Raw genomic sequence first — 220,481 nt, forward strand, 5'->3', positions numbered from 1 at the left:
GTGTGTGTGTGTGTGTGTGTGTGTGTGTGTTCTTGTGTGTGGATGTGTGTGCGGGTGTGTGTGTGTGTGTGTGTCTGTGTGTGTGTGCGGTGTGTCCTGTGTGTGTGCTGGTGTCTGTGTGTCCTGTGTGTGTGTGTGTGGTGTGTCGTGTGTGTGTGTGTGTGGGGGGGTGTCTGTGTGTGTTTTGTGTGGGTGTGTGTGATATGTGTGGGTGTGTGTGTGTGTGTGCGTGCGGGTGTGTGTGTGGGTGGTTCTGTGTGTGTCGGTGTCTGGGTGTGTGGTCTGTGTGTCTGTGTGGTGTGGGTGTGTGTGTGTGTGTGTGTCTGTGTGTGGTGTGTGTCTGTGTGTCTGTGTGTCTGTGTTTGTCTGTGTGGGTGTCTGTGTGTCTGTGTGTGTGTGTCTGTGTGTGTGTGTGCTCGTGTAGTGTGTGTCTGTGTGTGTGTGCGTGTGTGGGTGTGTGGGTGTGTGTGTGTGTGCTTGCGTGTGTGGGTGTGTCGGTGTGTGTGCGTTGTGCGGGTGTGTGTGTGTGTGCGTGTGTGTGGGGTGCGTGTGGTTGTGTGCGTGTGGTGTGTGGTGTGTCTGTGTGGGTGCGTGTGTGTGTGCGGTGTGGTGTCCGGGTGTGCGTGGTGTGTGCGTGTGTGTGGGTGTGCGTGTGTGTGTCTGTGGGTGTGCGCGTGGGTGTGTCCTGTGTCTGTGTGTGGGTGCGTGTAGTGGCGTGTGTGGGTAGTGTTGTGCCGTTTGTGTGGGTGTGGCGTGTGTGCGTGGTGTGCAGGTGTGCGTGTGTGCATGTGTGTGGCGTGCGTGTGGTGGGTGCATGTGTGTGTGGTGCGTGTGTGTGCGTGTGTGTGTGGGGGGGGGTGGTGCCACCGTTTGTGTGGGGTGGGCGGGTGTGTGTGTGTGTCTGTGTGCGTGCGTGTGTGTCTGTAGGTGTGTGTGTGTGTGTGTGTGTGCGTCTGTGTGTGTGCGTGTGTGTGTGTGTGCGTGCGTGTGTGCGTGTGTGTGCGTGTGTGTGTGCGTGCGTGTGTGCGTGCGTGTGTGTCTGTAGGTGTGTGTGTGTGTGTGTGTGTCTGTGTGTGTCTGTAGGTGTGTGTGTGTGTGTGTGTGTGTGTCTGTGTGTGTCTGTAGGTGTGTGTGTGTGTGTGTGTGTGTGTGTGTGTCTGTAGGTGTGTGTGTGTGTGTGTGTGTGTGTGTGTGTGTGTCTGTAGGTGCGTGCGTGCGTGTGTGTGTGTGTGTGTGTGTGTGTGTGTGTGTGTGTGTGTGACCTGCAGTTTTTTCAGCTTGAGCTGGATGTGAGCTGGTGTCCTGTTGCCCTTGGTGTCCACTGCAGGCAGGGCGGAGTTCACCTGCAAAGGTAAACCCAGGTCACTGTGACTCACCGGTTTATAGTTTTGTTTTTATTGTGAAGGACAATAAAACCAGTTTTTATTGGCACATCATCCTGGGGAGGTGTAGGTGTTTTAGCATCCCCGAGTTTTTCCTTTTTTCTTTAGAGTCTTTAATTCTTCATCGTTCTGGTCGTCCTTGTTCAGACTTGTTATCAGAGTCTAAACATCTTGTTATCTCTTCATAGTCATTCATATTTAATTCCTGCCTCCTGTGACTCGTTGTTAAGTCTCTGTGGTTGATGTTCTTGTGTTTTGGTTGTCAGTAGGACCTTTATCTTGTACTGTGTTTAGTTTTACTTCCCGCTCGTCTCGTTGTCTTGATTGTGTCCAGCTGTGTTTCCCTGGTTACCTCACGCGTGTTGAACCCCTCGGCCTGTGTCTGTTGCTGTGTCCTGTGTTACTGGACTTTTGTCTGCTTCTGTTCAGAGATGTCTTCTATCATTTCTATGATCTAACACATTAGCGTTAACTTTTGTCAGAAGCCTCTGCATCATCTCTCAGATTGAAGCTCTGTAAAATAAAAGCTGTGGCCTGTGGCCCCACCTCCTCCACCCAAGCTTCTGATTAAAGTGCCATCTACATTTTAGCTGTTTTTGGTTGAAAATGTGAAGGTCAGTTGATACGAGCTGATATTATGATAGGAACATGTGCAGACATTTAATGTCAATTAGAAAAATTGAACCAATCAATTTTCACTTTGCACCAAAACCAACTCCGTTAACGAGCGAGCATTTGGCTGGAGTGTGGGGCCTCCCTGCTGCTGCGAGTCGGGGCGGCCTGCCTCTCCCCCCCGCAGGGAAAAGGGTAACACCACCTGGGTCTGGGTGCAGTTCCTCCTCCAGGGGCAAGGGTACCTAGACCCGGTTCTTAGAGTACGCTTGTGTGTACAGTGTCTCTCTATGTCTGTCTCCACGTTGGTTGAGTGTGGAGTAAGTGCATATGAGAGCATGAGGGTGGGAATGGATGTTTGTATATGTGTGTGCCTGTATGTCTGTGTCTATATGTCAGGTTGGGTATCAGACGCCACCTCTCTGGGGACATCTCAGGCCCTCCAAGGTTTGGAGGCCTATCTCCACCCACCACCACTCCCCCTGCCAGTGGCGGACTCCCTCAGACATCGGTGCGTTGGTGGTTCTTTGTGTCCGGGGATGGGCGTCCGGGTACACACCGGCTCACTCCTTGGCGGCCGCTTATCGGGGCCTGGAGCCTGGGGCTCGCTCGGGCCACTTCGGGGGTGGGGTGCCCCCGGCCTCTCGGCCTGGGGCTCGGTCACTCAGGCACAGCTGGCTGCCGGCGGAGCTCACGGGCGCGTCACTGCAACTCCCCCTGGCGTCTGCTCCGCGGCTGCTGAGTGAGCCCTCATCTGGGACTCTCCTCAGCTCTTTCTGGGACAGTGGCGCGGCTGCCCCTCTGTTGGTCTTCCTTGGTCTCTTGTGTTCTGGGGGCCTCTGGATGTCTGGAGTCTTGATCTCCTCCATACCTGCTTCATGCCCTGGAGGACGGGGCTGTGGCCCCCCCACACCCTCTAGCAGATCATTACATGAAGGAACCTTTTAAAAACAAGCGCGTCCATGCTCACAGGTGTACACACGGGTGATCACACCCACAAACTACACCCTTTTTGGCTCCTACCTCAAAGCACACTGTGTTCTGTTGATCTTATGTGCTGCACAATAATGTTTAATATTTAGTATTTACCGTTATAGATCATCGTGATGTTGTTTATTGTATTGCTCTCGTTTTCTTCTGCTTGTTTTCTTTTCTCTTTCTCAACAGGTGATCCAGGTGATTGATAGATGGATTTTTTTTGTCTGCTTATTTAGTTGGTTTTTGTTTTTTGCCCTTTATCCCCGTCCCTCTTCCCCGCTGTTTTCCCCCCTCTTCCTTTCTCCCTTTTCTTTTCCTCATTCAAGTCTGTCCCGTATCCAGCAAGTGACAATAAAAAATAAAATAAAATAAACAATAAAAGGTGAATCAAATGGACCATTACGGCAAGGCTGGGATGGTCCATTTGGTAAAGTAAATCCGTCGGGCATCTTTCTTCACCTTTAGACAACAATTCTGATGCAAAAGAACCAAACGGGACAGGCAAAAATGTCAAAGCTGCAGTTCTTCTAATGTCCAGCAGGGGCTCCACACTGAGTCAGTCCCCATAGACTTTCATGTTGAAACTTTACAGCAGGAATAACCGTGTTTATATCCTGATACCGAGCCCTAGTTTGGCCTCTAATCTAAACCAGTTTCCACCCGTCCTTCATTATCACCTCCATCTGTAGCTCCTTCAGTCCCACCTCACCTGAATCCAGCTCTGATGGAAAACCAGCACAGGGCCCTGTGTGTACCAGTGGCACCTTCCACCGTTCATCCTCCACCCTTCAGCCTCACCACCGTTCGTCCTCCACCCTTACCTTCCTGCGGTGGTTTTCGTAGTTTATCTGGTCCCATCGCTGCTGCAGGTAACGGTTGGTGACGGGTTTCAGAGGCTGGTATGACTTGTGCATGTTTCTCAACTGGTGATAACCTGCAGCTCTATCTCATCCATCCACCTCAGCAGGAGGTGTGTGTGTGTGTGTGTGTGTGTGTGTGTGTGTTTGCAGGCCTTGCAGGTTGTCACCATGGAGATGTACCCCTTTGTGCCATTGCAGCCAGGTAAGTTTCCTATTAATTATTACTGAGCTTATCCTCGAAACTATGCTGAGCACACACACACACCTGGGATGAGCATGCTTACTTACACCAGCTGAGTTGTCTTTTAACTTTGTGTCTGTTGCACATCGTGCACATGTGTCTGAACACACGTCACGCTTTTGCATTTTGTTTATGCTTCATTTTGTGATTTCTGCTCACTCAGCTCTGGTCCTGACTTTGTCTGGTTTCCTTCCTTTTTTCACCAATTCTCCAAGTGGTTGCAGTAAGTTTGTTAATGGGGTATCACAAGAAAATGAGCCTATCATAAATAAGAACCAAACAAAGTCAGTCATGGACTACCTTAAAATTCATTGAGTTTTTAATGCAGACAGAGCTTCATGTGCAGAGGAAGGAGAAAGGAGGATGAAGATGGGGCTGCCAGGCAAGAGGAAAAGAAGAAGATCTCAAGGAGGTTTGTAGATGTAGTGAAGGAGGACTGGCAGCAGGTTGGCTGCTGGGATAGGAGGAGATGGAGGCAGATGATCTCCTGTAGCGACCTCTAAAGAGAGCAGCTGGGAGAAGAAGTGGCTCAAACCACTGTGAGGCATCTTACAGGGGAGTCGGCTTCAATGGCTAAACATGGATTGTTGTTCATGTTCATCTAAAATCTGCACAAAAGGTTAGAGCAGGGGTCGGCAACCTGCGGCTCTTTAGTCCTTTTAGTGGTTTAGGAAAATAAATTATTTTTTTAAGTATTTAGCTGAAGTGTATTTTATGCATGTTAGTTCTTTTTTAACTTGTAGTTCTAAATTGGAAGATTATTGTGATATTGACATATAAAAATAAAATTATATATTTTATTATTTTTTCATCGCTCAAAATAAGCGTCACACGCGTGGAAGCCGGTGTAGCCGCCGAAACGCCTGCATTTATCGAGACTTTCGACCCCAGGTAGGCCAATTATGGATCTTCGGATCCACATTATGTCAGCAGCTCCACCGTGAACTATGTTACAAACAAACACGCTCACGCCTCACAGACGACAGCTTACAGTCCTGTAGAGATGAAAGTGACTTCGTACAGCCCCGACCTGCAGACGCTGTGCGCAGAGGTTCAGGAGCAGAAGTCCCGTTGTAAACACATCACGGCAGACCCCACGATGTTTGCATGAACACGCTTTTCACACACAGTTGCTGACGCACACAGCCGGTGTTAAAGCTCACAGCCGACACACACCAACACAACAGCATAGATCGCACAGACGTTAAGGCGGCGAGGCGTGATTGCGGGTAGTGATGCGCGAATCATGAACGAATCGTTCAATACTCGAGAATCACTTTACTGACTCATGAATCATGATTCACAAACCCAACTGACTCACTGACTCATCCCTGTTGCTGTTAGCAGCAATGTATCTAGCTTATAATTAAAATTGTGGAGAAAAACACAACATCCAGTATCTTAACAAAAAGGTTTCTGCTCTGAACTGGAAGAAAAAACCCTGAGTAGAAGCTCACATCAAGACAATAGCTCCTCGGTTCACAGTAGCATCGCTCTGCTAACATGCTAACAGCTCATTTGAGCTACTCACCCCCTCCCTCCTGGCTCACAGCTTCTTCTTCTTCTTGGTTGGCAGCCAATGTTAAGGCGCATTACCGCCCCCTGGCTCACAGCTCAGTGGACATTTAGATGAGAAAATATATAACACAAATAACACAAATACTAATAAAATAAAAATAAAGAATATAAATGTTTATTAAGCAATTTTTGATAGGAAATTGCTTAATTTTAGAAATGTTTTTGCTCTTTTTTGCTCTATAAAATAGTTGTTTTCTTTTAGAATCACTCATCTTAGCAGTGGGATTTACATGAGAAGAGAAACAAATTAAGTTTGAGTGAAAATGTACATTTTTTGCACTCTCTGGTCGACTGACTCAGTGAATCAAATGACTCAAAAAATCAGATTCACTTTGGTGAGTGACTCATTAAAACTCGATTCAGTAAAAAGAATCAAATTTACCATCACTAGTTGCGGGTGCCGCTCAGGTGCGTCCGCCTCCCCTGCAGCAGCGCTGCAGACCACGCCCCGCCACACACATTAACCAGGTAAAATACATATTTAGGCAGAATTTTGCAAATATCTATTTTTCATTTTCAGCACATAGTGCTTTTTTCCAATTATTTTTTTTTTATAAGTCAGGTCAAGGCTCCAAAAGCCCAAAGGCGATATAACAGTTTTTGTTTGCTGGATCATTTGGTCAGCTTTGCTTTTGTTATATTTCTTAAAGAGTTCAAAATGTGTTAATTACATAAATAAAATGTAATTTTCTCTGTAGCACTTCATGGATTTCATAAGCAGCACACCTTAGTTGTTCACACAAAGCATAAAGGTAAAAAAAACAATATATACAGTGTTATCTTCATTTTAGGTGTAAAAAAGTATTTGCGGCTCCCAGTGTTTTCTTTTGCGTGGAAATCGCGTCCAAATGGCTCTTTGGGTGTTAAAGGTTTCTGACCCCTGGGTTAGAGCATATGGAACTACATCATGTAACATCCGTCCATTTTAAGTCACTGATCTGGGTCGTGTGGGCAGCAGATGCGCTGAGATACATAACCTCTCCATCATGTCCTGAAACCACCCTGGAGTCTCGTCGGGGTAGGACATGCCCAGAGCCCCTCACCTAGCAGGCATCCTGGTCAGCTGACTCCAATCAGTAACAAAGCAGCTGTGCTCTGAATGACTGAGGTCCTCGCTGACTCCACGACTGCTGAATCTCTGGAAGAAACCCGTCTATGCTGCTTCCATCCTCCAGACTCACATCGATGCCTCTGTCAAGCTCCTGCTCGTCTCTCCCCTCAGTCATGAATAGGATGTGAGATACTTAAACTCCAGGCATCCGCTCATCCCCAACACGAGCTGTCCATCCTTCTCTCTGAGAACCAAGCATGACCTCAGAAATGGTGGTTACCGTCCTCACCCCTGCACACACGTCTTCAACCCACCCAAGCTTGCGGTCATCACTTGATGAAGCCAGAAAGACCAGATCATCTGTAAAAAGCAGACCCTGAGATCACCAAGCCCGACACCTTTCACCCTGCACCGAGAAATTCTGTCCTCAGAAATTAGGACATGATAACGAACAGCAGCCCTGAATAGCAGCGCCTTTGGCTCCCACGCAGACTCAAGTCTCTCTGATACTGAGCTGGTCCAGTGACCACAGCTCTGACAGTCTGGCTGACCTGGCTGACCTGGCTGAGTGGTGTTCTTCTTCTTAAAGAGGGGAACCACCACCCTCGTTAGATAATCCAGCGGCACTGTTCCCGACGTTTAGAGCTGTAAAGAACATCCAGGCCAGGGGCTCAGTCACAGGTAGTTCTGCATCTTTGATGATGCAAACACAGAGGACTGGAGGTCCTTTTGGCTGCTTTACAACAGGAAGCGTGCAATTGTGGCTTCACTGGATCCAGACTTCCTGGGACTCTCCACAGTGCACGGTTTGGTTCACCTTTAACTTCTGCAGCCCATCCGAGTGTTTGGAGCGACCCCTGCTGGTCAGAGAAATGCCTCCTGGCCTCTTAGCTCCGGGCTTTAATAAGTTTCCCTTCCATTCACCTGTTTCTCTCAGCGGTCAGCTTTAGAAACCTGCTGCACAGCCGCGAGCAGATCGGGATGTAAAGCATGAGCAGAGCTGGAGTTTAAACTCTGAGGAGATAATGTGGATCCCTCCGCGGACTGCAGCCCAGAGACAGCACGGAAATAATGACGGCAGACAAACAGCTCTCTCCTTTTATTGAGCCGTCAGCTCCAGTTAAGCTGAAGGGGGGAAGTGTGCATCGGCCAGCGCTCTGCCTCTGAAGAGGATTGTGTTTCTTGGCTGGTGCGGCTGCTATGAAACCAGAACCTCAGTCATCTATTTCACAGCCGCCGTAGCTGATGCTCTTCTCAAATCTGTGAGAACATAACGGTGCAGTTAGCTCTGCTGCAGCGTCACTTGTGTAGGAAGAGGCCTTTTTAAGGAGCTGAAGCTTTGTAAGGAGGAGCAGCAGGTTTATTATCAACAAGTCTGACAAGAAAATCGACCGACTTTATGAAAGTGCCTCTTACAGTGGGGCTTACGGCCACCTGTTTTCACTCAGCCTTCACGATGGATGGATTTGGTTTGGAGTTTCCCTCACGAAGCCCCCGCAGAGCTCCGTATCAGCTCCAGGGGCTTTATCTGTTCACTCTACTTCTAATTCGCCACGCTGGCAGACTGTCACTCCGAATCACCACGCAAACATACTCCTGATTGATTCACAGTCTAATTTCAGGTGGCACGTGATTAACTCATCAATCATGTCTTCCCACACGCTCCAAACACCCCGCAGAGGGGCAGAAGGATGCGGAAGCAGTTTTTCTCTCGCCCTTTATTTAGTCTGATGCTTGCCAGGTGAGGTGAATCTGTGGACTCAAACATGAACAATTTGCCGCAGTTATCAACGACAAAACTGCAAACGAATAATCAAAACAACTAAATAATTGATGCTAAATAACTGTTGAGCGCCAAGTAAGTTTACCTTGTGGCTCAGGAGCAACTGAAGTATTTGTGTTTTTCCAGTTTTCCTTTTTTTTTCCTTGTTATGGCCACTTCCAGGTCTGCCAGGTTTCTCCTAAAAGGTGTCCACTGTCATTTCAAACATGTCTGTAGTTGTTTGAACCATCAACCAGCACAGATCAACAGGGAGCTTCTGGAAGTATGAAACAAAGAATGTGCAGCTGAACCGAAGAATCCACCTAAGCAGCCGCTTTACTGTTGATCTGGTGAATAGCAGTGTTCATAACTGCACATCTGCAGAGGAATGGCTTATTTGAAGAGTTTCAGTCAGGTTTCAGAGCTCAGCACAGCACAGAAACAGCTTTAGTGAAGGTTACAAATGATCTTCTTATGGCCTCTGACAGTGGACTCATCTCTGTGCTTGTCCTGCTAGACCTCAGTGCAGCGTTCGATACTGTCGACCATAATATCCTATTAGAGCGATTAGAACATGCTGTAGGTATTACAGGTACTGTGCTGCAGTGGTTTGTATCATATCTATCTAATAGACTCCAGTTTGTGCATGTAAATGGAGAGTCCTCTTCACACACTGAGGTTAATTATGGAGTTCCACAGGGTTCAGTGCTAGGACCAATTCTGTTTACATTATACATGCTTCCCTTAGGCAGCATCATTAGAAGACATAGCATACATTTTCACTGCTATGCAGATGACACCCAGCTCTATCTGTCCATGAAGCCAGATAACACACACCAATGAGTTAAACTGCAGGAATGTCTTAAAGACATAAAGACCTGGATGGCCGCTAACTTTCTGCTTCTTCATTCAGATCAAACTGAGGTTATTGTACTCGGCGCTGAAAAGCCTAGAAATATGGTATCTAAGCAGATTCTTACTCTGGATGGCATTACCTTGGCCTCCAGTAACGCTGTGAGGAACCTTGGAGTCATTTTTGACCAGGACATGTCCTTCAATGCACATATTAAACAAATATGTAAGACTGCGTTCTTCCATTTGAGCAACATCTCTAAAATTAGAAATATCCTGTCTCAGAGTGATGCTGAAAAACTAGTTCATGCATTTATTACTTCCAGGCTGGACGACTGTAATTCATTATTATCAGGATGTCCTAAAAACTCCCTGAAAAGCCTTCAGCTAATCCAAAATGCTGCAGCAAGAGTCCTGACAGGGACTAGAAAGAGAGAGCAGATTTCTCCTGTTTTGGCTTCCTGTTAAATCCAGAATTCAAAATCCTGCTCCTCACATACAAGGTCTTAAATAATCAGGCCCCATCTTATCTTAATGACCTTGTAGTACCATATCACCCTATTAGAGCACTTCGCTCTCGCTCTGCAGGCCTACTTGTTGTTCCTAGAGTATTTAAAAGTAGAATGGGAGGCAGAGCCTTCAGTTTTCAGGCCCCTCTTCTGTGGAACCAGCTTCCAGTTTGGATTCAGGAGACAGACACTATCTCTACTTTCAAGATTAGGCTTCAAACTTTCCTTTTTGCTAAAGCATATAGTTAGGGCTGGACCAGGTGACCCTGAATCCTCCCTTAGTTATGCTGCAATAGACGTAGGCTGCCGGAGGATTCCCATGATGCACTGAGTTTTTCCTTTCCAGTCACCTTTCTCACTCACTATGTATTAATAGACCTCTCTGCATTGAATCATATCTGTTATTAATCTCTGTCTCTCTTCCACAGCATGTCTTTATCCTGTCTTCCTTCTCTCACCCCAACCAATCACAGCAGATGGCCCCGCCCCTCCCTCAGCCTGGTTCTGCTGGAGGTTTCTTCCTGTTAAAAGGGAGTTTTTCCTTCCCACTGTCGCCAAAGTGCTTGCTCATAGGGGGTCATATGATTGTTGGGTTTTCTCTGAATCTATTGTTGTACGATCTACTGTACAATATAAAGCACCTTGAGGCGACTGCTGTTGTGATTTGGCGCTGTATAAATAAAATTGAATTGAATTGAATAACTAAAACCTTTAATATGCTCTGTAAAGAATTCAACTCAAGAAGGTTGGAAGTCGTTCACTGTGGATACTGGGATTTGTGATGCATCATGGGATGAGAAGGTCCTTCGGTGTTTAAAGTCTTGAATCATTCTTCATTTCCTTTTATTTTGTAGGAAAATGAGAAATGGGTGGAGTGGTTTAATGACACCTGTGCAAACATGAAACTGCAATATCTTTGTACAATTCTAACAAGCTTAAAAGTCAATATTTGGCATGAACACCTTTTCTGTGAGGATCTTCAGGAACAGTTCTCCAGGCTTCTTCAAGGACATTCAAAGTTCTTCTTTGGATGCTTCTGCCTTGTGTTCTGTTCTCTGTCAGGATGATCCCACACTGCTTCAGTGATGCTGAGGTCTGGGCTCTCATGGTGTTCCACTGGGTATTTATCTATCTAAGTATGCTTTCACTGCACGGGCAGTGTGTTTGGGATCACTGTCATACTGAAAATGAAGCTGCTGCACATCAGATGTTTCCAGATGTTACTGCAGGGTGGATTAGCACTCTAGCACCCACAGTTAGAGGTCATTTTTAAGTTTTGTGTGATGGTAGATGCCCCACGTCATCACAATAACACCATAACGTTTTTCAGAATCACACACTGCATGAATAAATCTTGAACTCAGATTTTTACCAAAGATTTCAGCCAATTCCCTTCAATCATGTAGGTAAAGATAATAAAACACACTACACCGTTTTATTATGTCATGGTCATGGTCATAGGTCAAAGGTCAGGTTCACAAGAATTGGGAAAAAACTTTTGTTTCCACTGGATCAACTCCAAACACAAAATAACTTTCTTTGTTTTAATGCTTTACAACATTATTATTTCAAAACATTATGTGGCTTCACAATAACACAAACATTCATATACTACACCAGATTTACATATTACCGGTGTTGACATCAGCACAAATAACCAATGAAAACATGCAGAATTCCACAAAGCAGGCTGATGGCAGCGTGTTAAGAACATCATAAAACACGTTTCATGAAGTTTCATGAAGTTTCAGTGTAGCCCCTGCCCTTCAGGGGGAGTTGCTCTCTGAGCTAGTGTAGGTGTGTTTTAATTATAAACAGATACTTAACCCAGATTCAGAAAATGACTGTGTGATTATATATTAATAATAGTATTATTAATGTGTAAGAAGTAAAATATGGCTTACTGTAAACCTGAGGTGTAAGAATGAAAGCTTAAAACGGCTGTTGTGTGCGCATGCGCCGACTCCAGGTCCAGATCCAGCTGTCCGGGCTTTGGCTGCATTGTACTCAACAGCCATTTAGCCCCGCGGTGCTGTTTGTCTGTCTGCCGCTGTCTGTGCTTCTGTTAGTGGGAATATCGCCGACGTGGGAACTCTGGGAATATCACAGTGCTTCACGGAATGCCTGGAACTAGCTGCCCCCCCGGCCAGCGCGGAGAAGCGCCCGTTAAACGTCGCCGTTCGCAGCCGCTCTCCGCTTTTCTCCGGGATGTGACCGTGTGATGGCTGCGGTCCAGTGAGCTGGGAGCACGTTGACTGGTCCGCCTGTTTGCCCAGCAGCTTTCGGAGCTTGTCCTCATCGTTTCACCGGGATTTATCGCAACCTATGGAGTGTACATGAATATTGGTCGGACAGGGATTCCAATCGGGGTAAGTGGGGGCCTCGGAGGGGCACCCTGTCTGGGTTTTGGATCCACTTCTTTAAAACGCGGGATAGCCTGCTAGCTATCCTGGGGGTTAGCTCAGGAGGCTAACTGCCGTCTTTGTCTGGAGAGACCGGGAAGCATGCGTCCATCATCGGACACGTCCTCGCCTGACCCTCGCCTTTACCCAGCAGCAAAAATGATAACCTCCGTATTAAGCCAGACATATTTGCGGATATATTTAACGGTTTGCGTCGCGGTCACGGGGTAAACTGTTCGCAGTGAGCTGCCTGTGATGCACAGAGCTTTTGAAGCATCGCTGTGATGTTTTTGAGCTTCTGCAGTATTTCATTATCTCCTGATGAGTGATTTGATCAGAGCTCTGGTGTCCTGTCAGACACTGTAGCCTGCTGCTTAATAAAAGCTGCCCCGTCAATGAGAAAACACCACCCGCCGAGAGGTGGTGTTCAACGGTTGTCCGATAATGGATCACGGGGAGGCTGAAAGCGCCGCATCGGTAATTGTGTCCACCGGGCGACCAATAGGACGTCAGGTTACCCGTTACACGCACTGAGTGTGTCCTGCGTGCTGTCGGTGTGGCTGGGTCCAGCTTCAGTGGCTGCTGTGAGGGCTGCGGACCGTCATGATTGTTTTAAAGTTCAGCAGAGAAGGCTAAATTCTACCTGGCTGGGCTGAAAGTAGCCTGCGTCCGATAATGGATCTCGCTAGCATTGCAGCGGGCCACGGTGGGCCTCGGATTAGCTAGTTAAGCTGTGCTCGGTACCTGCGTGTTAATCGGTGCTGGAGGTGAAGCCCTGATGCCCCAGAGTGTGGCTGGTGACAGTTTCAGGGCTTTAAAGCCGCTGTGGGGCGGTGTTAGCGTGTTAGCTTTGTGCTAGCATGCAGCGAACTGAGCTCCCGATAAACCCAGCTAACATGAGCTAGCACCAGTTAGCTCAGGTGGCTCCGGGTTTAGTTCTAGCACGCATATCCTTCCTTTACCCAGCTTCACACACCCAGAACCGTACGACTTGCTGCCCCAAAGACACACACATGCAAATGTGCAGGAGGTGCTAGCGAAGGCGATGTTTGAAAGCTAGCCACATGATGTAAATACCCCCCTCAGATGGATTTCCTGGATCTGCTTTGTTTGTCACTGTGATGCACAGTTCCTAGAAAAGTGGTAGTTGGCATGAGTGAATTAAACCTCCAGCAGCAGCACGATAAATGTCACATTATTGTGGCTGTGTAACATTAGAAGGTGACTGCAGGCCTATAAATGTACAGTATGTGGGCTAACCTGCTGGACTGAACTCACTGTAGTGCTCTAATCTCGATCTGAAGCAACACCTGCATGTGTGGAGACACACAAAAGGGCACAGCAGGCATTGCATCGTTATCTTTGTAGTAAGTACACTGACACTAATGGGAGGTGTGTTAATCTGATGGGGAAATCAATAGATTAGGAGGTCGTGGCTTCTAATCTATTGATGTGTGTTCACGGGCGTGAATTCACCACCTTTGTTTTTGTCCTTAACACGAGTTTAACATGTTCTGATTCCTGTCCGTGTCCATGAAAGGAGCAACTTCCAAAAGTGTGAATCTGGAATTTATTCAACTCGTGATGATTGTCAGTGACTTTGGTTTAAAATTTAAAACACAGTCCGTACTGAGAAATTGTTCTCTGGGATTTCTGAAGGTCTTGCAAAGTTCTTCTTTGGACATTAGCTGCTTTTTCACTTCACTCATTTTAAATCCAGTCCTTGTACCTGACCATTTTCAGAGTCATGCTTTTTTGTTGTTATTGTGTTATTGTTTTGTTTTTTTGAGCGTTTCTACTCTGAATCATTCAAGCATAAAAGGGCTGGAAGGGTGAACCAGTGTTGTGTCTGTGTGTGTGTACATAAGACGCCTGAGCAAAGATAACTCAGATGTTTTAAGTTACAAATTAAAGCTCTTTGTTATGACAAAGATACCAGTTTGACATATAATAGCGTTTATGAAAACTTTGCACATCTCAGCGTGGTGTGCGGTGTTTCCTTAGGAATCGTAAATGGACTGATTCTTGTAGAGCACTTTTCTACTCTCCCGGAGTACTCAAAGCGCTCGATACAACATGTCACATTTTCCCAGTAACACCCATTCTCACAAGAACTTTCTCTATACTTAGTGTTGTCTAACTACACACACACACACACACACATTCATATGCCGATGGATGCATCAGACACAACTTGGGGTCAGTATCTTGCCCAAGGATACTTGACATGCAGACTGGAGGAGCCGAGGATTGAACCACCAACCTTCCGATCAGTAGGTGATCAGAAGGTTGAGCTACAGCCACCCCCGTGAATGAATGTGAGAAAACTGGATAAGTGGAAGCAAAAAACCGTTTTTTTAAAATCTCTTGTTCTTAAGAAAGAGGGACAGAACCAGCAAAGACCTGATGCAGGCCCTGAGAGATGCATCTGGACCTTCAGCTGATCATCTACTGCTCACTGAAGCTTCATCAGAAATGGTCTCAGTGGCAGGACGGCTCTCAGGAAGCCATTCTTAAAGAAGTAAAGCAGGAGGCAAGGCTGAGGTACGAAAGTTACACAAGAACTGGACTGAAAATGGGTCTGATGGAGCGAAAGATACAAGTCATGGTCCGTATGTACGGAGGTGGTCAGGAGAGAGGTCCGACAGTGAGCCTGCAGCCGTGTGTGAAACACGGTGGAGGCTCTGTCGTGGTTCAGCCTGCTGTTCAGCCGGTGCTGTTTGTGACCGTAGAAAAGTACCGTCAGAGTTTGATCCACCCTGCAGTAACATCTGGGAACATCTGATCAGCAGCTGCTTCATTTTCAGCACGATAATGATCCCAGACACACTGCCAGTGCAGCGAAAGCACACCTGGACAAAACACACACAGTGGAAGTCCATGGTGGTTAGGTGGTTAGGCAGGCGTCTTCCATTACTAGGTTTACCCTGGGGCTTCCTCATGCCCAGCTGGAACACCTTACCCCGGAGTTGAGAGCCTCGACTGGCTCCCATCGATGTGGAGGAGTAGCAGCTGCTTGAGAATAACCAAACTCCTCACCCTATGCTAACACGTTGGAGGAAGCTTATTTCCACTGCTTGCATCCGAGGTCTCGTTTTGTTTTTTGAAATGACTAGCATGGCCAGTGCTGACTAGTGATAATAGTGACAACTAGCAAACTAGTCCCACACATCCCTGCTACATAATCTGCTTTTCTTGATATGTTCAAAACCAAACCAACTTTTTCTCGATGCAAAGTCTAAAACAGACGGCCGGGCAGTTGCGATGCTGCGTCTGTGACACTGGAACAACCGTAATTTTGGAACTAGATGGTTTTAGGTTGGAAACTAGGGGTGCGTTTTGATAATCGATTTATCGATTAAAATCGATTCTAGCTTGGATAACGTGATATCGATTCATTAAAATCCTGAATCGATTTTTTTAATATTAATTTATTTTGCCCGAAACGCCAGAATCTCAGGTTAAACCTCACAACATTTCAACAACCACCAAACAGCTAAAACAGTGAATGAGAGCAGGAACACGATTCTGCTCAAAGACGTAAACGCACAGCTCGACCCGCGGATCAGGATCAGTGAGCTGTGACTGTCTCACCCGACGGCACGGACACGCTCGGGGCTGAAAGCCGACAGCTCGCTGATCCTGATGTTTCGGCGGTCCGCGCTTTGTGTTCACGCCGTTTTTGCATCGATTCTAAAGCTGCAGGTTTGATGTCTCTCCAAACAATATTGACCGAACCAGCAGCCAAAGAAGATCCAAACTACGCTTCACGTAAACATCGTCATGAACTCACTCTGACTTTTACTGTTTCACTTCCACCAGGATAAAATCTCACTTCATGCACAGCTCTCTCTCCCCTCTCTCCCCCCCTCTCTCTCTCTCCCTCTCGCTCCCCCTCTCTCCCCCTCCCTCTCTCTCCCACCCTCTCGCCTCTCCTCTCTCGCTCTCCCACACCTCGCCCTCTCTCTCTCGCCCCCTCTCTCCTCCTCTCCCTCTCTCTCTCTCTCTCTCTCTCTCTCTCCCCCTCTCTCTCTCTCTCTCTCTCCCCCCCTCTCTCTCCCCTCTCGCTCTCTGTACTTCAACAACAGTTTCTCATCTAAAACCTCTTTTCTTCATTATTCGCTTGCTTGTTACGCACAAGTCTACTGTTGTTTACAGGCTGTCGGCCGCTGGTTTTTTTTTTTCTCCTTTTACTTAATTCCGAAGAGAAAACCTAATTTCTGCTGTTCAACAGGCTTCTGAACAAATGTAAACTTTTTAAAATTATGCAAAACGCTCAGCTGTGTCTGTAATAAAACCGCTGTAACGTCAGAGGTGATGTTCATATGCTGGTTAATGGTTTTCTTTAGTTTTTGATGTACTGCAGAATATTTTTATAAAATCCAGGCCAGGAAAACCTCCTTCATGTGTTTCTGTGTTTTATCTTCAGCTACTTTGACACAAAGGCCTCTGCTGTGACGCTCACACCTTTGATAAAGTCTGGAAAGTGTCAGCTTCCTTTTTATAGATACAAAAATATGTAAATGTGCTGATCTGAATTATAATATTTCTGACTGTCTGAGGCAAAATTTCCCAGATTTAAATCGAATCGATTTGAATCAAATCGTGGATCGAATCGATTCTAGAAATGAGTGACGATACCCAGCCCTAGCACCCTATGCATATAAATTCACCATATATATCCTGCAAAAATGTCTATGCCTATGCCCTATTGGAAACCCCCATAGAATTGATTGTCGAGGCAAATTAAATAATATCTTATTTAAAGCATTAAAGTGTATATATGTACTACATATATATGTATGGTAAAAGGTTGTAGTTTTTCCTGGTTAAAAGTGAGATTTCAGTGTACGATGATGCACAGCCGGCCCACAGCGAGTGGCTTTTCCCACTGTGTTTGTTCACAGCCAAAGTCCTGATTTATACAAAATCACCGTTGACGTAAGTCAAAGCCGTCAGGTAGAAATTTGTAAGCCGTGTGTGGCTAAAGTTATCGAGGGGAAAAAACCCTTAGACCACAGCATGAAAGTGGGAGTTTTATTGTTTTTTCAGTGTGTATTTAACATGCAGACCTATTCTAGTAACCCCTGTCCTCATTGGTTATCTTGAGCAGGGCAGTTACTGCTCTGTTGCTACTCTCAGACCTGATAAGCTGAGGCTTCACAGTAAACAAGGACCCAAAACATGCTGAGAAAGCAACTAAAGAGCAGCCCAAGAGAAAGAAGGGCAGTAGTGTTAAATGTCTGAGTCGATCAGCGGACTTCAGGCCGGCTCGGCACCCAAACAGAAGACGCCACCGTGGACAGAAAGACCCAGAAACGGGCAGCAGCTGAGGCGCCTGCAGTAAAGGTCTGTCTCTCAGGGAGGAAGCATGTCGAGTATGAAGTGCATTTTCTGACTGAAGCCACTTTTCGCTGTAATGTTTGAACACGTTAACGGTTAAACAGGATGCGGGTGTTTCCACTTCTGGCTCTGACAGTTGCATGACAGAGCTCTGCAGGTGAACCGTTCTGTGTTTAGTTTGTTTTCTGGCGGTTGTCGCGTCGGGCCCAGGAGGCGCTGCTGCTCACTTCACCCTCATCACCTGAACTGTGACTAAACCGATGAAGGTTTGCACGTGCGGTTCAGAGATGTTTGATTCTTCAAAGTAAGTAAGGAGGAGTCACAAACCCGTCCTGAGTCTAATCTTAGAGACAGTTTGGGTGCATGAAACGTGGTCGTCCATGTGCAGCATGACAACAAACAGCCAAACAGTCAGCCTTCCAAACTGTCCACAGAAAACAAAACAGACGCTGAGTAAATAACTGGAAAGCAGGTGGAAAATTGTTGGAAACTACAAGGAAAATTATGAAAGGAACAATAATCAATGACTAATCTAAAAGGACTGGAAACTGTTCAAAATGAGAGGAAATTATGAGAGAAACACAGCAAATGACTCATTAACATCAGAAAGGAAAATGTGAAAAATGATTAATGGACAGGGTTGGAACAAACTGCTGTAAAGCATGGAAACGACGACACGTGAAATTATTAGAAAGAACAAGAAAAATGTAAAAACAGCAGGAGCTGCTGCAGCTCGCCACGGCGCCGCTGTGTTAGGACCCATAATGTCAATCGGTAGAAATCAGGCGTGGACAGCAACAGGGCTGGAACCGCGTGGGCTGACCTCTGACCTGTACCGGTGCGCTCACCCTCACGGTCTCGTGTTGTGTTGGGGATGTTTTGTTTAGCTTGAGGTTGAACCTTTGGCCTCGAGGTGTTTTTAACCACATGGTGTCGTCACGCTGCTCAAAGATGTTTAAGAGCTTCTGTTCCTCAGTTTGAATTTCAGGATTTTGAATGAACCCTGTCTGTGGCTTCATCTGTCAGTATAAGTTGGATTGTTTTTGCCAGCTGTGCCTCACAGGAGCACTTTGTGTTATCGTCATCATCAGTGTCCTCAGCACTGTGTGTCTGCTGTAAGCACCTCAGTGTCTGACCTGTTTTCACTGGCTGTAAATCCCTTTGCTCCACTGCAGCCACGGTTGGGTGTTTGCACCGTGTCTTCACATGAACCGGCTGTTAGCTGCATGGGAGTTTTTCTTCAGTTTATAGCGTCTTCAGACTGCCAGACATTTTTGTTTCTTAAATGCAGAGGAGAGGATAATAAACAGCTGAAGCACTTGTAGATAAATGACGCCTGAATCCTGCTTTCATGGCCGTGTAATCATTAATAATTGTGCGAGGAGGATTCTATAAGAACATTTAAGCTCGTAAAGTGGAAAACATCTGGACTAAACTGAGTATCGGGATTAATGTTGAATATGTCGTGACCGATGTCCTCGTGGGTGCTGATATCAGTATCGATCAGAGTTGGCTTGTCTTTGTTTTTGGGGTCAAAACGTGCATTTATTTTATTTTTATAAGCCAAATGTAACTTGGCTTGAATAAATGAAACCTTAATTAAAAAATGTTTTACGTCAGTGACAGATTTTGTCGTTTTCTCTTACTGGACGGTCAAACTTGGTGCTGTGTGGTGCAGCATTGATGCGACAGCATGTGAATGCAGAGCCAGCGTTACTGATACCAGTAACTATCTTATAAAGGCAGCTGTTGGCAGAGCACCGGGTCATGATTTATGAGCTGAATCCCCGTCAGTCTGAACACATGAATGATCACTAAGTCAGTTTTACTTTGCACAATAATGAGTTCACACAATAAAGCACACTGTTCAGCTTTTCGTGTGTTTGTGAAAGTGTCTTGTTAGGACACTTGGATAGGAATGGGTATCGTTTAGGTTTTATCCAATACCGGTGCCAAACCGGTACTTTTGAAACGGTGCCGGTGCTTAAACGGTGCTCGAACCGGTGCTTAAACAATGGAGAACACAAACTTTGTCCTAAAACCTCTCATGTGTAGCTGTTTGTTTTTTTTTTTTTTTTGTTAAAAGATAACCAGGTTAGCCTTTTCTGCAGCTATGGGGCATATATGGCATCACTCTATCAAACAAGAAGACAGCTGCATGTAACTACGGCGGTGTTTGCTAGTTCACCTTACATGCATTAATGTAATAACGTGGTTAGCCTACTCAACGTAAATTATACACAACCAACATTAAGCTGCTCACGCAGAGAAGAACGGCTGCTGCTGCATCATCATCCTCATCATTTCTGCTACACTGGCAGGGCTAGGGGCCAGGACTCTCCTCTTCGGGTTTTTGGGTGATGTTGCTAACTCCGGGTCCGATAACAGGCCCCGCACCCGCAGTAGATGTGCTCGGTGTGAGGTCTCGCAGCAAGCTGTCAAATACGGTGCATTTCTCAGCCTTTGCACAGTATCAGCTTAAAGCACTTGTTGCTGCTGAGTTTGCATCTTTTGCTGTGAAGTACAGCCAGACTTTGACTGCTTCGCCTTGGGCATTTTTAATCTGTAGCTCTGCTCTAAAAGAACGTACGTACCTGGACCCGCCTACTATCCTTGGAAAGGTTAAATGATTGGCTAGAATCCAAAGTGTGTGACATCTCAGGGGGGAAAAGCACCAAAATGTGCGCTGCTTTTCGGTCTGGTTATTTTATGTCAGAACCTACCCATCCCTACACCTGGAGTGTGAATGTCCATGCTCACCTCCGTTCAGTATGTCTTCAGTGGAGACTAGAGCAGGGCGATATGGCCAAAAATATTTGTCACGATATATATTTGAACATTTTTGATAACAATATGACTGACGATATAATTGATGCGAGACAGTATACAACTCCACAACTTCACTAGCACAAAAGAAAAAACCCATCCATTTATTTTCACTTGAACAAGCAGCTGTTTTTTATGTGCATTAAAGCTATATAAACATTTAACAGTGCAAATGCAAATTCCTTGATGAAAGTTTAACCAAAAGGCATTCCAGTAGAAATGTGCTGACATATCCTGAGCATAACCATGTATAATATCCACTGAAGTTAAAAAGAGGTGCTTTGCAACATTAAACTGCAGTGTGCCAAATAAAAAAGTCAAATACGTATTTCTTGGACCATAAGGTGCACATAAGACACATTAAGCGAAACAAAGCAGTCAGCTACATCTGCTGTTTAGTTTTCTGTCTTCATTTATGTTGGAAGTGATAGCAGAGCTGTACGTTTGAATGTTTTCAGAAATCTCTCAGTCAGAACATGCTATATCATGCTTAGGTAACTAGCAAAACTAGCGAGCTAACTTCTAACTCTGTTAAATGTAATAAATTCTGTTTTCATGGATGCCTGGATGTTAAACTTAATTGTTACACCTGGTAAAGCAGCAACGCTGATCGTTTTATTACAGATGAAAGAATTTAGACAGTTTTTAACTCTCAGTGATGTTCGTTTGACTTCGGGACCTAAAAGGACGGAGTTTAGGACCCAGATTACTCCCAGATTTACGAGCACCTTAGTCCGACAGATACGGCAATAACGACGGCCGCTTGCATGTTCTACAAAAAAAAATGTGCTTTGTCGTGTATCTGACGGACAAACACCAAACCAGTTCCACATCACTGAAGTGGCAGCATTTTTACAAACCAATTCTGGTTCATCCGCTTCACTCAAAGATCTGCCATGCTTTTTCAGCCACGTGAGTATGAAAACAAAGGCACTGCGCATGCGCGTTTTACCCATACTCAATTGCAATATTTCATTTTCTTATCGTTGCCTAACATTGTACCGGTATTACCGTGAACAGTATGATATGGCCCAGACCTAGTGGAGACCGAAACTTGTTTAAATGCAGGAAAGTCTCTGTTTTACCTAGGGGTGGGTGATATAAACCATATACGATAGAAACTATATAAATTTGGCCCACGATAGAGATTTTGACTATATCGCAATAGCGCATGTTGATGATGTCATCAAGCTGCGCCTGTTTTGGTCGAAAGCATCGCAGCGGCTACAACCATTATCATCTGCAAATTATGCCGACAGTCACAGCAAAGAGATGAAGCACTGTTGAAATATGGGGAAAGCAAAAACTGCGCTTCCTCCACTTCCGTAACATTGATTCATTAATGCTGAATTCTCTCGCAGCTGTTCTGTTCCCATGTTGTTGCAGTATATTAATAACTAACCTCGTATTGTGGATGAATGATCTGTTGTTCTCCTGACTGAAGTTTGGCCCGTGTACAGCATCCTACTGTGCGACTGCATTTGTCTCTAACCACCAGAATCCCTCACATTAACTTTTATCGAGTGGAAAAAAGTTAGCGTTCATCCTCCAGCTTCACTGTGCTAATGTTATGCTAACATAGCTGTGTCGCTAGCGATCACGTAGCACAACATTATATACCAGGTAGTCCAACTTCAGTAACCCTGCAAACGTCACTGCTGTTTAGTTTCTGTCTTCATTTATGTTGGAAGTGGTAGCAGAGCTGTACGTTTGAATTAGTTTCAAAAATCTCAGTCAGAACATGGTATGAAATGTTTAGGTGGAAACTAGCGAGCTAACTTCCTGTTAACTTCTAACTCTGTTAAATTTAATAAATTCTGTTTTCATGGATGCCTGGATGTTAAACTTAATTGTTACACCCGATAAAGCAGCAACGCTGATCATTTTATTAAAGATGAAAGAATTTAGACCATTTTTAACTCTCAGTTAGAGCTGGGCGATATAAGATGTTTTCATATCACGATGTTTTTTTCATTTCAGGCGATAACGATATCTATCACGATATAAGCCAAATAACTATATTTGTAAGATTTAAATGTGCCGTTGCTCACAAGTAAAATGTGAAATAATCAGCAGCTTGTTTTGATTTAAATATTTATTTCCCATAATAAGTTCAACAGGGTAGATGTACTTAAGGAACATGAGACTTTTTCAGATAAAGGCAAATATTGCAAACTACACAAAAGGCAGCCGCTAAAGCGTTTAAGTTTCAAAATAGAACAAACGAAACAGACTAAACTGTCAGTTCCACTTAGAAACAAAATATTAATTCTAAAAATAAATCTTAGTTTGTTTTACAGAAGAACAGACAAAACTGACTAACTTTTGTCAATATCAAATAAACTGAGAACTAAAAGGAAATTCTCAATCTGTCCTTGTTGTATAGCTGAGCTTTTCAAACAGTTTTAACAGTTACTTTAGTCTGACAAAAGCCGAATGACGAATCAGCGCTTCCAGTCAGAGACTGAGGCTACGTCCACACGTACACGGTTATTTTTGAAAACAGAGATTTTCCGTTTTCGTTTTAAAAAATAATCCCGTCCACACATAAAGGGAGAAATGAAGGAAAACGCTGCTATGAACATGCCAAAGCAGCAGGTGGCGCTAGATTCCTAACCGTGCAGAAATGTTGGCCAATCAGAAGTCTAGAAGCCTCGGTGGGGAAAAGTAAACAAAGCTGGGGCATAGAAGCAGAACCGAGTCGTATGTGTGGACGGACAGTAACTGTGTGTATATGTAAGCATTTAAACACTGCAGAGGGTAGAATTAACAGTATTGTAGAAATTCATTTCACCGAAACAATAACGTGGCGCACAGTGTGACGTCAAAAAATGCGCACACCTTTGACGCTGCGTTTTCTCCGTTTTTCTAGTCCACACGTAAAAGCAAAAACGGAGTTTTCAAAAATCTCCGTTTTCAGTGACCAAAAACGCCGTTTACGTGTGGACGAAAGGTGCAAACGCATAGAAAAATCTGCGTTTTCAAAAATACCTGGGTACGTGTGGACGTAGCGCATGCACCAGTTTATTGTATTTCCAGACTTGCTTTCGGCACAATTTACAGTGAGCGCTACTCTGTTTTTTGTCAGACTTGAAATAGCCGAAATACCTTCACACTACGGAGCTTCTATGGCTCTTCCGTTCGACAATCTCTCCGGCGTTGGAACCATCATCTGTTTTCTCTTCGGTAACCTTCGGTCACGCTGGGTTGATTTTTCTAGTTGGCACACTCATTTCCTCCGTTACCCGGGCGGTACGGTGGCTGGCTGCTTCCCAAACAAATACACATGTGCAGCTTGGCACTTGTGCTGTACGTAACAAGTCACGTGACGCTGCGGCTGTGATTGGTTCGGCTCTGCGCTACTTAATTTGGATTGGCTGTTCTTTTTTTTCTTTTTCTTTCTTTTTTTTTTTTAAGAGGACAAGAGCGGCGAGGTCTATCGTGATAGTTTAATTTTTCTATCAAGAAAAAGTTATATCGCGATACATATCGTTATCGTTCTAACGCCCAGCTCTACTCTCAGTGTTCGTTTGACTTTGAGACCTGAAGCGGACGGAGTTTTGGACCCAGATTACTCCGCGAAGCTCCTCACTGCAGCAGCCGTAATGCTCTGACAATCCATCAAGCAGTGGGGCTTACCAAAGCTGTACTAAAACATTTTAACAGATTTCTGCAGCCAAAATCTGTTCGAGGTCGGTAAGCACAACCAGAATTCATACATAAGGCACACTGTCGATTTTTGAGACAATTAAAGGATTTTAAGCCTTATAGTGTGGAAAATACGTTATACAGAAGAAAATAATATATCGTGATATATATCGTTACCGCACATGCTTCAAATTATATCGCGATATGGATTTTAGGCCATATCGCCCAGCCCTAGTTTTACCTTTAAATCACAGATAGATGCAAAGTATGCCGGCCGATGTGGGGGCAACGCTAGCTTTCCCAGCCTCGTCTTCCTCCTCCTGCAGTGCTTCACAGAGGATGCCCGGCAGCCTGTTAATCACCGCGGCGTGGTGGGATGTGTAGCGTAGAGAGCAACGCCCGGGCCAAGTTTCCGTCAGAACGGCGGGTTTGATTCTGTCCTGCTGCTGGGGAAAAGCCCGGCTGGCGGAGCTCTGTGCCGGAGCCAGAGCTTCTCAGGGTGGATTTTCACAGAAACAGGCTCCTCTTTCTCTCTCCAGCCGCTGGAGGTCTCGCCACCTCGCCGCCTTTAATTAAGTGTGGCATTAGAGGCAGTTGAGCAGAAAGTCTGATCTGAGAGGAGCCCGGCGGTATGAATGCCAGCAGCTAATCCACTCAGTCATTTTTGCACAGGCAGATTAGGAGTCTGTGCGAAAAATGGTGTTTGCTGCCTTTGGAGGTGCAGCGTGGGTAACGTCACAGCTTTTTAATGTGTAGTTTGATTGTTTTTACTGATGAAAACAAAAAAAACAATCAGCCGTAGCAGGAGAACAGATGGCTTAGCCTTTTCAGGGTCTCTGTAGATCTGACAGGAACCTTTCTGTCTCCAGAAACGTCTTTCAGTTACTCCTGGGTGATTCCTCGCCATTCCCAGGCCTCCAGAGAGCCCCACGCCCAGCCAGGACCCCCGATAGGCCTCCATAGCAGGGCTTTCCTAGCTTTATTAATCAGTTTTTCACTCAAACAAATGAGAGAACACGTCAGAAATGAGAGGTTAATTAAGTAACAATGAGCTGAGAATGACAGCCCAGTGAGCATCAAGGACAAACCTCAGAGGTCAGATATTTATTTATCCACAGGTCATCACATGTAAAATATATTTCATTATATTCTGCTTTTGAGCCATGCTTCTGTTTGCTGCAGTGTGTTTTCATTTGCTCTCCTTACACAAACTCGCTGAACCACTTGTCGAGGTGGGAGTCATCCCACATCCCCACGATGTTATCGCGGTACTTCAGTCACGATGTGACGTTGTTAACATAATGTAAAATGTTAGAATGGCGAATGCTGCATTAACATATCTTGAGATTTATCACTTTTTTCCAACAGCAAGTTACGTCCTCAAAGCTAAACATGGTTAGCATCTGTTTTATTCCATAACATAAGTTTATCTCAGTGGTTTTGGTTTTTTGTCGTCAGTCAGCGATTGGAAGAGGCCACGTTTGTGATACTACAGCAGTTAACTGCTGAATCAGTGAACATCACATGTCTCTTGTTGTCTACATGCACAGGAAGTCACATTTAACTCTTCCTGTTCTCCAGGAATACAACCGGGATACAACCAGCTGCCGAGCCGAGTCGCCTTGAGTTGTGCTCGGTGACAGAGCCTCATGTCCGCACGCTGACCGTCTGTCTGCAGATGGTTCCCGTCTATCAGGCGACCTGTGCAATCCAAGTGAGTGTGACTGCAACGATTCATCGAGTAATTCCAATTATTTGATTATAAAAAATTCTCTTTGCGTTTAAGCCGTTTTATTAAAACGAGCGCTTCTCCCACATCTGCTAAAAGCAGACCTGCAGTAGAAACGTTTTTATGAAACACTGAGAGCACAACAGCAGCAGGGACGATGGCGCTGGCACAGTTTAACGTGGGGGCGGAGACTGTTTACACACCGCGTACTGTCACGCTGCGTTGAGGCTGAGTGAAAGAAAACAGCAGCGCTGTTGCTGTGATCACCATTAAAACCTTTGCTGTGGAAACGTGAAAGCTTGTAAGTTTAAGCTTGATGAAGGCTGACGGCAGGCTGCTATTTTACAGAGAGGCAAACAGGGGTGAGTCTAAAGGGGGGCGTGGGGTGCCCGGCTGCTGTAACAGCAGCATGAAAACTTCGCTAACGTCAGAAAGCCTGCCAAGAAGACGGTACAGGTCAGTTTTTATGCCGTAGTTTTGACTGCATATTTGTTTTATTTTATTTGACCTTTGACTCTACTTGACATTATTTATATATTTTTGCATTTGAGAAAATGTTTTTAATATGGTGCATAAATACATCCAAGGGTTTAGTAGTTGTTTTGACAGATAAAACATGGTTTTGGGTGTTTATTATTGTTTATTAATAAGACAAAAGCATTTCTCTTCCAGTTAAGTGACGGGGTAATCGATGGCTGAATGTTTGTCCAACTGACACTGTTTCTGTTTTATAGTATTATATGACATTTGCAAAATAGTCACTTGGTAAAGGTTTGACCTGAGTCATGGATGGAGGAGCGTCTGATGGCTCAGCTTTTGGAGTTTGGCACCGGCCTCGGTCGTGGTGTGTTCGGCTCGGTGTTGCTGGTGTGTTTTATGTCCACAGCTCCTGTCTGTCCATCTGCCTCCTCGTCTCCTCGGTTAGTGTGCTTCGTAGCACTGCTGCCAGACGGGTTAAAGGTTAACCAGTGTGTAGAGTCACAGAAGTATGAATCCCAGGAGTTTCTCTAAATGCTGCGGTTAGATTTTGAACTAAACGTGAGCTCTGTTCTGTACGGCCGTACACACAAACCTCAGACACATCCATCACTCTGGTTTTTGTTGGGTTCTTATCCTCGTGGACGATTTTTGAATCAGATCTTTGTGAACTTGTGGAAATCCCAGTCAGGCCTTAATCTGGATGAATTTCACAACGACATGTTTGTTTTGGTGTTTGGTGGGTGGAAACGCTGCTTTGAAGGGTGGATGTTTCTCTGTTGTGCACTTGCAGGTGGGGGCAGGTGTGGCGATAATAAGACGAGAGTTGTATTTCCTGAATGCAGGTAGCAGTCACTGTGCCTGCAAAAGGAAGGTTTTATCACAGTGTTTATCAGGAGATACTGTGATGTTCATAGTATGTGGTGGTATTATTATTATTATTATATTATTATTATTATTATTATTATTATTATTAGAATAAATAACATTTTAATGCCTTCATGGAAAATGTAATCATAAACACCCACAGAACCAAAACAAAACTAATCTACTGTTGGGCCTTTGTACAAATAATTATTAAGAATAATGAAACGCGCGTCACAGAGTCAGGACTGAATCTCATGCAGCTCTGAAACAAACTGCATTTGGACAATTTAGTGTGCAGGTAAAAACACCTGTGAGCAACAGGTGAGACATGCAGTTAAACTCAGAGCATCCTCAGGTGAAGCTCACCTGAGAGAAGCAAGGTGGAGCTCGTCTCGTTCCTCTTCATGATGCTGCACGATTTAAGCAGAAGCTGCTTAAACACTCTGGAGTTCACCTCTTTGCGTCTGTGTGGAGGCTGGTGGTGAGGAGGGGCTTTAATAATTGGACGCTTCATCTCAAGAATCATCGGCACGTTTTGAATGTTCAAATGTGGTTTTCTTTAAATTATTAATTTAAATTATCTGTAGGTTTGGAACACACTGATTTAAAAAAGTTTCCATTAACAGTTTTTTGCCTGCAGTTGTGCAGCTGTTAATTTTTACTCAATAACTGTATAATAAGATTAACCTTTGTAAAGACTGCTCGCCCTGCAGCATCCTGTAGGATCACTGCAGAATCTGTTTAACGGTCTTCAACCTTTAGAGGCTGCACGCAGGGCGACGGTGCGCACGCTGCGGTGCAAAAACAAGGCGGAGCAGACCCACAGCTGTGAAGCTGTTTGTACAGTTTGTTTCTTGAACAATGGTGTAATTGGACAGGATGAGTATTAATCAACAGGCTTCAGGAGTACCAGGGAAACGGTCCGCTCTGCTGGACTTATTTTCCTGGGTCGTCTGCAGTGTGCCGCCCTCCTTCCTCCTGCGGGAACGACTTCCTGTTTTCATAAACGGTGCTGGGACTTGAATAAATCAGCTGCGGCAGCGGTAGAGTATCGTGGGCGTTCACGTCACAGACATTTCAGTGAGCGCTTCAGCCCGCCTCCTCTCCACATATGGACTGATCAGACATAAGCCTTAATTAGCCTCAGGGTGGAGTTGGTGGGGCTTTAGGATGTTAACATTGCACCGCCTCCTCCCCACATCTGCTCCCGCTGCTTTGCATTGTCAGAAGGTCAGGGGTCAACGAGCTCCTGTCCTGTGATCAGTGGCCTGAAGGAGGCTTTAGAGCAGGAGGTGTGCATGTTCTCCCTCAGCGCGCCGTTATCCTGACGAGTAGTCGTCTTCGTGAAGTAACAGAACTGACAGCAAACAGGAAGTCGCAGCCTGCAGTGGTGCTGAGATGCTCTGTGGATCAAAGATGAACCTGAGACTCCGATCCTGAATAAAACATTTAGTTTTAGTTCATGTTTTCAGCTACATCTCTTCTATGGATATTCTGAAAGTGATCAAACCATTAAGCTTAATTCTTGCACCTTTTTTCCCTCGTTGTGAATCGGGTGCACCTCCTTATTGTGTGATCTTGCTAAGCCGGGGCGTTGTCCTCGCTGTCACTCAGGGCCTTTGTTTCGCAACCTCGTGATTCCCACCAACCAGCGAGCGTGCAGACGGGTTCAGGCTTTTTGTGCTGGTGTAAATCGCTGTGAAACCGCAGACACCCGCGTTGGAGGCTGAAAAAATCCAGACTTGACATCTGACGGTTTGGTTTACGACTAAATTTCTTCCTAACATGTGCCTTTGTTCCCCGGCCTGAGCAGTAAAACTGGGATGAGCAACTGAAAATGTAAAGTTGTTCTCTTCCTGGCCTTCGATCATAGTGTTGTCATCAAGTTAGAAATAACTTCTGAACTCTGTCTCAGGAGGTGGGGCTAAGCTAATCTAACCTTTTCTGGTTTGTCTCACCTGTCCTTCCTGCAGGAGGCGATGCGGGGAGCCGGGTGGAGGCGTGGGGTCCGGCCCTGAGGAGGCGTCCTGCGGCTGGGAGGAGCGCGGCCCTCCTGCAGCCCTCCTGTGGCGCTCCGGGACGCTCCTACTAAGATGTCCCTCAGCAGCGGCCCTGCAGGCGGGAAAGGTGTGGACTCCAACGCGGTGGAAACGTACGACAGCGGTGATGAGTGGGATATCGGTGTTGGCAATCTGATCATTGACCTGGACGCCGACTTAGAGAAGGACAAGCTAGAGATGTCGAGCAGCAAGGAGGGAGGGGGCATGGCGGCCCCTCCCAGCGCCGTGGCAGCTTTACCTGACAATATAAAGTTTGTTAGCCCTGCGTCCGCCACGGCGGGCAAAGAGAGCAAATCCAAATCCAAGCGCAGTAAAAACTCTAAGGAGAGCGTGAAGACGCCGCACTCAGACGGAGCTAAAAAAGAGGTTCAGGGCCGGGTCCCCGGGGACCTGCCGCCCCAGAACGCCAACTCTGCCCCGAGCAAGGGGACGGACAAGTCAAGTAAGCCCTCCCGCATCCTCCCCGTGGTGAAAAAGGACAAGGACGGGGTGTCTGGGAAAAGCAAGAAGGAGAAAATGGAGGCGGGAGCGGCGAACGCTGAGAAAGAGTCCTCGGTGCTGCCGTTAGGAGCGCCTCGAGGCGGACCCTTTGAGGGCCAACAGGCCCCCGAGCTCGCTACGGCCGAGCAGCTCGGGAACACGCCGCTGGACTCAGCCGGGATAGGCCAGGCCGTGACGACGGAGCAGGAAGAGGTGGATGGGGGCGACTGCCGAAATCTGAAGAAAGCGATGGGTGGGGAAAAGGTGAGAGGAATAAAGCTGATGCCTGAACAAATGAAAATAATCGTGTCTCCTTGTTGTTGATGGAGCCCGCATGCTGCACACTGAACATGATGTATGTGAGCGGCGTGTTCGGCGTGCTCCTCGTGGTCAAAGGATCTAAATGTGCTCGCTTTTAGCTCTGAACAAAGAACCAAAGCAAACCAAGCGCTCGTCACTGCCGACCCGGTCGGCCGTGGACAAGCTAAAAATGGCTCCGTGTGAACCTGAGCTAAGTTAAACTTGGTCTAATCTAACCCAGTTTCTGTTTTTAGATAATCCCACTGTTTAAGCTTCTGCACTAAGACCCGTGTCGTCATTAACAAAGGAGTCTTTGGACCTCTCTGTTCTACCGCTGATCATTTCACTGCACTGGCAGGTGTGTTTTTCAGGGCTGATTTCAGGTAAACACGCTTCTCCTTCACAGCTAACTGGACTGTTCGTCAGAGGTTAAACAGACTCTTTTAAGAATAACTTCAGAAAGCTTCAGCTTTGGGGTTTGTGTGGTTCCTTAAAAAGCCTTAAATTCATCCATTTATTGGAGTTAGTGTGGGGAGTAAACTGAGCCTGCTAATTCAAGATTAAACTGTGATTAAAGATTAAAGTTGCAGTGGATTGAAGTCCTGAGTGAGCTGTTAATTCAAGATTAGATTGATCGTGTCGGTCAGGGCAGCGTTTAAAAGATGGCGAGAGAAATTCGATGTTTGTATTTTTGTTGTGTGGATGCTGGATTCAGTGTAAAAAGCACTGGCACCAATTTCCCCTGAGAGATGCTGTGGGGGCCTCACAGACACGATGCTTAGAGCAGCGCGATATGGCCAAAAATATTTATCACGATATACATTTGAAAATTTGCGATAACGATATAACTGACACGAGACAAAATACTTTACAACTCCACAACTTTATTAGTGCAAAAAAACACAAACATCCATCCATCTTCTTCCACTTTATCCGGGCCGGGTCGCGGGGGCAGCAGCCTAAGCAGAGAAGCCCACACCTCCCTCTCCCCAGCCTCCTCCTCCAGCTTATCTGCAGGAACACCAAGGCGAGATATACAGGGAGTGCAGAATTATTAGGCAAGTTGTATTTTTGAGGAATAATTTTATTATTGAACAACAACCATGTTCTCAATGAACCCAAAAAACTCATTAATATCAAAGCTGAATGTTTGTGGAAGTAGTTTTTAGTTTGTTTTTAGTTTTAGCTATTTTAGGGGGATATCTGTGTGTGCAGGTGACTATTACTGTGCATAATTATTAGGCAACTTAACAAAAAACAAATATATACCCATTTCAATTATTTATTTTTACCAGTGAAACCAATATAACATCTCCACATTCACAAATATACATTTCTGACAGCGACCAATATAGCCACCTTTCTTTGCAAGGACACTCAAAAGCCTGCCATCCATGGATTCTGTCAGTGTTTTGATCTGTTCACCATCAACATTGCGTGCAGCAGCAACCACAGCCTCCCAGACACTGTTCAGAGAGGTGTACTGTTTTCCCTCCTTGTAAATCTCACATTTGATGATGGACCACAGGTTCTCAATGGGGTTCAGATCAGGTGAACAAGGAGGCCATGTCATTAGTTTTTCTTCTTTTATACCCTTTCTTGCCAGCCACGCTGTGGAGTACTTGGACGCGTGTGATGGAGCATTGTCCTGCATGAAAATCATGTTTTTCTTGAAGGATGCAGACTTCTTCCTGTACCACTGCTTGAAGAAGGTGTCTTCCAGAAACTGGCAGTAGGACTGGGAGTTGAGCTTGACTCCATCCTCAACCCGAAAAGGCCCCACAAGCTCATCTTTGATGATACCAGCCCAAACCAGTACTCCACCTCCACCTTGCTGGCGTCTGAGTGGGACTGGAGCTCTCTGCCCTTTACCAATCCAGCCACGGGCCCATCCATCTGGCCCATCAAGACTCACTCTCATTTCATCAGTCCATAAAACCTTAGAAAAATCAGTCTTGAGATATTTCTTGGCCCAGTCTTGACGTTTCAGCTTGTGTGTCTTGTTCAGTGGTGGTCGTCTTTCAGCCTTTCTTACCTTGGCCATGTCTCTGAGTATTGCACACCTTGTGCTTTTGGGCACTCCAGTGATGTTGCAGCTCTGAAATATGGCCAAACTGGTGGCAAGTGGCATCTTGGCAGCTGCACGCTTGACTTTTCTCAGTTCATGGGCAGTTATTTTGCGCCTTGGTTTTTCCACACGCTTCTTGCGACCCTGTTGACTATTTTGAATGAAACGCTTGATTGTTCGATGATCACGCTTCAGAAGCTTTGCAATTTTGAGACTGCTGCATCCCTCTGCAAGATATCTCACTATTTTTGACTTTTCTGAGCCTGTCAAGTCCTTCTTTTGACCCATTTTGCCAAAGGAAAGGAAGTTGCCTAATAATTATGCACACCTGATATAGGGTGTTGATGTCATTAGACCACACCCCTTCTTATTACAGAGATGCACATCACCTAATATGCTTAATTGGTAGTAGGCTTTCGAGCCTATACAGCTTGGAGTAAGACAACATGCATGAAGAGGATGATGTGGACAAAATACTCATTTGCCTAATAATTCTGCACTCCCTGTAATCTCTCCAGCTTTCGGTCACTACCCACAGCTCGTGGCCATAGGTGAGGGTAGGGACGCAGATCGACCGATAAACTGAGAGCTTGGCTTTTACTCTCAGCTCCCTCTTCACCACGACGGACCGGTGCAGCGTCCGCATCACTGCGGCCGCAGCCCCAATCCATCTGTCAACCTCCGGCTCCCTTCTCCCAAAAAAAACTCCATCAATGTATTTTCACTTAAACAGCTGTTTTTTATGTGCATTAAAATTATAAAAAAATGTAACAGTGCAAATGCAAATCCTTGCTGACAGTTTAACCAAAAGGCATTTCCAGTGGACACTGGCTGACATATCCTCAGCACAACCATGTAGAATGAATAACGACGGCCCGCTAGCATGCGCTACCAAAACTAGTGCTTTGTATATCAGACGGACGAAAGCTGAACCAGTTCCACTGAAGCTGCAGCATTTTTACAAACCAGTTCTGGTTCATCTGTTTCACTCAACGATCCGCTTTCGCCCTTCTCATTCTGCGTCGCCACCGTGCTTTTTCCGCCATGTGCGTATGAAAACAAAGGCACTGCGCATGCACGTTTTACCCATATTCTATCGCCATGTTTCATTTTCTTATCGTTGCCCAACGGTATACCGGTGTTACCGTGAGCGGTATGATATGGCGCAGCACTAGTCCAGACCCTAAAGCCTGATTCCTGTTAAACTCAGTTTTATTTGTATGGCTCCAAATCACAACAGCAGACGTCTCAAGGCGGTTTATGCTGTCAGGTGACAATAAAACAGAGAAACCTTTGAGCAAACGCTCCTAGTCTTCACTCCTCAGGCTAGCGCTTTGTCAACCCACCGGCCAGCGGAGTGACCCGAGGTTCTGTCGGGTCCCTCGTCAGCCCTCTGCCTCCGTCTGAGATCCAGAGAGAGGCCGATCTGCCTGTGGCCTTGAAAGGAATGTGGCTTGTAATAAATACTGCTCCGGCTGAATGAGGAGGAGCAAGGATGGTCTGTGGCCAATAGTGGAGGTGTAACCCCGCCCCCTGTCATTCTGTCTTTGAGAGCTAGTCTGAGGTTTTCCTGCTCCTCAGGGGTTTTCCCTGCATCCAGGCAGCAGCTCTCATTCTTAAAGAAGAGGACGGTGTGGACCGCCCTCATCGTCGGCTCTCAGCACTGTCAAATTTACCTGAAAACCAACATGTATGTTCCAGGTGGGTCAAGGTGGGACTTTAAAACCATAATTAAAAACTGCTTCCTCTCAGTTGGGGATGGCTCTGTGTTTTGGCAGTAGGCCACACCCCTAAGCAGAGAGACAAAGTAAGGCGTGAAGTTTAAATAGACATTTAACCTGCTGTCAGACAGGAAGTGGAGATGTTCTGCACCAGACTTCATTCACAGAAGCTGCAGTTTTACCTCAGAGAGAGACGGTAGATGTTTGAGTGCTGCCTTGATGGGCAGCCAAGGATTGAAGAAGGTCAAAGGTGCTGTTCCCATCACGGGGAATAAATGATCTTTATTTCTTTAACGTGATAAGTGGTTCTCTTTGTTTTGGCACCAACTAAACATTAGGTTGGATTTCCTTCCAGCTCTCCTGTGTTTGCACTCAAGTGTTTGATTTCTCTCTCGTCTTCTCTGTCCTCCGTCCAGATGGAGTCTCCAGTCTCCACCCCAGCTCCTCCCCCTCTCCACCTCCTCGGCTCCGTCCCCAGCAGCGGCGACATCTCGTCTCCCTGCGAGCAGATCATGGTCCGCACGCGCTCGATCGCCGTGAACACCGTCGACGCGGCGCTGGCGACCGAGCCGGAGTGCCTGGGACCTTGTGAGCCGGGAACCAGCGTGAACCTGGAGGGCATCGTGTGGCAGGAGACGGAGGACGGTGAGAAAAGCGTTATCACAGTAGATGGCTGCGTAGTTTTATTTTACGTGTGTTTATTTGAAGAACAAAATGAGCGCTCATCAGAGGCTCATCGCAGGCCCGAGATCGTCTCAGTAATCCGTCTGAGGGCTTCAGTTCAGTCAGACACATCAGAGGCACTCGCACTACCCCGGCCTGAACATCGTTTCCCATTCTGCTGAAGAAGAGCCGTGCACACGCGACTGGCAGGAACTTCCCACAACATCAAGCCTTCGGTTGGGACAATGAACCAAACAAGGAGCGAGAGACTCTCGGTTTCTGCAGCAAACCTTTACGAGCTGCGACGGCGAGCGGACACGTCTTCCTGTCAATCCAAATTATTCCAAAAAGAAAGCTTTTCTGCACCTTCACGCCACAAAACTCCCGTTAGAGAGTTAAGGTGCTTCATTAATGCTCTGATGTTCCACTGACCTCACTGCTGCTGAGCCTCGTGCAGCTGCAGTGGTACCAATAACTCAGCCACCAAAATGAAATGATTGGTCCGTCAGTACTGTTTCTTTGCCTTTGGCTGTTGCAGAGAAAAAACCCACCTTCTGATATACTTTAACACACACATGCATCAATTTTATCAGCTTGGGTTGAACGTTCATGACTCCACCCCTCTGAGCAGGTGTGATGTGCGTGCAGAGCTGCTGATGCTGAGCCAGTGTGGAGCTCTGTGAAAAGATCAGGTCCAGTTTATTGTCTGGATTACGGCCCTGCTGAACAGTCGTGCATCTCAGTTTTTATTCAGTGACGTCCTGTGAGCGCGTCTGCACGTCCTGCGGACGCCGAATGCAGGGTGGCGTGTAGCTGGAGGAAAACCTGTGTGGAGGTGATAGACTCTGGCAGGAAGCTGTTCATCAGCAGCGCTCGTAGATGCGCTTCTGTTAGTGGAAAGTTCTGCTGAAGTACTCGATCTCACTCTTTAATTAGCTCCACTGTCAGCCAATCACTGATGCGGTTCGACCTCAGAAACCCGCCGAGCGTGACGCTGGTATGAAAGCGTTCGACATCTGCGTCCCAGCCAGGGAGGAAAGTCACATCTACACGTCTGCTTCCTGCTGCACTCGCAGCTTCCGTGCTTTGATACAGTCACGTCAGCACATCGAAGAAAGGAGCTGTAAGTGTGGGGAGTTACTCTGAGGACTCATTCGTTAAAGTGGAGACCCCAGAGGGGGAGGAGCTTAACTCCTATCCCTTCATCCTAATTGTGGGGTCAGAAAACCTTTGGCTTTTTAAAACCAACATAAAATGATGTTTGTACTTCAATGTGAAGTCTTTTGTTTTGTTTTTTTGTTTGTTTGTTTTTTTAATAACTGCACTAGAGATGGACCGATATTACGTATCGGTATCGGTCCGATACTGACCTAAATTACTGGATCGGATATCGGAGAGAAATAAAAAATGTAATCAGATCCATTAAATATCAAAAAAGAACCTCACAAAACTTGCGACACGGCGTAACTCGGCTCATAACCGTAGCACGTCGCGGCTGTGTGTGTTTGTAGCCTCAAACCAGCATTTCATCTCCGAGGAAGTAAAGCAAGTGTGTAAGTTCATCTCTGAGTGTTTGTAAAGCATTCCAGCTTTAAGCTTAACAACCGATATATGGAGCGACTGCCTCTCTCTCTCTCTCTCTCCTGCTGCTACTTCAATCATGAAACTGATCAATGATCAGCTGATCGTCTCTCTTGTTTGTTTTTGGCCCCCTTTGCACCAGAAAGAGGAAACCAGCGGCTGAACAACAGCAGCACGTTTAAGCTTGATAAGCTGTTGTTAGAACTTATTTAATATTACTTTCTACTCGAGGATCTTTTTCTACAGCTGACGGCTGGTAACTGTGCAGGGGCGGATCTAGCAAAGTTTAGCCAGGGGGGCCGATAGGGCATTAACAGGGAAAAGGGGGCACAAAGACATACTTTTCTTTCTTATTCTCATTTAAAATGTCGAGCTTTTAATAAATAATTATCTGACACCCAAAGTTTTAATCTGATGTAAAATGTATAGAAGTCCATTACTGTATATAGTAACTGTTAACTCTAATATACCCTAGTAAGCTATAGTACTTTTTCCATCTGTGCAGTTCTGTTGAAGGAAGATGTTGAATCTATTTAATTATTCTTGAAAAATAATTTATTTCTGTGCATTTTTTTCACGCTGCATCAAATTAAAGTTGATTACGTCGATTAAGCATCATGAGGTGGAGGGTGGGGGGTGGTTCCCTATTTTCTTTTGCTGGGAGTTTGCAACCCTGTTAGTTAGGTTGCTTAATATTTCTGCTAAGTGCTCTTTAAAATACCAGAATAGGGAGGATGGAGCAGGTTTAAGTTTATTAGATTGATCAGTTTTGCTGAACTATGAAATATTTTGTTGTATTTTTTACATGCAGTATAACAGAATAGCTTTAGTGTTTTGTTTATTTAAACTTGAGTATGAACTTATACAAAAAGCAGCAAGATATTAAAAAAACAGTTTTATTGATTAAAGAACACTGTATCGGATTCATATCGGTATCGGCCGATATCCAAATTTATATCGGACATAAAGTGGTATCGTGCCATCTCTAAACTGCGCGTCGGCCTGCAGTTCTGAGTACGGACTCGATGGCTCTGAGCGAGAGCGAGGAGGACGCCAGTCATGGCCAAATGTGGGTTTCACATCATTTCACTGATTCCTGCAGATTTGCCTCATTTAAGTCCCAACATGTTTGTGGCAGGTTAATAACATTCAGCCCAACAGTGCACAAGTGTCACACCTGGCCAACGTCTGGAACATCTGCAGACGGGCCAGGTGCTAGCTAAAAACGTAATCTGCATCAGCTGACGAGGACCTGGCTCGTAAAAGCACCTGAGGGTGTTACACATCACCAGCATTCATCCGCAGAGAGGCCTCCAGAGTAAGTCCGCAGCCCCAGCTTCTAATGAGCAAATCAGCTGCTTGGATGGTAAAACAGAAAGTCCAGAGCAGCCGAGAGAAGACAGCGACAGGCGCTGAGTGAAAAAGTGAAAGCAATGTGCAGGAATCCCCCTGTAAGCTTGAAGAGGGAATTCCCACCAACTGAAAGCTGAATTTCAGTGCCAGCGGTGCAGCTTTTCTTCTTGGTAGTAGCATAGCATCTTTATTTATAACCTACTTTACATCCAACAATGTTGGCCAAATATAAAACAAAGAGAAAACAGTTTAAATTGCATATAGAATATCTTAAAAGTAAAAATAATGTAATTAATAAGAAACATATTAAGAGACATCAACAAGTCCTGCTGTGCTGAAAGCCAAGGTAAATAAATATGTTTTAAGACATGATTTAAAAACAGATAAGGAAGGTCCTGTCTAACATGTAAAGGCAACTCATTCCACAGTTTTGGTGCTGCCACAGCAAACGCCCGATCCCCTCTGAGCTCACGATTAGTCCTGGGCACGCTCAGGAGGAGCTGGTCTGCCCACCTGAGGGGCCGGGAGGGTATGTGTGGATGAAGAAGCTCAGAGAGGTACAGAGGGGCAGCATTGGACAGACATTTAAAAACAAATAAAAGCAGCTTAAAATGATCCTAAAATGCACGGGCAGCCAATGAAGTGAATATAAAACTGGGTGATGTGCTCGCATCTACGAGTGCCAGTCAAAAGGCGTGCAGCAGCATTCTGAGCTAGCTGCAGTCGAAGAACAGGAGATCGACTCACCCCATAATGAAGAGAATCACAGTAACCCAGCCGAGCGGTTGCAAAGGCACGGATTACTGTTTCAAAGTGCCAGCTGCCTCAGATGAGAGAAACTAGACCTTACAACCGACCCGATCTGGCTTTCAAGCTTAAGTTCAGGATTTCGGGGTTTGCAAAGCAACACACGGAACAGCAGCGGAGGCAGGTCTGAACGCCATTACTTCAGTGTTAGAATCACTAAAACAAAGAAAGTTTAGCACCAACCACGACTTGACGTCCTCCAGACATGTTCGTAAGCGATTTACAGACGACCCATCTTTCTTTTTAAGAGGAACATAAATCTGGCAGTCATCTGCAGAACAGTGAAGAGAGAGTCCGTGTCTCCTAAAAATTGAGCCCAAGGGAAGTAAATAAAGCGAAAGCAGGATAGGGCCCAGAATGGAACCCTGTGGTACTCCATGAGACAGCGGAGCACAGGAGGACTCAGTTTGTTAAGTAAGACCTGAACCATTTCAGAACCTGTTACACCGACACACTGCTCCAAACACGAGATTGAAATTTCATGGTCTACAGTGTCAAATGCAGCAGTTAAATCGAGTAAGATAAGAAGGACACTTTCACCAGAATCACATGATAAAATATATCATTAAAAATTCTTAAAAGTGCTGATTCACTGCTATGCATTGCTTTAAAACCGGACTGGAAAATCATCTGAACATTTTGTGCATTCAAAAACGGGATCAATTGGTTACATGCTACTTTTTCCAAGACTTTAGATAAAAAGGGCAGCTTAGATATTGGTCTAAAGTTCTCAACAGCGTTTGTATCTAGCCCAGGTTTCTTAAGAAGTGGTTGCACAATTGCATCTTTGAAATTCTTTGGAACCACGCCTGAAGTAAGGCTGCTATTTAAAATGGTTAAAATGGTTGAACCTGTGGTAGAAAAAACTTCTTTCAGAAAACGGGGAGGGATGGCATCGAGGGCGAGCCTAAAGGCTTTAGATGATCCACCACCTGCTGTAGCTGAGCAAGAGTAACCGACTCAAACTGTTGAAAGACAGCCGAGCAAACTGGAGGATCAGAGGCGTCAGATGTGGGCAAAATAATCCGCGCCCTAGCCGAGGCTACCTTCTTTATAAAGAAGTGCAGAAACTTTTCACACATTTCATGTGACGGCTCAAAACTGAGAGCAGAAAGAGGGCTTAAACAATATATGTGGTTTCTGATAATTCACCATAATGTTTGCAAAGTGTTTCCGCTTTGCTTCTTTTACTGTAAGCTGATATAAGGCCCAGTGCTCTCTTTAATTTTGTAAAGCTGTAAGAAATTCAAAACTCAAGTTGAGTTTAACTGAGCCGAAACACAGTGCTGAAAGAACCGAGTAGCTCAAAAATGTCTCGTGTTCATGGTTTGCCTGTGTGTTTTTCTGCAGGTATGCTGGTTGTGAACGTCACCTGGAGGAACAAGACGTACGTTGGAACCCTGCTGGACTGCACGCGGCACGACTGGGCGCCGCCGAGGTACGGAAACAACTCAGGCTCACGCCGTTCGGCCGAGATCTCGAGTATAAAACAAGCTCGTTCTTGCTACACTCAGTCACCACCATGTAAACACGTAGACACGTGTCAGGGACAAACATACAGATGAACCTGTAGTGAGACACGTGGTCGATACCTGCAGACGTAAACACAGGGAAAGGCTGTAGGTTTCATGCAGGTAAACAAAAACAACTTACACGGAGACCTTCCTTTATTATTGCTTATTAATAAGACAAACGTAAGTCTCATCCAGTTACTCGATGGAGTAATCAATACTCGATTACTGATAATGGACAGCTGCGGCTCTGTGTGCTGTACGATGGTTTGTTTGAGTCAGCTGCGTGACACCTTTGGTTACCTTTGGTGCAGGTGAGGTCAGGTGTGTCTTTCGGCTCGCTGATGTCCACCTCTGTGTTTTTAGGTTCTGCGAGTCTCCCACCAGTGACGTGGAGATGCGGAGCGGCCGCGGTCGAGGTAAGAGGATGCGTCCCAGCAGCAACACGCCGTTGAACGACAACAGCAACTCGTCGGACAATAAAGGCAGCGGCAGCAGTAAGACACGCGGCGCAGCGGCCAACAGCAAAGGGCGGCGTGGGAGTCAGACGGCTGGCTGCGGCGAAGACGCCAAAGCCAGCCCGTCCTCCGCTAAGAGGAAGACAAAGCCCGCCTCAGATATGGACCCCACCTCCAGCTCAGAGGACACCAAAGCGTCAAAGCGCATGAGAACGAACTCGACCGGCGCCGGGACGCCTCTGCCTGGAAGCAAAGCCGATTCCCTGCCGCCGCCACAGCTGGACCGGACCTGCCCCTCCCCCGTCCTCATCGACTGCCCCCACCCCAACTGCAACAAGAAGTACAAGCATATCAACGGACTGAAGTACCACCAGGCCCGCGCCCACAACGACCAGGACGTCCGACTGGACCAGGACGGCGACAGCGAGTACGGGGACGACCCCGCCCTCCATCCCGAACCCGCCTCCTGCAACGGAGCCGCCATCTCGCCTGCTCGCTCCACTACACCGAAGGGTCGGGGCTTCGATGCCCCCTCGCCCTCACCAGGCAAGCTGACATCAAAGGTTAAAAAGAAGACGAGCGAGGCTGAGCCTGAGGTGACGGACGGCGGCGAGGAGGGGGTGTGTTTGACTGACGAGGCCAGTAATGACGGCATGGACGACAGGAAGGTCAAGAAAATGATGGCCGGGGGGAAAGCTGAGAAACTGGGACAGAAAGGCTTGAAGCTGACTCGCCCCGCCGGCGCGCCCGGAGTTCCCTCGCCATACTCCCTCCAAGCATCCTCCCCCACTCTGGGCTCAGTGGTACAGTCCATACCCAAAAGCCCCCAGCTGAAAAACGTCCAGCCTAAACCCACGCCCCTCACTGACCCCGCCTCCAGCCCCGCCCATTCCAAGGACAAGAAGAAGAAAGACAAAAAGAAGAGGGACGGCGGAAAGGAAGAGGACAGCCCGAAGGCGATGGGTAAGGCGGGGAGGCCAGAGGAGGGCAAGAGCCCGTACTCTGAGGCGTCAGACGCTTTGCTCAACGGCTCCTCGGAAGCTCAGCAGAGCCGGCTCGCCAGCATCAAAGCCGAAGCCGACAAGGTGTACAGTTTCTCCGACAACGCACCCAGCCCGTCCATCGGCGTGGCCAGCAGGATGGAGGCCGGCCTGGCGCCCACGCTTCACATGACCCAGAACGGAGCCGACAACACGTCGGTCAAGACCGGTAGCCCCGCCTACTCTGACATCTCTGATGCTGGGGAGGACGGCGAGGGTAAGGCAGAGGGGGTAAAGGTCAAGCCAGAGCCTGACCAGGGACCTCGTGAGGGTGCCAAGAAGGCGCTGTTTCCCCCTCAGGCGTCCAATAAAGATTCGCCGTACTACCCCAGCTACGACGCCTACTACTCCCCCACCTATGCCAACCCCAGCCCGGGACCAGCGCCTGCAGCACCACCTCATGGTGAGATAGCACAAGTGAAAGTGAAGAAAGAGGAGGAGCTGGAGGTGGGAGAGGAGGGAAAACTGAAGGAGGAGCCTCAGGAGGAGAGAAAGGTGGAGCCAGGGCCTCCGCAGCCATCAGTCATCCAGCAGCGCTCCAACATGTACACCCAGCCGCTCTATTACAACCAGTACTACGTCCCTCCCTACTCCTACTCCCACGAGCAGGCCTACCACGCCCACCTCTTGGCCTCTAACCCTACCTACCGTCAACACTTCGAGGAGCAGCGACAGCGCCACGCTGACAAGAAGGCGGAGAGCAAAGAGCGCGAGGCTTCCGTGAAAGAAGAGTGGAAGCAGAAGGCATCGGTACCGCCCACTCTGTCAAGGGCGCCCAGCCTCACGGATCTGGGCGCCAGGGGAGGCGTGAACCCAGCGAAGCCCAAAGAGCCCGCCACGGCTTCGGAACAGGCCAAGTCGGTCATCATGGCGAAGGGAGAGGACTCCAAGGCGCCCGCCGCCCAGCCCGAGGGTTTGAAGATCAAGCTGAGTGAAGGAGGGCATCACGGGAAAGAAGAGCCAAAGTCAGGGGCGGAGTCGGGCCGAGCAGCGAGCGTCGAAGCTGCCATGTGGTACAGACAGGTACAGGTGTCCTCCCTCTGTCACGGCACGTTCCACCTCGCTTGTGTTTTAAGATTGATTGAGGTTAGTTTGATGCTGATGAAGGTTTCTCCCTCTCTGCAGGAGCCCGACTCACGTCTGTGGTCCTACGTCTATCCCAGCAAATACTCGGAGGCTCCCAAACTTCAGGAGGACGACAGGTGGAAGGAGGAGCGGGACAGGAAGGTGAAGGAAGAGAGGCCGCGGCCCAAGGAGAGCCTCCAGAAAGACGAGGCGGCGAAGGAGGCGGCGGAGGGCAGGACTCAGCTGCCCCCCGAGGAGCTCCGCGGGGGCGGGAAGGAGGCGCGCCCGCCTCACATGCAATTCCCCTCGCCGCTGGCCCAGCATCAGGGCTACGTGCCCTACATGCACGGACCGTACGCCTACAGCCAGGGCTACGAGCCGAGCCACCCCGGGTACAGAGGCATGCCCTCGGTCATGATGCAGAATTACCCAGGTGAGAAAGTCAAACACGACATAAAGCAGGCGCAGCACAAAGAGAGCGCGAGGGCGGCGAGGGCTGGAGAGTGAAAACCAGCGAGGAGCGCGAGCGCTTTGGTTTGACCGAAAATTAAAAGCCACGTTTCTTTGTGGTTTCCGAGGGACGAGCGAGTGCCAGCTGTTGGTTTTGGTTTCTGTTTAGGCTCGCCCGTAAACCTGCCGACTGTTCACGGTGATAAGGCTTCAGGGAGCTGAACATGCAACTTCCTCTAAAATCCACCAATTTTCACTTTTTTCCACATTTCTGTGTAAACAAATGAGATCAGGCTGTTTTAGATCAGCTGACGCTTCTGTTCATTTTCATTCACGTTATTAATATAAAATTAGACGAATGCGACGCACGGCCCCGGATGATCAGACTTTCACTGGCCCCCGAAAGAAAGCGCTGTAGAGGAGTCGATGCTGAGAGCTCGACCGAACTCTGACAGGTTTAAAGATCTTTAAGCTGTCTCGCCACTGCACGTGTAATCCTGGCTACGGTGGCCACTGTGGGACAAACATGCTGCTCAACAAAGACGCATCAAAGTCACTGTTACTGTTGTTTACCTCACACTGTAAGTGGCCTTGTGGAAAAGGTTGTGGCGCTTTGGACTGAGGTGAGAAGGAATAGGATGACATTTTGTTAAGGTGGCGTTGTCTCGTTCCTTCCTGTTGTCACGTGTTTGGTGAAGGATAAAACACTCGTGTTTCATATCTGCAGTCTGAAGATGCAGGCATGGATTTAAACGCCTGCGATTTCTCTTCTCCTCTGCCTTTGGCGTCATGCATTTGTGGGCGGTCTCTAGCCACATACAGTACATAAAATGTGATGTTTGGATCCATCTCAGCCATTGTGTTCAAAGCTGGTGGGGGTAACACGGAGCTGCTTTGTATTTTTAGTGGATTCATCCTGAGTTTGTTGGAGAACACAGTTACACACTAATCACCATTGAAAAATGGCGTACTGACCTTTAGAGCTGCTGCCGCCACGTCATCATGTCGAACCTATGTTTGAACCTTTATGTTCAAACATGGACATCATGTTGTTTGTTTATGTTTGTCCTTCCAGGCTCGTACCTGCCAGCCAGTTACTACGCCGCCTCATACGGCGGGAAGGTGGGGGCGGGCGAGGACGGCGAGAAGCCCTCCAGGTCAAGTCCGTCTGTGAAGCCGTCCAGCGAGGCCAAAGCTCTGGACCTGCTGCAGCTGCACGCCAGCCAGTACAAAAGCAAGTCGCCGTCCATCCAGGACAGCAAGACGCCACATGACCGAGAGCGGGAGAGAGAAAGGGAGGGCGACCGGCCACGCTCCTCGCCCTCGCAGCGCATCATGCAGTCCCATCACCACCTGGGATACCCTCTGTACGACCTGTCTTACCCCTCAGGTGAGCCTCGCCTGCTGCTTTTAGATCCTCTTTAGCTCAGGTGTTCTCGGACTGGAGGACAACCTGCTCAGTTTAGTGACCAGCCACACAGCCATGGTGAAGCTGACCTCCCATGATTCATAGCTGGAAAGGGATCCTCTGAGCCCGCCCACCTCCTCACCCCTCTGAGCCTGCAGCTGCTTTTAATGAGAGGCGTGTGCGAGTCTGTTTCAGTTCTGACATCCTGTCTTTGTTTCAGGCCTCTCGTCCTCCGCCATCGTCACCAGTCAGCAAGCATCCGCCCAGTCCATGTACCCGCCCGCACGGAGGTGAGAACGGTAAGACACACACACACACACACACACACACACACACACACACACACACACACACACACACACACACACACACGCACACAGCAGTTATGTGTGAGTGCTGCGCAGCTGCTCATCACATCCATGAACATGCTTGGACTTCTGTGCCGCTCCTCTCCACCTGTACTGAAATTCAGCTGCCCTGCTTCAGGTGTCTCAGTGCAGCAGCTCCACCTACTGGTCAGATCAGTGAATCTCAGTGTAAAAAACCAGAGTTACTGAACAGGACATCAGCCTCCTCATCATCACCTTCTTCTTCTTTGTTTTAATTTCAAACCATTCCCTGGTAAAATCGACTGACCCGTGATCTCCTCTCACTTTCTACAGGCACACCTGATTGGCCAGCCTCTACGCCTCTCCGAGTCATGTGACTGGATCACGTGAAGAAGCGTTTCTGTTTCCGTGACATCAGTTCAGTGGTGTTCTGTGTGTGTTTGATATCTCTGCCTGGACGTCCAGCCAACTGCTCCGACCCTCGCCGGACCGGATCCTGGTCCCTTTGGGTTCTGCTGGTTCTGGGCGGTCCCGTTGGCCAGCAGGTGCTGCTGGGATGCAGAGCTCACAGTGACGTACCTGCAGGGACGACTGGGTGACCTCTGACCTCTTTCAGAAGGACGGGCTCAGCTCCGGATGACATCACACCGTTACCTGGATGCGTCTCAGCTTCACGTGAAATAAAGAGAACACTGGATGAAGGAGGGCCGGCCAATCAGAGGGCAGTATTCAGACTGCTTCCTTGTACTGACTGAGTGACAGGCTCCTCCTCCTCAGTGTGTAGCTGTAAACATGCTCTGTGTGTGTGTGTGTGTGCGTGCGTGCGTGTGTGTAAATACTGTACAGAGGAATTATTTTAAAGAGCTGTTGGATGATGTTGGATTTCCTACTCTTCTTTTTGTCTGGTAGTCTCTGCCTCTGTTTTTCTACTGTTGTTGATCTGATATTAAACCTGTAGCTGGTGGAGCAGCGCTCGAGCTCAGTGTCCTCATTTATTCCCTGAAAACACCACAGAGAAGCTGATGTTGTGAAACGTCTTCAGGTCCTGGGATGATGGGAGGCAGGAGGGGTTCGCTCAGATCAAAGGGTTCTTCTTTCAAAACAAAAAGCTTGCAGACTCTGGTTTCATTGTGTAGAATAAAATATTTCCTGGTTTAAAACGTAAAATTATTATATCATGACCCCACAGACCCCCTCTCAGTTTGTCTCTGCTCATGCTCACGTCATCGTCAATGCCTCGTGCGTGCGCCCTGTAGATGTTTTTGGTCTCATCATTGAGACTCAGCCCTTCAGTCGGTTTCAGCACCGTTCTCTGAAGGTCCCACCAGCTTCTCCGTCAGGCTGAGGTCTGGACTGGCTGGAGCATTGCACCACTTTGATTCTTTTTCTTTTGGAGGTTTGGCACTCTTCTTGGTATCATCGTCCTGTGGCTGATGGCCTCACATCTGACTCTAGAATACATTTGTATACAGAGGAGTTCATGGTTTACTGAGTCACTGCACGGAGCCCAGATCATCATCCCTCCAGCACAGTGCTGACAGCTGGTCTGACGTGTTTCCTTTTGTCCAAACGTGCTGTGGTGCTTGATGGACAAACATTCACTTCAATGCAAAAGTTATTTGTACATTTAAACACAACAGATGACACGAACGCGACGCCCGTCACGCTCGTGAAGAGAAAAGCAGCACTAATGTTATTGTGACACGAGGCCGATTCTACCTGAGGCACAACACGCTGTCAGAGGACGCCCATCGCCATCACAGTCAAGGTAGGGATTTTTAATGTGTCTGCTCCAATAAGTCCAGTAGGTGGAGCTATAGCACAGGTGAATGGTTGCAGACTGAAGCCAAGATCCTTTTCAAAGTCTGTTTTTGCTACAGCTCCAAATGTTTCAAAGCTTAAGTTACATATATAGGGAAGTGTTTTTATGCAAGATGGTGAATAGTTTTACATTTGTACTTTCAATAGTTTCTTGCATCACCTCTGAATGAAAATGTCAGCTGACAGCTGGTGTCATGACCTTTGCCCTCTGAGGAGAGACCTCTCAAACATGTTACCGTCTGAGTGTGTCACCGCAGCCCCACAGAGCCTGCATGCTGCAACATGCAAACCTATTTCAGGGGTTTCAGTTTTATTCCTGCAGCACTTTATAGAAGCACATTTATAGCCAAGGCTTTGCTGTGCTCGCTCTCAGATGGGTCTTTGAACTACTGTAAAACTGCACTCGCACATGAAGGATGCAAAGCTCAGACCTCAACCTAGAGAGGATACGATGCAAGGCACGAACTAAGTTAAAAGGAGGAACATGAAGCAATAAGCAGCAGGTAATACACAACTACTGCCCTGATCCCGATTTTAAAACAGTGTTTTGAGTTTCTTCCTGTTGAAAAGGGAGTTTTTCCTTCCCACTGTCACCAAAGTGCTGCTCATCTGATTGTTGGGCTTTTCTATGTATGGTTGTAGGGTCTTACTGTGTCACACACCTTGAGGCAGCTGTTGTGACTTGGTGCTGTATGAATGAAACTGAATTGAAATGTCTGCTGCAACATTGAGATGATCGGGTCAGAATTTGGTGTAAACAGTCAGCAGAGCACCTGGGATGTGGTGGAACTGGAGTTTCACATCGTGGATGTGTCTGCAGCATCCGTGTGACGCTGTCGTGTCAATATGGACCAAAACATGTGGAAGATGTTTCTGACACCTCGTTGACTCTGTGTCTCGAAGAAGTGAAGCAGCTCTGAAGGCAACAGGAGATCCAACCTAGCAAAGTGTAACTGATGAAGCACATTTTGAAAAGACTCCACTTTAACAGACAGGAGAGGGTGACAATGAGTCGAGGCTTTCATCTTTTTAATGATCCTTGAGTTCAGGTGGGGTGGGCTGCTTTTTGCACCCTTGTGTATAAGATCAAATAAATATATTGGTATCCCTCAGACGGTGGAGTCGAATGTAGTTGTTTGGCTGCTCTGCTTCAGGCTCTGAGGTATCCTGGGAATAAAGCGCGGACACAGCAGATGTGGGGCAACACGTTCTCCCTCCCTAAGCGTAATATTTTACGCTAGGTGACAAATCGTTTTAGGCCAGAGAGCTGTTAGCATCTCTCCTTCTCTCACATGTGTGCAAACAGAATGCTCGCCACGATAACTCCCACCGAGGGTGACGCTGGCTCCGGGGGAGACGGAGATTACCATGGCAACAAATGTCTTCAGCTGGCTGGACAGGTACGTTTCTGCGCACCTGTCATCCTTGAGGTTTTAATGCACTGCCTTTACTTTATGTAATCCATCATTCAGTTGTGTTTTGAGCCAGAGTTCACTTCAGACTTTAAAGGCACCACATTGGACTGTAAAACAGCCCGTTTCAGTTTAAGAGTTGCTCAAAACAATGTTCTGTCTCACTCCCATTTCTTCCTGTTGCATGTTGAAGCTCCACTTGGAACGCTGTTAAGATCCAACCATGAAAAATAGGATTTTTGGGCCTTTTTCAGGTGGTCTTAAACTTTTGATCGGGACTCTGTCTACCTTCCTTCTGTCTCTCTAACAGTCACAGTCCCTGCATTTAAAGTCCCGACTCTCACCTGCACGCTCGCTGCCTTCCAACGCACCATCCCCTTTCTCCTTCTGCCAGCAGCAGCACAGTTTCACCCTGTTAGCTAGCAGCACCGGAGCGGTTCATTGATGACCCCGACCCATCCGGTGTGCACATCTCATCCTGTATTTTGCTCATGCTGACGTGGCCTTGCTGCATTGCTGACACGGTCTAATGTTTCACTGCTGTTTCCCAGCAAGGCTTCAGTTTGTCTTCTGTTGGATTATTTTACCTGTATGATGATGTTGATACAGTTTCACCTGAGAGTTGCAGCTGTAATCTCAGCTGATGAAATCTCTTCTCTCTGCTGTTAGCGTGTTTTTGTTTTCTCCATGATGCTAACCACTCTTGTAAGAAAAGGGGAGGGGCTTGGAGAATTTCAGACACATCTCTTCTTTACTCAGAACTTTCTGCCAAACTAACTTCATTTAACAACTTGTAAAAATCATTTTGCAGTATAAGTGTTGTGGTGTCTCTGGTCTCCAGAGCCGTCCTCACAGCAGACACCGTGAGGTCACTAATGGTTGTGACGGTGCCGGAGACTTCAGGTGTCTGTAAACTGCAGAATGAGAGCCAACAAAGTCCAAATGTACCAACAGGAAAACACAAAACTAGATGTGACAGCTGTGCATATCATAACCAACAAGATTCCAACATTATTAATGCTAAGAACAAGCCTGCGGTTAGCATGACAGGAAGTCGAGATGATGAAGATAGTCCAGCCTTCAAACTAAGACGCGTGATGTATAAAAGTCTTTCTACAGAGTAAAGGACGGTTTGAGGTTCCTGCTGGCACCATGCGCTGTCTGCACAAGCTTCTTCTTTGTCTTCCACCACGTCTGCGAGACATCAGTGAGACATCAAATATACCTGATTTATCTTAATGCTGTAAACACCACACTGACTTTAACTTCTTCTTTTATCAGAGTTTGCAACAGGAATTTTTCATGGAGAACAAGCTGCGCAGAACTCGATGGCGTACATGGTGTCAGTGCAGGATAACGAGGGTCGACATGTCTGTGGAGGTTTTCTCATCACTGAAGACTTTGTGCTCACTAGTGCACGCTGTGGCAACTCGTGAGTTTGATTTCCTGTTCATCGAGTTTATACAAAAACATTTTCAAACTTAGAGTGGTCTGATGAATAAATACAGGTTATTGATGAGGCAGGTGTTATTTTAAAGGATAATAAAAGATGATTAACTTTAACATCATCAAATATTAATGACCTTTGGAATATGTAACAACAAACCTCTGACAGCCGTTAGTTACAGCACTGCTGACCAGAGATGGGCAGTAACGCGTTACTGTAATCTGATTACTTTTTTCAAGTAACGAGTAAAGTAAGGGATTACTATTGCAAAAACGGTAATTAGATTACCGTTACTTTCCCGTAGGAACGCTGCGTTACTGCGTTACTAAAACTGTCTCATGACAGTGACGTAAGCGAGTGCGACGTTAGTGACAACAGCTGTGTGCAGATCAACAATGGATCATATATCGAGTGCAGAGAGAGTATGAGCGTGCAGCGTTTAAAGCGTGGAAGTACTGACCTTACTTTGAGTTTGATTCCATAAAAAGTGACAAAAACATTAGTGTCCGCTGTGCGTGGGAAGAAAACTTCTTTTTACAGCGAAAAAAACCCCTAAACTTCCAACAAGCACCGAGTAGCTACGACGTAATGGGAAACTCACAGAGAAACTCGCGGATTCTTCCACTGACCGCGGCACACCTGCACCAGGGTAACCCTCCGCCTGCCCCACTCCTGCTTTACAGGTGAAAATAGAGCAACAGGACCGCTGAGTCTTTGACTTTATTTATTTTCTGCTGTGTTTTACTTGCATCTATTTGAAAGACTGAGTGTAAACACAAAAAATATTTTATTTTATGTGCTGGAATGTGCAGAAAATAGGTTTAAATGTTAAACTAATTTCTTCCAGTCAGAGAATGTTGCATATAATTAAATTTTTGCTTGATGCATAAAGTTAAAAGATTAAAACTAATAAAACAAGTTTTAAAAAGAGACTTTTCCATTTGATTACATTTTGTATGATGGATTATGCAGAAAAAGTAGAATTGGGCTGAAAGATCTATCGCTTTATCACCTGTTCAGGTTGTAAATCGTGTTTTTAAAAAGTAACTAAGTAATTAATTACTTTTGAAAATAAGTAATCAGTAAAGTAACGGGATTACTTTTTTGGGGAAGTAATCAGTAATTAGTTACTGATTACTTTTTCAAGTAACTTGACCAGCACTGCTGCTGACATTAGCCTGCATGTAACGACTGCTTGCTGAGAAATCAAGAGATCAGGTTTAAAATAGTTTACATTTTAAATTCCCTCTCACTGATTACTCCCTCAGAGGCCCCACTCACACGTCGTTCTCGGCAACCACAATCTGAAGAACTGTAAAGTCATCAGAAAGTAAAAATTGAAAACAAAATCATCCATGAAAATTACCAACACGTTGGTAATGACATCATGTTACTCAAGGTAAGACAACAGTTTCATTTGACGTGTTTGTGGTATAATTATATTTTTAATAAACGCTTCTATGTGAAAAAACATGTTTCTATTTTTACTCCATGCTGTGTCTCCAGCTGTCTGAGAAAATTCGATTAGACCACAGAGTACAAACAATTCAGCTTCCTGCGGAAATACACCTACAAGAAAATCACGTTGTCATGTGGCTGGATGGGGAGAAACTGAAACTGATGGTGAGCCTGTTGATGAGTGAGGGTGGTGGACGTGTCATTGATAGACACGTCTGTGAGGAACAGTGGCCTGGTCTTCCTGCCAATGTTACCTGTGCAGGTGGATATAAGACAGCCAAAGGATTCTGTCAGGTATGTTTTCTGTGCTTTCAGAGGAAACTTGTTCTGTTAACAAAAGAATAAAAACATAATCTGACAAATTAAAATCCTCACAGGGTGATTGTGGTGGTCCTCTGGTGTGCGACGGTTTGGCTGTTGGTCTCGTTTCCTTCAACTATTACCGTAACGATAACTACCCCGATATACCCAACGTCTATACGGACATTTCAAAGTACCGTAGATGGATCGACGAGGTTCTGCGCCAGAACCCTAACCCAGAACTTCTGGCAGGTCAAGTGGCACAATCTTTCACGTTTTGTTGCAGGAAACTTTCCACCTTTCCATGAACGGATGTAAGTTTTTATAAATGTCTTATAAAGAATTTTAGTTTCACTTATTTACTCGGGTCATTTTGCTTCCACGTTGGTTATTTTATTTTGTTTTTCTCTTTGTTTGATTCTTTTTTTCTCGTGACTCTCAGATCCTGTTCATCAGCTATGGAGGGTTTTTGGGTCGCCCACTTAAGGACACACAGAGATATCCACTGAACGGATTTCCACATCTGTTCATGTTTCCTCATCATCACAAATGCCTCTGAAGATAACTGAAAAGCTTCTGCTTGATTGTATATGAAGAAATAAAAGCCAATATTAAAGAGAGTTTTGTTTAATGCTAAAAAATCTGGTGGTTTGGAAGTTTGTTTGATTTCTGATGCAGTGCACTCGCTTGGCCACACGGCGGCGCTGTTGAGTTGTCAAATAGCTCAACAGAAACATTTCAATGATGCGGAGTTAGTTTCTCGTTCGTGCCGTTTACAGATGTCCACTGAACGCATCACGTGCAGGCTGGGATGATGGTGGTTTCTAAGGAAACCATCCCTGACTGTGTTTCAGGGAAAAATAAACAAACATCCACTTTAAACACCTGACGGAGGGTTCAGGTTAACATGAGGTGTCTGACTCACCTGTGACAGGTAAACCTGAGTGTAAGAGACCCACAGGTGCATTAAGTCTTCAGGAGGTTGAACAACAAGAATTTAGTCTTCATGAATTCACAGGCCTCCTTTAAGTCATGACACCAAAGCACAGCTTTAACTTCTGTGCAATGAAACACACCTGTGTCCTGGAAGTGATGTCACAGTGGCTGTTTCTTCGCTTCCTGTTTCAGGTGAAGGCACCTTGACGACTTGTTAGGCTCATGAAGATTTGACCTGTCAGCCTAAAAGCTGGTGTCCCAGCTTTTAGGAGGAGGTCCTGAGGGTCATCATGTGGGTCGAGGTGTGATGGTTGGGATGGACTCACCTGGGATTGGGTCTCCTCCTTTACTCAGATTCCTTCTGCTGAAGGAATCAGCCGTGACCTGCGGAGCTGAGAACCTGCTGGTAGTTTGAATTCACTTTAAAGCTTTAAAACTTTTTTCATCATTTTAAAAAAGTGCCGGTATGTTAAAGCTGCGCTCAGGGAAGGAAATGTGACTGTGGTTGTTTAATCCAATCACATCAGTCGGGGTTGGCTCGTCATACATCAGGAGGAGATGCCGCCCCACTCCCCGCACCTTTTCTAAACACACCTGGGCATCAGCCCCTCCAACACACAGAAATGATTTTCAACCAAAAATGTGATGATGATGTCATCAGGTGTGTTTCAGAGACAGTGGATCTGATGAACGGTGATCCAGACAGGTGAGACGCAGACAGGTAGCAGGTGATGATGACGCAGCAGAAACATCAGGAACATCTGTGTGGGGTTGGATTAGAAACCGACAGAGAAACGTTTTTAAATGTGCCTCACGAGTGAAACCCGTTTAAACACTCAACTTTCATTCATTCTTTACTTTGAAAGGCACTTCCGCTCACTTCCTGCACACGCTGGGTCGAATGCTGCCAGCGTGACTGCGCAGCTCGTGCACAGAGAGAGGGGAGCGCCCTGTGTCGGTGCTGAAGGACGGACTCAGGGACCGACACCGGACCGACACCGGACCGACCGGGACTCCGGCGGACGTGATTGAAGACTGCATAAGCCTCGCAGGTAAAGGTGAGTCTGCGCTAGGAGTCACGCGCTCGTGCTGCGGGGATTTGGTTTCTATTGTTGAGTCTACTGAGATCTTATTTTAATATTTTCCTTCATCAGTAATAAACCGCTTTATATGCAGCAGCTTTGTTTTCATAGGTGCGCGTTAATAGCACGTGCACACGTTAGTAATCACATTACTGCTGTAACAAACCGTCTTTTATGGACACAGACTGAATGTAAGCTTTAAGTGATGTTAGATATCAATGAGACATCTGATTGAACTTTATTAATGTGGGTTTGATGCACGTGAGCGCGTCAGGCTGAGGTAACTCTCCACCCTCCTCCACCTAAAATCTATTTAAATAAATAACTCACCAAACACCAGCAGCTATGTTACAGACACCACCTTATATAAAGGATGGATGTGGCCACAGACTGTATATAAAAGATGGAAGCATCAACAGACTGTATAAAAAAGTAGAAGTAACCACATGACATCACCCGTCTGTGAAGCCTCCGTTTAAGCACTTTGACCTGACTTTTGTTTCCACATGTGATCGTTCACGCCTCAACACAAAAATCCACCAAACTAAGCCAACAAACCCGGGCCGTTTCACAGAGGAACTATTTTTTCTTTATGTCTACATCCGCCAACCAAAGAAGCGAGCTAACGGGTGCTCTCGGGCTCGTCCTAAAGGGCGCTGAAAGAAATGTGTGAATTTCATTTTTATCTGGAAAATAAGGATACATTTAAAGAGTTGATTTCTACACAGAGACAAAGCTGCTGGGATGTTAAAGACATGAAGGAAAGAGGGAATGAAAAAAGTCAGGAAGGATGGAAGACAGGGGAGGGAGGAAAGAAGGAAAAGGAAGCTGGAGGGAGGACGTGATGATGTAGGAATGATCTTCAGAGTAAAAGTTTAAAGTGATAAAGTTGCAGATTTTCAGGGAAAAACTGATTTTGAGCTCATTCGAGAAGCTCCCATCTTCAGCCTGATCAGCTGTGCTGGGTTTGCAGAAGATGAAGTAATCAGGTTACACTTCATTATCAGATTATCAGTAATATGATTGGATCCCGGGGTTATTCCACAACTTTGAGGTTTTACGGTCAGAGTTGTTCCCGCGCTGCAAAGAAAACCGTCGGCCTCTGAGGTGTCGTGTTTTACATTTTAAATAAAGACTCAGTGAGAAATACAGATAACAACAAGTGTAATTTCCACTTTCATGAAAAGCTTTGCACAGAAGCTCAGGAGGGTCTGAAAGAAAGAGTGATGAGGATTTTATTAACATGACTAACAGTAGAAACGAGGAGCTCCTTTTGTTGCTGTGAGGCTGTGGGGTTGTTGTGTGAGTCGGCCTCGCTCTGCAGCTCCTCACTCAAAGAGGTGTTTTGTTTGTGGTGCTGGACACACACACAGACACACACACTGAGGCCTGCAGGGGAGGTGCTGCATGTTAATGACAGCGAGGCACAAAGTTAATGCAGCTGCAGAGACAGAAGCTCACTGTCAGTGTTGGTCTGCAGGACGAAATCAGGCCCAGAGCTGTTTAAATGTCTCAACCTGCAGTTTGTTCTTAATGACCAGCAGGGGGCGACTCTGATGGCAACTGCAAAATTGCATTTGACCCGTCTTCCTGGTCGCGGCAGATGGCCCCGCCCCTCCCTGAGCCTGGTTCTGCCGAAGGTTTCTTCCTGTTAAAAGGGAGTTTTTCCTTCCCACTGTCACCAAAGTGCTGCTCATAGGGGGTCATATGATTGTTGGGTTTTTCTCTGCAGTAGGGCTGGGCGATATACCGAGTTTTTAAATATATCGATATATTTTTATACGAGATATAAGATGTGACAATATCCTTTACATCGATATAGTCTATGTTACGTTATAATTATAGTTGTGGAGCCACAAGTTTGCCTCTCTTTCGTCCACTTTTGTCCCAACGCAACGTTACTCGGCCTCGCCTCTCCTGCACTGAACACAACTCCCCCTCCTCCCCCATCGCTTCACCTGCAGGCAGCGACAAGATGGACACGGCAAATCTCCGTTAACGAGTTACTGCGCATCGCCCCGTGCGTGGGACTGGACGGCGTCAACGTGTTAACGAGCTAACCACGCTAATGCCACACTAACGCCCAGAGGTGCTGCACGGCCTAAAATCCTTTCATTTTCTCCAAAGTTGACAGCGCGCCTTATGTATGAGTTCTGGTTGTGCTCACTGACCAGGCTGTCGGTCACGCAGTAGAAGTTAAGAACAGAGCAGCTGCTTGTTATTCTGCTCAGCGTCTGTTAGTTCACATTTTGACTGCACAGTTGTGAGCTCTTTGTTATGCACAAAACAACATTGTTTTCTTTTATTTATGGAGCATTATTATTTAATAAATGCTGATAATTTATTTCTGAGTAATTTTTTCTTGTACATCTGCGCTGTAGGTTAATAAAAGTGCCTGTGTGACATCTGGGACACAGCTGTGACTAAGAACTCTCTGTTTGTTCTTACTTTATGGCTTAAAAATAAATATCGAGATATATATCGTATATCGCCATCCAGCTAAAGAATATCGAGATATGAATTTTGGGTCATATCGCCCAGCCCTACTCTGTATGTATTATTGTAGGGTCTACCTTACAATATAGAGCGCCTTGTGGCGACTGTTGTTGTGATTTGGCGCTGTATAAATAAAGTTTGAATTAGCGTGTGACTCGAGTGGCCAGCAGAAAAACTGCTTCTGGATTAGCTTCATGTCTCAGCTGCATTTTTGTTGAGAAATGAGAATAAAACCTCTTTTGTGCCACTGCTGTGTTCCACATAAAATCGGTTTGGTAATAACAACAGCCCGCTAGCATGCGCTACCAAAAATAGTGCTTTGTTGTATCAGACGGACGAAAGCTAAACCAGTTCCACTGAAGCTGCAGCATTTTTACAAACCAGTCTGGTTCATCTGTTTCATTCAACGATCCGCTTTCGCCGCCGTGCTTTTTCTGCCATGTGCGTATGAAAACAAAGGCACTGCGCATGCACGTTTTACCCATATTCTATCGCCATGTTTCATTTTCTTATCGTTGCCCAACGTTATACCGGTGTTACCGTGAACGGTATGATATGGCGCAGCCCTAATCAAGAGACTATTTTATTAAAGTAAAACATGTTTGGGATTCTAATAAAAGTAGAAGTTGTGCATTAAAGTCTTGCTGGGCAAGTAGAATTACATCGAGCACATGTTTGTTAGAGCGTGTTGGAAAGAGCCCCGACTCACAGCCAGCTCCACACACCCCCACCCGCATGGGTCAACATGCGTTCGTCGTGGTGTGCTCGTTCTCACCCAGACTGTTTCACTTTGGTCTCGTCTGACTGAATAAACAGCTGTTTGTATTCCCTTCAGGTTTCGTCTTTCAGGCGTGTACCTTTTTGTACCTCGAGCTTTGCTGTATGCAAAGTCTTGCACGCTATCGGAAACACCACTTTCCATAGATAATCCGGAAGCTCGGTCGGTAACACTTAACTGTCCTCTCATCAGCGTGAGGTTTCGGAGTCATCATTCGATGACACGGCTCTTCCTGTTCCTCCTAACCACCACCGCTGCATGAAACCGCCCGATTACCAATCTTTGTTTTTAGAAAGACAAGCTGTTGTTCACATGGGTGCAGGGTTTAGAGCTTCACACAGAACCTGCGAACTGTTGACAAAATGCAAATTAGGGTTCAAATGTTTAGATAAAACAGCGGCTTAAAGGAACAAGCCAAACCACATCCAACAAATTAAAAAGCGTCCTTTTCAGGAGCGTAAAAACCCTTCACCCTCAGAGCGTGAAGCTGCAGGGCTGCTGAAGGTCTGAGGCCGAAGCACGATGTGCTCGCTTAAAGAGGAAGAGTGTCTGCCTCGAGTGAAGCAGTTTAAGTATCTCAGTTTTATGTTTGCAAACTGCATCGATCGATCTTTCGCCACCTGGGCCGCGACTGAAAGAATAAGTGGCAGAAATGAGATTCCTCTAAGGGTCTCTGCGCTCTGCGTATACATAATGTCACCATAACCAAGAAAACTTTAAAAGGTTTCCTGTGTAAGTTTTTCTCAACTGATGAGTCAAAACAAGCCATGTTTAATCAATCAAAGCTTCAGCTTTTTCATTGAGTACCAGAAGAAATCTGAGCATCCAACCGAAGACCTACATGTTCTTAGAACGACACTCTATAAATAAAATCTCCTCCGAGGGTGTGAATACCAACATTATCTATGAGTGATTCCTGGAAAACAACCTGAATTTGGTTTTGTTAGCATTAAGAGCCAACTTCAGACGGCACAGTAATGCCTGCAGCTGCTGAAAGGAAGCCCCTCGACAACCTGATGCAGAGGTGAGCCAGCCGAGTAAAGTATGCTGTCTGCATAAAGGAGCTTTCTAGCTGTAGCCATATTCTTTCTTATATTATTCATAAAAAAGGAAAATAAAACAGGGTCTACAGCGGAGCCCTGGGGGACTCCTTCATCTTCAGGAATCTTTACTACATCTGAGTTTTATCTCCTAACAGCAGCTCAACAAACACAGCAGTGTCCTTGCCGTCCACTGTCCTTTGTTACCATCAGAGATACTGATGACCCAAGCTCTTCATCGATCCTGATACTTAAGGTCCACACACAAAGTTTGGATTCAGACGGCAGTTGTTCAAATCTGAGAGGTCAGAGGCTGCTTTCCAGATTTTAGGGATGATATTATCCTGGATACTCAGATTAAAAATATGAACAATAGGCTCAGAAGTAAAGTCAGCTGACTCAGACTGTCAGATGGCTTTTTTGGAGATTTCAAAGCTTTATGGATCGCAATAATAGAAATATGTCTAAAGACAAACGGGTCCCTCCGCCTTCAGTGATCTGCAGGATACGGCGTCCTGATGCTCGGAGAGGCAGGTGGTGAAGTTTGAATGTGGCTTTCGAGGAGTTTTATTTTCTTATCGTTTGCATAGATGCAATTCATCAGGAACCACGATGAGGAAAACACAGAAAGAGCTGCTCTGTGTGCAGGTTGGCAGTTTGAAGGCTTCGGGTCGGCGGTCGGCATTCAGACTGTTTCCTTTGATCGAGCTCTTCATGCTCCGAGGAACTGACACAGGTGATGATGATGACGATCATTATTCTTACACTCTGCTGGAGCGGCTTTGCATGAGTCACAGTTCAGAATAATCCTTCTTTATCTCATACTGCCCCCCCTTCAAAGACAACTTTTTTCTGATTGGCTGGTCCGTGTAAACAGCAGGTTTGAATCTCAGATGGGTGGAGCCTCTCTGTATGACATCACACAGATGCAAGAGTAGAAAAAACTGTGATAAACATGTTCAGGCCTGCAGGAGCTCGTCAGGAGTCATGTGACAGGAAATGAGGAGAAAGAGGAGAGTAGCACTTTTCCGGTTGTTGCACCAGCTGAGGTGTCTGACTCCATCATCCCGGGGAGGGGAGGGTTCAGCACCAGCTGTCAGCCGAAGCAGGTGAAAGAGTGTAAGCATCACGCCTGTTACCAAGGCAACTGTAGTGCGTTCCCACCTCCTTCGGTGTCACGGGCATGTTTGCACGGGTCGAATCAGCTGCATGATGGCTTCTCTGAGCTTTTATCTTCATTTTCTCTGAATATATCCTTCGTTTCGGCGGCCGTGGTGGTACAGCTGGGCTGTGGAAACCTTCACTCGCATGTGTGCGTGTGTCATATCTGAGAACTGTTTCAAAAGCTTTTCTCCCCACAGTGTTAAACCCCCATCTTTGTGTTGCAAAGATTTCATCCATCACATGAACTGGCCCACAGTGCTGCAGCTCCTGACAGGGCTCTCCTCCTGTCCCAGCATCCTCCTCTGTCACACCAGTAAACATAAAAACCTGTTTTTGGACGTTTTCTGAAAACGAGGAAGTGATTGTGCTGATGTGATGCTGAGAGGAAGTGCGTTTAATGTGAAATCCGCTGATAACTCGAGCAGCGCGTCGTGTACAGATCCACTGTCTGATTGACGCGGTCCTCCCATCACCCACCTCTCTCTGCCTCTGAGAGAAAATAAACTCTGAACATTAGAAACATTAGAAACATTAGAAACTGCTCGTGTTTGTTTGTTTGAAAGATAAAAGTGAACCCATATGATTTCATTCTGCATCAAGCTGCAGTGAGCCCGCAGACGCCATGACGAACGCGCTGAAGGAGGCGCACGGCAACAGAAAGGATGCCAGGGCAGAGGGGCACTCTGGGAAATGAAGTCACTGCAGTTCTTTTCATCACAATCTGATTTTTGCACGTCGACGATGTCGGTGTGAGGCTGCGACCTCGCTGACTGTGTTTCCACACACACACACACACTGCACGTGAGAAGCCATCTTCCTCCCCCATCGTGCTGTTGCCATGGCAGCACAGGCGTAACGTGTGGTCCTTCAGATCGAAGGTTTCCTCTGCAGCTCAGCTGACCAATCAAAGCGCACCCTCATGTACATATATACACACAGTCCTGGATGATGTATCATCTGTGATCTGCCTCACAGGTGCTAACATGATAGGAAAAGTGCGTTTTTCCTATCATAAAAAATGAGATCCTCTCACCTTTCACAATAAAAGCCCTTCACATATACACTGTCAGAGGGAACTAATGAAGCCACTTGCTAAAGTAATTTCTGCTCTCTGATTACTTGTCATGAAATAAAAGCCTCTAATAAATAAAGAGGTTTTGTTGTTTTGGTAAAGACTATCAACAAAATAAATGTAATAAAAATTGTTTGTTTTCTTTTAAAAACTAAAATAAGACTAAATAAGACATGATGCACAGGTCCGTTTGATGATTAAAACTCTTGATGCTGTTTTTCCTCCTGACTTTCCAGGTGGTGATGATGATGTCAGAGCAGCTGGAGCTCAGTGATGATGTAGGTGTCCTGCCCCCCCATGAGGTGGAGCCCCCCAGGGAGGAGGATGGACCCTGCCCCCTACCCTTCAGGTGAGAAGCTGCAGCTTGTTCCTGAGCCAGTGTGACAGCTGGTGGAGGCTGAGGACAGGAGGACGGCCGGACGCTCACTTACACTCAAAGTGTGAGCAAAACAGAAGGAGGAGCCTCATTAGTCCTGACAGAGTGTGTGTGTGTGTGTGTGTGTGTGTGTGTGTGTGTGTGTGTGTGTGTGTGTGTGTGTGTGTGTGTGTGTGTGTGTTTGGCAGCAGATTAAAGCTGAGGAGACGTGCAGGAGAGACAGTCGGCAGTGAGAGGAAGCCTCAGTGTCTCTCGCTGCGCTCTTATTCCCGTCACGTATGAAGCAAGCTGCAGTCACAGTGTGTGTGTGTGTGTGTGTGTGTGTGCGTGTGTGTGTGTGTGCGCGTGTGTGTGTGTGTGTGCGTGTTTGCACCACGTGCAATCAGCTCATGTTTCCTGGCAGCAGAGAAAGCCTGAGAGGCCAAACGGGAGGAAAACCCCAGAAACACTCAAAGGCTGCGTTCACTCTGCAGGTCTTGATGCTCAATTCCGATTTTTTTTGTCTGCTTGTTCACACTACAAATAAAATGCGACAGCAAACGCGCTCTAGTGTGAACGCTCAAAGCCCGCATGCGCAAAAGAAGACGTCACACACAACGCGCTCTGTTTAGACCCAGAGCAACAGTATGTGTGACTGATGGCCTTAATATAAGGACTTGTTTTGGACTTTTATTTATTTATTTTGCTTTAAGTAATTTTGTTACGTACATTTGGCCTAATAATGATCCTTATTGCTGTTTTAGAGGAGCGCTGCTTCAAAGGATAGCTGCAGATTTCTGTCAGAATCTGCAGATTATACGGAACAAATAAAATGTTCACGTTTCTCCAACGTTGTCTTCCCAACAGTTTCACCGGATGGCCAGGAAGTGTTCACGATGTCTTCTCCGGCACTGATAATTGGCGTCTGTCTTGTGTCAGTGACGTAAAAGATGGATTTAATGCGACGTGACCATCAAACAGCAGTCGCTTTCTAAAACATCGGATATGTCTCGGATTCAGCACCACATACGAAAGTGACCCAGATCGGATTTGTGCCGTTCACACTGTCACACCATGATCGGATATGAGTCGCAGAGGGTCAAAGAAGTCGGATTTGATGCGCTTTCACCTGCAGCTTCAGTGAACTAAGATTCACTGAAGCTTTCAGACTAACGATCGTCCCTGATATAGATATAAATATGAAGATGATTGTATCTCCGGCCCTGAGGTGGCTCTTCATGTTAAACATGACCAGAGTTCGTACCGATGAGCCTGCAGTTTGTGCAGTAATCCTGCAGGCCGCTTGAACACTCAGTTTGTCAGTTTTTTCTGCGCTACAATCTCTGTGATGTCAGAGAGGGTGTGGGTGTTACCGGAACCACCAGTAAACAGAAACAGCTGGAGGAACAGTTTGCAGCTCCGTCACATGATCAGGTATAAAAAAAAACATCTTAGAGAGGGAGAGTTTCACCAATATGCCAAAAACTGGGATGACCAGAAGTCGTCGTGGCGTCCACACCTGCAGGTTAAAGCTCCATCACGCAGAGAAGAGGCCAGATGTGACGACGGAGGCGAAACAGCGCCGTCTCGGGGGACGACCATGGCTCAGGGGATTGGGAAGGTCATCTGTAACAGGAAGGTTGTCAGTTCGATCCCCCTGCTCTCTTTCCTGGTCGTTGTGTCCTTGGGCAAGACACTTTACCCTACCGCCTACTAGAGATGGACCAATCTGATATTACGTATCGGTATCGGTCCGATACTGACGTAAATTCCTGGATCGGATATCGGAGAGAAATAAAAAATGTAATCCGATCCATTAAATATCAAAAAAGAACCTCACAAAACTTGCAACACGGCGTAACTCGGCTCATAACCGTAGCACGTCGCAGCAGTGTGGTCACGTGATAGAGCGGCTGTGTGTGTTTGTAGCCTCAAACCAGCATTTCATCTCCGAGGAAGTGATCCCAGAGAGAAGTAAAGCAAGTGTGTAAGTTCATCTCTGAGTGTTTGTAAAGCTTAACAACCGATATATGGAGCGACTGCCTCTCTCTCTCTCTCTCTCATGCTGCTACTTCAATCATGAAACTGATCAATGATCAGCTGATCGTCTCTCTTCTTTGTTTTTGGCCCACTTTGCACCAGAAAGAGGAAACCAGCGGCTGAACAACAGCAGCACGTTTAAGCTTGATAAGCTGTTGTTAGAATTTATTTAATATTACTTTCTACTCGAGGATCTTTTTCTACAGCTGACGGCTGGTAACTGTGCAGGGGCGGATCTAGCAAAGTTTAGCCAGGGGGGCCGATAGGGCATGAACAGGGAAAAGGGGGCACAAAGACATACTTTTCTTTCTTATTCTCATTTAAAATGTCGAGCTTTTAATAAATAATTATCTGACACCCAAAGTTTTAATCTGATGTAAAATGTATAGAAGTCAATTACTGTATATAGTAACTGTTAACTCTAATATACCCTAGTAAGCTATAGTACTTTTTCCATCTGTGCAGTTCTGTTGAAGGAAGATGTTGAATCTATTTAATTATTCTTGAAACATAATTTATTTCTGTGCATTTTTTTCACGCTGCATCAAATTAAAGTTGATTATGTCGATTAAGCATCATGAGGTGGGGGCTGGTTCGTTTTTGAGGGAATCTAAAAGTGTGTCGACTAAACCCGGCTTGGCACCTGAACAACAATTTTCTAATCTGTTGTGCGTCGTGAACACGTCCTCCTTTCTCTGCCCCACTTTCCCTGCACGCTCCAACAGTTTGCACAGTTACTTCTTTTATGGTGTTTTCAGTGGGAGAGGGAAGCGTGCCAGTCGGCCTCGGAGCTGCAGTGGCGATGGGAGTCGTTAATAACGCTCATCAGCATCGCTCGCGGTCAGACCTCCTCCTCAGCTCCTCATTTGTTTTCCTCTTTGCATAAACCTCACATGGATTCACCCCTTCCTGCCCACAGTGCATTTACATGAGCAGGAAACCTGACACGAGGTGTGTGATCAAACTGCAGAGCCTGAGCTGTGTGTCAGAAGGTGGATTAACACCTCGGCTCAGCTCTCCACGCTGATGTTTCCTCACTCTTCATGTTTTTCACGTGACCGGTCAGACGTTTCTTTCCTCACGCCGCCGTCAGCAGCCGAGCAGGAGTTTATGAAAACATGGGAGACGACAGACGCGACAGGTAGAGACAGACGCTCAGCTCTGGGTCGGAGAAAAACTTCCTCCCATCAATTTGAATCAGAAATTTTTAAACTATGTGAATTTTCGTAGTTTTCCCAGAAGTCAGTCGTTGGTGTGGTGACGATGATTTTTAATGATTTGTCTGTGATTTATCTCTGAAATCAGCCGCAGACCTCGTGTTTGTTCAGTTAGTTTGGGATCGAGGATGAAAATCAGCTGACAGTGAAACTCTCCTGTTTGCATAAAATGACTGAAGAGGATCATTAATGACGTTAGAGCGTCTGCAGACGTCTGTCAGACACGAGGGACGCGGTGGGTTTGAAACGGTGAGGTGACCTGAGGGTCAGCTGTGTCGCTTCCATCATCTTCTGCTGCTTCTGATCAGCCGAACATCTGTGACCTCCAGAGTGTTTGCAGGTGCTCGGGTCAGTCCTCGCCGTTTGACACACCGGCCGTCACTCGGCCCGCGGCTCATTTTCACCCAGCACAGTGTGTTTTATCTGTGGTCACATTTACTTACTGCTCCACTTTGCACTTTGCATGATTCACAGTTCAAAATAATCCTTCTTTAACTCAGAAACAAGCTGTTTTAGCTCCTCCCCCTTTAAGTCAAGTTTGCTCTGATTGGCTGCCCCTCACAGATAGCGTTAAAGGCCTTGTTTCTGACAGAGGAGCTGGAGCTGCACAGAACGTGGCGATGGCTCCTCACGAGCCTCAGCCGGGCTCGCATGAGTAAAAGCTGCACTGCTGCAGCTCAAGGAAACATGCAAATGAGCAAAACGTGACCAGCGTCACCATCCAGCCCTTCGAGGCCTCGGAGGGTCGCACGGGGCCGGTCAGGTGTCAGCTGTGAGTGGCTCACTGTGGAGATAATTATTCTGCTGCTGGACACCAATTAGAGTCCTTTGTTCTCTCTGTACAAATAACTCTGTGTGTGTGTGTGTGTGTGTGTGTGTGTGTGTGTGTGTGTGTGTGTGTGTGTGTGTGTGTGTGTGTGTGTGTGTGTGTGGCACCGTCGTGCAGTTAGAACAGGAGGCTGCAGGAGGGAAACCTCACCACTGTACTCTGTGCATAAATCAGCTTCTAGACCAGGGGTCCCCAATCCCAGTCCACGAGGGCCGGTGTCCTGCAGGTTTTAGATCTCACCCTGGGTCAACACACCTGAATCACATGATTAGTTCGTTACCAGGCCTCTGGAGAACTTCAAGACATGTTGAGAAGGTAATTTATCCATTTAAATCAGCTGTGGTGGATCAAGGACACATCTAAAACCTGCAGGGACACTGGCCCTCGTGGACTGGGATTGGGGACCCCTGGTCTAGACTGTGAGCAGTTCTTGAGCCGGAGCGCTGACGCGCTCTTTGGCCGGGAGGTTAAACCTCCGTGTGTGTTGCACCGTGATGACACGTCGTGCTGTGATGTGTCATGAGAGCTTTGAATTTACTGTCCATTCATGTGTGTTTGGATGAGAGACGCCTCTCCCTGAAGATGCTCACAGACAGGCAGTACAGTAGTTTTCCAGGATTCCTGGTTTCTGCACAGAGATTATCCCAGATAGCACAAAATCACTACGTGGAAACTTAGTTAATGCACTCGATTAACTGATCATCAGCAGGTGAGAGCACCTCAGTGGAAGCAGAAGCTTTGGAGGTTTGCAGGAACGACGTCAGCGGTGATCTTAAGGAAGCAGCTGTTTCTCCTCGTCAAGAGTAACGAGCTCGTTTCCAAACCCTCTGAACGGGCCTCCTTCACTAATATTTGCATGGAAATGATCTGACTCTGTGTATCGTTCGTAACCATCAGTCCTGAGAAATATTATCTCCATAATGCTCCGCCCCCATTTCTCTGTGTAAGGAAACAGGTGAAGCAGAAAAACTGGTGATGATAAGCTGAGAGAGAAGCAGCTTTGCAAAGTGTTTCTACGGGAGTGACGACCGTTTAACAAATAAAGGAATAAATGAATATGGTTTCCCCAGAGACACGGTGGCTCAGATAATTGATCCTGTAAGGCAGGGGAACTCCAGGCCTCAGGGGCCGGCTCCTGCAGGTTTTAGTTTAGATTAGTTCATTGCCAGGCGTCTGGAGAACTTCATGTGATTTAAATCAGCGTCTAAAATCTGCAGTCCCCCCCCCCCTCCTCTGTAAGTGATGAATCCAGCAATGGTAGGAGTCATTTTCAATGAAAGATAAGAACATTTAAGACATGATAAGGTAAGGGTTAATGGAATATGTTTAATCTGACTGGGGCCACGGTGCGAACCCTGAACACCGTCGTGGTGAAGCGAGAGCTGAGCCTGTTCAGTGTTCACTGAAGGAGGCGGTTGGGGGCGGTGGTGGAGGGAGGAGGAGCCGAGTGAACCATGAATACCAAAGAGCTGCTGCAGAGCTCAGAGAGCTGTGCATGAATAAATGCTGCAAACATCGATGAAGTGAAACAGCCTGTGGAGAAGAGTGGACCAGAACTCGTCCACAGCGATGAGACAGAGTGATGAAGTCACACAGGAGCGATTGTAGTTGTTGCATTTCCTTCTAATCCAGTGTGTTTGTCCTCTCTGGGACTAAAAGGAGAACTTCTGGTATCACTGAGCCGCTCCCAGTACAGAAACTGCAGTTTGTGTTTGAGTCTAACCGAAGGTGCTGCTGTGTCCCGCAGGCTGCAGCTGATCGACGACTTGTCCTACGAAGACGTGAAGAAGTGTTACAGAGGATCGGTAAGTAAAACCTGCCCTCGCACAGAGCAGCAGGAGGTTCAGAGGTCCAGAGATGACAGCAGGGCAGCAGGAGTCTCCATGGGGACAGGGGTGTGTTTGTGTGGGTGTTTTGTGGGCAGGATCCACGTGAGTGGACAGAAAAGCTCAGGCGACCATCAGGAAGCAGCAGCAGCTCTAATCCCAAACATTTCTTTGGGTTTATCCGTTAGTTTAATGTTTTAGGACCAACGAGGCAGGATCAGAGAAGACGATGGAGACCTGGATGTCGAGCTGCTGCTGACTGTTGTTTCAGTCTTTGTTGTCTCAGACAGGAAGAGGAAGGCAGGAAGTCTCGCAGAATAAAGCCGTACAGGTGTACGGGGGCAGGGCGGTGTGTACATGATGTAACGTCTGACCTACATGCGAGGAACCCAAACAATGCTCCAGAAACACGCCGCTCGGTTTGTAGTCAGCTGAGCTGGAGGAAGCACTCAGATCTTTTGTTTCAGGTGATACAAACTCAAAGCTGTTTCCCGATCACGCCTCAGGAATCAGCGCCAGCCTGTTGAAAGTAAAACACGCACCAGAAACGGGATGGGGTTGAGCTTCTGGGATTATCCCGGTTTTCCATAAATAATACACCATGAAATAAAACAACTTTCTGGGTTTTTCCCACTAAAATTATACAGTGAAATAACTTCCTGTTAAAAAATGTCCTTTTATTTCAGTGCACGGCTTATTAATAACAGGAAGTGACAGGAACGTCTCGGTTTTCACTATAAAACGAACATAAATGTACCATTAAACAAATAACATGAACCTATTTTTATTACAGATAAACTCTCCAACAACAAATATACTGTCAATAACAGACAGTATGATGTTTGTTTGAATATAAAGAACATTTATTCATAAATATTCACTCTAATAAAAATAAACCTTTATTAAACAGGCTGCTGGTTATAAACCACTAATCTCACAGAGACAAATGAAATCACATTTTCTGTTTGTTTTCATATGTAAATAATAGGTGCCATTATATAACCATAAAGATTTTCCTGTTTTATTAAATGACACTATAAATATGAATCTGTAGCTGATTTGTTTTTTCACTATAAAGAAAATGTTTCAGAAATGTTTCCAACTATAAAATAAGTGAACTATAAAAGCACCGTGTTAATGTGTTTTTATCGTTAGAGATATTGGACATTTCTGCCGTTAACTAGAAAAACACAAACTCTGCGTCTCCTCCGCTGTAGACAAACAGGAAATGAGCTGCACGTCCTTCAGCCGTGATGGGAAACCTTTTGAACCTGGTGTTGTAAACGCTCTCCATGCAAACGTGTAATCGTGTGTTTTTGTGCGTCCACAGACTGTCAGCAAATACAACTCTCAGTACCACAAGCTGTTCCAGGCGGTTCCTAAAGAAGAAGTCCTGATGAAAGGTACCGAGTGCAGCACTCACCGCCTGCTTTAGCTCACATGTGAAACCGTCAGCACGACACTTTGAAATCATTATTCGGTTCCTGTCAACGGCACCGCTCGTAAATCTCTCAGGGCGCTGCTATCCAATCCAAGTCTGTGACCGTGTCGATGGCATGTGTCTAAAACAAATGGCAACAAATTCACCCAAAAACGCCTGAAACAGAAGAAATGAAAGTGACCTCCACCCAGCGAGCTAGACAGAAATCCCTCAGTAAAGAATGCCGTGAGGACAGTTTCTGCTTCCCAACCGATGTCTGATCTAAACTGTGTCCTGACATCTGCTCATGTGTCTGTCGAACGACCTCAGTCGGTTTACGCTAACACGATCCGCTCTCGCTGCAGCGTATTCCTGCGCTCTGCTCAGAGACATCCTGCTGCAGGGGCGACTCTACATCTCCAGGAACTGGCTGTGTTTCTACGCCAACCTGTTCGGCAAAGACATCAAGGTGAGCAATGACATCACCTGTCACATGGCCACTTTGAATCAATTCAGTGAATTAATTTAAAGAAATCCCGTTCGGGGTTTCTGTCATGGAGCAGGTGGATCCGGTGCCCAGGGTTGGACGTCTGACCTTCTCAGGTTCAGCTTCAGGCGCCTCTCACCTGAGAAGCTCTGACTTTGTGCGTTTGTGTTTCCCGAGGCAGGTGTGCATCCCGGTGGTGTCGGTCCGGCTGGTGAAGAAGCACAAGACTGCGGGTCTGGTGCCGAACGGCCTCGCCATCACCATGGATACAGGACAGAAGGTATCCCCGCTGACCTGTCCGAGCATCATGTGATTAATGAGCTTTCTCTTTGCCAGCACCAGATGCAGAGTGATGACATCATCCGCTCTGCGCAGTCAGTCAGAATTATTCAGGCATTTCTGATCTGGCTCCGAGATTCGTTGAAGCGCCTGTAGAGCGCGCTCTCCTCTGCCACCGCTCGCACGCCGAGCAGGCGTTTGTTGGAGGGTCCGCGCTCACTGTTGATGGACGGGAATGTGTCGCTGTCTCGCCTCACAGGAGTATGAATTATTTAAAGGCTTTTGACCTCTTAAGCCCCGAGCCTACCTGATCTCCTGCCTTTTGCCGCCGTATCGGGGGGCGTTGGGGCTTAAGAGGTTAAGAGTTCGCCTGTTTCTGTGAGATTTAAACTTTAAACATGATCGTGTTGTTCCGATCAGTTATGTTGAAGATGGAGCTGAAAATGAAAAACCGTTACCTAAATATGGGATCGCAGATACAAGAGGAGGAGGAGGAGGAGGGCTTCTCTGATCAGAAGAGGATGGACGGATGAATGATGGGTGGATGATTCGATTGGTGGATGATAGAGGGATGGGTGGATGCTTTAAATCTGTGAGTGGCTCCTGCTGCTGGAGTCGGTTTAAATGGAGGATTCAGAGGGCGGCGCCGAAGCTACGGTCCTGTCTGGACCTCGCTGCGATTGGGCGAACTCACTCTGACCGCCTTTTGTCTTTGTCTCCGTCCTCAGTACGTGTTTGTGTCCCTGCTGTCCCGAGACAGCGTCTACGACGTCCTCAGGAGGATCTGCACCCACCTGCAGGTCGGTCCACATTCAGCTTCCTGGTAACGAATGTTTGATTCTGGCTCACCTGGCGTCCTCTGTCTGTGCTCAGGTGAACGGGAAGAGTCTGAGTCTGAAGCAGTACCTGGAGGAGCCCAGCTCGCTGTCCATGGTAACAGCCTCATCGGCAGCTTCTCTGCTTTTTACAAAGGTGTGTCTCTGAACCTGCGTCTCTCTGTCAGGACGAGTTTCCAGAGGTGCTGAAATGGAGACGGAAACCGTCGCTTCCCGCCGTCTCCTCCTCTCTCCCCGATTTGCTGGGAAACTCCACCCCCAGCCTCGCCACCACCACCACCTTCAGTGCTCACACGCTCACAGGTAGCCCCGTGCATCCGCCCGCCCACATTCAAAGGTAATGATGCGTTTACCCGTGTTCTCTGTCTCGTGCGTGTAGACTGCAGCCTGGAGACGGAGAAGATCCTGCTGTCAGAGCCGGTACCTGAACTGGGCCACGCAGAGTACCAGCTGCTCAGACTCTTCATCCTGCTGTGAGTCAGATCCAAAACCAGCATACACAGCCGGTTCTTTTGTCTGCCGATTGGATGCAGAGCGAGGAGGAACCTCTGGCTTTACTGCGCTTCTTCACAGGTGTGTCAGGTGTTTTTTACCTGTCTGTCTCTCTCAGAGTCTTCCTGCTGGTCCTGTCGTCCTGCTATCTGGCCTTCAGGGTTTGTCGTCTGGAGCAGCAGCTCAGCTTCCTGAGCAGCCAGCCGACGCTGAGAGAGAGGTACGCACCTGTGCAGGTGTATTCTCAGAAACTTTTCCCCTCACAGAGCCAAGACTTCAGGTTTTTAAATGATCCTTTTAAATCAGATAAAATCAACACAGCTTGATGCTCTGTGGTTGCATCGTGGAGCACATCCATCACGTATTCACAGAAATTTGCATGCGGCTTTTCCAGGTGTGGAGAAGTGCCCTGCTGGCTGGCCAATCAGAAGACAGGAACCTGATCCTGCAGACTGTCAGCGTGTGAGGAGAAAGGCTGCTTTTTATAGCGTTAGCTGTTGGTGGTGAAGAAGAAGGCTCTCAGGAGGAGGAAGGAGCTTCAGCGGCTAACATCTGACCCCTGCCAGCACCCGGTTAACATAGAGATGTTACAGTAGTCAACACACGCAGCAGACTAACCTTTGACCTCTGGGACAGAAATGTCGGCGTGTGCATTGCTGGGTCAGTCAAAGGTCCCGAGAACTGAAAATGTGTTGTAGGATACCGCACAGAAGTGTTCGACTGTTTTCCATCACGTCACCATCAAGGAGGCGTCTGACTGGCCCACACATCCAGCCTCGCCTCACCGTCAGCTGCTAGAAGCTGGAGAAAAGCCCAGATCCAAGCATCACGATCGAGCTCAGACCCTCATCACAGGACTCAGCCATAAACTGTATATAAAAGACGGACACAGTTACTGTAACGTTTCCCGCCTCCATGTTGGAGTTTTTAAAGCAGAGATGCGCCCCCCTGAATCCCTCCCCCCTCCCCGTGCCCCCTGACTCTGAACGTTGTGTTAAATTAAACCTGAAATCAGTGACTGATGTTTGCGTTTCCTGAAGCCGACTGCCCCCTGCTGGTCATTAGAAAGAATGCAGGTGTGAGGGACCGCGTTGACGTCACAGGATCTGCTGTCTTTTATGTACAGTCTGTTGGCTCGTCACATAGCTCATGTGACCTGGGAAGACGTCGGGATCCCGAGCTGAAGAAGGAGAACTCAGGGGTGGACGAACAGCTTACAGAGGCGCGCAAACACCTGAGTCGACCCGTCAGGTGACACCAGATGAGTAGTTACACATGTTAGGAAGGTTTCCTGCCATTAATCATCTCCTCAGTGTTACTCAGCATAGAAGCTCAGGATTAATAAACTCTCACATCACTGCAGCATTAATGACAAAAGGTGTTCCTCATTATTTTCTAATATGCACACAAACAGTATCTGACGGCTGGAGAACCTCGCTGCTCACCTTTGCATTCAGAACTGCAGCGACTGATTTCTCCTTTGAGACACGGCGACTGCACCATGATGACATCACCATGATGACATCACGCTGGATTGCTGTGTTACATTAGAGCTGTAGCATCAAGATTTGAATGTTTTTCTTATCATGCAGAGAACCCGAATCCATCGTTGTTTAATAATATTCGATCAGGCTGATTTGTTGTATGATGTATGATGAATGTGCACAAAGAACAGCCGCCAGAGGTGGACGTCTTTTTAATAAATCATGTAAACAAGCTGAATTTACTATTAAAGCTGATATTTTCAAATGTGCTGTGCATTATTTCATGACATTATTATCATTGCTCGTGCAGCTCGTTCTGTTGCTGCTCATTTTCAATAATTCCAGGAAATTGGTAAGAAACGGTTTAGTTCATGGCATATTCTATAATTCCATTTTATTATTTGGTTGTAAACAAATCATAATTTGTGAGGTGAACATTTTTGAAAAGGCTGATTATTGACCTCTGTGATGTATGGGAGGTGTAATGGCCTCAGTTTTGTAAATATAGTTTGGCCAACCTATAATTTCAGATTCAAAAATAATTTTAAAAAAGGTGTTTTTTCTGTTAAAAAACAACCCATCAAAAAATATGGTTTGTCTCTTTTTGTGAGATATTTTAGTAGCTATGTTCTGCTGGTTGGTGCAAACCTGCTACAACTACTGCAGGAGTTTAAAAAATACTTTTAATAAATGAAAAACTCATGCTGAATACTCATCCAGTTTCAGGTAAAACTGAACTTATATAAACTAGAGCAACTCCCTCCATTCTTTTCACATTAAAATTCAATTAGTTACTAAAGCAATAGATTGAAACCTTGTAAGTTCAGTAAACATTTATTGTTATTAGAAATCATTTGGTAACAGGGTGGTCTGCCTGATATCCTAATTATATTTGATTTCTTATTTACTTTGTATTTTTTATTGAATATTTCTTTGATTTTTTTTTTACCATATTTATCGAATTGTATTTGTGATCTAATATTAAATATTTGTTAATATTCATATTTACGTTTTTTTTAATATTGACACTAATGTCCTTCCATACTTGGCCTTCTGTTTTGTGGGCGGAATTCGGGGAGATTCGGCGGAGCTCGACATACTTCGGGCTAAGGTTGTGGCGGGAATCTAGCGGATTCAGCAAGCTAGCAGACTATTTTCATTCAGGTTTGTTTTTATCTAAATAAAGGAGAATTAAAACTAGAACTGCTTATACGATTTAGTTCAAATTGAGCCTTGTCCGCTAGTTCGCTTGAAACTAAACAGGTGTTATTAGCAACATTTTTTAATTCTTTAATACCTTATTAAAAAGCTAATTTTATTATTTAAGCTAACATTAGCACTGGGTGGTTTGCCAGCTTTCTTTTTCGTTGTGTAACATTTGGCAGCAGTAAAAGCTAGGAGGATGGCAGCAGCCAGGAAACAGATGAAAAAGAAACTCCTGGAGGAGAGAGCAGATAAAAAGGCTTTTGATTTTACTCCTGAGGCGGAGAAGAAGGAGCTGAGTGGCTCTGAGGATGAAGCCAGAGAAGGTGAGCTGGGTCACCCAGATAGCTATAGGAGCTGATTTTAAGGTGTTCAAAGTAAAATATAACCACTTTCTCATGATTTAAGATGAAACTCCAATAGTGGACAAGCTGGTAAAGAAGAGACCGGCTGACTTTGAGGAGGAGGCGGTTCCCTGTGCTATGGGGTATTTATTATTTCTTAATTAATAGTTTTGTCTTTTAAAATAGCTCCTATAGTTTCCCCATATAACAAGATCATGTTTTAAATGTCATGTTTGATGAGCCTAACAGTCCAAAACCTTAAGATATGAAGCTTATTGTTATACTATTAAGATGAAAATGTTCAAATTTGATAAAGTTGATAATGAAACCTTCATTTCATTGAATTTAATGTGTGTTTAACGCCATCAATCTTGGCATGTTTCCTCGTTTTATGTCCAGAAATGAGGTGCAGTCCATGTTGGAGAAGTTTGGAGGTAAGAAGCGGTTTGTATTTAATTTGTTATTGGAAAAATCATTAGGCGTAATGTCATCTTCGGTCCATATCTGTTTGTCCTCCCAGCTGACATCAGCAAGGTGATGCAGGCCAAGAAGAAACGTCTGGAGTGTCTGACAAAGAACTACATGAAGGGAAGCCAACACAAGCTGGAGCAGCTGTGGAACAACTACCATAGCCAGAGGTTATTCCTGCTCCCTCCACTTCAAACACTCAGAGAAATGGTTGAAATTCAGTCTTAGAACAGTCACCACATCCTTTAAAACGAGCTCCAGAATCACGTCACGACTTCCTGTGAATCACTCAGCGCTTTAAAGTGAAAGACAGGGAAATTAAATCTCTTTAAATATCCTTCAAATCTGAGTTTTGTCATTTAGTGTCACCAAAAGATGCATAACTGAGCATGTAGGGAGACATTTACCTAAAAAATAGTCATTTCTGGATTCTCAGCGACTTCACGGCAGCATTGACGCGACCAGGGTGAAAAGAAAATTAGGATTTTAAAATGTCTTTAATTTCCTTATGTTTTGTGAAGACTGTGAGAGCCAGAAATAATATTTAAACCTGTTCCATTTTAAAACACTGTAAAAGACTGAAAACAAGAAATAAGTGAAGGTGACACAGGGTTTTTTTCAAACAGTTAAGTTTGAAAAAGAAAACGAATAATTAAAAAACATGTTAAATTGTAACAGTTATGCAGTTAATTAATGAATAGATCAATTAAAAGACTTGACTTCTCCAGTTTATGGCTGACAGTGAGCTCACAGCATTATACAGGCTTCAAATAAGCACCTGTACAGGGAAAGGTTGGCTGGTCAGCCTTTTAATATCAGCAGATGCAGGAGCTGGTTTTTGTTCCGGGACATCGCTTCGCTCTCTGTGCATAACTTTCTGTTTAACTTTTTTGTTTCTCAGAGAACGTTTGTGTTATGAAAGCGAGGCGGCGCGCTCGTCCCGTGAAGAAGTGCCGTCTACAGAGCATAAACAAGAACGCTTTAGCCTCACTTTCTCTGTGGGTGGTCGTTTCACTTTTAAATAAAGGCGCCTGTTGGCAGCTCTGTAAAGGCAGCGGGCGGGTGTGACCTGTCACAGACGGTTTCCTGCAGAGCGTTCTGGCCTCGGCCAGGATAAACATCAGCTCAGTCAGAACACTGCAGCTCAGCTGCTGATCCCGAGCCTGTGTAAACACAGCACTGTTTGAAAATTTCATCAATTCGTCTTCAAACTGATGTCACAAAGGTCAGTTATTCGATAACTACATGATTGGAAATCATTTCTGCTGTGTTTGCAGGCAGAAGATGACGCAGCAGTATTCCCAGCAGGTGTCGTCAGCGCTGCAGCAGTGGGAGACCGAAGCCCAGCGAGCCGAGGAGCAGGAGGAGAAGCTCAACGTCAGTCCCCTCCGTTCACTTTAACTGCTTTAGCCTCACATACTGCACACCGACGGCTTCAGGTGCTTCACCTGTGATGGTGATGAAGAGCCATCGCCGACGTAGACTCTTCCTTTCTGTCTGCAGAATCTGTTCCGGCAGCAGCAGAAGATCCTGCAGCAGGCCAGAGTCGTGCAGAACCAGAAGCTGAAGACCGTCAGAGAGCTGTACGAGCAGTTTGTCAAGGTGAAGCATGTCAGAAGCAGCTCAATGCAGCTCTGTCCCGGCCTGCACACCAACTCTGTGTTTTTACTCAGAGGTCTCGGGAATACCCACACCTGTTTCTCTCTGAAGTGCAATATGTCAAAAACAAGTCCACACTGCACAGCTACAGGGGCCACGATAAGCAGGATTTAAAGCGTGACACCTGCAGACGTCACTGATCACCTGAGGATGTGTTTCAGTTTGTATTAAAGCTGTGGTTGTGGAAATCTGCCTGAACTGCTTTTCTGTTTTTCGTTTGTTCTGTAGAACATGGAGGACATGGAGAAGAGCCACGAGTCTTTCCTGCAGGGGGCGCAACAAGAGCTGAAAAAGGAGATGGCCTCCCTGCAGAAGAAGATCCTCATGGACACGGTGCGTTCAGCCAGCAGCAAAACATCACATAAGAACAGGAAAGGGAAGTTTATTCATTAGTAGTTTTTTTCTAAATAAAAGCTCGCAGTATGAATCTGTGAGTGAGGAAGAAGAAGAGTGAGGTCACACAGGTTTCTGCCGACTGTCTGAATGTTCAGGACAGAAACGGGAGACGTTCAAAGGGCCAGTTTGATATGAACCCAGACTTTGATCTGATGGGCGATGGAGTTTCTATCATTGCTGTCATTTATTTATGTTTCATTTCTCACAGACTCTCCTCACATGAAGTGATGAGCTCGTCACGTTTGTCTGTAAAGAGAGCAGCAGAGAGACTTTTAGCTCCTGTCTTTGCTGTTCCCTGAAAACGTTAAAAACACTGATAAACACAGGTGCTGACTCTGTGATGTCGGTGTGTTTCCACAGCAACAGCAGGAGATGGCCACGGTCCGCAAGTCCCTGCAGTCGATGCTTTTCTAGGCCGCCGCCCTCCGGAGGCTTCAGTTCTGCTCGTTCCTTGCGGTTCTCACAGGTTTCATTAAAACATGAACTGTTCTCGCCCGAGTTCTGATTTCACTGCTGGGTTTGTGGACGAGCGGCTCCAGGCTGAGCTCTGTGATGACGCTGCAGTTTCCATTCATCCTTTTATTCTTTGCTCCTGAAGTTATAAAAATAAAGAACGTGTTGGTGATACAGCAACAGCTTTGATTAGTCTGCTTTTTATTCTCCTCATTACTCGTTTGTTGTGTTAAAAAGCCTTTCGGCAGCGTCCTGAAGCTGAATGTGAAGAACTTGGTGTTGACTGTGAGGCGAAACGAAGGAAAGCTGGAGCTCATCACTGCCCAGGAGGAGAGTGCAAAACAGCACTCAGCTTTTTAAAATATTTTAATTTGTTCATTGTTTCCTTTTATTTATTTTTTATTTGAATTTTTTGTTCAATATTTGTTCATTTTTACCTTTCAAATGGTTTAATTTCTAAATGTTTTTGTCATTTTGCCTCAGCAACTCACAAGTTTGGGTTTTCTTTCATATATTAAACTCTGGCTTTTTAACCACATAGAGAGGAGAGAGTTTTAAATGGTTTTTGAACATGTCACATGGGGTGGGGAGGTTCAACACGCGCTTTTACCTCCGCTCGCCGGCCTCATCATCTGCTGACCAGGAGAGAAGACCCCTGTGAAATTCACACCAGCCGACCCTAAAGGAAATCCAGGTGTATTGTACGAGACCACACCCACCCCAACATCACCTGTTCGTCTCCCCCTGCCCTTGGGAAGAGAGTGCTCAGTCAAGTTCAGATCACAGCTTCACTGATTCTCACAGATCAGCAAGAATAAAAACAGAGTTTGTGGTAAACATTAAGCTTTTAATGACGAGCTTCTGTACGTGGGAGTCAGTGGAGTCAAGTAACAAAGACCAAGATATCACTGACTGACTGCTTCTCCTTATTTCCTGTTTCTGTATGTGCAGCTAATCCCCGAGACTCCAGCCAAAGCAGCATTTCTCAAATCTGAATCATGCAAAGCTGCTTTATTAAAGTTTTTATGTAGCTCAAAATATTTTCCTCTCCACAGCTTTGATTTATTAACAAAAATACTTTAATGTTACCCAAAGGTTTGAACTTTTTTTTTTTAAATTTATCTAAAACTGAAAGTCGTCCGGGCCGCTGGGGGGACTCTTGGGTACTTTTCCCGGTGACACCGGAAGTTCTCGCTCTTATTGTGAAGAGAACTTCCTGTTTTGGTCCAAGCGGTGGAGTACCGTTAACGACACGAGAAAAAGGCGAAAGTTTGATTCTTTGGTTTTTGGCTGCGTGAGTTTCGGTTCTCCGGGTTCGTGCTTGTTCCGGACGGCGGTGAGTTGTTTGCTCGCGCCTCTCGGAGCTAACTCTCCGATCTGCGCACCGTGTTCGCTAAACGCGCCTCCCTGTGCTTTGTTCCCACTCAGCGGCCTGTCATGAGTCAGAGTCTCAGGTGATTCGAGTACCAGGTCTTTGCTGGGGGAAGAAGAGGAGAGCATGGAGGGCAAGTTAGCGGACAGCCCGTGTTCATCGGAGCCGGACAGCCCGGGGGTGCTGAACCGAGGCTGCCTGCTCGACTCGGACGATGTCCCGTACCCCGAGCTGCCCGTCATCGTCCCGGAAACCCCCAGGTAGCCTGCACCCGTGGCACGTTAGCACACATACAGGAAATTACACGTACATGTAGTCCGAGTTCCTGGAAGCTGCAGTAACAGCTGCTCTGCTGAGAGTCTGGGGCTTCCCTGTATTTGTGACCTTTACTCTGGAGAGTACACACACTTCCTGTCTGTGGTGCACCCTTAAATGTATGGACTCCGTGAGGAAGCTTCGGCCTCTGCTCACACGGTGAGCCGGCCTCTGTGACCCGCTCTCGAGTGTTTATTGGTCCCTCGCATGTGATCGCTTTCAGGCCAATAGCACCACCAGGACTTTCCTCGTAAACGGCAACAACAAACTGCAGCGATGACAGACAGCAGAGGAGACCGAGCAGGTCCAAACAGTCCTCTGCTGCAGGGACACATTCACACCTGCCCCGCAGCAGCTGCTCCTCTCTCTCCACACCAGAGTCCGGGCAGGCTGAAATCTGCTGCTGTGTTTGGAACCCAGTAATAAAGCAGCACAGCCCAGCTGGACGCTGATCCCATCGCTCTCAGTTAGAAACCAAAACACTGCACGTGTGCTGACTGCTCAGCAGCTGTGGGAGTCAGAGACACCGTATTTAACTCCTGTGCTGACAGGTCAGCTGCTGTTTACAAGCCTCCCAGTGGAACAAACCCTGTTCGTGTAACGCTGGACTTCAGTCTGTTTCACTTTCAAACAGAAAGTGGACTGTTTGCAGTTACGGGGGTTTTCCAGTAGGAATGAAAATCTATTCTTGGAAACACTTTCTGTTTCCTCAAACTATCAACAGTTGGTAGAGGTTTTCTCATTAAAGACGACGTGACTAACATAAGGAGAGGGCGACTCCCCTCGCTTCATGTGGCGGTGGTGGTGGGGGGGAGGGCAGGCTTTAACTGGCCAATTGTGACCCGAGCCCGAAATGGGCCGATGATGAAACTGAGCGAGGGCACGACTATCGGGACGGGCAGCGATGTGTCACACACTTTGACTCATAGATTATAGTTTCGCCCAGTGTCCACAGGCTCTCCTTAAGTTATCACTGATGATGACCTCACAGTGGTCATGTGACCCTCGAGACGTTCCAGCCCAGAGGTGACCGTAGTTTTTCCTTCTTCACACGTTCGCACATCGTGACGACATCATTAAGGCTGTACTTTATAGTTCCTGTGACTGACCATGTGACTGTAGAAATGAGGTCAGAGGTCGGGGGTTTCCTTCGGCGTGGGGATTTTAGATAAGAGTGCAGCTGGGTGGATGAGGGTTGCAGTAAAAAGTTCTCAGATCAAAGATGTCTGAAAACGTTTTGTTCCTGCAAACAGGAACACACAGATATTTACCGCCAGGGTTTCGGTATTTATTTACTTTGTGTGATGGGCGTGTTATTTTGGTGCTGAGGTGAAATCTGTCTCTTTGCTCCAGCCCGCAGCTCGCCAAGCGGCGGAGGCGTCGGCACATCGTAGAAGAGCGTTTCAGCCCGGTGAGTCGCTGCACCGCTGCCTGACTGAATCCCTTTGTAACCAACTCTTCATCGCAGACTCACAGAGTCATTTTATTCCCCTCAGGTGCCGGTGGACAGCTCTCCAGATCCAGATTGTCTCACCCCCAGCAAGCGAGCTTTTTCACATAGTTCTAAACGCCGGCGGCTGGCCAAACAGAGCGCCGGCTTCGTTCCTGCGTCCTCTCTCAGGACGTTTGCTTTGGGCAGCTGGCTGGAAGCCCCGCGGTCCACTGCATCCTCATCGTCCTCTTCGTCTTCTTCCTTTTCGTCCTCTTCCTACCTCACTCCGGTATCAGTCCTTCAGCCGAGACCAAATGAGACGAATACCTTGGCGTCACCGTCACCACCTCCAGCAGCGGCGTCGAGCTCCAACTCGCTGTCCTTCCTCACCGAAGAGGAGAGGAGGTGGCTGAACGGTGATGAAGGCGGCACCTCTGCAGGTACGAGCGTTCGGCGGTCACGCTTCCTGCCTGAATCTGAGCTTTACAGAAACGTCTCTGAAGTGATGGCGTTACTCTCCACCAGACTCCATTAAAAAAAAACAGAATTTAGCCTCATAGAAGACGGCAGCTGTTCTCCTGCTGCTGCTCAGCTGACTTTGTCTTATTGTGCAACTTCACATTCACAGTTTAACATCCAGACGTCACAGGACGCGAACAGAAAGTTAACGTTTTGAGGTAAAAATCGACGTTTTTTCACTGGAGTCTGGTGGAAGTTGGCGGGTGTTTCTGGGAACAGATGAAGAAACCTGTTTATGAGGAAACTCATCAGCTCGAGTCTGAGTCGTCAGACAAACTCTCAGTGATGTTTCTGTCGTTTCTCCTGCAGCTGCAGTGGAGCAGATCATCATCAGCGACGATGAGGAAGCCACCGTGCGTTCGCTACAGATGGAGGAAGACGAGGCGCTGGCCCGCAGCCTGCAGGTAGAAGCTGACCCGGACAAAAACGCCTCACCTGAGGCAGAGCGGACAGGTGTTCACGTTTCCTTTTCGTCCTTCAGGCTCAGTTTGACCGAGAGGAGTCGGATCTTCATGGCAGGCACCAGCATCATCACCACCATCACCTTCATCAAGAGAGCCACCACAGGGTGAGACGCTCAGAGTGAAGGAAGTGTGCAGGTACAGGGTTTGGTTTGTGGACTCAGGTGTGACCTTCTCTCTGCAGTTTTATCCCTGCGTGGAGCCTCGCTGGATGTCTCAGGTGCTCGCGGCCGTCTCTCCTCTTGTGGGGCTGGAAGAAGGTAAGACATCGGTGATGATGTCACTGGCGTTTAGAGCAGCGATTAATCGAGCGTTCGCAGGTAAACAAGAGCCTGCTCACACCTGATTGGTCAGTAGGAGGGAGACTGAACATGTGATCTGTGACCTCCTGATTCTCCAGCTGTGTTTAGAGTTTCAATCAGTTTGCAGTCATTTTGCTTCTTCTGATGCAGCTGATGTGTTTCCGCAGACCTGATTGGTCAGCGTAGAAGACGTGGGCAGGGCAGGAGGAGGAACGGCATACCCGACTTTTCAGACGACCTTCAGGGAAACGACTACGAGGTGAGGAGGCTCGGAGGACTGATGGAGGAGGGAGGCCTCACATTTGTTTGAACTGAAGTGTGCTGCGACCTAATCTAGGTCAGCTCCACCCACCGGTTACCTGGAAGTCCGGGACAGCAGAAACAAATCAATCATGTTGGTGTTAGAGGTGTGGCGATCATAACCACCGCTGAGCATCGGCAGCAGCACCTGGGAGCGGTTTAGCAAGAACACATGGGACACGGAGTCCTGAAAGGCGATTGGTCGACCAGAGTCAGCTGAACTTGGCGCCTTGTTTGTGGCTCAGCTGCAGAAAGCTTTGATGATCCAGTCAAAGAGATTTAGTTCCCGTTCCAGAAAAACACTGTTCCTGTCACATCAGTGTTGCAGTATCGCTCCGGCACGGCGTCTTTGCAGGGGGAGGACACGTAAGCCTAAATTTCTGGCTTTAACTCGAACCCGCTTTACTTCAGTTTTATTTACACAGCACGCCGTCACCACAACAGTCACCTCAGGGTGCTCCCAACAATCATGTGACCCCCTATGAACAAGCGCTTGGTCACAGTGGGAAGGAAAAAGAACCAGGCTCAGGGAGGCTGTCTGAGCGGGGGAGGAAGTCGGGAGGAAGACGCGCCGTGGAGGCCGATTTTCTTCTCATACTCTCAGTCCTGAATCGCGCGTTCCGCGTCTTCCGGAGCCGATGATCGCGATATTCAAACGGACGTTAAATTATTACAAACGTTTTTCCTGTCATAAATCTGTGTGAACATACGAGTCACCGTCAGAGAAGCGTGACCCCGTGACCCCTCTGCTCGTCTTTCAGGCTCTGCTGGAGTTCGAGGAGCGTCAGGGCGCTGTGGTATCCAGGAAGCTGAGTCGGCGGGAAATCCAAAGGTTTCCCACCAAGGTGTTTCAGGGATCCAGCAGTGGCGGCGGGAACACGCAGTGAGTCTCTGAGCTCGCCGTTTGTAACGCTGAAAACAAACGAACCCCGAACCTGCACGCTAACACGTCTCTGTGCTGATTGGCCGGCAGGTGTCAGATCTGTTTCTGCGACTACAGCGACGGTGAGAAGCTGAGGATTCTGCCCTGTTTCCATGACTACCACGTCCAGTGTATCGACCGATGGCTGAAGGTACTCCGGGGGATGCGCCGTTCGCGCTCCACTGTTTTTAGAGCCCCTCCTTAAACGCCGTCTCCTCACCTGTGTCTCCCCTCCTCCTCAGGATAACACCACCTGTCCTATCTGCAGAGCCAACCTGGCTGACGGAAACGCCGTCGCCCCCCCGACCTCTGACCTCTGACCTTGTTTCTACAGTTTTCTATCGGAGCAGACGGGTTCGTGTCTCCCGAAGGACGACTCAGACTTCTGTTTTTTAGGTTTTTTTATTTTTATTTAAAGGTTTGTCGGTGCTCATGTGACCACAGGAATAAAACAATAAAACCTCGCAGCGAGTCGCATTTTCATTTATTTAGTGACGAGCAACCAGTGCATTTCTTAATATTTCATCTTCTTATGTCTTAATTGTGTTTGTTTTATTTTTTAAGCCTTAGATAGTTTGTTTGACATAATTTTGACTTTTTGTAAAATGTTAATATTTTCTGTAAAATCATTTTTAATTTCTCCTCTGAACAAAAATCAGAAAAGCTGCGACATGTTGCAGCAACAGCATCAAACCATTTTATTTAGTCTGCTTTGTGTTGATGTGTCCGTTCCTCTAAATGTTCAAAATAATACGAACTGTGTTATTTAGATCATATATTTAATTCAGTTCTATTTTATTTACATAGCACCAAATCATGACCACAGTGCCTCATGGTGCTTTATGTTTTATGGTAAAGACCCTAAAATAATACACCCCAACAATCAGATGACCCCCTGTGACCACTTTGGTGACCGTGGGAACGAAAAACTCCTTTTTAACAGGAAGAATCAGGAGGCTCAAAGTTGTGAATCGTGAAGCCTTTACTCTCCACCAGACCAAAAACATGAATTTTGACCTCACAGGAAACGAGCCGCTGTCTCCTTTTCTGCTGTGGATTTGTGTTTTTCTGTGACTTTGGCTTCTCGGTGGGTTAGTGTGGATCAGTGTGGAGCTGATAATAAAAAATCCACGTGAAACTTTATTATCCAACTATTACGGTTACAGTAGACACAACAAATCCAGCCTCGGCCATTCTCGACCTCAAACACAGATACATAGTGTATCCTTTAACTTCTGTCAGTTCCCACAGTCTCATCAGGTGAGTGGACATCAGTGATGGTGAGTTCAGGTGAAGTCGTGGGTGTGAAGCAGAAATATGAACGAGTTTTAATTGTGTTGGTGAAATGAACTCTATTCTCTCATTAAACGTCAGAGCCGCTCAGATCTAATTAAAGAGTGGGCGGGGCTTGTCACACGTCACGTATATGTATAGAGTTGGAGAGCTTCCCTTCCACCCAGCGTGTGCCTCTAGTATCAAATGCAGACCTCCAGTCAAGGTAGGTGCTCTGTGCTCTCCTCTGTTGTTCGTATTATGGTTATTATAGTAACTATAGTTTAAACTAGCAGCTTTCATTCTCATGATTTCACCGCTGCGTCATGAATCAGCTTAAATCACAAACTTTTACTTTCACTTCCTCGGCCGTGACAGCCGGATCATCCGGATCCTTTCCCCCTTCAGCTTTTTATGAAAGCGCTAGAAATCAGAAATCAGGGAGGAAAGTGTCGCTGGCTGAGAAAGGATTCGGACCCACAGAGTCAGACTTTACAGGAAACTCCCCCAAACCACCCGGAAATATCCCCTCTGACACTTAGGCACAGTGTTTCCTCCTGATCTGAGCTTCATCCTGCAGTTACACGTCTCTGAGACACGCTCGGTTTGGGGCAGATGTGCCGATAGACACACCCCTGCGCCACCGGAACATCCAAACACCCTCAGTCCAGGGGCGTGTCCGGGGACAGGAGTGCATGGGGTGGCACCCTCCGTGATCACCAACCACCAGGAACATTTACTCGAGTTCTTCACTGAAGGCAGATGTTACGTTTCCGACACTTTATTTTCAATTTTCTTATTGATTCGCTGATTAACTGCATTATTGTAGTTGTAACTGGGTCATAAATTACATAGTGTTATAATTCCTGTAGGAGCTGGAGCGAGCAAGTTAATGACTTGGAGGTCTTTGTTTCTTTTACCTTTTAATGTCAGACACAACGCAGGAACACACCGGTGACAGTAGCTCGAGCCCCATGGCAATATACAAGCAATTAGCTGCTGCAACATCAGTAATCAGTCATTATAATCCAATAATATCCATAGTGCTTAATAAATGATTGAAAAACCTCCTGTAAAACAAGGAAACACAAATATTTTAGAAATCTGACAAAACTGTTTAAAAATAAACCATTATATGTTCATTTACCACCAGACTGTTCAGTAAATTATTATTAAATAATATTTTTTCATATTTTTATGTAAAACTGTAAATGTTACAACAGAATAGCCATTTATTGTTAATGTACATTTATAAATAAAATATATATAATAGAAAGCAGGACTAATGAGCAACCAGGAAAGCTGCTCACCTGCACAGAGAGCTGCAGGTGAGCAGCTTTCCAGGTGAGGGAGAATCTGCTGTTTTTATCACTGGGCTCTTTGCACAGATCCATGGTGTTAAAAACCTGCATTTGTAATCAGTGACGGTTTTCTGATGAGTCGTTTCTCCTGCAGCTGTACTGGAGCAGTTAATCATCATCATCAGTGACGATGAGGAGGTCACAGCAGGTGGAGGAAGACGAGGCGCTGGCCCGACGCCTGCAGCTAGAAGCCGACTCAGAATTTGGTAAATGTCATGGCCAGTGTTGGTCAAGTTACTTGAAAAAAGTAATCAGTAACTAATTACTTATTACGTCCTGAAAAAAGTAATCCTGTTACTTTACTGATTACTTATTTTCTAAAGTAATTAGTTGCTTAGTTACTTTTTAAAAACACGATTTACAACCTGAAGAGGTGATAAAGCGATAGATCTTTCAACCCAATTCTACTTTTTCTGCATAATCCATCATACAAAATGTAATCAGATGGAAAAGTCTCTTTTTAAAACTTGTTTTATTAGTTTTAATCTTTTAACTTTATGCATCAAGCAAAAATTTAATTATCTGCAACATTCTCTGACTGGAAGAAATTAGTTTAACATTTAAACCTATTTTCTGCACATTCCAGCACATAAAATAAAATAGTTTTTGTGTTTACACTCAGTCTTTCAAATAGATGCAAGTAAAACACAGCAGAAAATAAATAAAGTCAAAGACTCAGCGGTCCTGTTGCTCTATTTTCACCTGTAAAGCAGGAGTGGGGTAGGCGGAGGGTTACCCTGGTGCAGGTGTGCCGCGGTCAGTGGAAGAATCCGCGAGTTTCTCTGTGAGTTTCCCATTACGTCGTAGCTACTCGGTGCTTGTTGGAAGTTTAGGGGTTTTTCGCTGTAAAAAGAAGTTTTCTTCCCACGCACAGCGGACACTAATGTTTTTGTCACTTTTTATGGAATCAAACTCAAAGTAAGGTCAGTACTTCCACGCTTTAAACGCTGCACGCTCATACTCTCTCTGCACTCGATATGTGATCCACTGTTGATCTGCACACAGCTGTTGTCACGAACGTCGCACTCGCTTACGTCACTGTCATGAGACATTCTCGCAAAAAAATCACGGTTTTAGTAACGCAGTAACGCAGCGTTCCTACGGGAAAGTAAAGGTAATCTAATTACCGATTTTGCAATAGTAATCCCTTACTTTACTCGTTACTTGAAAAAAGTAATGGGATTACAGTAACACATTTCTTGTAACGCGTTACTGCCCATCTCTGGTCATGGGGGTGGTGACTTTATGTAATTCTATAGAATTTGCCAGCTTAGACGGGCATGACGCGGGTATGAGGAGATCATTCAGTCCCATCGAGTTACCCTTTGAATATTTCACGGTTTTAAACTCTGACTCAATAACTGATGAACTCTTAAATCTTTCAATCTCTTGTCCTGCAGCTGGGGTGGAGCAGATCTCCATCACTGAGGAGCAGCAGGCTGCGGTTCGTTTACAGCAGATGGAGGAAGATAAGCTGCTGGCCCGCCGGCTGCAGGCAGAGGACGACTCGGACATCGGTATGTGTCGGTCTTATCGGGGGGGGGCAGACCTGCTGTCGGTCTGCTGCTTTTGTAAGCGAACCAAAGAAAATGCTAATGCTAAATAACTCCTGTAACTGCTATGAACGTCATGTGACTGTGATGCTCAGCGTGAGCAGTTATACTTATATATTACAACTTCCTGCCACACGTGTCAAATGAAACACCGAACTAAGACTTTTCACACCTTTGTTCATTTTTTGTATTTGGCGACGTGTCCCTGATGAGACAAGCGCTCCGGCTAAAACAGATGGAGGACGACCATGACCAACTAGGCTCCACCCCTAAACTGGTCCTGATAATCTAGACTAGGAACAAAACAAAAAACAGGACCGCCGGTACCTCCCAATTCAGCCTGTACTTAAAAAAACAAACAACTGACGGAGGTGACGGGCGACCATGCTCCGTCTTCTCTGAAGGCTCGCCTTCAGGAACCAATCAGCAGTAAGAATAAATCAGAGAAGCTCACACAGGGGCGCTGCTTGTCTGCCTTTTGCAGTGGGGAGACTGCAGCCCCCTCAGCCCCCCTCCTTCACACGGCCCTGTCCATGCTGTCCTGTAGGGAATGACTGTGATTGGCTGTGGTCACGAGTCGATTTGCATTTTATTAAAGATAATTTTTAATTGGTTCTTTATTTTTAGTTTTTTGCATTTTAAATATCACTCGATGGTGCACGCGTCTCTGGGTCTAGCTTCTTTGGCCTGGATGGGTTCTGTGACGAGTGGTTTCTCCTGCAGCTGTGGTGGAGCAGATCTCCATCAGCGAGGAGGAGGAGGCTGCAGCTCGTTCGCAGCAGCTGAGGGAAGACGAGGCGCTGGCCCGACGGCTGCAGGTGGAGGACGACTCGGACATTGGTACGTGTCGGCGTTACACACACACACACATATGAATATTGGAACCCTTCTTTCACTGCTGCTTTAGTTTCAGCGTCTCTGACGGTTGTTGGCGACACAAACAAGCTGAACCGGTCCTGGAGTTACTCTTCTCTCAGCATCAGGAACGTTAAAGTTCCCGATGCTTCCTAAGCTCCACTTTTATCTTTCAGCTTCTCCAAAATTTCCAAATCAGCCAAGTGTGTTAGACAGGTGGAGGAGTGAGGTGAGGGGGTGTGGTCTCCTCCTGCAAACTGAAAAACTGTTTGTGCATTTTCCCTGTTAATTTTAATGGCAGTGAATCCCAAAAATGACACCCACAGTGTAGTTTTCACAGTACAGTTTGAGCTTCATGAAGGCTTTGAGTTTTTCTTTCCTGGGATTTTATTCTGTCCTCTTTCATCCTGAGTTTTTGTCTTCGTCACAGGATTCGTGGTTCTCTCATAATGCCCTGTCCCAACAGAACGCCTGTAAAACCTCTGGGCTGTTTCTGTTTCATTTGAAGCAGGAAGTCAGAAATTCCAATTTCCAAGCAGGATTTTCACATTGGAAAGGTGGAGCATTCCCACCAACCTGGATCTCTGACCTCCATAAATCAGTTTTAAGCTCTGATGGGTCGTCATACATGTTGCTGATGACTCAAACGGCTGCAGGAACACGCCCACCCTCCACATTAGTTATTATTGGAACAGTTAACATGCATGTCACTCCTGCTGTCACACTTTGTCAGCGTGGTGTCTTTGAACGCAGCACGGAGGCTGTTGCCTCAGCAGCTGCACCCTCAGTGGACGCTTGTCTGATCCTTCATTTCTTCTGCAGCTGCGGTGGAGCAGCTCGCCATCAGCGAGGAGGACGCCATTTGTTTCCAGCGGGCGGAGGATGACGAGGAGCTGCAGGTGGAGGCCGGCTCAGACATCGGTACGTCAGCGTTGCGTTAGGCTGTGGTGAGTCGGTGAGTGAAACGGGCGCTGCTCTCAGGCGCTGCTCGGTAATCGCTGTTCGCCGTTCACTCGCAGCTGCTCGATGAGCAAACGTCACTGTCCCCACTTCCACGCTTTGCATACAGGGCGGGATTCCCACTGTGGAAGAATGGAGCGCTTGATTTGATTTTTTCTGATTTAGTTTTATTTTGTATTTATTTTTTTAAATGTTTTGCCTTTTTAAATATATATCCTTCATTCATCATCATCTTCATCACTACTGTGATGTTGTGGCACGGTGGTGTGGTGGTCAGCGGGGTGTGCTCACAGTGAGAAGGTTCTGTTCTCCGGTTCTCCCACAGTCCAAACTATTATTATTACTATATGATGATGGAGTCTGTGACGAGTGGTTTCTCCTGCAGCTGTGGAGGAGCAGATCTCCAGCAGCGAGGGGGAGGAGGAAGAGGAAGAGGATGCGGTTCCTTCACAGCAGGTGGAGGAAGACGAGGCTCTGGCCCGAAGGCTGCAGGCGGAGGACGACTCGGTGCTCGGTACGTGTCAGTGTTGGGGGGCGGACCTTGAGAACGATGGGGAACGTCGGTATTGAAACATGATTGGCTGGTGGTGGTTCCAGCCTCCTGCTGAACCTTCAGCGTTCTTCTGATGCTTTGTTCTGCAGCCGCGGTGGTGGAGCAGCTCGCCGTCAGCGACGAAGAGGAGGGGGCCACTGGTTTACAGCAGGTGGAGGATCACGAGGCGCTGCACCAACACCTGCAGGTGGAGGCAGACTTGCACCAAACGCCTCACCTGAGGCAGAGCGGACAGGTGTTCACGTTTCTGTTTGTTCCTCCAGGCTCGGCTGGACCGAGTGGAGCACAACAGACACCGTCACCACCTCCATTATCACCACCTCCACCAGCGTCCTCTTCATCGCCTCCACAGGGTGAGGCAGCCAATCACAGTCTGATTGTGGTTTTCATATTATCAAAAGTGGTGCTGCGTTCAGGAAGCGTGTGACGTTTTGCTTTGATTCGCTGACCGAGCCGTGACCTTCTCTCTGCAGGGTCGTCCCACAGAGCGCCGCTGGATGATTCAGGTGGCTCCCGGAGAAGGTAAGCACCAGAAACCAAGTACTACAGAGATGTGGTATAAATACATGCAGTACTTCAGTCCAATCAGGTCTTTGGAGTATTTGTAGTTTTTCTACTCGCTCCTGTTAAAGTTAGGATTTTTTTTCTCTCTCTATAAAAACTGAACAAACACAAGCTGCTCAAACCTGACTGACCAATCAAACGACAGCGTAGAAACCCGACCAATCAAATGACAGCATGACACTGTTGTAGAGCTTTAATCGGTCTGCTTCTGCTGATCGTTCCACAGTTGTGATTGGTCACGGCGGGAGTAGGGACGCCACATCTGATGACGCTGAAGGAAACGACTACGAGGTGAGGAGTCTGGAGGAGGGGGAGGAGTCTGGAGGAGGGGGAGGGGAGGGGTCTCGATCATTCTGCAGACTTTGTTCACTCAGGGACAAAAATCCCGTCAGAATTTGTCTTTGGAGCTTTTTTTCCAAAAAGTTGTTTTGAATTTGAATCTTCTTTCTTCTTCGTGTCAGCTTCTTCTTCTTTAATGTTTCATCTCAGACTTGGTTTGTGATCTCTTCTTTACGTTCCTCCTTCGTGTTACAGTTAAGCTCTTACAGTTAGATGCTGCAGGTATTCAACGTGGACCAATCAGGGCCCAGATGTCAGAGTGTTGACGCCTTTGCTCGTCTTTCAGTCTCTGCTGGAGCTCGAGGAGCGTCAGGGCGCCGTGAGGACCAATCAGCTGAGCGCGACGGACATCCAGAGGTTTCCCACCAAGGTGTTCCAGGGATGCGGCGGCAGCGGCGGGAACACGCAGTGAGTCTCCGAGCTCGCCATTTGTAACGCTGAAAACAAACAAACCCCAAACCTGCACGCTAACACGTCTCTGTGCTGATTGGCCGGCAGGTGTCAGATCTGTGTCTGCGACTACAGCGACGGCGAGAAGCTGAGGATTCTGCCGTGTTTCCATGACTACCACGTTCACTGTATCGACCAGTGGCTGAAGGTAACGCCGTGCTTGGTTATATGGAGATGACATAAACTCGGAACGCCACCTGACTCTGTCTCCTCCCCCCCAGGATAACCCCACCTGTCCCATCTGCAGAGTCAACCTGGCCGACACAGACGCCATCGCCCCCCCGACCTCTGACCTCTGACCTTGCTTCTACTGTTTCCTATGGGAACAGACAGGAAGGAAGGAAGGAGGACTCACGCTTGTTTTTGTTTTGAATACTTTAATTTAAAGGTTTCACTCGGTGGTCATGTGACCTCAGGATTGGAACCGTAAACCTCAGAGCTGTTCATGTCATCACCGTTCGGTCGCCGTTTAGTCCTCGTAGTAGTGCTTCTTCATCGCTCTGTACTTCCTCAGGTAGTAAAGCGCCTCCAGCTCCCGGGCCACGTACTCGCCACGAGCAATCAGGGCCTTTATTTGCTCGGGGTCCTCCACTGCCTTGTTCCTGGCAAACGCCGCTCTCAGACGGTCCCGGAAGTAGTCACCACCTTTGGGGTACTCCCGGCCGAGGTAGAGGAGCTGCAAGGAGGAAGAGGATGTGTTAGCAAAAATATGTCTTTATTTTTACTAAAGGGCAAAAAGGCGGCCGATCTATGACGGCACATGATGATCACATGATCTCAAAATCAGCACAGGTCTTAAAATCACTCTGGACGATGATCTTAGACTGACACACCTCCAGAGGCCAATGTGTTTTATCAGGACGAGCAGCGGGAACGCTCCGAGGATCCACGAGCGCTTTTAGTGATTCACTTTACAAAAGGTGAATCTGAAATCTTGTCACATAGTCTTGCTTTGTAATTCCTTCAGTGGCGCTCCCTGCAGAGACCTTATCTTAGTCTAAAGCTGATAACAGAAAGTGTTTTCCTAAAGAGAGTCAAAGGTTTATCTGCAGATAGCTCTGCGGTCATAAAGGCGCCGCTGATTTCCATCCTACACGCTTCCTCATGCATAAAAACTTTAAAAACACTGATTGTTACAGTGTCTCACCTTACTTTCTAATTCACTCAGGAGGGCGGCGCTCCTGCGTGAGGTGGACACAGGAAGTCTTTAAACCTTCACCATGAGGGATCACGAGTGCTGGCATCTTAGTTTTTGCATTTATGAAATAAGAAAGCGCCGCCTGCTGCCTGTTTGTCTAAACTCACTGAGATAGTTTCACCAAAGAAAAATGTGGTGACCATCTCAGGCCACAGCACATCTTATGTCACGTGTGCAGCTGGTTTCACTCAGAACCCGTTAAAGGGGCGGGGCTACAGAGGGAGGCGTGTTAGATTTCTGTGTTTTGGGCTTTAATGTTATTAAAATATTGTGATGGTGGGCTGCGAGTTTGATTGTTTGTTGGTTTTCTCTGCTGATGTTGTTCGCGGCGTAACGACGGCTCTGCCACTGAAACGTCCACTTTTTCACCTTTTAATAAACATGATGAAGTGTCAGAGTGTTTCTGAGCAGATAATCTCAGCCCGATCCGATAAATAAGCTTTAAATATATCAGAACACCATTTCAGTGTCATTCTGACAGATGAATAAAGACCTCAGTGCTTTGGTGCAGACACTACAGGTGGTGCACGCAGTGTTGCATTCTTTTAATGCCCAGCAGGGGGCGACACTTGCTGCAGCGCCCTCTGTAAACACTGCTGACATCTTCACAGATAAACATGAAGCTTGAACATTTTGGTGGGGCTCAGCACCGCTTTGCATGATGGGAGATTTGAGAGGCAGCTTTGTGCCTTCAGATCTGTTTGAGGTCATCTCATCATTACGCACCTCCAACGGGTCACAGTGGCACCGACGGATCATCTTAAAAGTAAATTAACTGTCAATAAATGTTAACAACATCATCATGGAGTTTTTGCTGTCGCCGCCTGAAGTCTCATCATCCAAACTCCCGATTCTGACGTTTACAGCTGTGAAAACAGAAAATCTAGAATCGCTGGAGGGACAACGTGTCACCGACAATGCTCCCTCTAAGCTGCGCGCGTGCGCAATTGTGCACTGCTGGCACAGAGAATCTGCGATGCGCACAAAAAAAATCTGACCTGCACTGAAATTAAAATTAAACTTTAACAATTCTGTTCTGCAGTGTTAGTCAGTGACTGGCTGCTCCCGTATGGGATCAGAACGATGCCGCCTTATCCCATAGTCACATTCGTATATACGCAGCCAATCAACACCGCTGACAGGCTCTGACGCGTCCTTATGTGCCGACACCGGTGTTTTAGCAAAGCGGCTGATGTGGAGTGAAGCCACGTTAATGACAACGTGTACAACCATTGGAGATGTGAGCAGGACAGACGGAACAACTGACGGGAAAAGTGTGGACTTTATACCAGTTTTTAAATTGTGTTGATCGGCCACGTAAAACCAGAGTTATGATAAAATATCTGCAATGTTTGGTTTTCTTCCTGAATACTGTCGTTGTTTATATTTACTGCAGGAAGAAACGGTGAAAACGGCGTTTTATAAGGAAAACGCTCGAAAGCCTGTGAGCAAAAACAACATCAAAAAAACCCACCACTATTGGTCGAAAAATATACCACCTCCACCAATCAAAGAATGATATGGCAACAGTTGTTTAGGGAGGGGGAAGTTTTAGGAGTGACGGCGTGTTTGAGATGTGAGAGATTTGCAACGTTTAGCACAAATCTTAGTGTGTAGTTAGTGTGTAGTTAGTGTGTAGTGAGTGTGTAGTTAGTGTGTAGTGAGTGTGTAGTTAGTGTGTAGTGAGTGTGTAGTGTAGTCAGTAGTTTTGTTGTGTGTGTCAGAACAATGAGGCTGCTGAGTGTTACAGGTGTTACAGCAGTGACACATCTGCTGCTGTCAGGCCTGCAGGTATCAGGCTGTTGTTCTCCTTCATCTCATAGTGGACAGAAATTATTTTTTGGAGCGGCACAAATAATTTGTGTGGCATCAGATTTGATGCAGAACAGCTGATTGTTCTGTAAATAGTTTGAAATGTTTGTTTAAAAAACGCTTTGGCTGCATTTTTAGGTAAACAGCTGCAAAACACTTTGTTTCCATAACTCAGTTACTTTTTTGAAGAAGTAACTAAATAATTAATTACCCAACATTGGTCATTATTTACTGTATTTGCAGACAGAGTTACAGGACTCTCTCCCAGACCACAGACTCAGAATACAGTCAGAGCTTTATTGGAGTTCAAGTTATTTTTGCTTCCAATAGTGTTAACATGCTACAGGACATGAACAAGATTGTTTTAAGTTTTCATTGTAAGTGGGCTAACGCAGTTAATTAAAAGAAGTCTAACATAAATGCTGTAATTTGATTACTTTAATAAACCATGTAAGTTGGATGCTGGCGTGACCACAGTGCACACGCCTGCTGTCGCTCACAGTGGTCCACGGGAGGCTCAGGGAGTTTGTGTGTTCGCTCAGACACGTGAAACATTAGAGGGAACTTTGGTCATCGAGTTCTTTAAAAATGAATTTTCCCAACACTCACGTTCTTGTACAGTCGAAACACTTCAGACCTGAGTGGGTTGGCCATCGTCCTGGAGGACAGTCCGAGCTGAGAAAGGCAGAATAAAAGCAAACTTCAGATTAATGAGGTTTAACCTGCTGCTCACGCTCAGTAACTGCTGAGGATTCAATTCCATGTGCAACACAAAGAAAACTGCAGCTCTGCTGACGAATCAACAAAAGAACCATCGAACCAGATCAGTCGCTTCACAGGAATCACAAACAGCGTTAAGGCTGAATGACGCAGTCAGATCTGAACCCATCGGCTCCGGATCGGATGGCCGACTGTCATTTATCTGTGACAGCCGAAGCACTACAGGCGCCAGTGTAACAGTAAAACTTTAAAAATAAACAACAATAAAGCTGTTTAATAATTAAATGTTAATAATAACAATAAAGTACATCTTGAAGGTACCTGCTAACCTATTGTTCCCATGACGTTTGGGACTAGATGATGACGTTTATGGCTTTTGGGAGGCCAACAAAGAAACCGATCTTACACCAGAGTCCACTGACAAAAACGCGGATTTTCACCTGACAGAAAAAAGAAGTTTCTATTCAACTTTGCGTGACTTTACTGTTTCAGTGTTTTCTTGTGATCCGAACTAACTCACTAAAACATCAGAGTCGCTCCTTAACACAAACTAACGGACCAGTCGAGGCCGTTGCAGACGCAAAGCTCCGCCCTTCTGTGACGTAAAAATCCAGCTTTTGTGAATGGAGTCTGGTGGAGAGCGACCCGGTTCACTTCGCGGTTAGCACATAACCCACAGCGGCTCATCCAGGTGTGCAAAAATTGGCACACCAGCACGTGATCTGTAGTGGGCGTGGCCGCCGGCACCTGCTGCAGGTAACACTGACTGTGGGTTTCCGCGTGTCTCTGCCTGCAGGTCTATAACGTTAGAAAGTACACGCAGTATCGCAGTACATGTAACGCACACCTGTCTGAAAACACGTTTAACGCTCAGCTTGTGACGTCATAAATACTATAAACACTTACAGGAACATTTGAGGCTCGTTGGTCTCAGTTTTGCTGCAGGGTTTGAATTCCTGCGTGAAGTGGATCAAATGAAACGTCACCTTCAGGTGATTCACGTCAGGTAAGGAGCGCTAGCAGGAAGCCAACTTTGCTCTGAGCGGCTGAAAGAGAAAAACCCGACAATAAACTAACCGAGCCTGAGCGGGTCAAAGGTCACCTGCTAGCCTCGCGCAGGGTTAAAGTTCCCGCGGTGAATCTGTCCGTTTCCCCCGCTGCTGTTGGTCTAAAACAACCCGCTGAGCTCCGGGTTCATCGCCGCGGAGCACGAAAACCTAAAAGGCTGTGAACTTAGTGAGCGTGCTGCGCGCTCACAGGCTAGCAGGTAAACAACCAAAGAGTGTGAGCGCGCAGAGAGAGTAACCCCACCCCGACACGCTCAAACCGCCGGCCCGCGAAAAGCCAAAGAACAAACACACATGTCACTACAAACTACGACCGCATATCACCGTAAATACTGCATAATACCGTAAATACTGCATAATACCGTAAATACTACCTCACACCGTGTTACTTACTGATCATTAAAACTGTGATAAACACACCAAAGGTTTTAGAAAGATTCGGGTTGATTTCCGTGTACATGAAAACACACACGTAAATTTTTATTGGCTGTAAACTTTTTCTTTTTATTCTTCTTCAGACAAGTTTCTTACTAAAACATGATGCAGGCACATGTGAACCGACCGCCTTTCAAACTCTTCCAGGCTTTGACATCAAAATTCATTAAATTACAACAAAACAGGGTACATAAGTGTTCACACACACACACACACACACACACACTCATGTTGGACCATCTGACTTCAGGATGGGAGGAGGCAGCCAGAACGAGGCTCCAGATGGTCAGTAGTTGGCCCTGAGCCGGCGGTTCTCCTCCCTCAGCCTCTCGATCTCCTCCACCAGAGACTCGTTGACGGAGTATTTCTCTATCAGACTGTGGATCTCAGTCTGAAACACAAACACAGAATCATAAAAAACCAGAAAGTCACATCTGACCATCAGAGGAAAGCTCGGACGAATCTGTCGTACCAACTGGATGTAAAACTGTCGGATCATCTCCACCTGGAGGTTGATGATGTCTTTGTGACAGGCGTTCCTGAGGAGGAGAAGCTTGTTCATGTCCCGCTGCCATAAAAACTCAAAAACACCAAACCAATCCGCCTCTGAAAATAGTCCCCACAAAAAGGCTAGCTGATTTTTCTCTGAAGAGAGGTCAGAGGTCAGACTGACCTGAACTCCTCCAGAGTTTCGTGGATCATGTTCTGGATGAAGTGGATCTGCAGGGAGGTGAGGGGAGCAGCTCCGGCCTGTCCAACCACGTCGGCGATGTTCTGAGAGAGAGACGAGGAAACGGCAGCCGACAGAGCCGGACCTGAAGGCAGAGGAAACATCGGAATCTCCCACACAAGCAGCTGACCCTGAACTCAGCGTCCAATTCACAAGCCTATTCCTACAGAGTCCCACAAACAGTGAACTAACCACGGTGATATCGGACCTTAGTGGGAATTGAACCCTCAGAACTGCTGCTGCCCGACTCTACCTGCTGCTGCAGAGGTGGTGGGTGGAGCTCCGTGGACAGGTGAGTCGTAGCTCAGGTGAGCCTGAATGCCATTGGCTCTCCGGAGGCTGGGCTCTGGCGTGAAGAAGGGCGGGGCCAGCTGACTGTGATTGGCTGACTGTGACATAGGGGGCGTGGACTGACTCTGTGTCTCCAGACTGGAACAGCTGACTTTGTCAGACTGAGACAGATCAAAGTTCAGTTAGGTGGACCTGCGTTGTCACAGGTGTAGAGGTTAAAGGTTAAAGGTCATCACCTTTCTGGCGTCACACAGTTCTCCAGCTACAGCGGTGTTTGGCTCCTCCTCTTTGATAGCCGGAGGGGTCTGGAAGACGGACAGCGGGCTGTAGCACCTCCCCGCCGAGGCTGCGAGCGGCGTTCCCAGTGGCGTCTTCCTGTGAGAGCTGGGACCTGCGTGAGAGTCTGAAGCACAGTGCAGACATTCTTTAACCTCCAGGTGACCTCACCTGGACCTTTAGGCATTTTAAATGGGCGTTGAACTTGAACTCTGACCTTCTCTGACTGGAGAGAAGATGTCCAGGCTGGCCCGGCCTGTTAGCTGCTGACCCTCCCCATCTCTAGACATCACCTCCAAAGTGGTAACTAAGGAAAAAGAAACACAGCGTCAGGATTGGTCCGACGGCAGCGTCGCTTCAAATGCATCTGGTGACCTCCTCTCGTACCCTGTCCTCGTCCAAATGGGGTGTTCGCAGTGGTCCCGTGGGTGAGCGGGTCTGGAAGAAGAAGGAGAGTCACGACTGAAATGGATTCAGTTAGAGGTGATAACAGAGAACGGCTGTGAAGGTTCTCAGTCATCCAGGTCATCGCAGTCAAAGGAGCTTGCAAAGAAAAGCGTCTGGACTTCTTTAAGCTGCTTGAAGACGTTTCTCAGATGAGAGCTGAAACGTCTTCAAGCAGCTTAAAGATGCTTTTCTTTGCAAGCTCCTTTGATAACAGAGAACGCTGCGATTTACAAAAACAAGGCAACGTTAGTGAATGCAGCATCGGATTTCAGCCAATCACAGGCTGCCTCTGACCTTCGCGAGCGGGAGAGAAGATGTCCAGACTGTTTCGTCCCACGCTACTGAACTGCTCCGCCCCCTGCTGGCCTTCAGCTTCCCGACACATCCCGTCCACAGCAGCGCCTCCTGCTGAACACGTGCTGTAATTACGGCTTTATCATCATCAGACAGGACAACCATGATTGGCCACACTGCCACAGGAGCTTCAAGCTCACAGTTGTCTTATTTATCTGTGTGGGAAAAACAAAACGCGCACACACGCGTCCACAGTGACCTACGGCGTGAAACCCACCTGTGTTTGTCACCTGTCTGTTGGGGGCAGGGCCTGTGCTGGCGGTGGGATCTGGTTGGCTGCTGGGGAGCTTGGTGGAGGATCTCTTAGAGCTGGAAGTTTTTGAGGAGCCAATTTTACTGGACTGAGACAAGAAAGAGAGAAAATAACCCTGCAGGTTTAGACACACTGAAGGAAAAATTGATATTATTCCCATCTTCCGTCTGAGAGTCCCGAGGATAGTACCTTCTGTTTGCTGGCGTTGCTCTGGAAGCGCAGGCAGGTCACTGAGGTTTTATGGGCCACTGTGATCCTGGTGGGGGAACTGGAGTTTCTCAGGTCGTACTGGTAGATCTTCCCGTGAGTGGACCCGACCACCAGCCCAGTACCGTCCAGAGTGAAGTCCACAGCTGTCAGAGGACTGTCCACGCGGATGGACCTCAGGACGCTGGAGATGCAGACGAACACGCCGTTAAACACAAAGTGGAACAGATTTTATCCACAGACAAAGAGTGGGCTTCAGCTCATGCTGCCTTCTTATTGATGCTTTGCTTTGGTTCTGGACTGCTGGACAGAAAGTTTTATATTAACATAGGATAAAACACGATGAGACTCATTTTAAAGTCTAGAAGTCTTCTGCAGTCTCCTGAAAGACTACACCTCCTCAGAGCCCGGCTCATTCTCAATGAGCTCGAGAGCGCCCTCTATGGAACAGGAGCTCCACAGAGGGCGTGACAGCCTTGTGACCGAGCAGGGACGTGCAGAACAGAGCGATCGGACTCACATCTTGCTGGCGGTGTCGTAGCAGACGATCTTCTTGTCCAGGCCGACGCTGACGACCAGCAGGTCGCTGGTGGGCGAGAAGGCCAGGCCAGAGCCTGGGGCCTTGTGGGCGCCGTCGAACACGTGCAGTTCCTTCTGGGTGTTGGAGTCCCACAGCACCACCGTTCCGCTGTCAGACACGCTGCCCAGCAGGGAGCGCTTCACCGTGGACAACCTCAGGTCGTGGATGGGCTGGAGATCAACAGATTATCAAGCAGTAATACCAAACATTCCTCTGCTGTCTTTTAGTTACAGTCTTTACATACACAGACTCTTACTTTGCTTCTGGACAGAGTGAAGCATAAAAACTGAGCCCCTCCTCCACTCTCCGGTTAACTCTGAGGCTGCAGAGTTCTTCTTGTATTAAAGACTTTATTTACCTCACGTGATGAGGTGAGGTAAATAAACTGAAAGCACACCTCCACCTTTTGGCTGCTCCCTCACTACAGTCATATCACCAACTCACAGCTCACCTGAGCGGCTGCACATGAACAGCTTCAAAGAAAATCTTTAAAAGAAAAACGATATGAAAGTGGAGGTCTGACCTGGTTGCTGCCGTGGCCGAACGGCCTGCTGGACAGGTTGGTGGTCAAACTATGGAGGACTAGGTCGCCGCTGGTGGAGCCGGAGGCGACGTAGCTGTCGTTGGCATTAAAGGACACGCAAGTCACCTCCTCCTTATGGTCCTGAGAGAAAAGGGGGCCATGTTTATCCCGCTCAGAGGTAAAGGAACCCGGAGGTGGCGTGAGGTCCTACCTTGAGGGAGCGGTGCAGTCTCTTGGTCTTCAGGTCCCAGATGTGCACGCAGTGATCGAGACCTCCGCTGACCAGAAACTGAGACGAGGAGCTCAGACACACCCGGGTCTGCTTTTTCTGAACACGGGTACAAACCAGCACCGTTACACTTCACAGAGGCCGAAGAGCTCTCAGTGAGATGCTTACCAGACTGACTCGGCTTTCTAAAACTACACAGCGTAACTAAAATCTTTAGTTTCCCTCTTTTCCCTGAAACCTAAACTTCACTAAAACACCTGGGAGAACAGCTGGTATCATATTTCTAAAGCTCAGCGTTTTGGGAACTGAAGGAGAATTTGGACCCAGAGACAAACAATAACGTCTCAGGCTTTATTTTACCCCTCTGCAGTCTTTAAAGAGCTGAGACTCACCCCGTCGGCCAGCTCCACCACCGGCACAGGAGTCGACTTGAGGCTGGAAACGACCAGCTTGTCCCCACTGCTGCTGGCGCTGACCAGGTACTGGTCTGAGAGAACTGGTCAAGGCTGATTCACAGATCTAAAGGTGATTTATGCTGCTCACTCTGACAGGGCAGCTCTGCATGATTCATAGTTTAAAAGAAGCTTTCTTTGTCTCATATTGTTCATGACCTGTCTGAAAGAAGCTGCTTTAGCTCCTCCCCCTTTAAGACATTTTTATTGTGATTGGCTGCCCCTTGAAATTAAACCGCCAACTGAGATCATAAACTCATCAGGAAGTGCTTACTGAGCTCAGGGTGACCAAAGATGTGTATACAATCAGACAGAGGAGTCGCCCCCTGCTGGACATGACAAAGACAGCAGATTTCCATCTTTCATATCCAGGCTGTGGTGACTTAGTGACAGCAGGATACTGTTGGAGCTCCAGCAGGCCTGAGCGACAGGGTGGCTTGTGCTGTGTGGGTTAAACTGCTCCACTGGCGCCATGGAAACCGCATCCCAGATCTTCACGCAGTCTCCGGTCGACACCAGCCGTGTCACCTCCTCCATGGTAACAGCTGGAGAAAATAAACACATGCACAGAGAGTTGTATCCTCGCAGGCCGTCACTGTTCGTTTTACAGCTCATCAATGCTTTTGTCAAACTTGTACAAACAACATAATTGTAAAGTTTTCCATTAAAATATGTTCAGAACTACATGACTATAGAAGGGAAAGATAAAACCTGCGATATAAACACAGGAAGATGGATCGGATTTACATTTGACTTTTTGGCTTTTAGAAACCGACAAAGCCAAAAATGTGCATGTCTACTTTTCCCACTGAGTTCAAAACTAGATTCTATTTAATTTATTTTCGATTGTGTTTATTTCCTTTACTGTTCAGCGCTCTGAAACCTGGTTTTAAAAAGTCTTATAGGAATGTGTTGAAAAGCTGGTGCAGTAACTCCAAGTATCAGGCAGTAAAAGTACACAGTGCTGAAGTATTTCTGTGGAACCTTCTATCGGATGTTCGTAGTTTTTTGGTCTCTGTTGTAGTTTTTCTACACAGTTAACTGCAGGCAGACGGACACGTAAAGCTGAGTCTGACGCCTGTGAGGACTTTTAACGGCTCGCAGGCTGTTTTTGGTCCATCAAACAGAAATTTTATCGACTTTGTTCCGTTAACTCGAACCTGCAGCTACAGGTAGCTCATGCTAACCGACTAACAGCTTGACGGCTTTAAAGTTAACAAATAGTCGCGAGGCGAGCGGAAACTGCCGGGAATGTTTTCGCCTGACCCTCAGAGTCTGTAAGATTAACTATACTTACCCAGAAAGAGTTTTTAATCACCGAAAACTCGAAACTGAGTTTGTTTTGGAGGCGCCCGCAGCCAATGAACCGCCACTACGGAACACCAGGAGGGACAAACGGTGGAAACGGGCTCGTACTTCCTGTGTTTGTGTTAAAGTCTAATCGAAATGTACTAAATATACAGTATCAAGGCAACAATTAAAGAAAAACACAGAATAAAATATTTAATTTTTGTTATATTTTATATGAAGAAAATAGGAATATAAAAGCGTGGCTTTATGAAGAAAAATAAAACAAAAACAAGTTTAGTAAATATTAGTGATGGGATTTCCGGCTCTTTTTAGAGAACCGACTCTTCCGGCTCGACTCACTAAAAAGAACCGACTCTTTCGGCTCCCAACCGGATCTTCAGGTTGTTTTGTTGCTTTAATTAATTTATTATTAACAACAATATGAAATTATGCACAAAAGGAATTACTAATGTAAAAAAAATGTTGTTTTATTTATATATGTTTATATATAAATATATATAAACGTAAAAACTCCAAAACACGTAAAAACTCCATAGCACATACAAACCCCGAAGCACATACAAACCCGGAAGCATGTACAAACTCCAAAAGCACGTACAAAACACAACACAAGTGCTCCAGGATGCTAGTGGCAGTGTTGAGCTTTTGTTACTTAGTGGCTACACAAGCCAGCAAGTACCAACGACCTGATTTGGTGTGTGGTAGTAACAGATAAATGTACTTTTTTTTTTTTTTTAATTTATTTGAATATATATGAGTGCTTGTGTATAAATACACAAACAATACACACATGCTTTCAATTGAGTAATTTAAGTGATCTAGGTAGCTCTGTTTTGGAAGTTCAGTTAACGCTAGAAATGTGTTTTGGAGTTTGTACGTGTTTTGTCTGTAGGGGCCACTGTAAATATACTTCTATTTATTCACTCCACATAAAATGTGATAAATAAATCATATGATACAAAAACCAACTATTTACATTTTAAACTTTTAACTATTTAAATTTTCAGCTTTTTCCTTTTAAACAAATTTAAAGTGAAACAACACAAAACACTGCAAACCACAACACAATTAAATATAAATTAAAATATGAAAACAAAAAGAAGATGCACATTCTCTGTCATATGGACCTGCATGAATAAACTTTCTGAATCCTTTATCATCCGCAACTGAAAATAGTTGTGGATGATTACTATACCTTTCTAATGTGACGTTGTTGTCCCTGACTCTCTTTCTCTCTCTCTCCCTCCCGCTCTGTTCCTGTGCTACTGCGAGTGTAACTACCGCCCCTCCCCTCAGCGCAAGCACAAGGCTCGCGTGCGGAGTGAAGCGGGAAAAAGTGTGAGAGAGAGGGTGAGATAATGAAAAAAAAAAACACGGCTCACGTCGTTCACTTCAAAGACCCGGCTCTAAGAGCCGTTGCGTTCGCGAACGACACATCACTAGTAAATATAAGTTTCTACCGCATAATTATACTATTATTATGAAATTCTTAAAGTGTTTTGGAATTATCTTAATTACTGATACCCTTATAGTTTATTGTATTTTTATTGTATATATTGTATAATTTATTGTTTTAAAAAGGCCAATAAAAAAAATCGCTCAAATAAAATTCAATATGATCAAACCATAGAAAATGTAAAAAAAAAAATACACAAAAAGGAGCTTGACTTTTTTTTTTTTTAAAGATATATAGAAATTTTAAATTGAATTTTTAAAAAAGCAGAAAAAACAGAAAAATTTGAATGGAATACAGTAAAAATGAAGATAAAATATTAGTAAAAAATTATATACTAAAATAAATTATTCAAGTAAAACAAACGACAAATGTAATTTGATAAACTGGCTTCATATAATAAAAAAAACAATAGTATTTTCAAGACGTTTCAGCAGTATTATACCCCATAATTGTATTACTATCATGAAATCTTTAACGTATTTCATTGTAATTTATTTACTAAAATCATTATAATTTATTGTGTAAACACAACCTATAAAAAAACATTCATTTATATAAAAAATACAATATGACCAAAAAACAAAACAACTAATTGAAGTGAAAAATAAATAAATACAGCAGAACAAAAACTAAACATACTATAGTGTATTTCAGAAATTTCGACAGTATTTTTTATTGCAGTATTTACTACTCGTCTTAACAATGTTCATGTCGAAGTTTCCGCCACTAAAAAAAAATTGCCATTCATAAAATTTCAGGTTCGAGAAATCTCAGTTTTCACTTCATTCAAAATGTCAAGTTGTTAACGCTAGTTCCTCAGAAGTTTGAGTTAGTAAGGTGCAATTTGAAGATACATAATTTGAAGTTTTGTGATAATAGCCTGATAACTCAAACTTCTGATTACCAAGAAAATGTTCTGTTTCGTTATTTTTCTGCCAGTGGCTTAAACAATCATCCATACAGTGGAAGAATAAAATGGTGGGAGCTGCAGTTACACACATTCACCTATGAGGGGCAAACTTGTGTTCCAGCTATTCGTGGAGTCTACCACTATAGAAGCAAGAGAAGAAGAAGTCTCCCGCCCCATCCGCCTGTTGGTTTTAAACCGAGGCGGGACGGTGCTCGGTTCACTGCGGTCCGCGGATTTCAGGTAGGAGTGTCGGCTTACTGTAAAACCCGCTGCCAACATGGTGAGGACAAAAGCCGATAGTGTGCCCGGATCATACAGAAAAGGTACGGCAACAAGTTAAAGGCATTCAATCAGAATTTAGGTCTTTAAAGCTTGTTTGTACAAGAACACGTCTGTTTTGTAAGGTAGTCTGGCTGGCAGGCGGCGCTGAGCCAAAGCTGGTAAAATCATACAAATGTAGTCTCGAAGAAGAGTAGTTAACGTATTATATTTATTTTTTACACTAAAATAATTGAAAGAAGACTGTCAGATGAAGTTTGTGTGTAAATCCACCGCACGGCTTCCTAAAATCAGCCTCCCGCCAACACGGAGGCTGGTCTGCTGCCCTCTCGGGTTCTCCGGGAGAGGCGAAGATATTTAAATTAAAACATTTAATTGTCGTTTTATCATCTGAGTCAAAGGTTCTAGCTTAATGTTCTCATTCATCTCACGAGGTGTCATCTTTAATGACCCTTTCCCAAAGTTTGTACGACGTTTACTGCAAACTGGCGCCAGTTTTGAGCGCCGCGGTGCGTCTTTGTGCGCACGCCTCACAAAAGTCCATTCGCATATTAAATAATTAAGGCGTCTCTCTTTACCATAGATGCCACGCGTGTTACCGTCCATAATGCATGCATGTTTATTAAGTTCTGGGACCTTCTGGTGAATTTGGCTTACATTTCTTCCAACACCCAACGGATAAGAATTAAAATTTAGACCTGCTCTGCTTCCTTAAAGACCCAGTTTAAATAGCAGTGAACTGCTCTCATTCACTCTGCAGGTTTTTAACAATCTTTCTTTGAACTTTGATTTAACATTCTGCAAATGAGACTTTACTCTCTTTACGTTCATTTGGCTCAGCTTTGGTCCTCGGTGAACTTCTACTGGTTTCTTACTGGATCCTTCATAATCAGCTGGTTTCATGTATTTCATTTGCAGCTGTTGCAGCTTCTGCCCCCCGGAAGTCTCTGGGTGCCAGTTCATCCAACGCTGCCTCCAGCAGCCAGTCCCCCACACCTGGTCAGTCCTAGTTTCACCACACACACACACACACACACACACACACACACACACACACACACACACACACACACACTTCACGTACTGAGGCTGCTGTGATTGTTGTAACTTGCAGCAAAGAACAAATACACTGGTGGGAACCCCGTGTGTCCTCGTCCCACCCCGACCTGGCAGAAGGGCATCGGGGACTTTTTTGGCGGTCCCCCCAGGAAGATGGAGAAGGAGAACAGGCGGCCCCAGGAGGTGGAGGATGATGAAGAGGCTGGAGGCAGCGGGATGTCAAAGGCCAGCAGGAAGTATGTGTTGTGCTTTATTTGAAACCTCTTCAGGGAACTTGTGTCCCAAACTCCTTTTTAAAACACACACAAAATGAAAGATGAAGCTCAGCCGAGGTTTGCTGCTGTGTGATGAGCCGTTAGTTTCACCTCAGATTATTTCAGTGTGGAGCTGTACCTGCTGCTGTGATACGTGGCCCAGGCTAGTTTGATCCACTAAAACACCAGCTGCGTGCTGCGTGAGATGCAACATTTGAATGAATGCTGTATGAAACTGAGGCCGGTGTCAACGGGAGCTGATGCTTTCCCGTACCCAAAGAGCGTGATCCAGAGTTTGGATCAGCATGAAGCTTTATATGGTCACTTATGGATCAGGAACCTCTCTGTTCAGTCACCCATCAGAGGCCGGTTTCTGAGGGTTCACCGGAAACCTTCAGCAGAGTCTGCAGCTATCAAATGTAAAAACGCAGAGATGGAGTGCTTTTATTTTGGAAAAATGAAAGCATTTTAACTCTGCGGGTTTGTTTTAAAAATTATATTCCCTCATGGTCATTGAATTAAAGCAAACTGCATCAAGTGGTACCAGGAAACTCAATGTCCAGTTTATTAGGAACACTGTAGCCATGCTTCTCAGCTGATTTTTGTCCCAAAAACGCCTCAAATACAGCAGCTGACGATAATCGGATTATTTCTTTTCCTCAAATCGTTGCTTTTATAGCTTCAGACTCACCTGTCTGGACTGATCTGCAGCTCCTTGTAGGTCTTGAAAGTCATTAAAAGTTAAACTGATATTAAATAGTTTTAAATCGATCAAAAGTGAGACAGCTGTTTGGTTCAAACATGGGTGAGTAACTGATTGCTGCATGGATGATGCTAAAATCTGAGGAGAGGCCTCAAACTCGCCGCTGACGCCGCTCGACTGAATGACAGATTTTACTTATTCAGGACGTTGCGTTTGTGTTCCAGCGCCCTGTGGGAAGTTTGACGCTGATGTTGATCAGTTTGGTTTTTGTCCGCAGAGCCCGGCCGCTGCCCGCTGAGGATGAGGACGACGACTGAAGCCTGGATCAGTCCGACTGCTGATGTACATCTGTATATAAATTCTGCTCAATTCACGTTGTATAGTTCAATGTTTTTTACCTACAGAATGTCTGTTTGAGATCATCTGGATTTTGTCTTTTTTACTAATAAAACTTGACTGAAAACAAACTGAAGAACAAACATGGCCGTCTTTGGATGAGGACACTGACTCAAACAGTCCAAAACTGAGCTTTTATTTATTCTGCCGAAATACAGATCAATGCTCCTGATTAATCAGTTTGATTAATAAAATCAGATTCCTACAAAACCAGAACAAACTTTGAACACAGCTCTTCTTTGTCTCCTCTTCATCACTGTTCGTGATTGAAGCCGAGGAACGATGAGCGTTCTCAGGTTAACGGCGCAAGGACTGCGAGTCCGTCCATGTCCAGCTCCACAGAGTGGACGCTGAAGTCTCCCAGACCCTGAAACACACCAGAAACCATCAACACAGGACAGATGGTCAGGAATTACTCTGCTCCGCCAGAGCAGCTTAGCATGATCCACAGTTCGGAATAATCCCCCTGTATCACACGCCAGCCCCGTAGAAAACAAGACAATTTAGCTCCTCCCACCTTAGGCTTTTTTTTTTTTTTTTTTTTTTTAAGCTTTCTTCTTCTGATTAGACGCCTCTCTGTGACATCATCCAGAGTCAAGAGTAGAAAATAAACTGTCTAGATCAGTCCACACTGAGCTCATTGTAAACTTTGTTTTACAGGAGCAGCTCTGACACGTTTTGAACTAAAGATTTTAAACCTGAGTTAAGCTTTAAAACTAATGACAGGGTTTATTTGAGGCCCCAGTGGGTTGTGAAGTCATCTTTCCTGACTAAAGGTCAAAGGTCAACTGCTTTTGTAAAAGCTTTGCTGAACAAACCATACCGTCTCCTGTAAAGAGAACCTGTGAATGTGTGGGTTTATTAAAGCTGAACGACATCAAACGGAGACACGTTGGACTCGCTGCTCCGCCCTGTGGTTCAAAGTGGTATTACATGAACGTACAGCGTAGCACTGACTCAGGTCTTGTATTTATGTTTGTTCTATTCATAGAATAGAATAAATTTGACCTCTGACCCTGACCAATTCTTACCGGCATGTTGTTGAGGACCTGCAGCACCGCCTCCCGCTGTCGGGGCTCTCGAGTCAGCAAGTAAAGGAAGCCACCGCCACCGGCCCCGGCCAGACTCTGGCCCAGGACCAGCGGCCTCAGGGCCTCCATCATAGCGCGCACTGACGCTGGCTCGCAGCCCGGGGCCATCAGCTTCTTCTGCTGCCATGAGCGGTCCAGACACTCCCCCAGCCTGGACAGAGAACCTGTAGAGGAAGTGGTCATTTAGCCTTTCTGAAACTCACTGACGTTGGGCACACTGCATTCTGGGAAATGTAGGAAATGTCCCACTGAAGCGTCTCACCGTCCACGCAGGCCCGAGCGCACTCCTCTGAATTACACACCAGCTGCTGGGCGTTCTGCACCATCGACGGCAGGCGGCTGTACCAGCTGCGGACCACATCCTGCATGCAGGACACACATCATCATCACCATCTTCATCTCAGCAGCTTTATTCCAACCCTGACGGCTCTCTGTTACTCAGAGTTTTGTCACATTCGCTCTGCTTGTTTTTACCTTGACGGGTTTCACTTTTCTCCTCTTTGACTTCATGAATCGACTTTTGTTTTTAACTTTTTAACATGAAAGAGGAGCTGAGAGTGGAGCAGACAGGAAAGAAAGGAGAGCCCACTCCAACAGCCCCACCTCCACCCTCGCCTGCACCTCCATCCCCCTCGGGAGAGAGATGTGCAGACTCCAGCCAGGCCAAGCTGCTGCCCCTGATGGCTCCGCCTTCAGAGATTCTGGAGACAGGAAACCTCAACCCGCCATCTGAAGCTGCTGCAGTTTGTCTACCAGCCCTGTATCAGTGTGGAGGATGCCATCATCATCATCATCATCATCATCGTCGTCATTATTGTGATGTCTGATCAGTCCTGGGAACAAAGACGTGCAGCCAGACAACCCGACAGGTGGACCACAGTCTGAGCAGCACAGGTGATTTCCAGCCTCCAGGTACATGCAGCAGGATGATTACAGGAGGGTGGAGGACAGATGTGAGCTTAACCATCCTACGGCTGGACTTCAGGAAGCAGGCTCCTTCCCCCTCTCTCCCCCGTCAGTGGGTGAGGAGGGGAAGGAGTGCTCCTAACCTGTCTTTAAAACTCCTGAGGAGCCGCACGTCGTGGTGCTGCCAGTGTTTTTTAAGCAGCAGAATTAAGGAGCGTGCTCGTACACAGAGAGCGTCTCATTGGTTGATCCTGAAAGTACCCACCTGCAGCAGATTTCGGGCCAGCCGGGTCTTCCCGGTGTAGACCAGCAGGAGGTGCTGCTCCAGAGCAAGCGAGAACTCCTCAGGAAGACTGAGACGCTCCACCTGCACCTGCAGGGGGAGGGATGCTCTGGATCGACCCACCTTTACTCCGCCTACCAGACCGCCCACCTGATCCTGCCAGCCTCCACCTGCAGGAGGAGGAGGAGGAAGATGAGAAGGAGCAGGAGAAGGTGTTTAGTGATGAAGGGCGTGACAAACCTGTGGTAAGAATCTGCTCCAGGTACAAAACGGCGTGGATCAGGGAGTCCGTGTCGTAGGTTCGCCTGGTACACCTGTACACCGCGGCCAACAGCGCCCCCGCCAGGATGCTGCTGGTACCTGCAGAAAGAGGACCAATCAAAGTGCTGAACTCCTCCATCACCTACAAGCTCTGTTTCCTGTTTCTCACCCAATCCCGATCCCGTCGGCAGCTCCGACCAGCTGTGGAGCTCCACCCCTCCTCCCCACCGCTCCATCAGCTGATGCCCCAGAGGATGCTGGGAGGTCAGGGACACCAGCCCACTACAGACACACACCGCCTTCAGCAGCGCTCCTGTAACACACAGACACACACAGTCAGCTTCCCACTTCCTTCCTGTTGTCCCAGTTTAGCCGGTAAACGATGTACCGGGAGCGTGAGGCTGACTGTAATCTTTCAGGTCATCCAGGCTGTCGCACGCCGTCTCCGTGGAAATCCCACTGCTCCGCTCTCCAGTGTAGCTGACCAGCAGGAGGCGGGGCTCAGAGATGCGACGTGCTCTAGCACCAATAGGACGCTTCCCGTCGACCTTCACCGCAACGTTTGTGACGGAGCCCCCGTGCTCGAATGCGATTGGTGGAGTGTCACTCCAGCCGCCTGAAACACAGACACAGGGTCAGCGTCTAAAGGACCAACTGCCCCTGAATGCACCATGAACCTTTATCCAATAACCTGCTAAATCCAGCCTAGCTGGACACTCCACTTCCTGCCACTGTCCAAGGGGCTGGACTTTGCCCTGTCCAATGGAGATGAATCTCTGAGATGACATCACAGCCTTCCGTAACAGCACCTGTCCGGCGCCTTCGTAGTGCCGCGCCGCCCGCACCAGCAGATCAGGCCTGTAGGAGGCAGCAACACCCAAGGCGTTTACCATCGTTTTATCAGCCAGACCATGTGACACAAACAGTGCAGCGCCCACCTGCTGAGCCAGTGCTGCCGCTGCACGGTGAGTGCGTGGACTCCGCCCCTCAGGTCACCCTCCTCCAACATGGCGTAGGCGGAGCTCCAGGCTTCATTAGCCGCTGGCCCGCTCCTCAGACCTCCCCGCCCGCCGGCCATGCACACCAACACGTCCGCGATGCAGGAGAGACAGCGGGCAGCCACGCCCAGATCTGCTCCGAGCTCCACCCCCCGCTCATTGCTCCCTGCAGCAACTGAAAACAAACTAGAATTACCAAAGGAACCTCAGCAAGTTTCCTGAAACTGGCCAATCAGAAAACTTATTTGATACACAGAAGGAGGAGCCAAAACTGGCTGTTTCTATGGGCCCATCATAGAGGAGCGGACACTCACTGCTGTCCAGAGCTTCCAGCAGCGCCCCCTGCTGGCCTCCCAGCACAGCGGCCCTGAAGCAAGGCAGCAGGCAGACGTCCAAGCGCCCCCTCAGGGCGTCGGCCACACGCCGCCTTCCCACCAGGAACAGCAGCTCCTCCCTTCGCTGTAGCTCCGTCTCCTGGTGGGTGAGCAACAGCACCTCCTTCAAAGAAAGCCTCCACGCCTCCCTCCACCCTCCCAGGCAGCCGCCCCCCCCCCAGCAGCCAGGCCACGCCTCCCTCTAGACCCACAGCACCTCCTCTGGGGTGGAGGACTGGGAAGAGGCGAGCCTCCAGGAGGGAGCGCCGTTCTCCTCGAACCCACAGCTCCTCCGACCTGAGAACACGCACAGAGACACAACCACACACATGTGACATTTGTGGAGCTCAGGAGGTCAACGATGTCATTAATATGACTAACATACTGACATAAAAACAAAAGTTTTCCATCCAGAAGTCTCAGCTCAAACTACATCAAACAGATGGAAGTTTAACTGTTTCTGAACTAAAACCTGAAGCTGTGCAGCCGAGGACACGACGTGAGTGTTGGGAGGAGGAGGAGGGAAAGATGAAGCACATCTGGTCAGGTGGGAATTCTTTTACCTCCACAGTTGTAGTTCTTTCTTGATTAGACTAATCAATCATATTTTTGTATTTTTTAATTCTTTTTTTTTTTTTTTTTTATAAATCTCAGCATTTCCTGTATGTATTTCCAATTAATTTCCAGTGTTGAACAGGCATAAATTATGAATTTTTAAATGAGGCTTTTATTGTGAAGTTCTTCATATTCAGGAGAACTTTTTATTTCACTTAAATTCAGTTTCATTTACATAAAATGTAAATGATGGTGATGGCAGCTACATTGTAACTGACAGAGGCGAGGCTGCCGGACACTGGCGCCACCAGTAGGCAGCGGGGGGAAGTGTCTTGCCCAAGGACACAACGACCGAGACTGTTCAAGCCGGGGTTCGAACCGGCAACCTTCTGATTAAAAGACGAATTCCCAACTCTTGAGCCACGATCGCCCCACATTTTAAGATAAAGAACGGCTCGGGGGGGCAGCCGTTTAAGGGACCGGCTGTGGGTGAGAGGTGCTGAGTCTTACTGTATTCCCGTCCTGCTGTAGAAGTTGTTCCACGTCTGGTTGAGGAAGGAAGCGTTGCTGTCGTCAGAGGAGATCTGAGGAAGAGGAGGAGAGATCAGATAACACTGGAACGCCACATACGCCCTGAGGAGGCGGCGCAGGAGAATATAAAGATCTCCTGTGTTTTACCTCCAGGTCGTCGTGCGCTCCCATCACCGTGTAGACGTACAGCTGCAGCTCCCCCAGCTCAATCCGATGTCCCTGGATGATGATGTCACTGCTGAGAGGCAGGAGCCGGACACTTGGTGAGGTCGACAGCTCGAGACCCGACAGCAGACAGCCTGTTGGGACGTCCAGAGGACCCTGACGGTCAGACGGTGGAAATGTTGACACGTTGTCTCCATAAAAACACCTGACTTCCTGCTTCTGATCTAACATCATGTCTGGAGAAATATGCAGTGTGGAAATACTAGACTCAGCTCTCAGGAGAGTGCAGTCAGAATACAGTCTGGGTCTGAAACTCCTCCCCACCTGTAGGTGGCAGTGTTGCACCACTGCTCCTGCAGCCACGGAAACGGCTCCCTCCAAAACGCTATTGATCACCCGACCTCCTTCACTCAACACGTCCTCGTTCTGATGAAACAGGAAGTGGAGCAGAGTTAAACGCTTGTTGATTAATCAATAATGGAGGCCTGACCTCTGGTGGCCACAACATCAACTGCAGTCATCGCTGAGCTTGCGTGACATTTGTCTCACTAAATGAACCCTCCGTGAATTTTCCGCTGATGATCAAATCTGTGGAAATAAGCTGTCATCCTTCAGTCAGAAATCATCCCACATCACGTATGGAGGGTCGAGAGAATAAACAATTCAAAATATGAAGTCGTTTTATTTTGAAAACTTATTATTATTTTGCAGTTCAGAGAGATCCTAGATAATATCCTGATGGAGTGGCAGAGCCTCTGCTGGGAAGTCTTTGGACACCGGGTATCCCAGATAGCATTTCAAATTAAGTCACAGGTGCATATGTACTGTCCCTTTAAATAAAAACATTAAAAGAAAAGCTTTGAAAGACGCTCGAGACACACAGCAGGACAGAGAACGTGACATAATTCATCAAACTGTAAAATAACTACATGTTTTTACAAAACTTCGTAATGTAGTTTAATTAATTAACGACACATTTAAGCAATTAACATATAAAAATATTTTAATGTGTTTAACATGTATTTCCAGTTTGAATGAATTCACATGTCATTTTCTGATGTATTTATTTCATTTTGACAACATAGGAAAGCTGGAGTCGGGGAAGCGCTTAGTTTCTCACATGACCACAAAAACAAGCACCAATTACACAATTATTCATAAACTGTACATAAAGGATGGAGGCAGGAACAATCACCTGGATATGCGAGAGAGTGTTTCTCCCCGTCCAATCGCGGCTCAGTCGGTCGACGTGCGCCTTCCCAGACAGAGTCAGGTAGTCGTAGCGACCGCCGGGGACGTACACTGTGAAACGAGGACATGTCAGCAGGCAACGGCGGCATAAAGAAAGAGCGAACGGAGGAGGTGGAGAAACTGACCCAGACTCAGCGGAGCTCCTCTCAGGATCCTCCACAGCTCTGCCCTGCCGCTCCTCACCACCGCCCCCTGCAGCCCGACCGCTGAACTGCAGCCGGCTCGCTCCTCGCTCACAAACTGATCCCGAGTCACATCCGAGCAGAGACACTTTAACACGTCCAGGAAGAGAGACACCTGAGGAGGAACCACAGCGAGGAGTCACATCAGCATCTACCAGGAAACAACTCAGGAATCTTCATCGCTCCAGCTCGTGCCGCTGCTTTTAAATATGGACGACAGGACGTTAAATTACAGCCGGCCATCTGTCGGAGCAGGTAACTCTGTAACGCCTCGAACACAGCACGTCTCGTCGTGTGAGGGCCTCATCGTCACGCGTGATGGATCTGAACTTTCTACGGTTAGATGTCTAGTAGCCATGACGATGACTGCGACTCGCCCGACAAACAAAAGTCGTTACAAAAAGACCAACATCGTCTCCACGGTGACGCCGCTCAGTGTCGATGTTTCAAACCGGGATTATGATCTCGGGTAAACGAGTACAGGTCAGAGGTCATGTTAGTCCTGTGGGCGGGACTCACAGTCACACACTTTATAAAATCAGCATCGTAACTCAAACTTTAGTTGTTTTGTTAAAACTCATATTTCTCGATTTAGTGAAAGGATTGTTTTTACTTTTTGACTTTTTATTTTAATTACAAATCATTTCACTTCATTTTTACACACATATAATATCATATATAATATTTTGATCTATTTTTTGTAGATCAGATCAATGCTTGGGTTTTGGACTTTCATAGTTTCATGTATCATATATTTGGGGTTTAATTTCATATATTTAATTTATTTTAATCCAAAAAACATTTTTTCTTTCCATTACACAACTTCAGCAACTTTCTCGTATTTATCTTTTTTTTCCACTTGAAATTCTGATCCTTCATCATGACATCTCCAAGTCTTAGTTCTCTTCCAGACTAACTTCCCTGGATGACAAATACACGTACCTGGAGGGGCGGAGCTCCAGAGTCCAGCCCCAGGTAAGTGCAGCCGTCCAGAGGCGGCGTGACGTGAGTCTGCAGTAACTTCTCAGACACGGACCTGCTGAAGAAGACCAGACCCGACACCTGCAGACACACACCTCACCATGAGCATAAACCAACATGTGCAGAGTGATCATTAAACACAAAGGCTCAAAATGACATTAAAAAAAAAATCACAATTATATTAAAATGATTAAAAGTATAAAATGATCAGTCTTAAAGTATTCGGCCGTGGAGAATCTGTCAGTGACTATGTGATGTGTTTCAGTTGAGCCTAAATGGCTTCTCCTGGAGAATTAAAAGGTGTGTTTGATTTGAGCTAGAAGACGCACCAGTGACACTTTCCCATCAGGCATTGCAGCGCGCTGGATCTGCTCTTTGGTTCCTCGATAGATGATGTCTCTGACTCGTCCCTGACGGAAAACAACATTTAAATATTGAAAAGAGAAAAGAGGAGAGCACGTGGAAAAAAGGTGTGAATGAACTAAGTGAGCACCTGTGAGTCGGACAGGTAGACCCCATGATTGGCTGCATAGGTGACGTCACCAGGTAACGCCAAAACCCGAACACCTGAGAATCCGTCCCAGGACAAACCTGACCAACACGAAAGCGCGACGAGGAGGAGGGGGATGGTTCGATTAAATTCATGACGTTTCCAGGATCACCGGGGCTTCGACCCTCTCACTGTGCTCTACCAGCATGCAGTAGTACTGTGTGTGGCACACTTACCAAAGTCAGGAGGGACGGCGAGGATCATGTCGGTGCTGCAGACCCAAACACCGGGAGGAGAACCGGGACAGATCTGAACGAAAACACAACAGTGTTCAGCGATTCAAGGCAAACTGAAGTGGCCCCGACACACAACCCTGCAGCATCCCACGTTTAAAGGGTCTTTCTGGGGACGGTGTGGAAGCTCACCTGGTTGCTGAGGCGGTCCAGCAGCAGATCCAGACAGCAGACTGGAGCCTGGACCTTCTGATCGGGCTTCTCTTCAGGAAGCCAGCAGAACGCTCGGCTGCAAGAGCTCCAGGGAAAGTCCCGACCCTGAGGACCGATCGGAAAAATCAGCCGCGGCACAAAAACATCAGAGAGGCGCTGCTGTCTGACTCACCGTGTGGAGGATGAGGATGTAAGCGTCATCCAGGACATCGGCAGTCACCACCTGAGAGAAAAACAGGTGATCGCATAAAGGACGTGTGACAGTTTGTCTCCTGTTGCAGTGGGAGGAGCTAAAGCAGCATGTTTCAGACTGAGACACAGCTAAGACCAAGGAGGATTATTCTAAACCGAGAATCACGCAGAGAGAAACGATCCGAGGAGATCATGTGCTTTCTAGTTCAAAACAACGGGCACATCTTTGGGTTCTCTGGTTTTTGCAGGGTCATGGTCACTAAGGATCAGGTGAAGGAGAGCGGCTGAGGACTCACTGTGTGCCCGGCTCTGCTGCTCAGGTGCTCCGCGGCCACCAGCAGAGCGTTCAGCGTTGCCCCGCCGCTGCCCAGCGGCTCCTGGCGGTCCCTGACGGTCAAAACCAACGCACCCGCAGAGAGGACACCCCGCTGCTGCCTCAGCTCCAGCTCTGATGGACACACAAAAGTAGAAGTGAGATCATAACAACGCCAAACTCTCACTGCAAGCAGGAACATTTCCAAAAGAAACCTCTTTAGAAGGAGTCTATAAACTGAGTGGGTGTTGCATGATTTTAGAGCAAACAGCTGCACCTCAGTGGCTCTACTGCAGCTCAGATTTATCCAACACAGCTCGGACGCAACAGCAAAGGTTTAGATCAGCTGACTGAGATCAATACACTATCGTTGAACTATGACCAAGCTAATTTTAGGATATTTGGCAACAGGCAAAAAATAACATTTTATGTATGGCAATAAATGATCAGCGACATAATAATAATAATAATAATAATAATAATAATAATAATAATAATAATAATAATGGATTGGATTTATATAGCGCTTTTCAAGGCACCCAAAGCGCTTTACAATACCACTATTCATTCAGTCTCACATTCACACACTGGTGGAGGCAGCTACAGTTGTAGCCACAGCTGCCCTGGGGCAGACTGACGAGGCTGCCATATCGCGCCATCGGCCCCTCTGGCCAACACCAGTAGGCGGTAGGGTAAAGTGTCTTGCCCAAGGACACAACGACCAGGACAGAGAGCCCGGGGATCGAACCAGCGACCTTCCAGTTACAGATACGCTTCCCAACCCCCTGAGCCACGGTCGCCCCCAAGCTGGACAAAGTCACTGTCTGTTCCTAATAAACTGGCACTATCAGTGTCCACCAGCGCTGACTAACAGGGGCCACATTTCCTTCGGGATAAAGTATTTCTGATTTTGATTCGGATTGAAGGAAATTTAAAACTGCTGGCTAAGGGTAAACGTAAATTCAGTAAAATCATAATTCACGTCGGCAGTAATGACACCCGGTTACGCCAATCGGAGGTCACTAAAATCAATATTGAATCGGTGTGCAACTTTGCCAAAACAATGTCGGACTCTGTAGTTTTCTCTGGTCCCCTCCCCAATCAGACCAGGAGTGACATGTTTAGCCGCATGTTCTCCTTAAACTGCTGGCTGTCTGAGTGGTGTCCCAGAAACGATGTGGGCTTCATAGATAATTGGCAAACCTTCTGGAGGAAACCTGGTCTTGTTAGGAGAGACGGCATCCATCCCACTTTGGATGGAGCAGCTCTCATTTCTAGAAATATGGACAAATTTATTAAACCCCACAAAATATGACTATCCAGAGTTGGGACCAGGAAGCAGAGTTGCAGTCTTACACGCCTCTCTGCAGCTTCTCTCCTCCTGCTACCCCCCCAAAAACCCATCTCCATAGAGACTGTGTCAGCTTCCAAACAGACCAAAAACAAACTAAAAACCATCAACAACTTAAACATAAACAATTACAAAGAAAGAACAATACAGTATCCACATCTGAACCAAAGAGTAAAACAGTGAAATGTGGATTATTAAATATTAGGTCTCTCTCCTCCAAGTCTCTGTTAGTACATGACTTAATAATTGATCAACAAATTGATTTACTCTGCCTTACAGAAACCTGGTTGCAGCAGGATGATTATGTTAGTTTAAATGAATCAACACCCCCGAGTCATTCTAACTACCAGAAACCTCGAAGCACAGGCCGAGGGGGCGGTGTGGCAGCAATTTTTCACACCAGCCTATCAATTAATGAAAGACCAAGACAGACTTTTAATTCATTTGAAAGCCTGATGCTTCGCCTCGTCCACCCCAGCTGTGAAACTCAGAAACCAGTCTTACTTGTTATCATCTATCGTCCACCTGGGCCTTACACAGAGTTTCTGTCGGATTTCTCAGACTTTTTATCTGATTTAGTTCTGAGCTCAGATAAAATAATTATTGTGGGTGATTTTAACATCCATGTAGATGCTAAAAATGACAGCCTCAACATGGCATTTAATCTGTTATTAGACTCAATTGGTTTCTCTCAAAATGTAAAAGAACCCACCCACCACTTTAATCACACTCTAGATCTTGTTTTAACATATGGCGTAGAAACTGAACATTTAACAGTGTTTCCTGAAAACCCTCTCCTGTCTGATTATTTACATTTACATTTACAATAATTGATTACACAGCGGTGGAGAGTAGACTTTATCACAGTAGATGTCTTTCTGAAAGCGCTGTAACTAAGTTTAAGAATATAATCCACCCACTGTTATCATCTTCAATGCCCTGTACCAACATAGAGCAGAGCAGCTATCTGAACGCTACCCCAACAGAGGTCGATTATCTTGTTAATAATTTCACCTCCTCACTACGTACGACTCTGGATACTGTAGCTCCTGTGAAAACTAAGGTCTCTAATCAGAAGTACCTGACTCCGTGGTATAATTCTCAAACCCGTAGCCTAAAGCAGATGACTCGTAATCTGGAGAGGAAATGGCGTGTCACAAATTCAGAGGATCATCATTTAGCCTGGAGAAATAGTTTGCTGCTTTATAAGAAAGCTCTCCGCAAAGCCAGAACATCTTCATCACTGATTGAAGAAAATAAGAACAACCCCAGGTTTCTCTTCAGCTCTGTAGCCAGGCTGACAAACAGTCAGAGCTCTTTTGAGCCGACCATCCCTTTAACGTTAACTAGTAATGACTTCATGAACTTCTTCACAAATAAAATTTTTATCATTAGAGAAAAAATTACCAGTAATCATCCCACAGATGTAATATTATCTACAGCTACTCTTAGTACCATTGATGTTAAGTTAGACTCTTTTTCTCCAATTGATCTTTCTGAGTTAACTTCAATAATTACTTCCTCCAAACCATCAACGTGTCTTTTAGACCCCATTCCTACAAAACTGCTCAAAGAAGTCCTGCCATTAATTAATGCTTCGATCTTAAATATGATCAACCTATCTCTAATGATCGGCTATGTACCACAGGCCTTCAAGCTAGCTGTAGTTAAACCTTTACTCAAAAAGCATCTCTAGACCCAGCAGTCTTAGCTAATTATAGGCCAATCTCCAACCTTCCTTTCATATCAAACATCCTTGAAAGAGTAGTTGTCAAACAGCTAACAGATCATCTGCAGAGGAATGGTTTATTTGAAGAGTTTCAGTCAGGCTTCAGAGCTCATCACAGCACAGAAACAGCTTTAGTGAAGGTTACAAATGATCTTCTTATGGCCTCTGACAGTGGACTCATCTCTGTGCTTGTCCTGCTAGACCTCAGTGCAGCGTTCGATACTGTCGACCATAATATCCTATTAGAGCGATTAGAACATGCTGTAGGTATTACAGGTACTGTGCTGCAGTGGTTTGTATCATATCTATCTAATAGACTCCAGTTTGTGCATGTAAATGGAGAGTCCTCTTAACACACTGAGGTTATTGTACTCGGCCCTGAAAAGCTTAGAGATATGGTATCTGACCAGATTCTTACTCTGGATGGCATTACCTTGGCCTCCAGTAACACTGTGAGGAACCTTGGAGTCATTTTTGACCAGGACATGTCCTTCAATGCACATATTAAACACATATGTAAGACTGCTTTCTTCCATTTGTCCAACATCTCTAAAATTAGTCCTAATAAACTGGCCTCATCAGTGTCCACCAGCGCCCCCTCAGGCCGCTCGGTGTAACTCAAGCTCAAAGAGCATGTACTGCGCGCATGCGCCTCACCTCTCTGGAACGCGTAAACGCTGTCTTTATGCTGGCACGTCAGCACCACCACGGTCCACCGGAACCCGCAGCTCTCCGACATCCTCACACGGTCACAGCTAACCTGGGCTAACCCAGGCTACCACAGCAGCTACTGCACGGCTCACTGCCGCCGGAGGGGCGGGGCTAGCCAGACCTGTTCCGGTTAAACAGGTGTCCGTGAAGGATCACCTGAGGCTGAAACCTTCAGGCTGAAACGTCATAAAAGTGGCTTTTATGGTACAGGCACAGGTCAGCCCTGCGAGAGTATCCGGTCCAACCCGTCTGAGGAGTTGGTCTCACTAAAACACCCGTTTCCTCTCTGCGACCGCCATCTGCAATTCTGCGCTGTTTGACCGCCCGGGCTTCCGTAGGCAGCAACCTGTAGCGCTTGGTTTCAACACTGGAACCTCCCGGTGCGGCGGTTACTTTTAATGATACAGGCAATAGAAGTTGAAAGAAAAAAAACAAAAACCCCACTAGTGTATGTATAATATTTCAAAGAAAAAAAAAGTAAAACTTGGAGTAAAGGAAACACTTTAAACCGCAGGACACCCTGGAGTAAAAACCGAGCACCCGTTTCAATCCAAACCCTCTAAACAATTCAAGATATCAAAAGATATATAAAAAAAAAAAAAAAAACACTCAAAAATGAACACTGAAGTTTTTTTTATTATTGTATTTAATAAATGCAAATTAAGATTTACATACAAAGAACACAAACATTAAAAATACTGTAAAAACAAACAAAAACAGTTTTCTGACTAATGTCTCGTCCACTCAGTTTATTCATTCAGTGATTATCTGGGACTGCTCACTCACTTTTATTCCCAAGTTTAAATAAAGAGCTGAAACATCACATTTATGAGCCATGACTTGGACCCTGGGCCTTTGATCTCCCGGCGGCGGGCACACCTCCGTCTCCACTGAGCCAGCAGAGGTGGAGGCAGGCGGCTGCTGCAGGTTCTCGGGGATAAATGTCAGGAACAGCAGCAGTGGTTTGAATGCCCCGAGCCCGCCGTCCAAGGAGCATCCAGACCTGCAGGTTTGGGGACCCTCAGTCTCCACCCACCTGTAAACCTGCCCCACCCAGACTCCACACTCTACACACACTGTTGCCGTAGTAGCAGGACACGTGTGAAAGTGGAATAAGTCAAATCATCACTATCGATGTTTCTGCTCAGTTTGAACTCCTAAATGTCGAACTTCTCCTCGCAGATGCAGTGCCCGTTCTCCTCGTAGTCCTCCCGCATCACCACCATCTCGTCATAGTCGGGGTTATGAGCCAGCAGCTTCCCGCCCTCCCAGGCGTAACAGACGGGACTGCGAGACACAAACACAGCGCTAAAGTCTCCGTCATCGGACAGCAGCATCCGCAGGTCAGCTAACCAACCACGTTTACTCATCTCTAACGCCACTTCGTGAAGATTTTGAGGCTCTGAGGATGAGGAGCACTTACTTTGCAGGAAACACAACAGACACGGGCAGGTGGGCGGGGACCAGCGCCCGCAGCTCCGCCTCCAGCCGCTCTCTGAAGCCGGGAAACAGCGTGTTCCCTCCGGTCAGCACGACGTTCCGGTAGAAGTGCGGCTGCATCTCTGAGGACAGATTCACACGTTTACCAAAACGCTGAGCTGCTGTTCCTCACAGCGCCACCCGCAGGCCGTCTTTAAAAGTGTCAGAGTACTTTTTTATTTAACTGTAACATTCAGTTTTTATTGCTCTGCAGCTTTAAAACAGAAACGAGATTCTGCTCTATGACAGAAAAATGATGAGTAGTTCATCTACACTTGATTTATTTTGGATTATGAGATTTTACGTTTACACTTTATTTTGATTCTTATTGGACAGCGACAGTGACGACGGACAGGAAGCTGAACGTCTGGTGGTTTTGATTAAATATACTTTTATATGATTACATTACTGTATAGTTAAATTATTTTATTTATTAGCATTATTATTGAAGTTGTATATGTCGTGTATGTGACAGGAATGTGGGAAGAGAGCAGGCCCAACATGCAGGCTGGGAATCGAACCGTCGGCTCGCTGCCAACAGGTCTCCGTGATTAAAGTTACAGGGAAGCTGTCTCCTCGTCTCTGCTGCTATAAACTCAGAAATCAGTGACAGGCTCTGATGGGTTTTCTTCTCTAAGCTCACAGAATCCGTTTCATTCATAAATCTGTGTTTCGGTGACCCCGGCACGCCGCCGTGGATCAGCCGCTGACCTTCAGGCAGCGACTCCACCGAGTGGACGATGGCCTCTGGGATTCCCATCTCCTGGATCCCGATGTCGGACGGGTGGAAGAGCATCTCGGGGACGGCGAAGCGCTCGTTGGCCAGCCTCAGGATCTGCTCTCCTGTTTTGTACTTCCCACTGAAGACCATCTCCTCATGGGGCTGGTGAGCAGAAACACCAGAGAGCCATGAATGTGTCATTCACACACACACACACACACACTGAAGATGCTGCCAAAATGAGGACAAAGCCACGTGACTGGATCGCAGCGACACGTTCTCACTGACAGCGCGTTAACACGAGCTCTCCTGCTGAGGGTCTCTCACCTTGCAGAAGCCTTTCTTAATGGAGCTGAAATCTGGAAGCACGTAATCCCTCATCGCCGTGTTCTCCTCGCCCTTGGCCCTGACAAACCACAGCAGGTGTCCAGCGTTAACCAGCAGCTGCTGTGCATTTACACTCTGACACAGGGACTCACAATCCAGCTGTTAACGTAGGATAAAACACTGAAACCCTGTCACACTGTTTAGAGTCCCAGATCAGGATATGAAGCTCAGGCTAAAGCGTGCTGCTTACTGGGCGATCTCCATGTCCTTGTAGAACTGCTGCGAGACGTAGCACACGTCCTCCTTCACCTGGTTGATCACGTGAGTCTCGTCCATCACATGCAGCTGACTGTAAAAACAAACAGGAATCATTTTACTTTTTATTTAATTCTTTAAATCTGAACGAGTGTGACGAGCTTCCTGTGATACGGCTGCAGCTGGACCGTCATCAGCTAAGAGTCACCTGAACACTAAACACCTGTTCAGAGGAGGATTGCCGAATCAGAACCGGAGGCAGCGATGGACTCCACGAGGATCGCAGAAATACAAGTTACTCAGATCTGTCCCCACTGAGGTCTGGGAGAGACCCAGACTGCCCCCCTCAGATGACAGGAAACTGTTAGGATGTTCAGGAACACCCAGGATCAAGCCTGCTGTGGACTGGAATCTGCTGGAACACCAGTGTCACTTCCACAGTGAAGCCAGTCTCACATCTCCAAGGACCAAGAAAGAAGCTCCTGCTCCAAAATCAACGAGCTCAACTGAAATCTGCAGCACATGGACGAGCCAAACGGCCTCTGGAGAAAAGTTTGATGGTCGGACGAGACAAAGATGGAGCTGATTGGAGGAGCAAAGGTGAGGCTTTCAACCCTGAGAACACTGCAGCTGTGATGCATGGCGGTGGCAGCATCACGCTCTGGGCCGTGGTTCCGGAGTGATGAACGAGGACGGACTCCAAAATCTGCAATTACACCTCAGATCAGCAGCTGGACACAGTCGAGTGTTCCAGCAGGACAATGACCCCAAACACACATCAGAGCTGGTTTTGGGTAAAGCAGCTTAGCATTAAGCTGCAGAACAGAAGAGACGCTACAAGTTCAACCCTGCTGAAAATGTGTTTAAAGGCAGGAAACCAACCAGCATGAACTCTAGCTTGATGATAACACACACACACACACGTACGCGCAAACACACACACACGCACACACACACACACACACACACGCACACACACACGCACACACACACACACACACACACACACACACACACACAGTGTGGATCAGAGAAAATTGAAAATAAATTCACACCTGTGTCATTAAGGATGTCTGTGTCACAATTATTCCACCCGAGAAAAAGAACAGTTCCATAAAAGCCCAGAGTTACTCCGGCCGAGGTGCCGGCGCCACAAAGCACAACGACTCACCGATAAGAGATGATCTCCTTCAGGTGATTGGTCAGCAGCTTCCCTCCCACGTTGATCCTAAAAGGAAAAACAGGCATCAGGTTGCTGCTGTTGGTGTTATCTCTGCTGCGTCTGCAGGGTCACGTCATCTAACCTGCGGATGCCCTCCTTCATTTTCCTGCTGCGGCAGTAGGGGGCGATGTGGGTGAAGGAGAACCCGGTGTCCACCACCATGCAGCAGAGCTCGGAGGGGTTTGTGTGGAAGTAGTGATGAGCACTAAGAGAGCCGGCTAGAGGAACAAGGTGGGAAATCATTCAAAGAAAGCTTCCCTGATTGCCCGAAATCAGCAGCTCAGTTTTACCGTTTTTTACAGTTTACGAGCGCCACTCTTACTAAAACGAGATGTCAGGCTTTTATTCTGAAAGTAACAGGAAATCTAACAGGATGAGGACTCACCATTGATCCTGAGTGCCGACTGGAACTGGTACTCCTCAAACAGGATCTCGTTCATGGACTCTTGAATGGAGGTGAAGTTGAAGTAGGGCTCGGTGATGACGACGCTCGTGTCTGCAAAATCCACCTGCACCCAGAAAACAGGGTCAGCCTCCACCACAGGAGGAGCTCAAACACACCACAGCGATGAGGGGTGGAGTCACCTTAAACATCTCCTTTCCAAACAGGTGGTCCCACACCTTCCTCTGGACGTCCCAGTTCACCAGGTAACCCTGAAGACACGAAGAGAAACGGTGGAAATGAGCCAGTCTGACGTCAGGCCGAAGCTGCTTCACCCTTACGTGACTTCACCTTCTGGAAGGGGAGGATGTAGAAGAGCCCCGAAGGATCTTTGATCTCGTCCAGCTGGTTTGCAGTGAAGGTTTTTAACCTGGACGTCTTCGAGCGAAACTGGCAGTTTGGGATGACGCTGAGAGGGACAGAGAGAAGGTCCACGTCAGGGCCGCCACATGATTTTTTTATTCTCATACATTTGCTCATTTTTACTCTAATTTTTTAAATGTTTTTATTGCAGCTGTTTCCCTTCATAAATTTGACAGTTTGTTTCATTCCACCCACCAAATTTGCAAATGTTCATTGAAACATTTTCATGTTTTTTCTTATAAATCTGCTTATCTTGTAAATGTGTACATTTTTTCTCTTAGATATGTACAAATTTATATTTTTCTCAATTCTCTCATGGATTATAGCTTTAGAAACAAAACTGTCCTCATGAAATTCAGAGTGTTGTCTTCGCCATCATGTACAGCTGTATGCAAAAGTTCGAGTAAATTCTTATTGGTTTTGTTTTACGTGACGCACACTGGAAAAATAAGCCTCCCCTAAGAGTTAACTTAATAAAGAAAACCTTGAAAAAAACTATTATAAATGTATAACACGCTTAGCTGTTATACATTTATAAGATGACTTTGAGAGTTTATATTTGGTCTATAAAGAAAAAATAAGAAAGCGTTTTAATGAAATACATTTTATTCCTTCAACTGAGAGATTTTAAATAGAATCTGGCGTCAGGGTTTGACTTTTTTTACACAGAGGTTAGGTCGCTTAAAGTCTAAATTATTTTTACGCCTCTTCAGTTTAATTATTATTATTTTAATTAGCCGCAACGTTAGCTGTCATGCTAACATCTCACCTGACTTTCTCCTGGCTGTATCCGATCTTCGCCGTGTACGCTCCGTTATCCAAAACTAATGTCGCCATTTCAGAGGCGGAACTGCTCACATTAAATGCATTTATAAACTCAGATTAACCCAGAAATAAACAAAAACAAAACGCATTTCACATTTTCAGCGAGAATCCGCCATTAGAACTTTACGAACTCCTTCGGCCAATCAAATTTGTCGTCCTCTCGGTTTGTGGCGGATGGACAGCCAATCAGATCTTCACATCTTAGCCTTTACGCTTCTTTGCAGCTCGACCAGCCAATCAGAAACAATGTTTTTGACTGTGCTTTAGAAAAGTGTTCGGGTGGAAACAGCATCTTGCTATTGTTCCCCCTCCTTGGTTCCGTTAACTTTGTCTCTTTTGCCCTTCAGAGTGGAATTAAATGACATTAATCGGAAGTTATAAACAAAATAACCGCCCAAATACGACTTTTCCTTTAAACTAAGTGCATTTAGTTAATTATTGTCTTTCAGCATAATGTTGATGTAATTTATTTGAATATTTACATTTCATGCCACTATGGAGGCTTGGGACACACGACACGGGAGCTCCAGTTTTTCACTCCAACTTTATTCACCTCCATACATCAACTGAGCATATCGCGCCCAAACACAACAAGAACCCCTCCTCCAAACTTGGGTGTGAGTGGAACCATGTAGTGGGTCGTCAGTCACACCACATTTTTTAATGTTTCTAAAATCTGCACAATCACAGAGAAAAATCTTTTTCTTCTTCTTTTGCTTTCAGCTGCTCCCTTTAGTTTTCTCAGAGGACCATCTCCTCCTGTTCCAGCATCCTCCTCTGTCACTCTGACCTTCTGCATGTCCTCCGTCACTATATCCATGAACCTTCTCTGAGGTCTTTCTCTTTTCCTCCTGCCTGCCAGCTCCATCATCTAATACAGGGGTTTCAAAGTCACAGCCCGTATACTGACATGAAGAAACATAATGCAGTTTGGGTTTTTTTTGTTAGGGAGGATTTGTTTGTTGAGTGAAATGTTAAAATGAGTTTTTTAAAAAGCCAAAAATGATTGAATATGAAGGCAAAATGAGCAGAGAGCACAAACATGCTGTTAGTTCAGTGACAGAGTCACAAACTCATGTGTTTATTTGGTGGTTCAACAAAAGGCTTCAGTTAGTTAAGAGTGAGGAAAAATAAATCTGAATTCACGTTTGTGGTTTTGTCTTGTTATACAATATTTGAAATTTAAACAAAACATTTTAGAAAATATTTCTGGTTTTCTTGTTTTGTACTACTTGCACACTAAAGTGGCCGTCCAATGAGACGACAGCGGCCCACAGCTCATTTCACTTTGACACCCCTGCTCTAATATCTCCATCCTGTGCAGCCTTCCTCAGCTCTCCTCGGATGGTTGACCCGAGATATTTAAACTCTTCTGCTCCTTTCATGTTAACCCCTCCCCCTGTCTCCTTCTCATTCACACACGTCTTTCATTCCTCTTCTCTTCAGAGCACGCCTCCACCCACACAGGCTCTCCTACGCCTGCTCTCAGAGACTCCTGCCTGACCTCACCCGTCTCAAACAGGAGGGGGCTCAGAGCTTCAACCCATCTGTCCTGCACCACCCTTCCATACCTCCAATATAAAAACACAGTTCCTCTCTTGGGACGTTTTTGAAAAATTTGAAATCTCACTGAAACACGCCCGAGCCGTTCACGTATGTCTTTCACCCTTTGCCCACAGAGGTTAAACAAAGGATGGCGATCACACTGAACCGTCAACTTTTCACACTCCAACTGTCACGCAAACATAAAACACAACTGAAGCATAAATCACGTCTGCAGGTGCGTCGAGCCGGCAGGTAGGCGGGCACTGCCTCGCCGCTTTATGCTCCTGAATATTTAAACCATCACCTGGGAGTGGATCTTTATTAATAAAATGATTTCCTCCATTATTTCATGCAGAAAAGACAAACTGGGGACAAACAGCTTCTTCAGACTGTTAACAAACGCCACACACACGTTTATTGTGTTTGCATCCATAATTCTGTTGTACGCACAAAGTGCTATTCTATCGTTTCCCAAAATGAAACAAAGCAGAAAATGAGGTGCTTGATCCTTTTTCTCCTGCTTCAATCCTCAAAATGAAATCTCTGTCGTCCACGTGTGAGGACAGGACGCTCTGATGACTGTGCTCAGCTTCACTCACCTTTTTACAGGTTGCTGCCGTCATGTTTGTCCCCGAGTCACATTTACTCACAAAGAGAAACAATGAACAATGAGTCTGCTGCTGCAGGATGTGACTCAAGGAAGTGTCAAATTCTCTGTTTGCCGAGGCAGCAGCGTGAAAGAGTCTGAGAGAGTTTGTTCTTCAGTTCAAGTCAACTTTATTCATATAGTACAAACCCACAGCAGCGGCCTCAAACACCTTTTATTGTGCAGTAAAGATCCTACAATAAAACAGAAACCCAACAATCAGACAGCACCCTGTGAGCAAGCACTTGGTGACAGAAGGAAGGAAAAACTCCCTTTAAACAGGAAGAAGCTTCAGGCAGAACCGGGTAACCTTCATCTAGCCTCAAAATCGTTGTCTTCCTCCGGAGTCAAAGCATCAGCATCTTCTTCATTCGGCTTCCTTTCATTTTTAATGTAAACAAACCAACAACCACACGTGCAGACCCACAGCCCGGCAACTAATTCACTTTGTAATAACCTTATACTCAAGAAAGGACACAATAAAAATAGAAATGCACGTTCAAAAAAGTCCAGAAACATCCCCAGACCTGTGTGTGATCCTGGCTGTTTGATGTCACCCGTCTCTGTCAGAGTCTGTCATTCTTAAGAAATCAAAGCAACACTTAAAAAGAAATAAAGAAACAAACTGGAAGGTGCGGCCGAGCTGCTCTGGGAGGACTCGAAGATAAAACCTGGAGACTCTGGTTCCGGTGATGGTGCCTGCAGCGCTTCAGGAGAGGCTGGATGTCAGAAACCTTCAGGAGGTCTTACTGCACAGCTCACCTGGCTTCAGACAGCAGACGGAGACAGAGTCCAGCTTCCATGAAAGCCTCACGCAGACAAGACACAGAGCAGGTGGGTTCACCTGGATTTGGTTTGCACGACTTGCTGGTCCCAGATCAGTCTCCAAATCACCGGCCGCGCGTCCGCAGCCTCGCCCGTCACTCCAGGTATTTGGGGACGCAGCCCTCCAGCCCGATCATCTCGGGCCAGCCGTTGTATTTGTTGGTTGCCGAGTCGCTCTTCATGTGCTGGAAGAGAGAGAGCGAGGAGGTGAAGAGGGCGGTCTCTAACATGCTGAGCAAGGTTACAGGCGGCACGGCGCTCTCCTCGGCTTCTACAGAGCCTTTCACGTCTGACACGTGTGCTCAGGCTGAGCCTGGTTTGTCTCGTTGTTGCTGCTATAGAGCACATCTCCTCCTAAAGACTGGCGAAGAGCTCACACACTTTAACAAAAGAAGAAGTGGAGATCAGTTCAGGATGGTTGTGATTGGTCAGGACTCAGCCAGCATTTGGGCCACCCCTCCACTATCAGGGGAAACCTGATACCTGCTCCCCCAGGGATCACACCTGCGTCCTGGGCCAGGACCCTGATCCTCACCATCCCACGTGAGCATTTAATGCTTTACATGCATGAGCGCACACATTTCCACGATGAAGCCAGAGCAGGCTCGAGGCCTTCAGACTAATCTACCTTCTCAAAGGTGCTCTTCCCCGTTACTCCTTTGCCACCAATAAACACCCAGTTGTCCCTGTATCCCAGCGAGTGGATGTGGGAGCTTCCCAGTTCAGCAATCAGATTCTTGAGCTCGTCGTTTAACCTGCAGAAACACACAGAGGGTGGAGCAGTGCGTTAACAGCTTCAACACGGGTGGAGGCAGCACCTTTCACCTCAATATGAAGACAACACAGAGACTGAGCTGACAGCTGAGACAAAGCCTCAGAAACACAAACTCCACCCCTGCCTGGAAAAGCTCTGTCCCGTTTTATAAAACAGACGAACACGGAACAAGATGCAGCATGCGCGCTGCGTTTGGTCCTCGAGTACTGTGCAAGAACAAGAACCCAGAGAAGAGTCCGAGCTCCCGTCAGGAGCGATCAGAGGAGGAGACTCTTACTTTGTTGAGGGTTCGTCGTAGGACGCCATTATAACGATGGAGCCCGTGTCGATGCTCTTCAGTAGCTCAATGAACGGTTTCACATCTGCAACACAAACATGATAAAAGCTCCGCCTCCAACCACTGACACGAGTTGGCTCGGGTCGTCTTCACTCACCTCCGCTGTACGTGTCATAGTGATCCGTCTTCAGGACTTCTCCCGTTTTACCTGCCAGAGAAAACGAAGATATCACCTCACACGGGATCACAGCAGAACACCAGGAGAGAAGCTCCGCCCATTCATTTGATGATTGAATGCATTTCCAAAGAAAAAAAAAAAAAAGACTAATTCTTAAAAAAGTAAAGGTTTAGAAATAAGAATAAAACAGTGAAAAGAGAAAAACGAAACACCAGAAACCAAAAGAAAAAAGGAGCCGTCTCGATTAATCAGCAGCTGTGGGAGCGGTGAGGCTGCACTGTGCACAAAGCGCCAGATGAAGCCCTTTGCACAGGAAGCACACTCACCGTTTAGGATAACGATGTTTATTCCTCCTCCAGCGTTGTTCAGCGCAGTTCCCAGAACCCTGAGGAGAGGCACAGTCTGCACGTTAGCACAAAGAAAGGTCTGACAGGACGCCAGAGAGACGCGCTGAGGAAAGGAGGCAGCGCCTACAGTTTGTTTTGGACGCAGATGGCCGCGGGGACGACGTTGGCGGCTCCGCTGTGGATGTAGAAACTGATCTCATGTGCAGGACACTCTCTTGGAGTACCACATACACCAGCTGAAGGGAGGACAGAAAAAGACTCATTATTATCCTCCACCCGCTCCTCTGGGTCAGCTGACGCCCCCCGATCAGCTCGAGTGACCTCTGACCTGAACGCTTGCTGGATATTTTGGCTTCGCGAGGGAAGAAATTGATGAGCTTGGGTAATTTATGCCAACCACCTGCGAGGACAGAAACAAAACGACACTCATTAGATTTACAGAAACAGGTTTTTCTTTGCTTTAATACGAATCCGAAACATCCGGTCTGAGAGCGAAGCTGAACGTGCGACCGTCCTCGGCGCTACAGTCAGTAGATCCGTGTCGTGCTTCATGCACTCTCACCTTCAAACAAGACGTTGGACTGCTGCAGGTAGACGACGACAACGATCACACACGCGACCACCATCAGCCACAGCACAACGCCTGAGGGAGGCACACAGTGTCGTTAGCACGCTGTGTGAGGCGGTCGCACCTGATGAGCTGCAGGACAGTTTCACGCATCACAGGCATGAGAAACACGTCTGATATCCTCACACACTCGCTTTTATCTTTAACGTTTCTCTTTGTCAAACCATTTGGATTGTTTTGGAAAATGTTTCCAGTTTTTTTAGAAGTAAATAAAATCAACAACCAAACCATGAAAGTCAATAAATGATAAGAACGACTTCAAATAAATGGAAAGAAGGCAAACCGGTGACCGCGGCTGGTTTATTACAGCCACGGGAAACACGAATGTTTCAGTTTTAAATGTTTAAATCACATTAAAGTGAGCCGGACACAGGCCCACGCCCTTTGTTGTGAATTATTGCTTTGTAAATAAAACGCAATCAAATATTTGCTCAGATTATCTTGGTTAAGATGTTCGTCATCTGCATTTCTTTGTGCACAGGTGAGCTGCCCTGCACACACAAAGGTGAGGTCAACACCGGTGTTCTTTCTCACAGATATGCTCTCACTACAGGAAACATCTGCCTGCTGTGCTGAAAAGCGATCACCCGAAGTTAGCTGTGGCTAAAACAGAGCTTTGTTTAAGGGTGGTGCCCCTGAAATATTAGGAAACATAGCAGCCGCACACGTGTGAAAGCCCGTCAACCTGAAGTCTGCCTGAAGCTCGTTTCTGCCCTACACGCAACTTTTAGGTGATGAGCTTACAAGTTTCAGAAGCTGATGTGTCGGACAATATTCGGCTGTTAAGACGAATTTCCGGTGATTATCTCAAATTTGCAGTCTGCAATCTACTGACAGCTCGAGGCGAGATTTTACACACTAAACATTTAACATTTTGGCTTCTCTCAAAATTTGACTTTGAGGCAGAAACGAGCTTCCGTGCAGTGGGAGGAACATCAGTATGGAGGAAGACTCAGACAAACAGGAAGAAGATAAAGGCTGTATCCCAATCCAGGGTCTGCAGCCTTAAAGGCCGCATTTTAAGGCCGATTACGTCACAGCGGCGCGCCGAAGGCTGTCCCAATTCGAAGGCTGCTCGAAATGCGGCCCTGAAATGAGTCCTTCATTTCCCTGAATTTTAAGGCTGTGGCGGTGTAGACTTCGTGGCCCAACATATCCCAGAACATGTCTGTGAAGGTTCTCAGTCATCCAGGTCATCGTAGTCTAAGGAGCTTACAAAGAAAAGCGTCTGGACTTCTTTAAGTTACTTGAAGACGTTTCACCCCCACCCAACTCTCTGCCATCTATAATCCAGTTTTGAGATCCCTTCCCAGACGCCTTAACGCCCACTCACATCCTGGGCCATCTGACCTCAGGAAATCACATGATAGGGTGGGGCCAGGTTTCACAATGATCTCACCCGAAACCCTGGCTGATTGGGACCCACGCCCAGTTTCACACCTTGGCTCAGGCGATTAGAGGATCATCAGGGGGTCCTTTTGTCCCTCTGTGGAGGGAAACTCCCACTAGGTTTATATCTGGGACTCTCCACCATTTGACCTTAGAACTGAAGAAGCTTCTTGGATGAGAGGTGAAACGTCTTCAAGCAACTTAAAGAAGTCCAGACGCTTTTCTTTGCAAGCTCCTTTGACAATATCCCAGAATGCATAGTGCGGCGGTGGGTGTGGATAATTTTGCTGGAAAAAAACAAAAAAAAAAAACAAACGGCGGATGAGGGGCGGCCGAAGAGTAAACTTTAAGTCCTGGATATTATGTCACTTATTTACAGTGGGGCAAAAAAGTATTTAGTCAGCCACCGATTGTGCAAGTTCCCCCACTTAAAATGATGACAGAGGTCAGTAATTTGCACCAGAGGTACACTTCAACTGTGAGAGACAGAATGTGGAAAAAAAAAAAAAAATCCATGAATTCACATGGTAGGATTTGTAAAGAATTTATTCGTAAATCAGGGTGGAAAATAAGTATTTGGTCACCTCAAACAAGGAAAATCTCTGGCTCTCACAGACCTGTAACGTCTTCTGTAAGAAGCTTTTCTGTCCCCCACTCGTTACCTGTATGAATGGCACCTGTTTGAACTCATCATCTGTATAAAAGACACCTGTCCACAGCCTCAAACAGTCAGACTCCAAACTCCGCCATGGCCAAGACCAAAGAGCTTTCGAAGGACACCAGGAAAAGTATTGTAGACCTGCACCAGACTGGGAAGAGTGAATCTACAATAGGCAAGCAGCTTGGTGTGAAAAAATCAAGTGTGGGAGCAATCATCAGAAAATGGAAGACATACAAGACCACTGATAATCTCCCTCGATCTGGGGCTCCACGCAAGATCTCATCCCGTGGGGTCAAAATGATGATGAGAACGGTGAGCAAAGATCCCAGAACCACACGGGGGGACCTGGTGAATGACCTGCAGAGAGCTGGGACCAAAGTAACAAAGGTCACCATCAGTAACACACTACAACGGCAGGGAATCAAATCCCGCAGTGCCAGACGTGTTCCGCTGCTGAAGCCAGTGCATGTCCAGGCCCGTCTGAAGTTTGCCAGAGAGCACATGGATGATACAGCAGAGGATTGGGAGAATGTCATGTGGTCAGATGTAACCAAAGTAGAACTTTTTGGTATAAACTCAACTCGTCGTGTTTGGAGGAAGAAGAATACTGAGTTGCATCCCAAGAACACCATACCTACTGTGAAGCATGGGGGTGGAAACATCATGCTATGGGGCTGTTTTTCTGCCAAGGGGACAGGACGACTGATCCGTGTTAAGGACAGAATGAATGGGGCCATGTATCGTGAGATTTTGAGCCAAAACCTCCTTCCATCAGTGAGAACTTTGAAGATGAAACGAGGCCGGGTCTTCCAACATGACAATGATCCAAAACACACCGCCCGGGCAACAAAGGAGTGGCTCCGTAAGAAGCATTTGAAAGTCCTGGAGTGGCCTAGCCAGTCTCCAGACCTCAACCCCATAGAAAATCTGTGGCGGGAGTTGAAAGTCCGTGTTGCTCGGCGACAGCCCCAAAACATCACTGTTCTCGAGAAGATCTGCATGGAGGAATGGGCCAAAATACCAGCTACTGTGTGTGCAAACCTGGGGCCCGTTCTTCGTACCTCGCTAAGTAAGTTAGCTGGATTTGATTGTTGACGATTTCGCGTGATCTTGGATCGTTTGGTTCCCCGAAGCTCATCCGGGACTTGCTGTCATAGCAACAGAGCCGTAAGCGTAAACCTGCTCGGGAGCAGGTTTACTTTATGTAAACAGGATTAGATCGCGGCCACGCAGGCATGTCCGCTTCATTCATACGAAAGCAACAGCGATATTCCACCACTGTGTCACCATAAATAAATATTATCAATGTAACTAAAGATAATGCAGCACCTGATCCATTTATTGATGTCACACAGATACATACAGGTAATTTCCTAAAAAAGGGAAATGTACTATTAACATTCTATTACATGTATGTGATTATTACAGATGTAATTCATATTTCAGAGTAGTAATTGCAAATTACTTCGTGTAATCAAGATGGGAGACCACGGCTATAAAAGCGAAGGTGGATTTGGGAAGCCTGTCGCAGCCATGTCCTGTCCGTATACGCGAGCAGCCCATTGCGGAAGGTGCAAGATTGATAAGGAGAGTTATCAGAATTCAGCGTATATTGCGGGACAGACAGGATCCTTTAGCTCAGCGCGACAGTGTGCTCATTGAGAGATATCGATATTCCCGTGAGGGTATTATTCACTTAACCAACTTGTTGACGAGGGGGTGCAGGACCACCACCTGTCTTTTTGTGCTCTGCCCTTTTCTTGGTTGCTGTTATGAACAAACAAACAGATTATTTCAGGGTCTCTTTCCAAGAGACGAAAAGCAATATGAGTGATAAATATTACCATTCTGTAGAATATTCTTATATTTCACTTTTACTTGTTCCCATGTTCTAGTGGGTCCTGTTGTGGCTCTAATGTGAAAGGGGATATAATATAACATAATATAATATAATGTAATATAATATTGGATAATATAGTGTAATATAATAAATTTACCCTACTTGCCTACTGGTGTTGGCCAGAGGGGCCGATGGCGCGATATGGCAGCCTGGCTTCTGTCAGTCTGCCCCAGGGCAGCTGTGGCTACAACCGTAGCTGCCTCCACCAGTGTGTGAATGTGAGAGTGACTGAATAGTGGCATTGTAAAGCGCTTTGGGTGCCTTGAAAAGCGCTATATAAATCCACTCCATTATTATTGTTATTATTAAATTACTTACGAGTTTAATTTGTCAGCAACTTTCTGCCAGCCCTCTCTCCTTGCTTTTGCAGCCTTTGCAGTGTTCCCTTGCGTTCTGATTAAACTCTGAAACTCCTGAAATCCCTCACTCAAGAGTTCTTGCTCTGCTGCCGAAAAATACCGAGCGCGCTCCTTCGACATTTTCGCCGACCAATCACAGGGTTGCCGATCAATGTTTCTACTATCGATGCGTAGCCCCTTTTACGACACCCAGTGATCTCACATTACTTCATCCAGCTGTACTGATCGTCAACAGCAGGTGTGTTCGGGGAACCGGATTAGCGAGCTCACGGTTAGCGCGATGGTTTGGTCTTGGATGTGTCATTTGATCTTGGATGTAGTAAGTGACGTACGAAGAACGGGCCCCTGGTAAAGACCTATAGTAAACGTTTGACCTCTGTTATTGCCAACAAAGGTTATGTTACAAAGTATTGAGTTGTATTTTTGTTATTGACCAAATACTTATTTTCCACCCTGATTTACGAATAAATTCTTTACAAATCCTACCATGTGGATTCATGGATTTGTTTTTCACATTCTGTCTCTCACAGTTGAAGTGTACCTCTGGTGCAAATTACTGACCTCTGTCATCATTTTAAGTGGGGGAACTTGCACAATCGGTGGCTGACTAAATACTTTTTTGCCCCACTGTATGTGCAAATGTTTAATAACGAAGAACATTAAACATTCCTGTTGGCCACATGTCGGCAAAGTCATGTGACATTAGTGACGTTTGTACTAACTTGGTTTTAAAGCCTTTACTTTAAAATATACGCCGTTCAATAGCTGAGCTTAATCTTACAGAGAATGATCAAAGCTCATGTAGAAACAAACAAATGAACAAAAGATTTTCTTTGTGAAATGGGCTAGACCGCCCATTTCACAGCCTCGCACTTCCGGCCTTAGCGGTCTTTGAGTACGCGGCCCTTGAGAACGTTAAGGCCGCAGACGCTGAATTGGGACACAGCCAAAGAGTGAAGGACGAAGCAAATCAATGAGGAGCGTCAGAAGCGCGCGCGCGCACAGCCACGCGCGCACGCAGGTGAAGACAGAAAGAAACTTACTTCCCCGGCGGGCCGCGTGCTTCATCGTGCTTCGTTTCCCTGTTTGAGACAAACGGGAGGAAACTTCAGGACATGCTCGTGTTCACATCTCAGCTGTGATGTTCCTGTGGGACTAAAGCTGTGGATGCGTCTCGCACACCCACCGGGACACGCCGAGCGCTCTCAAGTGTGCTGCCCGTCCATGTCTTTACTTACACAGTAAATAAGCTCACTGAAGTCTGGAGCAAAGAGCTTCTGTTTTTAAACCACCTTCATAACCGATCCGTGTAAAATCTGTCCGCGGACCTGCTGTGACTCTTAAAAATACATTTCAATGTCACCCAGGCTTCAACAGGACAAATAAAGCATCTATAAAAGTCACGGCCTACTTTGGCCTGCTACTTGGAGACAGGAATGCTGTTTATCGAGATGATGTCATTCTCAAGAGGAAGCATTCAGCCTATGTTTGAAATGTTCGCAGCAGTTTAAATGCTGGAAATCACAACGCCGGCCCGAGACTCCGCACCTGAGCGCGCTCCACAGAAACGACAAACACCTGAGCAGAGCTGTCAAACCTTCAGTCAAAGACTTCATGAATGTTTGCAAACTTGCTAAGCTAAACTTACTTGCCGGGTACACCTGCACAGGTGCTGCTAAGCTCCGTAAAGATGCGCTTTCTTATTTTCAGCCGAGGAAAAGAAACCAAACCACACCGCACGTTACCTGTGTGACACCCGCGCAGGTACAGCAGCTCTCGCACCTTTTTCTCTCCGTGACGGTCTGAGAAATCACGCCCCACACACACACACACCTCAGAGGAAGAAAAGGCAGACTGACCGACTCTGACGGTGAGCATCTTCGACAACGAGGAGTGCCGCCGACCGCCTCTCCTCTCAGCCAATCAGAAGCTCGCAGGTGGGTCAGAGTGCGCGTGAATAAAGGACAGGTGTAATGTTCCCACCTGTTTGATGAAGAAACGAACGGAGCTCACAGCTGTGTTCGTCTCACAGGCACCAACCTCACGACGTGCAGGTACAGCTGGAGCCACGCTCCGTGCACTGTGCCGCCAAACCCACCCATCCCATTTTCATAGAGTCTGCGCAGTAACAGAAACAAACTTACCGTAAAACCAGATAAGTAGTGCCTGCTGGCGTTACTGAACACAAAACCGCGCAACTCATTCCTGTCTTTAAACCCCAGGTTTGTATCCCTCCGCCCACCCGTGGAGTTCCAGTCAAGTCAAACCTGAGACTGTATCAGGGGCGGATCTAGAAGGGTGGCATGGGGTGGCAAGTGCCACCCTAAAATGATCTCTTGCCACCCCAAGTGCCACCCCAGTTTTGCATATGACAGTGTTGTTTATTAAAATAAGATCGCATTAACAGTTTGAGCGTAGTTACAGTCAGCAGTGAATATAAATGCTAAAACTGAATATATTGCATAGTGTCCCCCCTGCACCAGTAACAAATGGTTCAGCCCATAGCAGGACGGCTTTTTTCTTGTTTTCAGTAGCAAGCGATGCTTATGATCGTGCCAGAGCACATTTTGAACAACACCATGGGAATTTCGGATTTTACACAGGTGGGTGGATGTTACACACTGGAAATGGAAGGAAGGTGAGCAGTGTTGGTCAAGTTACTTGAAAAAAGTAATCAGTAACTAATTACTGATTACTTCCCCAAAGAAGTAATCCCGTTACTTTACTGATGACTTATTTTCAAAAGTAATTAATTACTTAGTTACTTAGTTACTTTTTAAAAACACGATTTACAACCTGAAGAGGTGATAAAGTGATAGATCTTTCAGCCCAATTCTACTTTTTCTGCATAATCCATCATACAAAATGTAATCAAATGGAAAAGTCTCTTTTTAAAACTTGTTTTATTAGTTTTAATCTTTTAACTTTATGCATCAAGCAAACATTTAATTATCTGCAACATTCACTGACTGGAAGAAATTAGTTTAACATTTAAACCTATTTTCTGCACATTCCAGCACATAAAATAAAATATTTTTTGTGTTTACACTCAGTCTTTCAAATAGATGCAAGTAAAACACAGCAGAAAATAAATAAAGTCAAAGACTCAGCGGTCCTGTTGCTCTATTTTCACCTGTAAAGCAGGAGTGAGGTAGGCGGAGGTTTACCCTGGTGCAGGTGTGCCGCGGTCAGTGGAAGAATCCGCGAGTTTCTCTGTGAGTTTCCCATTACGTCGTAGCTACTCGGTGCTTGTTGGAAGTTTAGGGGTTTTTTCGCTGTAAAAAGAAGTTTTCTTCCCACGCACAGCGGACACTAATGTTTTTGTCACTTTTTATGGAATCAAACTCAAAGTAAGGTCAGTACTTCCACGCTTTAAACGCTGCACGCTCATACTCTCTCTGCACTCGATATATGATCCATTGTTGATCTGCACACAGCTGTTGTCACGAACGTCGCACTCGCTTACGTCACTGTCGTGAGACATTCTCGCAAAAAATCACGGTTTTAGTAACGCAGTAACGCAGCATTCCTACAGGAAAGTAACGGTAATCTAATTACCGTTTTTGCAATAGTAATCCCTTACTTTACTCGTTACTTGAAAAAAGTAATCAGATTACAGTAACGCGTTACTGCCCATCTGTGAAGGTGAGTGTTATTAACCCTCCGTGGTCCACGGACACGCTGCACCTCCAGATCACATGACTGATGTGAGCTGACACAGCAACAAGCTGCAGCCACGCTGAGTCTCTGTTTCAGCCACATTGAAAGTTCAGACTTCAAAGTTTTTAAATTTTAATTACAGGCCAGTAAATCCAGAGTTATGATCATATATATCAGCCACGCTTTGTTCTAAATACTGTTGTCACGTTTGTGTGTGTGTTTTAAGCGTTTTGTAAGGACAGCACGAAAACAGTAAAGAAAGGAAAAAAGCCACCTCTTTCCTATTGGTGGAAAAATGCACCATGTCGACCAATTAAAATAAAAGTCAACATGTGGGATTTGGTTGTTTAGGAAGAGGGAAAAGTTTGGGGAGTGACGAGAGAGAGAGAGAGAGAGAGAGAGAGAGAGAGAGAGAGTTTAGATGTGGGAGATTTGTGACGTTTAGTGTGGAGTGTTTACTTAGTGTGTTGTGTTGTGTAGTTGTTCTGTTGTGTAGTCGTTTTGTTTAGTGTGTCAGTGAGGGCACTAATGACTGTCACAGAGGCACATTTGCAACGTAAACACTGTCACTAAGTAGAAAACCAGCGGAGTGATACACCTGCTGTTGTCGGGCCTGCAGGTTTGTCCCTGTGCTCTTCTGTCTTTTGGTGGACAAGCTTGTTTTTTACTGACACACATCATTTGTGGGGCATCTTATTGCCACACCTGATTGTTCTCTCATTTTAGTTTTAGTAATATTTTTAAATGGTTGTACAAAATGAAAAAAACGGTGTATTGGCTGCATTTTTAGATAAATAGTTGTTTATGTTTACAAAATGTACAATTTATATTTGCAATTCAAGTTATAAACATTTACCCAACATGTCTGTGGTTTTTTACAGTATAAAATACTACTAGGATCTTAAGTTCTTTGTGTGATTTCAGATCAGTAACACTAATGCAGTATGTCAGTGAAAACAACTAAAGTCAGTTGAGCTGAAAAGACACCAAACAAGGCAACGGGGGAAAAATAAAATGAAACAATCTGAGGGTGAAACACAAACGTAAACTCAAAGGAGTCACAAATATCTGGTTGTATTTCAGACCTCAGAGGGTTCATCCGACAAATCATGAAAAATGAGGTTTACATGTTTGTTCATGACGGTGCAGATTTCTGACATTTTGTGTAATTTAAGCTGCAACAATGTGATTGTTTTCTAACAAAAACAGTGAAACTTAAGTTAGACTTGTGTTTGTAAATGAAGCGCCCCATGTTGTGTAGCTTTCTGGATTTTATACTCATTGGGCTACATATGTATTTATCATACAGGCTGTACAGTACATAGCATCAAAACTCACATGGTTTATGTAACTAAAGTGTGTAATCATGTGGGCTACAGACAATAATTAAGTTATAGACTATATTTATATGAAAAACGTGCATACTTACTGCATTTGAATCATTTAACCACATGTAACCACCTGCATGAGTGTTTGGGGGGGGGGGGGCTTGATTTTGCCACCCCATTTGATTTCTTTGCCACCCTAAGAAAGTTTCTCTAGATCCGCCCCTGGACTGTATATAGAAGATGTACGTCACACCGTGACGTCAACCGTGGGTTTGATGCCAGGAGGAGAGCTCCGTCAGTTTCAGGGACCTCGTTTAGTCAAATATGTGAAACGTATGTGTGGAACAAACCCAGCAGCTCCACGCTGACGCGGCATAAAGGTGAGGGGCGTCGCACCTGGCTGTTACAGCCCATCTGCTTTTACCGTCGGCCTCATTTTCAGCATAAACCGCGTAACAGTGAAGCGTCTGAAACACGACTTATAATACGAACCTGCAGCTTCCTGCTTCCTGTCCTCACACAGTAAAAACAACACTTTTTAATCAATGCTGATCTTTATTTCCTCCAGGAGACAAACAAAAGGCATGTTTTACGTTTTCTATAGAAAACCTGACAGTACCACAGAGGTCACATGACCTGCAGCCTCTTTAACACTGAAAAGCTGGAGACAGAAATGTGCTTCAACGTTAGTCTGGTCGTCAGGCGGCGACTTACATTTGAGAACATCCTCGACATCAAACCCTCGACGCGCTTCAGTTTCACTTTTCAAACACGATTCAAGTCGCTATTGTTCCTCCTTCAGCAAGTTCACACAAAACGACAGAGAAAAGAGCGAAACATGAACAGAGTTTTTAAAACAATCAGAACAGCTCCGCCCCCCCCCCAAGTATGGACGCTAGACTCATCAAGATAACGTCACGGTTAGTAGAAACACACGAAACACCTGCAGGCCGACAAAAGTCCTCATCATTGGAATGGACCTGCCTCTCTATTATTATTAACGATAAGGTTATGTAAATGACCGTGTCATGTGACAGACTGACCTCTCACAGAGCAGCAGACGCTTCCTCGTCCTGTCACACAGATGTAAACACACATTTGGTTCCTCGTCAATAATAAGTTAAGAAGCTTAAACGGCCGGCCGAATAAATCTGTGTAGAGGACAGCAGCGCAGACTCAGCAGGTCGAGGTTACTCTACACACACTGGTAGTTTACTGGTTACACTGGTGTAAAACCTCCCGTGTCCACTAACCCGTCGGCACGGTCATCGTTGACCGCAGCTGTACTTATCATTTTGGCTGCTGTAACAGGAATCCAGCTTCTGATTGGTTAATTTCTGGAAGCCTGCTGAGGGCCCTGTTACGCGCCCTCTTATTTGTAACACCTGGCTTCATTTAAACAGGACATACTCGCCAAACCCGTTTTACTCACAGAGGCTTCAGTCGGCGCACGCCATGACCACAGGCCTGCAGCAGCTTCGATGGCGTCTGGTGCTCGCATCTGTTTTTCATATGGAAACGACGTCCTCGGGGCAGGAAGTCGCCGTCAGGATTTAAATAAAATGAAGGCACCAACTTTACTGCCCTCTAAGTGATGAACGCCGGCGTAACGCCATGTAATCATGCAATTCAGAGTAATCTGATTACAATTTACATTTGTGTTTTTCCCATGATGAGAATCTCTAAATATTTGTGTGCAGGCTCAGTAGTAAGTGTAGGACATGTGCAAGCGAAAAACAAAAGCAGAAAAGAGGCTGTAGGTGCCCCACCTGCTCCAGGTGCAAAGATATGATTGGTGTTTAGGTGCAGACAGGTGTGCTGATCAGAGCTCAGCAGCAACAAGGAAATCTGCCGAGGTCTACGAATTCAGCTACCCTGCACCCGAGTACAGGAAGTTCAGGGCTGCACCTCCCAGTTTGTGTAATTAGACTGGAGTGGAACCATTTGTCCTGAAAATGTTTAGTAAAGTCAGTCGTTGCCCCCCCCCCCTCCATCACTGTGAAGAACTCGTAAAATCCCTCTGGAGCTTTTATTTTGAAATCCAGCTGCTCAGTGCAGTTTGAGTGGCATCAGTCACAAATTGGTGTTTTGTTTTAATTAAAGGCTCCTCTGGACACTTCAAGCACACAAGCATCATCTTACACGAGTGTGATCACAGTGAGGGATTCCCGGGAACAGCCTGTTCCTGCTTCAGGTTTTACTATTCCCGATGAACCCTGCAGAACCCTTTCAGTTCCTTAAAGAGAAGAAAGAAAACACTCTGTGGCACTGAGGATGGAAACGAGTTTAACTTGATGAACTTTCATTAAACACAGAAACAAAAGTCCTGCCTGACTCTGTGCAGCGTTCCTGGTAACCAGTCAGCATCCCAGGAGGGCGCTTCCAGAACGTCCAATGAAAACCAAACCGACCGGCCTCCACAGTGAGGTCGTGTTCTCAGGCAGCGCCGGACCGTTTTCATCACTGCTGCCGAGATCCGAGCGCCCGCCGCGCTGGGTCTCCTCCTCCTGCCCCGGCTGAACAGCTGCCCGGCAGCCGCCTGAGAACACGACGTCAGCCACACCTGACTCAGGTGATGTTTCTGATTATTATGGACCTGCACGCAGAGCCGTTTGATCCCAGGACCGCCCACTCAGCGAGCTCAGTCCTTCACAGAAGTCCGTCTGTGGATCCAGAGTCTGGACCCACAGATGTACAAGCAGGCGGTTTGCCAGCCCGCCACGAGGTCTGTACAGGGATGGTCCACGCCCCCACACCGCGCCGGCGGTCTACATGAGGGCGTTGAGGTGCCCCGAGTGTCCCACAGAGTTCAGCATCAGCGCCCTCTGGTCCAGCACCTCCCTGTCCCGGCCCAGCGCCGCCCTCTCCTGCTCCACCATGGCTCTGTCCCGCTCCACTGCCGCCCGCTCCCGGTCCAGCCACAGCCTCTCCGCCTGCACCGCCGCCCTCTCTCTCTCCAGCGCTGCTCTGTCTCGCTCCACCATCTCTCTCTCTCGCTCCAGCGCCGCCCTCTCCCTCTCCACCATCTCCCACTCCCTCTCCAGCCCCCCCAGCGGCCCGTCGCATGTCTCTGAGCTCCGCTGGTTCTGCTCCGCGCCGTCTCCGAATGCATCCGGCGCGTAGTCTGAGGAAGACGGGCGGGAGGGCGGTGGGGCAGGGGGAGGTGCGGGGGTGGCGCGGGGCCTGTGTCTGGGGGCGGGGTCCGGGTGCTGATCGTCGTCCTGAGTGACGGGGGCCAGGAGGGGGGCGCTGCTCGCCAGCCGGCCCTCCATGGCTTCGTTCATAAGGTGAAACCACGGCCAGGAGGAGGCGCCGTCTGCCACGGTCTCCATCCCGACAGGAGGATACTTCAGGTCCTGAGGAGAGCAGAGGATTTTAGAAACACGCAGCCACGAGCAGCTTTACCGAGGCGGGGAGTTAGTGACGGCCTACCTTGTACCGCCTCTTCAGATTGTCCCACTTCTTCGCCATCTGGTAGGTGGAGACCTTCCCCTGCAGACCGAGCTCCTTCAGGATGGCTCTGACAGGAAGTGAGGACACAGAGTCAGGAACGCCTCGCTGCTCCGACATTCACCCGCACGGGAGGGATACTTACTTCCAGGCGGCTTTGGCGGCGTTCCTCCTCCCGGTGAACAACGCCTCGTTAGCGGCTCGAAGTTTAATCATCTTCCTCGTGTCCTGGTCGGTCACTGCGACGCACACAGGTCGACAGACAAGTTATCAATCAGTGATTTTATGCTGCAGTTTCAAAGTTTTCAAGGTTTTTTGTGCTGCATACGTTTAATTTCAGGTATTTTACATTCGTTTAAAAGATTTTTATGTTCTTGTACTTTCATTTATTCAGTTTGAATAAGTCTCTTATTGATGTCTGTGTGTTTTGATAACAATTTTTTATTCATTATTTATTTTGATTTTCAAACATGCATAGATTTCATGTGTTTACATTTTAAACCACATTTTTATTAAATGTTTTTTCAGTATCTGTATTTTAACACACTCATTGTTATTATGATAATATATACTTTCCTTATTTCTGTGTGTAAACATTTTGTCTTTATTTTAATCAGTTATTTTTAAAGTTTTTATTTTACTTTGTAATTTATTCAATTTGAATTTTGTTACATTTTTCTTTGCAAAGCTTTTCAGCGTTTTTTCCTCACAGGATAAATTTCAGGTCTTATTATTTAGTTTTAACAGATGTTTGACTTCCTGTCTGATGTTGTCTTTGTTTGCATTCGTTTGGTTTTTGCCGTTTTGTATTTTCTTAACTGCAGTAATTCTTTCATTTTTTTGTATTACACAGGTTTTCCTTCACGTCCTGATTCTTCGTGAAGCTTTGCTCTAATTTGGTCGCTGACTGCAGAGACTTCACAGCTTTAAAGCTTAAACGACGTGAGCGAAGCCTCGAGGAGGTTTGAGGGCAGCGATCGTCACCGGGCTGTGACCACGAAGAAATCCTCTCACTTTTATAAGTCGGGTCGGAGGGCGTCGAACACTCCTCTCCGCTGGCGTCGATGTACGTGACGTTCCCGTCGGACTCCGCGTTGTCTCCGCCCACCATGCTCTCCAGCTCCGACACGCTGCTCCTCTCCGCCATCAAACAGTCTCTGTCGGGAGGCGGGGACGAGCCGAACACGCCGTCCTCCTCGTTGGTCCAGACGGGCGTCACTCGGGGAGCTTTGCCCGTCAGACGGCCTTCCAGAGCGTCGCTCATCAGCTGGAACCAGGGCCACGAGGCCGGGTTGGTCTGACCCTCCATCCCCCGAGGAGGAAACTTCAGGTCCTGCAGACGCAGCAAACTCACGTTTCAGTGAACGCTTGAGGCGAGCAGCAGCTCTCTGCGGCGCTCTGCCGATTACTATCAGAGAGCTGCAGGACACTCAGGCGTCTAACTTTATTTAAACAGGTCCGACTGGACAAAGCAGGTTATAGGTTCACATGCAGGGCACACGTTACTGCGAGTCACCTGAGAGTCATCGAACACACCAACCGCATTTCCTTCCGTTACTTTAACACCTTGAGGTCAGTTTAAAACACACCCCTCCGCCTGCACACGACTAACGTATCGACGGCGCCTCAGTCTCGAGCGATCCACTCACAGACTTGCGTGTCCACACCGCCCACCTGCAGGACTGACACTACAGTAATCATCTCAGGACTGTTGTCACTGCCAATCAGGAAAAACTGGATTTGTTGCACGTGTGGAGAAACAGCTCAGATCAAAAGGAATGTTTTTCTCGCTGGTGTAAATGTAAACTAGCAGAACATCGACACCAGCGCCGTAAAGAAGCTGACTTCCTGGTTTTAACGCCTGAAGCTCGTAAGCGTCTCACACACAGACATTCAGAGTGGAGACGTTTATCCGGCCCACAGTGCAACAGGACAGCGTGCCGACGATGAGTCTCTGTAAAAACCTGACATGTTAGCGTCTGTGCACCAAGTATTTGTAGGTAAAATATAACAACACTTATTTAAATACAGGCAAATTAGTTATGAGGACAACACCGCCTCAGCTGAGGGCTAAAAAGGATGCGGCGGTAACACGGGGTCACATGACCTGAGGCACGCTGCTCAAACTGCTGCAGGGATCTCACCTTGAATTTGGTCTTCAGGTTGTCCCACTTCTTGGCAACCTGGTCAGGTGTTATCTTCCCTGTCAGACCCATCTCCTTCACTATTCCCCTGCACGCGCGCGCACACACACACACACACACACACACAGTTTAACAGGACCCCGACACACACAGAAACGAGCGCAGTGTTTTCAGCAGACGCTCGAACGCTCGCTCACCTCCACGCCGGTTTGGCGGTGTTCCTCCTGCCGGTGAACAGAGACTCGTTAGCAGCTCGCAGCTCGATCAGTCGCCTCGTGTCATCTTCGCTCACTGTGAAAAGAGGCGAATGCAAACGTTACTTTGAGGCATTTCCTGCACGGCGTGCATGAATACGATTGGGCGACATCGTTCGTTTCGTTTAAAAACTTCCTACATCCTGATTCCAAACGACTCCAGAACTGAAGCTCCGAGCACAAAGAACTTTTAGACAAACCGGACCTATCACATGACCTCCTGGGCAGCTGATTGGCTGTGCTTTAATAGTTTTCACCTGCCCATGTTCCCTTCCTCCCTGATGCCTACATTTCCCACAATCCACCCCGGCTGCTGCGCAGGACTAAGCTGTGCCCCTCAGTCTCACTCTGCTGTCTGAGCTCCGAGCTGATCGATTATCCTTACGTTTGTAGGTGAACTCGCCCATCCGGTGCAGCTCGCCCAGAGCCGCCGATCCGTTCTTGTCCTCGTTATCAACCAGCAGGTCCATCTCAGACTCCGTCAGGAACTCGGCCATCCCGCCTCGGCTCCGGCGGGCTCGCTTCTTGGGTGTCGGGGACAGCGACTCGCAGTCCTCGTCTTCATCCTCCACGATGGGAGTGAGGATGGGCGCGGCGCCAGCGAACCGTCCCTCCATGGCGTCGTTCATTCTGTAGAACCAGGGCCAGGAGCTGGGGTTGGTCTCCACGCCTCGAGCGGGAAACTTCAGCTCCTGGAGAAATGACAGGACGTCAACACTGCCACCATCTGCAATTACCCACGATTCACAGAGACGCCGCCGATTCGGCTTTGATACGTGCCAATCAATTCTAACTATTGATTATTAATTTATCTAATTTAACTGAAAGACGTGCAGCATTGTAGAGCTGCAAAGAACACATGAGTGGCAGTTATATAGTTGCAGTTCCTCTAATGTCCACTTGAGGCACCAAAACTGACATTAACAAAGAATGGCTATCGCCCCGCCCACTGCGGGTTACGATCTGGATGGCGACGGCCCTTCGAGTCGTGGAGCTGGTCGAGCTGGAGCGAGAGGACGCACCTTGTATCTCCTCTTCAGGTTGTCCCACTTCTTGGCCAGCTGGTCTGTGGTCAGTTTGCCCTGAAGGCCGAGCTCATAGAGAATCGCTCTGAGAAAATCAACAAATAAAGTTATTTGAATCGGAGCTGAGCCCCTTCAGACCTGACCAACAATGAACATGAAGGTTTGAAACTGTTTGTCCTCGGCAGCGTTGGGGTTATTTTAGGTTTTTAAGTCTTTAAAAAGATGAATTTCTCAAAACGCTGCACGAGTCCTGATTAATTTACTCAGGTTGGTTATTAAGTTGATGAGCCTGCAGCAGAGCGCCGTGAGGAAGTGATCTGGAAACAGCAAAATGCATCTACTGGTCAATGCTGCCCCCTGCTGGTGTATGTTTTAATTCACATTTGGACAGGAGGGATTACAAAAGGTACCTTTAAGTCTTTGATAATGATCAGAAAAATAAACATTAAATGTCTGAGACGCTCTGCAAATAAAACCAATGTAAGAAATATTTATGAAACCCTAATCTACAAAAAGTATATAAAAAAGTCCAAAACCTTATTTCTTATTAATATATTCATTTTATTTTTGGTAGTTTTTTGTAAAAAAAAAAAAAAAAAAATATGAGTCTAAATGTGCTTCAGGCACCAAAACATTTAATACTCGATGATATCCTGATTTAACCTTTAGAGCAGGCGTGTCAAACTCAAGGCACACTTTAGGTCTCGGGCCAAACACGATAAACATTTATTGAACACTAAAACAATGTTTTTTACACATAAATATGAATAAAAACTGACAGGAATATTATTCCAGATTAAATAAGCTTAAAAAACTTTAACTTTAAATATTTTGCTCTTCATAAAAATAAATCCTGTCAAAATTATGCAAGTTAGAAATATGAACATGCTGCCAAAACCCCAGAAAAAGTAAATGAAAGCAAACACAAGGTTGTAGACGTAGACGAGCTGGGCGCTGCTGCAGGAGTGGAGCTAATAAACTGTGCGGGCCGTTCAGTGTCTTTCCCTGAGTGCATCATTACACTGCAGCTGCATCTGAATCTGCACAGGTGCAGCTCAGCAAAGTGCGCTGACTTGGTTCAACATTACTGCAACAGGGAAAGTGAGGCAGGCTGCACTGGTGCATTTGTGACAGCTTCACCGCATCATACATGTCCATGAACTGACAGGTTTCCTTGCTGAGCTCAAAAACTCTGTTGAGAACTTTTATCCCGACTCAGCCAGCGGAGCGCTGTGATAAGGAATGTGGACAAACTCTGAATCTATTTCCCACATAAAAGACTGAAACTGACGTTGATTTAAACTTTTAGCTCAGATAAAATGTACGGTCTGCGTCACGGGGATCATTACATGCTCCATTTTTAGGACTTTACCACACAGCCTTTCCTGGTGTGTGATGCAGTGATGTGCTGTTAACTCAGCGGTACAGTTCTCCTGCATCTTTACTCGCATCCTGCGGACTAGTCCGCTTTTTTCACCGCACAGCACCGGCGCTCCATCTGTTGTAAGTCCAACAAGTTTGTCCCAGGGCAGTTTCACGTCGTTACACTTTGCCATGCGTTTTTAAAAATGTCTTTTCCTGTCGTTGTCCCGTACATCGATTTAATGTCCAATATTTCCTCTCCATGGATGAAGCTGGTCAGCTGTGCAGTGTCCATCATGTCTGTACTTTCATCCACAGCCGAGTATGCAGTGAAGTTTTTGCTTCTTTCACACAGCTGTGTTCTTAAATCAGTGACCATCTCACAAACCGATCAGCAATCGTATTTCTGCTCAGGCTCACATTTGCTAAACTCTGCGTTTTGTCTGGACACAAGACGTCGCACAGCTTCATCCTGCAGCTCTTGTGTGGTACCGGGCTGATTTGGCTCCTCTGCTACGATAAAACTTGCTTTCACAACAGCTTCACTTTGTGGTTTTGCTCTGGTGACGAACGTCTGCTGAAACGACAGATTCTTCTTTAGCTCTTCTACTTCCTGTAGTTTCTGCGTTTCGGTTTTTCAGCTTATCCTGACGTTTTGTCTCGTAGTGCCGTCTTAAACTAAATTCCTTCATTACAGCCACATTAGCTCCACTAATAAGACGCACGGTTTACCAGCATGTCTGTAAACATATATTCAGCCTCCCACCGACGCTGAAAGGCTCTGCTTTCAGAGTCAACTTTTCTCTCCACCATCGTGAACGGCTAGTTTGACGCGGGAATGTTCCCAGTTAGCCTAGCGCTCAGTAAGGAGGCTGCAGCGCTGCATCATGGGATCTGTAGTTTGTATATTACTAGCGCCTCATATCGCCGGGCCATGCATAACAATAATAATACATCTATATAAAATGATCTCGCCTTGACTTTGACACATGTGCTTTAGAAGAAAACGTTCGATTCATTAGGACCACATCATGTAACGGAGATCAGTGGAGCCTTTGTTTACTGTGACCAGGCCACAGCTGGACGGGTGGGAAACCTGCTGTAGAGGCTTAAACTTCAAACGCGCCCCAAAAAAAATGTTTGAAAACATATTTTCATGACATTAAACCGTGCGACTATCCCAGGAAGTTGATTCCGTTTCTCGCACTGAAAAAAAAAAACAAATACTCTGAACAGGTGATTTCGTCACCCGGGTGACTGACGCATCAACACAATATGACAAATTATTTCTTTAAATAAGATCCACGTCAATAACAAATCTGAGATGACGGAAATAAAAAGACAATAACAAAATCAAACCAGAAACCGGTTCAGACCTGGTTCAGGTGCGTTCGACTCACCTCCAGGCCGGCTTGGCTGAATGTTTCCTGCCAGTGAAGAGCGCCTCGTTGGCTGCCCGAAGTTTGATCATCCTCTCGGTTTCTTGTTCGCTCACTGTCAACAAGAGGTGGGGGGTGGGGCGGAGTCATTAAACACTCGGTCCTGCGTGAGGTGTGATTATACCTGATGATGTCAGCCAGGTGCATCTGCCTACTTTTATACGAGCACTCAGTCATCCTCCTCCAGCCCATCGGGATGCCCTCAGGGGGCGGAGCCTCCGTGTGAACCCCCCCATCATCCGCTGCCGCTTCGGCTGCCACCGTGTCCTCCATCTCCGTCTTGATGAGGAACTCCAGGATGTCGGTGTTCTCCTGGTTCTGATTGGGCTGGCAGTTGCCACGGTGACCGGCGTTGCCAGCGGTCTCTGGGCTCAGCACCAGGTTGCTGTTGTAGAGGCGACCCTGCATGGCTTCATCCATGATGTGGAACCACGGCCACGACTCCACAACGCCCCCCATGTGGTCCTGGCCCTGGTATGGCTGCTTCAGGTCCTGGAAAGAGGAGAACAGTGACCCCTGCAGGCTGAAACAGGGACGTACAGTAAGAGCTGCCTGCAGGCGAGCGTCACAGAAAGAAACGTGCCAAATAAAAAGAATTAAACATGAAGACATTTAAAGGTCTTTTTCCCTCCAGTCGACTCCCTGAAAGATTCACCAAGAAGCAGACAGACGTGCTCATCGGAAAAATCTCATTAAAAACCATTAAAAAAAACAAAACAAACACCATCTCTCCTCATGTCTGAAAAAGTAACTGTCCCCAAAACCTGATAACTGGTTGTTCCACCCTCGCCCAGACTGATTTAAGTCCAGACTCGTGGTGTTTGCTGGTTGAGATCTTCAGCCTGCTTCACTTTGTCAAACAGCTTCTATTTAAGGGATTTCTGAGTCACCACTAGGGATGGGTACCGGTATCCGGTGCCATTACGGCACCGGTTCTGACATTAACAGTAGTAACCAGACCGAAAAGCAGCGCACATTTCGGTGCTTTTTTTTCCTGAGCTGTGATACACTTTAGATTCTAGCCAATCATTTTACGTTTCCGAGGATAGTAGGCGGGCCCAGGTACGTACTTTCTTTTAGAGCAGAGCTACAGATTAAAAATGCCGAAGGCGAAGCGGTCAAAAGTCTGGCTGTACTTCACAGCAAAAGATGCAAACTCAGCAGCCTGCAACAAGTGCTTTAAGGTGATACTGTGATACTGTCAAAGGAGGTAACACCTCGAATCCGATGAAACACCTGGCGGCGCATAGCGTTTTTTTTAAAAAGCCGAGAAATGCGCCGTATTTGATAGCTTGCTGCGAGACCTCACACCGAGCTGCAGGTGTGGTGCCTGTTATCAGACCCGGAGTTAGCAACATCCCCCAAAAACACGAAGAGGAGAGTCCTGGCCCCTAGCCCTGCCAGTGTAGCAGAAATGATGAGGATGATGATGCAGCAGCAGCCGTTCTTCTCTGCGTGAGTAGCTTCATGTTGTTCCAGTGTAATTTACGTTGAGTAGGCTAACCACGTTATTACATTAATGCATGTAAGGTGAACTAGCAAACATCATCATAGCTACATGCGGCTGTCTTCTTGTTTGATGGCAGATACTCCCTTCACCCTGGCCAAAAAGGCTAAAATGACCAAAGAAAAAGTGGAAAACAGCTAAACATGAGAGGTTTTTGGACAAAGTTTGTTTTTTCCATTGTTTAAGCACTGCTTCCAGCCAAGAGTGATGCCATATATGCCCCATAGCTGCAGAAAAGGCTAACATTGTTAGCTTTTTACAAAAAACAAACAAAAAACAGCTGAACATGAGAGGACAAAGTTTGTGTTCTCCATTCTTTAAGCACTGGTTCGAGCACCGGTTTGGTACTGGTATCTGATAAAACCTAAATGATACCCATCCCTAGTCAGCAGGTCTGACAGGGATCAGGCCTGGGAGTGGCAGTGATACCGGAGTCTTTGCAAAAACATGAGGATGATCAGTTAACTTGTGGGTTCACGGGGGGACTTTCACAGACATGAGGAGAACAGCAGCTACATGGCATCTCATGTACCTTATATTTTGTCCGCAGGTTGTCCCATTTCTTGGCGATCTGGTCTGCTGTCAGCTTCCCTTCCAGACCGAGGCCTTTCAGGATGGTGCTGAGGAGACAGGAAGCAGGACATGAGCACTCACAGAGGCCGTGGGAACTTTATGAGGGTGCTGCGACCGGTCCTGGCCGCTGGCACCTGGATCGCTCAGGTTAAACTGCTTCTGCTGCTCCTCGGTCACCTGTCGCTTGCTCAGGTGAGTCCAGGAGCAGGCGGGCTCATACCTCCAGGCTATCTTTGCAGAGTTCCTCTTCCCTGTGAACAGGGCCTCGTTGGACGCCCTGAACTCGATCAGCCTTTTCACATCCTCTTCGGTCACTGCAGGCAGGCAGCGGAGGTCAAAGGTCAGCAGCTCAAACACATGGGACAGCACTTTTAAGGGTACAGGTACTTACTCTTATAGGAGTTCTCTGGGAAGTGAGGCAGCGGGTGGGGGGCCGGCTCCATGGTGATCATGAGAGGACACAGCTAGGAGACAAGGAAGGAAGGAAGGAGAGGGAGGGAGGGAGGGGGAGGAGGAGATGTGCTGTGTTCAGGCCCGATGCTAACTACATCCGCTAGCGCATCCTGTTGCTCCTACAACGGGGCTCCTCCGTCCATCACGGGGGCCGGGCCGTGTCTGTGGGCGGGGGCCGCCGTCTCCTCCCGGTGAACCGTTAGCGGCCGGAGGCTGCAAGCTAACTCAGGCGGCTAAAGCTAAACAACAAACAGAGCGCGGAGCCGGGCTTCCCGCCGCACAGAGAGACACCGGCTCCTGTTAGCTCGGCTCGGCCCCGACCTCCGCCTCCTCTCGGTATCTTATGTCACCTCCTCCGACGGGCGGAAAAGCGTGAATTAAAGCGTCCCCGTTAACGGAGCTAGCCTGCATCCCGACGCTCTGCTCCGAGAGAAGGGTACGCTCGATATCTCCACCCGGGCCTGGCCGCTATCACCTGACCTCCGGCTCGAGAGGGCGGGGTCAACACAAACACAACCAGCTCGTTTTTTCCCCGTGTAGTATTATTATTATTATTATTATTATTATTATTATTATTGCTATTATTATTTTTACATTAAGTAAATATGCGAGGATTTATAACATATATATGGATATAAAACAGGACTGCCTGAAATTGTAATAACTAACTTTCGCATTTTAGTGGTAAAAGCTTTTAGGCAGGAAGGGGTTCAACTCCAGGCCTTGAGGGCCGGTGTCCTTTAGATGGGTCCTCGATCCAACACAGCTGATTTAAATGGCTAAATGACCTCCTCAACATGTCCTGTAGTTCTCCAGAGGCCTGGTAATGAACTCATCATTTAATTCAGGTGTGTTGATCCAGGGTGAGATCTAAAACCTGCAGGACGCCGGCCCTCGAGGCCTGGAGTTGGACACCCCTGCTTTTTTTTGCCTGTCCCGTTTGGTTCTTTAGCCGTCATTGATGAGTTGATGACTGAAGGCCAACAAAGATATCCAACAGATTTATTTTACCAAGTGGATCATCACAGCTTTGTCGTATTGATCCATTTGATCGACCTTTGTTGTTATTATTTATTTTATTTTATTTAATTTTCAGTAGTTACAGATGGGACAGACATGGCTGGGGAATAGGAAAGGGAGAAAGAAAGATGAAGGAACAGAAAAACAGAGGGGAAGAGGGACAGTGAGAAAGGACACTTAAAAAGAAAATATATCCCAGATCACCTGTTGAGAGAAAAAAAAGACCCCTGCTTTTACGTATTTACCACATATTTGTCTAAATTAGGGAACTCTGTCACTGAACTAACACAGCCAACTCCCTCAGCGTGTTTGTAGTCTTGGCTCATATTGCCTTCATATTAAATTATTTTGTGCTTTTTACAGAACTTTTTAAACATTGCACTCAACAACAAACAAATCCTCCCTACGACTGGCCCCCAGGCCGCAAGTTTGAGACCCTGGACTGGACAGAAGCAGTATTTTAGGCTGTAAAAGCAGACAGTATCAGCTTCATATAGAATGTGCATGTACCACTTTCATTCAGGTTCATGCGGCTCAGTCCCAGAACAGGAACAACACATTTAAAATCCAGTCTGTAACAAATGCAAATGTTCACATTAACAAGTCAAAAATAGCTTCAAGGGAAGACAGTTACGTTCAGGCCATCAGTCAGGACCAACATATTTAAGGAGTAATGCAGAAAAATAAGAGAATGAATAAAAACACGTGAGGTAACTGTTTTATCGTCTGTAAGATTCTGTTTTCTGTAATAAATAAGTCAAATATTTGGTTAATTATAATACAAGTGAATGTGTTTGATTTCTTTTTTGTTCAGAGCGGATTTTACCACGCGATGTTCAGTTAATAGGAGCTGCTTTTGTCTTTTAAATGTTTCATTTCACTTTCATTTATGTATAAATGTGTTAATGTTTACACACACGCGCGCACACACACGCGTTCAGCTTTAGGTTCGTTTGGCGCCTCGTCTCCTCTGCTGCCCCCTGCAGGCACCAGGAAGCCTCTGCAGATGAACCTGCTGAGCCTCCTGCAGCTCAACGTCAAGTTCATCACATTCACCACACCCAACACCGGAAATGCACTTTCATAATTAAATTCCTCTCATTCGTTAAAGCCATTTGACAAGTTACCTGAACATTTTTGCAATTTCCCGTTGCACTGAATTATTGATTAACTATATGATCAGCCTGTAATTGAGTCCAATCGATATTATACTCAGTCTGTTATAGAACATGGTCTACTTTGTTCTTTAATGACCAAAAACATCATAAACGGCACCTTTAGTGTATTATTTTGAAAGTCCAGGCCGGAACCTCACCTATATCATGTTCTAACCTGACTCAGGTCGATGCTCGGGTGGTGCTGAGGACATCCTGATGGCTGAATGATGGAGTCCGTGCTGCCGTTCCCGTCGGTTTAAGACACTCCGCTCAGGAACACCACCTTTATTCAACTCCATCAGCTCACTCCCGCCCAGGTAACGTCACGTGACTCTAAGCGGGTTTTATCAGTGCGGTCATCAGTGTCACCTGCAGAGAGACGCGCGTGTCGTTATGGTGATAGGAACCAACAAACGCGAGGACGTAAAGAAGGATGCTGATGCTCGCGTTGGTTTCTGTTAATATGGAGTTAGCTTCTTTTTTGTGACCACCGTGGAAATGATGCCACCTGCACACACCTGCAGGAATAAGGGACTGTTTGGACAAATAACTGTCGTCATTTCCGCCTTTCTGCCTCGACAGTAAACATGGGAGAGCAGAGGTCACATCCTCCAGGCTCTCACATACATCACCAGTCAACTTAAAACAGGTCCCAGCACTGTCTATGATAATGTACTGTAATATGTTGCAGAATGATAACAGGTATAGTCAACTTGAAACAGTTTTTAAATTAGTTTTAACTGATTATTTTTGAACTGTGATAAATTATTGTTGTTTATATTCACGTATTCATTGTATTAACAAAATAAAGAGGAAATAACACAATAATATTACAGTTATATAATAAAGATCTAACATGGCTCACGTGCACGTACACGCACGTGTTTGCAGTTTTTTATTGTTTTATTTTGTTATTTAATTGAGTTGTTTTACTATTTTTATCTTTTTAGTTTTTATTTTATTATTATGTTACTGTTGTGTTTTTTGTTTACGTTTAATTTAAATGTCTTTGGGATGTCAGAGATGAATCGAGCATCTCGTCAGTAACAGGAAGTAGAGAATCTCCTTCAAACGGCTTACTCACCAAAAGTCCAAAGTTCAGAAGATTATTGACAAATTTCTTTTACAGTATTTATGAAATCATCATTTTTGCCTCACTTAAAAATTATATGCTGTAAATCTGCTGTTTTCTTGGTGTTGATGACGAACCTTTCGCAGCTGTATTTATGTTTAAGTTGTATTTTTCACGTGCGCAGCGTCATGTTGGCCAGGAAGGGCCTCCTGCCGGACGGCTTCCTGCTGACCCGGCTGGCGGAGGACCAGAACCAGCCAAACCGCAGCCGTTCGAGGTCTCAGAGAGCCCGCTTCATCACCAAGACCGGATCCTGTAACGTGGCTCACAAGAACATCAGGGAACAGGTAGAGCAGCGAGTGTTTGGTTATGATGTGGTTCAGCATGCAATGAAAGCTTCAGATGTGCAGGACTTTTCTGTTTGCTGCTCTGTGGCAGAATGTAGATAAAAAGCTAAAGCGGATGGAGGGCGGAGCGTCTGGGAGCTCCACTGCGTGTTTTATCTGTTAAACATCCTTTTACTTTGATAAGCCGGAATCCAGAATAAGTTAAATGTTGTTACGGGCGATGGGAAGAAAAGGTCCGGGGGTAGAACGAGGAAAAAGAGAGAGGACGGTTTGCTGACGGGAGGCTTTGTGGTGTGGTTCAGGGTCGCTTCCTGCAGGACGTTTTCACCACCATGGTGGACCTGAAGTGGCAGCACTCCCTCCTCATCTTCACCTCTGCCTTCCTCTGCTCCTGGATGCTCTTCGCTATGATCTGGTGGCTCCTCGCCTTCGCTCACGGAGACCTGGAGCCCCGCGACCCCAACGGCGAGCCGGGCCCAGTCCCCTGCGTCACAGCCATCCACTCCTTCACCTCTGCCTTCCTCTTCTCTATTGAAGTCCAGGTGAGAGTGGCTTCCTGCTGATGCGGGTGTAGACTTCTGTCTTGTGGTAATCCTGGATGTTTCCCGTCTAGGTGACCATTGGTTTTGGTGGCAGGATGGTGACGGAGGAGTGTCCGCTGGCCATCACCGTGTTGATCATTCAGAACATTTTGGGGCTGATCATCAACGCCGTGATGCTCGGCTGCGTGTTCATGAAGACGGCGCAGGCCAACCGGCGAGCAGAAACACTCATCTTCTCCAAAAACGCCGTCATCGCTCCTCGAAATGGCCGCCCCACTTTCATGTTCAGAGTGGGAGATCTGAGGAAGAGTATGATCATCTCAGCCACCGTCCAGCTGCAGGTGACCTACAACTTCACCTGAGCTCCACATCACGCATACAAAGCAAAACAGCCCCAGTAATGCAAACCAATCCTGAAGATACAGACACAAAACTGAAATCTTCTCTTCAGGTGATCCGGCGGACGGTGACGTCAGAAGGCGAGGTGATCCCCGTGTGCCAGCTGGACATCCAGGTGGAGAACCCCCTCAGGAGTAACGGCATCTTCCTGGTGTCTCCTCTGATCATCAGCCACACCATGGAGCGAGGGAGTCCTCTCTACGAGCTGTCCGCCCAGTCACTGGCCTCCGAGGACCTGGAGATCATCGTCATCCTGGAAGGTGAGATCTTTACCTTCCTTTATATCATCCACCCACTGTTATCATCTTCACTGCCAACACAGAGCAGCTACCTGAACATTGCTCCAACAGAGGTCCATCATCTTGTTAATAACTTTACCTCCTGTCACTGCGTACGACTGTGGATACTGTAGCTCCAGTGAAAAATAGACTTAAATCAGAAGTACCTGACTCTGTGGTATAATTCTCAAACACGTAGCCTAAAGCAGACGACTCGTTAGTTTCAGTCAGGTTTCAGAGCTCAGCACAGCACAGAAACAGCTTTAGTGAAGGTTACAAATGATCTTCTTATGGCCTCTGACAGTGGACTCATCTCTGTGCTTGTCCTGCTAGATCTCAGTGCAGCGTTCGATACTGTCGACCATAATATCCTATTAGAGCGATTAGAACATGCTGTAGGTATTACAGGTACTGTGCTGCAGTGGTTTGTATCATATCTATCTAATAGACTCCAGTTTGTGCATGTAAATGGAGAGTCCTCTTCACACACTGAGGTTAATTATGGAGTTCCACAGGGTTCAGTGCTAGGACCAATTCTGTTTACATTATACATGCTTCCCTTAGGCAGCATCATTAGAAGACATAGCATACATTTTCACTGCTATGCAGATGACACCCAGCTCTATCTGTCCATGAAGCCAGATAACACACACCAATGAGTTAAACTGCAGGAATGTCTTAAAGACATAAAGACCTGGATGGCCGCTAACTTTCTGCTTCTTAATTCAGATCAAACTGAGGTTATTGTACTCGGCCCTGAAAAGCTTAGAAATATGGTATCTAAGCAGATTCTTACTCTGGATGGCATTACCTTGGCCTCCAGTAACACTGTGAGGAACCTTGGAGTCATTTTTGACCAGGACATGTCCTTCAACGCACATATTAAACAAATATGTAAGACTGCTTTCTTCCATTTGCGCAACATCTCTAAAATTAGAAATATCCTGTTGTTGTGATTTGAATTGAACTTTATAAAGAGTCCTGCAGGCGCCTGCAGCTGTAAAGTGACACTGAATGAATAAAACTTCTGGACTGCATTACAAACAGGTTTTTGACCTTTAATCTTATATCTGCATGCACCCTCTATTTCTTCTTTAAGGTGTGGTGGAGACGACGGGGATCACCATGCAGGCGCGGACCTCCTATATACCCGAGGAGATTCTGTGGGGGAGGCGCTTCGTCTCCATCATCACGGAGGAGGACGGCAGGTACTGTGTCGACTACTCCAAGTTCGGAAACACGGTTCCCGTCCGGATGTCGTCTCTCAGCGCCAAGGAGCTCAACCAAACCAGAGGAGTCCAGGAAGGAGGGTCCGACGTGCAGCTGCAGGGATGGGGGCTGGTTCGAGCCGGCAGAGGGGGGTTCCGCAGAGGAGGGCGGGCCTACGACAGCTCCACGCCTCAGCCCTGGTACGCCCAGTCAGAGAAAGCAGAGAAGGAGGTGGAGCAGAAAGGACAGAAAAAGACAGTCCAGTTGGAGGTGATCGGACGGCAGATCGAAGAGGACGCGCTCGGAGAGCTGAGCGACTGAACACAGCGCCCACTGCTGTACACCCAGGTGAACTGCACTCATGTGCCTGTTAAAGCAGCGGTCTCCAACCTTTGCTGCGCCACGGACCGGTTTATGCCCGACAATATTTTCACGGACCGGCCTTTAAGGTGTCGCGGATAAATACAACAAAATCAAACTAGTACTGAAAAAAAGAAAATTTATTCATAAGACACGTGAAAAGACCCAGGAAAACCGAGTTAACGATAAAAACGATAACAAAATAACGCTGGAAACCAATAAAAACCCTGAAAACCAGACATTTCACACCTGAGCCTCAACTCTCGCGGCCCGGTACCAAACGACTCTCGGACCAGTACCGGTCCGAGGCCCGGGGGTTGGGGACCGCTGTGTTAAAGGATGCCGATCTCCCACAATGCAATGCACAAAGGTTTCTCAGAGCTGGAAAACATTAAATATTTGTGTAGAAGACAGAAATGAACATTATTTTAAAAACACTGAATGTTATAGATGGAACACATGCTGTCGAAGCTCCTGTTAGTGATAATACGCATTATAAATGTACGTTTACCACATACAACAGACACAGGAAACTGACCACAACATGGTTTTTGTGTCCATCGTGTTCATGCTGACTATTTTAATAGACTTAACCCTGCTGAGATTTTAGGACACACTTAGCTTGTTGTCTCCTTTCATGTCCTCGTGCTTGTCTCCTCCTTTAGTTCTAAATGATTTAACAGTCACATTAAACCCTGTGTGTGTGTAAGTACTGTACACTGTAGACAAAGACACTCCCGTGAGTGCTGAGGTTTGTAGCACATCTCCTGCTTTAGATCTCTTCTGTAGGGCTTGGATATGTATTTCAATATTTGTGATGTTTAATAAATATGGTTTTTTTATCATCCTTTTTGTCAGGCTTTTTTGTGCTGTCTGTGACCCACAAGCTGGATTTAAAGTGCAGATCAAGCTTTATTTTGAAAGGATTTCAGGGCAGATTCCAGGTTATATCCTTCCTGTGAAGAAATAACCACTTTGTCTTAAGATATCATCTGAGACTCGTGTTGAGCTGGGCTTTCAGTTAGTGTAATGCCACTCTGTAACACTAGATGGTGCAATAGACCAGTGAGACAGCAGCACACACGATGCATGATGGAAGGTTCAGAGTACGAAGGGAAATTATTCATTTAATACTTACAAACGAAGTGATTTGTATGTACTCACGTTTGTGCTCCGACCCTCACATGAATATATACGTGTATATATGTGATCTACTCCACGACAGAAGTAATCAGTGAGATGCTGTAAGATGAAACCGCAAGGAGCAGAACCCTCCACGGAGAAGGAGACTAGACTCCAAGATCAAGGTAGCACGGAGGAAAAGTAGCCGACTATCGAAGTTGGAGAAAGGTGCGATGTAGAAGGTGCCTACGCAGTACAGCAAGCAGTAGCGGTTTTTGATACGGGCGGTTGCCCGGGGCAGCATCGTGGTCGAGACGACGAGGCTCCAGTTACAGCAAGTAAACAAACAATATATATATATAAGATGAGTAAGAAAATAAATATACACTTTAGGACCAGGGGTAAAGGGATCAATAACAATTAGCCAGAAATACACCTTAGACAGTGAATCTGAACTAAGGTGTCGGTCTGTTAGGTTGTGTTGTGGTGATCCTCGGGATTTGTGTTCATACTGGAGTGAAAAATTAAAACCAAGATGGACAAGAAAAGTTCAAAGCCAAATTTGACAAGAATATTCCAGAGTAGAAAAGAGTGTGTAAAAAGGCTGTAACTATTGTTCACAGTGTGTTAGATGGAGGAGTTGTACAGGGAGCCACAGGCAGGAATGATTTCCTGTGTCGTTCCGTACTGAGCGTGCTCCTGTGACCGGCCAGCACGTCATGGAGTAGGTGGGAGGTGTTATCCAACATTGTCTTTATCTTGGACAACATCTGCCTCTCAGACACCACCCTGATGGAGTCCAGCTCCGTCAGGGTGGTGTCACTATGTAACTGGCGGATGAATCTATGTGTTTTTGTTTGTTCTTTAAAAAAAAAGAAGCAACACAGTTTTTAAAATATTTTTTTCTCTCGTATTTATTGTTAAAATTGCAGAATAAGAAGTGAGAAATCAGCTGAGAAGGTGAAAAGCTGTTATTATTTTTTTACATTTGCTTTAGTTCGTGTTAGCTGTGAAGGATGAAATCATAGGCTGTATATAAAAGATGGATGTCGCCGGAGTGACGTCACCTGCTGGTTAGTGAGGGCCTGTTTGTGACGGTTCAGTCACAGAAACTCCTCCTGCTCCTCTGTGACTCTAACGGGACCAACTTCATGTTTTATTTTAGAAAGTTTTAGACCTGAACCTGCGACAGAGACCATTAACGAGTTTACTGAGCTGAGATCGGCTGAGCAGGACGCTCATTTACTCCGGACCAGAGGAGGCGCCCCCTGCTGGTCATTAGAAAGAGCAGGTTGAAGGACTTTAGCTGTTCAGACATCCATCGACTTTATACGGTCTGTGGCTGAAACACTGACGTGCTGCTTCACATCCAGCACCACCAGACACTCAGCAGAGACCCCAGCAGAGCCACCAGGGGCGTGACCGCGGTGCTAGCGGTGCCGGAGTTGCACAGGTTGCTGCTGCAGCATCGGTACGTGAAGGCGGAGATGGCCGGGAACATCTGGCTGAGGCGGGAGTTATCGCAGTCCGTGTACCTGATGCACTGACGGATGGTCTTCCCACCTGGAAAACCAAACACACGCACAGAAATCTGATTGGCTGACAGAGAAAATTCTGAGTGGAGCTGAAAAAGAAAAGTGCGTCCTTCACTTTTAAGATTTAGCATCAAAGTAAAATGAGCCGACTCAGCACTAATAACACAGGAGTCATAGCTCTGAGCTAATCTGGCCAGTCTCTGAACCACGAAGCTAACAGGAAGCGGTCAACTCTGGGTTAAACTGACCTCTCTCACTCAGAGAGATGCACGAGTCCTCATACGTGCACTCCTGGACGTTCTGGCAGCGTCCGGTGTAATCCTGGCACTTATAGCAGCGAAGCCCAGAACCTGAAGGAGAACAAGGAGAAGGAGGAGCGAGATTTATCGTTTTGGAAACAACACGTCAGGTTTTCATGTTCTTACTACCTATTTATTCACCAATTCATTAATTATATATGAAATATATTGAATAAATACACAAATCATCATTTGACTGAAATCCCCTAAAAAATCCTCCTGGCTTCCAAAGAGAAAATCCCACAGACTGTATATAAAGATGGACAAAGCTTCTAGGGCTGAAAAGCGAAGCCTGCATTACATCTAATGTCCAGCAGGGGGCGGCTCCTGGACGCAAGTGTGAGAGAAAGGTCGAGTCAGTGTGTTTTTATGGCTAAGAGTTTATAGTGTTGTGGAGTCTGTGACACCTCCACAGTCTGTGCCACCTCTGACAGCGATGGCGAAGCGATCTACTGACCTGCTTATGTGGAGGTGTGGTAGCACCACGACGGGCAGAGCACCTCCACCAAGTACCTGAATCCACGAGTCTGAGCTCTCAGAGCCGAAATCTCCTTAAAATCGACCTTTACTCATTCCAGACTCACAAAACTGAACAAATAAAACTATTTAAAACCAAAAGCAGCCTCGACGCCCTGATGACGTGCAGCTATCTGAGGTTTCCGTAAACACGCTATAATCTCAGGCGTGCCGTACACAGGTGCCCTGAAGGATGTGGATGTTCTCTGTCACTGATCTTTAATAAAATGTTCTTTATCTCTGACCACATCAGGAACAATATTATCTCTCAGCTCTGGAAGTCTTTGACGTTCATCCTCATTGGTCCTTACGGCGCCATACCTCACACCACGTTCCACAGCATAAGCAGGACAGATGTGATCATCTGCATACACAGATACACAACACTGAAACACTACCGACCCTGCAGCCGGGCGCACAGCGTTTCTGCCTTATAAATAAAACCATTTATTGTGGCAGCGCTCGTCCTGTGAGCGACACGGTCGCAGGCTGACGTGATCCCAGCTCACGCTGTCGGCCTATCAGAGCTTTGTCCATAATGATCGAACAGCAGCAGTGTTTCTGACACCTTTACGTGTCCCCCTTTATTATTTAAAGAAAACTCTGAAGCTGTACTCATATATATATCACATATATCCAGTCTACACTTGTATACCTGCTCCACAGTTTCCCAGGTTGTTGCACTTCACTTGTTTGTATTATTTCATTATTTCTGTTGCTTTAATGGGAAACCGGGACCGTGGGTACGTAGCTTCGTCTCACCTCATGTAAACATGAGAATGACAACAAAGCTTTCTTGAATCACTGATATTCTCAGCAGAACATTTTGAATTATCCTCCACATGAGAGCAGGATCAACACCGGCAGATTCACTTCATTCATACTCAGGTCCAGTACTGACTTTTTCTCCTCTGGTAAAAACGATTAAATCTAGTTAAAGAAAAAATATTTGAAACATGGAAAAGCAGAATTCAGTCCCAGAGTTTTTGCTTTAATCGTTTACAGCAGGAAGTGATCTGGGAGGTGACCGTCAGCCTCTGAATGGATCAGCAGGTGTCTTACAGCGATCGTGGCTTCACACTCTTTCTAACCGCTATGAATCCTTCTGGCTGGTTTACGGCGAGGAGGAACTCGGACTCACCCACGTGAAGCGTCCCGAAGCAGAGCAGCAGCAGCAGCAGCTTCATGTCGTCTTCTCCCTGCAAACGAGAAGCAGAGCTGAAGTCAAAGCGGCGCCCGAGTCCGATCTGTTCCTCCGCCAGCCCAAACTGAGAAACACTCTTTGTCCAGCGGACCACAAAGACTCGCTGTCTGCCTCCCCCCTCCGACAGCCTCCAGCCTCCGCCTCCCTCTGAGTCTCATCATGGATGTGTGTACGCCGTCCCCCCAGTGAAATCTAAATTACTCCTGTGTTATAACCTGCAAACATCTGAGAGCACCACAGGCGCTCCTTCTGCTTTTATTTCATCCACAGATGTGTCTGAAACGTCCTCCTCTGCTGAAGCTCTGCGCTCGGTGGACGAGTCACACCCGGACGGCTCATCATCTTCCCCTGAACCCTGTGAAGCACCTATCATGCCTGAACTGAGTCACACTGAAAGCAAAAGTAGAAAAGCACAAAGGTCAAAGGTAACGAGTGTGACCTGAAAGCTTCACCCTGATGATGTCAGGTCGCAGTGCTCCCTCTGTACAGTCAGGATGCTGCAGGAGAGGACGGCTTCAAATTACATGACCTTCACGTCTCCAGTCAGCAAGCAGGAAGTGAGACGATGATTCAAATGGATCCCCGTGTGAGCCGCAGTCGCTCCGTCTACAGCCCGTCCTCCCCGCCGGGCCGTGGGAGGAAGCGGCGTTGGTTTGGCATGCGAGTCTGTTTGTAGCTGCAGACGCCTCGGAGGCACCAGAGGCTCGCGCCGACCGAGTCACCGCATCCCAACCTTTAACACAAGGCCACTTTTCAACCCTGCGAGCACCCCGACGCACACACACACACACGTTTTCATATCTTAGTGACGACATCTCTTTGACATAACCCTTCCCTAGCTGATTGCCCAACCATCCAAAACCAGTGCCTGGCCCTCAGCTTGAACTCTGACCCTGACACTGAAACTGCAGTTTGAGTGTGAAAGTTAAAAGCTGTCCTGCGTCGGGGTGCGGAAGCAAAGAACGAGCTACAAGCGGAGAGAGATCGAGCTCAGGAAGCACATGTGAGGGAGCCAATCGGTGTTTAACGCTCTTTAACGACGGTTTGGACTCAGCGGGAGACGTCCACCAATAAGACTGAGGCCTGTCATGAAATCAATATCCTCAGTATCCTTATTTTCCTATCAGATTGTTTTATGTACTTTAATAATGACGGCTTGTAGAGCAAGGCCACTGTTGACTCACAAGGTGCTCAGCAGACTGAAGAACAGGAAGTCTTAGTGCACAAGTGTATTAATAGATAAGACACAATATAAGCAACGTTTGAAACTGTGACGTCTGAAGTACAGAAATAACATCATATAAGACACATGTGGAGCTAAAAATGTTAGAGCTCTTGCAGCTGGCGTTTGAGCTGTGCAGGGGTCTCTCTGGAAGACGATTGAAGAAAAAGAAACATAAATGTTTTACCACTACGAGTCGGTTTCCTCTGTTCTGTCACAGGGACAAAAGAATCGGGTTAACATGGGGACGAACTGCATACCGCGCCTCGTTTACTGATGTCGATGTGCAACAGAAAAATGAGTTTATTCAATATAATAATGAATTAAATGTATAGAAGGTGTGTGTTTGTAAATCAGAGTCGTTGGGAACCAGCAGCGTCGTGCTGCCTGCACTCAGCCCCGCCCCCTTCCTCTCTGTGAAAGCAGTGATGATGAGGAGAGAAACCTGCAGGCGAGAAAGGAAGCGATGGGATGTGAAGCCAGAAGAGGCTCTCCATGGGAAGAAATGCTAAATGAATAAATAGATTTTTGACTGAGATGAAATAATCTAAAAAGAAGAAAAGCGTTGAAGGATCATGTGATCTGGTTTTGTTTCTAAAGACGTGGCCGGGCTGCAGCGTCCAGCATCCAGGTCTGCGTCCGTTTCACTGCAGAAAAGCAGGAAATAAGTGAAAGGACCCAAAGTTCCTGTGCGCCGTTCTGACGTCACAATAGACGTAAAAGAAACATGGCTGCCACTTTTACACAGGTTACCTTAGACAGAAAGTCCGGTTTCTGACCTGTTTGGCAGCCTTAAAGGGGTCAGAGGTCACAGGAGTGTGTTCAGTTTACTCTATGTGCTCAATCGTTACTTCACAGAACAGAGAGAGTCCTCTTGGCTGGGCCTGGGGACACACAGAGGCTCCATTATGGTGTGGGTGTCCATCTTTAGTCCTCCTCACACCAATCCTCGGCTGGCAGCTTCGAGTGGCTTCAGTCAAAACGAGTGTTTGGACAAAGGCGTGTGTGCAGCTTCAGGCGGCAGCTGGACGTCGCACAGTCGCCCCTCTAAGAGCGGTGCCGCGCCGTGTGCCACGACCCCCAACCCTCCCGAGCTGCCTTACACGTCCGCGCCGCTGTTTCCAGCAGAGGTCGGAGTCATGCGGCGCTCCCAGGACTCTGCGTCAGAATCTGTGTAATAAAAACCTGCAGTGGTGTCAGGCGTCCATCGTTTAAGTACAGTCTACATTTAGCTCCCCTCTGGTGTCTGACTGCAGGTGATGTCAGCAGCTGCAGACAAAGCGCGCTTCATTCGCTGACAAAGACGTCACAGTGAGCCGGCGTCCAGTCGCTGTCTGACTGGCTGACAGCAGCGGCTCTGGCTCCTCTGACGTGGAAGCGCTGGCAGCGTCCGGTCGCTTCCTGCCCGCCCGGGAGCGGCCGGACAGCTCGGCAGGAAAGCTGCTTTCTCTGTTTCCAGGAGACGGAGAAATGCTCCAAAAAATCCAGGACAGAAACTCAGTGCTCTGACCTCTGACCCTTCACCTCCTGCTGGGTGCTGTATATTAAAGATGGAAGTCTCTGTAGTTTTTTTCTTTCACAGAGAACAAAGACGCTTTCGCGTCACGTCCTGTAGTCAGTCTCTATCGATCTGTACGGCACATATCTGTGCTTTATCAGCTTTTCAGTGTCAAAGTCCGTCAGAGCTCCAGACTGAAGTGAAACAGGTTTGTGCGTCACTGCTCGCTGTAAGCCTGAAACCTTCGAGCTGAGTGCAGGTGTGAGCTCAGACTTGTGTCAAGCCAGCCTCCATTTGTTTTCTGTTGCCTGTGTATTCAAAGTATTACGGGACTGGATGTGGAAACCGGATTTCAAAATAAAAGCCAACTTCCAGTGAATTAACAGATATGTTAAGAACATAATAACATATAATTTAGGCTTGTTTACAAACTCTAATGTTAGATCTACATGACACATTGCGCCCTAATAGCGCCCTGTCAATATCAAGGCCATCTTATTTTGGATTTCAAAGTAAAAGCCCTGTGAATTTTCATTTTTGAACTACTCTTTCAGTGACTTCAGAATGCTCTTAAGAGCAAAAGTCATATTTCCAAAGAGTAGTTGCATTTTGTATCAACACTATCCCACCACAGAAATTTGAAATTGCCCATATTTGACTTACTCTTCTAAGGATTTCAAAACTCTTGTTTCCACAGGATAATTTCACTCTGTATTTACAGTATACAGCACCACAGTGACACCATGTCAATATCAAGTCAGTCTGATTTTACTTTCCAAAATAAAAGCCTTTTCAAATTGCCCATATATGACTTACTTTTGTAACGATTTCGAAATGCTTTAAATAGAACAATTCCTGTTTCCACAGGATGAATACATGTTAGATTAAAAGTATTCAACCTCGCCATGTTACCATGTCAATTTCAAGTCATTCTGACGTTGCCTTCCTAAATAATGGCCTGTTAAAAATGCCCATAATTTACCTAACTTTCAGTGATTTCAGAATGCTCTAAAAATGAAAATTGCTGTTTCCACAGGATAATTTCACGTTAGATCAACAGTATCCAACCCCGACAGTAAAACCATGTAAATTTCAAGTTGCTCTGATTTTGCCTTTCAAAGTAATGGCCCGTTGAAATTGCCCATGTATGACCCACTCTTTCACTGACTCCAGAATCCCATTAAAAGCAAAGTTGCTGTTTCCACAAGATCATTTCACTCTACATTGACAGTGTACAACCCCACAGTTTTATCACGTCAGTATCGTGATTATAATTGTTTATTTGGTACTTTTAATAATTAAACGCGGATGCTGTTAACAGGACAATTACTGTTTCCACTAAGTAATTGGAGTTAATGCAAACCATACACAACCTCTACAGTGGTAACATCTCTGTAGCGACTTCCACAGTCGCTACAGGCCGGGGATGGAGCCTGCCTGTTTGCCTGACGCGCTGACAAAGTTACGCAATAATGCGAGAGATGGAATAGTTTGCTCGTTTAATTAAAGTGCTTTGCGATTTTTACTTACAACATCACAGGCTCTAATATAACGAAGCGAACATATAATGCAGCGGTCAACAAAAACTACGGCTACCCAGCCCTCCTCTCTGTCAAAATCAAAACCAGTGAATGACAGACTGACAACGCCCATTATGTCACCGCTAGCACCCACGTGACTCCCATAACAACCAAACAAATAAAAAACCCAGTGATCATCAAAATCCAATACATTCAATTATGGCTCCTACAATCTCAAATCAATCTCGTTTTGCATTTCAGAGTAAAAGCCTTTTGCCTTTGTTTATAGGAGCTTGTCTTTCCATAACTTCAGAATGGCATTAAATGGAAAGTTCCAGCTTCCATGAATTAATACCAGCTCATGCCAACACATATCATTGCATATAATCTAACATAATCTTGAATACACAGGGAAGGTAAAACAAAGTGGAGGCTGGCTTGACACCAGTGAGCTCAGCGGCTTTAAACACACAGCTGCGTGCAGCTCGTCTGTGACCCGAGAGCTGAGGTTCAAAGGTCAGGAGGGTTCGGGGACATCCGATAAACTGCACGTTTAAAGCACGCTCACATGCAATGTCCTGATCTTGAAATCAGCTCCTGGAGCTGTGATGTCCTCATCTCGTTTTTAATGTTGGCAAACTTCCTGCAGCGCAAACCGACGAGCACCAACTCAACTGCTGCAGCTGAGTGCAGGAAGCACAGGTGAGCAGCTCACCGACAAACCGGAAAGCGCGCGCGCGCGCGCACACACACACAAACACACACACACACGTTTTCATATCTTAGTGACGACATCTCTTTGACATAACCCTTCCCTAGCTGATTGCCCAACCATCCAAAACCAGTGCCTGGCCCTCAGCTTGAACTCTGACCCTGACACTGAAACTGCAGTTTGAGTGTGAAAGACGGCTCGTGGGGACGGAACTGTTGGTCCCCATAAACTTCCAATGTTTGGTCCCCACAAAAATATGTAAACACGGAGACTCACACACCGAGTTCACGTAAAATGCTCACCTGTAGATCCCGATGACGTTTCAGTAGCTTGCAGTGACGTAGTGGCAGTTGTCTGAGTGCGCACACCGATAATTAGCCGAGCGCTCGCGACGCAGATCTGTCCGCAGTACAACGGTCGTCAGCGAGTAAAATGACATCATTGTGCACTCAGTCCACTCCTAACGGTTCACAGCCCCGCGGCACTATGTGAAATGCAGTTCCGGGTATTTACAACACTGAAAAAGCTTTTTCTTATTTTTGTGGCTTTAAACAAACAAATAAAGAAGATGCGTCGTCTTTGCTTCATTTGCTCTTTTTACTAGTTTATAAATATTTATTTTAAACTAATTACTGAAAACTTCAGTTAACGCCATCATCTGATCAGTTCATCCAAACAATAATAATCACCTACAGTATTAGGAACATTGTTTTAAAAGCTGGAAGCTGAGTATTAAAAAGAAGCATCTAATACACCGAATAATGTATAACATCGTCCATGTGGAAAAGTAACGTCCCAGGCATCAATAAGACCCAACGTCTGCTAATTAAATGTTATTATGAAGTATAAGATGAGTACGGAGCCCCGCAGGGACATTGGAGAAAAAAAGATGAAGATGAGCAAAGTTCATCTTCATCTTTTTTCCTCCAATGTCCCTCGCGGGGCTCCGTAGATGAGTATTTAACTCAGATTGCAACTGCAACTGAGAGCATTAAATAATAATTTGCAATAAAGTAATTTACTAACTCGCTTTGTAATTTAGAAAATATTAGAAAAACACAGAAAAAAGAATTAAATAAAAAAATTATTTTTAAAATTTTACTGGTGAAAATAAACATTTAATGAATAGTAATAAATTTCCCCTCAAATATTCAAATAACATTCTTACACAGATCAGAAAAACATGTCCAAAGATTTATTTATTTTAATTACTAAAAGATAAAGCTGACTGTTATTGACCAATTATATGACCAAAAATATTAATTCATTCAATTTTATTTGTATTGCACCAAATCACAACAGGCATTTTATATTCTCAGGTAAAGACCCTACAATAATAATGAGCCAGCGTTTTGGCGACAGTGTGAAGGAAAAACAGGAAGAAACCTCCGGCAGAACCAGAGAGGGGCGGGGCCATCTGCTTAAATCTCAAATTCATGAATTATCAGAATATGTAATTAAATGTTTTCTGAAAAATTTACGAAAAACATTTTTTAAATGGTGTAAATAATATTGTATGAAAATATGAACAATATTCATGAAAATATATATCAAATATAATTCTATACAATCAGACCACAAGAGTCGCCCCCTGTTGGCTTCTCTGTAGAACTGACAGCTGCATCCATCTTTTAACTACAGTCTGAGAAAAACTACTCAAACTATGGAGGACTGAAGATCAGCTGCTCATATTTATGAAGCAAAATAATTTTTAAAAATGAGAAATTTCTCAAAAATATGAATTTAAATTCAGACAAATATAAAAAATAAAGTCAGGCTGATCGTTCCCATCATGGCATATTTATTTCTGCATTAAACATGAGCAAAAAAACCTTTATAATAATTATAAAACACAGGCTTAGGAAGGAGCTGAAAGCAGCAGTCGATCATGCAGCTGTTAAAACGCCTCTGAAGCTTTGGCCGAAGCTGAACTGCTCCTGCAGAACATCAGTGGAAAATGGCATCAGGAACATAAAATAGATCATTGGCTGCACTAAAGACTGAACAAATATGGCAAAAGTACAGCGTGGCGTCGCAGGATAGCACCTTTTTCTTCGCATTCGATCATTTTGGCACAATCATCCAATTCAAGAGAAAAACACTGTCCTTTAAAAACAGGCTCGGCAGCATTTACAGTATGTACAGTCACCACAGTATAGACCGTGTGCAGCAGGGCATTTCTAATAGAAATATAAAGCCTTTATACATCCTCACACTCCAGCTTTTCATTCCTGTCAGGCACAACACTGAATAAGCCGCTGGCAGATGAGCTAAAGCAGAGAGCAACGATTGTTCCCGATGTGAAACTGTCTGTTATCGTGGCAACAAGCGCTTCATTATCACATGGAACAAGCGCAGCTCGGAGCGGGAGGCTCCCAGCCGAGCACGGACACGTGAAAGCAACACAACGGCACACGCTCAGCTCGTCTTCCATCGCTTGTTTTTGTGCTTCTTGTTTCGCCGCCTCCCTGTGGACGTTTGTTTCTTGGTGGTGAGCCTGTGTCTCCGTGGAGGTCGTGGGTCTCTCGGAGCATTTGGGCGTCGTTTTGCATCGATTTGGGACGTTTTGAAGCACTTTGCGGTCATTTTTGTTCAGTTGGGTCGAGATTAGGTTGCAACCCATTCACACAGAGACCAGAATACCATAGCAGTCAGATCAGGCCTCTTACAGAGAGTTTGTCTTAGTAAGATTTCCAGTTGAGCTGGTGGATGTTAAAAGGTCATGTGACATTTTCTCTGGTCTGCAGAGACCTTCATCTTCATAACGTGTGTTTCTGTAGCTCCTTTAAATGCAGCTGATGATGAGCTTTCGTACGTTCCCGAGCAGAACGAGCAGACTGCAGGCTGAAGCTCTGTGGAGAAACGCTTCTTCAGTCTATCTCAGTCGCCGTGGGCTCTCGGCTCGACCACCTTCGATTTGTCCAAAGGTTTCACGATCCAAAGTTTGGACCTGTAAAAGGATTGCTGTGAAACTTTAGCTTAATATGTTAAATATTTATTTTCACCCACTGTGAGGTCATGTTTGTCTTGTATCCGACTGCCAATCATCGGAAATGAGCTAGAAATCCCCTTTTCACAAGTCTTAATTGCTTTGCTAAGTTTATTTGTCATATGAAAAGTTTTATATCATTATGTCTGTGAAGGTTCTCACCAGGTCACGGTCGTCTAAGGAGCTCGCAAAGAAAAGCGACTGGCCTCCAGGTTTCCAGACGTTTCACCTCTCAGAGCAAATGTTGGAGAGTCCCACTACTTGTATGTTTAGCATTTAACAGTTTTGGAGATACTCATATTCAAACATGGCCTCAGATTTCAAACTGCAAACAAAGATAAAAGCTGCTGGAAGTAAGTCTACAGAGCCATTTTTAAAATTCTATATCTTGAAACATTTTTGATATATGAAGCTAAAATTTCACAACAAACATTTTGGTGGCCGTGCAGAAAGTGTTCCCAGAACCTGATGACTGAACGAGCCAAAGGCCACTGAAGGTCAAGATGCGCTCACATGGCTCGTTTGGGTTTTCTTGAGTTTTTAGTGGAATTTTTGGGATGTTTGATTTTCTGCCTCTTCACACCAATTGGCTGCTTTTGTTCTTCCAGCTGAATTTGGTGGCAGTAATTGTGACGTCACGGCTTTTCTGAATTCAGCGTCTACCCTTGTTTGGCTGCACACCACATCTTTCAGCAGCACAGGATCTGCATGTTACACATCAGGGTAGAATTCTGCGTTGACGTCAACGCTGTGCAGCACGCATTTCTGATCAGCCGCCGACATCCTGTTCAACACCTCAGCCGAGAGCGAGTAGCTGCTGCCGGACTTTTCCTCGAACCAGCTGTCCAATGCTCGCTTCCCGTCAAAGTTTGCGATGGGCGGTCCATTAACAGCCACGGTCAGCAGATCGTTCATCTGTTCCAGGGTCAGCCGGGAGCGGTTGTTCTTGCACATTTTCTGCAGAGACCCTCGGCCCTTATCGCAGCAGGCCGTGGAGCTGGGCAGGACCCTGACGACCTGCACGATGCGGTTCAGCAGCGGGAAGCGTTGCTTGTACCTGCAGATGTGGCCGATCACCTCTTTAAAACCGTTCATACTGTAGTAGTCTGCTTTCAGATCCTTCCACTCCACCACCAGGCTGCCTCTGGCCTCCGTCTGGGAGACCTCCTGGGCTGCGGTGGGAATCGATTCCAGGTGGTTGAATATAATCTTGATTTCCTCGTCCCCGTAGGCTTGCAGGTCCTCGTGGTTGCTGGGCCAGGTGGACAGGTCCAGCACCTTGCAGGCTTTGGCAAATGAGCAGCTCTGCAGGTCCAACCTCTGAGACAGGATGCTTTGGCTCCTGTTGCAGATCTTTTCTCTGATGGACTGAAACTTGGACTCTGCAACGCGCAGGTTCTTCAAGGCAACTCCGTTGAAACTTTCTCTGAAATTTTCCTCAAACTCCTGCAGATATTCTCCAGGGCAGTCCACCAACTGGCCTATCTCCTGAATGGCCTCCTCTATCTTGGCTTCCACCTGCGACACCAGCAGGTACTCTCCCTGAAAGGTGAAGGCCAATCGTGACAGGATAGCTATGATGTCGAGCAGGAAGTAGATGAGCTTCACTGACTGATAGTCCATGAGGAACTGGAGGAGGGTGAGCGCGATGGCCGCAGCGTCAGCCCTCTGTGTCTGGCTACTGATCTCCTTAAGGTGTGCAACGACCTCCAGGTAATCCTTGATGAGCGCATTAAGGACGTTCGGCTCTCCTATGATCCAGCGTATGGCTCTGATGTCTCCTAGGAACTCCGTCTCCTCTGACAGTGTTGGCGCAGTGGATCGCAGTTCGGCCATCATGCGAGGGGAGTAGCGGTAAAAACTGAGAAGCTGTTTGAGGTTGTTTTCCAGGTCCTCCAGGCAGGAGAGCTCCTTTCCACTGATGGCATCCAGAACTTCCAGATGTGGTCGATGGATCATGATGGGAAGACAGAGGATCCAGGGAAAGGTTTTTTGGACAGCTATATAAAGGTTTGCTCTCATTCCTGAAGAGATGTTGGTGCCGTCCACCCCCAAACCGACCACCAGCAAGTCCTGAAACCGGAGGCCTAGGACACCAAAGGCACGATCCATGACCTGGAGATACCCATCCACATTGGCCACGGTCAGTCTTTGCAAGGACAGGAACTCTGTGTTTGGGGAGCCCTCGTTGGTAACGAACTGGACGTAGACCGCCACCATGTCGGAGAAAAGGTCATCGTTTTGGGCGTCCATTATGACGCTCAGGAAGGGAGACAGACGCATCTTCTCTGCGAGATCCTCCTTCACAGCCCGGGCGATGTGGTGGATTAGGATCTGACAGTCGCCTTCATTCATATACTGATCTACCACTTTGAGCTCGCACTTCTTCAGGAGCTCTGCCAATGAACGGAGGTCGGAGAAGGGCCGCCCTTCTAGGGCCAGGTGGTACGCTGCGTTGAAGAGAAGCATCATGTTCTTGCACATTTCCTCGGTCTTTTCCGGATGCATGCGCAGCTTGTACAGCTGCAGACACTTCTTGTGGAGGTTGCTCTGGCTGTGCAGCTTGATGGTGTGGATCTTGAACTGCTTGGAGCCGATAATGAAAGCTGAGGTGCGGGATGACTGGACGGTGTACTGGCGGCACACGTGGCACCACATCTCATTCAGGGTTGGCGAGTAACGGAGGAACCAGAACTTTTTCAGCCACTCCTGCTTGAAGCGTCGAATCCGTCTGCCTCCTGCGGAGGAAAGCTTCGACGAGTCCTCGGGCGATATCACAAGATCTGCGGCGATGGACTCATCGGCAGAGTCCACGTCCTGCTCGTCTTCGTCCAGAACCACCTGAGTGGGTGTCAAGGGCTCCATCCCTGCAAAGAGAAACTTATTCAACTTCTGAGAGTAACCAGCATTAAAGTCACATCAAATGTCTAATATCATACAGAGTGAATGACTTTATCAAGCAGCTGAGCAGATTTCTGGGGCTGCACAGCTCATCTCAACTGCTCTGCTGTAAACACAGTGGGGAGCATCAACGTGAGCGCTCCACAACCATTAGACAGGATTCACACGTGCTTAGAGCACTCCTCGCGTTTGGCAGATATCTTTGCTGTCATGATCGTCATAGTAGAACCACTCCACAGCTCACAGGACAGCCAGCTCCTCAGGACGGCACTCGGCTGCATGTTCATTCACATTTCTGACAGAAGACAGAGGCGGCGGCCTCGGCACCGACCATCAGCTGAGCTAGCGGTCTGTGACAACCAGTGTTGGTCAAGTTACTTGAAAAAAGTAATCAGTAACTAATTACTGATTACTTCCCCAAAGAAGTAATCCCGTTACTTTACTGATTACTTATTTTCAAAAGTAATTAATTACTTAGCTACTTAGTTACTTTTTAAAAACACGATTTACAACCTGAAGAGGTGATAAAGCGATAGATCTTTCAGCCCAATTCTACTTTTTCTGCATAATCCATCATACAAAATGTAATCAGATGGAAAAGTCTCTTTATATAACTTGTTTTATTAGTTTTAATCTTTTAACTTTATGCATTAAGCAAACATTAAATTATCTGCAACATTCTCTGACTGGAAGAAATTAGTTTAACATTTAAACCTATTTTCTGCACATTCCAGCACATAAAATAAAATATTTTTTGTGTTTACACTCAGTCTTTCAAATAGATGCAAGTAAAACACAGCAGAAAATAAATAAAGTCACAGACTCAGCGGTCCTGTTGCTCTATTTTCACCTGTAAAGCAGGAGTGGGGTAGGCGGAGGTTTACCCTGGTGCAGGTGTGCCGCGGTCAGTGGAAGAATCCGCGAGTTTCTCTGTGAGTTTCCCATTACGTCGTAGCTACTTGGTGCTTGCTCGGAAGTTTAGGGTTTTTTTCGCTGTAAAAAGAAGTTTTCTTCCCACGCACAGCGGACACTAATGTTTTTGTCACTTTGTATGGAATCAAACTCAAAGTAAGGTCAGTACTTCCACGCTTTAAACGCTGCACGCTCATACTCTCTCCGCAGTTACAAGTAACGCGTTACTGCCCATCTCTGGTGACGACCACGCAACGTGCTGACAAACTGCAGCAGCTAGCAGCAGTGCTGGCACGTTTGAATAAACTGTCTGGCATCACAATCTGCATGAAATCACTGAACTGAACCAAGAACCGTCTAGAACAAAGGTCCCCAACCCTTTCTGCGCCACGGACCAGTTTATGCCCGACAATATTTTCACGGACTGGCCTTTAAGGTGTTGTGGATAAATACAATAAAATAAAAGCAGTACCGGCACCAAAAAAAGAAGATTTATTCATAACCCACGGGAAAGACCCAGGGAAAGCGAGTTAACAATAAAAACGATTAAAAAAAAATAACGATAAGAACCCTGAAAACCGTGAATTTCACACCCGAGCCTCAACTCTCGCGGCCCGGTACCAAACGACTCGCGGCCCGGTCTAGAAAACTTTCTCCAACTTTCTGTCCCAACAGAGAGTTTTTCCTCCTTTCAGTGGTGAACTTGGGCGGACTTCAGGGGGGCTCCTGCAGCGACACACATCGCTGATCGGTGGAGTTTTCTCTCATTCACACTCACCAGTCAGTGGGCGGGATGTACTGATCTGTATTAGACTGCATTTTACTTGCAAGGTGTTCCTAATAAAGTGGCTGATGTGTGCAAAAGTCTGCAGGTATTAACTAATGTGACTAATCTTTGTGGGACTGTGGTGGAAACAAACAGCCAAACGAACCTTCAGAGTCTTTTTTGTGTGAATGTGGCTTCAGATGGTGATCGAAACAAACACGCCTGCTAGACTCTGCACGTCAAACACAGCCACACTGCAGAGCGGTAACGCCGCTGCGCTGCAGAGAACATCTGCCCTCCTGCTCTCTCACATACCTTGAAAATCCTCGATGGGGCCTTGCTCGGGGTGCGGTGGGGCCTGATCGCGTTGAGTCTGTTCGGACGTCGCCGGAGCAGCAGCGTCCCCCTGTTCTCCTCGGAGACGGGACAGCTCCTCCTCCAGTTCCAGGATCCTCCTCTTCAGCTTCACACAGTTGGGGCAGAATGAGGTGGAGGGTTTCTCTGTGCTCTGGTTCTCCTCCTCCTTCTCTTCCACCTTCAGGTTGGGAACGCCAAAGCCGCTCTCAGAGGAATCAAACCCCGAAACCAGGGCTGGTACTTTATACTCGCTGGTTTGGCCAGACCGGAACCTGAATTTACCAGAGTCCTCCAAAGAAGCTTCTAGGACGTCTTTGAAGATGAGGTCGATCTTCTTTCTCTTGGCCGGAGGCTGACCGTCGGATTCTTCGCTCGGCTGTTTGCTCAGTTTGCCCTGCAGAGCTGACTGCAGGCACGGGGACTTGAAGTCTTTCCCAGGACCTGAAAGAAAACCGTTTTTGAGGTATTTAAAGCCCCTAAAAGTGGGTTCAAAGTGCTCTACAGGTGACAAAGTGATCCACAGAAAGACTCCAGCACCCAGGAGAGCAACAGCGAAACAGCGCCGCCTGCTGGAGAGCTAAGAGCAGGACATCTGAATCGGAATAATCCCTGAGGAGTCTATGTAGGTCACACTCGCTCCAAGACGACAACAGTAACAGACTGAACTAATTAAATAATGCAACATATTACAAAGTTTACAAAATATAAGAAATGTCTCTAATTACAAATATCCAGAATATTACAGAGGGGACATATATATGACGCACAAAAGGGAGATTTCATCCAAATTCCAAATGTATGAAGAGATTTTAAAACTCATCATATATTTTCAGTGACTGCGTCTCCTGTTACCTGCTGTAATATTTCACCCGACTGCCTCCTCACCTGTGTCCAGGTTGCGGTCGATGCTCTCCTGAGAAACGCAGTGAAGTCGTCTGATGTAATCGTCGCTGTACCAGACCCTCAGCTTCTCTCCGGCCGCCAGCGCCCGGCAGACTCTGAAGTAGATGTTTTTACCGTGCTGAAACGCCGTGAGGTTCCTGTCGCTCTCCTCCGACGAGGTCCGCACGTACCTGGTCAGAGACAGAAAAGCCGAGGGTCGTTTCTCCAGGACAGACTGTCATGGATCAGTCTGACCTCTGAGATGTAACTCAGTAACTCCTGCAAATCAGATTTACTGTGGTATTGTGGTTTTAATGAGGTGATGAATGCGTTGCCAAGCACCCAAATTTAAAATGAAATTAAAGAGAAAAAAAGAGATGTATGAAAGGTTGTTGGCTCAGTAGAAGAGAACCCGTCGGTACAACTGAAACAAACGCCGGCGGTGATGGATGACGTTAACCTCAGACTAAAGTTCACCTCATCCAGTTGGCTTTGGTCTCATCGCTGCCATCGATGGACTGGTAAGTGTTGTGCACATCAACAATCTGAAAACGGGAAAGTAAACAGATTCAGACGTCCCGGAACAAAAAGAAAGTAGTTGTATACTGGTTGTATACTGGTTGTACACTGGTGTGTGGCGAGCTTACGATCCATGAAAAGAATCCTGAGGATCTGTCCTTGGACACCAGCTCTCCCTCATACGGCCCAAACAGCGCCCCCTTGGGGTAGATCGCGTCCACGCAGCGAACATCTACCTCGTCTCCCTCGCTGAACACCTCTAAACCCGATGGGACCGTGAGCGCCGCCCTGTTGGCCGTCCCCGGGGCTGCGTGCGTGTCCCGGACGAACAGCGGGGGCCCGTGAGACGGACACTCCTTCTGGAAATAGTCCTGACACTCCTCACAGACTGAAGGACAAACCCAGCAGATAAAGGTTATCTCCAAATCTTCTTCTTTAATAACAGGATTATTACTTTAGGAAGATTTGAGAAGAAAATCCTGAGATACAGATGTTGTTGAACCAGAGCAGAAGTGCAAATAATGACATCATCAAATCAGGTGCGGACAAAGGGAAAATCCAACAAACTCAGTGAAGTCCCAGAAGGTTGATTCTGTTCATCTGGATGTAGGTCATGAAACCGACCTGACAGCACGCTGTTCGTCAGTGGTGCTGGTGTCAGCTATTATGCACATGTTCTGTTTATAAGGGTGGAGACCTGCAGTCAGCTGATGATGATGAAACGTTTCTCCCACTGAAAACGTCCAGATGAACAGGATCAGCCTTTTGGGATTTCCTTACCCGGATGACTGAGCGCGCATCGAGACGTCTCAGTGAAGATCTAAAAGCAGAACTGTTGGCTTACAAGTTTCTCTGAGCCGTTTCTGAACAAGGTTCAAAATCACACAAGTTACTCAGATCTGTCCCCACTGAGGTCTGGGAGAGACCCAGACTGCCCCCCTCAGATGACAGGAAACTGTTAGGATGTTCAGGAACACCCAGGATCAAGCCTGCTGTGGACTGGAATCTGCTGGAACACCAGTGTCACTTCCACAGTGAAGCCAGTCTCACATCTCCAAGGACCAAGAAAGAAGCTCCTGCTCCAAAATCAACGAGGTCAACTGAAATCTGCAGCACATGGACGAGCCAAACGGCCTCTGGAGAAAAGTTTGATGGTCGGACGAGACAAAGATGGAGCTGATTGGAGGAGCAAAGGTGAGGCTTTCAACCCTGAGAACACTGCAGCTGTGACGCATGGCGGTGGCAGCATCACGCTCTGGGCTGTTTTATCCAGACAGGATTAAGTCAGAAGACTGCTGATGGTGTCTGATCGCAACTTGCTAAATGACCAAACATTACATAGGGTCTGTATATATTTGAGCCTATACGTGAACTTTGGACCAGAGAAACTTGTTCTTTAAAGTCTTTAAAGCTGTACAATCCAAAGAAACTGTTCAAAGAAATGATTGAAAGCCCAAAATGATCCTGACACTCACGTCCGTCACGAGAGGACAGAAAGTTTTTACCAAATCTTTGAGTGTTTGAGGTAAAACGTTTGTGGCTGGCAGCACAATCAGAGGCTTTTCTAACATGTTCTGATAGAATCAGACCACTGAACAAATACACGTGTGCAGGAAACGCACGAGCAGCTCCACGTGTCAGCGTGATAATGACGACATGTTAGGGCTCAGACCGCGAGCACGTGCCTGGAAACATTCAAATATTCATTATTCAATCAGCCACATCAAGCTCTAGGGACAAATCAGGGAGCAGACGTGAAGCTTACACCAGAGGTCCAGCGAGTTCTCGCTCATGGTGGAACCATGATGGTGAAACCCGGTCCGTCGTCCACTTCACACCCGTCTGTGGAAAATAAACACAGTCGTTAGAGCGTCACAGGAGGCGCTCGTTGCTCCCGCAGCACGTTCAGTTTATCAGATATTCATACTCGTGTTTCTCTTCACAAACTGAAGCTCCGTTTTTCAGAATCGGGGACAGGTGAAGGTCACAGGTATGAGCTCTCAGACTGAAACGTGGTTTAAGCGTTTCTTTGTATCGTTCACATTTTTCCACACCAGCTACGTGTCATCAAAGTGCTGCGGGAGTCCCACGCGCCGCCGCTCCGTCATCGAGCACGGGAATCATTCTGGATCCAAATGTTCATTTCATACCAAAACAAAAGCTCATTTCCTGGAATCGTTTTCTAATAATAAGAGAAAAAAGCAGAAACTTAAGCTGTACGAACAGCGTGTGCCTCAGACTTGACCTCTGAGGCATCGTCCCGGTGACTGGGGTAAAGCTCAGGGGAAAATGTGCATTTTTGAGAATAAAGTTAAAAAAAAGAAAAAACTGGGTGTGCTTGACTTCTCAAGACTAACCTGGAAAGACATTTGCATATGTGGACTGCTGGGAATATTCTCTATGTAACGGTATTGTTCCAAACATTTTTCATGGAACCCAATAATGATTTTCAGCGAATTTTCCCAACATCTCCGACCCAGCTGCTGATTTATTTTTTAGCCTGAGCGCTGCTGATGCACCTACACGTCCCGGTTATACTGTCACAAAACAAACAGAAGCTGGCCAATCAGACGAAAGCGTTCTGTTAGAGAATACAGGAGCAGGGCCAGTGTAACACAAAGAAGGATTATTCTGAACAGTGAATCATGCAAAGCTGCAGAGCCTGCAGTAAACACTCTGAAGGGTCCTGCTGCTGCTGCTTCATGCATCCCATAATAACCCTGCTACAGCCACACTCTACCTGGAAAGATAACAGTCAATCACCTGCGTGATAAGAACACGGGATTATCTGACTGAAATACAAAGCAGCTGTGGGTGTGATCAAGTATTGATCTACGGCATCGATCAGGGACAGATGCCCGGGATCAGTGTGTGGGTCTCGGACGGATCTGCCCCTCCGTGGCTTCACGAAGCTCCGACAAAGAAACTCTGAACGTACGCTGCGAGGTCCATGGACACGTGAACGCCGCAGACTAAAGTTGCCTTTAACTTTGCCCAGGTTAGCGGCCGACAGGAGTGGGTTACCGCAGAGAGCGCGTTCGGGCTCGGATCTGCGCCACGCTTTCTCCGCTTCAATCTGCAGGCAGCTGGCAATCTGCCTGCAGTTTTCGGAAGCCATTTTCACTGGCCACAGTGGCCACCGACACGGACCCACCTTCGTGCAGACACGCAGCGGGGACTGGGAGCCTCTCCCCGGGATGAACCGCGCTTTCTGCCCCCTCCCCCGTCCGCTGGCTCCGCCGCTGCCCGCAGATCACAAGTTTGGCGTTAATTTTTGCACCGACTCAGTCGCCTCCCCCGAGCTGTGACCACCATTTTTTATCACAGGAAATGACATGGAAAAACGGAAGAAAGCAAGTGCGCAAAAATTAAAGTTCACCGAATGCCTGCGGAGGCTGGAGGCCGGGAGAGGAGGCGGGCAGGCGGCTTTGGGTGCAGCTCAGTCCGCCTGTCAGCGCTCATCCCCGGCCAGCTGCAGACTGCAGACCCGCCGAGGATCCCGGGCTCACCGGGTCACCCCCCCACCACCACCACACACACACACACACACACACTTAATTCCCTTTCTTAAGCGAAGGAAAAATACATTTTTTAAATGCAACTTCACCGCCTCCATCACTGGGACATTTCTGTCTCGTGGAAGGATCGATACAGCTGATCAGCTGTGAGACACACTGATGACAAAACTTATCAGCGTACAGAAACAAGGCCGACACATGGTTCATCATCTCCATCGGCCCTCCCCATAAGTGACACTTGGTACGTTCCAGCTGGGATGAAAGATGCTGAGGTTTCCTTCATTTATTTACAGACATTAGAAAAATGTCCATCTCCACCACTGGCCTCCACCCCCTCCTCAGTCACTCCAACCCTCTGCACGTCCTCCTTCACCACATCCATGAACCTCCTCCGAGGCCCTCCTCTTCTCCATCTTCATCATCCTTTGTCTAATAAATCCAGTCTCCCTCTGCACATGCTGACCTCCACCAAACCATTCATGGCTGACACTGGTCTCCACCCTGCCTGCACTCCCTTCTTCAACTGCCTGTGGATGGTTGACCTCCACCTTCCAGCTGTCCTTTCTTATGCTTTCTCTGGATCCACAGAGACACAGAGCAGCTCCTCCTGAGCTTCTCTAAGCGTCTGATGGATGGAGGCTTGTTGGTGTTTTGATGCCCCGGTCAGGCGGGTTGGCTCCTCAGGTCTACAACACCTCCAGCGGCATTAAACCTCCACCTCCGACAGGGGGCGCCACTTAGCGACGTCTCATCTTTTAGTGCCGTTACACATTCGGGCGAACATTTGCCGGTTTGTTCAGCCTGATATGGAAAAAGTTCGATCGTGTTTTCAGCAGTTTGTTCCGCCGCGTCCACGAGGCTCGGGGTAAATGTCTGCGGAGCTCAGTGAAAAAAAAGCAAATCCATAGCAGAGGATGGTTTCGATCCATCGACCTCTGGGTTATGGGCCCAGCACGCTTCCGCTGCGCCACTCTGCTGCTCGTGAGAGAGGCCTCACGGGTCTGTATATAAAGATCACACACCACGACGCTCGTATCTGATTGGTGCTTTTCTCCTTTGGCGGGTTTCAGATACGGGAGTTTAGTTTTTAGGGTTTGGCCAGTTCGCCACACGCTTCAGTCCGGGAAGCACACGGGCACGGAGCCGCGGGACGACTAACCACAGGAAGTCATCGTCGTTGTTTAAAACCGGACTCGGGATTCAGTCAGAGCTGAACTCTCGTGTTTTTACAGTGTGTGTGACGAGCACCTTCCTTTGTGTCCGATCTCCAGCGAGAATACCCGAGCAGGCTCCCGATTAGAAACGAGAAAAAAGCAAAACATTTTTATCTTTTCTCACATCCACAGCGATGGCTTTGTGTTTGAGTCTCAGACAGCAGCTCCACATCGGCTAATTTACTTTGACAATTTTCACAGAGACAGGAGAAATAAAGGCTGTACGCCTTCTCTTCATTTCATCTCACCACTCCGCAAATATCTGGAAGAAAACATACGAAAATCTAATATACATAATTCAAAAGCTACGAAACGAATCAAATTAAAAGGCAAAAACGATTTAAAAAAAAGGAAAAATATTCTCATTTATAATACAGGGGCCGGCGGTTTTATTGTTAGGGACTATACAAACATTTGTTCTTAATGAATGTGGCTTCTTTCTTAAAAACAAAATCTTAATCTTAAACAGCCCGAGAAATAAACAGGCAGGCACCACACGGTCTGCTTTTCACAATTTATTAACAAAATGATAAAATAAATAAATACAAATTGATCAAATGCTCCTAATATCAACTCCTCCCCATGTTCCCTACAGTATTTCCTAAACACTGCATACAAAGAATTCATCACAGAAGAGGCTCAATACAGAGGTAAGAATCCCACCAGACCAGTCACAATGTCAGGCCAACAGAAGACACATCTGGAACAGAAGTCAAAAAAATAAACACATTCCTTTCCAAAATCATTATGAAAAAATACAAACAATTATACAAATATTCAGATTGTGTAATTACCAATTTACACATTATTCAGCACACCAGGTGAACTTTTTCTTTATTCATATCGCTACAATGCATCTCACCAAATGGAAGATAAAAAAAGACTTTTGTTTTTTCTTTTTTTGAACTTTTCTTTTTTTGCACTCAAACACACCCCGATGGAATCAGCTGTGGATGAGGTAAGAAGCTGCAGGTGTACGTTTGGGTCCAGACAGATGGGCGGGCGGGCACGAGAGATTAATGACGTCATGTACCGACAGAATACTAGAAGGCCACAATCATGACTTGATCGTTTTAAAACTGATACAACTTAAAAGTCGGAGCAAACTACCTCGCAGGAACGACCCCCCAGCACAGTCTTTTGTTTTTTTAGAATGCATGAGCGGTTAATGTGACCACGGGCGGGAATGCATGAGCGCGATGCCAACGCAGGAAAACGACATCCGTATGATATGCAGAGACGAAATGTATGCACTCAGTGTTCTTTGGATAAGTTCACCCGGACGGCTCGGCGAAATCGAAACTGAGAAGCAATTTAGAGAGCCTTCCTCCCCGAACCTTCGCAGCTCTGCTGGGATCCCAACAGTCGGCACGCCGCATCAGCCAAATCAAGACTACAACGAAGAACCTAAACCCATGGATGTATCCAGAGAGCTGATGCAGGGCAGACACTCAGGCCTAACGCATGCCTCCTTTCCCCCACAGATCTCCTGCTCTGTAGCCCGGCATCACCTAAACCTCGGCCTAGCCATGAATCAAACAGTCATTGAACAAAGCAGAACCAATCACAGCAGCGATTTCTCTCTGTTAACCCACGAGCCGGACAAAGCTAGGACTACTTTTTCGATGATCTTCCTCCTGCGTTCCACTGACAAGGTGCTGATGAGGTCAAAGTTGGGGTAACTTCCCAGAAAGAAACTAGCGGCGGGCACAATCCGTCGACTGCGTTCATGTTTGAACCAAGCGCTGGTGGTGGGGTGACGTTACTCCAAATCCACAGGCTACTTCTACCAATCACTGGTAAGCGTTCTGCGGTAGGACCGCCCCACAAACGGCACCGTGTCAGTGGAGAACAGGTGTCCAGTTCTTCTTCATACATCCATGGAAAAACCTTCTAATTCTGAAGAAACCCAGATGGTCGCTGCAATGTTTAACACCTAAACGGCGCGCTCTGGCATCCATGTCTGCCAGAACGCCCAAAGAAAAGAAAGTGACTCGAGTTTCACATGAAAACGTAAAAATAAAAGCAGATGCATATCAAAAAAACGTTTCGACACGTCTATTATCAAAGTTTGCATAAAAAGGCATGCGCTCCGCTGCCGCCGCTGCACTGACAGATGCTCTTAATCGGGTCAAAGTTTGATCATGCCAGACGCCTCGTGTGACCTGATTTAGCAAACTCGGGCGTTATCTGAAGCCAAAGAAGAACCAGAACAGTGCAGAAGCAACGATGGACCTTTCAAAATAAAACGAACGCGAGTCCAGCCAGGAAATCCGGGGAACCGGGATTCACACCTGCGCTCTGCGTTGCTGACCGATCCCGGTCCGATAATACTGGTCAAATCAAAAAGTGCATCACAACACAGCTCCGAGCAGGTCATCATCATCATCGTCGGGAAAACCCCGACTGCTTCTCACCAAACGACCTCTGACCTTCGCGTCTGCACAGGTGTTTTTTTTCTCCGAATGGAAAAGTTAATCACAGAAAAAAAAAGAAAATAAAACACATTTAAGGCAACTCCTCTATTAAACATCAACAAAACACTATGTGGTCGATTTCAAACGGCATCATATATGAAATGTAGATTTAACTTGCATTGACTACTGGCAGCCTGAGGTGGAGGGACCGAGTTTGTGCTCCGGAGTGTGGGGGGAGCTCCTGGGACGGGGGACCGGAGGGTCATACGGAGGGGTTAGTAAGGTTCTACAAGTCACAGTGCAAGTCAAGAGACAAATATTATCTGCTGTTTGAAGAAAGGCACTCGAGGTACCTACTGTACAGAGGGAGAGGTCCAGTCTGACTGGAACACAAGTTCGGGCTCTTTGAAAGAAAACCTTGTTGAGACTCGATGACTACTCTGCTCTACCCATGAGTGAACACAGCCTCGCGTGATGAAGAACGCCGACGAACAACGACACACACAACGAATGATACTCAGAGGGACCCGGGGACACCTTAGTTGCCTTTTTTCTTTTCTTTTTTCTGGCTCTTCTTTCCCATCTGTGTTCGAATGGCCGAGCTCTTCAGACCGACGGCATAAAACGCGACACGGCGGCCGAACGCATGGAAACGTTTCTGTGGGATCTTCTGAATGAAGGCAGTCTGTATCCGAGAACACCGGGTGTCAGATATGCCGACTTGGTCGTAGTGATATGAAGTTAACGGTCACCCGCAGTCGCCCTGCAGCGTGTTCACCTCTGCGGTCACCGCCACGTGCACGTCGCTAAACGCCTTCTATCAGCACTCCAGAGACTGTACAGGTGTTAGCAGCAAAGTCCAACTACTGACGTTTCATCAGTAAGCAACACAGGCTGAAACACGCGGCCACCTTCACGTGTTCCTCGTCCTCCTCTGCTGCTGGGCCTACCCCACACCTACAGGGTATCACAGCCACTCACACAGCAGAGCTCCTGGATGCTTTGAAGCTGGCCGTGTCACTTTGGCGCTCCAACGCATCGTTTTGGATTCCCGACTCAAAGGCCACAAAATCTTTTTTACTGCTCGAGGTCATCGCTCGACTTCTCGACCAGCTGCAAAGAACAGAGCAGCGATATGGAGCTCTGCATCCAGCGGCTCTAGTCCCAGCGAACGTGCACGATGACAGAAAACAAACGGCGTCGGCACTCGGGGGTGAAGACGCCGCCGGGCGACTGAAACCTGGGCAACGATGCTCCAAAACAGCTCAAAGAAAGAAAGCGACAGAAATTCCAGCACAACCAGAGGCGCCGTCGTTGCCTCGCTCCCAACAAGAAGCCAGCAGTGATCGGCTCAGCAGACCCACCTGAACCGACAGCCACAAACGACAGCGTCGTGCTTCGGCCACACAGAAAGAAAAGAGATGCACGTGTCTGACCGCGAGGGGACGAAGGCGCTTCTCGGGCCGCTCCTCCCAAAAACAGGAACTACGCATGTCAGACAGAGGTTTGTGTGTCCTCCGAGAAAAATATTGGCAATGTGGGGGATAAGTCACATCACAACAAAGAGATGCATACTCTGTTTAATTCCATATTAACATACAAAAAGCTCTTCAGCACTTCTTTGTAATGCAGCAAGCTTGTGCTTTAATCTCAGGATTATCGTCCTTTGAGATCCGTCGGAAGGAGCAGCTTCGTACGACAAACCGTTTGAAGGAAAAAAGTTCCTTTAATGTTATTGTTTAGTAAGCTCTCCTGTCTCAATCTGGGGACTTCCAATTTCTGAAATGGTAGCATCTAAATATCTTACAACGCCGGCGATTTGATCTTTCGATACAGTAAGTGGACTTGTCCCTGCTGAATTTGGGTATGTCGTTTTGGCAGTTCAGGATTCAACAGAAACGCACACGATGCAAAGACGACCGCTTCAAAAAGAGGACTCCTTTGTGTGTGGATAATGCCAGTCCAGCAGGTTCAGGAACAGAAAGCACTTATTCTGAAGAAGACTAGGAAGACCTGAATATCTTTTCCTATAAAAAAGAAACACAGCCCAGATATAGTTTGTGTGTGTTGACATTGCAGTATTGCAATTTCACATTTAGTGCTCACAGTTGACACACTTGACTCACGAATGAAAACTCAATCACTACACTTGACCGACACCACTGAAAACATCTGTTCGGCTACAGAGCCTGTTCGACCTCGTCCTTTGTACCTGTCGAACGCGCCGCTCGGCGTCTTTGCTGCCTGAGCTCAGGTGGGAGGAGATGGGGAGAGGATGGGCCGTTTGGTTACCGGGTGACTGCGAGTGGGAATAATGTAGGGATTATGGATCGCTCGGGAAGTCTTTCCAAAGGCGTCAGTGTGCTTCAAAAGAGCGACGATGCCAAGGCCTTTAAGGTTTCTGCAATAATGTTGTGTATTGTTCTCGGACCTGGGCAGGTGAGCCCGGGTTTACACCACCAGGTGTACGTGTGGTTTGATGAGCGGACATGCTGCCAATCAGTCTCATCTGGAAAGTCAGACCCGTCACCTTCAAGGCAGCCGCGTGCTTCAAAGCGCCAACCGCCGTCTTTAAAAAGACGATGTCTGAGGAGGTCTCTGGCTGATATCGAAGGTTATCAGTCTAAGGTATGATTTTCAGAGCTGTTAGCGGTAATCAGGACCGACTGAAAATCCCATTTTCAGCCTTTTATCTTTCGCTCCCTTCAACAGTTGTTTGTACCCAGCTGTCGGGTACCTGGGTTAAGGTAAGTTAGGCCGCTCAGCGTGAGCGGTGTTGGCTAACGCATCATTTTCTCTGCAAAGTTCACCGTAATTCACAGACTACTACGTTTGACTTCCGATCAAAAACACCCAGATGCGACGTGATCCAGATTTCTAGGACTGTTTGCATCTGCAGCGCCTGTGGTTGGCACCACTCTGTGTTTGAAGCAAACTGAAGCCTTTTCACAGTGAAGGGGTGAAGGGATGCACGGGTTTCTCTCCACCGAAGAGATCCGGAGGTCGGCCGGGCGAGGATCGGACGATCGGGAAGGTCGGGGCGGATGGTTAAGGTTCATGGTCGTTCACATTAAGTTCGTTGGGACGAGGGCACGAACAGGTTCATTTATCACAACACTGCTTTAGACCAGTAACCCCTGACAGATGTTTGGCTCCACGTTCTCGGCGTTCTTCGTGCCCATGTGAACCGTCTCCCCACCTCGCAGGGAACAGGGGCCACTGTAACAGGCACACACTGGTGTGATGATGAGTTAAATCTCCCTTTGAGCATTCCCACCATGACGTCTATCACTAATTGGCATGATGACACTGGTGCGCACGCCTTCCTGTACCCCAGCTCAGTGGGTGGAACGGCCTACGTCTTCCCAGAGTCACGTGACTTGGGCTGTATATCTACCATTGACACAGTCTGACAATACAATGCAAACAAACAACATTTATACAGATTGGCAACTTCAGGGCACCACACGGTGCAAGCAAGAGTCTTTTTTTTTAATATATATGTTTGAATTCCCCGACTGAAGAGACGCCGCGTTACTTTTTATTGTCCAAACTGCTGACGAGAGCTGGCAAAGAATGCTGGGAGGGTTCTGAGGTTTTGCTGTTGTTGGTGTTGCTGCCATCGCTTCCGGTGATCTCCTCCTGTTTCTTCTCTGCCGGCGTCTCTGGGGGGTTGACGGCAGCTGTCTTGTTTTCAGAGCCGGTGGCGGCGTTGGCGCCGTGGCCTCCGCCGGGGCTCTGATCGGGACGGGCTGGCTCGGCTGTGCCGTTGGTGGTGGCAACGGCCGAAGAAGCAGGAACATTAGTTGCCGCGGCTACCTCAGTCTCAGGCTTGGCTACGATCTCCGCCTGGAGACCAGTCCCCGTGTTAGCCCCTCCCCCCGGCCCCGCCTTTCCGTCCGCCCCCACGCCGGTGCCGCTATCTGCCGTTAGGACTGTGCTGTCGGGCTGGCCGGAAGTGTCTCCGCCCGTCTGGTGGCTCCCCGGGGCTCCGTGCTCCTCGGGCTTGCTCCCTTCGGTGATGACGCTGGCCAAGGAGCTCCCCGCCTTCACCTTCTCCGCCGAGTTGACTTTGGGCGGAGCTTCAGAGCTGACCGCGGCCTCAGCCCTGTCCGGGACTCTCATGTCTTTGCCCTCCGTCTCTGCCAGAGCCTGGTTGAAGTTGAAGGCTTGGATGAGGCGAATCAGGTGTTTGACTTTGTCCAGGGAGAGCTGCATCTCCTTCTGGCGGGCCAGGATGGTGTTTTTGGTCTCCATGCATTTCTGAAAAAATGAAAACAGGTTTTAGTTTCATCTCCTCAAATAAAGAGAGCAGTGACAATTCACAGTAGCTGAAGTTGGCGGCAGGCATTTAACTGCAACAACAGTAAAAATCCCTGTGACTGTGACGGCCGTGAGGACGAGCGTCTGTCCTGGAGCTGTGCTCGTTTACGGCACACAGTCCCGCTCGTCACTGCTGCTGCTGGAATTTCACGTGAAGCCGGAGAATAGCTCTAAAACAATACAGTTACAGTACGACGAGCTGTCCTGTCTTCTTTTCATCGCTTACCAGCCCGACTCAGCATCCCTGAGGCAGATCGCTCAGGACCTGACAGGTAATTATACAACCTTCCTCTCACAATGCAGCATCGCGGTGCTTTATCCAACATCCAAACACAAAAAACATGGCCATAACTTTAGCGCTGCACAGATTATGAACGAGGGACTGGAGACTGGACCGAGGCATAAACGTGTGCGCTGAGCTCACTGTTATGGAGTTGCTGAGCTGCTTGACTCTCTGTTCCAGCTGCTCTCGCTCCAGTTTCAGCTCTGAGCTCCACTTCATCAGCTTCTGCTTCTCCTCTTCTTTAGCTGCAAGACAAAGACGGGAGAGTCGGTCAGAGCTCGCCGGTCCCGGCAGACGCGACACACGAGAAGAGCAAAAGCTGCCGTCACCTTCTTTGTAAGCGATGTAGGAATGAACGATAGCCAGGGTGCCGGGCCAGGGAATGGCTTCTTCTTTCTTCAGGATCTGGAGAGAGAAGCTGGGAGTTTTCACAGAGGCGGAAGCTCGGAAAAGAGTTCAGGAAGACAAATTTAGCCACCACCCTGCGGTGAGGCCGATACGGGGACGAGCAATGGGGTGGATGGATGTGAGATGCAGATCTTTACACAATGAATGAGACAGAAGCACAAAAGAACAATACTGCATCACGTTTCTGCTTACAAAGGATCGAACAGTCCTAAAGTTCAGGCCAGCGTGGCAGAAGGCCCGCCGGAAGCACATTGCACAGTCTGGACTGCAGTACCCCCTTCCCCCTGACTCAGGATCAGTCTGCTGCGGTTACCTGATCTTGGCATTTTGGACAGATCCACATGCCTTTAGGAATGGTTTTCAGGGGTGGATCCAGGCAGTCCAGGTGATAAACACGAGAACACGTGTCGCACATGAGCAACTGGCCACTGCGTCTGCACACAGTGCAGAAGTCCTCATGGATGTCTCCCTGTGAGGAAGAATTGGACCAATCAGTTTCCCCACCAACCATCAGTGGAGAGGCAAGGCGGGGGCGCCGTGATCTGGTTTAGTTTACAGTCTGGGCTTGTTCTAATGACATGGTGTGTTGTGTTAATCGACTGAGCCCACACAGGGGAGTTAGAATGTGCTCTGCAGTAGAGTTATCAATGACGCTACAGGACTCTGTTCACTTTGTAAGGCTGAGTCAAAGTAAAATCAAGTGATGAGTGCGGATGAGTGTCATGGAGACGACAAACTAATGGAGGAGTGCAAATGGTGACAGAGCTACTGGGCCAAAAGGACCGTGTGTGACGGGGCGTCCAACCCTCTGAGCTGTCCGTCTCCCCCATCGTTACTTACATCCCCAGAGCTGGGGCTGGGCAGGGGGAGGGGATGGACGGGGCTGGAGGGGGAGGTCGGGGTGAGGCTGACCAGGTCCGGGACGCTGCTGTATTTGGGTGGACGACCTGGGTGAAATGAGACAGACGACAAAGACGGAAAACAAAGAAAAAAAGAAAGATGGAGAGGGGGGAGAAAACAAAAACAAACAGTCTGTATGACATACCTTGGAAAGGGAGTCTTCGTTGGCTAGCATGAGTCAGGGTGAGAGAGGAAGAGGAGGAAGAGGAGGAGTCAGAAGCACAGACAGCAGGGTTAGTGCTCCGAGCGAGCTGACGCCAAGCTCTAGTACAAAGCTGCCCGTGGACTCGTGTCAGAAGTCAACACCCCGGGTGCCGACCTCGCGTTCCCACCTCGCCTTTTTGTCTTTCGACTTCCGGGCCTCTTCGGCACGAGCGGCTCAGCCTGTTGCCACTTAAAAGTCATAAAACGGCTTAATACGGGTATGAGATGCATGGACCCGACAGGCACGCCGTGGGTTGGGCGCTCAGTCGGGCCGACCTGCGAGCCCGTTACTGGCTTAACAAAGACCCGAAGTTAAAAGACAAACAGGAAGAGATGAATAAGAGAGCGGCTGCAGCGAGGTGGAAACCCGAGGCCAGCGTTTGGAGGGCGAAGGAACAGTCGAACATCAGTGCAGACACTGACGCAGACTTCTTCCGCCTCTTTCAGGGCGTGTTAAAATCTGACGCCACGAGTTGCGTGTGAGGTTAGCGTCTAGCGTTACGACGTCTGCAGCTCGACTGTCGGAAAGTGTGATGTTATCGAATCAGAAACACCGTTAGTCGTGTTACCGGCGGCGTGGCTCCCAGCAAACAAACATCATGGGCGTTAACTGGGAGTCAGGGTGTTCCTACAATTCCCAGAATGCATTTCAGCTCTTCCCAGAGAAAACAGAGGGTCTAACCGGATTCATCCTCCTTCATCGGAGGCTCCACAGCTCTGATCACCAACCTCGGCATCGTTTCAGAGGGTACATGTCTGCGTTTAGTCTGCGAATGAAACCTGACATCATCGGCACTAAATGACGCGACACGCGGGCGCGTTTCAGCCCGTTTGAAGCTTCAGAGCCTCGAGGACGAGTGAGCATGAATCCGGCTTTAGATGGAAACCCGACTGAAGCGACAGAGACAGGAAGCAGAAGCAGGAGAAAAGTTTCACAGCACGTTATTAGCACCGAGCATCAGATCAGACACTGATCTACTGTTTCTACTCTTCTTCCACTCAATGAAGCACACACACACACACACTCTTCTCTGCAGCACTGCCACGACTCTCAGCTGATTATCGTCTCTACTGTAGCTCTGCCTGATTCTATTGTCATGCATCGTTCAGTCTCTACTGGTTTCTACTGTCATTTCCATCATCTTTGGTCTGTTTTTCATACAGACCTCTCTTCCTGGTCCCCTGGTGCAGAGGGCTGTTCAGGTAACTCACTGCACTCTTTTTCCTCTGAAACAAAAGAGAAAAACGTCGTTAAGTCGCTCAGCAGGCAAAATATTGGTGAAAACTACTTTAATCAACCCAAACTCATAAACATGTCATCGTACTTTGCTTGACTCTAAATTCACAAAGGTAAACGGGAGTCTGGGACGTACCTCGGGTTCAAACACGGCGCCGCTGTACACCGGGTTGGCCGTCGTTCTCCTCTTACGCTCCTGTCTTTTGCTCTGAATTTCTGCAAATAAAAACACATCAGCATTTCCGGCAGATGTTTGCTCACGCAGCAGCTTCACGACACCAAGACTGAAACCATCGCTCACCTTCCAGGTGGTCGTGTGTTACCAGGCCCAAGGACACCATGAAGGCCAGTTTCTAAAGGAGACACAGCAGGTGAATCATCACGCTGGCAGGTTTGGTACAACAACAAAGTTGTGTGGCAGCAAAACGTGCTCAAGCATCAACGTAAACATCTGCAGGAGAACGTCCTGACACATAAATCCATCTTTTTAAAATGATACATTTTCAAATGAGATGCAGAATGAAAGTATTTTATATCGATGCAGTAAAGCAGCTCCTCTCATGCCTCTTTTCTCGCTCTCAAACCCCACCCAGGCACACAATGAAGCCCCACCCACTCTCTCCCTGTGGCCCCGCCCCTCCCTGAGCCTGGTTCTGCCGGAGGTTTCTTCCTGTTAAAAGGGAGTTTTTCCTTCCCACTGTCGCCATCTGTTTGCTCATAGGGTCATATGATTGGTGGGTTTCTCTGGGTTATTTTAGGGTCTAATAATATAAAACACCTTGAGGCGACTGCTGCATAAATAAAACTGAGGGAGTTTTGGTAAACAGCTTTTTCTGGGGTTTTGGATCATTGGGAACATCGTGCGCCTTTATCTCCTTTTATAACATCAGCCTGTGTGCGTACGTTTGAACTACAATATAATAACAACAACATTTACTTAAAGATATTAATATCTAGAATTTGCAGGTGAAACGTGTGACGACAGAGAAACGGTTCAGTGATTTGTGCTAGAAAATACACGACTTGTGTGTCCCTCTGTGGGTCATACCTCTGGGTTCTCCTCTTTCTTGGGGGGCCTGGGAGGAGGAGACACAGGAGCGGTTGAGGAGGAGGACGGGAGGCTGACGACGGCGTGCTGCTCTGTTCCTCCCGGTTTAACAGTCTGCTGAGAGAAGACGAGACGAAGACGGCGAGCTTAAGTCACAGAAGAGAACATTCTTTATATTTTCATTATTTCTATTTTCTGTTTTTCATTGAAGAAAGAAGCAGAGGCCTCCACACGGCCTCCTTCGATAACATGGACCAATGTGACACAGCGCCATCGTTCAAAGACCCGAGGGTCGAACAGGCGTCCAGACTCCAGTGAGAACCCATCAGCTGCAAACACGGGACCTTCAGAGGTTGTGGCAGTAAGACACGAGCAGACGACGCCCCGCACGCAGCTCTGCAGCGCTGACTAATCATCAATTCGAACATACTAACGACACCCAAACAAGCTGTGAGCGTCCAGCTGCCCGATGCTCCAGCCGGAGAGCAGGTACGTTTCCTCTGATCACCGCTGTCGGGAAAGAGGCGCAGAGATTTAACCGTCACAGCAGCAGAATTTAAACGTGCGGGCCGGATCCACGAGTAAAAGTAGATCCTTAGTGAGGTTCTCCTCGTCTATACAGACACCAGCTTTATAAACCACTTCAGTACTTTTAGAGGGAAAAACAGACCCTGCTGAAGTCTGAGAGGCCTGTTCGTTTCAGTGCTGTAGTTACCTGAATCACCACAGGGGGGTGCTATACTGGCACATAACCCTAACCTGTAAATGAACTAAAACTGATATCCAACCTTTCAGCGCTGGACACAGCCCTTTACAGCGTGTCGGAGGAGCAGCGGCACACGAGCGCCACCTTTAAATCTTTAAGGTCATCGCCTTATTGTTTAAACATCAGAACTACAAAACTATCCAAAGGTTTCTGAAAAGTAAAATCTAAGACCACGATTAAAATATTTCAGATCCTGCTGTGCTAAACAGTGCAGTACTAACGCAGTACTAACTAGTACTAACGCAGGACCTTACCTTGGGCTCAGTGGTCAGGCTGCTGATCTGGATCGGCTGGACCGGAGTCTGAGTGGGGACGGGGGTGGGCAGGGGCACCTGGGCGGGGCTGGCGAGGCGGGTGGGTGCAGCGGAGACTGGCGTGGTGATGACGATGCCCGTCAGCGGGGCGGCACCGGTCTTGCTGCAGGGCTGGCCGTTGACGATGCGGACCTGGTGGATGGGCGCCGACGACGACAGCGAGGACGAGAGCTTGGTGGCCAACATGACGGGCCGCTGCAGCAACTGGGGGGCCGCCATCATGGGTGGGGGAGGGGCCGGTGCGATAGGGACATTGGTGGGCGTGGCCAGCTTTGGCCGGACCTGATGACGACACACAGCCAATCACAAATCGGCATAAAAATGACCTGATACTGCCAGGTAACGCCACTGTGGAGCTCTACCTCAGCCTGACTGAGCCTACCTTTACTGCTACTGCTGAAGCAGAGGAATGTTACAAACATTAGTTCATTTATTTTTATGTATTAAATCAAAAAAGACAGATACACCACATCATACAGCAGTGCCAGCTCTGCTACCACACAAGCCCCGCCTCCAAAGTCCCAGTCTTTAACCACACCTACAGCTCACTCTCAGGGAATAAGGTGAGATGAGCCCTTCAGAGTGAGACAGGGGGCGGGGCTTCAGAGGTACAGGCACTGCAAAGCTTTAATGTTTTATAAAGCATTTTGTCATTAAACTCTAACAGTATAAGATACACTGTACACATGTAACGATGTGCTGGCAGGACAGAAAGGACACGAATCGTTTAGACTTATTAAAAATGGAAAAACACATTAGATAAAAACATAAAAACGGATTTTCTCCAAAATCACCAATAAGGTCAAACGTGATTGGTGGAGGGAAAAAAACAAAACGTAATATTGTTAACAATATTTAATAGTTTTATAAGCCCAACCCTTCAAACTTCATACAGAAGTACTCGAGTATTTGTTCTGAGCTAACAGACAAACGCTGCTCCTGGTAGGACGACTTCTGAGGCCTAACTCTGATGTTTGAGCCCGAGCTCCCGGTGGCGTTACTCAGCACAAACACCGCCCACGTTCCTCCAGTAGAAGGGTTAAAACACACCGACAGCCAGAAACACAAAAATACCAAGAAGCTGCAGGAAACAAGCTCTGACCAAAGAAAGGTAAAAGACACTGGTACACAGGCAGGAAACCTCCAAAAACACCTGCTCACAGGTCAGTCGGGAAATTAAAAGAAGCACAACGAGAGGAGAAGTGATGAGTAAGAGGCAGCACACAGAAAACAATGTTTTAGTGCCACGGAGCAAGGCATGAGCGTTTGCTTCGGCGCGCTCCCGCCCTCTGCTGGAGAGTGAGCACGCCACGTCGGGTGGGCCACACACACTGATCTGAGGGGGTTAGGGTTCGGAGGCGGGTCTCACAGTGACGCACCTGTGGCTGAAAGGCGGGTCGAGGCGTCAGTCTAGGAGGCGGGACAAACTGAGGAACTTTGATTGGCTGGGCGGCGGCCTGCACCTGAGACAAAACCACAGCAGATTGTGGATCTGTGCTGCTGACATCTGACCGACACGTCTGCTGCGCTCGGTTCGGGACGCGTCGCCAAGCGTTGACAGCAGAGCGTGGGAGTAAGTAACTCTGAGAACACGCGGGCTTTAAAGCAGGTAGATCACACACCTGTGGGCTCTGTTGAGGGAGCAGGATGGAGAACTGGCACAGAGCAGCTGCTTTTGCACCGCAGGAACGAGGAACCCTCCAGGGACCAAAATCGGTCCGGTGCTGTTCGCCAGTGAAACGCTCATAAACTTCGGGGTTGGGTACAAACCCAGATCTACTTTTTAGAGCTCATGGAGTCATGCCCCATCCCAGCACCGTACTGTAAACATACATTTACTCTTATTGGCTAAATGTTTCTCAAAAACTATAACAACGTATCAATGTTCCTCTGGATGTAGCGACGTCGCTACATCCAGAGGAACATTGATACTTTGTAACATCCAGGTGTTTGTGTCAGCGAGCTGTCTCCAGTCTTTTCCTTGAAAAGATTCCTGGGAGGAAAAGTTCAGTCCTTCAGATGGAACACTGAACCGTGTGCAGAACACTGTGACCTCTGTCAGTTCCTGCATCCAAAGCAGAGACCAACACAAACCGGACCCTGCCCTGCTCTGAAACCTGAAACACGAGCCTCACCTCCAAGTTTGAACTCTGTTCACGTCAGCGCTGTTCGACAGCTGCGCTCGTTTCTGTCTTCTGTGCAGTATTTTAATCACGGTGGTTAGCAGACCTCAGGTGGTCGTGCTGTTACATCCTGTCCACGCGGCTAAAACAAGTGTATGCAGAACTTAAAAACGACCTGCTGTGTTACGATTCGTCATTTCGATCGCTCCGTTTCTGACTTTTAAGCTTTTTTCCCTTTGCTCTGCTCTTCTTCACCTGACATGTTTTTAAAGATGGCCCTCGCTGTGATCAGTTTACCCCATCAGCATCGAGGCCCGCCCAGGAAGTACCCACCCACGCCCAGAGGTGGTACTTTGTTGTGTCTGGCGGCCCAGGAACGGGCGCAGAGATGTTCCCGTGGTGGAAAACCACCTGGAAAACCCTCAGTCGTGTCGTGACGTGTTCTTTTTGCAATCATGCGCCTCTGTGAGGGGAACTGACCCCCAGAGGGAGATGCTAGAAGCTGCCGCTGCCGCCACAGCCCGCTCGAGCGCTTTCAGAGAAACAGAGTCACGTGAGAGCGCACGCAGGCGGGTCAGCAGGCGGCGGTCTCAAGCGTCTCCTGAGCTCGAACAGATCGCACCGACAGCACACTTACCACCATGGCGTTCTTGGACACCAGCCGCATGGGCTCCGAGCTCTGATTGGTCAGCTTGCCGGCCACCTGGAGGTTGATGGGGGCATTCTGTGAGTCGGGTTTGGTGATAGCTGTGGTTACCATAGCAACGGTGGGCGGGCGCTGCGGAAGGACGGTGCCGGGGGCAGCTTTCAGCACCAGCGTCTTTGTGGTGAGGACCGGCGTCACTGTCAGCGTCTGTGGAGGGAGAAGTTAACCCACGACACATTTAAAGACAGTCGGATTTTAAGTCATCCTGTAAACGGCGCGGCGGCTTTCATACCTGCTGCAGCGCTCCAGCTATCTGCTGGCTCTGCAGTGGGTTGGCCGGCTTGATGTCTCCTCCTCCTGGAGGAGTTTGGACCTGCAGCTGCAGCTTGGTCTCCGGCTCCTGCTTCACCAGCAGCTCCTTCCTCAGCTGCTCCACCACCTTTTTCTGCAGGCGAGAGCACAGGACATTATTCCCGCAGCAGGCGCCACTTCTCCATTCAAAAAAGCTTTATTGAAACAAAGTATGGAACAAACGATATAATGGGGGGGGGGCTGAAGGGTGTGGAGGCAGAGGGTCGACTCTCAGAGGAAAAAGCTTTTTAAACTTTACTTTGGGGCAGACTCATATAAAAAGTGTGTTTTTTTAACTGGTGATTGTTCATGTGATCATTTAATTTAGAAAAGTTACTGTGAAAATAAGTACAAATAAGTACAAATAAGTACCCAAGCATCTCTGCATGACTGAGGAGGAGGGGGAGGGGCAAAAGAGAAATAAGTGAAAGAAGCAAAAAGAATGAAAAGCAGAAGAAGAAAGGGGTGGAGCTCAGGAGGTCACACACACACTGGCGACTGAATTCTCAGTCGGAGGATAAAGCCCATCTGTTGCTTAGCAACAGTCGACTCAGAAGCAGGAACTTAATGGAGTGAAACACAATGAGGACGCCGCGAGAGAGAAAGCAGAGAAACAGAGGAGGAGGAAAGTGGCGGCTTTCAGAGAACTGTTTGACCTTCTGCCAATAACGTGCAGCACTTCAACTGCTGCCGCCGCCGCCGCCGCACAGGGATGTTTAATCTCGCAGGACTTCTGCTTTCACAGGTCCGATTCTAAAAACACACACTTCCTGTTTAACTCAGTCTTTCTCGGCCTGCGACTCGGGAGGTTCAGGCGTGATGACGTCAGCGCGTGATGGTGAGGCGCACGCTCTAAAAAAAAGGTCAAGGGTCATGCACTTTTTCCCAGCACATCTGAATGAAAGAAAAAGTGCAATACAAAAATCTCGCTCCTTTTCCCCAGAATCAAAGAGGCCATGAGAGCAGCTGCACGGCTGCCAGTTTAATTACAAGAAGAAGAAGCTGGAGCAGAAAATCACCTACATTTCTTCTTTTGAACTTCCTTCAGACTGTTACTCTGAGCCCACCCCTCACGCTCCTGCTCATATTCCCACTGAGGCAGTTTATCATCAGGTGGGAGCCGAGCTCAGCGCGAGACTAATCTGCCGACTCTCTGAAACCGACTTTAGTCATCTGTGGTTACGCAAGATGCCCGCCTGCACAAATACGCGCACGGCTTTCTGTTTCCCCACAATAATCTGAGCTAATCCCGACTCCGACATCATCTCAGCACACTTCAGTCTGCACAAACTCTTATCCAACAACGTCTTCTTTAATTCTGCACGATGTCGAAGCAGCGAGCACAAAATGTTTCACACGCAGAACAAACACAGCGAGAAACACGCAGGGAGCAGATAAAAATAGGAGGCACAATGAAAGTGTTCAAAAATAACAGAAGACAAAGAGACCACAGACGTGACGTAACACGCTCATCTGATATATCACAGGGACTATTATGAACGCCAGACACATCACAAAGCCATAGAGAAAGACCCCAAACACACAGAGTCAAACAGCCACGAGGAAGAAAGGAACGACCACCGAAGCTCATGAAAGAGAGCGACCCAGTCACAAAGTGACAATGATGCAAAACAAATAGTCAAAGACACAAACGTGCACCGCTGTCTCTGCCACTGCTGGCTGTTCTGTGTCGTTCATTAATAATGTTTGATATCAGAATGATGTAAGCTCATGAGGTGAGACTGTACCACTGCGCTGAGCTTTGGCCTCGGAGCGTGTCACTCCTACAGCTGTGAAGCTGAAGCGCTCCGAGCTCACGTTTCTTTGTTTGAAACGACACCTCGGTGAACTCAGCCTCTAATATCACAGAAGGTCACGCTTTAAACGAGCCCACGGACACGAGCTCGTTAGCACAAAGCTAAATACCTGCTTCTCGCTGAGCGCTGTGATCTTTGCTTGAAGTTCGTGGAGCTGCTTCTTCAGATCTGCGTTCTAACAAAAAACAAATGCCGTGAAAAAAAACATCTGAAAAGTTTGAAGCTTCAGAGGTGCTGATAAGAAATAAGAGCTTGGACCTTACCTGAGGGTCCTGCTTCATCTGAGCAACCAGTTTCTGCAGAAAGAAGAGAGAAAACACAGATCACGCTGACACCTGCTGGTCATCACAGGGAACTGCACCCGAAACAGAGCAGCGCTCGCTCTGACCGACGCGCGTCCTTTGATAAGGATCATATATAAACTAAATAAACAAATGAAAACAGATAAAAGAGACCACACCTGACCCTGATTTCTTCTTTCCCGTTTTACCATCACACTGTGAACATTTTCAGCTTGTTCATCACTTCATTTAGTACAGCAGACATCCACGTGACGTTTTCAGGGTGAAAATCAGATTTAGGCTCCATTAAAACACAGCCCACTGCAGGCCTCACAGTCTGCAGACTGGATGTGGCTTCACCCCTTACTCCCCTACTAGAGTTGCACTTTATTTTACTGGGATTATAATGCACTTATATGTACCTCCACACGTCAGCTACACTAGGAGGTAACAGGTCAGGTTTTCCCAGGAAACAAAGAAATAATTAGACTGTAGATGAATTTAAGCGATGCGTAACTTCAGGTAGTTATTACAGTAATATTAGTATATTATTAGTATTGTGTTATTTCTTGTTTATCTTGTGGAAAAAACAACATTTCTAGCACCTACACTGTAAGCGTGCTGCAGTTTTCAGGGTGGTTTTCAGTGCGACTGTGCTCCGACGTTACGGTGTCACATTTATGGTGGTAAAGAAAGGACTGACTGAACATCAACATAATGAATATTAAATAACAATGAATCCACTTCATAATCTGCTTACATGAAGTTACGATGTACCGTGGAAACATTGTTTTTCCTGTGAAACTACTTAAACTCACAGTAGAATTATTCCTCAGGCTCCTGTAAAAACCCCACCTGTTGCCTCCTGATTCGATCCGCATGTATTTGTAGTAAAGGGAGCAGGCTGTGTTATGGAGCGTTACTCGGTGTCCTGCCTCAGTGCGTTCATGCAGACGCTGAACTTTGAAAAAGAAGAGCGAGTGGCCAAGACAGGAAACAGCTGAGCCCACAGCGTACCTGATGGATCTGGATCTCCACCTTCAGGGCCTCCTGTAACGTCTGTAATTCCATCATGGATCCAGTCAGTCTGCCAGCCGATCGATCAGCCTGCGCACACACACAGAAAGGTGAGACGCTGGTGTTTCAGGGCTACACTTACCACACCTGTGTGTGTGAGCTCTCACCTGAACACTGTCCCCAGTAGGAAAACCATCCAACTGAAGCATTAAAGTGGTGCTGCAGAGGAAACGAGGCACAGACACACGGATGACTACAGGGCAGGTAACCTCACCTGAAGCTGTTCATTACACACAAACAGGCTCCGAGCTTCATCGCGCCCAAACATCAAACACTTCATTCACATCAGCATTAATGAGCCTCACACTCCAGCATAACAGCACTCACCACCTGGCTGTGGGACCGGACTCCACCCCTCTGTGCTGCCCTGCAACACACAGCAAACGCACACGTTACAGGCCCAGTGTGTTCAGGAGACTTTAAATAAAGACGTCTTTATTCTAACAGCGATCAGTCCTGAGCCAGCACAACTCAGCAGGCGTGCAGCGGCACACACCTTCAAAATAAAACACACGTTTGTGGACTCGATTTGTACGCCCTCACCTTTCTACCATCTGCTGATGTTTCCTGAAGCTTTCAGCTTCCTGTGAATGTTTGCTGTTCACGTTTTAAGAGGATTCTTTTTATTATTTGACAGTTTGGGTTTGTTTTTCTTTGCTCCATAAAACTTTCACATGTGAGCCAAACCTGATCAGGTCACACTGCCCACAGTGATTCAGAGGTCATGTGACACACCAATCTTTGAGGAGCATTAAGAGCGAGCCCTGTGCAGTACTCGCTCGTGTTTCTCTGCTGGAGAGGAAACAAAAGAATAAACCGACACATTTTTCCTCAAAAACACAAAGAAAATCATTCAGAGAAGATCATCATCATAATAATGTGTTGCATCACCAGCCTGTTAGCTCATCCCTGCCCCTGCAGCGCCCCCTGCTGTGTGGATGCCAACATTTACATGTCTTTGCATCAGTGAGACAAAAAACATTATTTAAACTAAAAACACCAGAAACAGGAACTAACATAAGGGTCAGGGCCCTTCAAAGTGTCGCCAGAAATACACCCAGGGTCCTGAGATGATTTATTATATATGACGAATCCACAGAAGAAGTTAATCAAGGAAAAACATCCGCATCATGTCTCTGAATGCTGTTTGGGGTTAACGTGAGCAGCACATCAGGAAAAAGTACTCAGGAGTACAAAGAAATGGAAATACTCGAGTACTTCACACCCCAGCCCGTAACCTGCAGACAAATGAAGTACCAAAGTACTCATAAAAACTGAAAAAGCTACAAAATAAAGTGCATAAAACATAAAACTGCTTCATTTTTACATTTTTGAAGTTTTATTAGAATAAAAAGAAAAGAAAGAAGTGCACAAGTACTTTCACTGTAAGTACACACAAGTATTATAGCCTCCAGCTTGCGCCTCAAAGTACTTTGAGTGATTGTTGGGTATTTTGTAAGCTTAATTAGTACTACATAATCCTCTGAAGTAGGGCTGTTGGATATAACGATATGTGTCGGACGACGATATAAAAACATCTGTCGTTTCATTTTACGCTGTCGTTTGTTTCGTGGTGTCGCAAAATAAACTGTTTACAGCAATATTTGTTCATGTTCTGATGTCACTGTAGTTATTATTAATTTATTAAAGTTCTCTCTTTCTCTTATATTTAATATAACCACACTACGGACGCACAAGCGCCTGTTGACGGTAAAACCATTGCGTGTCTGCTTGTTTATGTTCCACATAAACCTTTCACAATAAAGCTCAAGATCCTGTTGAGACTTTTCAAAATAAACTGAATCACGTGAAAGAGCAGATTATTTACGGATGAGAAGTAAAAAAGAGCGGCCAGGTGCTCAAAAATAAAGCTTAGACTCAAACGTTAGAACAGGCTTTTCCCCGCAGCACGCCGTGTGATAAATACTCACAAAGAAAACGGCGCCGTTACAACTGATGTCTCTTTAATGTATCGTTTCATGCATCGGTTAAAACACTCGACTCCAGCTACATGAGGCGCAGCTGGAAACACTTCAGGCAGGTCGAGCTGCCCGAGATTCACAGAGTTTACAGAAAATGTTACGTTTTTGATTTATATCGTTATCGGACGATAGATGTCTTATATCGGGATATGAGATTGTGGTCATATCGCACAGCCCTGATCTGAAACATAGTATCAAGTAGTGAAAAATAAGTAGTAAAGTACCTCAAAACTGCACTGATGATGTAGTAGTACTACTATGTGAGAAAAACTATTCAAGTACTTCCTGTTTTCAAATCCTCAGATTTATGGTTGAAAGACTGAAAGCTGAAACTAGTGCAGTAAAAAGAACTTTTACCTGTAAAATGTACAGGAGTACACTAGAGAAAATACTCCAAGTACCTCCAACTGTCGTTACACGTGTCGTAAATGTACTACAACACAGCCTGTGACCCGGGAACGGAGTACTGCGATTTAATGTTTACTACTTCAAAAGTTTCAAAACAACAAAGTAACTGCAGTAATAATGCAGTAAAAAGTACAACATTTAATGTAGTACAGAGTATTAGTAAAATCAGATTTAAATACTCATCGATGTCGTCGTTCATCAAGTACTTTCCACCACAAATGTGGAGAAGTACTTAAAAATGTAGTATTCAGATAAGCTGAGTGCAGTAAAAAGTACTTTTAAAAGAATAAACAGAGTATTTTAGCTTCCTGTACTGAGTTTCAGGCTGTGGCATGAAGTACTTTTTCTCAGTAGTACTTTGATTTCCTGTGTTGTACTTTAAAAACTGTAATTACACAAAAACTGTGCAGTGAAACAAAAAGTACTTTGACTTTCCTTCAAGTTTAACCAACTCCATTAATACTACGAAGTACTGCATTAGTACATACTACATGTAAACTCATTCAGAGGGAAAAAGTACCTTAACTATAGTACTTAACTATTTTGAAGTACATATTAATATTAACCTAGAGAAAAATACTACGTCATTACTGTAAAGCACAGACAGACGTGTACTCGGGTGCTTTTTTCCAAGTACATAAACATATAAACTAAATACATGTAGTACTGCTGAATCGAGCGTACTTTAAGTGGCTCGCAGTACTCCGGTTTGTTGTTTTTAAAAGTACACGATTTAACCACTAGACCTGTTTTCCAAGTACTTCAATACTACACAAGATGCAGTAGTGCTGTATTACTAATTTAGTAGAAAGTACTTCATGTCCAAAACTCAACACCTGAGTCATGAAGTACTGTGATTTTCTGTGCTGTGGTTTAAAGTATTACTCTGATTTGTGTCTAAAACATTCAGGTGCATGTACTTCCTACTGGAGTAAAGTATCTCTATGCAGTATTAGTATTCGAGGAATCTACTTTTCAAGTACTTGAAAACTAAAAACAGGGGAAAGTACTGCATTATACAACTGTCACTGAAAAGCTTTAGTAGTACTAAGAGAATAAAACTGAAGTACTTCCAGTTTCTGAGCAGCTCAAACATGTATTTAAGTTCAGTAGTACTCTGTTAAAAGTACTTTAAACACAGCCTGAAACCTGAGACAAAGGGACTCAAAGTACTTTTGTACTGTGTATTTTGTAAGTACCTGCAGTAACAAAACTCTTGTAGAATACAAGAACAGAGTAACAAAAAATACTAATACTCAGGTACATCTGCTTTATGAGTACATACAACTATTAAAACTGCAGTATTCAGTAGTGTTTCCCTTTGAAATGCAGTCTAGAGCAGTACATGTACAGTACCTCAAACCTTAGTTAGAAGTAGTAGTACTGTAGTACTAATTAGTAAAAAAAGACTTACTTCCATCTTATAGTTTAAGTACAAGTACAGAAGAGGACAAATAAACACTAAAGTACTCCATGGTCCAGGTCATTCAAAAATGTACTTATACATTGTAGTACTGCATTACAAAGTACTTTAAACTGCAGTCTATAACATGGGACAAGTACTTTGGTTTACTCATGAATCCACCACTTAGTACACGCTTAAGGTACCAGAAATGTAAATAGTACTGCAGTTCCATTTTACAAATACCTTAAACTTGATAGAAACTGTAACAAATGTATTTTAGTACTACAAACTACAGCCTGATCCTACGAAAAGTACTCCCAGTTACTCTTTTCTATTCAAAAAGTTTGGTTTGTACAGTACATTTACTCTTTAAATCTTGTGGAGTACAAATTTGAAGTACTAGAAAATGTAATCATTAACCTTTATTATCCAAGTACCCAGAAATAGTACTTATACTTACTGGTAAAAACAACTTTATACTGCAGCCTGAAACAAAGTACTCTGACTGTATTTAAAAACCTTCATTACTGCAGTACTTCCCTCTGAAATTTACTTCAGAATGTAAATAAGGATTTTTGTGTACTTCAACTATCAAAATACTTAAAAACTGTACTTAGTAGTACTTCATTACTAGTTCATAAAAGCTACTTTGTACTATAGTCTGAAATGTGAAACAAAGTACTCTGATTTACTGTAGTACATTGTTAAAAAGCTTCATTAGTACACACTTGAATATTTCTACTATCTACATACTTTAAAACTGCACTTAGATATAGCAGTACACATTAAAAAAGTACTTTAAAGAGCACCGTGTACCACAGGACGAGGGTCTGTGTTGTACACGTTTCATTACTGCAGTGTGTCCCTCTGAAGTGTAGTACAACAGTTTTCCAAGTCCAAAACTATACTACTGTATTACTAATTATTAAAAAAGTACTTTGAATTAGATCCTACTGAAGTACTTTGTTTAAAAAAAGCTTCATTACTGCAGTACTTCCGTCTGAAATTTACTAGAGTGAAAATAAAAATATTTGTGTACTTTCACTTTCAAAGTACTTTAAACTGCACTTCGTGGTGCTGCATAACTAATGAATAAAGTAGTACTTTACCAGTCTGGAATATGAAACGAAGTACTCTGATTTACTGTAGTACATTGTTAAAAGGCTTCGTTAGTACACACGGAGTGAAAACACAAATACTTGAATACTTCTATTAACCGAGTACTTTAAACAGCCCTTGCTTACAGCAGTAGTGCATTACTTATTAATAAAAAAGTAACTGTTACATCCTGAAACAAAGTACTGTGACTTACTGTTTGGTGTTTTTAGTTAGTAAACGTCTAAATTTACTGCAGGACAGATTTAAAGCAACAGAAAGCAAAAATACTCGAGTACTTCTATCCCACCCCGAGGTACAGTAGTACAGCATAAGCGATGAGTAAAAGTACTTTGTGCTCCAGCCTGCAGCGCGAGCTGGGGGCCCTGAGTACTGGGACCTGTAGTGTTGGGGTGGGGGGTCCACCTGAGAAGCGTCCATACGTGCAGCACCTGAGCGGAGGTGCTCGGCGGTTGTTAGCGGGCTGTGGAGGCCGCCGGTTAATTGGAGTAATTGCTCCCCGGGTGGGACGCCAAGTTGTCGGGATAAACTTCCCCGAGCAGCCCCGCGTGCCTCCGCAGAGGGCCCGAAAAGGGAAGAAATGAAGCTAAAATGGAGGGTTTCAAGATGAAAGCCGCCAAGTGCTTCTTCTTCTGCTGCTGCGGGAGTTCAAACACTGAAAAGTGGGTTTTTGTTTCGGGCAGACAAATTAATGTTTTATAACCGTGTTATTAAGCCTCTGCGGCCCTGTGGACGCTCGGTCCCCCCTCGGAGAGCCCCCCGGCCGCCTGTTTGGGAGAACCGTCGCGGTTTACGGGCTGTTTTTCGGTGTTTCGGTGTGAAAAAAACCGTCCGACATTGCTCCGTCTGAGGCTGAGAACAAGTGGATAACGTTAGCCGTAGCCGCTAATGCTAACCATCCTGTTAGCCGCGCGGAGCTAACGCAGCCAGCAGCCACGCTGATAACAACTTCCATCAAAGATAAAAAAACACGGCGGCCGAGGGGCGGCAGGGGCCGGGGGCACGGCTCGAATCGGGCTCCAACAGTCCCGAAAGACGCCATCTTTTTACAAGAGTCAAGAAAAAAAGCCCTGACAGCGAGCAGGCGTCGGTGGGTCCAAGTTACATCGGCCCCTTGTCCTCCAGAATATCAACTCCTAGAATAAGAAACAGAGCAGCTAAACACACAGAAACACACGGGAACACAGCGGACACACACCGGCCGACAGCCCCGCACACCTGCCCGCAAACAGCCGCAGACACTCGACCACGGGCGGCCGCAGGAGACGCGTAAAGTTTGACAGCAGGGAAAATTAAAGTTATGAAATTAAAAAGCCCAATGTGCACTTACTCAGCAGCAGTCCTCCTCTGGATTAATTAAATATATATGTGTGTAAGAAGCCGATCCGCGGTGAAACAGAGGCGCACACACAGCCCGGCCGCCTCCTCCCCGCGGGGCTGGACCCAGCTGTCGTGTTTCGGGGTGACTTTTAGTGGAAATTGTGTAAAAAGAGAGAAACTGAAGCTACAAAACAAGAAGAACTCTTCTTCAATCTCATTCAGCTCAGCCTCAGCACATCACAGATCCCTGCGCCGCGGAGCTGGACGAAGGGGCACAAAAACTCCTCGCGGCTCCGGCGGGAGCTCGCTTATCCGCCGGGGAGCGGTCGATGTCGGTCCTTATGGCCGTTAAAGTTCGTTAAATCGGGCCGATGAGCGAGCCGAGGCGCGGGGGGGATGTGTTCGGGAAGCGGACTACTTTTTGTGTCGGTGCGGCGAATTTATTTCACTTTGCCTAAGGAACGGCGGTGCTGCGACTCCCATTGCCTAGGGAAAAAACCCGGATGTAAACTCAGTGAAACTCTATGGAGAGAAAGTCTCACACACACACACACACACACACACACCGTGAAACTCGGCGGCGGAGCGGAGCACTTTGTTGTGTTGTTGTGTTACCGACCAGCTCCGCGCAGCACGCCGCCCTTCAGCCTCCACGTTCGGCTGCTCGCTGCTGGACCCGCCGGACTGTTGCACTTTGTGGAGGAAAAGGAGGAGGAGGCCCCTTTTCTCCTGCTTCCAGAGAAACGAATAAATAACTCCGTGGAGGAATGTGACCACAGAATAAACTCACAGAAGCCAAACGGGAAACAAATCTGAGGTGCTTCTTCATGTTATGATGTCGTCATGCACAGTTATTGTTCAGGCTTTCATATTTTCCTGCCCTTGGCCTCAGCTGTTAAAGCCCCTTTTTGTAATTACCCCGCAAATTGTAATTAAAGCTTTCAGCAGCAGGGGGCAGAGTTTCATCAGTGGCTGGGTAATGTCTGAGTAAAATGTTACAGGGGCTCTATGGAACCTTAGAAAGCACCCGTAGCTGTTATAGGTCTGTTATAGGTCTTAGCCTGGTAGCAATAAGTTGTTATTACACACAGGAAACTTCCAGCACGGTCTCACGCTAGCTCCTGAAACAAACACAGCTTATAATCTGTTCGTTCGTGTTCCTCGCTTTTTCTTTCTTTCTCCTTCACGTGTTTGTAGTCTGTGTGAATCTGCAGTTTCCACACAGAGATTAACAACAGCTACATCATCTGTCCGGGTTCATGAGGGACACTGACGGTAGGTGACTGTGAGGCAGACGAGGATCTGAGAGGTCAGCAATCCCAGAAAAGTGGTGCACAGCTGTACCCATGACTGATGATGACCGAAAGGAGGGACACAGACACAGGTGGAGACTGCATAGGTGAGGAGGGAAGAAAGAGAGGAAACAGTAAGTGAAAAAAGATAACATGAGGGTGATAATAATAATAATAATGGATTGGATTTATATAGCGCTTTTCAAGGCACCCAAAGCGCTTTACAATACCACTATTCATTCACTCTCACATTCATACACTGGTGGAGGCAAGCTACGGTTGTAGCCACAGCTGCCCTGGGGCAGACTGACAGAAGCGAGGCTGCCATATCACGCCATCGGCCCCTCTGGCCGATGAATGGTGATGAATGAAGACGGGGCGACACAAAAAGTGAAACAAGCCTGGCCTCTGCACCGTCAGCCCCGAGTGACCCCAGGAGCCAGGTGTTGGAGATCCATTTGATCCTGGGGGCGGGACTTGTGGCCTCCACCACCCACAGGAAGTGGTCCATCACCAAAACAGCAGCTCCATTTCTATATTTGATGTGTGTTCCTGGTTTGAGACGGGGCCAGTTTGATATTTCTGTTCAGGGTCGTTACAGCCAACTGTAACCTAGAGAGATGGCTCGATTAATAGACTGATTGATCTATCGATAGACTGATAGAAAAGCAGCTGTCGCCGTCTCACAGCTGGAGGCCGGAGGACTCGGAGTTCTGCTGTTTTCTGTATTCCAAACTCGTCTGAAACGATCCCAAGTAAAGCTGCAGCCTCAATGTGTTTCTATTGTTTCTACTTTTAGCTCTGTAAGTGGATGCATTGACTAAAAAACAGCCACTAGAGGGGGATGTGACACAGTCAAACACATCAGACTGTTCCTGACTTCCTGCTCGTCTGCTGGGGTCCAAACAAACCCGTGGACCAGAAAAGGCCCTCCAGCACAGTATCAGTTTCTATTTCCCTAGAATATGAAAGTCTTTTTTCTCTCATGTCTGATGAGCATTATCTCAAGGTTTTAATGAAGTTTTATTACCAGGATGTTTACTCTTTGTTTTGTTCTGCTCGGTTTATTTCTCTTTAATGTTTGCATCTGTTTCCTGTGAGGATATTATTTCATAATCGTGGTAGAAAGTCATCCATGTTTCTTCAGTCAGGGCTTTTCACATCATACTCTCTGTGTTTCTCAGTAAACATACTTCCTGGGCGCAGGAACTGGCTGTCTCACATTTTCTTCTGCAGCAGCAGCGCAGCAGCCCCACCTGCTGGTCACGCAGGGTGAAGCACCTGTGAACTGTTTAGTCTGACCTCCATCACTCATTTTCTTCCATCTATCAAAAACAGACATGTATAGGAAATGATTATTGTACACACACACACACACACACAGCAGTCAGATTTTTTTATGTAAACTTTATTTATACAGGAAGGGTTAGACGTGTTTCTGACAAACATATTAAAGTTACAACAATAACAAGACCTAAAAAACATCATAAAAAGCAAAACTGGTCTGTTTGAAGTTTTCTCTAAACGTATTTACACACAGGAGAACAAAACCTCTGCTCATGTTCAAGGAGCAGCGCCCTCTAGTGGTGGTTGACAAAAGTCTATATTTTTAAACACCTTTATCACGTGTTGTTTTTTTCTGTAGTGCTGACTAACCTACCTGCTCTGTGTGAAAAAGTCATTACCCCCCCCCCCCGTGAAATCACACATTCACTGTGATTAACCTCTTTTTTCATCTCGCCACGATTGCACTTCATTTATGAACAGCAGAGACCAGGCAGCTGCCTTTGCTGCTAAAACCGTGTGCAGGAAAACATGAAACCCGGGAGCAGTCGGACTGTAAAACATAAAACTGTGACGCTCCGTTTAACACGTGCAGGTATTTTTCTGGAAAACATCATCAGGCCTGCGTGCACAGGTGAGGAAGCAGAGACGTAACTCAGGTGTTCTGCACTTTATTTCCTTTTCATATCAAACAGCAGGTATCCTCACTAACTCTACTTTATTCTGAAGGCTTGGAAACGACTGAGAAGCTGCTCTTTTGCGTCCTCGCCACCTCTCCAGCCTCAGCCAGATTTAATCCTTCACTCCTGAAAACTGGAAGAATTTTACTTTGCAACACGAGTCCGAATTAGGACTCCCGTTCATTATGCTAAAAGTTTGTATCCTGGATCACGTGCAGTAGAATAAATAAAAGTCAGATGAAGTAGGTAGGATGGAGGTCAGGGTGGATGGGACTGTGACTCAAACCTCGAGTAAGACTCCAGAAAACCCCACCGAGCTAAAACCACAAAGAGACTCGAACCTGTCAGGACCAAGGTGAGAACATCGCCGTGATACTCAGACGCAGACATCCAGGAAGACCTCTGTCCTCCACCGCCGACTGAGCCCGGACCAATCAGATGGCTCGGTGCTGTGACTGACACTAACCCAATCAGAGAGCAGCAGATCCATCATCTGCTGGGTAATGACTTCCTGGCCTCATTAGATGCTGCTAACTGCATTATTGTCTCCGCGCTGTGTGTCGATTAGTTTTCCTAAGCGCCTGCTCTGCTTTGAAAAGCAGCTCTGGCTGTTTCTGCTCTCCTCAGATGAAACTTCAGATCTCAGTGTAAACGCGTTAAAAAAACAATTGGGAGGCCGGGACACCAGATCTGGTTTGGATCTCTGTCAGCGTGCACACAGGTCCTCATTGGGATCTTTTCTTGGTTTCAGAGCACTTACACACAGTTAAAAGTGTGTTCAGAGTGTGTGCCACCCATTCTTTAATAACTGTAATTATGACTGCTGAAGTAAAGAGCAAAGCAAAGCTATAGCAGAGCAAACTGAGCTTTTACAGAGCGAACATCATCTTCTGCTCTTTTCCTGATGACAGCAGGTTTCCATGACTGTGTGGCAGCACAATTATTTAACACTGAATCCCAGTAAATCTGCTCCCGATCAGCATCCCGTCAGACTGCTGCTTCACACTCAGCGCTGAAACATGCAGTGAATGGTGAGCCTGCAGTTCCTCTGATGTCCACTAGAAGCTGGCTCCAAACCTGAGCCAGACTTCCATGCTAACGGCTGTGGCTGCTAGCTTTGCTTGAACCGTGCTTGTGCTGTTGGAGCCTTCATGTGACCCAAGACATGTGTGCTGTGAGGTCACTGTGCTAACAGACCACCAAAGTGATGAAATTCTAGGATTATATTTGGATACCTGAGGAGCATGTATCTGTGTGTGTGGATGCAGACCGCCGACCAAGCTTTGGCTCACAATCCAAACAGGGTTACCTGAAAATATCCGGGACGCCAGTGGGTGACATTACAGGGCTGTGACGCTCACCTCTGGGTTAGCAAAGACACTGATGAACGTTGAGGTGAGCGTTTCAAATGACCACCAATAGAAGGGAAAGAGACACAAAACAAAACAACGACGTCAAAAATGTCAGCAGAGACGCAAAACGACCTCAAATAAACACAAAAACAACGCTGGGTTAACATGTGATGGGTGGTAAAAATATTATTCCTTTATGTAGAGCAGGGGTCGGCAACCTTTCTGATGATGAGTGCATCTAAAATTTCCTCAGACGTCAGTGTGCTGTATGACTGCAAATGTAATAACGCTCTATATGAACAGTTACACACTATATAGAACAACTTTATAGAATTACATTTGTTTGCAGATGTTGGCAGCGAATAGTTTTCAGCTATTTTGACACAAAAAAAGACTTTTTATCCATAACAGCAAATGAACTGAACAACAGAAAATACAAATGCTATTTATGGTCTCCTCACAACAATGAAAACAAACGCTGTTGTGACAGTGCTGTACAGTCTTGTTGGTATATGTATGATTTCTATACATTTTACATCAGATGAAAACGTTTGTTGTAAGATTCAGATAATTATTTATTAAAAGCTAGACATTTTAAATGAGAATAAGAAAGTGTTTCTTTGTGCCCCCCTCTCCCTGTTAATGCCCTACCTGCCCCCTGACAACACTTTGCTAGACCCGTCCCTGCACAGTTACCAGCTGTCAGCTGCTTAGAAAAGGATCCTGGTGTTATTTGTCTCTCAGAAACAGTTCATAACTTCAACTCATCCATGTCACCTAAAGGTAAACCTGTTTCTCCATCACCTGTTCAGCTCTGATGATTCAGTAAGGACATCTCCTGGTTTCATCTTCATGTTTCCCTCTCACCACATATCCAAACCGACATCCTGACCAGCAGCTTTACAGCTGTGGCTCCAGCAAACATCAGCTGATACTAGAAATTAATATTAAATAAATTCTAACAACAGCTGATCAAGCTTAAACGTGCTGCTGTTGTTTAGCGTGACATCTGCTGGTTTCCTGTTTCTGGTGCAAAGTGAGCGATAAATAAACAAGAGAGACGATCAGCTGATCATTGATCAGTTTCATGATTGAAGTAGAAACAGGAGAGAGAGGGGAGAGAATGAGAGAAGAAGAGGCAGCTGTGCAGCAAAGACGCAGAATAACTGCAACTTTGTGTCTTTTTCATTGTAGCTGAAGTCCGGGACAAACTGCGTCTCTTTTCAGCTCAATACGAAACGCGTAATATTTTCTATGAATACGAGATGATTCAGTTTTTTACAGGACGGTTGGAAACTCTACTAACTAACCTTATGAATAAAGTTCACTATCAGTGACATCATAGAACCCACCCAGCTGTATAGAAACTCTGTCATGCTAGCTCACGCAGTACGAGTTATTGTAACTGACGGTAAAAAGTCAGCACAAGGAAAATAAACTCCAGCTAAACTTGGTTTATATCTGACCCAGATAGACTGCAGGTCATAACTTCTTACCTGAAGTTCAGTTCACCTGACACTCGGACCGGCGGCCGCCTCAGGGCTCTGCTCCTCCTGCCTCCCCTTTCCGGCCCACCGGGCAAATGCCCGATGGCCAATCCAGCTATGGTCATGTCATCAGTTAACCCTTCGCGTGCCAACTGTGGCACGCGTGCCCAGGGTTGCCGACCCCTGATGTAGAGAGTGGAGCCTGAAATGTCCACTAGAGGCCGGCCAGCCAGGCGTGGGAGGGGCTTACTGTTCACAGAAATCAAACTGAACAAACGTCTGCTGGGAATCAGCTGCTGAGTTTGTAAACTTGCAGCTTTCTCTCACGGTTTGGTTTCTTTTCACACAGAGGAAGCGCCAACGAAAGCCGCTACAAGCTGCATGACACCATCCTGTCTGCTGATTGGCCAGATGTGTCTGAGGGCGGGAACAACAACTGCAGCATACCTGACCACACCTGGCAAACTAGAGTTTGGACCGACACGCCTCCTCCAGAGCATCTCAGTGCAGTGACCTCGTTCACATCTACACAAACGCACACGAGTCTGACTTCAGTGTGGAAAGCAGCGCAGGTGTGACAGGTACAACCTAATGATGTGTCTACTCGACCTGAAAGGATACATGAAGAAGTGAAATGCAGGCACGTTGGTGTAGAGCAACAGTGAAGTGCACTCAGATCAGCCCACAGTGCTGCTGATGCTGCACTGCGACCATCCATGCGGTGAAACACCAGCCTATGATGACATAACCGCAGCTCCTCTCTTACTTTTTCAGCCGTGTGGAAGTGACTCATGACCGGGCTCGTGTGAATCAAAGCAGATTGTTGACTAGCTTTCATAACACTCTTTATGTAAGGGAGGTTCAGCAGCGGTTCGGGGGTGGACGTGAAGCCTCTACACCTGCCTCCAGCTCCACTCCACGTCTCCTGAACATCCACACACCTTCTCCTCCACCCGTCGGACGCGATTCGGCAACGGCCTCGGGATGAGAAGTTCATTTATATCACAGCTACAGTCACTTCCTGTAGTACGCCAGCAGCTTCAGCTCCCCATGCAAGAAACCTCAGCTTCTGTCAGAATTCAAACCGACCCAGGACGAGCAAAATACAACAGCAGGAGCTGAGCTTCTAACAGCAAAGGGAGAACTAAACAGTGACAAGAACAGAGATCAAAATGTCCCCAAGGAAATGCAAAATATTCAAAAAGGATCACAAATGTAAAAAAACTCATAAAACAAAGCAAAGTTTCTGAAAGATGATGAAATGAGACAACAAAAAGCTCACAAAGACACGCGACGCGAGCATCAAGCTACACCCCTAAATGATCAGAGACACAAAAGTATCACAAAAAAGTAAAAAGAAATATCCAAAAAATGGCCACAAATGCCAAAACTCATTTAAAGTGAAGCAATATTTCTCCAAAATGCCAAAGTGGGACAACAAAGTGACCAAGGAGACATGAAAAAATGTCCAGAATAAACAAGAAGGTGTCACAAAAGGAACCGAAAGAAATCCGGAAAGGATCATACAGAGACCGAAAATCTGAAGTTCGTAAAGCTGTCCGCTCTGTGGTTGTTCTCCAGCAGTTCAAAAGCTGCTGTAACGATGTCCCACTTTGTCCCACAGGCCTCCAACATAAGCTCGTCCCGCTTTGCAGTGATAATGTGCCGGAGTTATTAACTATTTGGTTCCAAACTAAACTGCGAGACAACAAACTGCCGACTTTGTTGTTTCTCATGGTTCCCACGCCTAAACTGATGTGACAAATGTTCATATTTTCTTGTATTTTTTTAAATTCTTGTTAAAAATGCTGTAATCTGTTCCTCTTCAGTACTAATGAACATGATTTTCACAGCATACATCCCAACCGGTTTCCTGCTCCACACCACAGTAATGCCCAGTGTAGTTCCCGGGTCGTTTCACATCAGCTGTTCTTCTATATTTGAGCTGAAGCAGGAACCAATAATATTTAACTCCAAGCTGAAGCTGCAGTGGAGTATTTGCTTTACCTGCACGAGATGAAAAAGACGCCGACTCCTTTTTAACCTCCTGAGACCCGAACTCTTCCACAGCAGCATTTTTAATTTCTCTTTGATATTTGGGCTGATTGGGGCCCGATGAATGTAAAAACAAAGAATTACCAGATTTTTGCTTTTAAGAAAAATGAGAGCCACATATGAGGATATTTGTTTAACATGTTGATAGAACAGTAGCAGTATAATGTCCTCGTAAGTGGATATCAGGCCCACGTAGAGCAAAATTGAGTATTTTGGTCTAAATAACCCAAAATGTGATGTGCACATATGTGGACGCCAGGTCCTAGGAGGTTAATGAACTCTTTGAAAATGTTTTTCTTGCACGTTTTCAGCAGCTCGGTCTCTGTAATGAGATCAGTGAAGATCTAAGAGTAGCTGGTTATGATGCGTGTTACTGGGAGGAGTAATGAGATTACAGTGACGTCCACCTCGTGTGTGCGTGCGGGGAGAGTCGCTCCAGGCCGGTGATTATGGCCGCTGAGGCCCAGCAGCCGTCCGAGCAGCGAGGCCATCAGGCCCTCAGCAGCAGGCTGATGTGATTACGGAGAGCGAGGCCAGCCTGTGTCCTCCAACACATGTTTACTGTCACAGTCGCCAGGTAGGATTCATTTGTCCATGGAGGACCCATCACTGTGGACCAACTGTGGAAGCACAAGGTGATCTTTGACGCTGGTCTGCGCTCCTTTGATTTTTAATCAGCATTTTTTATTAACCTTTATTTTCAGAGAGTGTTTTAAAGCTCTCTGTTTGATTGACAGGAAGTGCTGTTACCACTGAGTGAAGTGCAACGACATCCTCCAGCTCTGGGGACCACACAGGTCACCTGGTGAGGGGCAACCGGCCTCCGACCAGTCGCGGTCCGCCTCTCAGACAGACGGCTAAAGCTTATGGACAAACACGGCCGAATTTGTGAAAGCAGACAGATTGTGGCAATGAATCTGAGCCAGCTAGACCTCTCTGAAACATCGTCGCTCAATGCCTGTGTCGTTTTGTGGTTAAGATGCCGTCGTGCAGAAACTACGTCACTGCTAGTTTCAGCCTATCCAGCAGCGACTGGAGCCGTTTAATCTGAAGCTGACTGCTGTCCTCAAAGCCGCCGTTTCAAAGGCGACGAGATCACACGTTTTCTTTTTCATTTTGCGGTTACGAGCTCTGCACGGTCTTTAAATCTAACGTTTAAAGAGAAACTCCACAAACAGACGTGCTGACCGTGCACACAGCTGACAGCAGTCGTTCTTCTATTCGTGTCTCATCGAGAGGCTGGGCCAGATGTAGCCGTCGACTTTGCTTGCTGTAAAATCTTTTCATGAAAACCTGCTCAGGGTTTCGTAAAGGCGAACAGTCCCACGACATGTGGTTGTGACGAAGGTCCAAAACTTTTGCACATAACTCCTCCCAGACTGTGGAAACACTGAAGCACACAGTGACGGCGAGGTTGTGCAAAGCCTGCTCGTATTTCTTTCAAACACTTACTTTGTTGTTGTTGTTTGGATGAATGATGGAAGGTCAGTATGCTTTAAATTTTGTTTTTTAAAATAAAAGCCTGTGATTTGCAAAATAAGATGTATACAGGAGGAGAACAGGATGGTGTGTGTATACAGGATCATCTGTGCCAAATGCAATTAGTTTACTAAACAACACCATGCAGTGATGTATGTCTTATGAATGTGTGTTTATTGTTCCAGTATTTATGTTATGAACTGAAAACAGTTTCCACTAATGTGGACACTGAAGTTTTTCTAATTATAAAACTTGAAAATCTCACTGTTTTTAAAAGATGCTTTAGCTCTGAGTGAGTGCAGGGTCTTTACCTTACACTATAAAAGCACCTGTGAATCCACACGACACCAACCAAACTTGACTGATTTCAGATTCCATCACTATCGTGCTCACAATGAGACAAGCACGTCTGACAGTGAGCGCTGACGATTTAACACATACAAAGGAGCGAATCCATCGACCTCCAACAAACCAGTGTTTGCAATGATCCAAGACACTTCCTGCTGAAGGTGGACAGAGCAGACACCATCAAGGATGACCAGGTTACATAGAGCACGCTCAAGTATCCTTGAGAGGGTAAAGATCTGGTTCAGTGTCCCACGACTGGGACGAAAACCGCTTTTCCTCCACATGGATAAAACGTAAATCAGTCACATTTTTCCAAAAGGTTTCTGGGACTATCAGGGTCCCATTGCATTTTAACATGGGAGTCTATGGAGCCTCTAGAGGACGTTAGAGGAACTGCAGTATTTGGTGTGTTGATGATTGGTTTGCAGCATCTATTAATTAATTTATTTGTCTAAAACCTATTAAAGCAGCTTGTAGAAGATCCTGCAGGCTCGACAAACACCCGTTTGTGGACGATGTCACGAACACGCAACCGTCGTTCCAGTTCTTTTTTTTTTTTTTTTTCAAATCCAGATTATTTTTAGCCAAACGTGCCATCGTTTCTCTCTGATACTCACATTTAAGAGGGTCGAGGCTGAAGTTCGTTTTTAGCCTGCAGCCCTGTGAACACAGTTTCTCTGAAGAAATAAAAATAATTTCAAGCTCGACGTTGGCATCGCTAACGTTCACTCGAGCGCTGAGCTGAGAGCGCGGCCTCCACAGTTAGATAAGTGCAGCTCTCAGTGAGAGCTTCGGGCGAGGAAGAGGAGCAGCCCCGAGGATCACAGCTCCACTCAAACCACAGCGAATGATCCGAAGGTGGATGGTGCTTTCTTAAAAGTTTTGAACTGAAATTACCCTGCAGTGCTTCATGCAGATGATCCGCTGACCCAAAACGTCAGCAGGAATGAGTGAGGGATCACGGGAAACGTCCATCAGGATTTAAAAAAGTTTAACATCTAATAAAAGAGCAAAGCTACAACTCACATCCCAACACGTGGGGAATGATGAAAAATGATGCAGACTAAACAAAACTGCAAACAAAATAAACTATAGTAGAAATCAGAGTTACGAGATAATAACGAACGATTCTGAGATATTTGTGAGGCGTCATTTTACATTCAAATCTTTTCAATATGAGAAAAATTCTCACAATTCATACAAAGTCAGAAGTAACAGGAAGTCCTGGCTGTGAAACGGCGAGAGTCATCGTTAGCGTCTCGTCCTCCATACAGAGCCGCTCTCGTTAGTCTGACATACTTTATGACTTCTTTATTTTTAAGTGGTGAAACCAGCTTCCTCCTGCGTCTGACCTGCTGCCTCAGCAGCAGTAAAACATGATAACTCAATTACAAAGTACTTCCATTTAAATCCACCCACCTGTTCCAGCAGCAGCATTAGAGGGATGCTGATGTATTAAGGCAGTAATGATAACTCAGTTATCTACAGCACTTGGTCACAGATTCATCCTGCAGCCACAGAGCTGATGTTAACATCTGGAGTACAGGTGAGCACTTCTGCCTCTCAGATGGGTGTCTTTACCCAGGCTGCAGACTCTGTTTTCAAAATGAAAAAAACATATAATAAGAAAGCAGCGTGAAATAGAAACCCTATCAGTCTGCAGTGTGCACACCTGCCTCGTGGAGCTTCCTGACGTGGGACGGATAAAGTTCTGACCCCAGGTCAGCTGAGGCGTATTTTGAAATTACACAGAAATCTGTATAAAACGATTCCTCTGCAGCTTTAATCAGTTTTTAAAATCTCCTGGTGTAAGTGCAGCCGTGGGCGGTGACGCTCCTGAAGCTCAGGATGTGGATGTTTTCACAGCGAGTGTCCAAACCACACAGCGTGGTGTTAACCTCGAGCTGTGGTTGGATCATCCTTCAGCTGAACTTTGGTGTCGTCTTCCTGCCGTTATGATGGCGTTCAACATGAGAGCGTCTTTCCTGTGCTCATGTGTTTACGTGTTAGTGTCATCACCACTAACTTCTAGTTCTCATAAACCTCGTATGTTTTTTATTATGCTTATAAAAACTGGGAGGAAATCTAAATCTAAATAGATTTTTTAACAGGAGGCTAACACTGACACGTTTGACTTACCTGGATGACTGAACATGGATCGAGACACTGAGACAGAGACAAGGACCGCTGAGCTAACGGGCCAAAGTAAAGCCAGACAAACCCGACGAAACACAGACACGGGGGACACAGGAGGACACAGGAGGACACAGGAGGACAGGACACACATCACCTGGGCAAAGGTAGTACTGTGTCCAAGCTGAAAACTCACAGACTCACACTGAAGATATCAAACAGGAAACCCGGGACCGTGACAACCTTAGCATCTAGCTAGCACTACAGAAGAGGAGCTAGCATAGCGGGAGTAAGGATTGTGTCAGCTCATCTGAAATGCAGCGTTTCTATCAGCTCGACAAACATCAGCAAACACGCAAAATGTGTGTGTCACAGTGTGTTGCAGCTAAAGGTCCAGCTGGTGTATCTGACAGGGAGGGAAACACAGACAGCTAAGTTCACTCAGAGATGGAGACAGATAAGAAAGAAGGAGCAGCTCAGAGTTAAAGGAAGGACGCTCATTTAAAGCTCACATGGAAGTCCTCGTGTTTCTAAATCACACATGTGATCTGATCATGATTGTTTACATAAATTCTTGTTTCATTTTTGGGAAACTTCCTGCTAAACAAGCTAAGCCGTGCTAACTTTGTGTTATTGAAATGTTGCATGAAAACAGCGGGTAGTGCAGGATAAACAGGTTAGTTTGCAGCTCAGTGTGTGAACGTGGCCGTGGGCTTCGTCATTAAAGACTCAGTCACTGATTTCCACCTTTATATCAGCCGTGTACTGTGCAGTATCACTAGTGTAGTGATGTGAAACGTGTCAATCCATAAAGATCAGCTGATCGCAGCCTGTACTGAAGTGTTTTCCCCACGCTGAGCCACTACGGATCCTCCACCTGCTGAATCCTCTGTAACCCCCGACCGTGCTCAGGTGTGGAGTAGTGATGTGTCGTTTGCGAACGAAATGGCTCTTAGAGCCGGATCTTTGCCGTGAACGACGCGAGCCGGCTCCTTATCGCGAGCCATGGTTTGTTTGTTTTTTCTTTCTCTCCCCCTCTCTCTCTCTCTCGCACTTTTCCCCGCTTCACTCCGCACGAGCCTTGTGCTTTATGCTGGGCAGAGGGGGGAGGGGCGGTAGTTACACTCAGTAGCTCAGGAACAGAGCGGGAGGGAGAGAGAGAGCAGGGACAACAACGTCACATTAGAAAGGTATAGTAATCATCCACAACTATTTTCAGTTGCGGATGATAAAGGATTCGGAAAGTTTATTCATGCAGGTCCATATGACAGAGAATATGCATCTTCTTCTTGTTTTCATATTTTAATTTATCAGAATCAGAATCAGAAAGGGTTTATTGCCAGATGTTGAGGAGGTTTACAACATTAGGAAATTGCTGCTATATTTAATTGTGTTGTGGTTTGCAGTGTTTTGTGTTGTTTCACTTTAAATTTGTTTAAAAGGAAAAAGCTGAAAATTTAAGTAGTTAAAAGGTGAAATGTGAATAGTTGATTTTTGTATTATATGATTTATTTATTACACTTTATGTGGAGTGAATAAATAAAAGTATATTTACGGTGGCTGCTAGAGACAAAGCACATACAAACTCCAAAACACGTACAAACTCCAAAACACATACACAACACAAGTGCTCCAGGATGCTACGCCCAGCCAGTGTTGCCAACTCCTCAGTAAGGAAAATCGCTATTGGTTGTCCTAAAAGTCGCTAGAAGTCGCTAAATGACGTCATCGCCTAATTTGCATAATTGGTCATGCTAATCTAATTGTAACCTATGTTGTTGGAGAGAGAAATAACATCGTGGAAGAGACATAAAGTGAGTAAAAAACGTCCTAAATGCATTTAGAGTTTATTTAGAACTACAAATTAAATTTCTTTTAGCAATTATTGTTTTTTTAATGTCACAATTCCAACCCCGCTCCTTTACCCGGGCTTGGACCGGCAAGTAACCCGAAATAAGCACTCTGGTGGAGTTACTTTGTGTGTGTGTTTATAAGTAGTTTTAAACCTTGTGATCCACAAAACAGCATAAGAGTAAAAGAAGAACTGACTGCGTTACAGCACCCGCTGCTTGTTGAGAGTAAAAGCGATACGCGCTTTCACGTCTTTTTTTTAGCGACTTTCTTTAGAAAAAAAGTCGCTAAGGGGTCTGAAAACTCGCTAAATATAGCGACAAAGTCGCTAAGTTGGCAACACTGCGCCCAGCGTTGAGTTTTTGTTACCTAGTGGCTACACAAGCCAGCAAGTACCAACGACCGGATTTGGTGTGTGGTAGTAACAGGTAAATTAACTTTTTTTTTAAATTATTTGAATATATATGAGTGTTTGTGTATAAATACACAAACAATTGTTTGTGTATTTATCACTTAAATTACACAATTGAAAGCATATGTGTATTAATACACATATGCTTTCAATTGTGTAATTTAAGTGATGTAGGTAGCTCTGTTTTGAAGTTCAGTTAACGCTAGAAATGTGTTTTGGAGTTTTGTCTCTAGGGGCCACCGTATATATTTATATATAAACATATATAAATAAAACCACTTTTTTTTTACATTAGTAATTCCTTTTGTGCATAATTTTATATTATTGTTAATAATAAATTAATTAAAGCAACAAAACAACCTGAAGAGCCGGTTCTCTAAAAAGAGCCGGAAATCCCATCACTAGTGGAGGCAGCGTCCCTCCACCAGGTAGGCAACAGGTTATTCTGTAAGGGTCACGTGTCCGACAAGACAGATTCAAGCTGAGTGCATTCATTAGAATTAGAATTTAGATTCAAGTAACATTTGTATTCTTATGTGCTATTATTATTGTTATTGTTATTATTGTTATTGTTGTTGTTGTTATTGTTGTTGTTGTTATTCTATTAACACAGCACAAGGTTCAGTTACCTTCTCCAATAACAGGCGGAGTGGTTCAGCGAGTACATTTCAGGGCAGCGACTCTGTTTGAAGAAGTCGACTCAGTACTGAAACTTTTACTTTTGTTTCCCTTCTGCAATTTTAATATTAGATCACCAGAGTGAACTCAGAGCAAACCTGCCTGCCCTCTGTGCAAAAGTAACTGCCCCTAAACCTGATGACTGGCTGTTCAACCCGCGGTCACGTGTTTGTGATGCCTTCAGTGGGTCGTCCACGTCACTGTGGAGGAATTTTCAGGATCGTTTGAATTCGGACGTGCTGGAGGGTTTTCCAGCATGAACGCCTGTTTAGGGTCACACTGATTCTGGCCACTCCAAGAATCAGTGTGCAAGCCAATCAGAGGTGGACATGCTGCTGTGTTTCTGATCATTGTCCTGCTGCCCGAGTGCTCTTGAGCTTCGGCACGGACTGATGGGCGGACATCCTCCTTCAGGGTTTTCAGGTCGCGGTTCTGTCAGTTGCAGCGAGTCGTCTGTATGCTGGGATGGTTTTGCTCCTTGGACTCTCCTATGGAGTCCATTTTGGCCCCGCCTCTTTGTTATCGTTGACCTCTGACCTTTACTGAGCTGAGTGAGGCCTGCAGGTCTTCAGATGCTGTTCTGTGAGTCTCGGATTTTTCCCTGTGTGTTGCTCCTTTGTGTCGGTTCATTCATGTGAAGTATTTCGATGCTCATATTCCGTCTTTCAGCTACATCCACGTTCACTTCCTGTTTTACTTTGGTCAGTGGTTTTCTCTTCTAGTCTCAGTTCTGATTCCTCAATCCTGATTTACGCTCAGCTTCTGTACAGGTGTCTCCTTTTAGTTACTTCCTGCTTTACTCTGTGCGTCCCTGCAAGACATAATCATTCAAATGTACTTTATTAGACGTGAAACATTCAGGAGCTGCTGGATTCATTAGAAACCCTGAACCGTCGTTACGCAGCGTCACCATGAAACTGACGACCGCCATTATCGATATTAATTAAATGAAACGTTCAAAGCAGTCGCAGGAAACCTGTTTGTGTTTGCCACACTCCTTTTTGTAGTCTTATAATACTTTATAATATAAAATAATGTATTACTATGTAATAATATTATTATAGAACATGTTTAACAAAAGTTAAACT

The 220,481-nt window shown here is 46.5% G+C and overlaps 18 protein-coding genes and 1 non-coding gene across 47 annotated transcripts in view; 8 read left to right on the forward strand and 11 right to left on the reverse strand.

The window, feature by feature from the left end:
- Positions 1 to 3,886, reverse strand: part of si:ch211-284k5.2 — a 5,454-nt gene extending 1,568 nt beyond the window's left edge. Inside the window, exons 1-3 of the mRNA XM_040037700.1 lie at positions 3,794 to 3,886; positions 1,433 to 1,477; positions 1,263 to 1,343 (exon numbers count right to left, since the gene is read on the reverse strand). Of these exons, the coding sequence (XP_039893634.1) occupies positions 1,263 to 1,343; positions 1,433 to 1,477; positions 3,794 to 3,886 (219 nt within the window). The remainder of the gene's footprint in view (positions 1 to 1,262; positions 1,344 to 1,432; positions 1,478 to 3,793) is intronic.
- Positions 3,887 to 11,779: 7,893 nt separating this feature from the next.
- On the forward strand, positions 11,780 to 45,388 carry LOC120736597 (zinc finger protein 609-like). 3 transcript variants are annotated; one of them, XM_040036855.1, is made up of 10 exons: positions 11,780 to 12,194; positions 25,626 to 25,758; positions 29,091 to 29,921; positions 34,163 to 34,391; positions 39,501 to 39,588; positions 40,028 to 42,182; positions 42,285 to 42,657; positions 43,750 to 44,064; positions 44,303 to 44,381; positions 44,745 to 45,388. In XM_040036855.1, the coding sequence occupies exons 3-9, from the start codon at positions 29,211 to 29,213 to the stop codon at positions 44,374 to 44,376; spliced, it is 3,945 nt and encodes a 1,314-aa protein (XP_039892789.1). In that variant the 5' UTR covers positions 11,780 to 12,194; positions 25,626 to 25,758; positions 29,091 to 29,210; the 3' UTR covers positions 44,377 to 44,381; positions 44,745 to 45,388. The 3 variants fall into 3 exon arrangements, with proteins under 3 accessions (XP_039892789.1, XP_039892773.1, XP_039892780.1); XM_040036839.1 differs by having other exon boundaries at positions 44,303 to 44,372; XM_040036846.1 differs by lacking the exon at positions 25,626 to 25,758 and having other exon boundaries at positions 44,303 to 44,372.
- A 4,793-nt stretch (positions 45,389 to 50,181) lies between these two features.
- LOC120736813 (serine protease 57-like) lies at positions 50,182 to 51,614 on the forward strand. Its single transcript, XM_040037139.1, has 2 exons — positions 50,182 to 50,843; positions 50,927 to 51,614. Exons 1-2 carry the CDS (start codon positions 50,583 to 50,585, stop codon positions 51,155 to 51,157), a joined length of 492 nt encoding a protein of 163 aa, XP_039893073.1. The 5' UTR covers positions 50,182 to 50,582; the 3' UTR covers positions 51,158 to 51,614.
- Positions 51,615 to 51,720: 106 nt separating this feature from the next.
- Positions 51,721 to 70,947, forward strand: LOC120736731 (GRAM domain-containing protein 2A-like). Of its 6 annotated transcripts, none has more exons than XM_040037028.1 (13): positions 51,721 to 52,843; positions 57,772 to 57,917; positions 59,654 to 59,766; positions 65,606 to 65,663; positions 67,015 to 67,087; positions 67,470 to 67,573; positions 67,773 to 67,871; positions 68,599 to 68,670; positions 68,744 to 68,803; positions 68,874 to 69,009; positions 69,086 to 69,179; positions 69,317 to 69,418; positions 69,593 to 70,947. In XM_040037028.1, the coding sequence occupies exons 3-13, from the start codon at positions 59,660 to 59,662 to the stop codon at positions 69,639 to 69,641; spliced, it is 954 nt and encodes a 317-aa protein (XP_039892962.1). In that variant the 5' UTR covers positions 51,721 to 52,843; positions 57,772 to 57,917; positions 59,654 to 59,659; the 3' UTR covers positions 69,642 to 70,947. The 6 variants fall into 6 exon arrangements, with proteins under 6 accessions (XP_039892962.1, XP_039892972.1, XP_039892973.1 ...); XM_040037038.1 differs by having other exon boundaries at positions 51,721 to 52,837; XM_040037039.1 differs by lacking the exon at positions 57,772 to 57,917 and having other exon boundaries at positions 51,721 to 52,837.
- Positions 70,948 to 71,698: 751 nt separating this feature from the next.
- sycp3 (synaptonemal complex protein 3) lies at positions 71,699 to 75,353 on the forward strand. 3 transcript variants are annotated; one of them, XM_040037057.1, is made up of 9 exons: positions 71,699 to 71,846; positions 72,068 to 72,211; positions 72,294 to 72,372; positions 72,629 to 72,663; positions 72,750 to 72,867; positions 73,975 to 74,074; positions 74,201 to 74,299; positions 74,585 to 74,689; positions 75,113 to 75,353. In XM_040037057.1, exons 1-9 carry the CDS (start codon positions 71,714 to 71,716, stop codon positions 75,164 to 75,166), a joined length of 867 nt encoding a protein of 288 aa, XP_039892991.1. In that variant the 5' UTR covers positions 71,699 to 71,713; the 3' UTR covers positions 75,167 to 75,353. The 3 variants fall into 3 exon arrangements, with proteins under 3 accessions (XP_039892991.1, XP_039893000.1, XP_039893008.1); XM_040037066.1 differs by having other exon boundaries at positions 71,755 to 71,846; positions 72,071 to 72,211; XM_040037074.1 differs by having other exon boundaries at positions 71,762 to 71,846; positions 72,038 to 72,211.
- A 1,043-nt stretch (positions 75,354 to 76,396) lies between these two features.
- si:ch211-59o9.10 (uncharacterized protein LOC561841 homolog) lies at positions 76,397 to 81,292 on the forward strand. The gene is made up of 11 exons (XM_040036981.1): positions 76,397 to 76,541; positions 76,634 to 76,837; positions 78,246 to 78,303; positions 78,389 to 78,764; positions 79,153 to 79,247; positions 79,325 to 79,411; positions 79,489 to 79,564; positions 79,774 to 79,865; positions 80,668 to 80,789; positions 80,880 to 80,979; positions 81,071 to 81,292. The coding sequence occupies exons 2-11, from the start codon at positions 76,704 to 76,706 to the stop codon at positions 81,146 to 81,148; spliced, it is 1,218 nt and encodes a 405-aa protein (XP_039892915.1). The 5' UTR covers positions 76,397 to 76,541; positions 76,634 to 76,703; the 3' UTR covers positions 81,149 to 81,292.
- Positions 81,293 to 81,402: 110 nt separating this feature from the next.
- Positions 81,403 to 90,900, forward strand: LOC120736717 (E3 ubiquitin ligase BIG BROTHER-related-like). Of its 2 annotated transcripts, XM_040037004.1 has the most exons (13): positions 81,403 to 82,326; positions 83,556 to 83,667; positions 84,862 to 84,978; positions 85,738 to 85,854; positions 86,692 to 86,790; positions 87,215 to 87,343; positions 87,472 to 87,569; positions 87,646 to 87,735; positions 87,856 to 87,904; positions 88,173 to 88,237; positions 88,572 to 88,693; positions 88,784 to 88,883; positions 88,957 to 90,900. In XM_040037004.1, the coding sequence occupies exons 2-13, from the start codon at positions 83,592 to 83,594 to the stop codon at positions 89,032 to 89,034; spliced, it is 1,140 nt and encodes a 379-aa protein (XP_039892938.1). In that variant the 5' UTR covers positions 81,403 to 82,326; positions 83,556 to 83,591; the 3' UTR covers positions 89,035 to 90,900. The 2 variants fall into 2 exon arrangements, with proteins under 2 accessions (XP_039892938.1, XP_039892944.1); XM_040037010.1 differs by lacking the exon at positions 85,738 to 85,854.
- Positions 89,093 to 103,329, reverse strand: lyrm5b (LYR motif containing 5b). 4 transcript variants are annotated; one of them, XM_040037173.1, is made up of 4 exons: positions 103,282 to 103,329; positions 93,372 to 94,192; positions 92,355 to 92,420; positions 89,093 to 89,411 (listed from the first exon to the last, which is right to left on the reverse strand). In XM_040037173.1, the coding sequence occupies exons 3-4, from the start codon at positions 92,397 to 92,399 to the stop codon at positions 89,205 to 89,207; spliced, it is 252 nt and encodes an 83-aa protein (XP_039893107.1). In that variant the 5' UTR covers positions 92,400 to 92,420; positions 93,372 to 94,192; positions 103,282 to 103,329; the 3' UTR covers positions 89,093 to 89,204. The 4 variants fall into 4 exon arrangements, with proteins under 4 accessions (XP_039893107.1, XP_039893116.1, XP_039893122.1 ...); XM_040037182.1 differs by lacking the exon at positions 103,282 to 103,329 and having other exon boundaries at positions 93,568 to 93,863; XM_040037188.1 differs by lacking the exon at positions 103,282 to 103,329 and having other exon boundaries at positions 93,543 to 93,863.
- nedd1 (NEDD1 gamma-tubulin ring complex targeting factor) lies at positions 94,016 to 99,729 on the reverse strand. Of its 2 annotated transcripts, none has more exons than XM_040036956.1 (16): positions 99,607 to 99,729; positions 98,711 to 98,854; positions 98,250 to 98,344; positions 97,840 to 97,956; positions 97,629 to 97,769; positions 97,046 to 97,275; positions 96,508 to 96,709; positions 96,283 to 96,406; positions 96,006 to 96,116; positions 95,652 to 95,702; positions 95,482 to 95,571; positions 95,225 to 95,391; positions 94,951 to 95,149; positions 94,641 to 94,782; positions 94,440 to 94,506; positions 94,016 to 94,358 (listed from the first exon to the last, which is right to left on the reverse strand). In XM_040036956.1, the coding sequence occupies exons 2-16, from the start codon at positions 98,844 to 98,846 to the stop codon at positions 94,254 to 94,256; spliced, it is 1,977 nt and encodes a 658-aa protein (XP_039892890.1). In that variant the 5' UTR covers positions 98,847 to 98,854; positions 99,607 to 99,729; the 3' UTR covers positions 94,016 to 94,253. The 2 variants fall into 2 exon arrangements, with proteins under 2 accessions (XP_039892890.1, XP_039892879.1); XM_040036945.1 differs by having other exon boundaries at positions 96,006 to 96,119.
- On the forward strand, positions 102,153 to 104,748 carry pclaf (PCNA clamp associated factor). Its single transcript, XM_040037146.1, has 4 exons — positions 102,153 to 102,309; positions 103,184 to 103,264; positions 103,380 to 103,560; positions 104,559 to 104,748. Exons 1-4 carry the CDS (start codon positions 102,264 to 102,266, stop codon positions 104,596 to 104,598), a joined length of 348 nt encoding a protein of 115 aa, XP_039893080.1. The 5' UTR covers positions 102,153 to 102,263; the 3' UTR covers positions 104,599 to 104,748.
- Positions 104,749 to 104,792: 44 nt separating this feature from the next.
- LOC120736859 (L-fucose kinase) lies at positions 104,793 to 117,828 on the reverse strand. The gene is given in 24 exon segments (XM_040037205.1): positions 104,793 to 105,044; positions 105,709 to 105,932; positions 106,031 to 106,130; positions 106,940 to 107,127; positions 107,198 to 107,317; positions 107,388 to 107,531; positions 107,607 to 107,834; positions 107,910 to 108,076; positions 108,157 to 108,391; positions 108,531 to 108,744; positions 108,746 to 108,887; positions 109,656 to 109,729; positions 109,824 to 109,997; positions 110,166 to 110,267; positions 111,037 to 111,143; positions 111,218 to 111,389; positions 112,217 to 112,336; positions 112,585 to 112,665; positions 112,749 to 112,846; positions 112,982 to 113,054; positions 113,171 to 113,296; positions 113,364 to 113,414; positions 113,680 to 113,831; positions 117,434 to 117,828. Coding segments are annotated over 24 exon segments (3,249 nt in total). The 5' UTR covers positions 117,516 to 117,828; the 3' UTR covers positions 104,793 to 104,969.
- Positions 117,829 to 118,116: 288 nt separating this feature from the next.
- actr6 (actin related protein 6) lies at positions 118,117 to 123,298 on the reverse strand. Its single transcript, XM_040036993.1, has 11 exons — positions 123,066 to 123,298; positions 122,225 to 122,342; positions 122,077 to 122,145; positions 121,877 to 122,000; positions 121,574 to 121,709; positions 121,441 to 121,497; positions 120,265 to 120,363; positions 120,015 to 120,093; positions 119,678 to 119,849; positions 118,911 to 119,049; positions 118,117 to 118,774 (listed from the first exon to the last, which is right to left on the reverse strand). The coding sequence occupies exons 1-11, from the start codon at positions 123,131 to 123,133 to the stop codon at positions 118,645 to 118,647; spliced, it is 1,191 nt and encodes a 396-aa protein (XP_039892927.1). The 5' UTR covers positions 123,134 to 123,298; the 3' UTR covers positions 118,117 to 118,644.
- A 1,471-nt stretch (positions 123,299 to 124,769) lies between these two features.
- On the reverse strand, positions 124,770 to 134,971 carry LOC120736789 (protein FAM3C-like). 6 transcript variants are annotated; one of them, XM_040037084.1, is made up of 11 exons: positions 134,796 to 134,971; positions 134,511 to 134,634; positions 133,695 to 133,733; positions 128,277 to 128,357; positions 128,043 to 128,114; positions 127,842 to 127,950; positions 127,694 to 127,752; positions 127,347 to 127,397; positions 127,190 to 127,274; positions 126,766 to 126,892; positions 124,770 to 126,322 (listed from the first exon to the last, which is right to left on the reverse strand). In XM_040037084.1, the coding sequence occupies exons 2-11, from the start codon at positions 134,527 to 134,529 to the stop codon at positions 126,233 to 126,235; spliced, it is 732 nt and encodes a 243-aa protein (XP_039893018.1). In that variant the 5' UTR covers positions 134,530 to 134,634; positions 134,796 to 134,971; the 3' UTR covers positions 124,770 to 126,232. The 6 variants fall into 6 exon arrangements, with proteins under 6 accessions (XP_039893018.1, XP_039893027.1, XP_039893037.1 ...); XM_040037093.1 differs by lacking the exons at positions 134,511 to 134,634; positions 134,796 to 134,971 and adding an exon at positions 134,397 to 134,506; XM_040037103.1 differs by lacking the exons at positions 134,511 to 134,634; positions 134,796 to 134,971 and adding an exon at positions 134,300 to 134,504.
- Positions 134,972 to 138,174: 3,203 nt separating this feature from the next.
- zgc:171459 (uncharacterized protein LOC562056 homolog) lies at positions 138,175 to 150,369 on the reverse strand. Of its 2 annotated transcripts, none has more exons than XM_040036935.1 (13): positions 149,785 to 150,369; positions 149,571 to 149,707; positions 149,353 to 149,440; positions 147,469 to 147,805; positions 147,275 to 147,368; positions 144,510 to 144,597; positions 143,873 to 144,179; positions 143,431 to 143,524; positions 143,234 to 143,321; positions 142,104 to 142,422; positions 141,235 to 141,328; positions 141,072 to 141,159; positions 138,175 to 140,995 (listed from the first exon to the last, which is right to left on the reverse strand). In XM_040036935.1, the coding sequence occupies exons 4-13, from the start codon at positions 147,770 to 147,772 to the stop codon at positions 140,408 to 140,410; spliced, it is 2,064 nt and encodes a 687-aa protein (XP_039892869.1). In that variant the 5' UTR covers positions 147,773 to 147,805; positions 149,353 to 149,440; positions 149,571 to 149,707; positions 149,785 to 150,369; the 3' UTR covers positions 138,175 to 140,407. The 2 variants fall into 2 exon arrangements, with proteins under 2 accessions (XP_039892869.1, XP_039892863.1); XM_040036929.1 differs by having other exon boundaries at positions 149,614 to 149,707; positions 149,785 to 150,365.
- On the forward strand, positions 149,130 to 156,343 carry kcnj11l (potassium inwardly rectifying channel subfamily J member 11, like). Of its 2 annotated transcripts, XM_040036969.1 has the most exons (7): positions 149,130 to 149,585; positions 152,208 to 152,340; positions 153,280 to 153,442; positions 153,745 to 153,984; positions 154,056 to 154,325; positions 154,436 to 154,643; positions 155,761 to 156,343. In XM_040036969.1, exons 3-7 carry the CDS (start codon positions 153,284 to 153,286, stop codon positions 156,189 to 156,191), a joined length of 1,308 nt encoding a protein of 435 aa, XP_039892903.1. In that variant the 5' UTR covers positions 149,130 to 149,585; positions 152,208 to 152,340; positions 153,280 to 153,283; the 3' UTR covers positions 156,192 to 156,343. The 2 variants fall into 2 exon arrangements, with proteins under 2 accessions (XP_039892903.1, XP_039892909.1); XM_040036975.1 differs by lacking the exon at positions 149,130 to 149,585 and having other exon boundaries at positions 151,004 to 152,340.
- Positions 156,344 to 158,248: 1,905 nt separating this feature from the next.
- On the reverse strand, positions 158,249 to 161,021 carry cd59 (CD59 molecule (CD59 blood group)). The gene is made up of 3 exons (XM_040037160.1): positions 160,844 to 161,021; positions 159,136 to 159,237; positions 158,249 to 158,915 (listed from the first exon to the last, which is right to left on the reverse strand). The coding sequence occupies exons 1-3, from the start codon at positions 160,887 to 160,889 to the stop codon at positions 158,716 to 158,718; spliced, it is 348 nt and encodes a 115-aa protein (XP_039893094.1). The 5' UTR covers positions 160,890 to 161,021; the 3' UTR covers positions 158,249 to 158,715.
- Positions 161,022 to 167,636: 6,615 nt separating this feature from the next.
- On the reverse strand, positions 167,637 to 178,667 carry prdm11 (PR domain containing 11). 4 transcript variants are annotated; one of them, XM_040036864.1, is made up of 7 exons: positions 178,339 to 178,667; positions 176,950 to 177,026; positions 175,313 to 175,572; positions 175,143 to 175,210; positions 174,669 to 174,856; positions 173,742 to 174,224; positions 167,637 to 171,714 (listed from the first exon to the last, which is right to left on the reverse strand). In XM_040036864.1, exons 2-7 carry the CDS (start codon positions 176,975 to 176,977, stop codon positions 169,559 to 169,561), a joined length of 3,183 nt encoding a protein of 1,060 aa, XP_039892798.1. In that variant the 5' UTR covers positions 176,978 to 177,026; positions 178,339 to 178,667; the 3' UTR covers positions 167,637 to 169,558. The 4 variants fall into 4 exon arrangements, with proteins under 4 accessions (XP_039892798.1, XP_039892817.1, XP_039892811.1 ...); XM_040036883.1 differs by lacking the exon at positions 178,339 to 178,667 and adding an exon at positions 177,542 to 178,332 and having other exon boundaries at positions 176,950 to 177,366; XM_040036877.1 differs by lacking the exon at positions 178,339 to 178,667 and adding an exon at positions 177,112 to 178,332.
- Positions 178,668 to 179,607: 940 nt separating this feature from the next.
- Positions 179,608 to 179,679, reverse strand: trnam-cau. Its single transcript has one exon. It is a non-coding gene; the product is annotated as a tRNA-Met (tRNA).
- Positions 179,680 to 180,418: 739 nt separating this feature from the next.
- Positions 180,419 to 204,786, reverse strand: phf21ab (PHD finger protein 21Ab). Of its 5 annotated transcripts, none has more exons than XM_040036894.1 (19): positions 204,353 to 204,786; positions 198,439 to 198,478; positions 198,219 to 198,270; positions 198,052 to 198,141; positions 197,017 to 197,049; positions 196,863 to 196,928; positions 194,878 to 195,030; positions 194,577 to 194,792; positions 193,196 to 193,279; positions 191,757 to 192,098; positions 190,737 to 190,853; positions 189,990 to 190,041; positions 189,825 to 189,904; positions 189,618 to 189,678; positions 188,188 to 188,294; positions 187,661 to 187,816; positions 187,269 to 187,344; positions 187,081 to 187,184; positions 180,419 to 186,596 (listed from the first exon to the last, which is right to left on the reverse strand). In XM_040036894.1, the coding sequence occupies exons 3-19, from the start codon at positions 198,258 to 198,260 to the stop codon at positions 185,868 to 185,870; spliced, it is 2,508 nt and encodes an 835-aa protein (XP_039892828.1). In that variant the 5' UTR covers positions 198,261 to 198,270; positions 198,439 to 198,478; positions 204,353 to 204,786; the 3' UTR covers positions 180,419 to 185,867. The 5 variants fall into 5 exon arrangements, with proteins under 5 accessions (XP_039892828.1, XP_039892842.1, XP_039892836.1 ...); XM_040036908.1 differs by lacking the exon at positions 204,353 to 204,786 and adding an exon at positions 198,655 to 204,335; XM_040036902.1 differs by lacking the exon at positions 204,353 to 204,786 and having other exon boundaries at positions 198,439 to 204,335.
- Positions 204,787 to 220,481: the final 15,695 nt, after the last annotated feature.

The sequence above is a fragment of the Simochromis diagramma genome, unplaced genomic scaffold (genome assembly GCF_900408965.1).
Source record: "Simochromis diagramma unplaced genomic scaffold, fSimDia1.1 OVJJ01000327.1, whole genome shotgun sequence".
NCBI lineage: Eukaryota > Metazoa > Chordata > Actinopteri > Cichliformes > Cichlidae > Simochromis > Simochromis diagramma.

Coding starts and splice junctions, on each gene's coding strand:
- LOC120736597 (XM_040036839.1), top strand. CDS start 29,211: ATGTCCCTCAGCAGCGGCCCTGCAGGCGGGAAAGGTGTGGACTCCAAC. Junction 29,922..34,162: donor AAGCGATGGGTGGGGAAAAG/GTGAGAGGAATA, acceptor TCCTCCGTCCAG/ATGGAGTCTCCAGTCTCCAC. Junction 42,183..42,284: donor CTGCCATGTGGTACAGACAG/GTACAGGTGTCC, acceptor CCCTCTCTGCAG/GAGCCCGACTCACGTCTGTG.
- LOC120736813 (XM_040037139.1), top strand. CDS start 50,583: ATGCTGTGTCTCCAGCTGTCTGAGAAAATTCGATTAGACCACAGAGTA. Junction 50,844..50,926: donor CAGCCAAAGGATTCTGTCAG/GTATGTTTTCTG, acceptor AAATCCTCACAG/GGTGATTGTGGTGGTCCTCT.
- LOC120736731 (XM_040037028.1), top strand. CDS start 59,660: ATGATGATGTCAGAGCAGCTGGAGCTCAGTGATGATGTAGGTGTCCTG. Junction 67,574..67,772: donor TGTTCGGCAAAGACATCAAG/GTGAGCAATGAC, acceptor TTCCCGAGGCAG/GTGTGCATCCCGGTGGTGTC. Junction 69,419..69,592: donor CAGCCGACGCTGAGAGAGAG/GTACGCACCTGT, acceptor CGGCTTTTCCAG/GTGTGGAGAAGTGCCCTGCT.
- sycp3 (XM_040037057.1), top strand. CDS start 71,714: ATGTCCTTCCATACTTGGCCTTCTGTTTTGTGGGCGGAATTCGGGGAG. Junction 74,075..74,200: donor AGCAGGAGGAGAAGCTCAAC/GTCAGTCCCCTC, acceptor TTCTGTCTGCAG/AATCTGTTCCGGCAGCAGCA. Junction 74,300..74,584: donor TGTACGAGCAGTTTGTCAAG/GTGAAGCATGTC, acceptor TTTGTTCTGTAG/AACATGGAGGACATGGAGAA.
- si:ch211-59o9.10 (XM_040036981.1), top strand. CDS start 76,704: ATGGAGGGCAAGTTAGCGGACAGCCCGTGTTCATCGGAGCCGGACAGC. Junction 78,304..78,388: donor TAGAAGAGCGTTTCAGCCCG/GTGAGTCGCTGC, acceptor TATTCCCCTCAG/GTGCCGGTGGACAGCTCTCC. Junction 79,565..79,773: donor TCTTGTGGGGCTGGAAGAAG/GTAAGACATCGG, acceptor GTGTTTCCGCAG/ACCTGATTGGTCAGCGTAGA.
- LOC120736717 (XM_040037004.1), top strand. CDS start 83,592: ATGAGGAGGTCACAGCAGGTGGAGGAAGACGAGGCGCTGGCCCGACGC. Junction 83,668..84,861: donor AGAAGCCGACTCAGAATTTG/GTAAATGTCATG, acceptor CTTGTCCTGCAG/CTGGGGTGGAGCAGATCTCC. Junction 87,736..87,855: donor CTCTTCATCGCCTCCACAGG/GTGAGGCAGCCA, acceptor TTCTCTCTGCAG/GGTCGTCCCACAGAGCGCCG.
- lyrm5b (XM_040037173.1), bottom strand. CDS start 92,399: ATGGCCAACCCACTCAGGTCTGAAGTGTTTCGACTGTACAAGAAC. Junction 89,412..92,354: donor TGTTTCGACTGTACAAGAAC/GTGAGTGTTGGG, acceptor TCCTCCTTGCAG/CTCCTCTACCTCGGCCGGGA.
- nedd1 (XM_040036945.1), bottom strand. CDS start 98,846: ATGGAGGAGGTGACACGGCTGGTGTCGACCGGAGACTGCGTGAAGATC. Junction 97,957..98,249: donor TGGTGGAGCTGGCCGACGGG/GTGAGTCTCAGC, acceptor ACCCGTGTTCAG/AAAAAGCAGACCCGGGTGTG. Junction 94,783..94,950: donor CACCACCTCTGCAGCAGCAG/GTAGAGTCGGGC, acceptor CTCTGCCTTCAG/GTCCGGCTCTGTCGGCTGCC.
- pclaf (XM_040037146.1), top strand. CDS start 102,264: ATGGTGAGGACAAAAGCCGATAGTGTGCCCGGATCATACAGAAAAG. Junction 102,310..103,183: donor GCCCGGATCATACAGAAAAG/GTACGGCAACAA, acceptor TTTCATTTGCAG/CTGTTGCAGCTTCTGCCCCC. Junction 103,561..104,558: donor ATGTCAAAGGCCAGCAGGAA/GTATGTGTTGTG, acceptor TTTTGTCCGCAG/AGCCCGGCCGCTGCCCGCTG.
- actr6 (XM_040036993.1), bottom strand. CDS start 123,133: ATGGCGACATTAGTTTTGGATAACGGAGCGTACACGGCGAAGATCGGA. Junction 122,001..122,076: donor TTGGAAAGGAGATGTTTAAG/GTGACTCCACCC, acceptor TTCTGGGTGCAG/GTGGATTTTGCAGACACGAG. Junction 120,364..121,440: donor AAGGAGATCATCTCTTATCG/GTGAGTCGTTGT, acceptor TTGTTTTTACAG/TCAGCTGCATGTGATGGACG.
- LOC120736789 (XM_040037084.1), bottom strand. Junction 128,115..128,276: donor GTCCAACGTCTTGTTTGAAG/GTGAGAGTGCAT, acceptor CTGTCCTCGCAG/GTGGTTGGCATAAATTACCC. Junction 126,323..126,765: donor GGAAGAGCACCTTTGAGAAG/GTAGATTAGTCT, acceptor TCTCTCTTCCAG/CACATGAAGAGCGACTCGGC.
- zgc:171459 (XM_040036929.1), bottom strand. CDS start 149,845: ATGATCACCATGGAGCCGGCCCCCCACCCGCTGCCTCACTTCCCAGAG. Junction 143,322..143,430: donor ACCGCCAAACCGGCGTGGAG/GTGAGCGAGCGT, acceptor GCGCGCGTGCAG/GGGAATAGTGAAGGAGATGG. Junction 140,996..141,071: donor ATCTGAAGAGGCGGTACAAG/GTAGGCCGTCAC, acceptor TGCTCTCCTCAG/GACCTGAAGTATCCTCCTGT.
- kcnj11l (XM_040036969.1), top strand. CDS start 153,284: ATGTTGGCCAGGAAGGGCCTCCTGCCGGACGGCTTCCTGCTGACCCGG. Junction 154,326..154,435: donor CAGCCACCGTCCAGCTGCAG/GTGACCTACAAC, acceptor TCTTCTCTTCAG/GTGATCCGGCGGACGGTGAC. Junction 154,644..155,760: donor GATCATCGTCATCCTGGAAG/GTGAGATCTTTA, acceptor TTCTTCTTTAAG/GTGTGGTGGAGACGACGGGG.
- cd59 (XM_040037160.1), bottom strand. CDS start 160,889: ATGAAGCTGCTGCTGCTGCTGCTCTGCTTCGGGACGCTTCACGTGG. Junction 159,238..160,843: donor CTTCGGGACGCTTCACGTGG/GTGAGTCCGAGT, acceptor GTTCTCCTTCAG/GTTCTGGGCTTCGCTGCTAT. Junction 158,916..159,135: donor CATCTCTCTGAGTGAGAGAG/GTCAGTTTAACC, acceptor TTGGTTTTCCAG/GTGGGAAGACCATCCGTCAG.
- prdm11 (XM_040036864.1), bottom strand. CDS start 176,977: ATGAGCGAGAACTCGCTGGACCTCTGGT. Junction 174,857..175,142: donor ACCAAAGCCAACTGGATGAG/GTGAACTTTAGT, acceptor GTCTCTGACCAG/GTACGTGCGGACCTCGTCGG. Junction 171,715..173,741: donor CCCCATCGAGGATTTTCAAG/GTATGTGAGAGA, acceptor TTCTCTTTGCAG/GGATGGAGCCCTTGACACCC.
- phf21ab (XM_040036894.1), bottom strand. CDS start 198,260: ATGCTTCAGTTGGATGGTTTTCCTACTGGGGACAGTGTTCAG. Junction 195,031..196,862: donor CAGCGCTCAGCGAGAAGCAG/GTATTTAGCTTT, acceptor TCTCGCCTGCAG/AAAAAGGTGGTGGAGCAGCT. Junction 187,185..187,268: donor CTACATCGCTTACAAAGAAG/GTGACGGCAGCT, acceptor TTTGTCTTGCAG/CTAAAGAAGAGGAGAAGCAG.